Here is a 285,205-nt window from a genome sequence, read left to right on the forward strand (position 1 = left end):
CCCTAAAAAGATCTTGATCTTTTGGAAAATGGCCTTTAAATAATAAGAAGAGTAGTAACAGAAAAATGTAAACAGACGTGTTATTATTACTATTCGATTATATATATTTTTTTTTTCAAAGGATCATCAATTAAGTTCCAATATTTCCTCTGAACATATTAATTGGATTACTTCCTCAGTGCAATTTTTTTTTTTTTTTCAGTATTTTCCCACTCTAGAGGAGAGCAATTGATTCTTATGGTGGCCTTTACATCCCAGAACCTCTTGGAGGTCGGAGCTTTTGTTCTTCTCCCTCACAATGACAAGACTGTGGTTTTCAACACTAAAACAGTTTCCTAGTCTTTTCACGTGAGACACGGGAATTTTCAAAACCAATTGTGAATGTCAAATCTTGTAAACACTGCATCACTGCTGCTGAGCCAATAAGTGCGCATTAAAATTAATTTACGACTGTTCCACCTCAATAAAATGAATGCAATGGTAAGCAGATGGAAACCGCGTGGCAGAGAGATGCCAGATGATTCTCCAGTTAATGTTCTTTTCTTTTACGTACATTTTTTTAATATATTTTACTTCAGGGACAATTAAAAAAAAAAAAAAAAAATCCGTCTTTTCCTAACAGCAGGTGTGTGTTTTAAACCACGTTGGCCACAGAGCTAAAAAGCACTTCTAACACACGAACCAATCACACACTGAAATGAAAATAATTTCGATAGATACCTAAGAGTTGACAAATCAAGTAATTAGTCTTTGAAATGGGACCGACCACAGACAAAATAGAATAGGGATTTTTTTGTTTGGTGTTTCCCTGCAGGCACAGTGTGAGTGCTCGATGAATGTCCCTGCATCTTTTACTGACAGCTTACACCTGCTGTTGCTTTGGCGTGGTGTGTGTGATGCTTACCGATGAAGACGGAGCAGAAGAAGAAGGTGATGGGGATGTTTACAATCGGGGCAGACATGTTCAGGAACCAGTTGGGAGTCATCGGAAAGAATCTCAAGAAGAGCAGAAAGAAAAAGAGGCAGTCCTGGTTCTCCTCCACCTGGGAGGGATGGAGGGATCACCTTAAGGGTTCTTATCACCGAGGTTTCAAAGTTAATGCAAAATGCAATCAAAAAGGACAATAATTAGGGATTATCCTTAACCTTATTTTAGATGGATGGCACTTTGCTTATAACACTGTAAAACCTGTTTTCACATCACAAGTGCGCTGATATCACTCAAGTCAGGATAGTTTTATCTCAGATTAACGTTAGCAGCGCCATACATGACTCAGCCACAAGGAGGTTGGGCCTCCTTGATGCACAGACATTGTAAGTAAAATGTAAGTGGATATCTGTCATGCAGCAGTTTGTGTGGCTGATATTTGCCAGAATGTTGGACCGTAAATTAGTACAAATCAGACGAGGCTATTTCTGTGTTGTACTGTTGTTTAAAAACTAATAACACACGCTCAAAAGAGCAGACGAGGGCTGAAACTCACAGACAGTTCTGTACGTTCGTGTACGTTTTAAAACATTATTTCACACGAACGATTTTTGCAGTTTTAGACTTTAGTGTTTGTTCAGCGCAGGATAAAGTACCTTCCTCTGTAGCATGTTGACTTTATCCGGGAAGAGATTTACAATGTAGTGTTTTCCAAAGGCCTGGGACAGGAGGAAGCACGTGGTGGATCCGACAGTGGTGAGCAGGCAGGCGAGTAGCAGTCCTTCATAGGGTCCAAATATAGCCCCAGCTAAAATGTTCTGAACAATAAGAAGTCAATCAGAATTCTGTCGTTCAAATATTTGCAATACAAGTCTAAATGAGGCATGCTCTTCATATCAAGATAGTCGTACTAGTATAGATTGGCCTAGTTTTTTCCACTGCGTCTGTCAGAACAAAGAACAACACGACACCTACCAGGAATGAGGATCCAGGAATAGCGAAGGACTGCTTGTAGAGATAAGCACTGCAGAAGAGCAGCAGGACATATCCAGTGTGCTCTGTTTTGTAAAACTGAAGCAGCTCAGCCAGTTCCCTCAGCTCCTCCAAATCTGATGGGAACTTCAGCCTGTCACGATGTAATCAATACAGTAAAAATCATCCTGTGAAATATGGACTAAATTGTCTTCCAATATATATTTGCATTACAGAACTGTATCATATAACAAAGGACAATAAGAGACACAATAATAGAAAGCGTTTTTAACTCCCCTCTCTGTGGAGTAAAGGGGTCTGCCACAGCTTTCTACTGACAGGGAGCTTTGCATGGATAGCAAATCTACTGGATAGCATACTAGATATGTGAATATGAAATACAAACTAACTTCCAGACAAAAGCAATTGCATCAGTTATTGTCACAGGGCAGTAGCAAGGAGGTTATTGGCCCCATATTTAGTTTAAATGGTTGGCACCTGGTTAAAAAATCCAGTTTTACAAGTGGACCTCTGTGCATGATTTTTTACATGGAGGAAACCTGTGACGTCTGAGTCCTAGCATAAACATGCTCATGATACAAAATACAACTTAAAGGACTGATGGTAATCCTAAAAAGTGTTAAATAATCGTCTTAATTGTCTATTGTGTTCAGTCAGCTGGGATGTCGGGGAGAAGAACTACTATCAGTATCGTTACGGCTGCATATCATCTTAAATCAGGAACGAGTTCTCTGTATGTGAGGTTAGCTTAGAGCGATGCTAACAGGAAACACTTTCAAACCTGCTGGGTTCCTCAGAGCTCCCCACGGGATCTTCTTCGGGTTCCACATTGTCAGTCTCGGCCGTGAGCTGAGAATGTCTCCTTGGTCCCGGGGGAAGGTAGAGGGACAGGAAGTAGAGATACAAGCTGGCGACGGCAACGACAGCTAACAGTCCCAGAAGTGAGCGCATATCCACACTTGTCAACCAGCAGAGAAAAGTGACAACAGCGGAAGCGCAGAAACGCCGCAGTAACGTCACATCCGGGTGGAACACGTTGTCGTGAACATTAAAAAAATAAATAAATATTCACATAGCAAAAGCTTTTCGCACTTTGTGAATGACTTTGAAAAATATGTGGTATAAAAATAAAATAAAAAAAAAGATAGGAATATTTACAAACAAAACTTGGGCTTTCTTGGACGCTTGAGACGCTGGTGCTCCTTGAGTTTGTGTTGCAGGGACTCAAAATAGGACGAAGAAGAAGATCCTGCAACGTAGAACTGGGATAAAGGTGATGGACGCCCTGCAAGTTAAAACAGACGTGTATCAAAGTTCATCCTGCACTTGAGAAGCTGCAGTAACTTGTGTTGTGTAGGGGTGACAGTATGGCTCTGTACAGCCGTGTTTCTGGATCGGTCGCCTTAATTTCTCTCCATAATCCTCCCGTCAACGCACTCAGGTGAGCTCCAAAACATGAATACTTCCTGTTAATTCTAGGTTCTTGGCAAAACAAACAAACCAAAAATAAAACGTTTTGCTCTAAAATGTTTATTCTTGTTGACATTGTTAACATTGTGTCGCGTATGATCGCCCCCCAGAACATTTCTGTAGTGTTTGTCCTGCAACTTTGTCAGATGTTTTTTTTTTCATGTTTTTTAAAGAGAAGAAAAACAACACGCCACGTCCAAAATCAAGTTCCAGTGCAATAATGTATGACTTAAATTCTCTGAAAAATTAATGGAGTTTGATTCGGGTCAAACGTCATTGTAATATTCAGTGTTTGGAGTTGCTTCTTGTTGAGAACATGTTCGTGTTAACAGGCATCCATAACAGATTAAAAATAGATAATAATAATTTCATGCTCAATGGTTTTATTTTGTCTTTTGCAACAGCTGTCACCTAAAATCCCCTTCCTTCACTATCTCTGCTTAACAAAGATCATGAAACATGCAGAAATGAAGAAGATAATGACTGCTTTTGATTTTTAAACCCGGGGTCACTGGATGTTAGGTCTGTCACAAAGCCAAAGAAACACTTTCAGAAAAAAAAAGAAGGTTATTCAGAGTGTGAGGGCTCCCCTAGGTATCTACTAATAACCCTGTCTTTGTCGTGTCAGAGTAAACTTTAGATCAGCGGTCCCCAACAACGGCCCGGGGGCCGGACAAGGCCCCTCTCCACATTTTGCCCGGCCCCTGAACAATACTAGAGATGCATTATGATTTTATAATCGTAATGCAATTAATAACACATATATAATCATAATGAAATCTACTGGGATAAAATCTATTCTACAACAAAACTGGTAGTGAAATGTGTTGTGATGATATCGGTTCAGTTTCACAGCCTGCTTGCTTTCTGGTTTTCACAGTGAATTTGATATGAAGGAGCTGCAAACAGTTGTGTCTACAAGAAAGTTAATGTCTTTTTTTCTGTGAGCAACTTGAAAAGGGTTATTTGGATATTATTTATTTCATAAATTTCATTATTTCATGCTATTTATTTAATAAATAATGATGTTATTTATTTTATTTATGTTATTATTTATTTATTGTTTATTATTATTATTATTAATTTTTTTTTTTTTTCTTTTCATTTTATTTTTCCCGGTCAAGAACCCTGGAAAGGGTTAATTTTTGGTTATGTGTGGCTCTCTGGAAGACAATAAATGTTTACGTTTAGACAACTTTGTAATCGTCACACTTTTTGCCCGGCCCCCCGTCAGAGAAGGGGAAAGTTATTTGGCCCTGGCAGGAAAAAGTTTGGGGACCCCTGCTTTAGATGGTCAACATCATCCTCTCCTGAGCAAACCCTTCAAAATCAGGACTGCTACTCTTTACTTATTCACAAAATCTCACAGATAGAAGTGACTTTTTTATTTTTTATCTTACCTTGTTACAAATTCACATCACGAGGTTGCCCAGTGCAAAGAATGTCATGCTACATTGCTTTTTTAGATGGCTTTTATTTGCCTTTTTTAATTATTAAACAATGTCATGTCTCTGCCTTGCAGCGCAGCAGTGAGACAGGGGATTGTTGACACTGTCCAGAGAGCACTTGGTGACCCAGTGGTGAAGTCTGTTGTCATCTGTGGACAAAATGGGATATTTTGCGGGGGTATGAGCCTCTTTCTTCTATCCTGTTCATATAAAGTGTGAAAGGGATTCATAGTAAAAGCAATTTTCATATATTGTTGAGTTCAACTGAGCCATAATGTCATTACAAGCACATACAACAATGTTTTTTTTTTTGGTGGGGAAATGGGGAGATGTTTTTTTTTTTTTTTAAATCAGAAGTTATTGTGACATGTGACTATAATGAAGTACTTTCAGTAGTTTGAATTTTTTTTTTTTTCAATATTTTATTTATTTATTTTTTTTATAATTTTTATTTTTGTTTTGACTATTCTCTTGCCTTTCATTTGATGCGTTGTTTTTTTTTTTTTTTTTGCAGATTTTCATGCATTTTTCAAAGATTATCCAATATTTGTATGCAGAGCCATTTCATTTACCTTTTGATCAATGAATAATGTTACATTATTTATTTATAAAGTATGAAAAATAGTTCAACAGATGTTTTTGTCTCCTCCAGTGCCCAACCATTTGGCACAAGCGTAAATGGACACATTCAAATTGTGAATTTGGGATTGTGTAACAGGAGCGGATATCAAGGAGTTTGGGACCGCCATGTCCGGGCCGCCGCTGGTGCCGATGATCCACGCCATTGAGGCGGCAGACAAGCCTGTGGTCGCCGCCATAGAAGGAAGCGCATTAGGCGGAGGCCTGGAAGTCGCGCTCGGCTGCCACTATCGGATCGCGCACTCCACGGTCGGTTCAAGGTTCAGAACATTTTACAGCCCCTTTTGGTTAATATCTATCAAACTGTGTTTTCTCATACAGTAAAAGCATTTCCGTTCCACGAAAACTATTCCCGCCTCAATTTAAATGGGTAATCTCCGAAATAAGACCTCTCACAGAAGGCAACTTTGTTTACAAATTGACTGCAGCACTGATTTGACATGATCTAATAATCCTAAAAAGGGGGATATTTTGATAAATGTAATAACCCGTCTAATGTGCTTACGGGGATGGACGAAGGGCTCGTCTGGGAGAGTCCTGCGTCTCCAGGCTCCCCGGTGCCTCCCGTTCATGAAACTCTCACCGTTCAGGCCAGACTGGGGCTCCCGGAGGTGACTCTGGGCCTCCTCCCCGCCGCAGGGGGAACCCAGCGTTTGCCGAGGCTCATCGGGGTTCCGGCCGCCCTGGACCTGATCACCACAGGTAGGAAGGCGTGACTGACCTCATTTCATGGAAATTAATCTGAGAATATAACATCAGTTGGTGTGTCAATTTGATAAAACATTAACATGTTCCTGGGCAAAACAGTGACATTGAGGAAAAGACAGGAGGCAGAGCTGGAGGTTGCAGGTGTGAAGATGTTGAGGTTCTTTTTGGGAGTGACCAGGATGGAGAGGCTCAGGAGTGAGTCCATCAGAGGGACGGCACATGGTAGATGTTTTGGAGAGAAGGTCAGAGAAGCCGGACTGAGATGGTTGGGTCATGCACAGAGAAGGGAGAGGGATATATATTGGTAGACGGATGCTGGAATTGGAGGTCAAGAGGAAGACCGAAGAGAGGATCTATGGACGTTGTGAGAGAGGATATGAAGGTAGTTGGTGTGAGAGAGGAGGATGCAGAGAACAGGGTCAGATGGAGAAGGTGGATTCGCCGTGGGGACCCCTGAAGGGAAAAGCCCAAAAGAAAAGGAGAATTTGTCACAGGGGTGCAAGACATGTATGACCGAGACAAAGTGACGACTGAGATGGTTTGAACATGAATACTCTGTTCATGTCCAAACCATGGTGAAGGTCTGGGTAGAGGGATGCTGAAAGTGGAGCTGCCAGGCAGAAGGTCTAGAGGAAGACAAAAAGAAGGTTTACAGATGTATTGAGAGAGGATGATGTTAGTTGGTGTGAGAGAGGAGGATGCAGAGAACAGGGTCAGATGGAGAAGGTGGATTCGCCGTGGGGACCCCTGAGGGGAAAAGCCCAAAGGTGAAGAAGAAGATAATTAATATGTCACTGGGCCTTACTGTGTGCATCCCAAAACCTTCTTTGTGCACTTTAGGTGACATATAGACGCCTGAAAGATTGTTTTATTGATGAATATAGATCAGAAAGACTCTTGTCTTTTTTATCCTGTTGGTCAGCCCAGCCGCTTCCTGCCTATTTTTGTTTATCTATTTTATTTTTATCATTGCTATTATCACTCTGTTTATGTTGTCGTTAAGTTTTGGTTGTCTACTTTCACCCTCACTGTCTTCCTTGATGTTGTTCCTCTCTCTGCTGTCTATTTATTTGCGGATGTCTTTTGGTTTTTCTAATTGTCTCTCTATTTATATCTATACTCGTATTTATTTGACACTTATAATCTGTTCCGCTGCTGTGACAAAAGAAATTCCCCAATGAGGATCAATAAAGTCTATCTTATCTTATCTTAGATGCTGATTGACTAAGCCATTTCCTGTAATGACCTTAGCTGGCCAGCAGATGGCAGCATGTATTTAGTTTTATTTTCCTCCCTGCTGTAAAAACTTGGACTTTATGGTTTGTTTAAAAATTGACCTTCGCTTATTTTGTGACATCCAACTCTTTTATCCTTTCTTTCCCTTTGCCTCTAAATTCATAAATGATGGAATCAGACAGGTTACTTTGTGGTTTGAATCCGTCTCAAACTGAAAAAGGGCACATTTTCTCATCCATCTCGAACCCGACTGACTCTGGCGTTCACCGCAGGCCGGCACGTCGACTCTGCCGAGGCGCTGAAGCTCGGAATCCTGGATCTGGTCACGGATCGCGACCCCGTGGACGCCGCTGTGAACTTTGCCCTGAGTGTGGAAGGTGAGACAAAAAGCAACACGGCCACGTGATGATCCCCCGCTATTCTGCAAAAACTGAATGCGGTGAAAATCAAAGGGGAGGGTTGGATTCGTGCTAAAGCTGTTGTTTTATAGCTGCAAATCCGACATCAAGGAGCGCGGAGATCCCAGGCTGTCGAAATCAGAAGAAGGAGGAGAAAACATGCGAGACACTTCTACCACAACATGAGCCATTAATGTTTGATGGTTCTGTCTGATGTCTTTCACTTCTTATACTGTATTATTCAGACGGGCAAAAAGGGACAGTACCTAGAATATTGATAACGGGACCTCAGTAATCATTTAGTCAGACACAGATTGACCTGCATTTTTGGAAACGGACTCATTTGGCCTTAATCTGGCCGGTAAGGTGAGCTCTGACCCCGATCTTTGGGAATGTCTAAAAATTTGCAAAATAGCGACGCTAGCGAGGCAGAATAATGGCAGACTCGGCTGTGAGGGGAAAAGTAATATTTAAAACGCTAAATTATTCACTCACGACGGCGTAGTCGAATGAGAACACGTTTAGCCCGGCCTCATCCGATGAGTCCACCTCGCTGCATCCTTTATACGTCTCATGATTTAAACTCTATTTTTCACTCTTGTACACAAAGGTGCCTTGTCTTAATCTGAAACTCCCCTTTAACTTAATATTCAAGTCACGTGTGAGAATAGTTAACCGTCGCATTTCGCTCAAAAACGCACCGGGTTTGTTCGAGCGTCGACGACGAGATCGACAAAATCATAATCTTACGACGGGAAATGACGGATCCGCCGCCGCCGAGCCGATGGCGAGATTATTGACGTCTACTTAGAAAATCCGGGTTTAAATCCGGTGGATACAGGAAGCGCTGCGCATCTTTGCGCACCTGTGAAAGCCGCTAACCGATTTCTTGGATTCTCCATTTGCGGGGAACGTAATCGAATCAGAGGGCGGTCGTAGTTTCGTGATTTTCGATGACGTTGTTCGTAAAGCCGAGGCTCAGAGTGAGTCAGACGGAGAAACCCTCCGCATGCAGGATTTGGATTTGAGTCGACGGACGTGAGATCTGCGGAGATTTCCACGGATCCTCCGGCTTTGAGTTGATTGGCCGGGTCCTAAAGCGGGGACAGAAGATATGGCTTCGGTTAAACTCGCCGTGAGCGGCTGTTATGGAGGCCGAAGTCGAGCCGTCGGTCCGGCTCGGAATCGCTTAGTCCGAAAAACGCTTCGTGCATTTGTCGCACGTGTTTCCTCCCCGGCCGCCGCCGCCGCCGCCGCGCACAGATGCGAGTCTCCCCCCCGCCGCTGATGAGATTAACCGTTTTGACCAGCGTGGTCGCAACATCTGCCCTTACATCTGTCAGGACAAACCAGGCCTCCCACTCTCTGCAGAACAAATCCATGGAAACAGCTCAACCATTTCCAGATTAATCTCTGAATATAATGCCGTATCTGAGAATCACTGGCAGGACGTGACCGTGCCGACGTCTAAAACTAAAGTTTGCACGAAGAGGCCCGCGCTGTTCACGCTTGATGTTTTAGAGACTGACTGACTGATTTTTTTTTTTTTTTTTTTTTTTTTTCCGCTCCTGGACGGAGGCGAAGGGCCGCGGATCGAATGCGGCTGCTGTCCCTTTAATCTTTGCCACGGTGACCCAGTTTCTGGCTCAGACCCACAGCTCAGTGTAATTCGGTGGAGCTGTAAAGGATTCCGAATACTGTCTCATGTAATAATTCCAGAGGAGACGGGAATGTGAATTGAAGACAATTTAAACATGGTTCTTTCCGTGGCTATCTACTCTCTCGCCGCTTCCCCAACTTAATTCACCGTAGACACGGAGTCACGAGTTGATAATGTTTTTGACTCTAATAGTAAATCTCCCCCCTGAATTTTCTTCAGAACAGTCCAATCACCTGCAGCCCTAGGAATCCCAAAAAAAAAAAAATTCCCTTCTCTGCTTTCAGTTAGGGAATTGCACAGCTACTTTGCCCGCCACCAGAAGGGTGTTGTTCAAGGTGAACTGTAACGGCGCTCGGGCCGAGTCCCTCCAATTATCTCGGAAATGGTCTGTCAAATCATTCTGCTCTAAGAAGCTACGGGGGTATCCGGTGGTTGAGCGGATGCGTGTTTCCGAAAAACCAATTATTCCCGGACTGTGTGCTGGCTGACAAGTTGATTACAATGGAGAGGGGAAAAAAAAAAAGAGGTGGCGGCGTTAACTCGGAGGCATTTTCACTTTAAAGAAATAATCAAGTTTCTCCATAATTACTCCCATGTTTGGGTTTACGGTTTGACCCCCCCGAGCAGAAGTCGCAGCCCGAATTTCTCCTCTCCTTGCTTTTGGTGCAGGACAATCGCTGGACGCTCGTCGTCTAAGCGCGCGCCCGTGCCCGCCGACTCCCGATTTGGACGCCGTGTTCGCGATGGGGATGCGGCGGGTTCACCGGAAAGCCCGCGGAGCCATCGCTCCCGCGGCGTGCGTTCAGGCGGTCCGAGCGGCCGCCACCCTGCCTTACGCCGAAGGGATGGAACGGGAGAAAGAGCTGATGGCCACCCTGTTCTCGTCGGGCCAGGCCCGGGCGGCGCAGTACTGCTTCTTTGCTCAGAGGGCTGTGAGCAGGTGGAGCGTTCCCGGCGGAGCTCGATGGGACAACAGCGAACCGAAGCCCGTCCGTAAGGCGGCTGTCATCGGTAAGAAAAGTTCGTTTCAACCCAACGCAAGGGTTTTGACTCGGGCTATTTATGTGAAATTCATGTTGCCGGTGGAAACGAAGCCCTAGTTTACCCTTTAGCCAGTTCTAAGTGGAAGAACTCTCTCCTCCCTGCAGCTCGGATCGGATATATGACAGTTTGGAAATGTGAAGCTCAGCAGCTTGCGCATTAAAATTGCAAGCTCTGGAGAAAAAAAAAAAAACTTTTGCAACAACTATAGCAAATCTAGTATTCTGCATATTGCACAAAAGGCACATTTGTATACTTACGCGGACGCTTTTAGGAGGAACGCCAATGGGATCAATTTTGTTATTATTTTTCTTCCCTCCCAAGGGCTCGGCACAATGGGGAGAGGAATAGCGGTCTGCTTGGCTCAGGCAGGAGTGTCCGTTATCGCGGTGGAGACGCAGGAGAAGCAGCTGATGGAGGCAAAAGAGGCAATATCAGGGATGTTGGATCGAGGGGCCGAGAGGAAAGGAGCGGCTCCCGCGCACAGTCTCGTTTCTTATTCCCCAAATCTCCAGGCCGTCGCGGATGTGGAGCTGGTCGTCGAGGCCGTGTTTGAGGACCTGGCGTTGAAGGAGAAGGTGTTCCGGCAGATGTCCGCCGTCTGCAAAGCAGACACCGTCCTCTGCACCAACACATCCGCGCTAGACATCGACCGCTTGGCCGCTCAAACCCGCCGTCCCGAACTGGTGGTCGGGATGCATTTCTTCGCCCCGGCTCACGTCATGAAGCTGCTCGAAGTGGTTTGCGGCTCCCGCTCTGCTCCTCGAGCCGTGGCCACCGCCATGCATCTGGGGAAGAAAATGGGTAAAGTTAGCGTGGCGGTCGGAAACTGCCCGGGCTTCGTGGGAAACCGCATGCTGAAACCGTACGTGGAACAAGCCTTTTTCTTGTTGGAGGAGGGAGCCGCGCCCGAGCTGGTGGATGGAGCTCTGGAGGACTTCGGTTTCGCCATGGGAGTCTTCCGGATGTCCGACCTCTCCGGTCTGGACGTGGGCTGGAAGGTGAGGAAGGGAGAGGGTCTGGCGCAGAGCGGCGGGGCGGCGGCTCAGCCGGCCAGGGTCCGACAGGGCCGCAGGTACAGTCCGCTGGGAGACCTGCTCTGCGAGCGGGGGCGGTTCGGACAGAAGACGGGCCGCGGTTGGTACCAGTACGACAAACCCGGGGGCCGCGCGGCCAAGCCGGATCCTTGGCTGCACGGATTTTTGCGGGAATACCGAGCCCGGCACGGCCTCGTCGCACGTCGCATCGACCATCGGGAGGTGCTGGAACGCTGCCTCTACGCGCTTATCAACGAGGGTTTCCGCGTCTTGGAAGACGGAATATGCGCGGGACCGGAAGACATCGACGTCATCTACGTGCTGGGCTACGGCTGGCCCAGGCACCGGGGCGGGCCCATGTTCTACGCCGGCACGGTCGGGCTCGGGAGAGTCCTGGAGAAGCTGGAGCTCTACCACGGCCTGCACCCAGACGTGCCCTCCCTGCAGCCCTGCGCTCTGCTGAGAAGGCTGGCGTCCAGCGGGAACCCTCCCGTCAACACCTGGAGGAAAGCCATCCAGACGATGCGCAGCCACCTGTGAAGCCGAGTTCTGCTTTCACATCTTCTCACTGATTTAACAGTAAATTGACTTCGTCTGTACTTTTCTGAGTACTTGGTCAATTTTTTTTGCTTTCTCGCAGTGATCATTGATGACAATCAGCTGTAAATTCTTCTAAAACATGAAAAGAAAATCCTCGAATTGTAACTTGCACTTTGACTGGTTGGTACAAGACTTTCCCTGTTTGAGCGTAAACTCCGACACCTTCCAAACACGCCTCTCTACTGAATATCGGATACAGTAAACCCTTGTTTTTCGCGGGGTTACCTTCCAAAAAGAACCCGTGATAGGCAAAATCCGTGAAGTAGAAACCTTTATTATTTTTTACAATTATTATACAATTAAATACTCTATTATACATTGAAAAGAAAGAACAAACCATTTTACAGGCTCAATCATTTGTTTCACAAATAAAAGTACTGTACTTTAGAAACGTATTTTTCAATGAACAACTTCTGTGCTGTACTGTCAAATAATCATTTTAATCATCAATGTGAACAGAAGGCTTCAAATTGCGGAGATTAGCACCGCCCACCGCGACCCGAGGAATTGGATTAAACGGGAGAAAATTAAAAATGATTATGAAAAAACACATATCATGGTCTTGTTGCGGACAGTTGCAACCCTTTTTGCATCCTTATTAAAACTTATCGCTGCTGTCGTCTTTAGGTTTTTTTCTTCCTTTACGGAACGAACGAAAGATTCATTCATTCCGTAATGCCGACCTCCAGCCGCATAGCTTTTAGCTTCCCTTAGCATGTCCAGAAGTTTAACTCTATCTGCGATAGATAGCATCTTCCGCTGCCTTTTGGGCCCTTTTGTCGCTCCAGAGCGTTTTGTCAACATTATGGGTTTTAGAGAAACTCGAAATTGCAAGAGAATTTTTTGCACGTACGTCATGTAAATTTGTCAAGCTGTTTTACGTACGTGTACATATTAAACTGCGACGTTATTGACGCACAGGTAGAGAAGAAGCGGAGTGACTTTTTAGCCAATCAGAATGCAGTACACAACGCACGATGCAAATCCGTGAAGTAGCGAAACCGTGGAAAGTAAACCGCGTTATAGCGAGGGATCGCTGTAATTATCTGTCATCGTTGTAAACAATGGTATCAAAAGCTCATTTTAAAATCCCTGACCAAGAGCCAACCAGCCCGTGTAGTCGTAGAGGAAGTTACACACACAAAGCAAACAAAACAAAAGCTATAATAGCTTTACAAAGGTTTGCGATCAAAGCTGCGCAATGTAATCTTAGCCCACCCGTGGGTAATCTTCCAAAGGTGGAAACAGCCCTCTGCTGGCCCACTCTGCACAGGTAAAGCTCAGGATTTCAAGAAAATGAAGGTAAAAAGAATAATCAACATATAACCAGAGGGTTCTTAAAGACAAAGCCACCTGAACAGTGATCTCCAACCAGGGATAAATCCTAGTGGAACAAAGTTTATTCTATTGTTTGAGAGATGAGTTCAGATGATTTCCCCAAATTTAACCCCCCGCACCCAGACACGGAGGGGGGTTTTCTCGACGGACGAGTGGAAAGAAAACACAAAGTGCGATGGCGTGTCAATGAAAGCCCTCTCACGGGAATGAAATCAGCTAAATGTGATTTCGTAAAAATGTGACGGACAAACATGCCGGCGATCGAGACGAGAACCGTCGTCATGTTCAGCCGACGTGAAGCATCCAAACGAAAGAACGATGTATTTGAAAGCTACGATGAGCTGGGTTTCCAAAGCCTCCATAACGATTGAAGAGCTGGTCGTCATTTGAAAATAGATCGGTAACTGGCGATGATCAATAAGTTCAATTCTCACGCTAAACCACTACAACATTTCAATTAAAGCCTTTCAATTCGGAGGATTCTCTGCGCCACTGTGGTTTATGTAGTATGTTTATGTAGTTTCACGACCATAAGGCGCACCGTACTAAAAGGCGCAGTCTCAGTTATGTGTGCCATTACTGTATTTAACACACACATAAGGCGCACCTGATTATAAGGCGCACCTGATTATAAGGCGCGGGTTTTATATACAATCCACGCCAACACTTCCCCCTTTAACGTTCTCATGGTGTCCTCTACTACGATTATAAGGCGCACCTGATTATAAGGCGCAGGTTTTATATAAAATCCACGCCAACACTTCCCCCTTTAACGTTCTCATGGTGTCCTCTACTACGGCCGCCTTACAACAACAACACACACACAAGCATACAAGTCTGCGTATTCAAAAATAGAGCCGGAGCTAAACTCAGTTTGCTATTCACATTTTTTTTAACCGGTAATCGTCATCAATCAAACCCATGGAAGTCCTCATCCTCTGATTCTGATTTGAACAGCTGCGTTAAATCTCCATCAAACATGCCAGGTTCACTTTCTTTCGTACCCCGTTGTGCGTATCGCTACCGTGCCGCTCCCCTTCTTCTGCACAGTGTGACTCACCGGGATGTCGAAAGTGAGCGGCACCTCGTCCATGTTAGCGATGTGGCCGGGCTGGATGTGTTTGTTGGCGATGTTTTCAGGCTTGTTAAAACAACAACGTTCTGCATAACGCACATGCCCGCTATTTTATATACAATCAACGCCCACGCGGTGTTCTCTACTGTGTCCGCCTTACAACAACAACACACACAGGACGCACTGCACATTTTGAAGAAAATCTAAGACTTTTATGTGCGCCTCATAGTCGTGAAAATACTGTAAATATACGGCATCATCTTTTGTATTTTGGCTCATTCTGGTCTCTGGATTCAAAAACTTGCCGCTCCCCACGAAATAAACCCCGAAAGCCCAGGATCACCTTCCACTGCGCCGGTCGGGGGGACAGACGAGGGCAGCGGCGTTGTGATTCTCTGATGGATTCCAGGTCGGGTCCAATAAAATTAGCAAAGCGACGTCCAACTCTGATTTGCAGGAGGTTAACGTTAAGGCCCCGCTGTGGCTCGGTAATCGTAACAGAGTTCAGAAAATGTGGAAAAAAAACGTGTCAGGCACACAAAGCAATTCGTCCGTCATGTGAATTCCTTTATTGGGGTCATTTTGGGTTGAAATAAGGGTCATCTTAAGGTAGCGTCGGGGCAATGAAATGAATTTACTGCTCATTTCCAGGGGATTTCTTACATGCAGTCAGTTCCTCATTGATTTTTTTTGAAGTTATTATAATTCTTGGCTACCGTCCCCATGTCTCTGAAAACATTCACGTCCATGTGAACTTTGCAAATCAGCAAAGAATAGTGAAAAACAAAGACCGTTATCGTGACACTACTATACATAGATATGTTGTACATCCCTGGACAACCACACATGCGCGTTAAGGTGAATAACACACCATTTTTCCTCCCCTTTTTCATTGTTTTAACAAACCTCTGTATTGTTGCCAAATCATTTATATCTGATAACCACATTGGGGTAGCGCTCGGTGAAGTGTCTGCTTGTGAACAACTTCCAAGTGCCTTTGTACCACCGGGGGAAATAAAGATACAAAGGGGGGGAGCAGTCTGTTCGTGTTTGCAATGCTATATGTGTGTGTGTGTGTGTTTCAAGTCTCTTGTTTTGCTGAATCGGCTGAATCGGTGACAGCCGAGGAGGGCAACACAACTCCAAATTCCCCATTTCCTCTAAAATCTCCACCGGCTCCATGGCTCCGCACTGTTTACATCTGGCCTGCAACATCCATCTTATGGTGCACGTTGTGCGGCCGCTGGAGCTGGTTCACCTCGGACCGCTGGCTCGTCAGCCTGGGACCAGTCGATGGCAGGACCACATATGGAGACAAGCAACCATTCACGCATCCGGGCAATTTTCCCGATGTGTTTCCAACCAACCTTTTTGGACCTTTGGAGGAAAACAGTCTTCCTCTTTTACTTTCAGGAAATGAACCTCCTCCATCTAATCCTATTCTCCGTCTCTCACGTCATATCCTCTCTCACTACGTCCATCCATCTTCTCTTCGGTCTCCCTCTGATGGACTCCTTCCTGATCCCATCGGTCCTCGTCGCTCCCAAGGAGAACCCCAACATCTTCATTCCTGCTCCCCCCGGCTCTGCTTCCTGTCTTCTCCTCAATGCCAGTGTCCCTGAAGCCTCCAGCGTCACGGGACTCACCACCATCTTTTACGCCTTTCATTCTGGCCGATAGTCTTGTATTGCACATTACCGCTGACGCTTTTCTCCACCCGTCCCAACCTGCTTGAACCCGTTTTTCGGCACTGGACTGCCGGACCCTATGTGCTTACACTCCTTCAACACTCGGGTTCCTCTCATTCACAAGCATATACTCTTTCTTGCTCCCTTCATTCCTCTCCTTTCCAGAGCATACCTCCACCTCTCTAGATGTTCCTCCACCTGTTCCCTGCTCTCACTACGCATCACGATGTCATCTGCAAACATCAAGGTCCGTGGAGATTCCTGTCTAACCTCATGCGTCGGCCTGTCCATCACCATTGCAAACGACAAGGGGCTCGGAGCTGATCCCTGATGGCGTCCCACCTCCACCGTGAACTTCTCTGTTACCCTTACAGCACACCGCACCCATCTCGCACCGAGCATACATGTCCTGCACCCGTCTCACCTGCATCTCTGCCACAATACCAGAGTTCTTCTTTTTCCATCGTGCACCTCTGTAGATTTGCATCGGTAGGTTGATTATTTATCCATTTATCACTACGAAACTGTGCACGGGAGCTCAAACATGACGGCCAGCTGCGTGCACACGCGAGTGGCGCCCCCTAGCGGCCTAAACCCCTGGCCACACAGCGACGGCAGCCGGATGGGAACGTCCAACCCTCGCATTTCTCTGAACCGGAGCGGGTAAACCCGGATAACCCCCGACGCCAGCACCGCCTCGACCCCACCCTGCGCGTTCAAGTGTTCGGACGCAGCCCGGAAGCGCGTCTGGCGGCGCGTCGACGGACGCGCGTCTTCCCGCCCTCCCTCCTGACAAGTTGCGATGCGCGTCCGTCGCTCCGCAGGCGCGCTCCCGCCCCGCGGAGGAGCTTCCCCACGACGCGGGACGGAGAGACGCGCGGATCGCGACCGCGGGACCCCACGGACATGACGGCGCTCCCCGGTCCCCGCGCACTTTCAGCGGACACGTCAACGTCGCCAGTCGTACGAGCGCGTCCCCGCGACCGAGCCGCTTCCTCCGCGGTCATGGTGTAGTTCTCCCACCCAGGCGAGGCTGCCTCCCTCCCTCCTTCCCTCCTTCCTTCCCTCCTTCCCTCCCTCCCTCACGGATCCGGGGAATGTCGGCATGGCCGCCCCCGGAGCTCCGAAGTGTCCGAAGAGCGAGAAGTTGGACGAGGCGCAGGCTTTGGCCAAAAACTGCGCGGGGAGACCGGACTTCCTTCCGTGCGACGGGCTCTCCATCTGCGCCACGCACAGCCACGGGAAGTGCTTCAAGCTGCACTGGTGCTGCCACCTGGGTTGGTGTCACTGTAAGTTTCCGAGCACCGTCGCACCCTTTCCGTGCACGAATGCCGTCAGCACATGTCTTTTGTTTCCTTGCGTCGGAATATATCGCGTTAAAAAAAAAAAAAAAGAAAAAGTTTGTGCTGAAAATAGCTAAAATGCAGTGTATCTCACCTCACCACGCCTACGTATCCGAGCCAGCAAAGTTAAAGACCCGGAGGCTCGAAAAAGTGCGCGTCCGTGTCTGACCCCGTCATATATTTCTACGTTTGTTTTCGTAAACCGCCAAATCCTAAGGCGGCGGGTCAAACCGGAGATCCCGCTCGTCGATCTCCATCGATTTCCGGACCGCGAGGGCCGACGACGGGCCGCCCTCCGGAGGAAAACACCCTCCTTCATCTCCGTGGACGAGTACTTGGAGTCAATCCCACCTACGCTTTCCTGTCGACGCGCCGCGACGACACTTCTCCGTTTCTTATGCGAGCGGAAACAGTCCTCGGCCGAGGGCGCTCGCGTTTCAGCGAGGTTCCCTCCTTCTGCGGAGGCTTTTCGGCGATACGGCGGAATACGAAGTCCGTATCGCGTCGTCTACCGACAGTCGCCGGGAGGGCTCCCGTCTCCACAGGCCGGATCTTTGGGATCTGTGTTCTGAGCCGCCACGCGCGCTCGCAGCACTCGCGGTTCCGTGCACTATTGTTCCCAGAGTGTTGGCAGGGGGGAAACTTCCCTCCACCAAATCCCTCCATTGTTCCACTTTGCAGCATCACCGGCTCAGACAGCACTTCCCTTTGTGTTACCCCGGTAACGCAAACTCCCCCAGACACCCAGTGTATGTAAATATTACCATTTCGGACGAAGCGACGCCGTCTTTGTCTTGGCTCGCGGTCTAGATTTGATTTTGACCTGAAAAGGACCAAATAAGCGTTTCTCTTGCCCACGCGAGCCGCTGTATTGTGGGTCCCGTATGCATGTATGCAATAACGATAATAACGAAAGCTTAAAACCGTCTTTGCCTTTTTGGGGGTGCGGTGTTTGTTGCATCCCATGTTGACATTAGCTTAGCCTTTGTAACACATCTTCTAAAGAAAACCAATCAGTCGATTTTATTTAATCACTTTCTTTCCCCAGGTCTCACCAGCGAGAACGTTTATCGGCACGTCGAAACACGCGCGAACCCTGCGGATACCGAGGTCTCGTTGTTTTTTTTTTTTTTCTTTCTGGTCTCGCAATGCGATGACCTTGCTCTTTTTTTTTTTTTTTTTTTTTTTTTTGGAACCGACAGCGCGGTGATGAAATGTTGTTTCGTTCCCTCGCCAGACGGTCCGGACTTTCCTTTTGAACTGAGTGTTTCTGCCACGGCTCAGAGTCTCGCTTAACACGGCCGAGCGCCCCGTGCCGTCCACTTCACAGGGAAGGCAATCAGAATGCACCTTGAGTCCGGGCGGCGCTTCTCATCGCCGGCAGAATAACAGCGTTAATGATGGCCGTGTTCGGGGCAGCGCCGTCAGATCCCGACCATCATTAGGGCCGGCGTTCGCTGTTTGGATTTGACACGTCCGCCTTTTTAAAGGGGGCCTTAAAATATCACCGTAATTCACCGTCGAGTCGTAATAGGGCGGCGGACTCGGGCTGCCCCTCGCGTGTCACGATTTATCTCCCGGCCTCGTGGAAGTGTGTTTCCAGCGTCCGTCAGACGCTTCCCCTCCGTCGGAATCGCCGGGAATCACAATAGCCGTGCGCGAACGTGACAGGATGTCCGCCTCTTTGTGCCGCCCTCAATTATCCCGTCTCTGGCCGGCCTTAAAATCCTCAGATCAGTGTAGAGCACAATCACCATCCAGTCAGCCGCAGCTTATAGTGTGCAACTGCAGAAGTCACATTGTAATCTTTGCCGTGTAATCAGTGGATTTAGATGCCCGCCTACGTCCAGAATTGGATATCTGATGTGGCAGAAAATGAAGAATTCTTTCCGCTCTTTATTACAATCCACATCCAGGGTTTATTCCCGTTGCCAAGACCTATTCAGTGTCAACGTTTGTAAACAGTCTAGCTCCTCCTCTCGGCTTTGGGGAAAAAAAAAAAAAAAATTAATCATCGTCGCTGCTCGACAACCTCGAAGTGCTGTGTATTCACGGTTTAATCCGGGCTCGTGATGCTACGGCGGGGAAAAAAAGCCAACCCAATCGCCGTGGAGCTTCACGTTTAATTTACGGGATAGCCGTGCAGCGCCGTGAGAATAAACCAGTCCGACTGTGGAATTCGGCGCGGCCGGGACACCCGGTGAGAATCCCGGCGAGGCGCGCTCGTCCCTGCAAGGGTTTTTCCGCCGACGCATAATAACGGCGGGTAGAAAAGAGCGTTATCTACTCTCTTTTATGCCGGGGACCTGCTTTCGTCCGCCGCCCGCCCGCAATATTCATTTGTTCAGAAGCTCATAACTGTGTACATTTACCACCGCCAACCACGTCAGAAAGCGTATCATTCAATTTCAAATACCTCTCAAAAGCGAATAAACACAAAAGGTCAGCGCGTATTGAAACGCTGCTCGGCATTTCGAAAGACCGGACGCATTTTGCGCGACGGTGCCAAGTGAGCGCTAAATGGCGGTGACTTGCACCCTCTTTGCAAGAAAAAAACACGGCCTCTCTGCGTCTTTGTCATGGCACGGCGAAGGGGAGAGAAGGGATGCGGGTGAAAGCGGTGTTCTTCGCCCGTGACAACATCAGCCCGAGTCTCTCATTAGCGGTAATTAGCTGTGTTTAGTGTCAGTGCCAATACGTCTCGTCTGAGGAGGAGTTTGCTCTCGGCGGCGCCCGAACCACCTGCTTCGGATGCTCCCTCTCTCCGTTTTTATCCTCCGGTAACCAATTCCAATTACCAGGCGAAGCTTTGAATCAGCCTTGGTTAACAATATCGCGCGATTCGCGTTTTCTCCGTCGTCTCAACTGCGTTGGCTATCGGGAAAAAGCGCGCGAGATGTGCGATCTCACGAGCGTCCGGCGTCGCGCCGTTCACATTTCGAGCGAAAGGAAAGTGGAATTCACTGTTTGTTTTGGTTTTTTTTCCGCAGCTGCGAGAGCATTACGTTGACGTTTCAAGTAGAGACATTTCCCTACTTAATTATACTCCAGGCACTTTACATGGCAGTGATGGCGGCGTCACTACGCAAGGGATTATCTTCGCTTAAAGGTTGTGTTTGTGTCGTCTGTGTGCCGGCGTACAGCTGCGAGAAGCACAGACCCCTGGCTTCATTAGCGGCCACGGCACGCTACGGCAGCTACAACATGCAGGCGGAACAATTGTTCATTATTTTTTCCATTTGAGAACCGGAAGGCGCGTCGCACGTATTGGTAGTTGGACGCCGTCTGGAAAGAATATCCCCGAACTCCACGAGCCCGACCTGAGAAAAATAGCACCGCCGTCTTCGCAGGTTCTCTAAAAGGAGGTAATAACCGGCTATTTTTCCCTGGCAGACGGATGGAAACGCAGGGAAAGGGAGCATTTTCCATTGTGCTTTCTCCCAAACACTCGCACCTCGGTGTTGATGTCAAAAGGGAAATGGAAAGGTTTTATTGGACGGGCCCGCTGACCAATTTACAATCTACCGCAGCGCCGATTCATAAACGCCCGACTGTTATTAAGGGATCGATACACGGCCGGAGGGACGCACGTTGCAGCCACCCGACCAAAGTTCACTAAAGTTTTCCCTTTTATTGCAAAGGATTTATGTTTCTATAGAACAAATTCTTATTAAGTCTATATATATATATATATTTCTATCCTTTAACTTATGCTTGAACGTGCAAAAAAGAGGGTGCAAGCCGAGGATATAGCAGCTACGTGGCTCGCATCTGGACCAGGAGGCCTCTCGGGCGCCCCGCTTTTGTCATAACACTAGATTCCACGCATTCCTAAATTCTTTCCCTTCGCAGCTCAACTGGGAAACACGCCATGTGTGTGTGTGTGTTTTTTTTTTTCTCTTAGCCTCTCACCGGATCCGGCGTAGCCTCCTGTTGGATTAGCTTCTTGAGAATGATGTGATTTGTACAAATGAATTGCCAGATGCATCGCGGATATGACATTTTGTTTATGTGAGTGAGGTAATGGTCTGCTGGGACACTCGAAAAGGGCATCGCCGATGTTATTAGTTCCGCCTGTATTTTCCCGGCGACGTCTGAGCGATCACCAGTAAACCCAAGGGGCAATTATTCTACGTCTCCGCTGGAAAAACCCTGCCCCGTCTGCGAATGTCGAATTTGATAAGAAGATGGGGTTTTGTGAGAGGACGCAAAAACGGGACCTTCCGGAGACACTAAACAGGGAACGAGCGGAGTTGCTTCACGTGACTCCTGGTTAGACCTTCCCAGTTTGCTGAAATCTGATACTTCTGCTGTTGCTGCGACTGCAGCCTCTTTGTTGGACATTTTATCCGCGAGGAGCGGCAGATGCGTGAGCTAAGTGTGCGGCCTCAATTGTAAAACACGGTAATCTGCTTAAATGACTCTTTTTATTCATTGGCTTCTGCCAACGCAGCGCTTTGGGCGTTCGGTTTATGCACGTCAAAAACAGCTACCCCTTGGCTCATACATACAAACATCAGATTGAAGGGGCCGTTAATGACTCACTCTGCCGAGGCTCCGGAATAAACCCACATTAAAATGACATAATCTGCGCCAGAGTATCGTCCCGTGTCATCTGGAACGCGGTACTTGTTCAAATTGTCAACAATGCCTTTTCGCCGGAGATGGCGAGGCCGTGCTTCATTACTTAGTGACCGTCCTCTGTTATTAGTGAAATTACGTGGCGCTTTGCCGATCAAATTGTTCCTAACAAGATACCTGGGTTATTTTCGTCGAAATAAGACGTGGTTGAGCCTTCCTCTCATGAACTCCAGAAACAAACGTGCTCTGTTATTGAATTCTATTTATTGAATTTTGCTTTTATCTGACTGAGCGCAACCTCCAACCCCATCGGTTAATTATTTTCCCTCGCAATATTTTGCCACTTTCGCCATTTCTATCGATATCGACGTGTGTGTGTGCGTGTGCGTGTGTGTGTGTGTGGCGAGGAACCCGCATACACGTGAGCACAAAGCACAGGGAAAGGGAAATGCTTACTTTGCAAACATATTGTCGCCGTCAGAATCGTCTAAAAATAAACTCCCCTTCTACGTTTGCCTTGAATTACCAGATCTATTTCTTGTCAGAGCATTTCACCCACAGTCAAAGGCGTGTATGTGTGTGTGTGTGTGTGTGTGTGTGTTGTTCTCGAGCTGATCACAGGATCTCTGACAGGACAAGGATTCGTCATCTGAGGAGCGTGAATACAACAAATCTCCTCGCGCGTAACTAAACAGATGTTAAGCTATTTTAGCCTCGACATTATACAAAAAAAAAAATACATGCCTTTACATAACAGCAGGTGTCCAAACATGGATCTGTGTGTTGACTAAAATAATGACAATATACTCTGGGTATCGGCTGTTTGAAAGTTCGGGACGGATGTGTAATATTTTCCCACCGAGTTCATCACCCAGAGCGCGGCAGCCGAGGGAAGAGTCACCTCCGCGGCTCGCATACGGTCTGCATTCCTGATTAGATCGCTGTAACGACAAGCTGTAATTTCCTTTTTTGATGTGCCCAACAGCCTCATTTACATCTCCTACATCCCCCAGAATACCTTTCATCAGTCCCTCGTGAGTTTGATGCTTTCAGGCAGCGGCATTTAATGATAACCTGATGAAAGGCTTTCTAGTGAAGAGAAAGGGTCACACTCAAAGTGCAACATATCCCGTGGCTGCTCTGTCGGAGGCTGCTGTGAGTGGAAAGCGCAGTCGGGCTCCTTTCCACATCATTTCTCTCCCAAAAAAAAATGGAAGGTGTGTGGGGCGTGTCTGCAGCTCAGACCGTCTCAAGCGCCTGACATTTACGACTGATGTTTATTTTACTCCGGGAACGTTCATTGTCGCGGTGCTTGTAACGTCTGCCGTTATCGCGCGGCGTGTTTTTAGCTTATTAGTCGTTCCCTCTGAAAGAGGAGGGCGCGCCACAAAGCCAAAAATAACAGCGTTTGAAAAGCGTGACCAGTAACCGCTCGGTCTGTTGCAACATGAGCCTGCTCGTATCACGTATTTTACATTTTCCACGAGAATCCATGTATTCATATGATTAACCTCTGCAACTGTACACTACATCGCCGCCGTCGATGTATCCTGCGCGTATGCAAAAGACACAACGCGTTTTTGCAGTTGTTTTTTTTTTTTGCCGACTGTTTTTAACATCATAGATACTCATACGAAAATATGGAATGCTGCAAAATGTGGCGCAGCAGTTCCCAAAGCTGGAGATGAACCCCGAGTAAAGAAATCCAAAGATAATACTCATCTGATTGGCCGGGATGGAGAGAGAGCTGCTAAAGAGCCTATTCTTAATTACCTTTTTTTTTTTTTTTAAAAGTCCCACGAGATATACGGCTTTTTTTTTTTTTGTTTTCTTTTTCTTTTACTGATTTGTTCGCAACCACGATCCAATTTCATGCAGCACATGATGCGAGTCTTTGAACAGCAGGCTCAGTGTAAGGAGATTGTTAACGCGCTGAGAAGTTAAAGATGCAGCCTGTCGCCTGCAGCTCTTCATCCAGAAGCCCTCTGAGCTGCTTCTGGTCCCATTACTCCTGTCAATATTTCAAACCGAGAAGAATTTATAAAAATGACCGTCCTGTTTTTGGGGCTGCATTTTTGATTAATCGCCGCCGAAGGACGCGTTCGCTGATGCGAATGTGAATGTGAACAATCCTAACCGGCCGTTGCTATGCTAGAAATGCTAATCCGAGGTTGCCGTTTGTTTCACGAGGGGTAATAAGTCGAAGCGTCAGATGAAGCGGTTACATCTCGTAAAAAACGGAGACCCGCTTTGACATCTTGTCTTTGTTAGTGCGGAAACAAACGGGAACGGCCGCGGTCAGAGGGCTGAGGGAGAGGCGGCTAAAAACTGACATTTTCATGCAAGCGCTTCGGCGCAGGAGAGTTCAGCTAAATGTCAATATACAGCAGCTGCACCGGGACAAGCACAGGTGCAGCCGCTGCCGCCTTCCATTTGTCTTCTACCCGATAAAATAGCCCAAACACTGACAGGCGCGTCAGTGCGTTTTCTCGCCGAAGTTGTGTCACCGGTAATAATTTGTTTATTTTTTTTTTTTTTTAACAAAGCGGTCCGAATAAAACCGACGGATCACATCGTCTCTGCTAATCTGTCGCGATGTAAGTTTTCACACGTATGCAGAAGGCCTGAGGCAGGGCTTGTGTGGAAAAGTCTAATCAGCAGCCTGTCTGAACGCACCCGTCAATCATACATCTCCCGAGTGTGAACTCGTCGATGAACTTGTCAACCGCGCCCTATAGAACGCGGCGGAGGTAAAATATTATTCATTTATAGAATTTTGCACCGCTTGTTTTCCCCAAACAAACAGAGCGCCGACTGATGCGCGCCACGAGCACGCCGCGGAGCGCCGACTGATCGGAACGCAAACGCCGGGGAAAAAACACACCTTCCTTTAAGCGCATTTCCTGAGTCGGAAGAGAAACGGCCTCTTTTGACAACGCTATTCCCAGGTTTTCCAACAAAGGATATCTGAAGAAAGACGAGAACGTCGGCTTTTGTTTGTGAGAAACTTTCCAAATCAACCGATTCGGAAAGACGGGTTCTCGGTGGACAACAAGGGGGATTAGAAACTGTAGAGGCAGACATTTGCCAAGCGGCAGAAATACTGTTTGACCTCTGACGTGGAGTTGTTGAGCTGCATTTTGTAACGAACATCGAGAATATGATAACTTTTTCATTTCATTTTGTAATAAAGCCGCATTTTGTAATAAACTGACGCATTTTGTAATAAATTTTGCCGCATTATGTAATACGTTATTACATATTGAGAAGATTATTACAAAATGCACTTGCAACTTTTTTATTCGCATGGAAATGTAATAAGTTTATTCCTTTGTTAATTGTATTTTTTATTTTACTTTCAAGTATTTTACTTTAAAGTTTTTGTAAAAGCTAGGCCTATTATTCGTATCACTGTATTAGCCTAGTAGCACTACTTAGCAATTACTATCAATACACTGTTCAAAGGTTGCATTAACAGAGAATATTCTATAAATTCCATGTTATTACATTTCCTAGAGAATAAAAAAGTTGTAAGTGCATTTTGTAATAATCTTCTCAAAATGTAATAACTTATTACATAATGCGGCAAAATTTATTAGAAAATGCGTTGGGGCAGTTTATCACAAAATGCGTCTTTATTACAAAATGCGGCTTTATTACAAAGTGAAATGAAAAAGTTATCACATTTTGGACGCTTATTACAAAATGCGTCGTTATTACAAAATGGGGCTCAACAGGAGTAAATGTTGGTTGTTATGTAAAAATCAAATTGAAAGTAAGCACAAGTATTTACGTGCAGTCGCCGCCCTCGCCTGTACCGTGCGATTCCTTTTTACTTTTTTTTCTCTCCAGTAAATGCCTCACAATCTTTGGCTTTTCTGATTATTAGTGCGCTGTATTATTTGTAAATAATACAATTTAAAGAGATACGGAAATATTCATCACGCCTAATGTGTACATACAACACATTTTCATTTTTTTAAACAAAGCGAGATTAATCTCAAACCGGCGGCATCTCGAACTTTAAGTAATTCGCCGGGTGGCGACTTTCCGTCCGCTGTGCCCGTTTTGCGCTTTACCATCCCGAGATTGATGAATGCAATTAGCCGCCGCGCGCTGCGACCCCAATGCCAACGCTGTCCGCGGGTCGAGATTCCGATCAGCCGCGGCGTTTTCTTGTTTAAAATACACCCAATTGTATAATTACATTTTGTATCTCCCGCTTTTGACAGTAACATATCGAGTCCCCGTGTGTTTTTCACGCCCGTCCAGGGGCGGATCATGCATTTTTGATCGTGAAGTGGTTCGGCTAATTCGCCGCCCCCCCGTGGCTCAGCGCGACGTCTCCGCCGCCGCCTCAAAAAAAAAGGAACTTTCGGATTCGCAAATCGCCGCGCTGTACGTTCCCGGCGCAATCCGGGAGCGGATTTTGACTGACGTAAAACAAAAGACAAGGGCACAGAGAGGAAGTGATGCGCAGGCTTTTCAGCCTCTGTAGTCGCTCTTGCTTTTTCTCTCTCCAGTGCAAGTTAAGCACACATCTGAGCTGCAGCGCTCGGAGGAGGAGGAGGAGGAGGAGGAGGAGGAGGCCATGTCATACGACGAGTAACGTTTGCGATCGGGCATTTTGCACAGGCCGGAAATGGCCGCTCTTCATTGCACAGTTTTTACATTTCATTACATTTGGCCGACTTACAATAGAGGACATAAGGACTGCAAATAGCACTTGCAAATACAAGATGCACAGGAAATATACAGAACAGTAAACTGGGGTTCGTGAGTTTTTTTTTTGTTTTGTTTTTTTTTGACAAAGACGTACGCAAACGTACACGCAAAACACACACTGCATAGCCTAACTTGGTGCCTAACCTGATCTGGGGCATCAGCGCAGTAAATAGTCCTAAAAGAGAAAAGTATTTACCTGTTTCTCGAAGGTTGAGAGAGACGATGCTAGTCTTGTTGCTTCTGGAAGTTTGTTCCACCACTGAGGTAGTAGAACTGAGAACAGTTTTGCCTGAGATCGCTTAGAGCGAGTAGAAGGTACTGCTAGTAGGTTTGTATTACATGACATTACATTACATTGCATTTGGCAGATGCTTTTATCCAAAGCGACTTACAATAGAGGACATAGGGACTGCAAACACACTTGCAAATACACGATGCACAGGAAATATGCAGAACAGTAAGCTTGGGTTAGTGAGGTTTTTTTTTTGTTTTGTTTTGGGTTTTTTTGACAAAGACATACACAAACGTACACACACACACTGCGTAGCCTAACTTGGTGCCTAACCTGATCTGGGGCATCAGCGCAGTAAAAAGTCCTGAAAGAGAAAAGTGCTAGTAGGTTTGTATTAGAGGAACGCAGCTCTCTGCCGGGAACATAAGGTCTTATCATTTCGTTCAGTTGTTGTGTTTTGTCGTTTTTTTTTTTTTGTTTTCCGCCGACGGGGAATGTAAAAAACGACCACACTTTACCTGATACCGTCCTGCATGGTTATCGTGTTGTTAACGGTCACAAATGACTTTTAGTCCCGTGTGTCATTTCGTCATTGAGAATTACATCTTGCGTGAGCTTCAAAGGGTCAAAAGTAATTGCGGCGCCGCCCTCTGTAGCCCGGGATGTTTAAGTCTGTTATCCTTTGGATGTACCTCCAGCTCAGATGGCGGCGGCACAGCAGGTATTTCCGTCCTTTGGCAGCATGAAAAAGCTTTCTGATGTGAAAATTACTACAGTTCCCGAGATGGGACGGATAATTAATTACAGACTCGCGGATCCCTTGTGTTTGTCGCCAATGTTTTGGGGCTCTTCAAACCCTGCCCTTGGAACAGGCGGCGTTCCACGCGTGTGCTTTTTATTGTTACCGTTATTAGCGAAGAGCTGTAAATCAGGTCTGCTTAAATAGTTGACCCACAGGCTTATTATTGATCACCTGACGGATACATAGAGACGCCCACATTTGTTATGGCCGCGGCAATATAATCCTCCATGCATGGAGTTTAACAGCTTCTGCGACGCACAAGACAAAATAACATTTTTCCTTTGTAATGAGAAGCAGCTGACGCAACGCGCTCCATAATGAGGTCTAATTTTCTAAATCTCAGCTTTCTGGGTTTGCAAAGATGGACGAAGGCGTCGATATACCCCGGTTAGTTAAAGTCGACCGAGGAGCCGAGACGACGGACAAAAATGACCGATACGTGTTTTTTCTTTCACCCTGTCTTTCAGGCAAATATGTCTACCAACCCATGACTAATGTGTGCCAGCTGCCCAGCACAGCCGTCCCCCCTGCTGACACGGAGTACAGCGACACCATCGACCTGTCCGTCTCTCTGGCCGAGCGTTTCCTCAAGTTGGCGCCCTGCTTCCAGTCGCCGCCGCATTTGGAGTCTCCCAAGTACTGCGTCATCGCCGACCTGTTCGTGGACGACTACGTCGTCAAACGCATCAACGGGAAGATGTGCTACGTGCAGCGCCCGCTGCCGGCCGTGCCTGAGCCGCCTCCCGCCCCTCCGCCGCCCGCTTCAAATACACCTCAGACGCCCAAAAACCCCCCTCCGCCACAACCGGCGGCGAAACCGGCGCCGGCGGCTCCGCATACACCCGCTCCACCGCCGAGCCAACACGTCACCGCGGAACACAAACACCCCTCTATCGACAAGGTAAAGGGACCCAAAATGGACCACTGCTCCTCCCCGTCCAGCTCCGAGGACTCCGGCATCAACGCCCTGGGGCTGCACTATTTGGAGTCCTGCGAGGAAGAGAGCGAGGAGGAGGAGGAGGAGGAGGAGGAGGAGGAGGAGGAGGACGAGCTGAGCACAGATGGAAACTCCAGCCCGGGCAGCCTCTGGGATCAGGACGACAGCCATCTGCTCTCGCCTTCCAAGTCCATGATAGAGATCATAGAAAAAATCGAAACAACTGTGTAAGTGAAACGGACACTGACTCAGATGGAGCTTTACCTGCGGAGCGAAGTCTTATTACTGAAAACACCGCCCGAGGATTTGTTTTTATTTCGATGGACCGGTAAGACGCCATCGCCCCCCCCCCCCCCCCCCCCGATCCCCCCCCTCCCATCGAGTTGAATTCGCTTTTCCCGCGACCGGCCCGACGATTGCACACCCGCACTCACACCGCCTGCCATCACGTCCCCCTGCATGGAGTGAATTTCTAGAACTTTTTCCTGCACAGCAGAAGAGGAAGCACAAAAAGATGACGCATACGTGGACCGGATGAGACGAAGACTCCTCGGCCGGTATATATAACGCTAAAGGGAAATTAGGTCACCAACAAAGGTAGTTTGAATAGATTCCTCGGTGAAAATGAGCAAGTCGTCGATCCGGCGGCCCGACTTTAGCGCGATGCCCGCTAACGCCGCTAATCTCGGCGTAGCGACGGCCGGGTCGGCTACCTCTTAACCCCGCAAACACTCGGCCCTGAGCTGCGGAGACACATTTCTCACGTTAAAAAAAAGATGGTCGGCCCACAGTTTGTCTGCACTTTTACCGACACTAACGCGAGGTAGGTCGGTGTTCGACAATCAAGGATTACACAGAAGCACATTCCTCCGCTCTACCTGCCAGTGAGGACGCTCTAATACCCTCCATCCCAGCTAAAGTACTCCGTCGTTCAAATGGGGCGTGAAACGTAACACGACTTGCGTTGACCTCTATTAGCAACCAAGATATTAAATTGTGTTGACGCGTCTCCGGCCAAAAACACCACGGCGGCGGCGGCGGCGCAAGAGCCGTCCGTGCCGTCGCCGCGGAGACCGATCACGAGTATAACCGGCGTATAAACACGCATTTAAACGTATAACGAAGATACAGCGTAACTTTTGCTTTGCGGGTCGGAGATTGATCCGTCTCGCGGCGGCTTAAAGGGGAGCCCTGAGACAGATGTGCAGGCTAGACTAGTATTTTCACTGTAATTACCTGTAAGAGAGCAACAAACATGTCACTTAATGCACCTTTAACGCGAGACGTCTTTATGGAATAAGAAACCGAATATGTGTTGTGAAGTTGTGATGGATACCGTGTAATAAGAAGCGAGCAGGACAGCCCCTTATTAGTCAGTTTGTAAAATGTAGTAGAGTAAAGACATTTTAAATCCCCAACCTGATGCCAGCTGCACAGGGAGAAAAACGTAATTAATTCTTACTTTAGTTATTTAATTTACCCTGTAACGATGACATGAAAGCAGATAGGAGGTCTTTGTTTGGGGGCGGGCGGGGAAACCGAACTGGGTCGCGGTTTTACCCCCCGAGTAAGATTACATTTGCATCAGAGAGAGTGACTGGAGAGGTTTCCGTGCACGTTTAATGAAGGAGACGCCCTGAGATTGTGATCACATTTAAATGACAATAAGCTCGAACGTCCCCTTGAATTATGTTGGAAATCCGTAGGAAATGTTTTTAGGGGGAGAAAAGAAAAGACCGACCTCACCAGAAATGTGTTCTGAGTCGTATTGATGATAAAAAGAAGAAAAATCTCATGGAAATAATTCCAACTAAATGTGTGATTTGGACCGGGGCTCTACATGGCTCAATGTTTATTCTTATTTTACCTTTTTTTTTTTTCCCTGTTTGCCGTCTGGGCCCGTCCTTCTGATGTCCGGACCTGAGGAACGCCGGCAAATGCTAACGAACGGAAAATGCCGACCGGCCATTTTCTACCCCATGAATTCAGTCGTAAATTGACGCGAAATCATTTAAAAATATGAAAAAACTGGTATTACGGCAACGCTCCAGCCAGATGAGTTACTTTGCATTTCTGCAGTCATTTGCAGAAGTTCCTCATGCGAGAAATGATTAACAAATTAGTGTTTCCGAATGTTTAAAGAGCAGATTGATCCCTATTTAAATTCATTTTTTATGAGCCCTCGACACCAGACTTAACACAGTCCTCTTCATATAGTTTAAAACATGTCTCATGTTCTTATTATTGCTATATTATTTTCATATGAATAAATCTTAATGAAACCATTTTTTTTCCCCTCTTATTTTTTTTTCATCCGTCTGCGAGATTTCAGAAGTTTCAAACGTAAGCCGCGAGGAGCCGCCTTCACCTGGCGGGTCGGTGACTAATCCCCTCCACAGACGTCGGGAAAGTGAAAAACGGAGCCGGCGCGGAAAAATAACCGAAAAACAGGGAAGGAACGGAAGCGGTAAAAGCCGTGACTGACGGATGAGCGGCGCCTCGGTTTGAAACCGTGCAGCCGGTCGCGGCCGGAGGAATACAGGTTAGAGCGACGCCATCTGCGTTGATCCACAGCCGTCGTGGCGACGGCGCCCCAAAAGTCCTCCGGGCGCCCGACCCGGACTCTCACCGCTCTACGTCGTCCCGGACTTGATTTTTGTGAGAACACGCCGTCGCCTTTCTCACCTTGACTCGGAGCCCAGATTGATTTCTCCGGTGCGTGTCTTTACCCTTGCATTGTGTCTATCGATCCCGGGCTTTTCTACCCGTACGGACGGACGGAATGAAATGCTAATCAGTTTATATAAACGTACATTTTCTCTTCTGCTGCGCGATGAAGGGGGAAGGGGGAGGGACCGTGCACGGATGGAGGGGGAGGGAAAAGACGGGCCTGGGAGAGGGAGCTCAATTAGAAGCACGATGATGCAAGCACATGAAAAGTCTCGGGACAGACCGCGCGTGTGTGTGTGTGTGTGTGTGTCTTGAAATCGCTTCCAGTTTTAAAACACTGACCGATCCGGTTTAGCGACGGGCTAGCTTTGCTCCTGAATGGAGCAAAAACTGGGGTGGATAAGGAGCGGATGGGAAGCGCGCCCTCGCCGAAGTGTGTTTGGCACGGCGACTCACGAACCGGAGAAAGACATTCTTCTCTATTTGATGCAGGCAAATCCAGCAGGGAGGTTCCCTTTTCACTTCCTCTTACTGACAGTTCCTCTCCATAGACCACTTAATAGATAATCAAAGCTCAAACACTCGGAGGACCGCGACTGACAAAATGAGCATACTGTACGAAATGTAGCACATTAACTTGCGGCAGCCCCCCCCTCCCAAAAAAAAAAAAAAAAAACCCATTGCCTTCCAGACGAACCGGTTCGTATCAGATCTTGTATTCTGGAGGCGTGCGTGGATTTTTCCGAGGAACCTTCAGAACGGACTTTTCCGTCTGAACAAAGAGATGCAAACGGCATGATAACGATTACCGTTTTTCCGACGTCGGCTTCAAACGAAGCGCCTCTTTCTCACGGGACCGAACGTCACGTCCGATCCGAATCAGCTGACGGAGTCGAATGTTCCGTCTCGTCTTATGCAGGCGTCGCCGTCGCAGGTTCTGGCGCGTGCGGACGACGACGCCTCAGATTTTACCGGAAACACCCGCCGGACCACGGCTTTGGACTCACCGCACGCCGTTTTTTTCCCCCTCTTGAGAGCCTCCTTGATGGTTACATTGTTGTGGCGACCTGCTTCCGTTCACACACTGCAACGACACACACGTCACATCCCGACATTTCCGCGGTTTATGTCCGGATTGCGTGACGTGCGCAAATAATAGCTGCCGATCACTATGTTTGTCTTTTGGAATCACACTAAAGATTGAATTAAACATCCCCGAACCTCGTTCCGAAGGAGGCGCCTGGTTGTGCAGATCTTCGATCTTCGGCCCACGTCGAACCGGATGTGGAGGAGCGGGCTAGAAAAAATACAAACAGGTTAAAATGTGTCACAGATTTATGAAAACATCCTTTCCGTGCGGAGTGAGATCGATCTATGGAGGATTCATCTGCCGCCGCAGTCTGCCTTCCACATATGTATCCTGAAACATATGTGACAGCAGACTGATGATCCTTCACTGTCTTTAGAATTATATATCTTTATTCATTCGCGCTTTCCGCCGATCCGCGCCTTCGTTACGTTTTCAGAAGGGATGCATTAACTTTTTTTTTTTTTTTCGATTCCCGTTTCACCTCGGGCTCCGAGTGAAACGGGAATTGAAACGATCACAAGTATATGATTTCCCCCGCTGACAAAAACGTCTCTCGCCGAGACGTGTTTTGACATCAACCAGAGCGGTTGTTTTACCAAACGGGGACATTACGAGTTCAATAAAAGGAAATTGATGATCCCCCTTTTTTGACTGAACTGCTTTGCGTTCTGACATCGGGCGACGTAGCCGTCTGAACCAGACCTTGAACTTCCTATATAAAGACGGAACCTCAACCAGAACAGGAATGACAGATATCATTCTTGCTTCACAGCTCGTCTCCAGCATCTGATATTCTGCGTGTTCTCGTCTGGCTTATCTTCCGTTCTGTCTGTCTTCCCCGGCTCGCTTTTGTTTTTTCTTTTAAGGGGTTTGTACCTGAAATGGTCTGAAAAGCTGAACGCAAACTCTGCTAACCCTCATGTTATGTAAAGGGTCAATTTGACCCATTTCACCCATTGACCCAATGGGTCAAATTGACCCTTTACATAATACGAGGGTTAAAGGGTCTCCTCAGAATATGTGAGACCATTTGCAAATCTGTGGAACGATGAACGTCTGAGCCAGAAAGACGCTGTTTCGTAGTTGTTTTTGCCGGACGGTGATATTTATGGTGCCTCCTTTAACAAAAAAGCAATGTCCCCCCTGGGGGATCAATAAAGTATTCTGATTCTGATTTATTTGAATTGTTGTCTGGGACTCGGCGCATTTTAAGAATCACGGATGAGTTCGGTCCACATTTTTCCGTTGAAAAACTATAGAATAATGACAACGATAATGATAAAAGTGCAACGACTGAAAATTCACATCTAGAAGTCTAAATGAACACGTAACCCCGCATCGTGACCCGCGGGCTCAACGCCGCCCTCCCCGGATATCTGAATATGGCTTTCGGCAGTTTTCAGGTTAGAAAGATAATCATGAAGGTGATCTTGTAAAAATCCTGGAGCCGCTGACCTGAAAACCTGATATTATAAATTTGTTCGGTTCTTATCGCAAAACCTGATGATGAGATTCCGGCGACTGATTTTCAAACTGTCCACTCGCACCCTATTGGACTTAAAGATTTACATCCTGTGTGTTATGCACTCTAAGTGGCCAAAAGTATTGGCTCACCCATCCGAATAATGGCAATCAGGTGTTTCGATCACTTCCACGACCACAGGTGTATAAAATCGAGCATTTTAAAAACATTTGTGAAAGAACTCTGTGGAGCTCAGTGAATTCCAGCGTGGAGCTGTGATTGGATGCCACCTGTGCGACAAATCCGGTCGCTCCTAAATATTCCACAGTCCACCTTCAGCTGGATCAGAAGAGCATGGAAGTGTTTGGGAACCACAGCAACACGGCCACGGCCTCGGCGGACGCTGAGGCGCGTCGTGCCGAGAGGTCGCCGACCTTCTGCGGAGTCAATGGCTGCTGACCTCCAAACTTCATGCGGCCTCCAGATGAGCTGAGGAGCTTCATAGAATGGCTTTCCGTGGTCGAGCTGCTGCATCCGAGCCACACATCTCCCGGTGCAAAGCGTGGGATGCAGCGGGGTAAAGCACGCCGACACCGGAGCGACCAATCTGGCGCTTCGCCATCTGGCAATCTGATGGACGAGTCTGGGTTCGGCGGTCGCCGGGAGAACGCTACTTGTCCGACTGCATTGTGCCAAATGTGAAGTTTGGTGGAGCGTTTGTTTTCCAGCGAGTCTAAAAGCTTCTGCATGCCAAGACATTTTGGACAATTCCATGCATCCAAATGTTGTGGGAACGGTTCGGAGTTGGACGCGTTGTTGAGCCGCATTTTGTAATAACAGTGCATTTTGTAATAAACGTCCAAAATGTAATAACTTTTTCATTTCATTTTGTAATAAAGCTGCATTTCGTAATAAACTGCCGCATTTTGTAATAAACTGCCCCAACGCATTTTGTAATAAATTTTGCCGCGTATGTAATAAGTTATTACATTTTGGGAAGATTATTACAAAATGCACTTGCAACTTTTTTATTGTCTAAGAAATGTAATAACATGGAATTTATAGAATATTCTCTGTTAAAGCAACCTTTGAATAGTGTACTGATAGCAATTGCTAAGTACTGCTACTAGGCTAATACAGTGATACTAATAATAGGCCTAGCTTTTACAAATACTTTAAAGTAAAATAAAATACAATTAACAAACAAATAAACTATGCTTTAGAATTGTTATTACATAATGCACCATGTTATTACATTTCCTAGAGAATAAAAAAGTTGCAAGTCCATTTTGTAATTATCTTCTCAAAATGTAATAACTTATTACATAATGGGGCAAAATTTATTACAAAATGCGTTGGGGCAGTTTATTACAAAATGCGTCTTTATTACAAAATGAAATGAAAAAGTGATTACATTTTGGACGTTTATTACAAAATGCACCGTTATTACAAAATGCGGCTCAACAACGCGGCCTTTTCCGACACGACTGCGCACCAGCGCACGAAGCGATCTCCGTGAAGACGTGGACGACGGAGTCTGCCGTGCATCAACCGGACTGGCCTGCGATGATTCCTTACCTCGACCCCATCAACACCCTCGGGATGATTCAGACTGAGAGCCGGGCCTTCTCGGCCAACATCGGTGTGTGACCTCCTCTAAGAGATGGCTCAAAAAGTCCCATCGACACACTCCTGAACCTTGCGGACGGCCTTTCCGGAAGAGTTGAAGCCGTTCCAGCTGCAAAGGGTGGACCCACGTCACGTCGAACCCTATGGATTAGGAACGGGACGGCACTTCAGTTCATAGGCCAGTCGAAGCAGGTGAGCCAATACTTTTGGCCAAATAGTTTGTGTGATTTTACATCTTGTCTTCAATACGTGGGTTTAAATCCACGGGGTCGCAAGACCAAACTGAAGTTCTCTCCATCAAGGACAGAGAGAGTTGAGGTGAACACAAATTTGAAGTTTCTATTAAAAGCGGAAAACCCGGACACGAAGAGGTTAACTTCCAGAGATTCACAGAACACTGTATCAGCTTCCTTCAGGGAGCCACCACCTCTATAAAACACACACACACACACACACACACACACACACCTTCCTCTCGTAGCCCATTTCTTACCAGAAGCAGTGAGAGCTGAACTTCGGCGGCACACTCCATTTCAAAAGGGCCATTTATATGTTAAATTTACAGCATAATATCCCTGTGATTGGTGCGATGCGAACGGCGTGCAGGTAACCGGGGAAGCCACCAGCAAGCAACTGATGAACAATCAGACGCACAGCTTTGCCTGGGCTTCGCTTGATGAGTGATGGATCTTTGATAAGCTATATAAACACAAGAGTGCCACGAGGAGTGGCTGCTCAGCACTCTGCATGTAAAATATTCATTACTTTTTACTGTCACTGTCTGCCCTCAAATTTGAAATGGATTTAGAGCACTTTTTCCTTTTAGACACAGTGTGACTTTCTCCTCGCGAACTCCTGACAAAAGCCTCGGGTTATGGGAAAAAAAAAATGGCATTGTCTGCATATGTGTGTGTGCGTTTGAATTTGCAAGTATTTTCTCTCTCAGTGTACAGATTGTATATTCATATTCATGTTTTCACACACACACACATGTGAATCCTGAATATATAAATGAGCATACAAGTTGACCGCTAAAGTACTAAAAATGTTAAAACGACCTTTACCCTCGCTGTTTAATGCATAACGTTGAACCGCCGGATTTCTAATAGATTAGATAGAATAGTGAAATCAAGTGTTGAATGCAAAAACCGTACGTGAGGTATTTTTACGCGTCATTCTGAGTTCTTCACGTCCGACTGTCCCGCCTGCAGCCGACGGATGCGGCTTCTCCGACCCGCCGTAAACCCACGGCAATCAGCTGCTCTTTTTTTTCTCGACCCCCGTTTGAATCGATTGCAATTCCAAACAAATATTCGAGGGACATTAACCTCCGGATGGCTGATTGCTGCCTCCGAGTCATTGGCAATGACAAAGGACCCGTCACCTGTTCCCCAGAAAACGGAGTTCCACACACACACACACACACACACGCCAAACAAAACGTGCGTTCCTTTCAGCGCCTGCGCTCGGCACAACCTACGAAACGCCCGAATCACCTTTTGACCGATCGATGTCGGCCTTTGTAATCGTGTTTTCTTTATACGGGACCGCTGTGAGCGACAGCGAGGCGGAGATTATTAGTTAGGACTTTTATTTTATTTTGCTTCATTTCAGCGCTGCTGTTAGACCTGATTAAATCAATCGTCCTTGATTGGTTTCAAACCGACCAAAACACAGCTGCGACGCTAAGCGCTTCAGCTTTGTCCTTCTATCGTTGAATTTTGCACCTCTTTTAAAAACGCCGCCGCTTTGGAGTTTGCATGGACAAACACCTCATTATATCATTGATCTCCCGCCAAGGATGCCCGGTTGGGCTTTTAGGTTGACTAATCAATTGTTTCTGATTGTCCTTCAAACTGCGTTTCAATTCATTTATGTCTCTAAACAGATTTAAATGCAGACTGATGAATGGAAGGATGGATCGATAGATAATAGATAGTAATAATCAGAAATAACCATGCAAATGGGACAGACCAAGTTGGTAACGGTTATGCAAAATGTTTCAACATCAGACGTTTCCGAATTACCAGAGTTCAGTGTCGCTCCTAAAAACTGGAAATGATTTCAAGTTGCTGGATTTTACTGCTTTTACTGAAAAGAAAGAAAGAAAAAAAAAGTCTGCTGGATTGAAAATCTAAAGGAAGAACATCATATTTCATTATATATTTATAACATTCAGTTTTTTCCATCTTGTTACTTGCAGAAGAAGGTCTTTGAAGGCGCTTCATGGAACAAGAGACGAACTCTGGCTCGATAGCAGAGACGCTCCGGTGGCTCGATAAAAGACACCATGTCTGATGAGGCTTTCTAAACTTGCGTATTAACCCCTGCAAATATCACATATAAAATGCTCCTACCAGGTCATGGATGGGACTGATATATCCATCCATCCATCCAGACCTTTGTTGACCTTTGTAATAACAGTGCATTTTGTAATAAACGTCCAAAATGTAATAACTTTTTCATTTCATTTTGTAATAAAGACGCATTTTGTGATAAACTGCCCCAACGCATTTTTTAATACATTTTGCCGCATTATGTAATAAGTTATTACATTTTGAGAAGATAATTACAAAATGCACTGGCAACTTTTTTATTCTCTCGGAAATGTAATAACATGGAATTTATAAGATATTCTCTGTTAATGCAGCCTTTGAATAGTGTACTGATAGCAATTGCTAAGTGCTGCTACGAGGCTAATACAGTGATACTAATAGTAGGCCTAGCTTTTACAAATACTTTAAAGTAAAATAAAACACCATTAACAAAGGAATAAACTATGGTTTAGAATTGTTATTACATAATGCACCATGCTATTACATTTTCTAGAGAATAAAAAAGTTGCAAGTGCATTTTGTAATAATCTTCCCAATATGTAATAACTTATTACACAATGCGGAAAAATTTATCACAAAATGCGGTTGTGCAGTTTATTACAAAATTCGGCAGTTTATTACAAAATGCGGCTTTATTACAAAATGAAATGAAAAAGTTATTACATTTTGGACGTTTATTACAAAATGCGGCTCAACACCTTTCTGCCGATAGACCAAAACGGGTTGACACAGAAAGCCACCCGCACTTACATCGGATATTTCCAAGGTTTGAAAAAGGTGGTTATTCCTTGGCATTGTGGCCAAGTGTTTGCTCTTGTACAATAATTTAAGAGTGCTCTTTAACACCTGCTCAAAATGTCAAGGGTCATCAGAAGATTCAGATTTGGTCCTGTGTATTTAAACCCTGCCTCAACTTGACTTGACTACTTCAACTCTACTGCGTCTGACTCTATTATCCTTTATTAATTATCTACCGTAATAATCCCATTATTAGCGGTCATGGTAAAGGATTTTGAAAGAGAACTATTTCACAATTTAAAGACCTAAATGTCGCGTACACACTATTCATTTCTTAACCGTCCGTGTCAGCTAGACGACCTTTTCACGCTCGCTCAACAGGGCAAGACGATGGTCGAGCACCTGCGCGGCGCAAGACATGTACTCTCGCAATCTGAACAAACACGCATAAAAACTTCGGAGCGGGAGAACGACGGAAAATACAGACGCGGCATGAAAAAGCGACCAAAACACAACACCATTATGTCTGCGTGCGGCAGGAGAGAGTGGATTAGCGCATCAGCATTCAAGCGACTGACGGTGCTCCTGCAAAACATCGGAGTTCTCATCTGCAAGAGTACCTCCGACAAAACCCCTTGAAAATATAGCATTGTTGTCTTCACTTTAATACATTCTTAAGAGTCGCCCGAAATAGTGAAACAGAACTAGGCCAGCGCCGGACCCAGATGGCTCCGAGCAGACATTACTGGAAAAATAGGGTGAAAGCTTTCCGAGCCTAAATGCCCGCTGCCTGTAAAACCATAAAAACCAGTGGTTTCGGGGGAATCATTGCATTATGAGATCTGAGTCATTATGGCCCCCCAGGGCAAGCAGTGGGATTCCATTAATGTGTACAGATCTTGACAGGAAATGTTGTCCTGAAAAACACATCATGGTTTATCTCCAATAAAAGTTTTATTGGCCAAAGTCATCCCTCAGTAGTTTTACTTTCCTAATTTTGAAAGGGATAATATTGTATATAACTTTTATGTAGTCATACTGACTTCCTCAGTTATTACTCGTTGCCTGATGTCAGAGTTCACGGACACACACACACACACACACACACACACACATGCATCTTCTGGTTATATTGAAACACCAAATATTACAGAAACGTCCTGCTGTGAGAGGGAAGGGGTGAATATCCTGCAGGTTGTTCATCTTCCAGCCTCAAATTCTGCTTTTACAAACAGAACCTAAGTACTCTCTAATCTGTGGTTTGTTGTGAACGCGCTCATAGATCTGCTCCGCAAACAGCAGCAAAAACGTCCAATCAAATGCTGGCAAGGAACCTGCAAATGGCCAGACAGTTAATGAAACCAAAATCCAGGTGCACGACACCAGCAGCCCTACTGATGGAAACAAGATAAACTAATTTATGTCTGGAACAAGGCTTGGTGGGGGTGGTGTGTGTGTGTGTGTGTGTGTCACAAAGCAGGCATCTAACAGGCATGTCTGCCTAACCGGTGTGTACGCGGACCCGCTGGCTGGACCAGATGAGGACCGGCAGATGGTTTTTCGACACCGCAGGGTTGTTTGTGCCGCCGAGTCCCGTGGCCCCCCAGACCTCCTCAAATAGACCTCGGCCCCCTGCTGGGGCCCCTCTCTCATCGCCCGCTCTAACACCATTAGCATGTAAATGACATCTGAGCCCCTTCGCCTGAGGATGCCGATCGGCTGCATTGGATCTCCTGCCTCTAATATAATTTTCTTCTTTGTCGGAGGATTATCTGGGTGCAGGTGGTGCTCGTGAGGAGGACGCACGCTAAAACACCATGTTAATGCAAAATACTCAGGCCATTCTAATACTTATGAAATGGAAGAAAAAAATGTCGGGTTCCTTTACGGACGGTTTCACAATTTGTCCGAAATTTCAGTTTTATTATAATCCGCTGGAAGTTCTGCTGGAATTCGCACGATACATTAAAAAAAGACGCGTCTTTACAAAACCAGAAACCGATTCATTTGTTTATTATTTGTTGTTGGACTCTTTTTCAAATCTTGAATTCATTCACATATCCAATGCAAATGAAGGAGAAATGATAACAAGTTCAAATTTTTCGGTTTGGTGATTGAATACTCCTAAAAATTATATATAAATATATATCTATAATTATAATTATTATAATATAATTATTATAATATATATATATATAATTATTATATATAAACACATATATATATATAATTTTTAGGAGTATTCAACCATCAAACCCAAAGATTTGAACTTGTTATCTTATCTTTTTCATTTGCATATATGCATATATATATATATATATATATTCCCAAAAATTAAGGGAATGCTTAAACAACACAATATAACGGCAAGTCAGTCACACTTCTGACCGCTTAGGAAGCAACACGGATTCATTTTGACCCGTTTTAAGGACGTTGCATCCAAGTTGTGTGTTTTTCCACTTTTATTTGGAGTTGTGACTGCAAATCCAGACCTCCAAGTGTTCATACATTGAATTTCTATTGATCATTTTGGTGTGATTTTGTTGTCAGCACATTCAACTATGTAAAGCACAAAGTATTTCATAAGAACATTTCATGCCTTCACATCTATGATGTGTTATTTTAGTGTTTGTGAGCTTATTTGTCGAAATTGCCAATGATTTTGCCATTAGATTAAAAAAAATAAATAAACAACTTTCATTGAATATATCCAGGGTTTTGCAGATTCCTTTTGAGCCGTGTATTTAAGAATAAAGAAAGCTGTTGGGTTTGTTTTCTTCTGCAATTTGAGAAAAAATATATAGGTTGAAAAGAATATACGTTTTATTCAAATTGAGCAGAACAATGAAGTGATAATAAAAGAAAAAAAAAAAGAGTTGTAGTTTTTATGCCTAAGGCAGATTTTTGCTTACAAACAAAAATACAGAAAACACAAATTTGAATTTTATGGCGGTTTTATTTGCAGAGGTGTGTATTTCAAAACAGCAGTTACTTCCAAAGTGGGGTTTTTCATCCCGGTGTTGGAGAGTCACATTAATCATTCACCACCGCAGCTCGGCAGATTCGCCTCCCGAGGCGCTTAGTTAAAAAAGTGCGGGATGTAAACAAATCCATCCTACTTTGTTCCGACATCGTCCGGTTGAGCCAGGTTAATGAGTGTCTTGGCGCAGTCAAGATATCCCGCATCAGTGTGCGACTTTACAACCTGCATTAACAGCTGTGTTTGCCGCACGGGACAAACAGTAATAGCTTATATCTGGGTATCGCAGGTATCGTAAACTGAAATCACCTGTCAGTTTCACCCATAAAATATCTTGCTTTCCATTGTTAAATCCAAATCCCTATTGTGTCGGATGCGGGAGCCGGATACCCTCAAACCGCCATTTAACGACGAGCTTTCAAATATAATAAATTCATGTCTCGGCCTCGGCCGTCTTCTTTATTCTCATCCCGGATGACACACGGGTCCGGCATCCAGCTTCCTGCACGGGTCGGGGTAACATGCCCTGATTTTAAAATTGAAAGTGTCTCCGTCTTTGTATCGTCGGACTGAAATGTGCCGAAAATCCGATACAGAAGTGGAACGCACACCGAAATGGAGCAAATTTGGGATCAACGGTGCTTATGGCTTCCACCTGAAGAGGGTTCACCAAAACATCGCCGGGAAGGAAAAGCCCTCTCTGAATATCGTAATATTCGCGGTTGAGGCCAATTTCAGGAACGCGGGCAAACCCTCCCGGGGTGCTGTTGTGTTTAGACTATCCTGAAATGCTTTCAATGCGCGGGTTAAATTCCCCGTGTGGAAAAAAAAATACACTTGGCTGAAAGAGCTTTCCAGACTCCCGTTAGCAATGTCGCCAAGGAAACGGTTCGGTTTCTCGAAGTCCAAGTCGGACGACGGCTAAAAAACAGCTAGCGTTTGTTAAACTCTACTGTGATTAAAAATGACGACATTCCACAGCTACCCAAAGTAAACATAATCTAGAATACCGATGTAAACCGATGAAAAGGACTTTCAGGACTTTTTACTGCACTGATGCCCCAGATCAGGTTAGGCACCAAGTTAGGCTATGCAGTGTGTGTGTGTGAGTGTGTACGTTTGTGTGTCTCTGTCCAAAAAAAAAAGAAAGAAAAAAAAAACCTCACTAACCCCAGCTTACTGTTCTGTATATTTCCTTTGCATCTTGTATTTGCAAGTGTATTTGCAGTCCTTATGTCCTCTATTGTAAGTCGCTTTGGATAAAAGCGTCTGCCAAATGTAATGTAATGTATTGTAATGTAATGTAATGTAAATGTAAATGTAAATGTAATGCAATGTAATGTAAAAATAATATCCTATCAAAGATTCTTGAATATAAGAGCGGCGTTGAAAAAATAAAATCCCAAACGGCCGTTTGCAATAATCGCGTCCGACCGCGAGTCCGGCACGTTGACGATACCGAAAGAAACGGTCAGGATTTGTCCATCGGCCGAAAGGTATTTCCCCTCATAGAAGAACGTGTTATATTAAGATCATTAGCGATGATAAAACAAACAAAAAAAAAAAAAAAAAAACGACATCGAATTGCACGTTTTTATTTCGCCGATATCGAACGATGTGATATTTTACTGAAAAGGCACATCAAGATTCGCCCCATTCTGTCACCCGGATGATATTTGCTGTAAATTCACATCTTACTCAAGGAAAGCTTCCCTTTCCAACAGTCCCCGCACAAATGAAACACCTCGCCTTTGCAATAATGACACAGAACTGAGGAGAGAACAGAGGGTCAGAGGGTTTAGATAGCTGCCAGATATAGCATCACAAGTTCTGCTCGGAAACTGCCTCCGTCCTCAACCGCTCTGAGCTCTCTGCGGCTGAATTATTTAAGAGACAGCCGTCATCTCTGAGGAAACCCAACAGACATTCCCCCGTGTCCCACGGGCGCCGCCGCCGGAAATAACACGGCGAGGAAATGTGGCGGTCACGGCTCCGGCACGCCGCCGGTATCTGGTTCAGACACTCCCGCCGAAAAACCGAGCGAGGATTCCGAGCAGATGCGTCGATGCCAAGAAGGAACAAAGGGCTCTTCTGTCAAACGGACCCGGGTCACAGCGGAGGGGAGGCGGCGCGTCCGAAGAGTTTTTCAATTTCCTGGCGGACGCGGAGATTTCGAGAGCGAAAGAAGGCTAAGTCCTCGTCTCGGCCGCCGCCGCCTTTTGGCGCCCGGCTCCCCGCGCTTTCTCGCCTCTGTGGAAAATGCCGGTCCGTCTTGCCGCGCCTGCAGGCGCGAGCAATCAACCCTGAAAAGATTGATGGATAATCACTGAGTCCCTTCACTCCTGCTGCTCACACCTGGTGTCCCGTCCTCGCCGCTCCTGCACGTACTCCTACTCAACTTCAAACAACGCTAAGGCCGCAGGATTTCTCACCCCGAAAAAATAAACTTATTATATTTCAGAGTGAGTACTCTGCTTAATTGCCATTCATTCTGCAACTATCAAACAGCGGCTTTTAGCTCCAGCGGGAACGAGTCTAGAGAGGAGCCTCTTCAAGTCTTCCTAAACTCTCCCGGGCACAAAAACCGCACAGTTTCACGGCTCATCAAAATGTGGAAAGTTCCGCTCTCCGGATGAGTCGGCGGTAAAAAGAAACGAGTGCCCGAATAACTTGGACCAATACCGCGTAATTAGATTTCAACGCAAAAACGACGGGCGTCGACACGACGCGTCCGCGTCGCACAAAAAGCGTCGGCAGTTTTGTCCTTTCAAAGTGATAAAACACCAAGTCATGATACGTCTGGTGACCATCTGGGGCCGCCTGCCGTCACTCTCGCTCCAGATCAGCATCATCACCCCGCTACTTTTGACTATTCTTGTCAGGATGTTTGTTTTTGTTTCCGGGCGATGAACATCCGCGTGCACAAAGGCGTGCAAAAGGTTCCTCCCGGCTTCCTCACATAGCGGAGAAACCAAAATACCAACGACTTTCCCTTCATTCGGTGAAATATCACACTGATATTTTTTTTTCTACATTCTTTGAAATTACATGAATATCCCAATTTTTTTTTTTTTTTTTTTTTTTTTTTACACTCACGTGTTTTGTCCTCCGAGAAATGTCCGGGATGTTTCTCCCCTGGGACACTCATCTTGTTTCATGCGCGACGTGGTGCATCCACCTCGCGGCCGTCTCGTCTCGTCTTCGGCATCATTAAAAGCGAACCCGGACGAGAAATCTGCAAGTAGATAAATTCAATTGGAGGGGTTATGTGCGAAACCGTAGTGGACAATCTAATCATATTAAAAAAAAAAAAAAGACAAACGGTGTCAGAAATGCCTGAAACGCTTGATAATAAAAACCAAACCCCTTCCTTTTTTTTTTTTTTAATCTAAATCCTTGGCAGGAGACACAAAGCAACATTTCAGGCTCACAGCACGGCTTCTGTTGTCATTGCTAATAGTCCTGCCCACGTGGTGAAATTCAAAGCAAGCTTTTACACAGTTTATTCCTACAGTCCATTAACCAGTTTAATTTCCCATTGTCTAGGACTCCATGTCTGTGATTTATCCTCCGTCCCGCACCATCACGGACCATTACATCACCAGTATGTATCTGGCTCCCAGTTGCTTTCTCATCCGTGGCCTGGAAAGTCGATGTTTACATGTGACGCTTTCGCAGAAACATCAGACGCGCATGTTTTTTTTCTACCGTACGGTTTTCAGTCCTCTTCATATTCGCCCCACAGACGATCAGATATCCCCGCTTTGGGATAGAATACGCACGATTTGTTTTCAGTGACATATCGTGACGCTTTTTTTATTGTTATATGTTGTCGCACATTCGCTAAAACCGCTAAAACGCGGTAAAAAGATTTATTACGCATGTCATTAAGCAACTATTCAGCCAGGTTGATGTTTACTTTTCACTTTCTTTGTCTTTTGGGCTTTCTCACGCCGCTCTTACTTTCTCCGGTGACAGGAATGAATCAAGGAAAATGTCACGACGAGTGAAAGGACTGTCTCAGAAACTTAGAATATTGTGATAAAGTTCCTTATCTTCTGTAATGCAATTACAAAAACAAAAATATCATACATTCTGGATTCATTACAACTGAAATATTGCAAGCCTTTTATTATTTTGATATTGCTGATTATGGCTTACATCTTAGGAAAACTCAAAAATCCATTCTCAAAATATTAGAATATCATGAAAAAGTAATTTTTTGTTTTTTTTTTAATTGCATTCCAGAAGATAAAGAGCTTTATCCAAATATTCTAATTATCTGAGACGGTCCTGTCAAGGCTAGAGGATGCCGGAAGACTCGCCAATTTTAGCCGAAAGCGAGCCGTGACACGGGTGACTTCTAGGAGCGTCTCGATTCGATATATCATTGTCTCTGCGATAACTGCAAAGAGACAAGCACGCCCATGCAAATGGCAGTTGCCGTGGTAACGCAGGTTAGAGCACTGACCCTATTCTCCGATGATAAATACAATCCCCGGCCGTGAAGAGGCGTTTCCATAATGGTTGTCGTGGCAGGAGGGTTGATGTTGTATGAACGTAACTTGGAATCCCATGGATGCAGATGAAGGTTGCAGGATTGTGGATCCTCCTCCACTTCCTTCTAGTCTAAACCGGCCAAGAACCTACAAGTGGAGGATCCAATCCAGAAAAACAAACGTTCCTTCTATTAACCGCATCCATCGGCGAAATCATTTAGTTGCGTTTACCATCAAAAAAATAAAGGGAGCACCTCAACAACACAATGAAGCTCCAAGTCGGTCACACTTTTGTCCACATTGATTTGTTTTCAGGACATTTCCCTAAATTTTCTACTTTTTTTTTTAACTATTATTTTCTTCTTCCTTTAGTAACAATTTAGTTAAGGAATTTGTTTCAATTTTCTCCCTTCAGTCGCAGGGAATCTCAAAATCTTAAACCCTAAAAAAGAAAAAAAAAAAAATCTCACCCACTTACTGTAAATCACTATAATTTATCTGTATATATATTCATAACTGTGCAATATTTCATTTCATAACAGCTGCATGTGCAATATTTTTTCATACTCTTGTGCACTCCTTATCTTTCACCTTATTTAGACACTTTATAGTTTTATTTGTATTTCTTATTCCCCCCCTTTCTTTTTGTATCTCTTTTTCTTTTTACTGTTTATACAATTTTCTACTACTATTTATTATTGTTATGTTTTACTCGAAACTCTGGCAAAACAATTTCCTTTGGGATAAATAAAGTTGTTCTTATTCTTATTCTTACGACATCAACGTTGTGTTTTTTTCCACCTTCATTCGGAGGCTGATTCCAAATCCAGACCTCATACATTTCATTTCCACTCATCATTTCGGTGTAATTTTGTTGTCGGCACATTCAAGTATCTCATAAGAATATCAATTATATCAACCCATGGAGGTCTGGATTAGGAATCACACTCAAAATTAAAGTGTAAAAACAAACTCCAGGCTGATCCAACTTTGATGTAATGTCCTTAAAACAAGTCAAAATGAATCTGTGTTGCTTCCTGAGTGGACACTATGATTTCACACAAGTGTGATTGACTTGGAGTCACATTGTGTTGTTCAAGTGTTCCCTTTATTTTTTTGAGCAGTATATATATATATATATATATATATATATATATATATATATATATATATATATATATATACACACACACACACACACACATATATATATATACATATACATATATACACATATATACACACACACACACACACATATATATATATATATATATATATATATATATATTTTTTTTTTTTTTTCCTGAGCTTATTTGCCAAAATTGCCAATGATGATGCCAGTAGATTAAAAAAGAAATACATTTTATGAAAAATTTTGCAGAGTCCTCCAGTCCCACTTCCCCCGGATGGAGCGAAATATAGAGTCCCGCTGCCTTTAACCGTTTCCCCCGTTTGATGTTCTCATCGCGGCCAAAGCAATAGTTTGCACGCTCTTACCCTTCCGATTTCTCTTTGGGCGGTCGGGAACGGCCGCTCTCCCTTTTGCAATCGAGATCCACGGGTGAATGTCTGGAAGCAAAGTGTCCCGCTAGGAGAGACAAATCTACAAATGATTATTTTTTTTCAGCCTGTCTATTTATTTTGTTCCCGAACCTTGAAAAGTGAAGAGAAAGCAAAGGTTTTAATGAAATCCCCGGTGAAAGAAGGTAGTTTTACATTAGCTTTTTTTTATATTCATTATTGAACCGTTCTCAGGAACAGATGAAGGTGTCCTTGGGAGAAAAAAAAAAAAAAGATGTAGATCATCACAGTGAAGGAGGTGAGGTTGAGACGTTCGCACACGGAGATGGAATTAAAAGACCCGGCTCCCGTCGGAAGGCATTTATCTCCTCTGAAACAAGTCATATTTGAACGGAAATCTGTGTTTGGCCATCGGGTAATTAGAAGAAAACAGGGTTTTCGGGGCCGATCCAAGCGCTGAAAGTTCTCGCTTTGTGTTTTCCCGGGATTTTCCTTTTTAAGTCGGAAAAATCCATTAGTCCAAGTTTTATGGAGCCTTTAGACTCTGATAATGACATGGTAAGAGCAGGCGGCCGGACGTAAATGCAGAGAAAAGCCCGGAGGCAAAGACAAATCATCATTTTTCTCCTCTGCAACTAAAGTGAAAAGTCGCCTCTCGGGGCCCGAACTAAACAATCAGAGCGGGCCGACGGAGAACGGCGGAGGATCCACCGAGACGGACTCCCGGAACGGGCGAAATGAGAAAAGAACGGAAAGGGTCGGGAAGCACCGACATCCTGACAAGAAAATAGAAAAACGTGGGAAATATATCAAGTTGCACGTAACACGTCGTTGTCGTCGCTATGTCTTTTTGTAGGACTTTTGATCCTGATCATCGGGATAATAAACAGGAAATATACAATAAATGTGCTTCTTGCTGTTGCGCCGTCTCGCCGAAATAAAACCACTGACTCTTTTATGCCGGGAATTCTCAAAATTTGCCGAACCTGGCCGGAAAATGAAAGACATCTGCTCCGCTGGATGGAGGCGACCGCTCACTATCTTACCCGAGGAATTTCTCCACGACCCCCTTGTTTTCTGCCGTAAGTGCTTTTTGAGTGCTTTTGCATACCGCAGACAATAATGCCACATAATCACCATCTTAATTCGCGTTGGTACGACGCCTCATAAATCCAAACGCTCCGTGGATATACTAAAAAACCTCGCACGAATCCTTTTCATGACATTTTGAAGGTCTCATGTACGTCTTCAAAAATGCATCCCTGAATCATCCTCCGCCCTCGGGAGGACGGCGGCAGAACGCTGCTCTCTCAGACTCAGCGTCTCAATCTTGGCCGACTTAACGGCTTTCTTATAATTAGCTGCTTCACTGACTCAGGTACTACTCTTTGTGAAATATCAATTTTCTCTTGAATATGTCATTTATGACTTATGCAATAAAATGTCTCAAAACCCGCACCTTCGGTTTCACTGTGACTATTTATCCTGTTACCTATTCAAAATGTTTACACTATTCAGACAAAACATGTAGCCATAATAATGGATAATATTCAAATAATACAAATTACTGACCGTTCCCCTTACAAGCACGGCAAGTGAAGTATTCATCTAAAATATCACAATAATAAGTACTTTTTTGTGCACAATATTTGGAATATCTACAGGAACCTGTTCAGAGTCGCAGATTTTCACGCCGCTGTGATTGTTTACCGAGGAGTTTAAACTAACGTGGAGCCGGCGAGGACGGAAAAACCATTTCTATCAATACCCGTTTGCAGCGCCTTGAAAACACAATTATCAATATTCCAATTTGCTTTTCTCATGTGATATCGGAAAGATTCAAATCATTAAACGAGCGGGTCAGTTGTTGTGAGTAATGATTTCATTGATAAGTAATACTTATGGTGTATTTACCGGAGCAACTGAGAGTAACATAAATCTTTGGTTATGTGGAAAAAAAAGCATTATTTGGTTCTATTACAACACAATAAATGCACGAACCGTCCGCATTTCTCCACAAAGCATCCCCGCTCTTAAGAAGGCCACCGTCGGCTGATTTATATGCAAATTGAAATTCACCGACTTTCTTCAGCCCTTTCTGTAGTTCAGAGGGACAAATAAAGGCCTTGCGTTCTGCCAAATTTGTGTTTTGCAAAAACAAAAAAAAACATTAAAAGAAAACACACCGGGTGACAGATGACGCCGCGGTCAGACAGGAAGGACAGTGTCGATTAGTATTTTGCTCTGCTGCAAAGTTAATCATCTTTAACGGCGCACGCCAATAGCTTCGCCCCGCCTATCCTCCCCTTTGCTTGATTGTCATTATTAAACAGTATAGATCCTCGCGCTCGGAGGAAGGGTCGCAGAGAAAGACGGAGGAATGCAAACGAATTGGCAAGAGAACTAAAAGCATACAGGAACAGCGGGTCCCGCACGACCCGGCCCCCTCAGCTGGCTTTGCTCCTGCATCTTCTTTGCAACAATTCAAAAGCAGCTTGCACAAATTAGACCCATGGGGAGAGAGAACAGACCAACATGCAGCAAACCACTGTCACTCAGCTGCAGAGGAAGCAGAGGAAGGGGACACTGGATATGCAAGGTGCTCAAGCAGACGAGCCGGCCACCGGGGACCGGATGTTCTGCTGTGTAGACTTTTCTCACTAATAAAAGCTCTCGGCGTTGTACTTTTCAGCACATACCCGCGCTCTTTCCCCCCGTCTCCGCTTGCACCTTTATTAGTTTTAAGACAAGTTACAGAGCGTGAAGGATTTGCAAATATTTAGCGGTTGCGATTTTTTTTTTTTTTCCCCGGCTATAAGACGTGATTTATTCCTGCGGTAATGCGCCGAGACAAAAAGGTGGCGTCGGAACACGCGGTCGCGTCATGAAATCGACAAACGCTTCCTCCGTCGTGTAAAATGGCTAAAAAGCGCGTGTAAGTCGGGGATGTTTCGCGTCAGTTCGCTGGCAGGAGGAAGAGGCAGGTGTTGTTTATGAAGAGACACCCCGGATGAGAAGGCAATTAGACAAACGGTGCAAACCCTGCATTTTTGTCGACGTTTCCTTTTTGAATGGAATCATTTTATAACTACTGAACTTGCGTAATAGAAAATCGATAGGGAAAGTGCAACAGAGGTGTGTGTGTGTGTGTGTGTGTGTGTGTTGACTGTTATCTCTTAGGGACAGTTTCGGGTACAAACAACAACCTTATAGTTCCTCCTTGGAACATTTTAATGGAAAATGCCACGCCTGGCAAACGTCTGGGTTTGGATTGAATCGCTTCTATTTAGGTTTGGTTGTTCATGATGAATAGAAATTCATGAAACAGCTGTGCAAACATGTGTCTTATGGTGTGTGTGAATGTGTGTGTGTGTGTGTGTGTGTGAGTGTTACCGCAGAAAGTCACAGCCTAAATTGGATTACCACACTTATTACTCGCATGTTGTATTTCATCCAATATGGGGAATTAAAAATACTTAATACTCGGGCAGGAATGCGCCGTTTTTACAAAACGTCTCAAGAGGACATTAATCGTTATCACGAAACAGCCTTTCGATACATAAAAAGTTCTGGTAAGAAGTGTTAAAAATCTTTACAAAAAAAAAAAAAAACAGACAACAAAATCTGCTAAATGGAAATAAACAGAAAACCAAGGGAGACGTTGTATTTAAGCGTCAACCTACAGTATAACACCACGCCGTGAACGCCGTGTTCATTCAGTCATCCTTCTTTGTTCTCCGCTGGTTTTAAAACGGCGGCGGCGACAAAATGCCTTTCCTCTGACTGCCATTGTTAAGAATGATGTAGAGTTTGTAACGGCAGCCAGAATGTGTCTTTCTTTTGGCTGCTATTGTTAGGAGCGGCGTAGAGTTTTGTGATGGCAGCCAATTACGGGAGCTTTGATCCGGGAAGCAGCATCAAATGGTTCAACTGTCAGCTTTTGTTGCCAGAAGCAGACAGACGGTCCGGCCGGCGGAGGAACCGATGCACCGACGCTCCTCTCCGCTCTCCCCTCGCCGCAATTAACGCCGTTTCGACAGATCGGCCAAACAAGGCCGCGGTAATGACCACTTATGGATGATCTAGGTCGGGGCGCTTCGGTAAATAAGACGCGAATGCCTCTTTTTTTTTTCTTTTTCTTTTTTTTTAATTCGATCTGACCGAGGAGCTTTAAAACATCCCGGGCGCGAGCGTTTGTTGATTAGACGAGTCCTCACTTAACCCAACCTGTTTGTCAGCCCGCCGGATCCCCCGGTTATCACCTGAGGGACTCTCCGAGGCGCCGAGGCAGCCCGCCCCTCGGGATTTGACGGACGTAGCCCAGAGTTAATGCACACACACACACACACACACACACACACACACACACATGCACAATGCATGTACGCACATAGACAGTGCACAGACATTAAGGCAGTGAGGGACAAATGGTTCTTGCCTAGGAGGGGGTATATTTAGAGTCTTGCGTAATGTGCTTTTAACACAACACAGAGTGGATGAATTTTTAATGCCAGGCAGGAGAGGGTGGGAGGAGAAAAAAAAAAAAATGAATAAAGTTAAGTATTTAATCTGTACTGTCGCTTAGGGGGGGGGGGGGGGAGACTGAGATCTGAAAGCAGCCTATGAGCTGCAGGCGGAAACTACCAGCTACGGACGGATGGCCGGCAAGGACGAGGCAAGGAGAGGCAGTGCAAGAGACGGAGGCAGACGGGGGAGCACTGGGAGCTACTGCGTGCAAGGCGGGAGGATATTTTGCTTGAATGAGTGAACAAGAATAACTATGAGCTATGTCAATGCTACTCCGGGTAACCCAGTAAAACAATCCCTCTCTTTGCACTCCGATATCGCGGTATCCGCCACGCCGTCTCAGTAGGAGGAATGGCTTGATAAAATATTTGGATATCATTCACTGACGCGGAATTCTTATATTTGCGCGTTCTTCCTTCACCTATCTTCTCCGCGTACATATAAACCAGCTTTGACCGTGGCGGAGTTGTAAATAACAAAAGGTGGATGTCACTCAAAAGCATTTGAAGCGCTTATAAATAGCAGAGATGTGACAAACAGTGCGCGAATAGATAACCGGGGTGACATTTTTGTACTTTTGGCTACGTGTAAAAGGGCATTGATAAGGAGGATCGCGTAATACAATCGTTCATCTACCGGGAGAAGGTCAGCGCAAACTACCAGACAACTCATATCGCTTGTTCTATTTGCTACAGATTCAAGGTCCCTTCATTTGCGGGGAGAGTTTTTATTTCATGTTATTTTTTTTAGAAATAGCAGTCAAAACTGGAAGTATGATTTAACACAATTTGAATGAAGCGGTCAATTCTAGGACCAAAGAAAAAGCATATTTATGGAGGCGCAGGGGGTCAGATCTTGCCCTTCCGACCCGCTGTGTCTCGCCGTGAACATCTACAGACGGGATTCTTGGTAAACTTGATTTTACCCGATTTTTGGCTCCCGGAGGCGTTGAAACCGAAAAGATGAGGTCCAGTCGAGAAGCCTGTTGTCTGAGCCTGGTGATAATTGTTTTAGCAAAAAAAAAAACAAGAAACAGCCCGGTGCTGAAACAAAAAAAAAATAAATAAAAAAATCGGTCTCCGTTTGCAATGTTTGGCTTTTGGAGCCGGCAAGAAAAAAACACAAAACTTGGGAGTGAGCTTGAAAGAAACAATTGAAGAGTCCAGTCATGTGATGGGGCGCCAAGTGACGGCGTAGGCAACAACACTTCACCGGGGTTAAAAATGGACTCGCTGACTCACAATCATACAGCTTTTCACACTCTGAAATGTGTGCCAAGACCAAAGTAGACTGAACTCTAACATGCATTAGCGACACGTTTTCCTGCTCCTTGAAGCAAGAACAGAAAAGTAAATAAAGCTTATACGAAATGTCTGGGACGTCTTCGAAACACCTGCCTTTAAAACCGCCTGGGTAAATCCCAGCGGGAGCTTCATTGCCTCCTGCATGAGTCACGACATGATTTTCCTCTCAGCCTTTCTGCTTTCTTCACCAAAATAATACTTGAGAGAAAAGAAGAGGGCATAAAAATACCAGAGAAGGCTATTTGGCCTTCCGGGGTGTTTCGCTTTCCGTGTCAGGGAGAGCAGCCTCAGTCGTGACTGCGAGCCCAGATTATGTATCGCCGACGGCAGCCGGAAGTGACAGATGGGCGTTCGGGAAGCGGCTATCCGTCTTCCTACGGGATTTTAGCGAACGCCGGGATCTTTAGGGACGGAGGATTGAAAAACGATCCGGATCGCGGCATGGCAGATGTATAGGCTCACGGCTGATAATCCAACACATATGCCTAAAAATCCCAAAAGAGAAACGACGGCAACGCGGCCGCTTGGGAAAGGTCAACCCACACGCCGTTCGTCGGCGGCTCGGATGGATCCGAAATTTCCCGCGGCGGATCGTGACAGTGCAGTTCACCAATAATCTAATATTTTTACCTCGAGGGGTGCAAACCGAGGATTACCGGCTTCGGGGTTTTGGTTTAATCTCATCACTGAACCGCGGCTTTGACGATAAGAAGTTAGAATTAAAAGATACCGTAGGGATGGACCGCTACCTTACTAATTGGCGCGGTTGACAAGCAGCCTCGTGAAACGAATCTCCAAGTCCGAGACGCCACGCAGTCGCCGCGCCTCATCCGTCTCTGAGCTTGACCTTTCGGGGATCTGCCTTCACGTTGTCAAAACTCTTAACGTGGCAGCCCGCAAACAAAGCAACGTCGTACAAATCCATCGTAAATAAGAAATACAGCCGATATTTGGATCGTTGAATAGAGTCGGCGGCGAATGCAGTGTGTGTGTGTGTGTGTGTGAGTGTGTGTGACCCTCCTGACTCCTCGGGGAGGAACAGCGAGTAAACGCAGGAAGTAAACGGCAAATTTGATAGGTTGAATTAAAAGACCGTCATGATCGTATGGAAAGTAAATCTCAAATCTCGCGGACCCAGCGGATTATTATTCAGTGAGAATCTCTGCGGACACAAAGCAAAGCGGGGAAACCGTGACGGCCTTTAAACAAACGCGGCAGAAATTCATAAAGCCGAACAAATACCAGCATTGAATTTTTTTTGTCGTATTTTTGAATTTTAAATAAAAGCAGAAATATGTAGAAGGCCATCTCGCATCTCTAACCGAATGAACGCGGTGAGCCTTCCCGCTCCTGAAATACCCCGGGTTTGACACCTGAATACGGCAAAGAAAATGAAGGATATTCTTTTTGTTTGAGGAAAAATGGTGGTCCGTGTCTTTGTGGAGTCTTTTATTTCTGTTTTGGCTTTTGGCTGCCAGCGCACTGTTAGCCCGAGCCCTCTGGGAGTCAAGGCTGGAAACACATCGAAAGAAGACATGTCACAGAGATTAAACGCTGACAGAAAACAAAATGTTTTATGAGAGCCTTCCAAGGCGTAATGTGAAGTACCCGCTGGAAGCATCACTTAACATCATAAGAACACATACCAAGATCTTGGAAGCAAGACACGTGTAGAATTTAATCCTTCGTTGTTACAGAAACAAAATAAAGATTGTTCAATTTAAATCATTACCCTTAGTACTAAAAAAAAACAAACAATGGAACTACATCCGAAGCTTTTCCTGACACTTTCCGATATCTTCTAAAAACTAACCGTCGATTATGTTTCCGTAAAAAAAAATATATATATATATATTAAATAAAGCAAACGCAAATGTGGTTGGTTTCAGATGCGTCCTACGGAAGGGTTCTAGAAGCTCAACACACACAAGACAGCGCTTGAAACAGGCCTGGCTGTTCCCCGGCGGGATCGCACAAAACGGGAATGAAGAAAAGATAATAAACCGACGACGTGTGTTGTTTTTGAAAAGAGGTCCGCGGGGTAAATGCTCTGCAACGAAAATATGTGTGGTGCGGCGGAACGAAACACGCAAAGGCCAACGCCGGACAGGGATCCCTTCGGAGAAGAAAACACGTCTCTGCGATCGCGTGCCGTCACAAAGAACCCGGAACGAACGGGTCGCCGGAGCGCCGCGGACGTGGATGACGGCGGCCGAAGTTCGTCCGCCGATCGGACGGGAAACCTGCAAGCGAGCAGAGACATACTGACGTAAAAAGGAAGATGAACTTGACAAAGCTGACGCCAGACTTTGTTTAAACTTGAATATCACCCCGGGAAGGACTAATGTTAACCCTCTTATTATGTTAAGGGTCAATTTGACCCGTTGACCCAATGGGTCAAATTGACCCTTAACATAATAAGAGGGTTAAAAACAAATATTATTTTTGCATTTGCATTGATCAGAGCTGTTGTTGACTTCACTGAGATTAGAGAAATAATTACCAGCTCTTCAGCGGCATCAAAATACGGGTTAAAAAAAAAAAAAGTTCCTCCCTCCTTCATCTCTTCTTTCCATTCAGCTTCGGGTTGTCGGCATTCTCCCGGAGCCTCAAACATGTTTGCGTTCCCACCCGGGGGGTATCTCTTTATTCTGACTTTGCTGCAAACAGGAATAAATTCAGAAGCCCATCAGTCAGGGAGGTAAGAAGGATTGCTCTTCCTCCACAGTGTCACACTGAGGATATAAATTGAACTCAGTCATGGTTGGAACAAAGCAGCCTCACAAGACGGCGTCCATGCAGCTGCAGCATACAGGAGCCAGATTATTACCCCGGTGGAACTTTCCATTTGAATATTGTACTGCCTATATCGGAAGCCGGGGTGCCAGATGTGATGTGATTTCCTTTTGCGTGACACTTCATAAATCACTGAAAGAGAGGAAAGGCAAACGCGAGATCATATCTCGCAAACTCTACACGCCGAGTCGCTATCGGTCTGCGCGCCGCATGCCGAGGAGCGCTTTCAAAGCCGCCTCGCGAGGAGAAAAATCTTTCGGAAACACTCGCCGTGCCGCCGACGTCGTTCCTCGTCCGTCTTCCGGATCCGGGATGAGTGACGGCGCCCGGAGATGTGCGAGCTCCCGGGCTCATCTGGCCGGTGACAGCCTTCGGGGCCCGGGGTCGTCAGCGGCGGCGGCGGCGGCGGCGGCGGCGCCCCCTCCCCCCTCCCCTCCGACCCTCCTCCCGCTCCCAGCTGTGTCTCCATCGGGCTGAGGCCGTCTAATAAGGGCATTATCAGATCAGTGTGTCCAACCTGACGCCAGCCTCGCCACCAGCGCAACGGATTTGACCTTTATCCGCCCGCTCTCGAGATGAACGAGCCCCGGCCTCGCAGCGCGGTCACAGGAAGGAGGTCATGGATGTAATATATTATTCAATGACTTTATCTAAATGTTGCATGATTGAAATTGTAAATCAACATGTATGCGCTTGTGATTGTATCCCCGTCAGCTGCGGGCGCCGCTGCTTCGGACACGAATCGGGATCCGCTTTATTGCACGCCGGCGTCGCAGCGATGCATCAGACAGAGCCGTTGCTGAGGCTTTTTCCAGCTCGACAGCAGAAGAGCGCAGAAGTGAAATTCCCGTTTGTATTCCGAGCCAGGATACGTCTCTCTGACATTTACTGTTTTTTTTTTTTTTTTTTCCCTCGGAGAAAAGAGCTAAAATCTCCTATTGGCCGAATTTATTATTTTCTATCGATTCTGCGATTGATTCCTGGGTGGTTTATGGGGACGGCGGTTCCCGCATGCCTCAAATAAGTACGTATGCAGTCCTGTGCCTTTTTTTTTTTTCTCTTTCTCCTGTTTTTATGGCTTCGAATGGAAAGTTTAATGTCCATGATTCATCTTGTCGCTTGTTGGCTTTCTGCAGGGCTCGAAAACAATTTTCTCAAGAGATTAATGGAGTGACTGGATAGGAAACTCACTTTCAGTAGTAGAGCTGCTAAAACATTTGGATGTTACTGTTTTATTTGTTTATTTTTTAACTTATTTGTCTGAATCCGGAGGTCCGGGCGGGTGTTTATCTTAGCCGAACAAAAAGAATGGGGAACACTCGCGAAATAAAACCATTTCTAACGTTGGTATAGTTGAGTTTCAAAGAGTGTGGAAAGTTAGAAGGTGACGGAAATATACTGCTCAAAAAAATAAAGGGAACACTTGAACAACACAATGTAACTCCAAGTCAATCACACTTGTGTGAAATCATATTGTCCACTCAGGAAGCAACACAGATTCATTTTGACTTGTTTTAAGGACATTACATCAAAGTTGGATCAGCCTGGAGTTTGTTTTTACACTTTAATTTTGAGTGTGATTCCTAATCCAGACCTCCATGGGTTGATACAATTGATTTCCATTGATCATTTTTGTGTGATTTTGTTGTCAGCACATTCAACTGTGTAAAGAGCAAAGTATTTCATAAGAATATTTCATTCATTTAGATCTCGGATGTGTTTTTTAAGTGTTCCCTTTATTTTTTTGAGCGGTGTATGTACCTCGTATATTCTCTGTCACGGAACTGATACACGCCGCCTGAAACCGTTGCGCGCAAGATACGACTTTCTCTTTTCATGTGCAGGCCTTCCACGGGAACATTTGTATTTGTCCTATGATATGATTTGTTTACGGCGGACATCATATCTCCATATCGTCGCTGTCAGGTGGCCCCCTATGAGGATGAGAGAAACTGCACAGGACATCCGATCGGTCACAGATAAGCAGCGGCGATAACATATGACAGCGGCGGTCGGGATAAAGTCAAAGAAAAGCTGACGTTTATAGTTGCAACGGCGTCACGCATTTCATGTCTTTTTCTGGAAAGTTTCTGTTGTGCAAAGAGATTATTTTCTTCCTCTTGGGAAAAGACACTAAAAGGTAATGAGGTAAATTGATACGAAGCTCGATACGCCTACTTGTTATGCAGAAACGTACCTTACGTTCCACCGGGGCGTGAAAATCGTCCGAGGCTCCGCGCCGAGCAGCTGCCCAATAAATTTGGACTTCAATCTATGTTCGGATATTTTTTCGTCAAAAGGCGAAAATAAGAGCCGGCGGGATACGGCGAGGACGTCTTACAGGAGAATATGAGAGGCATCCGTCCAAATGAATTCAGAGTTGTCGTCGCACTTCTTCAGATCACCGGCAATATACCTGCCTAGTGGAGTGAAGCAGGCTCGGCAAGCTGAGAGACTCCTTCATTAGATAGATGCTTTGAATCAATGACAGAGCCACTTCCTCTCAATATGCCCTCTTGGTGATGGGTAATTGCTGTTTTTGTATATGCATGGCTCCATCACGCAGCTGAATGGTGTCATTAGCAAAATCATGCACCAGCTGTGAAAAGGCAGCCCGCTATCAAACTGTCATATATTCATTATCATTCGGCACTATTAAACTAAAAACCGTGTTGCCTGCATGAAGACTGTGAGCGTCGACGGGGCGCAAATGAAGGTTAAAAACAAGTTCTGATTGTACGCGCGGCGGAACATTCGCTTGACGGGGAAATTTACAACAGATGAAAAGCGAAAAAGGGAAACATAACATTCACATCCGGTTCCGCGAGTGTGATCACAACAGCATTATCATCCTCGGTGTCGAGACCCCGGAGAAAATTGACTTCATTAAGCGCTTAGCATTGATAGATCACCAAAATAACAAAAACTATGACAAAGGGGGATTGTCTATAAACTAAAATCAGTTAAACACGCCGCCACAAACCGAGTCTTCTTATCATTCTGACAGGCTTATGTGAGCCATCAGTATGCGCCACGAGGTGCACTTCATCTTCACACAATGGGAGCTAATTAACTCGGCGCTCTGGCACCGTTGCGTAATGGTAAGGGTAGGTGTTACGAGGACCAACAGAGCCGTAAACATAGCTTACGCGGCCGGTCGTTTCAGCCAAGAGGAGCGATGCTATATTTCATACTCTTTTCCAAAACGGCATCTCGGTCAGCAATATTCATCGCAAGCTGGAAACTCCGGCGAGACCTCCCAAGATGACGGCTTCATGTCCTCGCTGGCAGCTCATTTGGCTACGCGGGAGTGTCTGGGAGCTGCCGGAGTGTTTATTTCCCTGAGAAAAATCAACATAACTGAACCCGGACGGGACGGAGGGTCATTTTTCGATTCAAACGGGTCGCTTTGCGTCACGAGAGTTATCGTTGCTTAATACATCACGCGCTCCAACTCGGAGTCTTACTTACTTTCAGTACATTTACCTCGCCTTCATGATATACTCAAATTCATTGCAGAATAAATAGGTTAAACCAGTTCAATCTCACGCTGTAAACGATTAGTCCACAACTGTAAATCAACGTTAATTCCCACGTTATGTCGCAAATTTATCTCTCTAATATCCGACAGAGGGCGAAAAAAAAAACAAAAAAAAAAACATGATGAATAAAGCATGGGGAGAATAATCAGCCAAGCGGGAGCCAGAAAGAAGTCTCCACATGTAGAGCCCGTAATCTACTGGTGGGGAAAGTGGAAAGTGTGTTTGTAAAGGAAGCGATGTTGCGACGCAGTGGATTCATAGCCATACAGGCCGGTGTTATGACGGCGCTCGAGTGGACCAGGCGGATACCGATGACGATTGCTGAAAGTGGAGCATTTTATACGACATACAGCCGCTGTAATTGAATCTCACCCCGTCCCAACAAAAGCATGTCAACATAATTACTGACGTTATACGAAAATGAGTCATTCTGGCCGGGCAAGTCATTCTGTTTCCCTGAGTAATTGATATAACTATGTGTGGGCTTGTGCACCGTGTGTGTGTGTGTGTGTTTGTGATAAAAGAGACACAAAGTTTAAATGTAAATACACGATTCATATTCCATTTCAGAGTTACGGCGCAATTGAACTGATAAGAAAGGAGAATTTGGGTAGTGGAGGTTATTCCTATTTAGAGACAGCAATGAAAAAATGAATACAAGGGTTGTTTTTTTTTGTGTTGTTTTTTTGCAAATGACAGAAATGTGAATCACGCCGCCCGCAGACAGGATAGCCTGGGAGTCAGACCAACAGCAGAGCACGATGAAAATGCAAAGCCTCCCTTCCCCGCTGCGAGAGAGCTCAGAACTAATAGCAGCAACTGTTGGTTGAAGAAAATTGAACTTTATGAAAAATAAATAATAAATCCGCACCAATGCAAGACGTTCTATATTTAAGTCAGTGTGTGTGACGCCGAGATACGTTGAGAAGGTGGACAGAGGCTGCATTTCAAAGATGGCTTGAGTCAATCTTGTGTAAAGATATGCAGATATGCAGATCTATTCTGGATCCCTGCTGTTCTTGGTCACTATTGCTAAGTTTCTTTTGCAGCTTGTTTGAATACCAAGCACAGCGTCGAGTGCAGTGGACCCTCGCTACTTCGCGGTTCGGCTTTCGCGCGCTCGCATTTTTGCGGATTCTAATTTTTTCGGCGCCATGATATACCCATTTTCTGGCCCAAGAAGAAAAAAAAAAAAAAAAAAATGTATAAAATTACTGTAAAATTAATTTGATGAAATAAATAAAATACGAGATCTCCTTTGCGAAACAAAGATACCCAGCATCGTGAAACTCTGGCTCCTGCCATCGCAGCCACGCTTGACCTCATACGGCCTCATTGGCTAAGAAGATTCGTTCTCGGCACGCTATTGGCTGATCGAGCATGTCGCTCCGTTCCTTATCCTTGATTGGTTCATGGAGAGAAGCAGCTGATCTCCTTGTAGGACGCCGAATACATAAACCTTCTTGATATGTTCAAGGACGGCAGAAGTTTTGCTGAAATTGGCCGCCATTACAACATTAACCACTCTACATTTCGTCGAGAAAGACGAAGGTAAAATTAGGGCGACGGCGACCTTGAGCTTCGGTAAAACGGGTGACGACGACACAAAAGAAATGAATTGTAAAACTGGAAAGGGCTGAGGTCAGGGGTCGGCAACCCGCGGTTCTTCCATCTTTACACTGCGGCTCCGAGTGGCTTGGGAAAATAAATGATAAATATTTAATTGAAGCGTATTTCATTTGTGTTAATTCCTTTTTTTAACTTTCAGATCTAAGTTGGAAGATTATTGTGATCTTGAAATATTAAATAAAATTATATTCATTATTTTTCGCCGCTCAAAATAACGTCACACAAACCGGTATACCAGCCGGCCGGTAAAGTCCCGATTTGCAGATGCTGTGCGCAGAAGTTCAGGAGCAGAAGTCCCATAAACCAGGTAAAATGAATATTTATGAAGATATTTTGCAAATATTTATTTTTCATTGTTTACTGACACAGTGATTTTTCCCCGATTTATTTTTTGAAAATTCAGTTCAAGGCTCCGCTACACGCCCTGAAAGCCCAAAGCTCAAAATGGGTTCATTGCATAAGTAAAATTAAATTTTCTTCGCAATACTTTGTGAATTTCAGAAGCAACACACTAAACACTTGTTTATACAAAGTGTAAAGGTAATAAAAAGCAATATATACAGTGGTACCTTTATTTTAGACGTCAAAAAGTAATTGCGGCTCCCAGTTTTTTCTTTTCCGAGGAAACCGGGTCCAAAGGGCTCTTTGGGTGTTACAGGTTGCCGACCCCTGGTTTAGGCCTCGTGAATCGCCCATCGCAGGAAGAAACCCGTCACCTCATACAATCGACGGTGGGTCGATAGCAGCTTGCGGGAGATTCGTCGAGGGTTAATATATCTGGAAATGTCATCAAAATGATCACGTCTCTGCTCTGCGGAAAATCACTTCTCGCGGGGGGTCTTGGAACGTAACTCGCGCGAGTTCTTCAGTTACAATCTACTTAGACTGGGTTTTGTACACAATCAAATCATATTATTTAAGTTGTAAGAGGGAGTTTAATGACTGATTAGTTCATTCTTGTAAAACAAGCCAATGAGCTAAATCTGGCTCTAGCAAAGTTATGCACCGTTTGGGTCCGTCTTACAAAAACCCGCTTTCTCGACGGGTTCGCCTCTTCAATGAAAATAGAAAAAGGAAAAAAAAAAAGATTTACTCTTTCAATTTGTGAATGAGTAAGGGAGGGAGAAACGGCAGGTGCCGCAGGTAGAGTTTGAAATCAGTAAAACAATTTATCATACCTTCAGAGTCAAGTGAGGAATTACTACATCAAACAAATTCAGATCAAGTGAAAGCTTTGGTTTTTCTTGGTGTGGAGGCGTTTAAATACCGAGAGGATGCAAAAACAAGTCTTTGTCAGAGAGATTCCCACGTAATTAAGGCAATTAGATTTCTCGCCGTGCATCTACGGTGTGTACTTGGCAACGGCAAATGCCAGACGGATTTCAATATAACGCAATATCAATATCACAATTCTTTTAACGCAAGCCTTTCCCTCCACTCAAAAGTAATAAAAACAGGTCTGAAGCCACATTAGTGTCTCACATCCAGTCCTTTGACAGTGAACACAAACACCACACGGAAAGATGTCAACGCCTGCGGCTGAAAAACCTAACTGTACCAAACGCGATAAATCGAAGATATTAAAAGCCGGGCAGGTTTCAAACAGGATAATGCACTTCTTCGAAAACAAGGAGAAATCAAAATATGATTTGCAGTTGTCCTTAGTTTGTGAGAGATTAAGGTGTGTTGCAAGTGAAGTAATCCTCAGCTTAGGTACACATTTAATCTTCCTCCTACTTACGGGGAAATATTAAATCAACGGTATAACTTTCAAGTCACAAGTTTCCCTCTTAATATAATTTCAGTTGCGTGTATTGTCTTAAATGTTATGTGAATCGCATGATGGTGAATTGCATTTGTGCAAAAAGTGGCAGGATGGTTTGTTTTTTTTAAAGATTTCATAACTAATCCACCTTGACCTGCACTAGTTGTAAAAAAATGTAAAAAAAAAAAAAATTGCATCGATTCTTTAATACTGCATTTATCTGAGCGTACTGCACATTCTGTTAAAATGCACTTCTGATTAGATGCTAACTGCATTTCATTACTCTGAATCCTTACATGTGTAATGACGATAAAGTTGAATCTAATCTAATTTTAGCACAATTCAAGCAGCATACCTGCATGTGCTCTCGGCCATAAAAACACACTCGCGGGTAAATATGTGGGCAGAAAATAAACCGTTGCGGCGAACACGCTAGCTCAGTCGCTATCGCCTCCACAGCGGAGGAGGCCGAGGACATCGTGAAGGTGACGGGACCGAAACCCTCTTATTCTGCCATTCTCTCCGAGCAGATGGTGTGTTGGATCATTGCCTCGCATCGGCTGCTGACTTTTCATCTGTGGCCTGTCCCTGCCCATCATCATCTTCCCATCCAGCAGTGAATGTATTGACTACTGATTTCTAAACCAGTGGCGGGCAACGACGGAAGAAGAAAACCCACTTTTAATTCAAATGTAACGCGATACAGTAAACCCTTGTTTTTCGCGGGGGTTACGTTCCAAAAAGAACCCGCGATAGGCAAAATCCGTGAAGTAGAAACCTTTATTTTTTTTTTACAATTATTATACAATTAAATACTCTATTATATATTGCTGCTGTCGTCCTTATGTTTTTTTCTTCCGTCTTTATGGAACAAACGGAAGATTCATTAATTCCGTAATGCCGACCTACAGCCGCGTAGCTTTTACCTTCCCTTAGCATGTCCAGAAGTTTAACTTTATTAAAGTGTTTGTCATTAGAGCGTTTTGTCAACATTATGGGTTTTAGAGAAACTCGAAATTGCAAGAGAATTTGCACGTAGGTAATGTAAATTCGGCAAGCTGTTTTACGTACGTGTACATATTAAACTGCAACGTTATTGACGCACAGGTAGAGAAGTGACTTTTTTAGCCAATCAGAATGCAGAGCACAATGCACCATGCAAATCCGTGAAGTAGCGAAACCGTGAAAAGTAAACCACGTTATAGCGAGGGATCACTGTGCACCGAAGATGCCTTCCGTTCATTAAGTTGTTTTAATAAAAATTATAAAAAAAAGAAACGTTTAAACAGCTTATTTATTGTCTGGATCTTTCACATAGCAAATATATGAAAATGCAGTCAGTGCTGCAGGGATCACTAGTATTGAATAACATGAACTTGTTACCTGGAGACTGCATAACAAGTTTAATTAATCCCATTGTAGACACACCCGAGCTCCCAGCCCCCCACTCCAACACAAACACACACGCACACACACACACACACACACCAGTGTACTTCCTCCGGTGAGAAAATGACATAGTCCTATCAGTCCCCTCTGCTCAATGCCTGGATCTACAAGCGCTGCGTCTCCAGCTGTCTTCATCCATGTTGGAGTCTCTCTACTTTAACACTAATTAAAGCCCTGGGTGTTTGTTCCTTGGTCTCGCAGTAAGGATATAATTAACGTGATCCTTTATATTTGTTGGAATAAATCAGAGCGGTACGATCCATGGGGCTTCTTTAAAATTTTTTATACCCACATGTAGAAAATACCCAAGCCTTCGAACAGGCAAACATTAAGCCATAATGCTTTTTATATGTCACATGAATTTCGCATGAATTTACTCACAGCGACACGCAACAAAACACACCGTGTTTGTACCGCTCGTGCGTGCAATGTAATCCCGAATTTGTGTTACGCTAACCATCTTGAAATCAGGCTTTTCCGAAAAGCTTAAACTCGAAGGAAATTACAAGCGTGTAAATGTAAATCATTGATTTCCATTAAAAGTAAAGGACCAATGTGACCGGGAAGAATTAAGCGCGCACTTTCTTAGACATCTGTTATAAATCTCACCAAAACAAACCATAAATATATAATGTCGCTGCAAGCAGCAATTATCGGGTCGGGAAATATGTGAGGCGTTTGTGTCCAACTTCAATAAATATACTGGTGATCAGTCGGTGTAATTGTTTATCCTCGCCTACTCTTTCAAAATACCCTCATTCTTCATTTCTTATTCATGACTGAGTGGGAGTTTTGAGCAAGTTGTTCAAGACCGTGTCTTTCAGTGATTTGAATTGGTCAACTGATTTTACTACTTATTACAGATTCATTGGATGGATTTTACTCCGACAGAAAACCACCTGAGGATCTATTTTGCCCGGTATTAGGTTTCTGATTCGTGGCCGCTCCTAAAAAGCATTCAGTTGATCAGCTTCATCAGTGAGAAGCATCTATGTGAACAACTTCCTCAAAACAACTTGGAAAACTAACCTCGGCCGGAGATTTCGGGCTTTATCTCCGCTGGTGCGCACTTTGACTTCCTCGATTCTTCATCCCACGATTGGCCAAATATATCCTTCTCCCTCCGGTTTCCTTTCCGTGTTTCTGGTTGATAAAAAAACAACAGGGTGAGTTTCACGAGGAGCGGCTGAGTTTGGATGCTAATGGACATTTACAGACTGCAGGGTTCAGTACACAGTGCATCTTCTGGGTTGTGGAAATGTATTGCGGCCGTGGTCTAGCATCTCTTTTTGTTTAATTGAACAACATCAAACTCAGTATGAAGGTAAGAAGACTCAAATATGCTGTTATACACAACCAGAAAATAGTCCCACACTTTGTTTTTCTTTTGACAGGTTAAGTTTTGTGTAGTTTTTCAAAAGGTAGGCTGATTTTACTGCTTTTGTAAACACAAATGTTTTCCTCTTTGCCAGCGGTGCAACCCATTTTTATGCCACCTGACCCCACTGTGGTTTCAGGATTAACGGAATCTGGATTACGTTGGCTCGAGTCGACCTCTCTAACCCTCAGCAAGAAAGGCAAAATTATTATTGTCCAAAATGTCACATCAGTCCTTCACTCACTGAGTGTGGCTCCGTAGATAACAGTTATTATGGTATTAAGTTGGCTTTTGGGGAAACTTGATTGCTAAAACCTTAGCTACCGAAAATAAGGATTCTGAGTGTGTTGATTTTTTCTTACGACATCTCCATATTAACAATGGGAAACAGAAGGGCATGTACATTTTGTACATTAGCATAATGTTTTACATAACAATCAAATAGAATTCATGTGAAATTCACTTGAATACAAGTCAAAATGAGGAAAGGCAGCACGTCGGAGCTGAAAGGAGAGGTGGAAAGAAAAAAAGAGAAATAATAACTACAAGAAATGACATTTAGCTTTCGAAATGTCAAAGCAGGGTATCGCATGATGGTGCCGTTGTCCAGATCCGTCCTGATTTCATTTTTTAAAACACGACTGACAAACACCTACAGGTATAATATGTAATATTGAAAACAAGGGATAAGTCAGGTACGGATTATGTACTTTCTGTATCACGATTATTAAATGCCTCCAAATTCGTTGTGATGGCGGAGGAAATACTCATCACGTCTACTCACTGGATGATAGGCCAGCGTCACACAAAGCTCTGCCTCCTGACCTACAAAGACTGCAAACACAGATGACACACACCATCACGCTCACGCTAGCAGGAGAAGCGGGACAAATAATCAATTCATCGACGCTTAACTGATGAATAATTATTAATATGAGAAATACATAAAAACAAATCCAAAATAGCGGGTTCTTGGACGGATTGCCGTAAGCAAACGTTGAAAGCTGCACACGAAGCAGCGAAAACGCTGCAGGGCTCTCGTCTTCACTTATTCATCACACTACAGGGACGTCTCACGCCAACCTGCTCTTCATCGCGCCGAATTGAAATGTTCACTATCTCACATATGCATAATGCAAGTTTCATGAAACAGTCAGATCGTCTTAGTTCAAGTTAATCATTTCGCCAAAAATACCACAAAGTCGTCACATGTGAATATCTAAAGTTGATTTAAATGTGACATTAGACTGACTTTAAATCTCGGTTAAAACAGAGGCTGTTTTGTTGTAAGTACAATAAAAATAAAAATAAATTAAAAAATCAAACAACCTGCTTGTTAAATGCCGTGTCTCCATTGTTGTTATTGCTCTTCCTCACTCCGGTCAATATGCTGATAATGGCGCGATCGGGAATTGGAGAGTAATTTGGAGATTGTCGATTCCAACTGCCCACTTGTAGAAATGAACGGAGCCGGCTTGTCGCTCTGCAGTTCCAAATTTGAAACTTTAGCGGGGACCCGAACACCCCGCTCCTCACGTGACATTCACAAATGGTCACCCGCGATTTTTATGGGGTTCAGGAGGCTAAGAAAAGAGACTTAAGACAAACAAATACACAATTAGCCCCATCGGTAAATCTTGCGATTCCTTTTTCCGCATCCCTTGGACAAACTGTATATTACTGAGAAAGCACAGTTTCATGTTGCCGGGTCTCCAGGCAACATCAGACCCGCTGCAATCTTTTATCTGATGGTCACGAGAACACCCGTGGTAATGCATCGCTCTGCTGGACACAGCTTTTATCGAAAGTGATTTTCAAACAGGTTTTATTTGTATCTAACAGCATTAGTTATATATGTGTCCGCTATCTACAAATGCATCTGTATCTCTCGATACGTGAGGACACCTATAGCCTGTCATGAATACTAAGAAGATGCCGATCACTACTGACTGGCTTTTGAGCAGTCAGTCCATGCGAGAGAGTGTATGATGACGGGCGGCGTAGCAAGCAGCTTTAGAAAACTGGCTTGCAAAATTAAAGAGAGCTACATTTGTTGGTATCACGATTTATTTTTGTATTATCTTGCACTGCTTTTCCTTCATGGTTATTTAGGGGAAACGGCGGGATTCCAGGAGGCGCTCCGTGGTGATACCGTTGCTACGTACCAGCTCCTCCGATACAAAGTGTTATTATAAAAGAAAAAAAAAAAGTTACCTTTAAGAATATCTAAAGCTCTTCTTTAATGCTCTGAAATTTTATGAAAGCCTTTAGGGACGCATCTTCAGATGTTTTAATAGGTTTTGAACCTTGTGAAGCACTTTTTAATTACTTAACTGTGGCCTCTCCTATATCTAAACGTTTAACCTTATTCCCAAACTTCCCTGCAGAGGCATCAAGCTCAAACACCTAAAGAAATGAGCAGACATGAAACAGTAAAATTAAAAAGGTCCCCATAGGTCGTCTCTTAACGGCTTGTGCCGGATGTGTTCGACTTTGAAACGTAATAATATCGAGAGGAAGAAAAACTGAAATCGTAATCGTCCCGAGCCCCCGGAATCTAATTTAAACAGCACGTTCCAGCATGCCCGTGAGTCCCGAATTATAGTTAAATGTCATGGCAACAACGACGCCAATCAGGCTCCATCTTACACGTCCCCTTCCTGATTTTCATCACCAAACTCCTCACATGAGCGAGAGGCTTTTAAAAGCCTGCCGCTGTAGAGCTCTCTGGAAACGAAGGCTCTTTTCATTTAGTGGTCAACTGAAGATGATTTGCATTCGGGGTTTTAATTGTGCCGTGTGATGTTCAACAAGCTAAGCTGCTCCGGAGAGCCCACTCTACTCATCTGTATTAGTGATTGATGGTGGCTGATTTTCCCTTGAACTTGCAGGGCCGCCGAGTTCAGAGTGCTGGGGGCGGATGTGCAGAGGAGGGAGGCAGGAAGCACGGCTGGCTGAAGGAGGACAGCTCTTCAGTCAGCCTGTATTCACAGATAATCAGACAGTCATTCAGAGACTGACTGCATTTTTCAAGGACAGTTAATAGATAGCAATTAAAATAGCGTCGTGTCGTATCAAGACAAAAACCCGCAGATTTGCGGTTTGTTTATGAAGGTGAGATGACTCACATCGAGGTCCACCCCGACATGTCGCTGAAAAATGGATTTAATCATTTTTAGTTTACCTTTGCGCGATGTCCTCGGCTACCTTCGGACGGCGCTTTCAAGACGAATCCCCTTTTTCTGTGAAAAACATCAGATAAAAATCTGCCCGGAAATAAATATGTGAAATTGACGTCGAAGCTTCGGCATCACGATGCGGGATTCTGCGCGAATGCCATCATTGTCACATCTGAATTGAAATACACAAAGTCCATTTAGAAAAATGTAACGTTGTTTTATAGCAGAGCCAGTGCAAGGGTCACAGGAAGCTCGACATTATTACCATTTCATTCGTGCTGGAAAGCATCGGTTCCGGCGCCACGAGCCGTCGTTTGCGGTCCACGGCGGTTAATAAGCAGTGGGCGGGTGTTTGTCTGCCATCTTCAACAGAGAGGGGAGGGAGTCTTTCTTTTCCTCTTATAATAAGAGGCAATCTGGCCAGAAGAGGAATTTCCCCAAATGGGTTGTTGTTGTTTTTAATATTGTTCGGTAAGCTGTGTCGAAACGGCGTGCCAGGATTTCCCTTTAATCGGTGTTTCTGCATCCAAGTGTCTTCCAAAAATCCAAATGTTGATTTTCACACGACGGACTTTGTTGCGGGAAAAAAAGTCTGACTTCCTTTGTCATTTTCAACGAGTGCGACTTTGAATCGATGCTTTTGGTTACACGCCTTGTGAAACGGCTGCTGCAGGTCAGATGACGAACCATTTTGTTGTCATAAACAAAAATCAAGTCCTATTTATTTGCATTTCGAGCCGCGAAGACGGGTTACCGGTGCAAGAATAGAGACTCATTTCAATAGCAGAAAAGTAAACATTTACTTCAGTTGCATATTAATAGCTATATGTAAATATTAATAACTTGCACACAGCTCCTATGGAGGTATCTCCCTTTTTCACGTCTCCAGCGCGTAGCTTCATATAGCTCAATAGTTCATTGCCATCTGAGATACACTGTGGAGTCCTAAGCTGGTCCATTGAAAAAGTAGTTGTTATGGCAACCAAGGTTATAACACAGGCTGTAGTGTAGAAAATACAAAATAAACAGGATTTCGGGTCAAGGGGGTCAAATCTGCCCATACCGGTGCTCTTCTTGGCGGTAAGGACTGCGCCAAAGGCTGGCACGCTCAGACTAGCGGGGAGCTGCAGCGGTCTCGTGCACGCCATCCATTGTTGGACGCACGGTTCTGACACCCTAAGTCTGCACGGGTGTGAGCACGCTTCGCGTCTGGGTTACCTGACGAGATGACTGGTAACGCATGTTCTATTTGGGATTATCGGGAGCTGTCAGCTGGATTGTTTACCGAAAGCACGAATGGCGTTTAGGATCATACATATGAATGAAGTCAGCTCAAATCTTTAGATACAAAGAGACTCCATCGGAGGCAGTTTGATTCCATTCACTTACAGGTAATTCTGTGTACAATGAGCTTTCTAAATGCATCCGGGCATATTTTACCGAGGCCAGTGGCTTCATTTGTCGATGCCTCTATTTAGGAAACCGTGCATCGTGAGAATGGATGATACCTTCAAGCGTTGAAGAAGAGAAGATTAGCGCAGCTTACTAATGGCCAGTGTGCTGCAAAAAAAAAAAACTATTTGCTGATAAAAGTGGCCACAGAATGAAAGTGAACGCGACAATCAATTCCAATTTACTTTACAGACAGGGCTAATTCAATTAACCTACAATTTCCACATTTAAACCTTACAGTGAGTAGTGGCTGAATACCTGCTGCTGACAGTGAAGAACATATCTGTTGTGAAGGGGGGAAAAAAAGAAACCTAGTACTGTTATCTGCAGCAGGAAATAATGGCACAAAGATGAGTTTGCAGCACGGTTGTTGAATTGATAGTTATATCTCTGCTGTTACAGGTGCTGGCGTGATCTGATAGCTGAACAATATGAATGGCTGGAGTGTTGCTTTCTGATAAGGGGCATGATTTGAGAAATGTCGAGAGAAACGGCTGACTACGAGAGTTTGTAGTTGCAGTCCATCCTTAAGTGAGTCAGAAACATCATCTTCACTGCATTCAGGCTTTGAATAATGCATGCTAGCTAGCTGCATGCATCAGCAGCAGATGCCCAGGCCTCTGTGGAGTTTCTCCTACTCCTCTCAGCCAGACTGCAGGCACCCCTTCTGCGACCATCCACCCTGGAAAAAAAAAAAAAAAATGCAAAACATCACGAAAAATACTCGAAAGTTAAATAGTCCACTTGTGAAGAGAGTACTCCAGCTTTTCAAACAGTCCTGTTTTGAGAAAAGGTTTTTCCGCCATGACTGTCGTGGCGGGTTTCATTCGCCGCTGCACACCTGTCTCTCACTGTCATAGCATGAGCAGTCGACGCGGATGAAAGGCCGAGGCCGAGCCACCGACGGGGCATCTCGGCTCTCTTTGCATTTGAATCACTGGGATCACAGCTCCACGCGCCACTTTCACAGCTCATTTGTGCTACTCAGCTCTGTGACGACGTAGCACATGTGAAACTGTGAGGTTTCAAAAAAAAAAAAAACCTCTGCAATATCCTCGAGGCTTGCTATTTGCATCTTCCAAGGATATGCAATAATACAACCGACTTTGGTTTCTGTGAGAGAAAAAAAAAAACACTAATTCCGGTTTCGACACCAATATTTGACCATAGCTCGTGCAATTTCGAGGAAGAGCGGGGAGCAAAATTTGAGGTCAGTGCTTCATCTCTGGACTAAATGTGATTACATTTTCATGTTAAAGATTAGCTATCATTTCAAGGTAAATGAAAGAATTTCTGCCTGCCTGCAAGTGGCATCAAAGCAACTGGGACCTGGTTACGTTTTTCGCTGCAAAGTGTAAATGCCGCATAAATTGAGGTTACCCTATCTATAGACAGGCATGGTAGTTCCTGCTGATGATCATGGTACATTTCTTCCCTTAGGACATATAAAAATATTTTTAAAAATAAAACTCTACAATGACATATTTCAGGGGGACTTTAGAAGGAAATATAAGTATTAAAACTAAAAAAAATGTTTCTATCAAACCCCATGTGAAAAGCATGCCATCAGTCTTTATTGAAGGGATCAGAGGGCTAAAGCTGCCATACCATGACGGCGTACGCATGAGGCAATATGCTTTGTTTGCTTCACTCCCATCTGACATTGTTGGGGATTTTTTGAGTTTGATAAAGTGGCAGTCTTCATACTTTTTTTTTTTTTTTCATTTGCACATGGCCAAATAGGCCTGGCAGTCATGACTCAACCGCTACTGTGGAAAAAAAAATATCTGTATGCCAAACAAAAAAAAAAAAATCAACAAACTTGGCAACCGTACTAGTCCTTGCTCTCACTTATTTTTCAAACACTCCTGCTGAGTTGTGACACATTTCAGAAAACAGGCAGATCAAGGGACAGAAATAAGTTACATTCCAAGCTTCCGCAAAAAAAAAAAAACTAAACAAAACAAAAAAACTCACACAATAGATTGCAAAGACCGCAACGTTAGCTTGGTTTTCTTTTATGACTGGCAGTGGCCTCAGACAGATTTTGTCAAGTATATAGGAACACCGACACTATAAAAGCCACATCGAGGAAAAAAAAAATGAAAAAAGCTGCGGAGTATGATTTCATCAAACAACTTATCTTCTTTTGCATTCAAATATATTCTCTAGAGCAGTCAAAAATGGTGAAATAAGAGGGAAGATGGCAAGGGAGTTATATCTGAGGAACTTCAAGATTCAACAGGGACAGTCTGTTATCTGTAATCATTTGGGAATCTCTGGAAATAAGACCTTTAAACGACAGCGCAACCCCTGGATGATTGTGTACCCACTAATAAACTAGCTTTTCAATTAGCACCTATCTTGTGTTACAATGATAACACAAAACCAATTACACACTGTGTTGAAGATAAACCATAATCCACTTAATAGGTCTGATTTGACTTCCTTTTCCCCCTTCCCCCTTTCGCCCGCCGCGGCCCCGGGCCTCTTTTGTTCTCCAAGCTGGACAACGTATCACTTTGAATTATCAGTATTGAGGGCACATCTGCAATAATAGGCCGGCCGGTCTCCTGGAGGTCCCGATAGCATTTTAATGCCTGCGCGGGAGGTGTTGACGGCAGCTTGGGAGGCAAGTTTTCAGCGGTGGACGAAGGCGCAAACGCTGGAATTCACAGGTTTGTATCATGCTTCCGATGCCGAACTTCTGTTTTATCTCATTAAGTTAAGGCTAAGCTTGACTCGTCCTGCAGCTGCACAGGAATAAATCTCCTCCTTGTGGCCATGTTTTTGGTTTCTTTCCTCATTTGGAGCCACTAATTCAACAACTTTTCCCACTGACTTATTTGGTTTTAATGCAAAGATAAGTGCAATAGATCAGATACTTTGTTTTTAATCAAGGGCTACTGAGATGGCTAAGTAAATTAAAACGGTCACTGTGACAAGATATAAAAATAAAAGAAATAAAATTCATAGAAATGCAGTGAAATATGTAATTCTTTCAATTAATCCTCGGTGTTACGGTGTTCGTTTTTTAATCGCCCTCAGAGATTGCAGGTTTTTTTGGCGGTTGTTATGTGTTGTGCCATTGAATTGTAATAGTTTGTAAATGATAGATGGGCAAAGTGTTCAAAACCACCATTTCAACTTTTCAACATTATTCTTTAAGTGGTGCAAAAAAACAAAAAAACAACCAGAAATTGATAACCATCTTGAGGGGATAATTTAGAGACGTGTTGCAGATGATGTGTGCACCAATATGTTTCACACATGGAAAAATCATGCATATGTAAACAAGCCCTGTTGCAGCTTATTGCATATGTTGATGGAGAGTGACTGAGCTTCTGGGAGATCTGGGAAATTAGGTTTTCTAGAAGTAGCTGAGCTGTATAAGTAGACTGGGTGATTGCAGCAATTAACCTGAGGCTTTTTCAGTCTTTAAAGATAACAGAAACCTGCTTCTAATGATGCCGTGGCGTTACACTAGACGTCTAGCACTTTAATTGAGAGAGCAACTGCACAAATGGTTGCCTCGTTTAAATAAGAACAACATTCAGACTGAAGTGAGAAGCGCTCAACTGTGTCCTTGCTGTAATGGAAGTAATTAAATGTTAATAATAATAATAGCCTTTTGATGTTGCCATATATAAATCAACATGAATTTCCATATTTTATTCAAATCAGGTGTATGATTTATCTTAATTTTCACCTGTTACGAGAAGATCCGTCTCACGGGGAACGCGTTGCACGAATCCATCATAATTTGCATCAAAACAATGGCTCCATATTACCTTTTCCATGTTTCAATGCTAGTTTCCCCTGTCGGGGAAAGCAAACAAAAGCCATTTTTACTTCAGGCTGGTTTGTACCAATGGGTGGGGGGGAGAAAAAAAAAAAAAAACAGAGTGTAGATGCATTTATCAAATATTGCAATTTGCTTAATGGACTCTGACAAAGCCACTGGCGGTCTTTATTTAGATGCAGATGAATTCTTCCATACGGGCTGGGTGCAGCCGCCTGTCAGGAAGAAGGGAAAAAAGCTTCCTCGTGTTTTCCACAGTCAATCGCGATCACTGTCTGTCTGAATTTGGGACTGACGGACTGACGGACTGCCTGTCTGTACTCCCTCTCGACCCACTCCATTTCCCTTTCGCTCCCTAAAATTCCTCCATCAACACAGCAAAACAGAACAAACCATCTCTACGGAGCCCCTCATGGTCACAGTAGTCACGCGTGCTAAAAAAAATAAATGGAAAAAAAAAAAAGGGACGTTGTCTGGGGGGAAAAAAAAGTGACAGGCCTGAAAGTGTTCACCACGAAATCACTGTAAAGAATTGCTGCCACAACTAAAAACACAGCCTGGTGAAAAAGATGAAAAAGTGTTTGTAATTCCCTCCGTTTAATACCATGACTTTTGACAAATATAGCAGGAGAAATTAAGCTATTCTGTATTCAATTGCTGCATCACTTACAGGAAACGTTTTGGGCCTGTGAGGACTGATAAGTATGCGGCTGGCATGCCGAGAGCATAGGACTTTCCTGCTTCCTGTGCATGTGTGTGTGTGTGTGTGTGTGTGTGTGTGTGTGTGTGTTTGTGTGGCCTCATTTGAATACAATTGAAAGGCCAAAATACTGGCTCCCAAATGTTTAACTGACAGTTTGAGTGTTAGGAATTGGTTTCAGAGACGGGGCCAGGGCTAGTGTGTGGTCACAGAATACAGAAGAATGAATGAATGTCAATGACTGGTCTTCACAAAGATTACAACAAATGCTTTGTGAGCAAACGTGCTGGCAAAGAGGCGGGAGGAGCGTTTGGATTTACTGTTGAGGCAACAGTGCCCTCTTGGAAAAAAGGATGAAGCTCTGTTATCAGATGCAGACTATGTTGTTTGATGTCTGAAAGACCTTTTGCGCTACAAAATCAGCTTTTGATTACCATTTTTGTCAGAAATCATCATTGTTTCAATTATGAAAAAAAATCTGTGATAGTATCATTGACCTGAAGAAAGAAAAAAAAATTGAATTTTCACTCTTGATTTATTTATTGTATATCTAACTGCCTTCATATTTATTTCGATTGGTCTCCGAAGGTCACCGTAGCCCTGCAGAGCTAATAAACATCCCATTTCATGACAAGTAAACAACTCGATTACATTTCGGCATCCATGCATTCTCTTTGCATCTCTGTCATTCTCTTTACATTGCCTTCAGCGGGTGAATTGTTTCAAAAAAAATAAAAATAAAAATCAACATCTAAAGAAAGCGATACTGACAAGCACATCAAGATTGTTAAAAAGGAAAAAAGCAGAACACTGTTCCTTGGAGTGATAGTTTGTTTCTTGAACAATTAAAGCTAAGTCCTTTGGGCATCTGCTTCGACGAGGCCATCATGAAGCCTCTTACAAAAATAAACTCAACAAATGGAGTCGCTCTTTAATGAGGCTTAAATACGACTTCTGCGCTTAAGATGTGCTAATGGAGACTAATCTTCAGCTCTGTCATTGCTTCAAATTCTGGTCCTCTCATCATGGAGGAGAGATTAGCGGCGATGCACTGGGGAAGGTGATAAGTGGTTTCATCTTGGGAGTGATGGTCTGCAGAGAGGCTGCGACAAGCAGAAACGTGCCATAGAAACCTGCGTTACGAAGGTGGTACCTTCAAACACTGATCTTCAAAATTTGTCAGACTTATGGCCTTTGGCAAAAGAGAATAATTTTCTTTCAATTCAGCTCATATATTTCAAGGATTTCGTTTGAAGTTTCTTAGTGTTTATTGAGGCCTCTGCCGAAAGATCTAATTTGACTACTATGCAGAAATGTGTCCGAGGTTTTATTGGAAAAGTAGATGAAAACAAGGGCGGAAGAAGTTTTCCTCCATGTTGCGTGGATGCATCCAGATTATACAGAATATTCATAAACCAGTGGGTGAAGTCCCGGTTGCTCACCACCTGCTTGACTTATGAAGCTTGCTATTACATCTCTTCTAAATGACCTCAAACTGCGACATCCCTGTACAATTTCCCCCGAGACGTAAAAGTTAAGGACTACCAGAAGCCTGGCCGCGAAGCGTAAAGCCAGCGCCGGTCATTACCGAGGGTATTTAACGAAGTAAAGGCTAACACTTAAATTGAGCATATGGGACTCAAAGCATGAAATTAATACTTCTCTTTGATTTGATTAAATAAAAGCAGAATATAGAAAAAAGTGTCCGCATATCATGCAGTTTTATTTCTGCAGGCCAGGCCGTGTGTGGTGCTTTGCGTGAGGAACATGCAGTATCACACAGCCCACAAACACTGCAGCTGCTCTGAGTGGATTGAGAGAATCTGTGTTTTATTTTTATTTTTTAGCATTCATTTCTTTATTGATACCCTTTTTTAGGGGACGAAGCTGTCGGTCTTAACCCCTTTAAAAGCAACAGCTCATTGAAATTCATGTGGAGAGAGAAAACAAAAGTGGTCTGATATCTTCAGAGGACCTATTTCACATTTAAATAAAATATTACAGTCGGAGGGTCTGAGGCATCAGGAGAAAACCAAGCACGAGAAAGTATAAGATATTCCACAACAAAGAGAAATCCTGGGCTGCGGCACATGTATGGGTTTTTTTTTTACCCGGAAAATAATATGACGTAAATAAGCTGCCGGAATAATCTGAAGTCAGACCTGGCAGCAATCGTAGCTCATATACACAAAGGAATTCTAGCGGAGGTCAAAGAGGTACAGAGCAATGCTGGTTATGGCCTTAAGCAACCACCTGACACCATCGCTTTGGTCTTTCAGTCTTCACAGACCCAGATGAGCAAGAGTGCAAACTGAATGCTAACACATCACCGCTTCCATGTCTCTGCGTCACATACAGTAGCTGCACATGAAGGGCTGCAGATGAAATACTCATACTTAGAGCTCGGCTGGAACAGCAGTTGATCATTTTCACACTCATTTTTAAAAAGTCACGTTCTTTCACGGTGTACCATTCCTAGATTAAACACTAAATGAAAAGATCACACGCTCTCCGATACACCAGAATGATCTTATAATGCAAAGCAGTTGCTTGTTTTCTGGGTTTTCACCCCCCCAAAAATCAGCTCCCACGTGTGGTCTAGGGGTACAATGAACGACTTGGATAATTGAGGGTGGCAGGGTAGAAACACGGCTCACACAGAGTGTGAAGGGGAGGGGGGTCTCTCACGCAGGGGTGGTGAATCAAGATCAGGGTTTTGTAACGCCTGATCTTAAAGGTCAGTCCACCTCCAGAGAGGCCTGGGACTTGGTCTGGGTCTGTTGGATTTCATCACCCACAAGCAATTCTTCACATTCACTACTGCTTACAATCGCTATTCCGCATTTACCTGTCCCTCCACACACACACAGACACAAACGTGTTATTTAACCCTAATAACACATTTGAGGATAAAACCTATCTAGGAAACCAGTGTTTCTCAGGAGAATGGCTTAGAACAGGGGTCTCAGGCCAATTGGGGCCCTCGGGACAATATTTTGGGCCCCCTGCCTGAAATCATATCTCTGTTTTAGTGTGTCCCGTGTGTATTTCTCTCATGCATCTGAGGGATTTTGTATATAGTAAGTTTGAAAAAAAAAAACAGGCAAGGAAAAAATGAAAAAGTAACTTTGCCATGTAATTTTGCTTCAAAATTTGAAAACAAAATGATTTTTTGATGAAAAAACGTCTCATGACATAGTTAAAACGATCTTTTCTTTTCTTATTTCTAAAAAAAAAAACATAAAAACCATAGCAAAAAAAAAATGGGCAAAATTAAAAAAGATTGATTTAATAACCAGAAGAGCCTTGTCAACATTATACCTCCATTATACCACCTAGCCAAATTTCCCCACAGTGACATGACATGATTTTCTCTTTTAACTCAGCAATATTTTTAGGGTGTAATCTCATCAATTCTTGTTTAATATTCATTTTTAATATTAATTCATCATGTATGTTTTTAGAGGAACAGTTCATTACATATAAAGATTTTTATAATTTACCTGTTTACCTCCTTTACACTAAAACAAGGAAACATTTGGACTTAGTGTTACTTCTAGGTAATGAGTTTACTGGTCGAAGCCCCTTAATATCAAATTAGGCCGTAGGTGGCCCCTGGACCAAAAAAATTTGTATTATCAGTTCAAATTGTTCTTTTTTTAACAGAGGTGGATTTTCAGCAGCCGTGACGCGGCCACATCTACAACCAGTCCTCGCAGCAAACCTTGGGAAGGGAACTCTAACTGTGCAAAACGCTCCAGTGAACAGAGCCCAAAGCCTGCCGCGGTACCTAAACACAGAGAAAACTTGAAACCCCGACAAGATATGGAACGATCAGACCCGCGTTCTACTGTTCCGTCCGAATGGGAAAATCCAGGAAGGAGCCGAATGAATCCAAGATGACATCATGTATAAAAAGCGATGGTCTGGCTGAGTCGCGTTTGGCCAGGGGTGTCAAACTCATTTTCACCGAGGGCCACGTCAGCATAATAGTTGCCCACATGTAACGGTAACAGTAACCAAATGTAATGTAAAATAAATGTAACTATTCCTTAATGTTAAATGACGCAGTGGCCTATCCTGGCAGTCATCAGGCAAGAGGCGGAATACACCCCGGACTGGTCACCAGTCATTCGCAGGGCCACATATATTTACAAACATTCATTCACTCTGAGCCATTCTACCAGTTTTTTTCCAATTAACCTGCATGTTTTGGGATTGTGGGAGGAAACCGGAGAACCCGGAGGAACACGCGCAGACACAGGGAGAACATGCAAACTCCAAACAGGAAGGCCCCCTTGTCGGAATCGTGCAGTGAGGCCGAAGCGCTAACCGCTAACCGCTAACCGCTCCCTCAGGATGCATCGACTTCTTTCTTCCTGGACATTTAGGGATCATTTGTATTTCTCAATTCCATGTGTTGCAAACCGCATGGATGTGGATGCACACTGTCACTTCACGGGTAACATGATTATCATGAATCATGGGAAAAGTAGATTATGACCAATGCACGCGTTTGACTTTTTGATTTTAGGACAATCGGACGTTTTATGGCATTGTCCTTGGCAACTTAAAAATATCGCGGCGGGCCACATTTGACCCTGTTGAGCCACATTTTGGAATAACGGTGCATTTTGTAATAAACGTCCAAAATGTAATAACTTTTTCATTTCATTTTGTAATAAAGACGCATTTTGTAATAAACTGCCCCAATGCATTTTGTAATAAATTTTGCCGCATTATGTAATAAGTTATTACATTTTGAGAGGATTATTACACAATGCACTTGCAACTTTTTTATTCTCTAGGAAATGTAATAACATGATGCATTATGTACCATAATAACAATTCTAAAGCATAGTTTATTTGTTTGTTAATTGTGTTTTATTTTACTTTAAAGAATTTGTATCACTGTATTAGCCTAGTAGCAGTACTTAGCAATTACTATCAGTTCACTATTCAAAGGTTGCATTAACAGAGAATATTCTATAAATTCCATGTTATTACATTTCCTAGAGAATAAAAAAGTTGCAAGTGCATTTTGTAATAATTTTCTCAAAATGTAATAACTTATTGCATAATGCGGCAAAATTTATTACAAAATGCATTGGGGCAGTTTATTACAAAATACGGCTTTACTACAAAATGAAATGAAAAAGTTATTACATTTTGCACGTTTACAACAAAATGCACTGTCATTACAAAATGCGGCTCAACAGATCCACGGGTTGCGAGTTTGTTTTTCGGCTAAAAGCGCCTGATCTGACCTCTGCTGTGATGCAGCACTTATTAAAACACAGATGAGTCACAGTTGCGGCAGCTTGGGGAGTGTCAGAGTTGTCATTCGGATCGATATCCTTATGATTTGGCTATTTTTGCACAATCGAGAGGCGGTGAGATTAAATCCAAGTTGCCCGGGATGATGGACCGCTGTGGGCATCTCCGCAGCCCCCGCTGGGAAGGGCCGTTGCTTAGCAACTGCGCGGCCAAACAAGCCCGGGCGGCTAATAAGGGAGCGATATCGGTAACTTCACGCTTGCATTTCGGCAAAATTGAGAAACTAGTGAGGTAAATCGTTTCATCGTGAATTCCCATCGCGGAGAAGGGATGAAATGGCGAGCAAGAAGAAAGAAGCCAGTCTGCAGGTACGAAAACAAACTTTAGCTAGCTAACTTTCCCCCCTCGGCTACAACCGATGACTACATCACTTCCGCCACCAATTCGTTTTAAATCTCGTCCAGGTGTGTGTCACAAACCAGGAGCAGTGGGAGGAGGTTCTCGCCACTAAAGGTTTAACCGGTAAATCCCACCCGGGGCGAATAATCTATTAAAATCAAACTTACAAAGCTTCCTCTTTTGCACTGGAGAAAAGGAGTCGTTGTTATTTGCTGTCCAATACTGCCCCCTTGTGGCCACCGGCGGTATTGCAAGACCGGTTCATGACTGCTCCTCTTCCTCAGTGGTGGACGTGTTCCAGCACTGGTGTGGTCCCTGCAGGGCTGTGGTCAGCCTCCTGCGGAAAATAAAGAATGAACTGTCGGACGACCTGTTACATTTTGCCACTGTAAGTATGCAAAATTAAATACAAATTGAAAGGATAAACTTCCATCCATCCATCTACTGCTGCTGCTGCTGCTGCACGGCAGGGTCACAGGGGATCCCTATCCCGGCTGTCATCGGGCCAGAGGCGGGTTGTTTGTCGCCAGTGAATCGCAGGGCCGCATACAAAGACAGACAGCATTCACTCACTCAATTTTCCCAATTTTTTTCAATTAATCCGCTGCATGTTTTGGGGATGTGGGAGAAAACCGGAGAACCCGGAGGAAACCCACGTGGATAACATGCAAACTCCACACAGAAAAGTCCCCTTGTCGGGATCGAAGAGGGATCCCTCGTGCCGCGGGCCACCGCGCCGCCCAAAAACTAACTTGTAAAGGAAAATCTGAACGTGTGTTTGTTTGTGTGTGTGACACAGGCCGAAGCAGACAGCATTGACACCCTGGAAAAGTATCGGGGGAAATGTGAGCCCACCTTTTTATTCTATGGGGTGAGCTTGAGAGTCGGTCTGTCCGTGCACGCATGCATTCGTACACGTCCGCACATATGACTTGTTGCAACCGTCTTTCACCCTTTGAATCCAACTGTTTATTGCTGTTCATCCCAAAGATTTAATATGCCACTTAAATCTGAGATTAGTCCTGTTTTGTTTCATTTTGCATTGCATTTTCAACAGTACGCTTATATCTGATGCTTTGACAGGGGGGGGAGCTGGTGGCCGTACTGCGAGGGGCCAACGGCCCTCAACTTCAGAGGCTGATTATTGATGAACTCACCAAGGAGAAGTTGGTCCTGGAACAAGGCGTCGAACGTAAAGTGGTGAGCTTTAAAAATGTGTCCTCTGCAACTTACAGATCACGCACAGTTTCAGCTGCAGGACAAAACCACAAATACATTTTGTTGTGAAAAATTCTGGCTTCCCTTAAGCTGCTCTGTGACGCAAAAGCGCTTTGGTTTTAGAGTTTCAAAACAGAAAAGCAGCGGCGAAACCGTGGACGTCACGTTTCTGGCATATAAAATGTAATCATTGCAGCAGCGAGAGTAAATCGCTGGAAATCAAAGAGTAAAAATAACCAAATGAAAAATAACCGCCGCGCTGTGTTTTGTTGTGAGTGCCAGGTTAAGGATGACGGTCTGGAGGAGGATGAGGAGAAAGAAGAGGAGGAGTCCCCGCAGATGTCAGGAAATGAAGAGAGCATCATCGGTGCAGTGAGAATAATCTAATCACGACTTTATGTTATCATTGGAATGACACCGTTACTGGTGCCGCCGTGTTTATTATTGTTGTTTATCGGCGTCTTTGGGTTTTGTTTTGTCTGCACCGCTGATCATCATCGCTCAAGCCACTCTCTCCTCCTGCAGTTCCTGCCAGTAAATCCTACACTGTTGCCATTATCAAGCCGGATGCTGTTGCTCACGGCAGAGCAAATGAGATTATTATGAAGGTACACGAGACCGCTCGCATTCTCAGAAGCCCAGACTTTCTCCCCCTCTTTCCTGTCATTAATCCATTATGCTGACCTCACTCTCTCGGTAGATCCAAGATGCAGGATTTGAAATCCTTGCCCACGAGGAAAGAACGCTTATCGAGGATGAAGCTCGAGACTTTTACCAGCACAGAGTGTCAGAGGTGGGGAAACCAAGTGGTGTTGTATTCTATAGCGCGCTTTATAAAAAGTAATGTCCAAATTTGCCGTCATTTTGGAACCTTACAAATTGTAGTAGATTATTTTTGTCGTCACGTCCAGAAACCCACGGTCTGATTTAAATCTCTATTTTTGGTCTTGTTACTGTTAATTGCTTGTGCTGTTTTTTTCTGTTTAATCTGTCAATTCACATCATTCTTTTGTCTATAAGGAGGAAAAGTCAGTAATAAATTTCTGATAATCAGCTTTAATAATCAGCTATGATGCAAGAATTGACCCCTTAAACCTTTCTGCAAGACAGTAGCCATACATTTAAAATTGGAAAGAAATTGACCTAAATTCATCAAGAGATTTCCATTTTTCGACCCAAAAATTAAAAAGAAAATATTGAATATTTGAAAAAAAAGAATTTTTGAAAAATTTGTATATTACATCCATAAAGGACAAATAAGTAATGCAACATCAGATTTGTCTTTTGAAAGTATTTAGAGCCTTTTCAAAAAAAAAAAAAAAAGAAAAGAAATGCAGAATTAAAGATTATTTTTTGTAACTAACATGCAACATGGAAGAAAATCTGATGACTTGATACTTCAAGCGTAGTTGTTGTATTTAAGTGTGTGCACACTTGTACTCCCAATAGTCTATGTGTTTATGATGGAAAAAAGAAACTGATAAGAGCAAATAATGCTTGGATGCGAATACTGTTGGTTCAGTACTTGTGTGTCTGTTCCCGTGGCTGCAGGCCTGTTTTGAGGACTTGGTCCAGTTCATGTCCAGCGGGCCGTGCCATATTCTGGTCCTCTCTCAAGCTTCGGGCTCAGCCGACGTCGTACGAGCCTGGCGCGATTTCATCGGCCCGGCCGACACAGAGGAAGCCAGGAGAGACCGTCCAGAAAGGTCAGCCTGTAGAAATAAGATAAATGCCGATATTTAAGTATCTGCGCAAACCGTCGTCTATCATTAGAAGCCGTCTCGCTCTCGAAAAGCAAATGAACGGTGCGTTACCACCTGCTCGCTCAGACACACCCAAACATTATGCCGGTCGTCGGCCGAGCGCAGGCCGAGCGACCATCTGCTCTCCTCTTATTTCTCGCCCCTGGGTTCCTGCAGCTTGCGGGCACAATACGGCACGCGGGCGCCGTTCAACGCCGTCCACGGCAGCGAGGACGGCGACCGGGCCGGCAGGGAGCTCGCCTTCTTCTTCCCCAACTTTAGGATGGCCTCCGCGACGGAGCAGGAAGGGGAGGAAGAGCATGTGGAGAGGACACTGGCTCTCATCCGGCCTGCCGCTGCCAGGGAAAACAGAAGTAGGGCCTGTTCCAGCACATGTACACGCGGCGCTCAGATATTCCCCACCGTGGTTCACCTTGTTTGAATATATGAATATCCTGCACAAATACAGGACTGTAATCGTTTTTGCAACTCTCACCCGTGGTCCCGCAGATCAGATCCTCGCTCAGATCCACGAGTCAGGCTTCACAGTAGCTCTCCGAAGAGAGGTGACGCTGACGGAGGACCAGGTCAGGGAGTTTTACAGCCAGCGTGTCGGGGAGGACGACTTCCCAGCACTGCTCCAAAGTATGACCAGGTAACATGTGAATACGGTTAAAAAAAATGAAAAATTTGTTTTGCGGCTGTGAAACATCGTTCATTTTCAGTCTACGTTTACAGCGGGCCGGTGCTGGTTTTGGTTCTGACGAGATCGGACGCCGCGCGACACTGGATCGACGTCCTCGGCCCTTCGGACGTTCAAACAGCCAGGGAGGAGCGTCCTGAAAGGTGAGGGATTTCGACAGTGTTTCAAAAATGTAACGGAGACAAAAACAGCCCAAAACCAGTTCATCTGTTAAAAACTGTCTGCCGTGCATTCGCCAACTCTCAGTCTGAGGGCTCGGTGCGCGGCGGCGGACGCTCCCGTCGACCAGCTGCACGGCAGCGCGAGTCCCGAAGAAGCAGAACGAGAGATCGGCTTCTTCTTTCCCGTACAGCGGACGCTGGCGGTGATCAAACCCGACGCCACGGAGGAGCAAAGAGGTCGGAAATGGGGGTTCACTCGCAAATCCCCGCACGGTCAGCGGCAAACCTCACCCCTTGTTTTTTTTACTCCGACAGCCGCGATTTTGGAGGAGATTCGAGTCAGAGGTTTTTCTGTGACCCAGCTGAAGGAGACGGTCCTGTCGGAGGAAACGGCCGGGGAGTTTTACAAAGAGCACAGGGGGAAGGCCTTTTTCGGCCAGCTGGTGGAGTCCATGTGTGGGTTAGTTCACCGCAGCAAACATAAGAACGCGGCACGTCTCCACAACACTTTAAACACTCATCTTATGTTAAGGGTCAATTTGACCCATCGGGTCGATGGGTGAAATGGCTCAAATTGACCTTTAACATATTATGAGGGTTAAACACTCATCTTAGCTGTTTAGAATCAAGCAGTAGCCTTTGTGCAAGTTATGCAAAAGTCTATCTGAATTCTTTTTTTTATAGCACGTCTACGTTTTTAAAATCATCTTCCGCTTCAATTTGTTGCTTCACTCGGTTGTTACACAACTCCTCCGATTGAATTTGCTGGGAAAGTTGTGTATTTGAGCGACGCAGCCTTTCACACTAACTCAAGTATCGCTTTCCCCTCACTATTATCACTTTAAAAAAACGACGCGTGCTATTGTGGTATTTTATCACTGTTGGTGATAACTCAATTACAACAGTGTTACGCGGGGGGGGGGGAATCGCCCTGGACAGACGCATCGGAACAAATTTGCATGAATTAAAAGAAATGAACATCTTATCATCCTTCCTTGTCAGAGGCCCTTGTCTGATGCTTGTCCTGACCAAAGAAAACGCAGTGGAGGAATGGAGGAACCTGATGGGTCCCTCGGATCCTGACCAAGCGAAGGCAACAGCCCCGGAATCTCTGAGGGCTCGCTTCGCCTCCAGCATCCTCCGCAACACCGCTCACGGCTCCTCCAGCGAGCAGCAAGCTCAGGAGAAGATCCGTCTGATCTTCGGGGGAAAAAGCACAGACACAGAACTCCTCAGTAACCGGAGAGACGCCGACACAGACATTTCAGGTACTCCCAGTTTGTGCTGATGTCTTTTTAACGTCCATTTCTTTTGGTCCAACTTCCTATTTGTCATTTTGAACATCGGACTCCTTCCTCCTCGCTTTCTCTCAGCAAATAAACCAGACATTTCCGGAGATGACAAAACAAGTATTTCTCAATCTTCAACAGAGGAACCTGCAGATCGATAATATGAAGGTTTGGCACAAATCTGAGGTAGATTTTCACCTAAGTGAGTTTTTCTTTCACAATATGTTTAGATGTAGGAAGAACCTCATCCCCCTAGAGTGGCATAAGTGAACTAAATGCGAATACTAAATGTCAAGTTGCCACGAATACCCACTATTACAGCGGCATTATTACAAAAAAAAACACAAAGGCTATAAAAAAAAACAAAAACAAATAGAAGGCAAAATTCCAAGCTTGTCAACATGCTTTTAATCCAAAGCGCTGTTGCAAACAAGCTTCTCCAAGGATTCAGATCAGAAACAATATCGTTGACCAGCTTTGGAACTTTAAGACGACACAAACACCCCATCGCCTCACCGCCGCGGTACGTCTTCTATAATAAACCTACAGCTGATCATTCAGCTGATCATTCAACCTCCATGGAATGCAAATTAAAAAGCAGATTAAAAGCTGCCCATTCGTCTCAATGGCGAAGTGAATCCTGAACGGCCGGCCTGTCGCCGAGCGGAACGCTGTCAGCGCTAATGGGCTCTGCATTCTCGTGATGCAGTTTTTCTAATGTATGAAAACATCTTGGGGACAGACACCGCAACCCCCCCCCTTCATATTCCTCCGCTAATGAATTTAACCACGGGATTCTCGTATCGAACGCTCCTCGGGGACACTCCACTGTAGAGGACATGTTAAGGTGCGCTTTTGTTATTCTGAAAAGTTGACCTAATTATCCTCCTTTACAGGTGAACCCCATAAATCAAACCCTGACAGTCTGCAGGCGGGAGGGAATGATGATCCGCAGCCCTTCGCACCAGGACACATCCAGCCATTGTTCTTCAAATGCGCCATCTCGAAATAAATAAGAACCCCGCGTTTTCCTCATGAATCCTGAAATAAACCAGATGCGTGCATCTCGTGTCAGCTCATTACAGCTTCCCGTTTTACAAACCAGACCAGGGTCACCCAAAAAGCGAAAGATTATTTCCCCGTTTGACCTTGGGATATTTTAAAGTCATTGAACATCGACTGCTGGTGCACTTTATGCGGTGATATGGCTGAAATGGTGTGTTTTTATAATTACGTTTATTGATTTAGTTCACGATTTAAAATAGAATTTCATGCTTCGACAAACTGTGCTTTCGTCGGCGTCAACCATGTTTCGTTACGAGTTATTACGAGTGTTTACTTTGGGGATCTTGCACGGAAAAGTCTTGGGTCCCCAATTCATGCGAAAGGTTATCGGTTCAACGTGCCTCGACCAAAGTGCTTTTGTGCAAAACACTCGACTAAAAGCACTCCTGATGAGCTCGGATAACCGGACATTTACAAACTTCCATAAAGTAAGCTCTGCGATTAATAATCAAATATACTGAGTAAAAGTTTTTGTGAAAAACTTCAACCACTCAGGTTATACTTTTTGATTAACTCAAATACCCTCCAATTACACATATACACATTGTCCTTGCTTTTCAAAATAAAGGTTTATTGGACTACATGTATACATATATATATATGTATAATACAAAAACTGATTTTTTTTTTTGTTTGTTTTTTTTAATTCTCAAAAAATTGAAAAAAAAAAGGTCAGATGGCCAATGATCAAATTAGTCTGTTTTTTTTTTTTTTTTTTTCCAAAAGTCTCCCAGATGGACATCTATTCTGGCTGAATGTAGTTTAGGACACCAAGATCAATGTGCGCAATAAGAGTTCTGACGGCATCGGATGTTGATTCTGTGTCCTCTTAACTCTGCGAAAGTTAACACCCATTGCAAAGTGGCTCTTATTTTTCAAGCCCGCTGCACGTTTACTGTTTAAATGTGTATCGGGTGTGTTCAAACGGTCTGGCTCGAGTGGGCTGAAAAGCCAGGGCTTAGCGAGTGGGATCTTTTTTGAAAAGGCACACCGGAAGGATGGATTAAATGATTTCTACACGTAGGAGATTCCCAGAGTCGTCTTTTAAAAAAAGTCTCTGATGCCCCGCCGGACAGGGCTTCCTCCAACCGAGGGTTTTTCCGACGCGGCCTCTGGCGGCGCGTCCTCCCACTCCTCAGCCGCCTCCAGCAACGCTGCTTCGTCCATGTCATCATCTGCATTGAAAGACCTCTGGAACATCTCCGTGATGCTCCTTTGTTTGCCATCCTGAATAAATCCAAATAAGTAATAGTTGATCTCGTGGGTCAAAAACAAAGAGGGGTAAGAATTCAGGCTGGGGACTTGGAACATTTGCACTATGAGAGGGGAAGATAGGGAGGTGCTTGACATGATGCAGAGGAGAAAAGTGGATGTACTGTGTGTCCAGGACATTCTGTGTGTGTGTGTGTGTGTGTGTGTGTGTGTGTGTGTGTGTGTGTGTGTGTGTGTGTGTGTGTGTGTGTGTGTGTGTACCTTAGTGTGAAAGCTGGCATTTACTGCATTGGTGGAGAGGTTTGACTCCGACAGGCCAACCTGCTCCAAAACATTCATTTTTTCCTGGATCATAGGCCTGGAAGAGCACAATTTATACCTCCAAATCAAATCAATTATTGTCCTAAAATGCAAATACACAAAGTAAAGAAAAAAAACTGGACATCATACTGACCACAGGTGATCATCGGCAGTTCCCTTGGCAACCAGGTAGTGAATGTTGACATTGCTGGTTTGTCCGATACGATGCACTCGATCTTCAGCCTGAATGAGAACCTGTTGCAGAAAAGCCGTGGTGAGGATTTCACTCGACTCCAAACAGCTCTGTAAACTTAAAAGTGTACAAGAAACACCGAGCTGCCGGCAGTTGAAAAACCACAAAAAAAAAAAAAAAAAGAGGAATCTCTTGAAACAACCTCAGAGACTGTCTTAGAATTAGCTCTTAATGAAATTGGCTTTTTTTTTTTCTGAATCGGTTCTGCTCTTCTTTTTTCCGCGTGCCTTCATGACACAGCTGAACTCCGCTCGGAGTACGTTCGCTGTCACTTTCGCTGTCGCATTCTATTAAATATTCAAGCACACATCCCTCGCTGCTGCAAGAGCTCGGCCAATGTGTCGATCCGTGTCTCCTCCGGCTCCGCCATCGCACGATCACAGCGAAGACCTTCTATCCCCTTGTATCGTCGGATTTTCCTCGAGGGGTTCACATTTGTCATCTCCTGTCCCGTCCGACTACTTCTTCCCTTTGCATCGGCGCTAATTTACACATTAACGACAGCGGTGCCCTGAAATCGCGCATGCCGAGTGTAACCATGGCAACCGTAGCCACGGTAAATACGGTAAATCTTAATCCAGACGACGCTCCTAGACGGACCCGATGGCCGAGGAGAAAACTAAAGTTTGAACGGGCTCTGACACAGGAGTCCGAGGGTCTCTGAGGTTCTGTGTTGTCGTTTGCGTCCCACTGAAAGTCGATGTTTGACTTCCACAAGTGGGCGGGAATTTTAAGTGCAGCAGAAAAAATTAAGCTGCGGGGGAAAATGAGCCTGCAGAGGATTGTTAAGTCCTAACAACCAAACCTGTCGTTGGACGCCGATGAGAGACAGAGAGATGAAGGACTGAAGACCACAGCAGTGAAAATGTGTTTTTTTTTTATATCCCCTCCTCCACATCGCGGAGCTTAGCGGTTATAAACATCCATGAGCTCACAACACGTGACAGATGGATGTTCTGATACTGGTTTGGGTTTGTTACTCTAATTAAACATATTGCACACGTTACATTGTTGTTGTTTTTTAAGAAACAGATGTCATTATATCATCAAAGTTTCATTTAGCATTAGACAGAAAGGCTCTTTTTGCATTTATATTTGAAGCTAAAAAAAACATTTTCCTTGTGACCTTTTTCAATCACATGAGCACGTTCAGCCATCATTAACAGCAGGTTGCTTAAGATGGGATTTTCAGAGCTCTCCGGAGTGCTAGACCAGGGGTGGGCAAACTTTTTAGCTCAGGGGCCGCATCGATTTTTCAATTTGACAGACGGGCCGGATCAGCACAAGATACAAAACATACAAAAAAACAAAACAAAAAAAAAAACGCATTAGCTAACAGTACATATCAGCCTCGTCTGACATTTCCTTTGAAAATGAAAACAGCTTGGTTTTGAAGGCTCTGACGTTTGCTTGCATTTCATACGCAAACCGATTTTTCCCTCGTAGCTTTACATCCAAATCATTCCTGTGTGTCAGTGTGTCCGCAGTAAAGGCTAAATCACAAAGCCAATCTGTGTCATTCAGGAAAATTCTCAAGTATTCTAAAGTCGCTCCAAAAATGAAATAATCTCCTGTTTGAGCTCCCACATTTATTCATCCAATCATTCACATCAAGTATGAATTCTGCGCCGATCTTGACGGGCCGGATGAAAAAGACCAACGGGCCGGACGTGGCCCGCGGGCCGTAGTTTGCCCACCACCTGCGCAGAGTGTCAGAACAAACACACGAGCCTTTTCTGCTGACAGAAAATGAAAGACTCGTACGTGTTTCTAAGTAAGATTTAAAAAACAGATTAGCGGTGCCGTGAATCAAATCGATATCACTCGGCGTCTTACCCCGGGGTTCCAGAAGAGCTCGGCGAAGATCACCAGATCGGCCGAGTGCAGGGTCAGACCCATGTTGGCCGCGGTTATCGACAGCACGGCCACGCAGGCCTTGGCAGAATGCTGGAACCTGTCGCAGAGCTGCTGTCGCTCGGCCGAAGGAGTGGCCCCGTCGATGCGAATGTAACTGACGCTCTGGGACAGAAACAACATCCAATGAGATCTGCCGTTAAAATGACCGACGAGGACGTAAGAAGGCGGCGATCGGGAACGACATCGGAAACTCGCGATCGGAAAATCGGGAAAAGCTACTTTTAAAAATGGAAATGAAAATCGATTTCCACCCATCGAGTTCCTGCCGAGAGTTTTTTTTTTTTTTAAGAGATCGCGGCGATATCACTGCACGCCACGTGTTGTTGCCGCCGCCTTAAACGTCCTCACCTTTTTTCCAAGTTCTCTGGTGATGTGATCGAGGACCAACTTGTGATGGGCAAAGACTAAAAACTTCTCCCTCCCACACTCCAACATGTCGGCGATGTACTCCCTGTCGGAAGAGAAACGCCGTGGAGTCCAACTGCTCTGAACGTTAAATATTCAGTGTTCAGATGTACTCGTTGAAACTCTCAAAGTTGCCTTAAATGGCTCCTCCGTCGCAGCGGTCTGACAAAAGACTCTGCATCATTTTCGCAATTTTTTCTGCAGGCTGATGGTATCTGAGCCGATTTGACTTACTGATCGCACGTATTAGAGGCGCTGTACGTACATAATGGCTTGCAGCTTGGCATCGGCTGTGTGGTTATAAAAGAGGAGGAGGGCTTCCTTCTCTTCTATTTTCTGAAAAGGAGATAAGAAGCAACACCAGATAAGAACTGACAGGAGATTCTGTTTGATGATTTGATAAGGGAGCCATTACTCGGAGGAACAGTGCGATTATGCACAAGCTCTGCAACTCCGTCCCGTCGGAGTAGACGAACGCCGGAGTTTTTAGTTGCCGGGCCCGATTTGACCCTTTCGCACGAGAACCACAGAACGTACAACGTCTCTTCCTCGGATTCGACACGGGTTTCTGGAAATGTCCTGCAATCTGTGTGAACGGCGTTCCCGCTGCTACCGGATGAGGCGCGATCTTCATGCACAATGTTAATGTTTTACCGTATGCGCGTATTTCCGTCTCCGGGGATTTTTCGTCCACGCGCGGCTTCATTTTATCTTTCAGCAAAGACAGACTTCGAAGGAACGGGATTTCACCGCTCTCATGGAGCTCCGCAGCTGCCACTCACTCCGGAAGTTAAAAAAATAATAAATTACATTTGTTTACTCCATTAGGAGGGCACACTTTCTTAGCGTTTCTATCGTATTGTGAAAAGACACGATCCCTTCCTGTTGAAGGCATAAATCTGCATGATATAAAGCCCGTTTGACATCCATGGCAAAGTACCAGGATGTAAAAGCGACGCCTCCCGCTGGCGAAGCGCCCTGTGATCCCCGGAAGCATCAGATGGTAACTTCACAAAGTAGACCGACTTATCAATCATAGATGATGAAATGCTTAATGTTTAGCGTTGAAGGGGAAATAGTTGTTGTTTGCAATCAATTGTGTGATTTGCAGAGGTTTCTGGGATACTAGTTCTTTTCCTCGTAAAATAATCATGAACACGTTCTCGTCCCTGTCACTTTTTTTATGTCCCACTTTAATTTTTTTTGGCTGGGATCGAGTATTTGATGGTAATGACTCATGCGCTGGCTGCCGGGCCCGGTTCCAGGCTTTTAACTCTTCACACAAGTATTTTCAAAAAAAGTCCGCAAATGGGAAACCAATTTCTCGAAGCGTGGAGAAATTGAGTGGGCAGTGAACGGAGACGGGTAAACTGCAAGAACATTGTGCAGATGTCCTCAACTCTGTCTTGCAGATGTTTTTTTTTCACCCCCCCCCCCCCCCCCCCATGCGTTTTATTCAAATTCTTCAGTCTCAATGTTTGGACGGATGTTTTTTTTTACATTTCGAATGTTAAAAAAGGTTGGGGAATATTGTGACTCACGTTGCGATGTCCCCTGGCCAGCTCCTTGGCCGCAGCCGATAGAGCGGCTTTCGTGCGGGTGTTGATTCCTTCTATGGTCACGATTACAACCTTGCGCTGTTTGGCGGGAAGCTGGGAGAGAACTTCAGACTTGAGCCGGCGCAACATGAGACACTCTGACAGCAGCAACTTCAGCTCCCCGAGATTAGAAGATCCGGAATAGTCCCATCCCCAGGTCACCTGGAGGGCGAGACGGACGAGCGCAAAGAGGACGGCGGATACACAAAAAGCAGGTGGACGGGGCGTTAAAGGCTAAATGCACAAACACTTTCATTTGCATGGACTGGATATTTGATCAATTACCGTTTCGTTTCAACAATCTAATTTGCCCTTCTTGATTCCTCATCCGTATTTGGTATTAGAGGGGAGGGGGAGGAGCCTATCAAGAGACTACATGTGCAGCATTTGTTTTGTCGTGTTTTTTCTTTTTTTTTTTTTTTTTTTAAAGCAAACAAGTCTGTTCTAATTATAACAACAAATATTTACCTTCAGACGCGCTGCTCTGCTGGGAAGCTGCAGCACTCAACACATCAAGTGTCAAATGTGTGGGGTTCTTTGAAAATCACTTCATGCAGAGACACCGTTAGGAGTTTAGCAAGGTAGATGCACAAAGTTCATGATATTGTTTTGCGGATCCCAAATTGTTGGAGACCCATCGACACGAATAAAAGCGACTGATCAGCTCAGAGCCGAACAATGACCACGCTTGCGACTATTTGGACGCAATTCTCAACTCCCACCCCCAATATTTCTTTTTTTATTCCAGTCAAACTGAAAACCGACGCAACAGCCTAACGAATTGTGAATATCGTTAAAGTATTGCAACGCTCGTGGTGATATTCCAGGTGGTCCGTCTGTGGATTGACAGCGTGATTTCACTTTCACAGTAAACTGTCATTCTTGCTCCTTCTGTAAAGCGGCGCGTCAACTTGATGATCTTCAAAATGAGTCATCTTTGCAAAAAGCTCGGCTGAAATTGGTTTATATAAGCGAGTCCTCGCTAGAGTTGATTCGCATAAGGGAGAGAATAGAGCGACACAAGAGGTCGATTCTCACTTCTTTTTTTTTTTTTTTACTCCCCCCAATTTTAGACATCAAAGTTTGTTTACAGGTCCTGGAGAGTTCAGCGAGTCTTTTCAAATTTCACCTCTCCAGCATCTAAAAGCACAACTGAGGAGGATAAATAAATGCCAGTTTGAGGGAGGAAAAAAAAAAAAAAAGGCAAAAACAAATGAGGTTAAGGGTAAGACAAGACTACAATGAAAGTCGGTTCTATGATCTAGTGACTGGATTTGAACCGAGTCGGCGGTGCAGACGGATCATTTTGCGATTTTAAAATACCTGTTTGGCATCACAGTAGCGCGCGCCAAACTCATGGAAGCGCGGGAAGAGCGCGGGTCTGACAGCCAGGATCTGTGTGTAAAGCTCAGAGGGTCTGGACATGGCAGGGGTCCCGGAGAGGAGAATGGCTCTCTTGGCTGCCTGGCGACAGAGAGAAAGAAGTCTGTGATCAGAAGACAGACGAGCGAGTCAAAAGGGACGGGGCGAGGAACGAAATCCGCCAGCCACAAGCTGGAACGTCTCATTATCCGTGCTAGAAGCCAAGATTCATAGACCGAAAGCAATAAGTGTCTCTCGTAAACTAACACAGACACAAACGCGTGGTTGTACAAGGATCCTGTCAGCACGCCAGGGAAATCTGTCACTGGTACAAAATAGTTATCTGACAGATTTCCCAAACTGTGCATTCCGGGTTTATAACACGCCATTAGTATACACGTGTGCGTTCAAACATAATTTTACTTGGGTTGATGCAACTCTTTGACGGGAAAATGTTAAATGGGTCAAAATATGATGCCGAACAGTCGAAAGAAAAGCACAGTGGACCCTCATTTTTGCAGGAGTTACGTTCTAAGACCCTCCTGTGAAAAGTGAATTTCCATAAAGTAGAGACGTGATCATTTTGATGGTTTTACAGATGTATTAACCTTGAACAAACATACTTTACTGACGTTTATTTCTTCAGAAACATCATCATGGGCGGTTGCTGCATCTCCTTTTATTTTCAGGTTGAATATGGTTCTATAAAGTGCCACGGCCCCTCAATCTAACAATGACGTCTTCCCAGTCTTGTGACATATTTTGCAGGGCTTTTGCGGCGTTAATCATAGCAGCAAGAACGGTGACTTCGATTTCTTCCTCTTCTTGTCGCTTCTCTCCCTCTTCGTCGCCGGCAGACTTCTTCATCTCGTCCATCAACGGATCCGAACGTCGGCCTATTAAGCCATTCATGTCAGGAGTCATGCCGGAGAAGCCATGTACTCCCAGAAGCGCCAGCAAAGAAGATCTTGTATTTTATCTTTTTTTTTTTATAAAAGGAATGTTAGTTAAATTTTACCAGATTTTTACTGTTTTTTTTTATTCGTCTTAGGTTAGAACAGCGGTTGGCAACCTTCACCAAAAGAACCATTTGGACCTGTTTCCCCACAGTGAAGGAAACACTGGGAGCCCCACGACCCTTTTGAAATTTAAAATGAACAAAAATGACGGTATATAACATTCCTTTTTTTTTTTTTTTTTTTTGCTTTTAGGCTATGTATAAACACAATGTGTCGCATTTTTTTTAAATCAGTGAAAAACTGCAGAAAAAAACAAAATTTCTGGATGCAATAAAACATTTTGAACTCTGAAATAAAGATGAAGGTTGCTTTCAAGCAAAATATTAAATATCTATTTGAGTCATTCTTGCATTTAGGAAAAAAAGCCAAACTTAAAATTATCCACTGGCAGCTAACCAAAAATGCCGTCCTCTCTCATCCTTTTACTGGCGCGAGCAGAAGAGGGACAAAAATATTTTAACACATTTAATTTAGATGTTACAAGATCACCATCATCTTCAACTTTAAAATTACATTTTAAAAGTGAATGAACAAAAATAATATACATTTTAATTAAATACTTGTTCCTTATTTTATAAAGCCACAGGGAGCCGCTAGTTGCCGACCCGTGGGCTACAATATGGCTATTTTATCCCGATTTTTTTGTAAATAATGCAAAAAAGAAAAAAGGCAAAGTAGCAAGTGCACGAAAGGCGAACCGCAAAGCAGCGAAGGTCCACCGTACCTTTAAAAGGGGCAGCGCTGCTTTAAAACGAGCCGTCTTCATGTTCTTCAGGAAGTGAGACTCATCCTGCACAGAAAGAGAATACTTTACACAGCTCTTAAGTTATTTCCAAAATCAAACAACGAAGCCGGTGACTGAAGTGATTATTAATTCGGCTCAAAACCTCAACCCGTAATTTTCATTGTAAATATTGGACCGCCGAAGCTTGAAACTGACCATGATCAGGACATTGAAGTGATTTCCTGGCTGCTGTTTGTCCATCCTGCTTAAGAGATCGTAGCTGACGATGTTGACCGAGCCGGACCGCAGACTGTCCTTAGCCTTAACCACCACGTTGATGCTGTCGGGCCTCAGGGAAGGAAGCCAGCGTCTAAAGGCCTGTAGACACACATACGGAGGGAAGCGGAGACTTTGAAACAATGGAATTTTGGTCTGTCGCGACCACTGGGAAAATCTCAGAAAAGCAACAAATAAGGAAAAACTAATCCTAACCACATTTCGGGCGTTCCTATTAAGAAGCCACCGATGATGCGGTTTGAAAACTGTTCATTCCATCTTTTTCACAAATCACTTGGTTGTTCTTAATTCAGCTGTCACCTCGGCTAAAACCGGGCAAAGCGCGAGCTCTCGTGCACGACAGACAATCCGGCCGAATGCAGAACGCAGGAGACTGACAGTGCAGATAAGAGCTGAGCCAGACACAGTACGACTCTGAATGGGTCGACATCCTGTGACTGAACTCCTTACTGTGATTCCTGCTCCTGATTGGGAGGCTGTGTTTGATCCAATATATCTATTTACGGAGCACACTGTCATGTCTTGTCAATAGCCTGCAGGCCTGAGGAGGGAAAAGACAAAACTGCTACTCTGAGATAAACGGGGGAATCATTTCTGTCGAAAATTAGAAAAAAAGGGTGGGCAAATTTCTTTTTCAGCCAAATGTGCCAGTTGGCCCTGTGGCCCGCTCAAAAAACTTATTTGAGCTTATAATTGTATGCATGATTTTTTTAGAAAGTTCTGAAATGTAAAATGAATTGAAACGCGGACTCCATTGTTTTGTCATTTTTGTATATTTTAACATCATCCAGGTGCCATCAGCCTTTACTTTATGGCTGTTTTGAGAAAAAAAAAAAAAAGTTACCCGTTCTCCTGTCAAGAAGAGTGGAACTTTGTGCCATAATTCAACAAAGCAACCAAAAAAAAAAAAAAGATTTCAACAAGCACCTTTGTCAAACGCAATGATTCACATTTCTCATCTGCACCCATGAGAGCGAGAAGCAGAAGCAGGAAATTCAATAGCGCCATCTTCTCAGCCAAAGATAAAGTGCCTAACAAAGTGCAAGCAGTCCTCGGGGAACAGTGCTCACATCTATCAAATACAGAGAGGTTTAAACAGAATCCGCCATTATAACTTTTAGGCCCGAGCTTTAGACAGGGGAGACAAGAGGGGCATCCTTGAGGCGCCTACTGACTTGCAAAGCAATAATTAAATCATTAAATGACAAACAAAGGGATCGACTCTGACACCCGCACAGTGAGAGACCATTTCCCCTGGATATTGCGTGGATTCGCCGCACCGTCCGCTCGACATTTGTACCTCAGCCCATGTGAAGCGTACGGAGGAGGGAGCCACCACCAGCAAGGGCCACTCGCTCCTGTAGTAGGCTGCGATGCAGATGGCCTGCACCGTCTTCCCCAGGCCCATGTCGTCAGCCAGCAGCAGGCGGCCTTGTTTGGACACGGCGAAACTGCAAGGACGAGGGGAAGAAGGAGGGGCTCGATTCAACTCTAAATTCACAAATCGAAATATGCCGTGTCAGATTTCTCCAGAAATCTGGCGTCTGTGTTAGAAATATTAGCAAAGTCAATGTCCAAAATGTATCATGAACGGGTTTATCCCCCCCCCGCCCCGCCCTGCCCCGCCCCGCCCGTCTGGACTTCTTCTTTAACAGTCCTTGCATGTCTTCAGCTTAAGAGAAAGGAGCTGCAACGCTTGTTAGCCAACTGGTCGCAGAGAACAAATCAGCTCACCTCGACTCCAGCCTCGCTGCACTGGCTGCCACTGAAGTTTTGAATCAATGTTTAAGATCGTTTTAATTAATTTCAAGGTGTTACATGGCTTAGCTCCGGTCTATATATCTGAACTCCAAACGCCCCCAAGACTACTGAGCCGCTTCTTAGATCAGCAAATCAAAATCTGTCTGCAATCCCTTGGAATAACCGCAAAACGCACAGGGACTGGCCTTTCTGCTGCTGCTGCAGTTAGACTTTTGAAAATCCTCCAGCCTTCCATAAGGTCAGCTTAGTATGTGGCTTGTCACAACAAAGAAACTTTTTTTTTTTTATTTCCTGGCATCATCCATGTGACGTGTTCTGTTTATTTGTAGCCTGTGTTTATATATATTCTACAAAACACTTTCAGCTTTTATGTATATACGGCTCAAAAAAATAAAGGGAACACTGAAACAACACAATGTAGCTCCAAATCAATCACACTTCTGTCCACTTAGGAGGCAACACGGATTCATTTTGACTTGTTTTAAGGACATTACATCCACGCTGTGTGTTTTTCCACTTTCATTTGGAGTGTGACTCTAAATCCAGACCTCCATGGGTCCATACATTTGATTTCCATTGATATTTTCTTGTCAGCACATTCAACTGTGTAAAGAACAAAATATTCAATAAAAATATTTCATTCAATCAGATCTAGGAGGTGTTATTTTAGTGTTCCCTTTATTTTTTGAGCAATGTATTTTTATCATAATAGGTGTTGGTTTTTGAGATATTTGAATGAAATAACAATACAATTGTAAAACCTCCCAATATCAAAAATGTATGTTTCTGAATAAGGAATCAAAGGGCAGGTGACAGACATCTTGACATTTAGGTCACAGCCTACATACAACCAGATATCAGCATCTTAATGGTTTTTGTCCTCACGTCCACTTCCTGCTGAAAATGATGATATAACAAATCAGGTACTAAAATACAGATCTGTAAAGATTTAATTTCAACCCAAAACATATACACAGATACCAATATGCCTGTGATAAAACCAGCTGACTGATAATTTGCATGTCCAAGGTTATTATTAATTGACCGTCTGCCTTGTGTTATGGATAGTTGCAGGCAAGGACAGGAAGAGCACGAAAGGCTGAACACAGATTCCTACTTGACTCCCTCCTTCTGAAAGGGCATGAGGCTGCTGGTGATGGAGCGGTCGATGTTGGAGAGGTCTGCCTCAGGGACGTCCAGAGACCTGGCTTGAGGCACGTCAAACCTGGCAGCGAAAGCCTGGATTATTGCCCGGGGAAGAGGCTCCACCTCCACTGCTGCCATCCCACCTAGCAGCTCCACTGGGTGTGGAACAAAGCACGGTCAGACAAGATGGCCAACCAAACTGAGACAAACAGCAAAAGAAAAACACGGAGATAAACCTGCTGAACAAGGAAAACTTTGCCACTCACTCAGTTTCCCATAATCCTCAAGTGAAAAGCTCCATTTTCTTGTTTTCACGTCTGCCAAAACAGCCAAAACATGGTCAAGCAAAATCTGTCTAAACAGTCACGAGGCAGATAAATCTGTTCCCCCGCAAAAAAAAAAAATCGAATTAATTGCATGACGTAACGGTTACCATAACTCTTGGTTGGCATTTGCTTGAAAGCTGCGATGACACCGACATGGTAACCGACATCCACCTCGAACCTGGTCTGAGACACCAGGACACAGTGGCCCTGCAGAGCAGCCCCGGGTTTCTGCCAGCCACTGCACAGTTTCAGCAGAGGCACCAGAACCGCATTTTCCCGCACTCGACTGGTGATCGCTTCCATATCCACGACCTCCATTCCCTCCAGAGGCCTCACAGACACAGAGGCAATAGCCGCAGCTTCTTCCACTGCAACATGGAACACACAAACACACACACACAAATCAACGCAGGTGAAGTAATGGCAATAAACTCGGTGGATAAGAATTTCGCGAATGTACATACTCAGCTGTTGATAGTCTTCGTTACTAAAGTTCCACATCTTTGTGGCGGGATCTAGTCCAGAGAAGGATAAAAGCAAAAAAAATAAATAGATAAGCAGCAGAGAACAGAATTGTTTGGGCCATGCAAGAACACGACTTAGTTGATGTTTTTTCAGATGAATATGTTAATGAAGCCGATCAGCAAGAAAACCGGATGCTGTTTGCCTGGTCTCACTAAGGCTAGCGAGTCAATTCCAAATTAGCCTCTCATGAATAATAATGACCATGTATTTAAACTCCTGTCCTACTTCTAAAACTACAGGGAGGGAAAATGCAATTAAGCGCCGAACAAAAACCGCACACAAAAATGAGATTCCATAATGTTTATGCCTCCACATTATGCGGCATATCAGTTCATAGGCAGCTCCATCATTTGTTGGTGTTTTCTCCAAAGATGATGAGGTGATGCAAACAACACTAAACATGCACACAGGGGAGACATTATACTGAGTGGATACGATGGAACGCAGTCTCCAAATCCATCTGGTACAGAAGGTTGATGAGTTTAAAAGGATGAGTATCCTCAGCTGCGGAGTTCGCACTCCCAGGATATCAATGCAATTGCAAACATACACGTCTTGGGGATGGAAGTTACAGCAGACTTTCGGAGGAAATTACAATTTTAAAATCATAAATCACTTTAACACATCCCGCTGAAGACATCACCGCAAATACAATCGACAAAAACTAACTTTTTTTTTTTTCCAACAATATGCAGATTTTCAGTGAAACACGTGAGGTTGTGTTCCTTACTGAAAAGTCATATCCTATTCCACAGATTTGCTATTGTGACCAAATAACAGCACGCTTGAACGAAATGGATGACAAGCAGGTCTTCAGCTGAGACCGCCGTGGCTGATATTTGGGAGGTCAGCTGATGAAGCTGTGCAGCATGAAGTCAATAACTCAACAGTGTTAATGGCTTTGTGACAGAAGCCTCCCCTGTAGATAAGGCTTTTTTTTTTTCCATTTTCAACTCATTTTGTATGAAGTAGGTTTTTCCTTTTGGCCAAGTTCATCCTTTCAGACTGAATTATACGATACATACAGACAAAACAACAAGTTTGAATTCCTTGTTCTTTCTGTTGTACTTAGATAATGTTTGTAAAACATACAATGTATTTGTTCACAATGTTCACAGGGATATTGATTCAAGGAGCAGCAGAATCAATGCAGTATCATGACTTTGAAATATTGTATTGCATTTTAAATCGTAGAAGACAACCACACTGTCAGTCAATGTCATCTTGAGATTATTTTCATTCTCTTTAACCTCAACCGGAACAACTGGAAAATTTTCTGTCATCCACATGGAGCTGCAACACTTACCATAATTCTTGGACGGGATGCCTTTGAAAACAGCGATCAGCTCTGCATGATAGCTGACCTCCACTCTGAAACGGTCCTCTGTGTGCCGTACACACTTTCCTCTCACAGAAATGGCAGGTTTTTTCGCAGGCACGGGGTAAAGCGATGGAGAATTAGATTGGGGCTGTGCAGCAGGACTTTGGTTAGGTTTACTCGGTTGCTTGTGGAATAAAGTGGCCGCACCACTTGAGCTGCTGGAAGCAGACTGAGCCGGCTTCACACCAACTTTGTTTCCGTTAGGCATGAAAATGTTGTTTGCATGTTGGTTTGCAGGCAGAGGAGCAGCCCCGGTCACCTGGATCGAAAGGGAAACGACAGTAGAACCAGGTACTGAGAATACATTTTCCTTTCCACACAGTATTTCCCTGATTCCATGCGCTAACCTCACCTGTCTTGTGGAATTGTAGAGCTGCTGAAAGCTCTGGCTGTTTTGGTTCCCACTGCATTGTACCGGCTGAAGATTATGGTTTTGAATTTTGTTACTGACGCTCAGGACGTCTTTTTTGAAGGGCGGGACAAAGCGTTGTGGTTCAGGTCCAGAGGTTTCTTTGTGATGAATGAAGGCAGCCGTGCTCTGTTTAGGAGGATGAGATCCATGTGAAGTGCTGCTACTACCCTGCTTGTTGTTTTTGTCATTATTCGGGAGAGTCTGGCCAAGTCTTTGAGCTCTTCTTTCCAAAGCTTTCCGTCTGTTCTCCTCAATCTTGCGCTGCTGTTCGACTGTCAGCTGATGGGACATGACGACGACCTCTGCTGCAGATGTAAATCGCTATCCTCATCCACGAACCACCCCGTGACCGTGCAATAACGTTACCTACAAGCGATCCACAAGGGTCCATCGGGAGAATCACACATTTATCGCTATTCCTTCCACAGCCCGCTCAAAGCCATGCAGTGCAAGCTGTCAGGCTAACCGTAGCAGCTAACATGCTAGCTTAGGCTCCACACAGAAGCAAAAACTATCTCTGATATAAGAGGGAGAAAATACATAAATTTGCATCAGTGCGCAAAGCAATTGCCGGATAAGAAAGACGGTGAAGATGGTGAATGACGTTTCTCGACAATAAACGCACAGTTTTAACTTTTGCTGGTTGTTGAGAATTTGCCGTAATCTGCCGCGCAGGAAGTGACGTAGAAAAACAAGGCGGCACGTGGGAGAGAGTAGCGGATGCCAGTAGCAATAAACTTAATGGACATTTTTTTAATCGCCACCCAATTTAGTAAATTATTTGTGATACTAATACCAACACAGATGTTGTTTTTTTCTTTCTAATCTAAGTTGATTTGTCTTCGTCAAATTCATCCCAGTCTTGCCAATCCGCAGTTGACCGACAGAATAAGATGATAACCGTATAACGCCTGTTTAACTCTGCAAGAAAAACCGTTCAACTGAAACACGACTTGACGTTTCATTTATTTAATATCAGAAGCCTTAAAATAACAGAAGAAAAAAAGACATTCCTATGCATAGATCAACATGATACCTTTAAAGATGAGACGGGAGGTGATTCCATCATGTCTTTTTTTTCTCCGGACCAAGGAAAACAAGAATCCTTGAAGACAGAACTGCAGGGAATCAAACACTCTGCAGTCAACGTCTGTCAACACAACTCAAAAGATGCACATTTTCCCATTTTTTTAGTCTCTTCAAAGCTACTGATACTGGCAGTGAAACAGAAAAAAGCACACCAAATAAATTGATTCACCCATACATCACACTACATTGCACTGTGGTATTTACAACAACTCGCCCTCACCAGCCAAAGCAGTGCCAAACAAGACTTGAAATATGCACTGTAAGAGTAGCATTAAAAGGGCTTTTCATAGTATGATTATTTCTACATTTGGAGAAATATTTCAATATCTAGATGTCCCAGTCTGAGCTTTTCTGGCATGATGCTCACATTCAAAATTAGACTTTCTCCTGTTTTAACTAGAACGGGGCCTGGATCTGTGTCAGTACCAGAATGCAAAAGCCACACTAGTCCAATATTTCATGAATGTGGTAAAGAGGCGGTTAAACATAGCATGCAAAGAATACTTTTATCTTTGCTAAGCTCTGTTCTGATCCACCATGCTGGTAGTCCTCCTTCTAGCAAAATATAGCCCGCAGGTGTTCGTGTACTCTACTGATGCACGATGTCGAGCAGAGAAATAGCGGTGTGGAATATAATGTTCTTATCTTCAAAATCAGATCCGCCTGTTTAAGTCAGTATCAGACCGACAGCCAATAAGAAGATCTGCCCAGCGCAGGCCTTTCGACGCGTCAACAAAGACGGCCTGACATAGAAATTTACTTTAACTGTAAATGACTGGCTGTCGTACCACTGAGTGTCAATCAGAATGCAATACTCGACTCAAATCCAAAGATAATATTGATATTTGTTTGAAATTAAAATGAAAAAATTACGCTGGGAATAGTTTGGATTTTAAAAATAGGTAATTGCACCCCAATACCATGATGTAAACACATTTTTAGGAATTCCCACATGATCTTAAAATGTTAAAGAATAGGCTATTGTATCCTGATTTATGAAACACAATAAAAAAGTAGCTACATTTAAATATTGTTGTAAATGGAACATTTGCATGATTTAATCACCTGTGTGTGAATTGTATTAAATTTATTTCATCCAACTTTCTTTTTCTTATTCCGCTCAGGGATGGTGTTGTTAACACTTACAGGCCTGGAGAGTTTGGTAGCATCTCAGCTAAATGAAGACGATTTATAGGCAGTAACTCAGCGATGACAGTCTATTAAAAAAAAAAAACTCTCACAATAAATGTAACTGACTTGAGATGTGCAACATTTACAGCAGATTTATACCATAATGGATGTGTTTTATCTTGATACATAATGCACATCATAGTTAGATCATGCATGTATGTTTGTGCCAGCCTGTTTGAGCTTAACCCATTGTTTGATAAGATAAGATAAGATAAGATAAGATAAGATAAGATAAGATAAGATAAGATAAGATAAGATATACTTTATTGATCCCCATAGGGGAAATTCTTTTGTCACAGCAACGTAACAATGACAATATCATAAATACTAGATATTGATAAAATAATCAATTAAAAGATAGCAAAATACATCCACAGAAAATAGACAGCGAAATTAACAACAAGGATAAAAATTGACAGAATGGGGTAAAAAAAAAAAACAGCATAATGTATTTCAAGCCACTTTTGACCTGCATTATCTTGTACTTTGCAACAACAACAAAAATGTAATTCGGCTAAATGGCCGATTTATGTGTCCAGCTGCTCTTTGGTGTTCGGGTGGGAGGAGGGGGTGCAGTACCTGACCCGGACCCGGACCCGGACCTCGGTGCCCACGAACAGGGACGCGTCCGGGAGCTGTCCCGGGTGCTGAAGTCGCGGCACCGGTGCGGGACGTGGGGGCCCTCCAACAACCCACGACGGGTTTTTTTTTCTCACCGGACGGGTTCCCAACCACCGGGGATTCGGTATGCGTGCAAGCGGCTGCAGGGTGGGCGGGAGGGGTGGGGGGGGGCTTCATATTCTTGCAAGCGACCTGCAGTCTGGCTGTGGATCCAGGAGAGAGAGAGAGAGAGAGAGAGAGAGAAGGAGAGAGAGAGAGAGGGAGGGAGAGGGAAGGAGAGGGAGAAGGATCCGCGAGGCTGCCCAGGTAAGACGCGTCTTCTCCCCCGGATAAGACGCGCCATTGACGGACCTGACGCGCCGTCCGGACCCCTGCGGACCTCCAAGCTCCGGACACCCGAACCGTGAGATTGAACCTCTTTTCTTTTTTTTCTTTTTTTTTTTTTTGCATTATTTTCGGTCCGTCTTAGCAAACACAGGTTCGGGCATCCGGCGTGCATGTGTGTGTGTGTGTTAAGGGAAGCCTGTCAGGATAGTTGATGCAGCAAAGAGCGGGCGCAGCGCCGAGGCCGCCGGACTCCGAGGGACCGGAGCCAGATCCTTATTACCGGGATGCAGATCCCCATCAATCTAACGCGTCGCTCTCCTCTTTTCCAGCCGCTCCATTCGAACTTGATGGCTTCGGACACTTGTTTACGTCGATGGAATTTGCCTGCTTTGTGGATTTACATCCTCGTCGGGAGACAATAAGATCCCCCCACCCCTCCTGCACGGTTGGAATACGTTGAGATCCCGACCTAACGAGCACCCGGAGACGCACTCGTTGCCCCCTCCTTCTCCTCCTCTTCATCCTCCTCCTCCTCCTCTTCCTCCACCCCACCCCCCCCCCTCCTTCCTTCCCCGCCGTATCCCGTCCCCGACGACACACGAAGGTAGCGATGAGGCTGAGCCCGGTGCATGTTTTCTCCATTCCGTGCGTCTGCACGCTGCTCTGACTGTGGTGCCGGCCGGATGCTGCGCGCCCAGGGGATGCTGAAGAGCCGCTGCTGCGTCCTGCTCGGTGACCTGAGGGTGCTCCTGCTCGGGCCGCCGCCGACGCCGACGCCGCCGCCGCCGCTGACCCCCATGAGCGGCCAAGCCGCGGAGAGCCATGAGACAGGCGTCACCGTTCCCGACAACAACAACACCCTGACGCGGGGCCACCAGCAAGGCGCGGAGCGGACTACCACCCCGCCCGCGGCGGCGGCGGCGGCGGCGGCGGCAGCGGCGGCGGCGGCGGCGGCGGCGGCAGCGGCGGCGGCGGCGGGCTGGGTGGATGCTGCAGAGCTGTCGGCGGCGCTGCGCGGCTGCAGCAGCTCCTCCGATGACTGCTGCTCCAAGGGGAAGCTGGAGGAGAGGTTCTCCCTCACCAGCTACACGGAGAGTGGCTTCAGGACGCCGGTGTGCAGGATCTGCTTCCAAGGGCCAGAGCATGTAAGTGTACAGGCACACACACACACACACACACACACACACACCACTTCCACCCCATCCTTAATTGTAGTCATTGCAGGTCCAGCCAATTAAAACCTTCATTCTATGCCTGCATGCCAGAGGATCTGTCCTGGGATATATTTGGATGCAAGCAGTGTAATATGTCTCCCCTGGGGAATATGGGAGAAATAAAGATCATGTTGCAGATTTAGACACACACACACACACACACACACACACACTTCTTCCTGGGTGCATCCAGGTCAGACTTATTCCCCTGTGACAAAGCCCTGCTCCCAAGGTCTTGTTAGGGCAGTCACCCAGCTGGGCGCTCTCTGCAGGAGGACGCATCCCATTTGAAAACGCCTGTTCCGGCGAGCTGTGGGAGGATAATGAAAGACCTTGTCCCGCGGTTGACAAGTGTGGAGGCTACACGGGGATGCGGTAACAAGTCGGTACAGCCAAGCCAAGCGCCGCCACTTCATTACATGCATTACATGCATGAAAATATCAAGTAACGGCTCTTGCTCTGCTGCTCACACACACCAGTGGGAAAACAACAACAAAATGTGCACGGCCGAGGTAGAGGTGTCTCCCCCTCAGTGATGATGACGTTACAAGTTGGATATTACAGAGAAATATCAGAGTCCATCTCAAAGGACTACAACAATCCTTTTTTTTTTTTTTTTTTTTTTTTTTTATGCAGCCATTTTGGCATGTCGTGCCAAGCGGTGAAACGCTCATCGGTTTCTATTGTTCCGGTCAGTTTTTTCCACACGTGGAGGATGCGCTCGCGAAGAGGGACGGCGGCTCAGCTTAACAGAACGAGGCCCCCGATCAATTACACCTGAGATTAACCTGCCGTCAAAATGGCTGCTGCGAGCGGGGCCTCTCATAAAAGAGAAACGGCCGTGTTAGTTCCGCGGTCGGACGGAGCTTTCGAGATCCCGTTGACAAATATGTTTCTCTCCGCCCGATGGCGCGGAGGCAGGGAGGTTATAAAAATGTGAGGGCAGACCGCCGAGGTGTAGAGGATAACTTTTTGTCTGACAGTCTGCGCCCGGGGCCGCTTCCCCCTCTACCGACGCAACAGATTTACTGTATCATTTCATGGCCGTTGCACTTTGTATGGCCTATAATCCCTCAACTAATTGCTCCGACAGCAATGCTGTGCAACCATCCACCTCTGAGCTCTGGCTTTCTAATTATTACCGACACCGAATGAGCCGGAGCGCCTCGTGTGCACGCGTTGTTTCTTTTTGTTTGTTTTTTTTCCCAATTCATAGTCAGCACACCGAAGTGAAGGCGCCGCGTCCCGACGACGCAGTACTTTCCTCGGCCTCCTCCGACGCGTCTTATCGACGCTCCCTCGCTACATCCCGGGCCGGGGCGAACACACTTGATTTCATGCCCCCCTTATCATAACGCCAGTTCTTGTCTCTCGCCGGCTTTCCTATTGCTGCTGTCGCCGCTGCTGCTTTGGGTGCAGTCCAGATATGGATCTGCTGAGGTGTAAATGGTTACAAGGAGAATGAAGCTCCATTTGGAAAGAGAGATGAGTGGACTGTCGGTGGGTCGCTGAGCAATGCAGGCAGCGAGGATATTAGTTGTCCTCTGTTCCGTTTGCCTCCGGGGTGTCACATAGACCAAGGCAGCCACTATCTGATCTGACAATGCTGCTCCAAAACACTGCCATCCCCGAGGCAGTAATAGTGAAGACAGAGTAAAGAAGGGAGCGAGAGTTGTATCTTCCTTGTCTTCCCAGAGTCGGGCGGTGAGTGTCACAGAAAGGTAAACTTAGCGGACAGAACGGAGGCCGATTAAAATTTGACACCGAGTGGTCGAATTCACGCTCTCGGGTCGCCTCTCGGGTCTCGAACTGACTTTCCATGTATTTTTACCGGCTCACGTGCCGTATAGGTTATTAATTGTACGGATCAGCGGTCCTCTTCTGTACGTGGAGCGACGCGATGGAGCGCCGGCCTATAAAAAGACGCGGCAAAATAATCCACAGACCCTGTTCCATGTGCAAATACAGGAGCTAAAATAAGGCTTGCACAGCCTGCAAGCCAAATCAAATGGATATCTTCCAGCGTTGCGGTCTTTTTCAATCCGAAATGTCTCCCTTTGTGTTATTATCCATCAGATACCCGCTCGACCCGCTCCGACAGAGTTAGGGCTGTCAGGACCGGCCCGAAATCCATCATCTGCGTATCGCTTTTAAAAATCATGTCCGCTCAAACCTTAGCCTGACTGATAGGACGGGTTTTTTTGTTTCAGACCGATGCGGACGGATACGGGGACCGGGGCGGTCGTGAGTCGCATCCGTAATACTGAAATCGTCCCACTGTTGGAATATAAAGAGACCAAGAGGTTTATCCTCTTTGTCTTCTGACGGGTATTTTTTCTCTTTCGTTATACAAACATGTCATGAACCGCCTCGCGAAATAACGTTCACGGTTCTCGGGCCCGAAGCGCCGAGATAATGTCACGCAGGTGGCTACTCTTTCGTTTCCCGCCCCGCGCGTCGAAATATTAATTACATTTGCATTTCTTCGGATCTAAATTTCAAATCGGGACGCCGGTCGTCGGCCCGTGACGGAAAACAAAAGGGGATAAGTTTGAATGTGACCCTTCTGATTGCAGCGAGAGAGACCGATAACCGGCAGATCGCGCCGCGGTGAGATGACGTCACGGACAGGCTTACATGATGTACATTTAAGCACCTGAACGCTCAACAGACTCACAGTATCTCGAATATCCTGGAGTCAGACGCCTCGTGTTTGAAATGTCGTGCCCCGACAAACACAACGCAGCGCCGCGCGCGCCAGTCGATATCGGATAAAGCGATCCAAATTAATTTGTAATACTTCGCTTATAAATTCCAAAGATCTTTCATTTTCATTATCATTTTCACGAAGCTCAAGGTCAGCCGGTCTGCCTCGCAGCTCAGACGATAAACGTTGCCCCCGGAAAACGCGCGGCGAACAAATGCGAAATGATGTGATTTCAAAAGACGTACAAAGAAAACGCGCCGGTCGTCGAAGCGTCATTCGGAAGCGACGTCCCACCTTTCGCCGTCTCTCCTCCGCAGCGTCTTGAGAAGGTGTGACTTCCCGCCGCTTAGCAAAAATGTCAGCTTTCCCTCTTTAATCATAACGCAGATAATGGACTTGCACAGTGTGTTTGTCTGCGGCACAATGAGGTGCCTTGAGGGGTCAAGTTGGCATCATTCTTTCCCGCGTGGCTCCCCGGCGCCGGGGCGCCGCGCTTTCCGTATTCCATCACATGCAGGATTGCTTCTCCGCCATTTGTTGTGAAATCGCCCGGAGGAAAGGACAGGTCGAGATGAGATGTCTTTCTTTGTCCGCCTCGTTTCCGCGAGAGAAACCCGGGCTCGATTCCAGATGAAGATGGCCTTTGGACGGTTTGCTCGTGCTTGTTAAACGAAGCCTCGGCGAAAAAAAGAAAAAAAAAAAGAATAAAAATACATAAGAAATAGATTGAAATGTTCTCGATTGCCGAGCGCTGAGAAAGAACTCCTAATTTTTTCTGCGTTTCCGGTGTTATTCCTCGCCGGGACGAGATGGTTTTTGGATTAATTTATTCTTTTGCTCATTAAAAGAGCGGCGGAGGGAGGGGAGGGGCGCAAGACGGAGAAACAGGTCTGAATGTAGTAATCCTATTTGTGAGACGACGAAAAGACTTCTGTGAGCGGCAAAATGTCCTCTGGGGGATTTAACAAGTTACATAAGCATATCATTTATTTATTTTTTTTTGTTTTGCCCCTCCTGAAATCATAAACTTAAATTACAAAGCCTTATTTTTCTCTCTCTCTCTCTCTCTTTTATTCTAATACTATTACCGGAGGCAGGTTGCTTCAATTAAGCGGTGAGCGGATTGTCGGCTCGTCCCCCCCGCATATGTTTTACAAGGAGTCATTATAGATAAATGCATTTGAGATTTTATGACATTCAGTGTCATTATTCTGTGATTACAGCTGCTTGCCCTCAAACCTGTTGAATCTAGTTAAAGCGAGCTTAAGCGTGTTTATGGAACCGCTTTTCCAGATGACTACAGGATTGCAGTTTCTCATCAAAAGAAATGCCTTTGGCCTGAATGCCGTTGCCCTTTTTAAAAATCACTCTCCCTTAGGTTTTCTGCGGGAGTGAGCTTATTCTTCCACAAAATTCCCCCTGGCGTGGAGAAAATGGAATTCACTTGGATTGATTGCAAACCCTTGAGGAATATGAATAGTCATTGCTGATTTAGTTTTATTTCATTATGCACATCGGGGAATGTTTTAGCACGTAAAACACACGGCAAACGCCGTCAAAAAGGAGCGGCCTTTTTTTTTTTTTTTTTTTTTTTTTCTAAAACACCAGTGCATTGTTTTGTTTTTCCAGCGATGAACGCGAGGACATTTAGTTTTCTCTTTCTGCCTGTGTGGGCTGTAATGCCACATTTGTTATCAGACTGTCGCTCGCTGACCAGCCTAGGTTTCATCTCTTGGCTGCAATCAGGCCAGTCACAGCGAGCAGCCCAAGTCCCGGTGGACACGTCAGAAGTGTTCTGATGCCGCTGCCAATACACTCCCACCCCGGCCATCTGTAGATGAGCCTTTTCTCCTCCATCTCCCCACTTTTTTTTTCCCCTCCCTCCTCGACCGGGGTGTCGCTCTGTTTGTCAGGGACGTCAGCTCCACGAGTCCTCGCCAATGTAATTTTAGAGGCTTCCGGCAGTTTACGCCGTTTCTCCGCGCCATCTCTTTGCTAGGTGTAATGTCAATTAGAAATGCTTCCATTTGAGGGCCGGCCAGCTTTTTTGGATCCGTTCGTGCTTTACAGAAATGAATGGGATGATTTTTTTTTTTTTTTTTGATTCAGCTTTATTTCCTTTCTTAAGAGAACATAAGCGGCTCGGCGGTTTCGCCGCAGAAAGCCTCGGCTCATCGGAACGTACGAAACACTTCCCTATCGCCGTGCCGTGCTTTCTATATTTATCACGTTTGTGTCATTTGATGTAAACGGATTGCACGTTTTTTTCGAAAGACAAAAGAAAAAAATCCAGGGCGGCTCAGTGGATCCCGGTTCCATTTCCCGCCGGAGGCCTTTTCTGCGTGGAGTTCAGGAGGTTCATTGGAATAAATTGGAAAAAACAAAACGCCCGGATGTTGTCTCGATATGCGATCGACTGCTGATCGGTCCGACGGGAACCTCGCCTCTCGCCCAGTCACAACCGAGTGCGGGATAAGCAGGAAATAATGGATGGATAAAGACAGCAAAAAAAAAAAACCACAGGGGTTATCACATACCTTGAAAGGGACAGAAAATGGTCTTATTTGATATCAACAACAATAATAATAACACAATTCACACGTCATTTAGACACATGCAACAATCCACGCGCTCATTTATACGTCTCCAAAGAACCTCCTGCATGTTTTTACTGCTGTGGGAGGAAACCGGAGAACCTTGGAGGAAAAACCCACGCAGACGCGGCGAAAACATAGCATAGACACGCCAGACTGAAAGGCCTCCCTCCTGTTGGGAAGCATCCAGGGACTTTCTTGCTGGGAGGCGGAAGCGCTAATCACGTTATTAACATTAATATTAACAATGACATAATGATGATGATTAAAAAAAAAAACAAAAACATGATCATGTGATCCGTCTGTGTAGCTATTGAAGTTGAGAGAAAAAAAAAAAACACCACCATGAGTAAAACTAATGTTGTAAAGTATTAATGTAAAGATTGGTATGAGAGTGTTAAACTTTGCTGGGTGTGTTTGTTTGAATAGAGAAAAAGAACATTTCTTTTTAATAGAGGTTTTTAATGTCTCTTCTATTCTTATGTCATCATCAGCACCTATTTGGGATGCGACGCTTTCTGCAAATTTATCCCCACATTTGATTTGACTTTTTATCTTTTGATCGGACCAAATCATTATTGAATCCTTGGCCACCTCCGACACACAAGCACTTGCTTTTACTTTTTTTCCCATTATTGTTTTTTTTTTAGTATCATTATTATTTTAGCTTGTCTGCAAAGTAAAAAAAAGAACAAAAAAACATGGGACCGCACTTTGCCGTGGAAGAACGCTATCCATTTCGGACTGGGGGTCACAACTGTTGATTCTTGGGTCTGGACCTCACACCTGAGAAAAGAAAAGAAACCTTTGAAAACGGTTACGTCCAATGATTATTTCAACGTCTGTGGAAACACAGGCCGAGACCTTAAGATATGACGCGCCTGTTGAAGGATCTAAATCAGGGCCGTCAAACTCATTTCTCGTGGCGGCCACATTCGGTCTAGGTAGATGTCAAGGGGGCCGGACAATTAAAATGCTAGGATACTCATTCATCAATAACCAAAATATCATGTCTTTCCTCTGTTTTGGTGTAAAGAAGTACAAGGACATGAGGAAAATCTTGAAATTTAATGAACAATCCTTTTACAAAACATTTCATGAAACACCTCGTATTTACTGAGACAAACGTGTAATTTAGTTCTATCATTCACATGTTTGCATTGCAACTGATCCCAGTGATGGTACAAAGGCACAACACTTTAACAAGTAATTGGTATTGACAAATATAGTAATGCAATTTAAGATTAAATGAGACTTATGAAGAAAGGGATTTTTAAACCATTTATACATAAAATCTAAATTGAATCCCTGCCTACACCTTACAAATTAAAGAGAGTGCTATTAAATGTGTAAGGAAGAAAGTATTAACCTGTCCTGTAAATGTGTAAACTTCATACATGAAACATGCAAACACATAAAATAAATGTATGGAGTTGCATGAACAGTAGAATTCCAACATACTCTTTTGTAGTGAAGCTGGTGACTAACATTAAATTGCACATTTTCACCTGCAATTAGCTCGCTGGCTTTTACCGCTGCTGCACTGATTTCTCAGCTATGGGTGAAAGTGGACTTCTGTTTCCTCCGACCCGCCAGCGATTGGTTGATCTTATCTCTGCTCAGTTGTCTTTGCAAGCTGTCATGCAAGCGAATATTAAATTCCTTAAATACCGAAACTTGTTGCAAACACGCCAAACACAAAGGTTTCCCGCGTCTCCTTAAATAAATAGGACGTAGTTCATTTTTCTTTGAAAATTCTACACCCAATATCTACTTTTCTCTGTTTTGATAACGACATTTTGGTTAATGCGGGAGTAGCGGAGAGGTAGAGAACAGGGTAGAAACAACGTGGTGACAAGCAATGATAACGTCAAGATGGCGCATTGATAACGTCCGCTGATTGGTCTGTCTCAGTGATGCGGCTTGTATTTTTGAATTGCATTTAAAAAGAGAAATTAAATCCGTGTCTTTTATGCATGTTTTCACTTTCAAATTATTCTGCGGGCCTGATCGAACCTCCTTGCGGGCCGGTTCCGGCCCGCGGGCCGTATGTTTGACACCCCTGATCTGAGCTTTATCTGCTGAAGAATTCAAATCATCCCCTGTTTTCTGTCAAACTCCATCACCTAATTTGAAAATACACGTCGTAGAAAATAAGACAGCCAAATCTGGGCTTTTTGTTATCGCACAGCGGGACGTTGCCGTATGTTCAAAGTGTTTCCGTGTTTGCCGTCACCCGCCATCTATTCACGAGCATTTTGAGGTTATCCGAGGAGAGCGAACCGAAAGCGGATGCTTCCGGGATGGCGAAGTGAAGGATTTCGTTGTCACCTTGTCACTACCAAGACTTCTATCACCTCGAGGTTAAACACGCAGCGCGAGCCGCGGCGCTAGGCCTCCACGGCGGAACCAGTCATGTGTCGCAGTCCATCAATAAGACGGAGGGGACAGACGGTGAAGTCCTTCCATGTAACTGTATCTTTTGACATTAACCGTTCCAAATAAAGGATCTTCTTTCCGCCTTGAACAAGATCATGGATGGAAACATACCGAGAGGAAGAAGAGAAGGGGAAACCCCGCGTGCTCGCCGGCCTGAGAAATGTTATCTCCGGCTGATTTTGAAGCACAAACAAACAACGACAGATCGTTTGTCAGTATTTCACACGTTAATCTTCTTCTTCTTTCGGCTTTTCCCGTCAGGGGTCGCCACAGCGAGTCAACTTTCTCCATCTAACCCTGTTACACCAACGACCTTCATATCCTTTCTCACTACGTCCATAGATCTTCTCTTTGGTCTTCATCTAGACCTCCAATTCCAGCATCCGTCCACCAATATATTCTCTATCCCTCCTCTGTCCCTGACCCAACCATCTCAGTCTGGCTTCTCTGACCTTCTCCCTGGAACATCTAACATGTGCTGTTCCTCTGATAGACTCATTCCTGATCCTCTCCATCCTGGTCACTCCCAGAGAGAACCTCAACATCTTCATCTCTGCAACCTCTGCCTGCTGTCTTTTGGTCATTTGGAACAGTTTCTAGTCCAAACATCATCGCTGGTCTCACCACTGTCTTGTACACCTTTCCTTTTCTTCTGGCCGATAGTCTTCTATCACATAGTACCATAGTACATGTTAATATATTGACTAGGGGTGTAAATCAGAACCATCATGACGATTTGATCCGATTCGATTTCTCAAGGCAACGATTCGATCGATTCGATTTTTTTTTCGATACCTAAAAAGGCCCCACGATTCGATTCGATACGATTTTTTTTTAACTACGATACGATTTTTTAATACGATATGTTTTTGGCCCTTTTCGAACCGCTCGGTAACTTTTGTGGGAAAAATGTACTCCGCCGGGCAGGGCGCTGTGCTTTTTCTGAACATTCGCCTTCAACAACACAACCCTTTTCAGGTGAGCCGACAAATTAGAAGTGTTGCCACAGTAGCTCGCTTCAATTCGACATTCTTTACATATCGCCACATCCTTTACCAATTCTTTCCCGTTTTTGCGGAAGCCGAAATACTTCCGCACAAACGATTTTAAACCTATAGGAGTGTGTAAGTCCGCGTCCTTCTCAGCCATATGAATGTCCGCCTCCCGAGTGTTTCAATGCGAGTGCTATGCCAAAGAGGGTGTGTCCGCTGAAAGACTGTGCTGAAAGAGGGGAAGGGAAGCGAAGTAGGTGGAGACAAAGTAGGTTACCGCCACCCGCAGCACGGAGTGAGAATTACGCCTCAGAGCAGACTAAAAATAGACGGGTAAAATGCGTACATGGATCGATACTCTTGCGGACGTGTCGATGCATCGGATCGTCAGCTGTCGGATCGATATATCGACACATATCGATTTTTTTTTACACCGCTGATATTTACTTATTCCACTTCCTGGAATGCATCTGGACCCCCTGCATCTGGGAACCTCCGGTTTGAGGAATTTATTTGCCTTCCGTGCGCGGCGGTTTAAATAAATGTTTAGGATGCGGCGGAAATGTGGTTCGCACGCGTTTCCCCGAATGGCTCGCCGTCGTTTTTTTTTGCCGGTCTCGCCTCGGACTGAGCGTCCGTTCCCTGTCCCCGCAGGGGGAGCTCCTGAGCCCGTGTCGCTGCAGCGGCTCGGTCCGCTGCACCCACCAGCCCTGCCTAATCAAATGGATCAGCGAACGAGGCTCCTGGGCCTGCGAGCTCTGCTACTACAAATATCAGGTCATCGCCATCAGCACCAAGAACCCACTACAGGTGAGTCGCGGGCGCGAAAGGGGCTTCGCTGCGGAAATGAGAAATAGATTTCACCGAGGAAAAGCGACCGGAAGGTCAAAATGTCGGGGATTTTGATGGCCGTGGGACCGGAACGGGTATTATTTTTCGGGGAGTTACATTACCGTCCGTGTTGCTTCCCTCCAGCCCCGGGCTGTAGGGTAACGCTTGTCACTTCGCTGTGCGAGTGCGACCCTTCCAAAACGTCGGACGTGCATTAATCCGAGACCGATTACGTCACGACCGGGTCCTCGCTAAGACTTCGACTCTCGACGTATCAAAGTGCCGCGAGTTGAGGCACCACGCGCGCGCTGGATGGAAAATGTTCTAAGGGTTGAGAGATTCGGCATCAACATCAAAATATTCTCTTTCCCCGCTTTCGGTGTCCGTATATATTTATTCGTGGCATTTCACTCCTTTTGAAAATGACTAAATTGCAAGAGCCTCCCCTCAAACCTCGGTATAACGCGCCACTACATATTCATTACTCAAGGTCATACATTTTTCTCGACATAAACGGAGTGTATTTACATTTCAATTACGTTGTTTGATACATTTGTTCGCCGCCTCGTCCAAATGAGGTGCGATCGAAGTCAAAACGGACGATTGGACCGCTTCCGCGGATGTTTTTCTCGAGCGGCGGAGTCGTTTAGTTCTTCATACAGTACATTATCATGCAGGTTTTGCGAGGCGAGGCGAGAGGGGAATGAAAAAGAACTGACCCGAAGCATGTCTGTGTCCCCAAGTGGCAGGCCATCTCCCTTACGGTGATAGAGAAAGTGCAGATTGCCGCGGCCATCTTAGGCTCCCTGTTCCTGATGGCCAGCATCTCCTGGTTGGTGTGGTCGTCGTTCAGCCCGTCGGCTCGCTGGCAGCGGCAAGACCTGCTTTTCCAGATCTGCTACGGCATGTACGGCTTCATGGACGTAGTCTGCATCGGTGAGGCGCTACATTTACATGCCCGATCCGGCGGAACGCTTCCAATCCTTGGATTTGATTTGTAAATGAGATTAAATATTGAACACGTAATATTATGCGCTCGGCGGGGGGACGGCGCGGATAATGTCATAGGTGCTTAGTCGAATCGGTGATCCCGCATATCGCGCGGTAGACACCGAAGGCCGCGCACGCTTTGAACATTGCAAACTACCTCGAATCCATTTGGACACTTTGGTTTCCGGAAGCCTCCAAATTCACAGCTTCATAAGAGGATTAGTGACCCTCACTGACCACACATGGAGGGGACCGAGGACGGCGTGTCAAATAAAACACGCCCGCCGAAGATTCACAAGTTTGCGGCGACCGAATAAGGTTTCGTCATACACGCGCGCGTTCATGCATATTTTAACAAATAAAAAGTTGCAGTGCCAGATTTGGGCGACCGGAGCGGTTCGAGGAACAAGAGTGGGGAGAGAGGGGGGAAAAAAAAAGAAAAAAAAAGAACGTCGCTTGGGTGACAGCAGTTCACATTTAGAAAACTCTTAACTGCCACGGCAGTAGACAGCAGGGTGAGAGGAAGAGCAGATTGATCGTCTCCGGTTTGGTGGCAACGATTGACTGTGGAATCGTTAACTCTGCACTTTACAGAGCTTAACTTGTCACCTGGCGGATTTTAAAACGGCGCAGACTCAACTTTCACATTTCGGAGACAAAGTTGCGGACGGGCGACCGCCCAAAAAGGGGGCGTGAATAAATACGGCAAAGAACGGTCATTGGGAAATGAGCAAAATGCTTCATCTGCGAAAATCTGCGCTTAACAATGGTGGGAAATATTGAAAACCCACATATCTCCCCCAATACGCGCGAGCTGTGCGATCATTACATCGATACCTACATAGTGCTTCGGTGAAGCTCGCGTACAGGAGAATATTTAAAAGCGTACATTCGCCATCCACAAGACTTTAATACGTAAAGGCGGCGCTTCTTTTGTTAGACATCGATTCCAGTCCGCTAGATACCGAGTTGGGCCGACACAAATCAATAAGCAATTTTCGAGACAGATATAATGTTATCGGACAAGTCGAGAGAGCGGAGGCGTAACTTATGCCGACCGACTCCGAAGACGATGAATCTCGCTGTTTGACGATGAAAGGAATCTCCGTTCTGTCCTTCTCTTCTGCTATATTTCACCAATAGAAGTTGTCTTGTTTGTGTCTCGCCGCAAAGGCAGACTTTGCGTCGTAATGCAAAGTACTCGGACTTTGACATTTCCCTAATTGAATGTCTGATCTCCACAGCGCTGATCGTCCACGAAGGACCCTCGGTGTTTCGCATCTTCCACCGCTGGCAGGCCGTCAACCAGCAGTGGAAGGTTCTGAACTATGACAAGTCGACGGACAGCGTTGACCTGAAGGACTCTACCGTGGACAGGACTGTGTCTCAGCCCGGTCAGGGCTATCAGACTGGGGTCGGGGTGTCCACGTCCACCTCCTCGCTCATGGTGGTGGCCTCCACGGCCGACGGCTCCGCGTCCACGACCGTGGTAACGGCGGCGGCGGCGGGAGGAGGACCGGGAACGCAGGTCGACCCCAACGTCGGCGCCGCGGCGCCGGACCAACACTGTCCCTACAGCATCCTCCACCTCCTCAGCCACCTGAGGCAGCCGGAGCCGCGCAGCCAACCCAGCAATAGCACACGAGAGCTGGTCATGAGAGTCACCACGGTCTGAGGAGTCAGACGAGGCCTTATGTCATACAGAGGTGAAAGATTTATGAAACCAGCTGACAGTTGAAGTCGCTTTTTAACTGCACTGGATTATTACGGTTTTCTTGTTTCTTTCCAAATGCATCTCTGTCCCGACATGGATTGAATAAAAGTTGAAGTTGTTTGATTTGCAGAGCTCGTTGTTAATATTCGCTGTTTTTTTTTTTTTTTTTTTAAAGGGACGCGATCCGACGAGACGAGTGATATTCAAAATCGATGGACGGCTTTTTCCCGCGGGGCGGTAAACTTTATCTCGGAGCAACGTGCTCAAAGACAGAGCTTTTAAAAAGAAGTCTGGTTGTTTGAATTATGTATAATATCAAACAAAAGGTTATCGCCGCGCTACCTTGAAATCACTGAAATGTGTGTGTGTTTATCCCTCAGCGAGGCCGCTCTATCAGCCAACTGCCGCATCGCCCTTTAAATGCTGCAAAACACGAGACCGATCATTTTCAAGCCGTCGGCCAAAGGAGTCGTAGATAAGGATTTGATCCGGTTGCACATGTACAGATCAAGTCAACGGCCCTTAAAAATCCACGTTTTTTTCCACTCGATCGCCTTAAAGTGTAACTCAGTGTACCGTATTTTCCGCACCCGAAAGCCTTTCATTTTCTCAAAAACCGACGGTGCGCCTTATAATCCAATGCGCCTTATATACGGGTCAATATTGGTTATTCTGGCTACCGTTGTCAGGGGGCGTTGCAGAATTAGCAGCGGTAAAAACGGTAAAGGGGAATTCGGGTCCCGCACCACTTGTGTTTGTAGAAAGACCCCAAAATGGCTCCTTTCAAGAGACACGTTTACGACGCAGAGCTCAAACTCAAGGCGATCGGTCACGCGGTAGAACATGGGAATAGAGCAGCGGCCAGAGAATTACGCATTAATGAATCAATGGTACGGAAGTGGAGGAAGCGAAGAGATGAACCGCGCCGAGCGAAGACGACCAAACAGAGTTTCCGAGGAAACAAAGCGAGACGGCGACAGTTGGAGGACAAACTCAAACAGTGGGTTGTAGAACAGAGAGCGGCAAGTAGAAGCGTCTCTACGCTCACCATTCCAATGAAGGCAACGGCGCTCGCTAGCTAGCGACATGAACGTCGACGAATTTAGAGGCGGTTCTTCTTGGTGCTTTGTTTTATGAGAAGCTTTGAACTGTGACAAATGGAGTTAGGAAAACGTTTTTAACGAAGCGGCACGAAGGGTATCGTGTTGTGAATGCACTAACTTGTTTTGGGGGTGAACGGAGTTGTCAGAACGTTCGTTTGTATTCTATTAATGAAGTTTGACTGACTGACTTATCTGACTGTTGAAAACAGTTTCAAAACAGGCCATTCACTGATTGGTGCGCCTTATAATCCAATGCGCCTTATATTGCGGAAAATACGGGTATTTTCTTCATTTACTATTGTTATTGTGACTACAATTTGGAAAAAAAAAAAAAAAATTGTTCTGGCGACTCTTAAGTACCCCTGAATAAAGAGTTTGAGGAGACGAGCCAACAGCATGAATAAATGACAGGAAAGGTATTTTTGCACCTAATAAACATTATATATAATATATATAAAGGGTCAGATCAGCATCGCTGTTGCAAAGCGCTCTTTGACCAGCATTTCAAATAAAGTGTCTAAACTATTTAACTTTAAGAATTATGTAAGGCACTAAAAGCCTTGCAATGCCGTTGAATTTACAAAAGGCCATGATTATTATGGGGTTTATTCCAGGCTGCTAAATGATGCAATAAGAGGGACCGAGAATGTTTAAAAGCGCCTCCGCTGTATTTGCAAACGGGACAAAAGTCGCAGAAAGTGACAGATATTGGCGTGAGTCACTGTTGCAGCCGCGCTGTTTGGGTTAAAATCTCTTCCTTATATTGAAATCTGCCGTCTGTAATCCATGCAGAATTCAGATCACATAGTCTAGTATTTAACTGCAGGAGATGCTGTTCTTTAAAGACTAATCCCAATGCCCTTTAAATTGATTCATCTACCCGTGTGTGTGTGTGTGCGTGCATGTGTGTGTGTGTGTGTGTGTGCGCTCCGGGCGTCTATTTGTGGGGAAAAACGACATTTCCACGGCTCATCTACAATCAGATTGAAGGAAATCGATTGGTTCTCTTTCAGGTACAGTGAGCCCAGTCAAGACTAAACATTTATTTTAACTCACTAAGCAGATGAAGGCGCTCTGGAAACACACGGGTTTCTGTTTAAAGCGACTGGATATTCGCTCGACTCCCGTGCAAACCTGAGACGTTTCCCCCGGCTATTTGTGGCCTCCGGTTACGTCACCGCAGAATCGCTCCAACCCCTTCACACACAGTCTTTCTATTCAAGCGGGATCACGGTTAGCCTCTTATTCTTTTACTTTTAGCCTCCGTCATTAATGAAAGCGACCCTGCAAACTAGCCGAGAAGCGTCCGAAGAGCGCATCCCAGATGAACGTCGGCTCGAACCGCAACGCAATACACAACTCTGAGTTTCCTTCTTGTCACGATGGGCTTTTTTTGTTCCTGGCGTGAAGACTTTTTAATGATTTCCGGCAAGAATTTTGCTCTTCTTGAAATGTAACAATTCACAGCGGGCTATCATCTACACCCCGGAATACATATTTCCGCCGCCATGTAGAAACTATCACATGCGTACGGCGTTCAAATTGAGATTTCTCTCACAAAGCAAGCCATATATGCTCTTTGATATTTTTTTCCGCAGCTCTTGTTTCATGTCACCGAGAGCAACGGATTTATCCCGTGGGACGAACGATCGCCGAGGCAAGTTTTGCCGGGGATGTCTAATTCCAAAAACAAGACTACGTTTCTGCCGAGGGCGATGTCGGCAAAGCGCTCTTAGTCGAATCAGCCAAATTGAACGGCTTCTCTTTTTCCGCCTCGGCTAAATCTGACCGTTTTGTTTTGCGAAAATGAGTTATCTGTGGTTTTTGAGCGTTCCAGGGGTCGTTTCCCCCCCGAACCAAACAGATCTGCGGATGAGCCGGATTAACCGGGCCGCCATTTCTCCGAACGACGCGAACGTTTTTCAAACAGACGTTTCGGAAACGCGACGAGGCCCCTTTCGAGCGGGAGCGCCGGCAGACAGCTCCGCGGCCATTATCTGCAAAATTCAGCAACATTTTGAAACCAATATCCATTACAGTGTTTTTTCTTTTCCCATTAAGAGGCGCTCGGTGTGACGACCGCTTTAATCGTCTTTGTCAAGCTCGAATCAAACGCAAACGCCGACGTGGAACTCCGGCGAATACGAGCCGTGCATTTTAAGCCGGCTGTCCTCCCTCGCCTGTCTATTTCAGGCTGACGGCATCTTTTCTTATCCTGAAGATTTTCCGAAATGTTCTCGCCACAACCTGATCTTACATTCACCTTATAAGTGAATCACACGTGAAACGCACAATCTAAGGACGACGATGTGCTCGATCTGTCAAAAAGCATAAGGTCCGTTCCATCCCGTATAAACTGTACGGGTGTCGTTTTCCGATTCGTCTCGCCGGCCCGGATGTGCTTTTTGTAAACTCCTCATTATCATGAAATGCCAGGACTGGAATCAGATGGCATCGGGATTCTCCGCTGAATAATTTAAGCCACGAAGCGGTGATATCAATGGGTGGGAGCTCCTGGATGGAACCGTCTTGCGAGAAGCTGAGAGGTCGCGGAGAGTTCAGCGCCAATCGGATTTCCTCACTTCCTCTCACATTAGTGTTTTTGAATTCAGACACACACACTCGCTCGTTCGCTCGCTCACACGCCCGGCTTTTTTTTGGTTTTATTCAAAACAAAACCAACAAAAAAATGAATAAAAATCACCCGAATGCCCCCTTTCTGCTATGAGGCAGTTTGTCCACTAGTTTAAATATTTAACTGCAGCACGTGTTGTTACCATACGTGGATCATTTCCTAATGTTGGGCCGTGAATTCGTACTTCTAATGTCTTATCATTCCTTTAAAACATCCTGTCTTTGAAATCTTCTTTTGATGCTCAGTGATACGAGCTTTCGGTCCATTTCCAGCGTATATGCAAAGAAATATAATTACGGGGATAATAACTGAAACACAGTGGGACTCCTATAGCGATTTTATGATTTCTAGCTTGAAGGAAACCCAAGAAATTAACTCTTTTTTTTTTTTGTGAAACTGAATAATAACAGTTTCTATTAAATTAGATTTTTGGAGCTTTTAAGATAAAAGCAAATCAGTGGGAAGATTTGCAGAGCTTATCACCAAAATTCACCCCAAACGGTGATTTCGGGAGTTATTTTCTCCCCCCCCCGTCCGTGCACAGTTAGTGCGATCACTGCTTTCATCTGCTGAAAAATTGACCCAAAAAGGATTCTCGCCAACTATATAGAACACTGAACCTTTGAAACTGGGTAAATTGCATAAAGGTATTGCGCTATGAAGTTTGAATCTGGAGCAAAATATAATCCCGGCACTTCTCTTACCTCTGAAAATGAAAGGGAGCCTTTTGAAGAGCTGCACTTTACCGCTGAGGTGGAGATGGAACGGCGGGTTTGATGGGGACAGCGCTGGAGGGAACAAAAACAAGAGATGCACCTTGATGATTCCTCCCATTCAATTACCGACAAATTTGCTTGTATGTCTCCGACATGTCCCTGGTTTGTCTCACGGGGAAGCAGGCGGCGGCCGAACATCGGGCCGCCGTCCGATACAAAAACAATACCTCCATCTTTCATTGTCTTTAAATGTACTTTTCCGGGGACACGGCTGTGGTTTGTTTACGTTTCACGCGTCCCTCTGCTGGCCGGTCGGCGTATCGCACGTCCCCGATGCTGGACCGCGCGGATTCCTACAAATGGCGTGCTAATGCTGCAGCCACCCATTCCGAGAAAGCACATCTTTGACACCCGCGTTTTATCTAGCAGGACACATCTGGGATGGTTTTAGAAATCGTGCAGCAGCAGCAGCAGCAGCAGCAGCAGCAGCAGCACGTTGCAAAGCTATAAGGTAAAGATGGAGGTGGAAAACGAAAGCCTCAGCCTCGTGGAAAGTTAAGCTACCTCGGGGCACCTGCAGCCGGGTCTGTCGGCTGTGACATTCGTCAGTGGTGAGCAGAGCTGCACCGACACCTCGGTCCAGTCTGCCAACAACCCTCGTATCAGCGGCCGTCACATCAGCGTAGTGTTTGGCAACACAGTGCAACCGCACACATTTCTATCTGCATGGCGATGAGGATGAAAACTGCGCGAAGAGGTCACCTTGCCAAAAATCCGTTACAATAAGCAGACGGGTCGAGGTCTCGGCGGAACAATTTTTTTTTTTTTTTTATGCAGCTGCAAACTCTCACCGATGACTGAGACAGACGTTCGTGTGCGTTTGAATTTGCCTGACATAGTAGCACGGGTAAAATGCTAATAAAATTCCCAGAATGACAGATTCGCTACAATAAAACCTTCAAAGAAGCCTGTCTGCTTAGCAAGCACTGGTATTATTCCTTTTGACATGCTCAGTGGTGTTTCTTTGCACAGGCACAGGTATTTCTAGACCTACGTCAAGCCTGATACCAACAAACTAAATGTGTTAGACTTTCTGTGAATTCTTTGGAAGTCACGATCATTTACTTTGCAACTCGACTCGAACTTGTAGTTCCTGTGATGGAATATCTTTAAAAAAAAAGTGGTCCTCACTTGTGTTTAATGTCATTTAAAGATGCGGAGGTAATGAACTGGGTGTTATGCATTACATGGATGATAATACACACATCAGTGTGCATGCAGAGTTTCTGAAGCATACACTTGAAATTCTGTTTCCTTGTGTGTTTTTTTTTTTTTTTTAAATTCATTATTATTTCTCTTCTTTTTTGCACAGATGCTGTTCTTGCAGATGGTCTCGATGCATTAGCCTTGAACAGAGCGTTGGCCCGAAGAAAGAATCTCAGATTACCTGCCTCTCTCTTAATCGCTCACTTGCTCGGTCAGCATCTCTGCACAAATGCACGCCCACCCAAAAATGCACTTGGGAGCTCTATAAACAGCACCGGCACTTTGTGAGCAGATCAATGGCACCGTCTCAGGGTTTCTCTAAATGTGCCTCTGATGAGGAACTGCCTGGACAGAACACGAATTCATTATACCGATCACGACTTGCGGTCAAGATGTAGCGTACGACCTCAAGATACAATAATCGGCGTGTGCGTTACGTGCCTCGATGTCGGATAGCAACTTTAGGATGGACGTTGGTTTTGTATTGTAGATGACGGGAGAATACAGCATGTGGCACGGCTGCCGAACATAAAGGTTGGAGATACAAGACGTTATTTTCCAGCCAAAAACAAAGGTGAATCATCCGAGCTTCCGACTCCTGGTAACATCCGAATGCGAGCGACGAGTTCCTCCACTCGGTCCAAACCAAAATGTCTCCCATCCATTTCTGTCATCTTTGAACTCTCCACCGGACGCTCCTCCTCTCATCCCAAGAGACCATTTCAGGATGTTTGTCAGATTCCGATCTTTGGCGAAAAAAAGAGTCTTTGTCTTAATTTGGATTTTTCGCACCCTCTACATGATTGGAGCGGCTCATTTTACCGACTGTTTGCGTTGACCGCTGATTCATTCTGGCTCCGTGTGTTTGGCTTGCTTTCAATTTACAGCAGATTTACTGACACACACACACACACACGCACGCACAAAGCGTGATCCAAAAGTATTCCAGTTAAGAAAAAACATCCCCCTCTGCTGTTTGGCAGTGCGGGTTGTTGTTGTCTTTGGCCCTTCGTTCCCATGAGTACCAGAAGCTTTTGAAACAGGAACTCTAAATATATGAGTTCAGCTGTCACCTATCTTTCTCTGGAATCACTGACTCACTTAAAAAAAAAAAAAACATACTTAACCCAAGCACAGCTTTAATACATTTTAAGTACGGAAGTTTCAGTCATCCGGGCCGGTGATCGACCTCCCCAAAGTGTCCGTAGAGGGCACACTTCCATGCCCTTCATTTATTTTAAAAAAGAAATAAATCACGGGGGTGTGAGAAGACAGGCAGGTCATCTGTAATAATCTATCTACACCCTGTGAAAGGAAAAACGCCCTTCAAGAGACAATGAAAAATTGATTTTATGTCTCATGGCAGTAAGCCCCAGCCCCAGTGCAGAGTGCCATCGCAATTAGCATATAGCAAGAGCCTCATCTTGAGTTACACACTCAGAGCGTTTCCTTTGCAAATATAATGCAGTCATTATTTGCAGAAAATGACACCGGTGTCAACATTGAAACCGGTCCTTGTGAATGAAAATGAGCCTTGTAAATATTGTAACGACAACGGACGGTCCGTACCAATCGACTCGCGTCAAAGGCGTCGGACGGTTTATAATCGTGACATTTCTAAGCTCACGATCGCTCCTCATAGCGACGACTAAATCTTTGAAGGCTGGAAAACAGTTAATAGGTCGGAGTGAGGGGGGAGACTCCCCTTGTGTAAAAGATGCTTATCTAGTAACTGATTGTTTTTTTTATTTCGGTTCACTCACACAGTAAACTCAGCGTCGCAAACGTTGTATTTGTCTCAAAACAGCTCTGCATTAGGTAAGAGGCCAATTACACAATGTCTCCACAGATACAAACCAGACCGTTTCAAGGTTTGCAGAGCGTGTACCAAACACTCTTTAACCTTTTTAAGCTCCTTCTTGGCGCTCATGACAAGAAAACATCCTCTGACTTGACACAATCATCACATTTGCAGACGATATGACGATTTACCTCCTAAGTTTACTCAAACAGCAGCTGCATAACGTGAGAACATAGAATATAAGGGGGAGTTGATGTTTAGAGTACACACACACACACACACACACACACGAGTAAACAGCATACATCGTGGTTTTGGTAGTTCTTCTCTTCTCAAAACTGTCCACTGCCACTTTTTCACAGCTTTCCAAGAGCGTATGAAGGTGTTATAATGGAGTTTATTGGTGGTGTTCAATGCTAGAATTCTCGCTCTCTGGTCCGACTCAAAAGAAACCCTGCGTGAAACTGCATCAGCTCATGGCACGGCTCGTTTATTCTAACTCCAATAACTACTGTAACATTGTTTAACTAACATTTCAGCCCGGAATGCTCTCCAGACCCACTTCTCCCGGCGTACGGCAGCTGAAACGAGTCAAACTGAACAGGGGGGCTAAAAGTTTCCATCGGAGGAACCGCCTTTGGGGTTTTCCAACACATCGTCTTCCATGTTTTATCTCCCGTCGAATTTAAATCTAACAATCTGACATCACGCTATCAGAATAAACTCTTAAAGAGCTGCGGCGAAGCGTTCTTGTTCGACTCACATGAGTATCGAGTCGTCGATACCCATGACGTCGACCAAACGGACGGGTCGCGACCGATGACGGCTTTCGCATCAACGCGCTTGTACACACAGCTTCGACACACAGCTTCGACACAACAGCTGCGTTCGTGCATTTTTATTCTATCTACATGCAAATGATGCGTACTCGCCGCGGCTCACTTCAATTATACACGGCGGTGCTACAAGAATTGATGTTTACCGTTTTCTAAGCTCTGACATTTATTCCCGGCAGAACGTCCGGCCTTCAGAGACGGCCACCCCATAACGGACGCTATCAGGTTTACGCGCCGCCGCCTGGTTGGCAGTCACGTCACGGCTTCTTCCCCCGACGCCGTCGGGATTGAACCCGGCCCAGCCTGTCGTCAGGGAACCGCGCCGCTTTCCGTTCTGAAATGCAAACAAAACACTTGCAGACATTTTCATTTCAACGTCTTGTTCCCGAGATTCAAGAGCACTTATTGTGCCTCTGAAGCTTTGCACAATAGGAGCGACATTTATTGCTAGCATCATTTTTCTTATTTAATGTATTTTTTCCACATTTTGATTTATAAATATGTCTCCGTAACAGCAAACTGTATGCGTAAGGTATTTTAACTGACTTTGACTTTAATTTATGGGTATTATTTAAAAAAAACATAATGAAATAAAGTGCTCAAAAAAACAAAGGGAACACTAAAATAGCACATCGTAGACCTGAATGAATGAAATATTCTTATGGAAATCAAATTTATGCTGGATTTGGAGTAACTCTCCGAATGAAAGTGTAAAAACCCACTTTTTTGGCTGATCCAACTCGGACGTAACGTCCTTAAAACAAGTCAAAATGAATCCGTGTTGCTTCCCAAGAGGACAGTTTGATTTCACACAGGTGTGATTGACATTGTGTTGTTTAAGTGTTCCCTTTATGTGTTTTTGGATCGGCATATATTACTGTCTCTTACAGTAACAGAGCGTGTCTTTTTCTGTATGGAAGACCAGGGTTTCTCGCACTACAGCCTGCAGCAACCGCCGTCTAACATGATCCCTCTCCCGGTTCGGTTTGCAGTCAGACTCCCAAACAGACGGGGACGGTCTCTACGTACGTCTGAGTGGGAGTCGAGTCTATAAAGCTGCCTTTCGCAGAGAATCAGTGTCTGACACTCACATTCTGTCAGATTAGTGAGATGAATAGATCCGCGCAATCGCTTGTGTTTACATTCGCCACAGGATTTTTCCAGAATTACATTTTTCATGGCTGAGACAGCCTTTGCGGATAGGTCCCCCGCGTTCTCCATTCCAAGGAAATAAAACATTTCCCTTGTGGGTCTGTGCGGCTGAGTGCGCAACCGAGCGGAGGATGCACGTACCGCGCGCGCGCTCCGGATGCTTCTGCGTTGAATAAATTGGGCGGCCGCTCGTCCGTGAAGCTTCCCCCCCAGGACGGACGGAGACCACCACATATGGGAGTGAGCTGCGAATATGATGATTATCTCTTGTTTACACGCTATGGAATTTTGAATTCGCTTGCTTGAAAAAAGGGGTGCGCTTGGATTTTTCTCAAAGAGCGCCGTCTCCTCGGTGAGTTTGACTTTTTACTCTCACTTTCCCCGAGAAAGATTTGGTTTAAAATGCAGTTATGCGTCTGCGCTTGAGGTGAGCGCTGCCACAAAGTCTTTGCGAGAAAGTAACAGCACACAGATCTGTTGGTGAGTCCTGGGTGCAAGAAAATGGACAAAAGTGCTTTGTTAGAAAGTATAGATATATAATATGTGTGTGTGTGTGTGTGTGTGTGTGTGCTCATGCACACACACATATGTGCATGGATAAAAAAAAAAAAAAACTTTAGTAATTGAATCTACACACACGTTTCCTCTTTTGTAAGCCCAGAAATAATTAGCGAGGTGAATTTAAGTTTAGTGTGACCGAATGACTAGTTCACTGCTTCACCGTGAGATGCAGAGGATGATTAACTTACGTGAATAACGAGGATCGGAGTAAATACAAAAAGGTTTACCGGAAAGGAAATAAACGAATCCGTCACGCCAACGTGATTCTCCACGCACTCACCGAACAGGTGAAGTGTTTTATCGGGTCGATCTTTCGGCGCTGTGGAGCGTGAGCTTAGAGAGAATGTCATCTAACCTCCTGGGATTGATTCTTTAAACTTGGGACCATAACGGGGGAATCGCCCGACGCATTCTTCTGCTTTAAGATGATGGATTTTATTTGACGCGAAGCAGCCGACATGCAACGGATGCCTTTGCGCTGCGGTCGTGCTCTTTGCGAACACCCTCTTGACAGCCATTTCCTGCTTCAGAATCGGAGTTCGAAAAGGAGCCTCCTGATCCGCGACGCGACTCCCCTCGGCCTTTCTGAAGGTTCGCAAGAAGATGGGACGACTTTCGGGATTGGTCTTTCTGTGCGTGATGCGTTTGATAACGTGTCAGGTCCTGACGCCTCGCGGCCCGCGGCCGATTCCCGGTCACGGCGACAGCCCGGATCCAACTCCCGAAGCGATCCCGCCGCCTGAAGGTTGTGACAGTGAGTTCCGCTAGTTTCTTCATAACTCTGTTCTTGTTGAATACGTCGAATATTCCCGGTGCGTGATCGTCCGAGCGGGCGGCACGTACCACATCGGTATTTATGTTATGGTTCTCCCGCCTCCTCCCCCAGCGCGGATCATTAACTGCCCCATCAAGCTGTATTTCACCATCGACACCTCGGAGTCGATCGCCTTACAGGAAGCCCCGCCCGGGGTTCTGGTGGAAAGCATTAAAGAGTTCACCAAGATCTTCGCCCAGAGGCTTGACGACGAAGAGTACCTGGACCGAATCCACATCACCTGGTCCATCGGAGGACTGCAGTTTTCCGAGAAGCAGGAAGTCTTCAGCCAGTTCTCCAGCAGGGAGAGCTTCATCAGGAGCCTCAGCGGGATTCGTTACCTCGGCAAAGGCACCCACATCGACTGCGCCCTGAAAAACACGACGTACCAAATGACTCACCACTACACCGCCACCGAGGCCGTCTTCTTCTCCGTCGTCATCACCGACGGAGAGGTGACGGGGAATCCGTGCGGGGGAATCAAGTTGATGGCGGAGAACGCACGAGAGCAGGGGATTCAGCTGTTCTCCGTGGCGGCGTCTCGGTACATCAACGAAGCGGGGATGAAGGATATAGCCAGCTCTCCTTCGGGGGTGTTCCGTGACGACTATATCGCCGTGGAGATGGTCGGCAACTTACCCAAGATACAAACCGAATCCATCGACCGCATCATAAAAGCCATGGTGATCCGGAACGATTTGTTTCGCTCTCTTGCCGTGGACGCTTTTTCAAATTTATGGTACAGTCTCAGTGGCGGGTACTTTTTTCACTTACCTGAGTCTTTTCTTTGCAGAAATATCAAGCGTATGCACAGGTGAGACGAACCGCAGGGAGATCCTTTCTGAATCGTACGCAGGGCTGGTTGTTCCGCAAAATGTCTTGGTTTCTGCTTGGGATTCATCACATAATGCCTTTTTGTTGTGGGTGTTTGTCTCTTAGTGCTATAAACAGAAATGTGTTGAGAAGTCAGGGAACCCTGGACCTAAAGGACATCGAGGGCCAAAGGTAAACACCACACATGTATACACACATGTATACACGCATAGACACACATATAAACACATGAATATATACACATGTATACACACATGTGTATACATACATACATAAACACATGTATATACATATAGACACACATATAAACACATGAATATATACAAATGCATACACACATGTATATATACATAGACACACATATAAACACATGTATATATACACATGTATACACATATGTGTATACATACATACATAAACACATGTATATACACATAGACACACACATATATAAACACATGTATATATACACATGTATACACACATGTACATATACACACACGTATATGCACACATGTGTATACACACATATATAAACACATATACACATGTATCTTCTTTCGGCTTTTCCCTTCCCTTAACCCTTTTCATATATACATGTGTGTATACACATATACACACATGTATATACACACACGTATACATACATATATACACATGTATACACACACACATATATATTCATGTATATACACACAGATAGACACACTTGTATACACATAAACACAAATATACACATATATATGCACATATATACACACGTATACTGAGATGAATACACATGTATATACACATATATACACACATGTATACACATGTATGTATACATTTACACACACATGTATACACACATATACACACAAACACACGTATATATACACATATATATACACACATATACATACATGCATATACACACACACGTATACATACATATATACACATGTATACACATGCACGTAAACACACATGAATACAAATGTATATACACACATATACACACATGTACATACACATATACAGTATACACACATGTATAAACACAGAGACACACATTACATGTGTATATATACACACACGTATACAGGTACGTGTAAATACACCTATACACACATATACATATATATACACACACACGTATATACACATATTAACATACATGTATATACTCATATATATATATATATATATGTATATATATATATAAGGATTCCATTGAAATATCAAAATACTTGTCTTTTTAAAGGGTGTGAAAGGACAAAGGGGTCGTCAGGGGCCCAAAGGTGAAAAGGGAAGACAGGTACGGTCGGACGATCGCTGCCGGGGTGGCAAACAAGTTCTCCTCAAAATGAGGTTCAAAAATAGAAATATATCATTTTTTTCTTACATGACAGGGAGATCCTGGTATTGAAGGTCCGATCGGACAACCCGGACAAAAGGTTTGATCAGAGCCGTGGAACAACGACCGCGTGCGTCATGGAGACCTTTAATTTTTATTACATTTGTTTTAACACCACCATGTTCTATGCTCTGCCGCAGGGGGAGGAGGGTTTGAAAGGTGAAAAGGTGAGATGGAGAAACCTCATCACTATTCTCTTGTTATAAAGTGAATAAAGCTCTGTTTGCATTCATGTTTTCTTTCCCCCTCAAACAGGGCGATTGGGGTGCAATCGGAGCAAAGGTACGACGCATTTTTGATTTTCTCTATCTAAGACTGCGCGATCTCGTGGCTAAACTGGCATCTTGACATTCAAGGGTTCGGTGGGAGAGTTCGGCAGGAACGGCACCGACGGACAAAAGGTGAGTCGAGCGCTTTCGGGTCAAAACTACGCCACGACTCCGACCGTACGCTGATATATTGTCTAATATCCGCAGGGTAAAATGGGCCGTATCGGAGCTCCCGGATGCAAAGGGGATCCGGGCGACAAAGTAAGCTGGACGTTATTCCGATGGGAAAACGGATCGAGCGGGTTCTGCAAACTATCGACCCATACTTGTTTCTGTTTTTGCTGGCAAAAAGGGACAGCGTGGTTTCCCTGGAGACGTCGGGGTCCCTGGGTCGGCTGGGGACAAAGGAGAACGGGTCGGTGTGAAAACATTTCTTTCTCATTTTTTGTTTCTTTTTTGCATGAGTGAAATTTATGGCCCTGTGATCGCATGGCGATCGATCCAAGGCGAACCCCACCTCGCGCCCCAAACACAGCCGGGATAGAGATAACCAATGAAGATCTGAGCAGTCGTACATCTGCCCATCCTAGCCTTCGATCGTGTTTCGTGTTTGATATCATCGCGAATCTTTCTGTCTTTACGGTGACGTAACACAATCGACAACAAATAGATGAGCGGCGATAAAACCAGATAGACAAACGATTCCCAGAGCTGTATCAGCGACGGAGACGGTATTTGACGGCGGTATGGATGAACAGGAGAGGAGCGGATGGCGGCGGCGTGGGCAGAAGAGCCCGGCTCGGACGATGTCGACTCCCCGATGTATCGCGACCGGGTGGAGAAGGAAAAGCGATGAAGTAAAATAGCAGAGGCTCCGCAGAGAACGGATGCAAAAAAAAAAAAAATTTTTTGAAAAAATTTTTGAAAAAATCTAATTGTAATCTGGTGTGAGACAATAGTTTTCCCGAGTCTTTAGATATATGGGTGGCATCGGTTGCTGTTAAAATCTTATGGGTTGTGACCCAATACTCTGTGAAGTATGAAATTAGCGGAAATTTTTTTAAAAAATGCTACGGAAACCTTATCATCACGCCGACTTGGAGCGGTCCGCTCAGAAGCTAATGTGGTGACGGTCGACCGCTTAGGCTTTGTTTTAGTTTGCGCACATATTTCGTGTTTCGCGAGCAGACCGAGTAGCTCGACCCTGAGGAGACAAAGTTCCCGGTCAGCTCCTTCAGGAGGTCTGGTGGACATGCTTGGGACAGATCCACCAGCAGGCGCCCAGGAGGATAAGATAAGATAAGATAAGATAAGATAAGATAAGATAAGATAAGATAAGATAAGATAAGATAAGATAAGATAAGATAAGATAAGATGAACTGTATTGATCCCCATAGGGCAAATTCTTCTGTCACAGCAGCATCACAGGTATATTGTCAATAAATAGGAATATAAATAGAAAATTAGAATATAGCAAACAAACAAACAGACAGCAGTGAGAACAATAACAACAACACGGATAAGAACGGACAACAGAAAAAAAATAGGCAACCAAAACTAAACGACAACATAAAACAGTGACAATAGCAATGACAAATAAACAGAAAGGGGGTGAGACCAACAAAGATAAAATAGACAACAGAGTTAGAGCCTGATGCGAGGTGGCGGTCGCACAGACGCTCCTCCGGAGCTGATAGACAGTCTGACGGCCTTCAGCGCAAAGTAGCGTCTGAAGCGTCGGGTTCTGCACAAGGGTGGGAAACGCAGACGCCGCAATCGTCCGCCGTGTTGTGAACAAATCCCAGAGATACCTGAACTCCGTTATTGGAAGCTATATGCCCTTTCTGAGCGGCGGCGGTAAATCCGCCGGCTTCCCAGGACAGAACCGTGGACGGTGCTTGGAGAGAGCGGCTCAGATGTTCTGTAATCTTTTCCAGAATGTGTAAAAACCCCACAGCTTGTCCGCTAAACTAAACAAAACTCTTTTGTGTTTGGCTACACTGACTTCCTTATAACTTGGACATTACTGACAGCGTTTTATGTTCGGAGCCAGTATCCCACTTTTGATTTTTAAATGCTGTTATGAAAGAGAACTATGAAATCTGTCAGAATGATGGATTTTGAAAGGCTTTTAAAAATCCCACAATGTTTTTATTTCCTTGCCATTTTATCTCATTCAATGAATTTGTGTAGGTTTAGAAATCACAACTGAAGTTCAGTCTTCAGGTCCCGCCGGGGAAAATAACAGACCGTCTAACTCCTACCCAAAGCTTCCAGCTACAGCAGATCCTTACACACACACACACACACACACACTCACACACAAATACACCAAAATTCAGCACGCTGTAGCAACCATGACAGCAAACCGTCAAAGGTAGCGTGGGATACGAACGCCGCCGTTTCTTTATCGTGACGCAAGAGAACAAAACCCCCATTACTTGATTGGTTTTTGTGTCACGAGAACCTCAATCTAAAATCGAGAACCGTGACACGAGGCAGACGAGGCGCGGCGGGGGCGACACAACTCGCTGCATTTGTTATGGTCTATTATAGAAATGTGAATTTAATTTGCGCAAAATAACCGTCGAGACACTTTCTTGTTATTACCGCGTTTCCAACGGTCGTACAGTTGAAGAAAACAACAGGGGGGAAACTCTTCGGTCCTGTCAGGCAACAGCCGAGACGTAAGAGGAAAGTAACCCATCTTCCCTAAATTGGAGAAGGGAAGTGAAAGCTGTGTTTTTTTTTCGATCCTTAACACGCAGAGCTACGGAAAATAGCAAACTAAAGCACAGCTATTTACCGTCCTCCCATCCGGGGGGGTCACGGGGGGTAAATTAATGTCTGGAACTGGTTGGGAAGGGGGTTTAAAAGAAACAAAATGTCTTTCCAATCCATCCTGGCACTTTAAGGCAGTGTTTCCCAACCTTTTTTGAGCCACGGCACATATTTTACATTCGAAAAATCACACGGCACACCACCGGATAAATATGTCAAAAACATGTTTTAATGAATTAGAATGAAACCGTAGTCTCAATTTACTTAATGTGAAATCTAATGTATCTAATATCTGTAGATTCGTCAAGTTGCAATGCAAATCTCCCACTGATGTGCAACTTTTCCAGAACACTTATTTCAATATCTGAAGACATGTCATCAATATGTCTGAAAATGGTATTATTTCAGAGAACTGGCTATTTTTTTATCAACGCCAGAGCCGAGCATTTCTTCTACAATGATTTTGCCGGCAGGTCGTATTAATGTTTTGCTGTTTGGATTTAGAGATGAGTTCAGCAACTTTATAGCAGCTTTCACTGCTTTCTCACTCGTCTTGGTAGTTTTCAACAATGCTGTTGAAAGAGTACTTTTTATTTTAAAAATGTGTCACGCAAAGCGTCACTAATCCCTCTGATACACAGATGCACGGGTTAATTCACTACCCGTTGCCATGGAATGTGCACGCAGCCCACATAGACATAGGAAGACACACTATTTGGATTAATAATTTTCGGACCAATCGGGTGAAAGCGGGCGTTTTTCCACGGCACACCTGATGATCTCTCACGGCACGCTAATGTGCCGCGGCACAGCGGTTAGGAAACACTGCTTTAAGGAGAACAGTTCTGAACACACCAACCAGAGGCTCGTTCCTGCAACTCCATTTAACGCCATCTACCGTAGCCGTCGGTCTCGGGTGGAGTTCAATCCACATGTGATCGTCATTCACGAAGCCTCGCGGCGAGAAACCTGGAAAACAAGACACCTGGCCTGGACGGCCCGGGAGAACGTCACTTGGACGGTCGCGAGGCAGATGGGAACATCTTGAAGAACCTCTCTCGATCTCACGACCGGTGAGCCGGACTGAAGAGCAGCCGCGAGGGCGTGAGGATGAAGATCACCGGCTGGCCGTGTTTCACGGGGATTAGGATCATTGAATAGTTGAATGAGCGACAACAGACGGAGCAGCTGCAACATGGGACCGGAAGGGGGGAATCTCAGACCTCGGCTTAGGAGCACAGAAGAACAACACTTCAGAGAAGCGACGGAGACGGTTCGTCCCGTCTCGGACGTTGACGCAGAAAAGCCGCGCATGTAATTGAAACGGAAAGTTCAAATGGCCAAGTCCGAAGAGGAAAGTCCAAGAGCTGCACCCGAGGGTGCAAAGGTGAGCCGGGCATCATCGGACTAGAAAATAAAGACAGAAGGTTGGAAATCACCGGCACATTTTTTTTTAAGATTAGGAAAATACATAAACGTGACCGTTACGCCTCCGCCTGAAATGCCTCATCTGCACCGACTTCACAATTTGGCTGCAGCCAAATCTGTTGATCTGCACATACAGTTTCTGTGGAATCACACACCAAGGTGTGTGTGTGTTCCAGGTATATGGTGTATAGCTCACTCCTTGGACCCATTTTCCCTTGAGATCAATACTTTAAGATTGCTGCTGAAGTCTAACAACAGGTGTTGACAGACATTTTTTAACCTATGTTGATACCTATATTGATTTTAAAACGCTGTACTGTGACTTAATCTGCCTCACAGCAGAGTCCACAGACCTTTGGTCCACGGAGCGAGCAACGTCCCGGACACTTTTTGTCAAAAGGGGACAGAAAAAAAAAACAATTGCGTTATAAACCTCGTAAGGTGCACTTTTGTAACGGGTAATTCGGTTCTCCGTGAGCAGCCGCTCGGTAATTCCGTTTGAATTGGTTTTGAAAGAGTAGAAGTTACAAAGCACACAAACATCTCAAACATCATCCCTTTCTTCGAGTTACTATTTTTGCAGGCTCCAGTTTTAATCCACCTCCCTGTTTCGATGTTCATAACATTCCACCAGCTATGTTTTCTATTATAAGCAGCAGTAGTATCATCTTTCTGCGTATGTATTGAGATTGTGAAGATGCGATTGGTCCCGTAAAGATAGATTCAAATATGCCCTCAGAACTCGGGCCGTCCATTTCACACCCAGGCCTTCATCCCCTTAATAACTGTTATATGGCTATAAAACTGTAAGTCTTTTTAAGATTTCCCCATTTTTCTTCACCTTTTGGTTGTGGAGCTGTGTTTCCCTGTGCACTTGCTTACTAAGGCCTAGATCCACTCTGGTTTCCCCCAAGGGAAGTTTTGCACAAACTACGATTGTGTTCATGCAGATGGCTATAGATGCAGCCCGCTTGCTCTGGCTAGTACGCTCTCTGACCTTCCAGTCAAAAGGCGTGTGACACACCGATGTTAGCGTAGCCTTCTAGAAGGCCCTGGTGTCACAACTCAAAATCTGATTGGTTGAAGCAACAGTTTCAACAACATTTATTTTTCGCCAGAGCGCCTGTGAATCGGATTCTGCTGGCCTCCAGGCAGATTTCTTCAATGTTGACCCTGACTGGCAACAAATAACAAATGAAATTTGATTGGTTAAATGCTCTTTGGTCAATGAAAGCACATGTCTGGAATCAGCACAGTCAGGGAAAAAGTCATGAAAGGAAGCAGACAGACCATTTGGAATTATTTCATCAGATTTGAGATTCGAAATATAATTAAGATTCAATTTTAATTGAAAACAGTCTATGATTCAGATTTTTTTTTAGGCCAGCAGAGAAGGCTTTGCAGGCCCTTACGGCCCACCACTAGGTGCATGTACACGGCGACGTCTGTGGAGTCACGTCGCATTTAAAAGTGGGTGAGTTTTCACCGGTTGTCACTGTTTTGTTTGTTTAGGGCGACCCTGGCCACCCTGGAAAATCTGGACCGGCCGGGCAGGATGGTGAACCAGGACAGAAGGTATCGGTAACGTTAGAATCGTAGAAAACAGCCTCTGAAACTCTCGTCACGAGTTAAATATGACAAAATCTTTGCTCCGTACCGTAGGGTGAAAGAGGAATTCCTGGAAATCCGGGACTGCCAGGAGTGAAGGGCACAGTAGTACGAGTCACAAATTCATTTCTGGTTAAACTGATCAATAACAATTGTCGATAATCGACTTAAAATAAAACGGCATTTTTCCAGGGGGTTCCTGGCTTGCCAGGCCCAAAAGGTGAACAGGTATGCTTCTTTATTCCACTGGGTTAAAATCTATTTTTTATGAGCATTTTGCGACTGTTTTTAAATCATCTTGTGAACACCCACAGGGAAGGAGAGGAAATTACGGACCCAAAGGAAGCCCGGGTCTCGTCGGGAAAAAGGGCGAGAAGGTAACGCAATCCGGTGATTTGAAGGTCACGGTTTGTTTTTATATGCGGTTGTAACGCGCTTCTGTTGGGTTGTTTCTGAAAAGGATCAAGGAAACACAACATAACCCACTTCCATCGGATTCAATCTGCTTTTATATATAAAGACGTATTCAACCTTTCCGTGAATGGACTGCCATGCGCTTAACACTGTGACGCAAACCCTCTATTTCAAGGGCGAACGAGGACAAGAGGGAGGCAGAGGCCGGCCAGGGGAGGAAGGATTCAAAGGAGCAAAGGTCAGGAATTGCTTCGTGGAAAGATTTTTTTTTTTTTTTTTTTTACTTATTCATAATTCAGAGTATTGCTTATCACAACGGAACTGGGATCATTAACTATTTATGCTTCATTATTAATTCCCGGGGAAATGGTTGTGCAGGAAGAGAATAAAAAAAAAAACGATTTTTTTTTTTTTTTTTTTTTTTTTTTTTTTTTATCCAAGTATAATATTTTGCCAAATCTAGGGCAAACGTGATGAAGGTTGTCCTCTCTGACATTTCTGTCTTTCTCCTTCAGGGTGGCCCAGGACAACCTGGACCGAGGGGTCCGCCTGGAAATTCAGGAGACCTCGGAGGACAGGTGTGTCATTTAGCATATTTGTGGCATTTTATTTAGAGCTTGATAAACACAAAATATACTACGATGAAAAAAAAAAAAAAAAAAAATCAAATCTCATGTCTATCGTGTTAACTGTTACTAAAACATCAGTACTGGATGAGACCTTTTCCACTGAATATCTCCTTGCGGGGTTGCAGGGAACCATTGGAAATCCCGGCGACCCCGGGGTGAGGGGGGACACCGGACTTGCTGGACCGAAGGTAAATCAGGGGTAAAATTTTATAAAAAATAAACATATATGATAAACATAAATAGTAAATTTAATTTAAAAAAAAAAATGAAGAAAAAAAATGATGTTTAATTCAATTTTTGTCATCATAAAAGGTTGCATAACGTGTCATTTATTCACCATGACGATTTTGTGTATTTAGGAACGGAATTTGACACATGGCTTTCATTACAAGATTTCTTTTCTATCTTTTTTTTACAATTCCCGAGTCGTTTGGGTCGTTAAAGTGCATTTTCCCTCCCCTAGGGCGATAAAGGGAGGCAAGGCTTCAGCTACCCCGGACCCAGAGGACCCACTGTATGGTTTCCTGTTTACCGCGTGAAACGCTGACATGCTTTTAATGCCTTCGGTTTTGTCGGAAATAACTTCCCGCGCACCGATCAAACATTTCGCAGGGGGACCGAGGGGATCCCGGCAGAAAAGGGCCTCGCGGGGGCCGAGGTGACTGCGGTGCTATGGGAGATCATGGAGAAGACGGGCCAAAAGGAGCGTTTGTAAGATAAATACTTTGTTTCCCGGGTTTCAAGTTAAAAATATTTGTTATTACCACAAAATGTGCTCCGTCCACAATGATACCAAATCATATGAAACAATTAAGCGATTTTATGATATATTATCTATCAGGACAGTTCGTTGGAAGTTCAACAAGCTGACCAGTAACATGAACACCCAAAATATTGACATCTGACGAGATCTAGATCTTTTCACAAAACCTACAGTAGTTTTTTGAAATAAAAGTATCCAGACAGGAGTTATCAGGGGGGGACAAATATTTTATCTTGGGGAGAGAGGAAGTTAAATCTATCGCACATCCCCCCCTGAAGATAAAACAGAAAATACAAAAGCAGACGCCGCTTAGGTGACCTTAAAACAAAAAGAAGGAATTGCAATAAAAGACACTGAATCATTGATTTTTTTTTTTTTTTTTTTTTTTTTTGTCCCACAAGCAGTTTTTGCGGTTGACAAGAACATTTTTAGCGTCTGATTCGAAAACCATCAAGCACTGTTCTCTGGAGTTTCCTAAGAAAATACACGAAAAAAAATTGATCAAAGTTGTTTTTCGTTTTTTTTTTCCCATACTTTAAAACAATCAGAAATCCAAAAATAATCACCTATGTTTCCATTGAAGGGGGAGAAGGGGGACCCAGGCCAGCCGGGAGTCAGAGGAGAAAGGGGAGACCCTGGACCGGATGTAAGGCGCCAGGACGTCCACACAAATGATGACTTGAACATGAATTTTCTGTCTCAGAAAATTAGAATATTGTGATAAAGTTCTTTATCTTCTGTAATGCAATTACAAAAACAAAAATGTCATACATTCTGGATTCACTACAAATCAACTGAAATATTGCAAGCCTTTGCTTACATCTTAAGAAAACTCAAAAATCCCATCTCAAAATATAAGAATATCATGAAAAAGTCATTTTTTGTTTTTTTTTTAATTGCATTCCAGAAGATAAAGATCACAATATTCTAATTTTCTGAGACAGTCCTGTATTTGCGATTCCATCACTCTGGAGCTAAGTGTGTTTGCATGTGCACGCGCAGGGCGACACCGGTCCAGAGGGCGACCCCGGCCTTAGTGTGAGTATATTTTATTATCTCTTCATTTTCTGCGTCTGCCTTTCAACGGATGGTTTCTTTTGCCTGCAGGAGTGCGATGTCATGACTTACATGAGAGAGACCTGCGGTTGCTGCGGTGAGGAAATTCCCACCCAGTTCGGGACGATGTATCGCGTGAGCGAAAGGAACGATCGCAGATGACGCAACGAGTGCTGCTGATATCTTTTAACTTCTTTTCTTCTCCGTCTCAGACTGTGAGAAGCGCTGCGGACCTTTGGACATCGTTTTTGTAATTGATAGCTCTGAGAGCATTGGGCTGACCAACTTCACTCTGGAAAAACACTTTGTTATCAACACCATCAAACGTCTGGGATCCATGGCCAGTGATCCTGCGTCACCGACCGGTATAAGTTCAACAAAAACAAATTACAGACGAGTCTAAACGCTTCTTCAGACACAACTGCAGGAATGTAGAGGTTGCTGTGAGAGACTAACCACCATTCATCACCGGAAAAGTATTTCGTGTTACTGTTGATTTTGGTTCTGGAGTATTTTACGTTTCTAAGGTCAACAACTCTCATTAGTTCAGATCTTCGACGGGGAGCCAAAATACAAATAGTGTTCTGGGAATCAGCTGTGACCTTTGCAGGAATTGAGTTTGTCTTGTTTTTTGTTTTAAAAACACAAAACATTCCTGTGTACGGTCCTTCGATGTCATGCGAGTCAGTTATTCCACTTTCAACTTGTGCAAACTAAGCAATATATTTCATACTTTTAACCAGGACTATGGGAAACGGGAAGTTGGAAGAAGTGCACGATCGCATTAACGCATTGTTATTTCAAGTTTTGATGAACTTCTCAAACTGATGGGTATAGTGGTCAGAAAATGGTGTCAACATCAGTTAGGTAACATCTTGAAATGTCCAAAACCAAGAGCCAATGTAATTTAGAAGAACTGAAGAAAGTTATGAAATGTTACTTGGCCAATCGTTGAAATAAAGGGCAATTAATCAAAAGGCCGATAGACGGATGAATACTGCTGCCGCTCTCGTATGCGATGCGTTTAATTTATAATTTCATAATTTATCCCTCAACATTTAAATTGAACAACACATGTGACTTCTCTTGCAAAAAGCACACGGCCATAAATGACACAAAAACCATAAAAACAAAAAGCCTCACCCGTTAAATCCGCCTTCTCAGGTACAAGAGTCGGAGTGATGCAGTTCAGTCACAACGGGACCTTCGAGACCATCCGCCTGGACGACCCCAGCATCGACTCCATGTCTGCTTTTCGGGTGGCTGTGCAGAAACTGCAGTGGATCGCCGGGGGAACCGCCACTCCCTCGGCCTTAAAGTACGCCTACGACAATCTCATCAGGCACAGCAAGAGGCTCCAACCCAAAGTGTCGGTGGTGGTGATCACCGACGGCCGCTTTGACCCGCGAGACGATGACAACCTGCTGCAGTCAATGTGCAACGACGACAGAGTGGTGGTGAACGCCATAGGCGTCGGAGATATGTTCCAAAGGTCGCAGGACAACGAGAACCTGATGTCCATTGCGTGTAACAGAAAGGAACAGGTCAAAGTGATGAGGAATTTCGTCGACTTGGTTGCGGAGGACTTCATAAACGGCATGGAGACTGTGCTCTGTCCCGGTAAGCTCGCGACGATAAATCCTGCGTGACGCCGAAGTTGCTCCTCACTTGTGTATCTTAACGGCGTCCAACTGATTTCCCTTCCAGATCCGGTTATCGTGTGCCCCGATATGCCCTGCAAAAGCGGTCGGTGTTGAATTAGCCGGATCTGTTGTCGAATCCTCGATAGCGATGACGCTCATTGCGCGTTTGTTGGCTTTTATTCCAGAGCTTGACGTGGCTCCGTGTGCCCAGCGGCCAGTGGATGTGGTTTTTCTACTGGACGGATCGGAGCGCCTCGGGGTGGATAACTTTCGTCACGTTCGGGAATTTTTGCAAAAGGTCGCCGACAGCCTGGTGCTGGCCCAGAGCGGGACCGATCGGAGGAGAGCTCGTTTGGCGCTGATGGAATACGGCAAAGAGGAGGAAAACCACGTGGCCTTTGCGCTCACTCACGACTCGGTCATCATCGCCGACGGTATAGCTCGTCTGAAATACCTGGATTCTTCCTCTAGCCTGGGACCCGCCATCTTTCAGGCCATCGATAGAATCCTGGGCAAAGGAAATAATCGCCAGACAAGACGCAACGCGGAGATTTCCTTCGTTTTCATCACGGACGGCGTCACCGACAGCACTGACCTGGACGAGGCAGTGAGTGCAATGCGCGCCTCCCAAGTTGTGCCTTTGGTCGTCGCCCCACGAAATGATGTTGACCAGGAGGTTCTTACAAAGCTGGCCATGGGAGACCAGGACGCCATCTTTAAAGGGAGAGACTTCTCTGATCTGTCCACGTCCAGCTTGTTCGAGCGTTTCATCCAGTGGGTATGTTAAGTACAGCTCATACTGGAGACATATAAATACTGAAGCAGACAGAGTTCACGCTGATTCGACTTCACTAACCTCCTATGTGTCCTTTGTCAGAAGTACGTGTCATCACTACCTATTCTGTACTTTACCGTAACATTGTTGTATAACTTGGCAGTTGTGCAGCTGGAATGACATGACAGTGCAACAACATGTCTTACTAATTTTAAATAGTAACGTAAAAACTTGACATTGTATGAAAATCCATGGTAATTAAAATGAGCAAAGACCGCAAAAAAGTCGGTTAAAAATTTGTTGTAATTATTAACATTAGATTCACCGTTTGACCTCGCAGTGGCGACAGGACTTGCTTGGGTCTCTTCACTTCCCAAGAAAAGGCCAGAAATTACCACATAACCAGAATGATCAAAACACAGATATTACTACTATTTATTTGAACATCAGATTGTTTTATTCGATGAGTGTAAACGGCACGATTGAAGCTCCCACTCGTGTAAGTAAACACATTTCATCGTCTCGGACTTTGAATTGACACTTAAAACTTGTCGTATGTTGGTGCTACTGATGGTACTCTGGCAATCTTTTATTTTCGTTTTACTGAAGGCACTAGTTTACTCTTATTCCGCTATGCTATTTGCAACTTTCAAATGAAAACTCCAAATGCACATTTATCAGGAATATTTTATACATAATAAAAAAATGGCTCATGCATTTCTCAACAAACATGTTTCTGATTTGTGAAAGTAAACCCTGCACTTCGCCAGACGCCGTATCGTCGTCTGTACAGTCAAAAACATCCAAAAACTACAATGACATTTGACCGTAAATTCACACCATGTGAGTCACGTGCGACACAATGACAAGAGCTGATGCTGGGAATGATAATGGCATTCGACTCGTCCGAAGCAAAGCGGGGCAACTGGGGCAACTTAAAGACTTTATACAAGTAAGCAGCTGCACCACTGAAGTAGTAACTAATTTGGGGAAGGATTTGGTACAGAAAGGAATGACTCGTTTGGTGGAAGAAAACAATGACGCCTTCTTCTACATTAAACCTTGAAGATGTAAAACCCAATGAACACAATATCTTTCATACAACTCGTCAAGGTAAATCCAAATGGAGTTACAGGACATTTAAGCATCAGGGGTCTCTGTGCTGGAGGCAGCTCATTGGACGGCAGAATTGGTTTCAACCAGCGTAAGAAAATGACATACTTCTCATGAGATCAAATGGCCTCTGCAAAATGTCCAAAAGCCTCCGGTCTTACATCATGTTCAGCTGCACAGGATGAGATTAAAAAAGAAAGAAAAAAAAAAAAAAAAAGACGTGAGACACTAAGACTGTTCATATCAACGGTCTCAATGGGCTCATAAAGCAGGGGAAACAAAGAAATGCTGCGAGTGAATATACAGGAAATCGCTTTTGGTTGAATTAGAAGTGCATCACTCTAAATATTTAGACTGAAAAATGTTTGTCAAGGACCAAAAAAAAAAAAAATAACATCAGATAATTACCAAGTCGTCGACATCTCCAGTGTCCTCTGCCATTGGTGCAGCTGCCTCTTCTTTCTTCTCGACGGTGCACAGAAACTGAGGATAAAACAGGTTTCATTCAGATGATGGATGACGTCAGCGCCGCTTTGAGTCGGGCTGCATGCGAAAGCGTGAGTTTGATAAGGGCTGGACATCAGATTCAGGAGTTACTGTCTTTGCCCAGATATAAGTGTATAAAAGAATCTTGTAATATTTATGAACATTTTTTAGCATACTTTGCCGTCAAAAATTGTTTGCTACATTTTCTTAAAAACCAGGATCCATGTCTAGGTCAAGAGAATGTCATTATATATCACGATTGTCTGTGGAAAAAAAAAAAAAAAATCCACTAAAGGTATCACAAAAGATAATTGTCATATATAAATAAATTGCCCGGGCTTTCATATGTAACAATGCAAGTCACCTGAATGGCCTCGTCTCTGGATACAGCGCTTCCTTCAACCTCGTCCGTGCTAATTAGAGAAATGGCATCTGACAACAAAACAGCAGGGAGTTAGTGCAAAAAAAAAAAAAAAAAAAAAAAAAAAACACGCCCTGCTCAGGCTGGTGCTAAGATTTATTTAAACAGCTGACATTTTCAGCATCAACTCAAACACAACGTGAGGAAATTTCATGACATCACGAGGGTGAAATGAATGCTGGAGCCCCAGCGTTGCTCAGCAAAGAGGCTTATCTTACCTTGAACGAGCAGGTCCCAGAACACTTCCAGCCTTCTGTCTGGGATGCTCCCTTTCAAGGATTGGAGGAAGCTATTGTAAAGACCAGCATTTCCCAGCTGTGTTTACGAAAGATATGAAACATTTTTAATCTGTTTATGCATCACTTAAAAGCTCACATCTCCATGCGCGCGCACACACTTGCCAAGAATCGGCCTTGACTCACGCTGTAAAAAATGTTAGAAACCGACGCGGAAATATTCATGGTGATTCTTTTTCCGAGACCAGCGACAGAAGCTTTACGTCCGTGCGTTCCAAAATGGAAGACGGGGAATGTTTGTTTACCTTGACTGACTGCTCTCTGAAGGCCCGAATACAGGTGATGCTTTTCATGTAGTAATTTGTGTTCTTGTTGCCTAGCAACTGCTCAATCCTGTGAGTCAGTTGCTGACAAACTAGGAGAGACATCGGGGGTCACCGCAACCAAACAAAGTGATAAACACAATTACAGGGGCTGAACATGAGTCACGACAGTTCATCTTTTTCATCATCTTCATCTTTTTTGTTTTTCTTCGATTAACGAAGCCTACGTTAAGAGACAGACACTCACCTTCTCCAAATGGAAGAGTTTTCCGCCTAAGCAGAGTGCAAAAGTCTCGAGCTGGATCCACGCTACCTACCTGGATTAAGTGTAAAAGATGAGGATCAGAGTGAAATGGTAATTTTTAAGTACATCGGTTCACACGAGAGTTTAAGCGCGTTATTTGGCATCGCGGATTTTAGAAGAAATGGTTATCTATAGAGGATTATTTTGTCAGGCGGACCACCTCCCCGCTACCCCGCTTCTCACCGAAGTAACAGAGCCTTCAGAAATGTCAGCCAGATTAGACTCCTGATTTTCATCATCTTCTTCTGCCTTCTTGGCATCCGGTTGCTCGGTGCTGCAAGTGGGAAAGGGTCAATACAGAGTTTTTAAATACTCAGCCACGGATACGTCTCACTTGTAAGATTAATGTGCTTCGCATGCCTCGTACCTGCCTACACTTTTCTCTGTGTGTGCATGTTTACATATTTGGATGACTGCCCGGGCCTAGAATGACTCAACATATTAAATCCGAAAATACCTTCTGCCAAAAATCTCGGCGCTGGTCTTTAGTGTCTTCTTTTTCTCCACCGCGGTGAGAGGAAAAATCTTCTTCACTTCGTCCAGTGGAGCTTGACAACGCTCTTTAATCACATCGGGGCGGTCAAGGACAGCCTTCAGCCACGGCTCTATGGGGGGGAGAGGGGCGTCAGGGTTGACCCCCCGATGATGCAGACACTGAGAGGGAGGATGGACGGATGTGAGTGGCGACGTCTAGACGTGCAAAAGCATTTTCTCCCAGTGTTACTGAGCTACGAGGACGTGCCGTACCTGGAAGTGCCTCTCGAAAGCGGGGTTCGGAATACGGTGAACTTTGAACAGGTCCTTCTGTTCTCCGTTTTCATCCTCCTCAACCAGCATCATGGAGTCGATCAGAGAGTCAACAGCAGATAGCTGCTTTTCTGTAGCAATCACACATAAATACATTCCAAGAATGGAACGGGCTTCCAGACAATCTTAAGAACATTACTGATTTTCACACCTTTACACCTTTACCATTAAAAATTGGATTCTGGAGCACCAAACACGCTCACACTAACAATGCCAGACGGGTATTTTGGCATCAGATGTTTCCCTTCTGGGTAACATCTGATGGCCCCCAGATGACCAAAGTAACTATCACAACAATAGCACTTTCAACTTGCAAAATACATATTTTATTGCCTGTTTATATATTGTATAGTTATTTTATTGCCTATCTGTATATTTTAGATATATTGTCTATTTTATACAGTTTTATATTTGTATTGTCCAGGACTACAGATGGAAATTAGCTATGAGCTATAATCTGGTCCAAACATCTCTGCCTCTGTGCTTAATGTATTTGTACACTGTCCTAATAAACTTCTAAATAAACAAACAAACAAACAAACCTCTTTGATGTAAAACCAATGGCCCCATTTAAATGAGTGGGCTGTTTGGAAATTCAGAATTAAAGTGGCTCATGTTTGTCAGCTACAAGAAAGACATTTTGTAGTGTTTAAATTGTCTTTAAACCTGAGACAAGGGTCTGCTCTTGCTAATGTTTGTGAGAATGTCAACAAGGAGAAAAACAACAGTTACCGGAGGGAGTAAACTTCTTGATGTTAAGAGACGGAAACGTCAAGTTGTTGAGGTCTTCCATGAATGGGAGCTGGATGTAAGCGAGGCACTATGGAGGCCAAGACACACACCGTTAGCAGTCTTTTAACACTAAGCATACAGAAAACCATGTGTTTTCACTCAACGCCACACCTCATAATTCTGCTTGATACAAGGGAAGGCTGCTCCCACTTGAGGGTTGCTGCGGCAGTTGTAGGCGTAACGAACAATGGCCACCATTTTGAGTTGGTGGAGCGCCCGGATGAGAGCGGACAGCGCCACTCCTGCATGCTGCTCAAACAGAGCCGGACACAAAAACATGTCAGTGGAAATACATTTCCCCGAGACACAAACCGTCCTCTTATCATCACTTTAGCTGCGTGACGTTTGTGTGTGCGGATATTGTTGACCTGACTGCCTACGTAAAAATCTTCTTTTAACGGATAAAGTAAAAGCACCACGAGTGGATGTGTTTTGAAACCTTTATTTGAAGAACAACGTTAAAACAATCCTCCACTGTAGACCCCATCTTTTTGCACCGGTGCACCAAAGATCTGGCTTCAAAAGACGGATCATGCTGACTAACAACACAGACAGACGGACGGACAGCGCAGTTTTCTCTGCTGCGACCGACTCCTCTTTAAAGAAGGGGAAAAGCCGACAAGTGTCAGCCGGAGCACAAAGCGGTGTCAGCACCAGGGTTGGATTATTTAAGAATTGTTTCAAGTTTCGTGGAAGAGATTGGCCTCGTCAAAAGGAGGATAATGGTAAATCCTAATACAATTCTTCATAAAGCGTCCGTCCTTGCTCATCATTATTAGAGACATGGAAATAAATGCACCTGTCAATCTGTGTAAAACTAATAACCAACTTGGTAAAAGTTCAGTGGAACTAAGAATGACTGTCTTTAAGCCGAGGCTGAGAGGCCGGCTGTCCTGGTTATGGCGGCTGGCCTGACAGAAAAACACTAGCTGGAGGCTAAATAGAGGGAAATTGGACAGAAAAATAAGAACCGCTACAAATGCAAAGACAAATGGCTGCACGTATAGCAGAGATAGATGACCAAGTGCAGATCTAAAGAGCCCCAGATGGGCAGAATTCAGAATTTATATCGGAAACTCTCAAAGCCCTAATCTTTGCTTCGTTCCTCAGCCGCTGATTTTATTCGGCGAAGTGTTGTGTTAGCGTTCGATAAGCCGCCAACAAAAGGCAAAGATACAATGCGACTGCAAACACAGCCACAACTACTTACCCACTTGCAGGGGCCACGAAAATTATCAAATATCCTTCACTGACTATTGGTAAGTGTTAATAAACTCAAACAAGAAAACAAAGAGAAGCCAGACGAATCAAAAGATCAAGAACAGTTGGTGTTGCTCCTTAAAATTACATTTCAAAGGAAAAGGATAAAAAACGTTTTAAACGCTCTGCTTGAGGAGGAATGTACTGAATTTCCCTCTGATGTCACAGATAAGGGTTGTTCAGAGAGGTAACAAGAACCGGAAAGTAATCAGGGCTCCGGGAACCTGCACTGAGAGAACATCAGAACAACAACAAAAAAAAAAACAAAAAAAAACCTCAAAGTGAAGCGATCTGGCAGATCCAGACAACATCTAACTTACTGGGGCTACTAATTGCAAACATCTGTCTAAAATGAGTGGAAATCCCATATCCCAAATCTGTGGCCCCACATGTGGCCCTCTGGCCGCCCCTGTTCGGCCCGCGTGAGTTCGATCACAACATGAATGAAAAAACCTTTAGTTATTCATTCCATTTATGTTAAACGAGTGTGTTGCTTTTCTGCGATCGCTGGTCCGGCCCTCCAACGCTATTCGGGTTTCTCATAACCCCTTGTAAAATGAACTCCTCACCCCTGCTGTAGACAATGGAAAGTAAAGACCGACCACACATATGGCTCAATATTTTTAAACGTGTTGTCTGATGGTGTTTGTATGCTGGGCTCTGGTTCCCTCATTTGTGTGGGGATGATTGCAGAAGTTATTTAAGGAAGTCACAAGGGACGCTTCTGCTGAAAATTTGGAACTGGAGGCGGCAGTTATTTTTGTTCAAGTGGTAACGTGTTCTTGCAATGATATTTCTAATCAATTGTATAAAGGATGAAAAGTCAAGATACCCCTATCAACACAGACCTCATCTGTTTTGCAACAAAATGTGTAGAAAAGAGGTTGTCAACCCTGGAGTACACCTTGGGTTGACGGTTCGCCACTATTCTTACCTGATCGTCCTTCGGAGCAAATATCTTGATGGTCTGATTTCCCATGAGTAGGTGGCGATGAACCTGGGCAAGGCGGATTATAGAGTAACATTTTGTTAAAATACTCTCCATGTTCCTCCATGGCATTGTAAATGTCATTGAATAAAAGCCATACTCCAAGCTAATGTATACTTAGGACACAGGGGAGACCAAAATGCAAAGCTTGCTTGACTCTTACTAGCTACATGCTAACTCGAAGCAATAATATCATGGTTATTTCTATTTTGACAAAACAACCAATATTCATTCACTTGTCCAAATTGGGCTATAACATTAACTACACAAAAACAACAGTGCTTATCCCTCCTTTGGAAATCTAAGGTGTCTCAACTATGTTTGGATTGTTTAGGCTTCATGTTACTTCATCCAAAAAAGTCCAGTGTGCTCATAAGATTGCCTTCATAACCCTTGAACAGTGAAGTGAGGGCTTATTGTATTTTTCAAACCTCCTGTCAGTGAAAGATTCAGATGTAATAGAACATCAGGCCACAGTCCTTGAACATCTACATTTGACAGACTTGAGTATTTTTCGATGAAAAAAAAAAAAAAAAAGAAGAATATAAAGAACACTACCGAGTCTTCTCTGGTAAACCCAAGAACAGAAAAGCACTTGCTGGCGTGCTTATTTACAATTTTTTCTTGATCCACCTTCCAGAAGGGAACAATGTCCCTCCCGTAACAGAAACCTGTCCACAGAAAACAAGTTTGCCAAAATCACTTCACGTTATTACAACGGGCATCTTTTAACAAGCTGACGTCTCAATGTTACCACCTTGAATGATGTCTTCTTTCTGCACCTCTGTCTCATCATCATCATCTAGATAATAGACCGTCTCACGCTTCACAGCATCTCTCTGGGCGCTTTGAGCATCAACTGTGACCCATGATTTCTTCAGGGTCTCCTTCGTCATCTATTGAGAATACATCAAGACCTTTCTGTGGAAATCTGATTGCAAATTAACATAATTTCAAGACAGAGATTTATTGCAAGACTGCCGTACTATAGTACCTGTTTCAGTATTTCTAACGTGTTTACACATATCTCAAGCTGTACATTATATCAATCTGTGTTGAACGTTGTTCAATGTCCTCAGCTCTAAGCAAATTCAACCGGGTTGCCTCAAGTCACTTACACACTTATAACCAACAATACGGATGGAGAGCGCGCTGCCGATGGTCAGCTGACAGGGCCAAGCCATGGGCCTCCTCTCAATACGCTTGAACATATCCAGCCGTTCGATTGCATTCCTGCAGCGAGAGTCGAGAACGTGAACGACACAGTTTTCACCCGATGCGAGCAAGCAATGCCTGAAGTGTGTTTGGTCAAGAAGTCCTCCAACCTGAAAGTGTAAACTTCATCAAGGCCGTCCTCCTCTTCCAGGCTAAACATGATGTGTTTCACCATCTCCAGGCCTTCCTTTTGTTCCCTGGACAAGCCTTTACCAATGCCGTGGTGACCGGGATCTCTTCTGTCTGAATCTCCATCATCTCCCGCATCCTCTTCGGCAGGAAAAGGCAAACTGGACAGAAAAGGGGCATTGATATTTAACATACGTTAATAGGGTTTGGTAAAATCTAACCTTTCAATCTCGAGATTTTCTTCTGACATCTTTTACTCTGCCCATTGTCGCCTGGTAAATGCTCACATAAATACCATCATGAAATTAAAAAAAAAACAATATGTCAAGTAAAAGACATATGAAGCAGCATCTCTGTTGTGATCTGTTGCATTACAAGAATTATTAAAAAAAAAAAAAAAAAAGGTTTCATTGTCGTTTCTTGGTGGCTTCTTGTTATTTTCAGGGGTCACTTTAACCAATTGACTTGTCATTTTTGTCTGATCTTGACAATTCCTTAATGCTTCACACATGTACTGTTTAAAAATCATGACAAAAATGACAAGTCAATTGGTTAAAGTGACCCCTGAAAATAGCAAGAAACCACCAGCTATTTCTCATTAATTACCTGAAAATTAACAACCATATACATTAAAATTAGCTGAAACCTTTCTTTTTTTTTTAATAATTCTTGTAATGCAACAGATCACAACAGAGATACTGCTTCATATGTCTTTTACTTGACATATTGTTTTGTTTTTTTTTTTATTTATTTCATGATGGTATTTATGTGAGCATTTTTTAGACAATACATTTTGGAAAAAATAAAAATAAAAAAAAGAAGTAACCGCAACTGCCATGCCCAACATCAAGCCGGATTATATCTGCTTCTCTTCATGGACATCTCTTATTTACATTTTCCATGAAATCATTTATCTTCAACAAAGTCGTGGATGACATTTTGTTTTAACACTGCACGTTCCAAACATATCTGGGCCTTACAAGAACTGCAGTGTGATGCCAGTCCGCTTCAGATTTTTAATAATGACATCCAGTTGGTCTGACTCTGCCTCTGCCTGAGTGCTGAGATCAGTCAGGAGGGAAATGGTGAGGCAATTGTAGTTCTTCTCTCTGCAAACAAAATGGCACACCATCATAGCAATCTCTTAAACATGATGTCAGTATGCAGAAACAGCAGGTTTTTTTTCCATTAAATAACAAGCGTTAATAACTTCCTACTTCATTGCCCTTTGAAGAAGGTCCATGGAGACTAAAAGAGCATCCAGCCCTGTTGATAACAGTTAAGAAGTCAAATATATGGGTTACCATAGACAAGCAGATCTGGACAAGACACAACTCTTCTATACATTGTGTGTCAAGCCTGTAAGGCAAGAAGGATGAATGCTAACCAATGTTGTGCACCGTAGGTAATTGGAATAGAAGATATTACATGTTCTTTTTTTTCCCTTCAGCTGTACCCTGTAGGAGGCGCCGCAGCAAATCACCAACCCTCCATCTAACCACCCTTTCTGCATCCTATTCTCTCACACCAGCAAAATTCCTGTCTTCTTTCCCTCCATCCTTAAATCTCTTCTCTGCTCTTCCTCTAGTCCTTCTACCTGCCTGTTCCAACCTCAGGATCCTTCTACCCAGACCTTCATTATCCTTCCTCTGTCCATGTCTAAACCATCTCAATCTGACATTATCTTGAAAACATCGAACCCATCCATCCCTTCATTCCTCCGCTGGACTCGTTCCTGATCCTATCCATCCTTTCAGTCCTAAAGAGAACCTCAACATTTCCATCTTTCCAGCTCTGCTACCTCCAGCTCTGCCACCTGCCCCGAATGAAAGTAATCATTCATCATACTGTGGAGAGTAGAGTTAGATGGAGGCAGATGATTTGCTTTGGAGACCCCCTTGAGGGGAGCAGCCAAAAGGAAAAGAAGAAAATGTACAGCATGTAACCACATAATTTCACTAGTGTTTTTTTCCCATACCACCAAAACAAATGTGAAATATTCTGTAAAACTTTTATGACAACTGCAAAATCATGACTTTTATTGGATTCTTTCAAAACTCATTTTGGCATATTTGTTAATTAACAAATGCAACAGATGAGAAATTAAGTACTATGCAAGGTTTTTTGAAAAACACTTTAGCTGAGAAAGAAGTCATCTGTGAATTTGCAAGAAATCATCATTCAAAATGTGTGTGTGTGTGTGTGTGTGTGGAGGGGGGTGCGTTGGCCCAGGGCATCCATTGGATTGGGGCATTCAATCAGAGAAGGAAATAAGAGTCATTTAAATTTCAGTGGTGATAAATCAAGTTTTGGAGGCTCACTGCACTGCAGAGGCAGTTGTTAGCCCTTCATTCCTTTAACACAGAGCCTTTTTCTCTAGATTCTTCCTGTCCTTTTTAGAGAAAATGTTACTTCTCCCCATCCTCAGACGTGCATGCATATGATGCACGTGGTGCAACCATTAGAAGCAACAAGCAGACACTGGTGTTTGTTCCCGCGTGTCCTTGAGTCATAACTTGTTTTTTTCCTTGCTTTTTGCAAACCTAGATTAGGTCTTTTACCTAATCCGGTGAGTAATAACTCTAGAATGGGTGCAACTACGTTTTATTTATTTATTTTTTTTGTGTGCCATTAATTACGTGGGGCGTTTCTAACTGTGTGTTTCATCAAGACGAGTGCTTACAGTTTGCAAAGTAATTTTCAAAATAGAAATTAATTAAAACATACATGAGCTCTTCTATGTCATATGTACTTGGGGCTTTGTGACTGGCTGCCATCATGTTGGGAAAAGAGCATAGTACGTTTGATTGATTTATATTAAAATTGAATAAAGCATTTATTTCATGCTTCCGATTAAAGATTCAAAATATTTCCTTTGTCAGAATAATTATCTGCACATTAGGCCTTATACTTGACTCTTTTGTCTCTACGTGCACTTTATACTTTCATGTTTATTGTTTTTTATGCACTGTTCATATGCACTTTATGATATTTATTTTGTTAATTTCATGTCACCGTGGGAAAGTGAGAAACATCCTCTCAATTTGTCTGTATGTCTGAGCACATGTGGACAAGCTGACCATCAAACTGACTGACTTCGACTGTTGTGGCACACATTCAAGATTTGCCCCGGGCATCATTTTGTTTGGTGTCAAAGGAGAGGAATAGATGTTTGCAGATGACATTGTGATCTGTAGTGAGAGCAGGGAACAGGTCGAGGAACATCTAGAGAGGTGGAGGTATGCTCTGGAAAGGAGAGGAATGAAAGTTAGTTGCAGCAAGACAGAATATATGTGTGTGAATGAGAGGAACCCGGGTGGAACGGTGAGGCTACAGGGAGTGGAGATCAAGAAGCTGGAGGATTTCAGGTACTTAGGGTCAACAGTCCAGCGGGTAGGAGAGTGTGGAAAAGAGGTGAAGAGACGGGTTCATGCAGGTTGGAATGGGCGGAGAAAAGTATCAGGGGTACGAAGAGATAGAAGACTATCAGGAAAGGTGGAGGAGACAGCCATGCTGTTTGGCCTAGAAACGGTAACAATGACGAAACGACAGTAAGCAGAGCTGGATGTTGCAGAGATAGAGATGCTGAGGTTCTCTTTGGGGGTGACCAGGATGGATAGGATCAGGAATGAGTCCATCAGAGGGACGGCACATGTTAGATGTTTTGGAGAGAAGGGCAGAGAAGCCAGACTGGGATGGTTCAGTCATGCACAGAGGAGATTCAAGATTCAAAGCGTTTATTGTCACATGCACAGTGTAGGTACAGGTTTCCCTATACAGTGAAATTCCTACTTTGCTGTTTGCAGCGCATTTAGATATGCGCAAATAGGAAGAGTGTAAACATTATTATAAACATTGTAAATATGAATATGACCAGTGCAACAGAACAGTGTCAGTGCAATAAGACATTTGAATGCGGCCTGGCGTGCAAGTCAAAGTGCAAGGAGTGCAATTTAAGTGTACAGTAGACTTTACATGTGCAAGAAGAATGAGTGTCAGCTGTTAAAGAGTCGAGATGGAACGAGAACGAGGAGGGATAATGAAGATATTGGTCGACGGATGCTGGAATTGGAGGTCTAGACAGAGGAAGACCAAAGAGAGGCTTTATGGACGTCGTGAGAGAGGACATGAGGATCCAAATAATAGGGTGAGGTGGAAAAGGTTGATTCACTGTGGCGACCCGTGAAGGGAAAAGCCCAAAGGAGAGGAATAAAAAGATATCAGAGTAAAAAGGATACAATCTGCCTGCTGGTTCTGAGGTTGAACCTCATTCTCGATATCCACCAGGAGGTCGAAATCAGGGGTCGCCAGTTCGCGGTGCACGGTGACGTGTTCGTATTGACCGTCCTGGTGGAGCTGGTTCTGGGTTGAATCGGTGCCAAACAGGACTATAGCAAACTCATTTTTGGTCTCATCAAAAACCTGCAATGGGAGAATAAAGGAATAAAAGGAATAAGGCGTGTTTCCATGGGTGTTTCACAATGTTTTGCTTGTCTTTCCGTCCATGTGTCGCTGTTTCACCTGTCGCTGGACAAACTTCTGGCACACTTTCTTGGCCAGTGCGAAATGAGACTCCTCGCCCGGTGCTGAGTTGGACATGGAGAAGCCCACATCCAAACAGAGGACAAACGCAGACTACGGAAAATATCACAATTATATCATTAATATTATGACCGTTAAAAAAAGGTTGGATTTTGACTAAATGTAGCGATTCCTAATCGGCCTGATCATGCTAGGTTCTTGCTAGGTAAAGACCTGCCCGTAAAGTTTGGCGATGTAATGGCAAAAATATAAGTGTCAACACCCCCCCAAAAAAACAAACAGATATCTAAGCACACTTTTGAGAAATATACCAAAATGAAAACTTGCCTTATTTTTTGCCATCTTCCTTATTTTCCCCCGCTGAAGAGCCGTGTGTCACCTTGTTATGGCTCCGGAAAGAACCTCGACTGTTTCACTTCCGTTCCTGTTTCCTAATGAGGGTAATTTGAAGGTAATTGTTCCACAGTCAAATAAAATCGTCACCACTTCATTATAATATTGCGCCGTTAATTCGACGTAAATAATGTACCGATAAATCTTAATTATTCAACCGCATGTGACCTTAATATAGGTTGACAATACGAGCAGACGAATCAATCAGCTGCCGGATAAGCGCCCTCTAGTGGCCAAATGGTGAACTGCAATTCGTCACATCAGCCTTGAAACGATGCCTGTGGAATCCCAAGAAAACTGAGCTCACATTTAAAATCTATTTTGTTGTTTATACATTTTCAACCTGAATACGTGCGGATACATAGCAGAAGCCCAAAACTTCATATTTTCCTTTGTCTCCCCCTCAAATCAATTTCCCAGCGAGAAGGAAATTGCTTTCAATTCACAATTGATTTAGAATGCATGATCAGCCAAGAATCTGCAGATTGTTGGAAGATAGAGGTTCTGTCCAGTATCCCTCTGTTTAGCCCCCTTTCAGTGTTTTTCTTCTCCAAAAGAATACATCATGTAGGATTAATTTGAGAAAGTCTTTTTTATAATGTATTCTTATAGGTGTATGGGGGGGGGGGTGAATAACCAGGTAGCAATAATCAACTTTCAGCAGTTACAAATCAATCAACGGAAGATCAACACTTGCATCAAAACAGGATTTTTACATATCTATATATACTGTGTGTGTGTGTGTGTGTGTGTGTGTGTGTGTGTGTGTGTGTGTGTGTGTGTGTGTGTGTGTGTGTGTGTGTGAGTTTGTGTGTGTGTGTGTGTGTCTAGTATCTCCCATTCTACATCACAGACTATTTTGGCACTGCCTTGTTGTCCCAAAGCTATCTCTTCATTAAATAAATTAGCAATGCATTGAGAAATTGATTTTTTCCACTCGAGTGTTTCATCAGAAAGCCAATAATCAAACCGGGTAGTATTCTATGTGCATCAGAACGCAGCCGTGTGTTTGTCTGAGTGCAACTGCCTGGACTAAAGAATAATATTGATTCGGAAACAATCATCCCGCTCTGACTTTATTCACGAATGCATTTCCTTCTGTCATGTGTCATACAAAAAGAAGTTTTAATCGAAGTACATAAACTTTGAATCACTAAATATCAAAATAATCTCACCTGTTTAAATTACCCACATCAGAGAGGCAGTTCAACTGTTTGTTTACTGTAATACATTTATGAAAACTGTTTAGTGCAAAACAACAATTTCACAAAAAAACTTAAATATTTGAAATATATTACATCGATAGTAAACATATGACTTTCTGGGAAATGCAACATCATTTTCCGGGTAGAATGAGCCCGACAGCAGTGTGTAGACCAACACTGTGACAACAAACTTTAGCAACACAGACGCCTGTGTTTGCAGTACTTTACGAAACTTTATTTTCTGTCAGCTTTTCCTGACTATAGCTTAAAATCATGGGTGGATTGCAGTGCATGGGGCATGCAGGACTAAGTACAGGTGACCACTTGACCCTTGCATACCGAGCACACACTTCACCGCACACAGTTGGTTCTGTTACGGAGAGTCTGAAAATTAACACGCACATTCATCCTTATCACCTTATTAACGTCAAATTCTTTAAAAATAAATGCAAATGTATTGATATGACCATGAGACATAACATCTCAATATTATCTGGACAAAAAAAAAGAATTTAAAAATGAATGTTGACGCAGAACAAGCTAAAACACTCCTAATATCTTCTTTTTTGTAAGTTAAGAATGAGCATGATGGTGCATGTTAGCCTGAATCCTTTTTTCCCGCTTTATTGTTTTTAAAACAACGAATGACAAAGGATGTAATGTTTTGTTTCACCACTCAGCAAGAAATATTCAAGTGAAAGCAAATCAATGCAAAGTAATCTGAATGAATGTCAAATACCAAACATTCGTATCAGCATTCATCCCCTAAGAGAGAGACTTAGGAACAGCACAGTGGAGGGAAAAAAAAGGAAAAGATAGAAGATTTTCTCCTTTTTCAGAATTCAGTGACAATGTCAAGACATGGCTGAAATGTCAAGGAGTCAGTTCCGGCTTTAAAGAAATACAAGGACATTCTCCTGTTTATTCATTGAATTTTGAAAATAAATATGAAAAAAACCTCTTTGGCAGGAAGTAATAAGAGGATTTGACCTTACACTCAAGTGTGAATATGTGTGGAAAATTCGTGTGGGTTTCTTAAGTCGTGCATGTGATTTGATGGAAGGCGATATCACACCAATTAAATAAATCTGATTTTCATAAATATATTTTCTTTTTAAAAGCCAAATAAATAATGAATCGTAAAAAGGTTCTTGTTTTCTATATATAATAACATCAGCACTAAGTCCTATAGTATTCTTGACATTTGATGATTTCTCGGTATTTCAAGGATATCAATCATGAAAAAATCTTTTTTCGACTTTGTCGGTCCATATAATTGTGTTGACTCCTTTTGCTTGGACAGTTTCAAGACACAAATGAGCTGAAAAATTTGATCTGCGCTGTACAACGACATTACTCTTCATGCAGAGCAATGAATGCCATAACTACAATGCACAGCACTGCAGTTATGTTTACTCCAACATATTTACAGATGAAATGACAATAAACTTGCAGGTGAAGATATCAGGAGGGCTTTTCGTGGAAGCGCTGTTCTACTAGTCACTTGAGGGGCACAACATAAACTGTTAAAACCACTGAATAAAATCACCCAACTTTGACCCTCCGGTGTGCAGAGGCATCGAGCAAACAGCGGTTCGTATTGTTTACAGTAACAGCTTAGTGTTTGAGGACAATACAGGCAGTGTAAGTTGTAATTTACAGAGAAGCCAGTGGACCCGGACTTCAGGCCCACGTGACCTTGGAGTTGTTCTGTTTCACACTGCCGATGTTTGGGCGAGTTCACTGGGGGCCTTGCTCTGCAGGGTTCCAGAGACCGTGTCGGAGTCGAGGAGCTCTACTATGCTATAGGGGGAGCAGTCCTCCAGACCCAGCTTGCCACACGCCCAGCCGCAGAAGCCTTTCTCCAGGTCTCTTACTGCCTGCCACCACTCGCCGAAGGCCCAGGACACCTGCACCACCGCCGAGTACAGAGCCAGAGACAGGGCCATGGGCATGATGAGCACGGGGTAGAAGATGATTAGAAAGGGGCAGATCGTAATCTTGTGCCAAAACGTCCGCTCCTCATTGTAAACCAGGAACACATTGTACCAGGTGATTGTGCCGAAGTAGAAGGAGGTGATGAAGGAGAGCAGGAAGACCACAGGGGCGCAGGAGAGGCTCCACAGGACAACATGGGGTCCCCGGCTCACGCCGAGGCTACAGCTGCGCTTCGAGCCTTCCCCCGCCTCGCACTCGGCATCCAGACGCTCCTTCGATTTGGCCAGTTCCCTGAGCTCCTTCTCTGTGAGCGTCACGTGTATGTCCACCACCTGGCCCTTCTTCTTGCCCCGGGTGATGGTCCCTGTCAGAGTCACGTAGCGACTGTCTGGAGGAAGACTCCAGCCTCCACCTGTTGGAGAGATGAAGTAACAGACAAGAAATGTGCGAGACGAGACGGCCGGCAGCTTTGGGCCTTTCACAGAGACGGAGGACTGAATGTTGGCCACAATGAAACTTTGCAGAAGGACATGATAGGAATTTTTTTTTTTGGATCTTCTTCCTACCAGCACCCCACTGGAGACAAACATTACTTAGACATTGCTATTTCCATGGTTTCCATGGTTTTAGCTGAGATTTTACCTTCAAGAAACAGGTAAAAACTGTTCTCTTTCAGGACTTTTTACTGCGCTGAAGCCCCAGATCAGGTTAGGCAGCAAGTTAGGCTATGCAGTGTGTGTGTGTGTACGTTTGTGTATGTCTTTGTCCAAAAAAAAAAAAAAAAAATCACTCAGCCAAGCTTACTGTTCTGTATATTTCCTGTGCATCGTGTATTTGCAAGTGTATTTGCAGTCCTTATGTCCTCTATTGTAAGTTGCTTTGGATAAAAGCGTCTGCCAAATGCAATGTAATGTAATTCAGTCAGATGTAGGCCGGGACCTAAATGTCCTGATGTCTCACATCAGCTTTCTGATTTAACGCCCTGGAGGCAGCTGACATGATTGGCGTTACTTTGGACTGTGATTTCCTTTTTTTTTTAAATTCAAACACAACATGAACTCATATGTTACCATTTAAAATTCAGCAGCATCCATGATATATACCTTCATGTGTTACGCATTAGAGAGAAAAACTAGCATCTTACTCCGAGGTGAGAGTAAATGAGCGTCTATGTTTTCCGGGAGGCACGGTCCAAAAAAATAATCCCTTCACGAAAGCTGAAAAAGGAATGATTTTAAATGTGTCCGGCACCTCTCTCACCTTCACTTGTAGGTGTGCAGAGGAATTTAGCTCCCTCCTCTGCACTTCTCTCTGCCCCTTCCTCACCACCTTGGTCTTCTCCAGACTCCCTCTCCAGTTCAGAGCGGTAGACAATAATGGATTCTGGACGTTGGTCTTTCTTCTTCCTCCTCTTCCTCCTCACGGCGCTTACAACTTCTCCGTCTTCAACGTGGTTCCCTGAGATGTCCGACCTTAGGGACATCATCTGTGGGCTTCCCTCTCCTTCGGTGTGGGTCTCCTCTACCTGGTTCATGCTTACAGCTCAGGGAACCTGGGGCTTCTTCTTTGTTTTGGTAGGTTATAAATAGGAGGTAAGAGTAAAATCCTGAGCAGAGGAAACTAAATCCATGGATTGTGTTCAGGCGTTCATGCTGATGATCACACCTGGGTAGATTTAAAGTTATTAATGCACACAAGGAGATGGGAGGGATGGAGAGGGAGAGATAGGGAGGGTTAGAAAAAGCAGGATTTCCATTTTAAGTCACCACAATTTCATCCACCGTCTACAGCACTGCTGGCCTACATTCTGCACCGTCGCACAACCCATGCGTGTGTCGATGCTGTCCGATAAAATGAAAACACATTTCAAAAGTAAAACCGATGAAAACACGAACGTCTGACGGAAAGGAAACCCAGCAAAACAAAGGAAACTTGACAGATGGATCCAATCGAGGGATTGTATCCGCTCCGCTCTTGACGCGCAGACACTGGGTGGATGTTGCGGGCTATTTATGTGTCGACCCATCCGCCATATTTTATTTTGAGACCCCCACATGAAAACAGAAATTACGTGATTCACAACTGCATCTCGCACAGACACTGAAGTTGGTTGCTTTCTCGAATGAGGGTGTTATTTGGAAGGGCCGACAAAGCCGCCCATTCCCCCACACAGCTGATCCCCTCCCATTAAAATCCCACCCATGACCGCTCTTTTGTCTGTAAAGCAGCGAGCCGGCGGACAAACTCACCCCGAAAACTGCGATCTTACCTACAAAATAAAAAAAAAGAGTATACTCACCCGGCAGCCAGGAATGAGGCGGACAGAAATCGGGACTTGAGTCCGCCGCTGCACCGCAGCTGCACCGCACAGCACAGCGCTTCGGTTCGGGCGTACAGATGCGCCACGCAAGAGCGTTTGGAGAATAGCACTAACGCCTCCCCACAGTCGCCTCCGCTTACGCACAAAACACACTGTTTTACGTAAGGAAATTGAATTGAAAAATCGGTAGAACAGTATGTTATATTTTGGTAGTTAAAGATATATGTCTAAATGGTTAGTTTAAAATAGCATCATTTGAAATAATACAAAATAACTTACAGATCGAATCTTCCTCTTCTGCTTTGGGCTTTTCCCTTCGGGGGTCGCCACAGGGAATCCACCTTCTCCATCTAACCCTATTCCCTGTATCCTCCTCTCTCACACAAACTGACTTCATATCCTCTCTCACGACGTCCATCAGTCTTGTCTTTGGTCTTCCTCTAGACCTCCAATTCCAGCATCCATCGACCAATATATTCGCTATCCCTCCTCTGCTCATGACCCGGCCATCTCAGTCTGGCTTCTCTGACCTTCTCTCCAAAACATCTAACATGTGCTGTTCCTCTGATAGACTCATTTCTGATCCTATCCTTCTTGGTCTCTCCCAAAGAGAACCTCACCATCTTCATCTCTGCGATCTCCAGCTCTGCCTCTGTTTTTTCATCATTGTGACTGTGACTGTACACCGTTCTCCATCCATTCCAACCTGCTTGAACCCGTGTCTTCACCCCCTTTCCGGTTGACCCCAACTCCCTGAAATCCTCAAACTTCTTGATCTCCACTCCCTGTAGCCTCACCATCCACCTGAGTTCCTCTCATTCACACACATATATTCTGTCTTGCTGCGACTAACCTTCATTCCTCTCCTTTCCAGAGCATACCTCCACCTCTCTAGATTTTCCTCTACCTGTTCCCTGCTCTCACTACAGATCACAATGTCATCTGCAAACATCATGTTTATGAAGATTCATGTCAAACCTCATCTGTCAGCCTGTCCACCACCACTGCAAGCAAGAAGGGGCTCAGAGCTGATCCCTGATGGAGTCCCACCTCTAACTTGAACTTCTCTGTTTCCCCTACAGCATATTGCACCACTGTCTCACAGCTAGCATACATGTTCTGCACCAGTCCTATATACTTCTTGACCACTCCAGATTTCCTCATACAATACAAGTGTTCCTCTCTAGGCACCCTGTCATATGCTTTTCCCAAAGCAAATACTGCATCTGTAGTACTCTTTCTAGGCATGAAGCCATACTGCTCCTCACAAATGCTGACTTCTGCTCTCAGTCTAGTTTCCACTACTCTTTTCCATAACTTCATTGTATGGCTCATCAACTTTATTCCTCTATAGCTGCCGCAATTCTGCACATCCCCCTTATTCTTAAAAATGGGCACCATCACACTTTGTCATTCTTTCCATTCCATTCTTCAGGCATCTTCTCACTCTCTAAAATCCTGTTGAATAATCGAGTCAGGAAATCTACCGCTGCCTCTCCTAGACACTTCCACACCTCCACAGGTCTATCATCAGGACCAACTGCCTTTTCACTCTTCATCCTCTTCAATACCTTCCTCACTTCACTTCTACTAATCTGTGCTACTTTGTGATCTACAATAGTCACCTCTTTTACCCTTGCCTCTCTTTCATTTTCCACATTCATCAGCTCTTTAAAGTACTCTTTTCATCTACCCATCACTCTTCTAGCATCTATCAATACATTTCCCTCTCTATCCTTAACCCCCTGGACCTGCTGTACATCCTTTCCATCTTTATCTGTCTGTTTCACCAACCTATATAGATCATTCTCTCCCTCCTTACTGTCCAACCGAGCATACAGGTCATCATACGCCCTTCGTTTTGCCTTTGCTACCTCTATCTTTACCTTACGTTGTACTCCCTGTACTCTTCAGTCCTCTCAGTATCCCACTTCTTCTTTGCTAACCGCTTTCTCTGTCTTTACACCTGCACTTCCTCATTCCACCCCCAAGTCTCCTTATCTACTTTCCTTCCAGATGACACACCAAGTACTCTCCTACCTGTCTCCCTGATAACACTAGCTGTTGTTGTCCAATCATCTGGAAGCTCTCCCTGACCACCCAGAGCCTTTCTCAACTCCTCCCTAAAAAACATACAAGGCTTCTCCCTTTTCAGCTTCCACCACTTTGTCCTCTGTTCTGCCTTTGTCCTTTTGACCCTTCTTGTCAACAGAGCCATCCTACAAACCACCATCCTATGCTGTCCGGCTACACTCTCACCTACAACTACTTTGCAGTCACTGATCTCTTTCAGGTAACTCGTCTATACAAGATGTAGTCTACCTGCGCGCTCCTACCTCCCCTCTTATAAGTTATCCTATGTTCCCGTTTTTTTCTGGAAAAAGGTGTTCACTACAGCCATTTCCATCCTTTTTGCAAAATCTACCACCATCTGTCCCTCTGCGTTCCCATCCTGTATACCAAATTACCACTCTCTCATCTCTGGGGATATTCTGCATCACTTCATCTAACTCATTCTAGAACTTCTCCTTCTACTCAAACTGACATCCCACCTGCGAGGCATAGCCACTAATAACATTGAGCATCACACCTTCAATTTCCACTTTCAGACTCATAGGTCTATCTCATATTCTTTTTAACTCAAGAACGTTCCTAACAAACTCCTCCTTCAAGATAACTCCTACTCCATTTCTCTTCTTGTCAGTACCATAATAGTACAACTTAAAGCCTGCTCCTAAGCTTCTAGCCTTACTACCTTTCCACCTGGTCTCCTGGATACACAGTATATCCACCTTCCTTCTCTGCATCACGTCGACCAACTCTCCACCTTTTCCTGTCATAGTCCCGATATTCAAAGTCCCAACTCTCAGTCCCAGATTCTTTCCTTTCCTCCTCTCTCTCTGCTTCCGAACACGCCTTCCTCCTCTCCTTCTTTGACCTACAGTAGCCTGGTTTCCACTGGTACCCTGTAGATCATCGGTACCAATGGCCGTCGTTGTTAACCGGGGTCTCGACCGATCCGCTATCATCTGGTTATTATGTTTGATTTCGCAAGTTTTACACCAAATGCTCTTCCTGACACAACCCTCTTCGTTTATCCTCCCTGAGGATGAATTTAACTTATAGATTGAATAGAGCATGGAAAGTACAAAAAATACCTTATAAGTGAGCATTAACACACCTGGTCAGAATATCGTCACGGCATTGTTATTTGAAATTAAGAGCTATATTAATAGTTTGCTTTGAAAATTTTTACCCCCCCCCAAAAAAAAAAGTTTTGTAAAAAGACGAGTTTCCATCTTAAAAAGATCAGCTTGTCGCTGGCATTTTGCCGTTGTTGCATAAAATTAAGTCAACAAAAGTTCCCTGTAAAATACTTTTTCCTTCCTGGACCCTAACCTTGTCTCGCTAAATTTTAGAACCTCAAATTATTATTATTATTATTATTATTATGGGTATTATTGTTGTTGTTATGTGATGTTATGCTAGCCTCAGTGTGTTAGCTTAAAAGGGGTTCGTATTTAACGTCTTAAGATTCCCAACTGTTCTGAATTCCACCGGATTGAGAGACAAATTAACGAGCCATCGTGATAATGACCGAGCAGGTTTCATCAACCCTTGAGGCTGTCGACAGCCTGCTGTTCCAGCTGGGTAAAATAGATATAAAAAATACAATTATTTTATATTAATTTTTCTTGTTATTCGCCCGCTTGACGGATCGCGTAAACTTTAGCTAGCATTTTAGCTCGGTGACTTTGCTAGTCAGCTAGCTTGATTGATGGATGTTAAATTCAAGCTGGTTTTCAGAAGCTGTGTGTGCATTTCAGCCTTTAAAAATCAGCAGCTGACCTTAAAGAAGAATGATATCGATCTTAAAAACAAAGGTAACTGGCAAGTCTACTTGTTTTAAATGTTTTTTTTCCAAATTACTTTAAATTACTATTAAACTGCAGTAGTCAAGTCAGATCTGCAACATAATAGCAGTGATAATACAGTATACCTCACTGGGGCAGTTTATATATCATGTGATATTTCTACGTGGTGACTTCAAAATTTAAAAAAATCTGTCAGTTATCATCCATCCATAGCTTCAAGTGTTGCATTTTAAAAGTTTGCAGAGCTGACATCGCAGAAAGAATGACATACATCGAAACCATCGAGAGGTCTATTGAGAAACTAGAGGATGAAATAAGGGTGAAGCAGAGTGCCATGAAATGTAATAAGGCCAAGGCCCAAAGGTATGATTGTGTATAAAATATGTGACAAGGTAAAGCCATTAAGAGTAATCTGGAAATAAATGTTGTCATTTATTTAACTTCAGCATGAAGAACACAAACAGCCTGCTTCTTCAGTACGAGCAGACTCTGAAAGCTGAGCTGGAAAACACAAAATTGTCCTACAAACAAGACTTGTAAGTTTGGTCTGTTTTTTTTTTTTTCTTTCCAAATAAATCACCACATTTTGCTAAGTGCAATAAACTGTTTTTTCTCACCTGTTACCCAAGGGGAGCCTATGAAGAAAGACTTTTAGGATATAGGAAGACATTACAGTTACATAAAGAGTATCACCTTCAAAATCCACTTGCTCAAAAGCTCATTATGTTGCTGTCGGAAAAAGATGAGATCGAGTGTCGGATCAAGGCCTGCGATGATCAAATAACATTCAGGCAGAAGGAGCAGGACTGTCTCACTGGTAATAAACGTTTTATAATATCACTCTGGTGCAACGGATATGTTTTACAGCTTTTATGCGGTTAATTTAATTTCTGTTTGACCAGGTTCAACAGTCAATTTGTCTTCCTCAGAGGAAGCACTGGACAGGTATCTTAATTGAATCTCAAGAGATAAAAAAAAAAAAAAAAAGAATAATGACTTGCCACCTCTATAAAAGCTTAGTTTTTTTTCCTGACAGTTCACTTCCATCTCTAGTGCTCCTGGTGACCAGGCTGCAACACAACAATGTGATCCTCACGCAGAAGATGACTGCTGTGCCAACAGTAACGACCCCTCGCTAAATCTTATCCAGACAAAGGTACTGTCCTACCCTTGTAAACTATAAACATTTCAGTTCTCATTTCACATGGAAGAAATGTTGGTGATTTTGTAGTAAACTCCAACTCTGATACACCTGAGCAGATCGTACAAGACAACCAAGAAACAGCGGCAGAAGTAAATGCTGATGAAATCCAGGAGAAAAATGAAGTGCAAGATGAATCCGCATCCTCTGAAGAAGCATGTGGTCAAATGTGGCTGTCAAATGGCAAGCAGAGGAAAGTTAAACCATGTCTTAGTTAAATTTAAGTGCAAAAAAAGTCATGCTTTTGTGTTTATTTTTTTTTCCACAAGACCCAAATCCGTCTGATAAGATGCTCCTTGAGGAGCATGACCAGAACCTGAGCCCAGCTAACCAGGTCTCATCAACTGCATCCAGCCCTGTAAAAAACACAAATCTTACATCTGGTATTGGGCTAGATATGGTATGTTGGGGAAAAAAAAAAACACAGTTTACATATTGTACATTTCTTAAATACCAAATTATTTTTGAATCTCCTAGAGACTTCATAATTTCTTGATTAATTTCATCAATCCAGACACAGCTAATGCCACCCTTTCGTTTGCCACTGTGCCTCAGGAAAGGCAGCCCGGTGTATTGGGATTAAAAGAGGCAGAAAAAGAAGCGATGGAGGAAAGAGAAGCCGCAGAGAAGGATGACGCACAAGGCAACAAGAACAATGAAAGACCCGCTGTTCTTTGTCAATCGTCGGAAGGGACTTCCGTTCAGTCCTCCCCGGGAATTGCGAGGGCGAATCCTGAAACCCCAACGTTTCAGTTTAAGTAAGGCTTTATCGGGCTTCTCCACCACTGCGGAATCCCGTCTCGGCGTCTAATAGGCCCTAATGTTCCTTGTTCATTCCAGTTTTAGCCCTGGTAGTTACCCACATCATGGGGCCTCTGATACCAAATCTCCAGATTTCCTGTTCTCCTTGAACACTAATCCCATCACCCCAGGCTTCGCAGGCTTTGACTTTGATGTGGGCTCACAGGATGAGGTTGGAAGTAGAAAAATCACATTATTGACGTGACAGAAGATGGATTCTGAATTTTGGAATAACTCCCAAGTTTCTTTACAGGAGTCCTCTTTCCTGTTCACCAGCTCTTTCTTTCATGAGAAGGTACGGTATATCCCTGCATATTTTTGCCATATTTTTGTCTTTTTGTATTCAAAATATCAAACATTCATTTTATGTTCTTGTTTCAGAAAACCATGGAAACCAAACCGGGGGGTAAATCTCAGATATTTTGGGACAGGTTACCTAATTTCCTGTGAACCGCTACTGATGTGTGTATAATTTTTTAAGGTCCTGACTTCCTTTTTAACCAGCCAGAGAGAGGTGAGGAGTTCCAGTTCGCCTTTCCCTCCGAGCCCCCTCAGACAACAAACACCAAAGACGATTTTCCATTTCCATTCAGCTTCTAGGAGAAACATCTAAAATTAGAAATTTTTTTGGAGGAGAAATGTTTATTTCTTTATAAGGTTCTGAAGTTCTCATGTAGTGGATACACAATTGTGAGTTAGAATTGTTAACTATTCAAAAAGCATATGTTCCCTGTTGTGACATTGTTGAAAAGCAATGGGTTTTCTTGTTTCTATTTTCTGCTAGAATAGTGGTTGTTCATCTTACATTCATGCAGAGCATTCTTCAGACAATAACTGTCTAATGCAGCTATAACAATAAACTTTCATACAGGTTATCAGTATGAAGTGACAGTCTTTCATGATGTATAGTAGAAAAAAAAACATCTACCGTAAATCGACCAGTGTCTTCAATTCCTTCGGTGAAATTAAAGGACCGAAAATGTTTTTGTTGTCCATTCTTTGTCGCTAGTGAGACAAACATTCATATATCTCTTGATATACACCTTTTTCTACTTACACCTTACACATTTGGTAGGTTTTTTTTTTGCTTTTTTTCTTTGTCAGTCCAGCCACACTTTCATCATTCTGCGATTTTTGTTTGTTTGTTTTAATTAATTAAAACAATTCTATCTGCACAACATTCAAAAGTGTTATAAGGTATTTTAGAAACAGCTCATTTAAAGTTGGCTTCTTTGCACACCTGACAGTTTTACCATGGCAGTAATCTGATAATGCTTTGCATGCACTTTGGCAAACAAGAATAATCTAGTCTGGAGGGAGCTTAATGTCGCATTCAATAAATAAATCTTATAATACAACCTTTTTGCGATGGTAACTACAGACAAAGGATCCACGTCGACGCTGACGATTCCAAAATATCACAAAGGGCACATGTGAATGACGGACAGACGGGGGATAAAAAAAAATAAACACATCAAAATTAAAACCGTCTAGAACCCCGAGTCGATACTGAGAGATCGACGAGTCACGTGTTCGATCTCTCCGGGGACGTACTCCTCGAAGCTGGTTTGGTACTTGGCCAACATTTTGAGCAGTGGCCGCAGTTTGAACCACCACTGGACCTTCGGCATCCGGTGCCTGCAAGACAGAGGCAGACATCCTTCCATCACTTGGGAGCTCTGTGCGTCTGATTAAGACAATGCCTGGATTTTTAATTTAAGCTTTGTGGCTTCAACATTTGTCAGATTTTCTAGACATTTACACCTTGAAAATGCATGAAAGCTGAGCAGAAAATAGCAAGAAAAAGATTCTAAATTTAGTGCAGGGGTGCAAAAATGGCATCAGCCCTTAAAAAAGGAAATAACTTAAAAATGACTGATTTTAAAAAGCAAAACTTTCAGGAAAATTACATGGAAAATGACAAAATATAAAAACGATTGTGCAAAGAGGAAAAAAAAAAAAGTCAAAATGTAACTTTGTACATAAAACACTTGATGATACACATCAGAAAATGTCATTCCTAAATGTGAAGTGGAAACAGCGGTCTTCGAATTCAATCTCCTTTTAGCGAAATAGAAGAAAACATTTTACATTACATACTCAAAATCAGTGTCAGCCTTGAGTTCAGTGACTGGCGTGAAAGAGATGACCTTCCAGTTGAGGCCGAGCACACACGCTGTGTCCGGTGAGTTGGTGAACACCCGCCCTGATGAGGGAAAACATCGGAGTCACCGCAGAGCTGCCAGACGTGGAGTTTCCGAGCAGCTCGGTAACCAAACCTCCAGACTACCTTGCCGGAAATTTTCAGTCAGCTTTTCAGTAATCCACTGGATCGCCTTGACTCCCAGTTTGGTGCCAAAATTTCGATCAAATGGAGAAGGCCTCCCTCCCTAGGACAAGGAGACAAACTGAGTACAGACATAACTTTACTGTCGGTGACTGAATCACCCTCCAGAGGAGCCTTACCTGCTGAAGGTGTCCCAACACGTTGACTCTGCAGTCAAATATGCCCTTCCCCTCAGACGAATACAGTTTGTGGATGAAATCTGTGGTGTAGTGCTCATGGCATTTTTCATTCCTGTCAAGACAAGGTTGGGGACCGGGAAGATAGAAGTATTTTACAGGGAACTTTTATTGACTTTATATAAATGGATGCAACAACAGCAAAATGCTAGCAATAAGCTTAATATTTTTTATGATGGAAACATGACTTTAAAAAAAAAAAAAAAATCAAAGCAAACTTGACCGTTTGATATATCATTAATATAAGTCTTAATTTCAATTGACCTGATCGTTCAGCCAATTATTTTTGTGGCTTTTGTTGAGATTTTTTTGTATTGCACATTTATATAGACATTTATTGAATAATGTTCTGTCTATAATAACACGACCAGTTCTTATGTTAAATTATTTGTTCCACGTGACTAGAATAACAATGCCTACATCCAATTCTGGCTCTAGCTACCGGGGGGGGGGTTCTCTGAACGTCCACAAATGCAAAGAGTGTCAGAGTACCTCAGAACAAGCCCCCGCTGGATGTCCTTCTTCATTTTCTCAGTTAAATGTTCCACATTGGTCTGAAATGGACACCCGTGAAATTGAAGATCAAGCGGCAGAACATCAGAGCGAAGCAGACGATGTTTCAATGGTCTCACCTTCAGGTCATGAATGTTGAAGGGATCCTCAAAGATGTAGGCCGCGTCAGCACCCACAGCTATACCGGCACAGGTTGCCAGGTAGCCACAGAAGCCCCCCATAGTTTCCACAACAAAGACGCGTCTCTTGGTCCCAGTGGCGGACTGCTTGATCTTGTCACAACCCTGAAGGGTGGAAATGTCAAACTTGGAGGCTCATCATACAACCTTGTCATTTGTGTAAGAAATAAAAACTTTTACCTGTTTAGAAAAACAGTCGATATTTTTTTGATGAAGAAAAAGTTTCATTGCGCCGACTAATGTTAAAGTAAAAGAGGGAGGCTCACTTAAAGGGGTGTTTGTCCGTTCTGAAAAGAGCAGGGCCCGCTGCATTTCTAGGATATCGTCACCCTCTTAAAATAATCGCCTATGTCATTTTTTCAGATTTTTCAGGGAACCCAAAAAACGGTACCATTTGACACATTCTTGACATAGGCCAGGGGTTTACACTGCGGCTCCGAGTGGCTTGGGAAAATAAATCATAAATATTTAATTGGAGTGTATTTCATTTGTGTTAATTCATTTTTTTTAACTTTTAGTTCTAAGTTGGAAGATTATTGTGATCTTGAAATATTAAATAAAATTATATTTACTATTTTTCGCCGCTCAAAATAACATCACATTCACGGAAGCCGGTATACCCGCCGGCCGGTAAAGTCCCGATTTGCAGATGCTGTGCGCAGAAGTTCGGGAGCAGAAGTCCCATAAACCAGGTAAAATAAATATTTATGAAGATATTTTGCAAATATTTATTTTTTATTGTTTACTGACACAGTGATTTTTTTCCCGATTTATTTTTAAAATTCAGGTCAAGGCTCCGCTAAACGACGTCAAAAAGTAATTGCGGCTCCCAGTGTTTTCTTTTCCGAGGAAACCGGGTCCAAATGGCTCTTTGGGTGTTGCGGGTTGCCGACCCCTGACATAGGCAATTACTGCTAAAGGGGTAGAATGGCACAATCGGTTTAACTGAGGATGTAGGCAATTTTGCCAGAGGTGGTCGGCATCATGAGGAGATGATTTAGGAAAAAAAAACACAAAAAAAAACATTTATGTGAAAAAATGACTTAGGCGATTATTTTAAGAGGGTGACGATATGCAGCACTTAGAATAAGAACCCGTGTTTTTTTTGCTTGGCTCAGTCTCGATTCATCTGATCCGCCATCTGCTCAGCGTTACCTCCATGGCAGCGTTGACAGCGGTGTCTGCTCCCAGGCTGAAGTGAGTTCCAGGCACGTTGTTGCTGATGGTTGCGGGAATAATGCACATGGGGATGCAGAGTTCGTCGTAGCGGCTCCGAGCTTCGAACAGCTCCAGCACACCTTGGTACCCCTTTGACAGTCACAGAGCGCTAGACTGAATATCACCGACCTAAAACCGACACTCGAACCCAAAGGACGTCGGCGAGCGCCGACTCAGAATAACGTTACACTCTACCTCAAACCCTCCGATGACAAGCATAGCTGAGATCTGGAACTTTCTGATGGTCTCGACTATTTTGTCCATGTGTTTGCTCGGGAGCGTCCTGAGGGAAGACATCAAACACCGATCGGGATATGAGCAGGGGATGCGAAAAAGTGCCGGGAAATGTTATTGGTCATTTTTAAGTTTGTTGAAACACACCAGAAATATAACCCACAGAATGTAGCAAAACCTTCAAAACATCTTCTTCTTCTTTCTTTTATCGAACCCTATTCTCTGTATCCTCCTCTCTCACACCAACTATCTTCATATCCTCTCTCACTACGTCCATAAATCTTCAGGATTTATGGAAATCTTCAGCCTGTCCATCACCATTGCGAACAAGAAGGGGCTCAGAGCTGATCCCTGATGGAGTCCCACCTCCACCTTGAACTTCTCTGTTACCCCTACAGCACACCGTACTGTCTCACAGCGAGCATACATGTCCTGCACCAGTCTAACCTACTTCTCTGCCACTCCAGACTTCCTCATACACTACCAGAGCTCCTCTCTTGGCACCCTGTCATATGCCTTTTCTAGGTCTACAAAAACGCAATGCAACTCCCTTTGACCTTCTCTGTACTTTTCTATTAGCATTCTCAACGCAAATACTGCATCTGTAGTACTCTTCCTAGGCATTCAAGCCATACTGCTGTTCCAAAACATGATTTTTTTTAATGTATTTGGATTAGTAGATTATGAATTTGGTTACTGGTTGAATTCAATTGTCATAAGAGAGAGTAGGGCCTTAAAGAAGAATTTTTTCCAATGAAATGAAAGTCTCGCTCACCGTTTGGTCCCCAGCAGCGAGCCCCCTTGGCCCGTCCACCCGGCCACACTGTGCCACTCCATCTCCACCACCTGCACACACACATGCTGGTCACTTTTCCAGCGCGCCCGTGGACGAAGCTCTCCGAAGACACCGAGGTCAAGCGGGCCTCACCGCTCCGTTGGCGAGTCCCTGAAATCCATTTTGCACAGCGTAGACCTTGTGTCCGTGAGCGATAGCTAATCTGACGGCGGACCTCACTGCTGCGTTCATCCCTGCGGCTGGAGCTCCCACATTCAGGACGGCCAAAGAGAAGTTGCTCTGAGGGGAAATGAGTCGCGCGTTATTCGTCACGCTCAACGTTCACTATGAATTTACTTTCAGGGAAACTCGGCCATGTGCATCTATGTGTGCGCATGTATGAATTTCATGGGGGACTCGCCTTGGACTTGGCAGGTTTTTGGAATGCAAGAAGCTTATAGATGTTCCAGTTGTTCTCAAAACTCCTGTAAAAAAATGATCGTTTTACAACTCTTTGGGTTTAAAAGCAAGTGATGCTCATTTACACAGTTTGTTTAAAACCACATTATCAACTATGGAGTAAACAAACATTTATGCATTGAATTTCTATTGGTTGAATTGACTTCAAAAAAAAGGGAAAAACCTGCTTGTCTTGCTTGCAAATAATTTTTTGTTACAAATGTTTTAATTATTCTTTAATCCATAGTTATTTAATAATTATTTAACCATTAGCAAATGGTCAAACAGTTCCATTTAAAAGTTAGCTAAACAACGTCATTATATAATGAAAAAGTACTTTGAATAATTGACAAGCAATTGCTCAAATAATAAGCAAGAACAAAATATGTATATAAAGTAACGCGCAACTACTACATTAAAATTTTTTGAAATGGAATGAGTGCGTATTCGATGAGCCGCAACTGTTTAATAAAAACGCTCCTCATCGTTGAAAAATGATTGAAGAAAGATATGATTCAAGTGCTCCTTGTTCTGAATTAAAAAAAAAAGGAGGTCATTTGATGAGTTCAGTGTTTCTTAACAAACAACTTTAAAATAGGAGTTAGCGCTTACCCTCCACGCAGCTTCACCGCCTCATCGAACCTTTTCTCATTCATGGCCTTCTGCACCAACTTGGTCTACGAGAGAGGCGGCGGCGGCGGCGGTGAGCACACAGAACGACCTCCCGTCCGTCTGAGACGACGTCTGGGAAAATTCAAGCGCCGAAGGCCAAAAGGGTTTCGCTCACCATGTCCACCCCCTCCATCAGAGGCAGACGGACCGCCTGGTTCCCCGACAGGCCGATGACGCAGGCGGGGGTGTCGGGAGACGCCTCCATCAGGGCAACGACCGCCTCCACACCTAGCTTACTACTCTGAAAACACACACACACACACACACACACATTTTATACATGTGAAATGATGGGCACCCCATTTCGGTCGTTGATGACGGTGCGTTTCACTTTTCAGGTTATGAGAGCCTGAAAGCTTCCCTTTGGTCAAATCACACTTTACGTGTCGGTTTATTAAAGCTATTTATCGAGGCTCCTGAGCGACATCCCGATTGAGATCCTTCACGATGCTTTCCTGGAGTTATCGGAGTTGATCTGGCAGGCTGGTCAACTGTTTCACCAGCGGATTCATTGCACGGAATCAACTGGGAAGAGCGGCGGGAATCCGATCCCGAAACGTGCGACAAACTTTTATGCAATTCCTCAGGACTCCTGATTTGAGAATGTCTTTTTTTTTTTTTGTTTTTTTTTTGTTAAACCACACATGCATTATTCTGAGGGCTCAACTTTCATTAGAAGATGGACACAGTTAGTGGTGCTGCTACACAGACACACACACACACACACACACCTGAAATGCCATCCACCAATCCACTGGATACGTTGATCAACGGAGACCCGACGTTCAAAAGACTTTTTTAATTTTTTAAAGGTGTTTTTGAAGTTTGGATCTTCTTCTAAACTAAACCTCGTGATGGTGCCTGGCCTGCGGCACAGGGAAGCCGAGGCCGCCGTGTTGTAATAATGAGTAACGGCGGCACAAAGGATCTGAGGTTTGACTTTCGTCTGACTAAAACTCCCCAGGCCGCGCGGCGGTCCGTCCTCTTCTTCTTGCAAACGCCGCATGGAAGCGGCGGCTCGGCTCCGACGCCTCCCATTCTTCAGCTGCGTGAGGAAACCACCATCCAGAACTTTGGAGAGGAGCTCTGTTCTGCTTCGGCGGTGGTGGGAATTTTCTAGAACGGTTTGGTTTCAGCGCCAGTCAAATATCCACGGATCATTTTGGCCGTCAACACTCGAGGCAGCAGACGCTGCTCTTATCTGTCCTGCCGACCCATTGCACGTTTTTCACTAAGAGGAGAATCTGCAACGCACGGTTTGTGGAAGACACGCAAACTCCAACCCTCATCGACCTCGAACCCTTCTTGGTGTGAGGCAGGCGTGCTAACCACTACGCTTCCCTTCAGGAATCCTAAAAGAGTGTAAGCGTGGCCTCCACCTTTAAGGTACGATATGTCTTGCTGATGCACTTCATCGTCATTTCGTCCGCGTCAAATTCTGCGGGTAAAACACGGCCGACGGTTGTCGTGTTGCCGCTGAAATAGTTTGCAGAATGAACTCACCAGTATTCTGTCAAAGGCCGAGGGAGTTCCTCCTCGCTGGACGTGACCGAGGACCGTTACTCTTGTGTCGTAGCCCAGACGTTTCACCACCAGCTTCAAAAACAAAATGCAAAATATCATGGGTTTGCTACGTAGCGAACATCTAAAAATTAAAAACCCTGCAATTGAACCCGACGGGTCCAGAATATAAATCAGCGGGTTTCTGATCCAGAAAGATGTCATTAAAATACATAGTGCTTGCTGTTTCCAATCCAGTGGAAAGTCAACTACCGCCATTTATCTTATAAGGATGCAATAGCTTATCCCCCAACCTAAATCTCTTCCATGTTTCAAAGAAGAATCATTATTTCTAGCCATTTTTCAAAACTAACACAATAAAAATACACATGGAAACCGATGGACGGTGCATCGATGGATATGTTGTGATGACAGTAAGGAATAGGAATCAACACAGCACGATCCTCGCACTCCGTTTTTAAAGAACGCAAGTTCAAAACTTTAACCGAATACACAAACTCACATCTTTGACATAATTTGAAGAGATGGGCTCGCCGCTGCTGTCGATCGCCCCCTCTGCGATGATTACAATATTGAGTCTGGATCCCGTCTCACGGCTCTGGAAGACAAGAGACATCCGGCGGTAAATAAGTGAATTTCAACACCGCTCTGTGAATTGCAAAGCCGAAGCTCCGTGCACGTAATGGAAGGCGGTTTTACCCCCTCCAGACGGGCACACATGCGCTCCTCCCATCCCTCCTTAGGAGGGGCTTCTGGGATGAAGAGCCAGTCTGCTCCCGAGGCCAACGCCGACACCAGTGCCAGGTATCTGGGGCAAGAGTGACTTGTCAGATCCGTGTCAGTGGCGACGAACACAAGGGTAGCAAAAATGCAAAGAAGAGTTACTGACCCGCAGTGACGTCCCATGACTTCCAGGACAAAAGTACGCTGGTGGCTGCAGGAAGGGAAAAATAGCGGTGAATATATTTTCCGTGAAGTTGGGTCGGCATCCTAACAGCCTTTTTTATATTGTTTGCTGTTAAGAACCAGCAGGAGGAATGAACAAGAGGGCAAGTCCAGACAAGGTGACGGAAATCTCGTCAGACGGCTCGGTTTGGACTTTTGAATTCCTTCTCAGAACAGCGTTGAATAAACAGAGATAAACATGAAACTCTATATCTCTGCTCACATTTTTGCAAATTATTTTCACTTTTACATGAGACTGTCACATGTAAAAGGCTTTCTCCAGCCTCTGTGAGAAAAATTACACTCCCTATCAAATCTATTACAATATTTCAGAAGAGACGGAGGACTGAATTTGGAGACAAAATTCAATCTTTGTAGTTACTGCTAACAGTTAAGACAATTCATATTTCATTATATTTCTTATTCTTCCTCCTTTCTACTATTATCTATTACTGTTATGTTTTTTTTTCACTTGAAACTCTGGCACAACAATTTCCTTCGGGATTAATAAAGTTGTTCTCATCTCATCTCATCTCAAAACTTTTAAATAGCACTTTTAAACTCATAAGCAAAAAATCCTCCCAACCCAAAACAAGCATCCAATATTATCATATTATGTTTTTCCTTTTTTCATCACAATTCAGAAGGAATTTTATTTCTTTCTTTATATAATTCCATATTATCCCGAGCCTCACAGATTTTTTTTTTTTGTTAAAAAGAAACGCGCTCTTTGAGAAATCAGACCCCACCTTTGCGCCGTGGTCATGATGGCATCGATGATCTCCATGATGCGGTGCAGCGCCGAGTCGGCCCCGATGGTCATGTCGGTCCCGCAGAAGTCGTTGTCGATGGAGCCCACGAGACCCACGATGTTGAGGTGGTCGTGCTGCTCGGCCAGCGTATCCGCGATCCTTCCTGAAAAGGGCGAGATGTGGGGAAAAATACTTGACAAATGTGCAAAACAAGAGCCCTTTATTGATCAACATAGAGGAAATTCCTTCGTCACAGCAGCGGAACAGTTATAATGTCAAAAAAAAACATCAAAAAGGAAAATAAATATGGAGATAACTATACATAGAAAGACACAAGACAGACGATAGCAAGAGAAAAAAGTGTTTCCGTGAATAAATATACAGCAGACAACAACAACAACAGCTATAACATCAGGGATAATCAGGATATGATAAAATGACACTGCAAGAATTGTATTCTTGATATTTTCAAAGGCAATCCGTCGACTACACGTCATCGAAAAAGGCAGGAAAATTAGCTGTAAAAATGGTGAAGGCTAGAGTATCATTTCCATCTTTACACCATTTCTTTATTATGTTATGAAATGACGTACAGCAAAGAGTGTTGTCAGATTTAACGGCTTGAAAACAGATATAAACTAATAATGCCTTTTTACTTGTAAAAAAAAAATAAACGCAGTGCATTGGATGTCTATGAAAGATATTTTCTTTTGTTATTTTCATTATTTTATTTTCATTGTTTTTTTAGGATCTGTTGTTTGTGTTTTTGTATATGTTAGTAAAGTGTCCTTGAGCGTTCAACAAAATGCATTATTATTATCATTCATATACTTTCGACATGCAGATATATTTAGCCGCCTTCGTAAATTTGTGAAAATGAGCCGTGTACTAGGGCAGAGTCACATAGAAGCATCTCCTTGTGCATACTCCTTTTTCAGCACAAGAGGACACCGAAATGTACACGTGAAAAAAGTGAAATCACGACGGCTCGATGCTAAGAACGGCTGAAATCTGCAGACCTCACCTTTCTGCACGAGCTCGGCCAGCAGTCCGGTCCACTCGCTGCGGAAGATGTTGGCCCCGGTGAGGCTGCCGTCTCCGCCGCAGACGCACAGGTTAGTGATGCCTCTTTTCACCAGGTTGAAGGCGGCGGCGAGCCGGCCCTCGCGGGTGGTGAAGGCCTTGCATCGGGCGCTGCCGATCACGGTCCCGCCCTGCGTCACAGATGTCATGACAGTTGATGAGGAAAAATAACATCGGGGCAAATGGAGCTCTCACTAAAGGGTGCGAGTGTTCGGTGAAATCGGGGGACTTGGACACGGAGCACTGTTCTATCGCAACTTTAAGAACTACAATCATTCACTGATCTCTACAGGAAGGGTCAGAGCAAGATGTTCTTCCTGAGGAGACTCTTATCCTTGTTTGTTCCAGCCCGCACACATCCTGCCTGATTTTGTTTATCTATTTTATTCATTGCTATTTATTTGTGTCACTATTGTTTAGTTCTAGTTGTGTATTTTTTCACCCTCTACTTTCCTTGATGTAGCCCATGGTCATCCCTGGTGCTGTTGTTGTTGTTGTCTGCTGTCTATGTATTTGTGGATTTTATTTTTCTAGCCATCTTCTGTCTTCTGCCTTTCTATTTATGTTTATATTCATATTTAATTCCTTTTTTTGACATTATAAGTCTTGCGCTGCTGTGACTGAGGAATTTCCCCTATGGGGATCAATAAAGTTTATCTTATCTTAACTTATCTTATCCTCCAGTAGACAGAAACAGTAGCTGATCAATACAGCAATGATTTGAAATGGTGTTTCCATGATATCAAGCCCCCTGGACAAAATCATGCAATTGGATGTGCTGAAGGGGAACACAATGCAAAGCACACACAGCAGCAAACAGTGTTTCAGAACACACAATGGAGTGCACTGTGATGCGCGTCTAACACACCGGCTAAACTCCAAACACGTGGGCCGACTCAGGAAACGCGCCGCAAACTTTTCAACATATTTTCTTCATGAACTCAAGATAAGCTGTGGAAAATGCACAGCGGGAAAGTTCTTCCAATTAGTATTTTTAAAGCTCCTGTCAATATTACATGAGATGCATGCAGCGAGACCTCTTACCAGGCTTTAACCACTGATAGACAGGCAAGGAGAGAAGAGATGAGACAAAGGAAAGCAGAAAACTTCTATTAAAACCAAGTAAAATGAATGATTCGAAAGTGAATGAAAACAAGGAACTAGAATCACAGCACAAGCATAACACTTTGTCATTACATCAGATGCATAAAATGATAACTTGGTTGATCAGCTTAAATTAAACGATAGGAATGAAACCTGTGTTTTTCCACCGCTGACCCATCCTGTCGGCGGGACGTAAACAGCGACAGACGGTGTTGTTCAACCTACCAGCTGGATGATGTTGGACACACGATGCCAGTGGGCCAGTTTGATGTTATCACCCCCGTCCACCAGGCCCTGGTAGCCCTGGAAATAAACCCGCGTCAAAAAAAAAAAAAAATCCAAATCATCACGGCCTTTCCCGGTAGCGCAGGACAAAAGTGTAAAGTTCAGTTCACCTCATAAATGAGGTAGACCTTGGCGCCGACGTAGATGCCCATCCTGGTCACGGCTCTCACAGCGGCATTCATCCCTGCAAAATCCACAGACGGTCCCTTCAATGACGTTTGTTTATGGTGCCATAACCGTCTAAGACGTTGTCGCTCTTTTGTACGCAAAGAAAGTAGGACACGATTATTATCGCAACTTACTATGACCCTCATAGAAATATAGCAGGGCGAAGGCTAGAATGTAAAACCAATATGTATTTGTGAAAACTCATGTATTCTCCCCTTCGGTTTGAAGGCAGAAAACCTCGACTTCCTCTTTCAACACACAGCTCATATCTGGATTGACGGCTTACTGTTTTTTTATCGTGCTTTATAATCGTGCAGCCGAGGCTTTATGTTCTAATTCAACTTGCGATTTTGAAAGAATGAAGAGTCTCCTTGGGATTTTTGAATGCGCTACATAAACAAAAGTGAGAATTATATTTTTCCCTCTGAGGGTCTTATTTACATATCTGTGTATATGTATGTGTGTGTGTGTGTGAGGACTGCAATGTTTAAGAATGTGCAGATTTAATATACCAATGTGTCTGGCATTCCCCTTCTGGGAGCCTCTAAAATCAGATACATCAAATATATGTTTTTTTTTTTTAATATATATAATCTTTAGATAAGTAAAAATATATTGGGTATTCAGCACAATTCATACATGTAATTCAATAAAAAAACGACCGTCACAAATCTGGTCATTGAATTATTAGAAATAGAAATGTATCGCCTTTATTTTCCAAAGTTTGCTGAGTTTGTGCGACTTGTTTTTTTCAGGGAAATATCTTGACAATAATCAATAAATGATATAAATAAGAAGTAATATTCACACTTGAATACAAGCCTTCATTTACCAAATGAATGTATCGCCTTTATATTCCATAATGATTAATTGTTGAGTTTATGCAATTTTTTTTGAGGGAAATATCTTGACAATGATAAATGAATTATGAAAATAAGACTTATATTCACACTTCAGTAAAAGCTCTTATTTACCTCTTTTCTTTAAATAAGTACAAATATACTGGCTATGTGGGCTTTCACCACAGTTCATACATGCAAATTGATAAATAAGCAAAAGTCACAAATCTGGCCAACTAAGTATCAGAGATATAAATGTTTAATTGTTGAGTTTATGCAAAGTTGTTGTTTTTTGGGGGGGAAATATCCTGACAATAATAAATGAATGATAAAAATAAGACATAATATTCACACTTGAGTGCAAGCCTTTATTTACCAAATGAATGTATCGCCTTTACTTTCCAAAGTGATCAATTGTTAAGTTTATGCAAAGTTTTGTTGTTTTTTTTTTGAGGGAAATATCTTGACAATAATAAATGAATGATAAAAAATAAGACATAATATTGACCCTTAAATACAGGATCCCAGTGTACGCATGCGCGGGAGGGCGGACCCGGAACATGTATGACATACATGTATACTTGAGCTTTGACCTCACGGTCACTAAATTTCAACTTTTAACTGAATCGAAGAGTTTTAATGTTTATTTTCTTTTGGTTAGTCAAAAGCGCTTACTTTTCTGTAACCTCCCCCTCCCCCCGTGGCCGGAGTTACCTTGTGCATCCCCGCCGCTGGTCAAAACAGCCATGGCGCGACCAGCCCCCGTCATTTTCAGCTTCTCAAAGTCCACGGAGGACATTTTGATCCCTTAAGACAGCGAAAAAAAACAGTGTGAAAAAAAAGTTGAATATTAACGATTTTTCTTTTTTGTGTCGTTTGTCCCCTGAGGTTCGTTCCCTGCATCCGGCGGTCATGAGGCGAGTAGTTTGACACTTCTTGTCCGGGCTCCGTCGGAGGAGGGATCTCCAGGAAGACGGCGGGGGGGTGTTGGATTAGGACATCGCTGCCGCCCGGAGACACCGCACACCTGCTTGGACTCAAGCCTTTTAACGACAAGCCCCGCCCGCCCGGGATACGCCTTTGTATGAATCAAAGACACACCCGAACTGCACGTACTGCACGGATCGACGGCTGCAGGTGTGCTAATAACCGCTTCATAAATGCTACCTATACTTGAACCAAATTTGCATGTAAACATTTAACATTTATGAGAGAAATAATGCGTTTGACAGCTTTTCTCTCCTGTTCTCAATGCGGGATGTCCTCAGGCACGTTTGTGCTTTTTCCGAGTTAGTTTGGCTGCCCCTCAGGACAGAAAACATGACAGCAAACAAACCAAAAGAAATAAGAACCTCAAGGTGGTTTGTGCGACTCAACGTGTGTGCGGCGGATTCAAGAAACCTTTGGGTTTGCAGAGCTGGTCGAAAACAGAAGGGAAAGGCCGAGGTGTTGAGTACAGTACATCAGCATTTATTCCATGCAGTTGCTTGCTCTGATTTTATTCTCCCAGATACCCATTGCACTGTACACTGGAAAATACAGGAAACTGACAGGATTGTTGATCATGCCGCCATTCAACAGGAAGAGGAGATGAAAATAAGATGTAAAAAAACAAAAAAAACAAAACAAAAAAAAAAGAAAACAGTTGATGCATGGGGTGAGGCAACATGAGGTCCACAGTTAGAGACAATTTCACAGAAATGTAAATGTAAGTAAGTGGTATTTTGATTATTAATCTGATAAGATATCATTGCAAAATGATAGAAAACTACATCGCGGTCTCATTACCCTGTTTTTTTAAGTCCAATGACTGGTATTTTGTCAAACCACAAGAGATGATATGTTGAGCAAGCGTTTGAAACACTGATGTCAAATTTATCAATCCGCATTCACAATCGTATCGATGAATGGTCCCCCCCTGCTTTTGTTCTGTCAAACCAAAAAAAAAAAAAAAAACTTTTAAATACTTCCCACTTCTCATACCAACTCATTGTGCTTCCTTTAAATACTTTCCAAGAAAAATCATAGATCATGACATTTCTACAGCTGCCTGAAATTAAGAACACAACAGCGTACCATTTGCAATAAATTAATTCAATCATCATGTAGGCCAGCTACAAAGAAAAACAGAAGAAATTTAAATTAAAAACTTTACAACAATCATACTTCACAGGATATGCTAGAAAGACATTACCCAGTCATTACAACACACCAGGTTACTTCAGATGTCGTAAACTCAAAGAAGAAGGTTTAAGGAGGCTCAAGCAAAGGCAGCAGCTGAGTTCGGTACCGAACCTTTCCGACACTTTCGAGCAAAAGGTAAGTACTCGGCGGTACATTTTTAGATTTACCTTGTGCTACTTGGTTTAAAATCACTCGCACCCTGCTGCAGTGTTCAATACTGATTAAATATATATATATATATATATATATATATATTTCCTGCTTGTTTCTCAACCGGTCCGGTGGTCATTGGTGAGAGGAGCATGATACACCATCAGAGCTGAGCAGTATGTTAAAGAGCACAAAAACAAGTCACTTTACATTTACAGATGCTTATATACAGGGGTGACGAACACTGAGATGAGGTTTCGAAAACCAAGAACAGCTTAATACTCTGTGGCCTGGTCTCTGGCTTATATTCCTTACTTAGAATCTCAGCCGCCTGCATACACTAGAGCTGACATCTTGACATCATTATTGTTTGATTCAACCCTGGCTGGCTTTTTTTTTTTTCTCTTCAACTGCAAAATCAAAGTGAATGACACTCAAACTGGAAAAGAAACGTAGCCCTCAAAAGATGCAGTATCCCATTTCAAAGACAGAGTTACAAAATATGTAATATTGCTGGGATTCTACGACTTGGGTGATCATAAGGAACATCCCATGAATTACCTTGGGTAAAAAGAAGGAGCAGAGCTTTACGTAACACGAAGCAATCTAAGTCGTTGTATCTGTCACCATCTCGTGGCTGTTGATATATTGCTCCTTTATTCAATCGGCAACACAAAACCTGAGCATCAAACTCTCCAGAGTTCATACAAATGGGAAAATTTACGAAAATAGAATCTGAAAGTGGTTTTGTTGCGCTCTACTAGCCACCAGTCACTGTTGTGTCTAGCCAGCTAGACGTTCTGCATCCTGAGTGAACATATTGCTGTTGTATCCACTACGACAAGGGAGAAAATGAGCATATCTGGACATAAACACAGTGCCGTGCCGTAAACTAACCGGTAAAAATGACCCTGCTAAAAATCGGTACATGAAAGATGCCGCACCTTGTGATCTTAAGAAATAGGATACTGCACCTGGAGTGCAACTGGGACATATGGTATCTACACGGAATTAATGTTTGTTACAGCAATAAAGGGTTGAACATCAAGGCTATCCATAAGACCTTAGAACCTTTCTGCACTGTCCGTAATATGTGCCACTCCAAGAACATTCTAGTGTACAGTAATTGGTCCAGTCCGGTTTCTCACAGTCCGTGCACAATCCTGAGATGAGTCTTGAAATTGTAATATCTAATGGAGAGGAAGGTGCTTTGTGTCCACGCTGAGACGCGCACGCGCGCACACACACACACACACTGACGCCTCCCTCAACATCCTGGACATGACATCTGATTGATGATGATAAAGATGTCAGTACTTCTTGAAGAAAAGTATGAGCTGGCTCTGAGAGAAAGTTTTGTTTTTTTTTTTCTTCCCCCTGCTATATCTTGGTCTTTTGCTCTGCTAGCTCGTCCACTTCATGCAGTGTTCCGGCAGCTCTGGGTCTTTACAAGCTGCACCGGCATGCTCGGACGGTTCAGCAAAGGGTCCTGATGACGAGACACACGAGGGAGTTCAGTTGTGAGGCAGGTAGTTCATGCTGGTGTTCATGAGCTCTCTCTAAGGTGGGCGGCAGGGTGGGGGTTTTGGTAGGCTGTAGACCTGGATGTCTGCACTGTACATAGTAATTGTGTATGCTGATTGGGCTCTTCAGTGTAAATAAATAGAATGAGGACAGTGTCCGCAGCCCGATGAAGGCTTGCAGTGATGCTCTGCTTCTGGGTCACCTGAGATCAACAAACATATTGATGTCACTCCCAACGGCTCAATGCTAGGTTGAAACCGATCCACGCTTCGATGCATTTTCCTCCGTTATCATCTCCTTCGATCACACAATTAGCCCGTGCTCGCTTTCAAAATATGTGTTGTCTTTTTTAGGCCTTTTTTTTTCCTCCTTTTGGATCAGAGAAACTACAAATGTCCTGAAGTTTCCGTCAAATCCCAGACAAAAATAAATTATGAATGTTACACTGTCTATTGTACATTTTCATTCAAACAGGAATCCCTGCCATGGCTTGCCTGGATGCTGTGCTAAAGATGGGGGCTTATGGAGGAAAGGGGGAGGGTCTGGGAGAGATTGCTATAAGGAGCTTTGTTTACACCGTTGTCCTCTTATTGCTGTATGTTCTGCTAAGCAGAGAGGGACACTTTGGCCTCCAGGCAAAAAGAAAACATCCCTGGGTGGAATCACCACGAGGAAGGGGCCCCTACTTTGTTGTTTCTAATAGTGGCATCGGAGCACTCGGCTTCTGACGAATCACAGTCCGAGTCCCCGAACTGGAGCGGATTCTGGAAAAGGACAGACACAGGCAGCGGCGTCAAACACTTGCAGACGTCGCTCATCATTCTTTGACCGATTACACGGAACGACGGCGGAGCTCTGATATCGACACGATTGAAACGAGACTCCCGAGAAGAAACAGTATTTTCTGATGATCGCAAGGTCGCGGGTAGACGATGCAATTCATTCGCTGAGAAATGTTGGCTTTTCTGATATGAATTCTATTGGACGTAAATGGCGGTTGCACCGTAACGTCTTGTTTTGAATTAGCGAGTTAGTAAAACTGCGGTTTGTTTGCCGACGACAAGATGACTATAACGATGTTAAGTGTAAGCTTTTGTCAAACTAGCAAGCGACAACTACGGAGGGAGAACAGCAGCGATCCGCACGTGTTATTTTAGTCCGATTTTGACCGGGAAGTTTAAATAGATCACCTCATAACTGTGTTCATCGGAGCACAACTTGCCCAGGGAGATCTGGGTCTTGACCCTGCGGACAGCGCACTCCTTGTCAGATAGGCCGTCTGACTGGGTGGAGATGTCGATGGGAATGTCCGGAGTGTGTGACAACAGTTCATCCAGGTGCTCCTCCTGGCTGGCGCTCAGCCTCTCCAGGGGCCCGCTGTGGGAGTGATCACTGGTATTTCCCTCCTCTCCGTCAGATACCGACAAGTTTTCTGAGCTGAAGGTGGAGTAGGACTGGAAGCTGCTCATACAGCGGTGAGGTCTGTGGGGAAGAAGAAGAGGAGGTCTCGAGAATGTGCAGATGCAGTGATTGGTAGTTTGTTCCTTGCATGGCTCTGGAGCTGGAGCGGCTATCTAGTAAGGATTATTTGATCCGCCGCTCTGCAGTTTGTGTAAGGCAGGGGTCGGCGACCCATGCGGCTCTTCCATCCTTACACTGCGGCTCCGAGCGGCTTAGGAAAATAAATCATAAATATTTAATTGAAGTGCATTTCATTCTGTGTACTTCTTCAGCAGAAGTCCCATAAACCAGGTAAAATAAATATTTATGAAGATATTTTGCAAATATCATATATCTATTTCTTATTGTTTACTGACACAGTGATTTTTTCCGGATTTATTTTTAAAATTCAGGTCAAGGCTCCGCTACACGCTCTGAAAGCCCAAAGCTCAAAATGAGTTCATTACATAAATAAAATTAAATTTTCTCCGTAATACTTTGTACAAAGAAGTGTGTAGCTTCTGAAATTCACAAAGTGTAAAGGTAATAAAAAGCAATATATACGGCGGTACCTTTATTTTAGACATCAAAAAGTAATTGCGGCTCCCCGTGTTTTCTTTTCCGAGGAAACCGTGTCCATTTGGCTCTTTGGGTGTTAAGGGTTGCCGACCCCTGGTGTAAGAGAATCTCTGAGCAAAGCGCAAAGGCCATGACTGCCCCTGTTGGCAGTTAGGTGGCAGTATTCATCATCGGTGTGAAAATGTTTTCATGACGGACTGCTACTGCAGAGCGGGCGCGATACAAAGTAAGGACCCTGGTAATATGAGGTTCCACTCAGGTAACTGCTCTTGTGGTATGTTAGTGTTATTGATTAGCATTATTATTCCAGATTTCTGCCTTTTCTTTGCTGCTTCACATGTCAAGACCGTCCTCCAGTACAAAGGTGACAAAAAATGAACTGTATTTTACCTCTGTCTCCTTGGAAACTCCACTTCACTATCCACCTCACCCTCCTCCTCTTCAGATGACTCATCAGCCTGCGAGGAAAGAAATGACAACTATTGATCCGGTGTCTTTACCAATATCCTTCCCATGAATAAGAGACAAATGTGAGCGACGTTCTGTTTACCTTCCTCAGAGGTCTGAGAGTACGGGGCAGTGTGGTGGGAAGGCCGGGTATGTTTTGGGATGCTTCCTGATCTTGAGGTTCGGCCTTATTCGCGGCCTCGCCGTCTGACCCGCAATCTTTGCACGGAGCTCCGAGAGAAGACCGGATGCCCTCCTGGGTGCTAAGCAGTGAGTAGTGGGGCAACTCGGGGCAGTCGCCCGCAGGCGGGATCTCCTGACAACGTGGACATCCGGGCAAAGGGTGAGCGTGGCAGCAGGGACACAAAGAACCGGCGCCCGAGACGACGGGGTTGGAGCTGGTGGACGACGTCCGCTGACGTGTGTCTGCATCCACGGCGGTGGAGATGAGATCGGGGCTGGAGCCGGAAACGTGGCGCTGCAGGTGATCGGTCTGAGGGCTGCGAAGGGCGGCGGCGGGGCCGAAATAGCGCAAGTTGTTGGCACAGTTAACGACGGCCTCCTCCCTGCCCTTCAGCGGGAGGAAGGGTCCCTCTGTTGGCTGGCTGCTGTGGTGGTGGAGTTGGGGCTGCTCTTGCAGAGACAGGGAGTCCTCTGCCGCACCTAAAGCTGGTTTTAGCATTCCGAGGAACTCGCTGTGGCTTCCTTTACTATTGATGCGTCTGTGACGGGGCTTGCTGCGGTAGCGAGCTTTTCCAGGAGGTGTGGAGACCTTGGGGCTTGCGGATAGAGGAGAGGGGGATGGGACGGGGTCGACACTGGGAATGCCATCAGAACGGAGCAAGTCTGGCCTGAAAACAACCCGGGCAGAAATACGAATCTGATATGCTGCCGCAGCCAAATGAAATTTCTTGCGATGTGGATTTACGTGCATTACTATCGAATAATCAATGTCAAATATACGCTTTTACACAGTTCATTTGATTGATGAGCTATTTTCCGTGGGTCAAACCTTTTAGTTGGAGGCACGCCAGCCTTGTGGGAAATGCTTCCCTTCTTCTTGATGAGCTTTTCGACAGCGTTGGATCGGACAATGGGTCTGACCAGATGGCGTTTGTACGTCCCGGGGTATTTCTTCTCCACTGCCTGCTCTCTTCTAGAAAAGAAATGTTCACATTTCCGTACGTACGCTACTCCAACATTTAGCCTGAAATTGTTTTATTCAATATCTATCATGTGCATGTCCTTGACCTCCGTGCAGAATCCTACTGGTTAAAAATAAGGGCTGTCATTTGTGGAGGAAATATGCAAGCCCTCGAACTGCAAAAAATAGGTCAAGAGATTGCCAACAAATCCCAGGCAAAGGAAGGGCATTTGTTGGCAATATGAGATGTGACCTTAATATAAAATGGGGTGGGATTGTTTTTGTACAGACACACAATGATCATTCCACTCGACAAGCTTTACCAGTGCTTTTAAATGAAGCCGTAAATACCTCTAAAACTTTCAAAATGAGACCGGTAGGGACGGATAATTACTTACTTCATTAGTTCTTTCTCTCGGACCTCCAGCTGCAGCATGATGGCACTGAGCTCCATGTAGAGGTTGTTTGCTCTCTCCAGTTTCCGTTCGTAGTGTTCTCGGATGTCCAGCGCGTGCCTGAAAGGTGGATAAGGTTAACTAAGCCTGAACTTGCTCATGCACGTCAATAAATTAATCCAACAAGAAATATATTCCTAAATCAATTTAGAAAGTGAATAGTTCTGAACAAAAACACACAGGCTTATCCGAATGTACTTACAACTATTTTCCTCTTTGATGGCTAAGAAATTTCCTACTTGAGTGATGATGTTTTTTATTTATGAATTTAAGCATCTCTTTAAGCAAATCTGAGGTCGTTTCCCGCTCTCTTCCGGGTACATCCTTGACTATTTTACAAATCGCCAAAAATATTATTCTTTATTCTATTTTTTATTCACAACCATGTGAAAAGGGTGCTCAGAAATATGAAATGTAAAAAAATAATCACTGCATTAAAAGTGTCAGCAGACAGATTATCATTTCACAATCTTTGATTTTGTTGTTTTAGGATTTGGTCTATAAGACATTATTTCTCAGAGGTATATTTCAAAATGGCCGGTGCTTCCCAAAGTATGATGTAATTCTTTTTTATTTTTATTTTACAACGGATAGAATATCCAGTGATACAGACTCTGTTCGGTGTTTCCATCACGCGGTTGCCTTGTCTGAATGTCATGTCTATTCCTTCTCAAGCGTTCCTTTTGCCACACACCTGAGTTCATCCCGCCTGCGTCTGATGAGCTCTTCATCAAGCCTGTGAATGCAGGTGCCTTCACTTTTAATCTTCTCAAAGTGTTTCTTTACCTCCTCACGCCATTCTGCCTGTAATATGAATAGACAGATTGAAAATGCTGACGGTCAACACTGTCATAAATTATATGACCCAGAAATCATTGTTTACTTGAGCAGATAAATGTTAAGGGCTTATATGGCGTGTCGTGTTTTTGTTTCTTAGCCATTTTCAGTTGTATGGCCGACCTGAGACTTGAAGTAGGTCTCCTGAGGAGCTCCCAGAACATCTGCAGAGGCAATATCGAGGTGTAGGAGGATCTGACGAAAAGATGGCCTATTTCTGGGCTTCCCTTGCCTGGAATTTTCGACGACATAAGAGGGTAGAATTAATATTACTACTGATATGACTAAAAGAGGCCGTGTCACGCGTCCTTCTGCAGCACAAAACCAAATTAATCGGCAGGTTCAAAACATCTTATTGCCTTAAATTTGAGATGAACACTCACCATGTTTGTTTCATGAGGATTTTAAACCCATCTGGACAAGTGGAGGGAACAGGGAGGTGGAGACTGTTGCTGCCAACACCCCAAATAATGGCAGAGGAGTCGACGTCCTTGTAAGGAATTTCTCCAGTAAGCAGTTCCCATAACACAACTCCAAATGACCTACAACACACAAGAAAGGAGTCTTACCTCCAGATGCAGGTGATTTAAAATACTGATATTTACAAATGTTCAGCATCTAAGAACCCACCAGATGTCAACTTTTTCAGAGACAGGCTCATTTCTTATCACTTCAGGCGCCATCCAGGCCACCGTGCCAGCAAAGGACATCTTGGTACTTTTGTCACTGAGCTCTTTGGATGTTCCAAAGTCAGAGATTTTCACAGAGTCATTGTGGGTGACCAGAACGCTATTAAAAAAAAAAAAAGAGAGACACCAAGGATTAGCAATAATCGTGACTTTAGTCATTAAACAGAAACACCCCAGTGCCCCCTACTGCATTAGATTCTCACAAAAATCTAAAAGCCAAAATCAAGTGAAATAGCACTGTTTTTAGGTGTTCACATTCCAAATAAGAACAAAAGTACAAAATCATATTCACTTTATTAAAGCTGAGAAGTCACAGCACTTAAATCACATGAACCAGGTTTAATCCTTAAGGGAGAAATCTTTTCTATGACATTTAAACTCATTCCATTTAAATACTAACAGACTCTTACTGTTAGAAAAGGCACAATTCTGCATGAGAATCACCCCATTAAGTAAATGAGGCTGACCTTTCCAGCACATTCAGCGTGCTATCGTTCTGCTGACTAATACAGTGTTTGGAGCTGCTGCAGCATGATAATATTGATTAGAGGCAAGCAGCATGCAGGGACAGCATGCAGAGGATAAAACAGGTTGTGCTGGGGAAAGCAACATGCTGTGCTTTTTGCCTTATAGCTTTTGTTAATTCTGGGAATGGCATTTGAGTTAATGTCAGGTTGTTCATCGCTGAAAGGCATAATTGTCGCAAAAGACTGGGAAATATTAAACTAGGCTGATGAGCAACTCTACAGGTCAGTAATAATACGCATTTCTGAACGCTGTATTTACAATCTCCCACTCCAGCGGTGATAAAATAAGAGGATTGATGATTTAACAAGACAGAATTGACAAAGAAGAGGAAAAAAAAAGGCTTCACGCCCTCTATAACTCACTTAGGAGATTTGAGATCTCTGTGAATAATTTTGTGGAGGTGTAGATAGCTCATGCCACTGGCAATGCCTGAGGCCCAGTCCACCAACAGCCTGGGGGTTACTTTCCGTCCTGCCCTCAGCACCTCGTACAGCTGGCCTTGAGCACAGTATTCCATGATGATGCAGTAACAAGGTGCCTGGGTGCACACACCCCTAGTTGGGAGAAAAACAAAAATAGAAAACTCAAGAGTTGGTAGAGAAAAGCATTGGCACATGTCAAAATAAAGTACTATGCAGATCCGGTTACGATAAATTATATAAGTTATCATACAGTGAATAGAAAAGGCCTTCGGAATTTTAATTATTCCAAAATTGAATGAATCACATCGTCAGTAACCGGCACTGTAGATCGAATCTTATCGTAAACTGATTCGAACATTTGTTTCGATAACAATTATTATTCTGCGACAGCCAAACCATGTTCTGTGAGCATCACACGCCCAAAAATCATATTCTCACAAAAATCTTTGCTCCCAATGGTGAACGAAGACTTTCGGGCTACAATTTAGTTGCTTTAGGCAGCAACAACATGTAACTAATGTGACCTCTAGAAAAGTACAGTATTAGTTAAACCATGTAAACTGTAACTGCTGCAAAAAGCAGCCTAAAAATAAGAATATTGTCTTTTGCAATTATTTCGGGGACATTATTTCAGGCCAAATGACCGAGTACTTACTTGAAGCTGATGATATTTGGATGCTTGAGTTTCCGCAGGTGTTTAATGTCCGTCTCCTTCTGCTCGCGCACCTTTTTAATGGCCACCTCCTCAGAGCGGAATTTACCCAAGAAGACGGCTCCCTGAGCGCCGCTGCCCAGCCACTGCAGCTCCGAGATCTCCTCAAAGGGAACCTCCCACATATCTGGAAGCAGATAAATTGTTCATCGTCAGTGGCTCCATGGTCATTTTGATAATGGCACAAACTTTGGACACTTTTTTTAGTTTTGTACTGACATGCACTTCTTCTACCTTCTGATGATTATTGATTGTGTTGGCACATATTTTGGAACTGAAAATGTTTTTAATTTCAATTAAAAAAAAATCAAACATTTCAAATAGTGTATTTTCTTTGTGTTTGCTTTGCTGATTTTAGCCAAACCTGGGATTTGAGAGCAAAACATGTTTTTGGTTGCCGATTCTGCTCAATAAATTTGAAATATCACGTGTCCGGTGTCAGGTGTGTATGGCACTTTAAGGTTTCTAACAGTACAAACATGGTAGTGCATGTTTGTATTAGAAGCTATCTTTATTTTTGCACAGGTTTTGAGATTTGTTATTAAGTACAGGGGGGCGGCGTGGCATAAGAAGTGGAGCGATCGTCTTTGGTACCGAACATTCCTGCTTCGAAGCCCTGATCCTCCCAGTGTGTCGTGTCGAAGTGTTGTTGAGCAAGACACTAAAACCAAACTGCGCTGACGGACAGCAGCCAACTGCTAAAGGTTCATCCATGATGGGTCAAATGCAGAGAACAAATTTCCCCACGAGGGATTGATACAGTATGAATGAGTTAATGAAAGTACTTTTAATGTGTCACACCTTTTTAAAAAGCAATGGCAACGTTTCTATCGATATTCACCTCACTATTCAAAACACAATTGACTCCAGTGTTCTTATCAGAGAAAATTAAATCACAAACATTGGCACCATTGTACAATGCCATTCCTCGCGGCAGTGCGGGCAGGCTATGAATATTCTCCAGCAGATTAACTATGAACATAACAGTTGACCAACCACAAGACCCAGCCCAGTTCTGTCTGACCAGACTAGGATCCTGCAGCCTCCCTGGCCAGCTTCTGCGGCGAGCCCTGTAGCAAGGTGAGTCTACCTTCACCGTGACCTCAATACGAAGTGACAAGTGTTCAGCTTCACCCACGACACCAATATGGTGAGGCTGGGCTTGGTATTAATTTTTTTTTCGAATACACGAAGAGAAATGTGAGAGCAATCTGATGGGGTTTATAAATTTCTTGCATTTTTTTAACTTACATCTCACAAATGTTAAAGTAATTCCTTGATAGGTTTTAATGTAATTTCGTGAAATGTGATCTTAACCTCGGACGTACACACACACACACACGACAGATAAAACCCAGATTAACCTTGCTGCTGCAGCTTGTACTCCGTGGAATAGGTCTTCCCTATGATGTTCCAAACAGGCCGAAGACATCCGAACAGCCCTTCGAGGAAGCCACCCGACCCAGGCCCTGCTCGATGGAAGTGCAACTTGATGTCATCAGGGTGGTGCGCGTGGCTTTGCCTCCCCTCTCTGCTGTGTTCTGTCTGACAATCCACATCTCCCATCTGTTCTTCCATTCCGCTGCCGCAGCCGTGCTCGCAAGATGCCGGCGACACAACTTCTTCATGGTCCTGTTCCTGCAGCTGGAGCACACTGTTGTCGAAGTGCCCCCCTTCGCTGCGCGTCGAGTCCACGCTCAACGCTGTGTTTGGGGGACTTAAACCCCCCAACACTGAGTCCTCATCCTGGCTGGGCAGAGTCTGCAGGGGGACGGGCAGGTGGGTTGGCGGGGCTAGGTCTGTAATAATCTGAGGAGGTAATATAGAGGAAGGGGCCTGGGGAGGCTGGGGTTGGGAGTTGGGTGCGTTTGATTTCTTCATTGCATCACCGACAACAGAAAGTTTGAGCTCCTCCTTCAGCTTGCCTACCAGCAGACTGGGGCAGGAAGTCCAGGAGAGCACCTCAGGGGAGCTACCCATAGTGTCATGCACGTGCATGGGCTGCTGAGTGCGGAAGAATGGGATGGGCCCTAAAACACAGGCTTCTGACAAATCTGAAAGTCACCTGTAGAGTGGAGAGATAAAGAACACAACAAAGAGAAATGTTACATATATTATGAAACATGTAAAACAAACCAACAAGACAACCCTGTGAAACAACATAAATAAGATCGGAAGTGTTGTCACGAGCCTTTATTACTTCCACAAAGAGAAATTCAATCCCCCATTTCCTCTCATAGATCTGGGATTGGAGAGCTTACATTAGTAATGATTATTTTTAAACTTCAGAGTAAAAACACCGGGTTTAGAAGCTTAGGAATATCAAATAGGCTTTAAATCGGCGCATAAGAGATGAATGGACAACACCGCAAAACAGATACAACTCACATAATTCTGAAAAAAAAATTCTGGGAAGTGGTAAACCGATCACAAACACAACCGGGGTGTGGGTGGGTTTACTATGTTCTCTGTGGAGCGCACATGGTATAGCAGGGATTAAAACTCTTGCCGTGTATTAAGACAGCGGAGAGTGAAACATCTGGCACACACAGATCCAACGCCTACAGAGCCAGGAAGGCCACAGGCCTGTAGCCACAATGCAGTTACTGGCTACCAACATGTCTGTTTTTCTGAACGTCACACACACGTTCCTGCCGAACAAAGGAAGGGAAGGGAAGCAACTTTTTGCGTAAGAACCTGAGTTTAAACATTAATTTCATAGAATAAACGTGTCGGGGAAAGGATGATGAAATCCTTTTTTATGATACGTGCCAACGCAAAACATTTTATGACCCGTTTATGACTGTATCAACCAGACAACGACTATATTTTTGTTCAATCCAACAACTGAAAATAAAAGCATTTTGTAAAAAAATGTATTCCTTTTCTCAATTCTGAGGGGAGGACCGAATAGGAGATTTGTGGATGTGGTGAAAGAGGAAACGCAGTTAGTGGGTGTGAGAGAGGAAGATGCAGAGGACAGAAGGAAGAAATTGAAAGAAGAAATAAATGTATTAATCTAATAATGTTGATAATTAAACAGTATTATACACAGTGTGAAAAAATGATCCATGTGCTGTACTTACTCATCATGAATGCTTTAGAAAAAATGATTCTCAAGAGTATTCAATACTAACTGCTTCGACATGGGAAAATCAAATGTAAACAAAATACTAAGGAATTGATGGGTTGATTAGAGAGTTTATTTTATATTAAAAACCTTTTTTATTTCAATGTATTCCATCAATCAACATGCACTTGTGCGCCTCACGATAGTAAAACTGATTTCAACACATGAAATATGACAAGCCAATCATTTTTTTTATGTACGCTAGATTATTCTTTTGGGTTTTCATATTGATATGCATCAACCACCATCCGACTGGATATCAGTACAATTGAGAAAGTCCTACATTAAACTCAAGAGTGCTTCGAAATTAAAGGAGTAGAACCAAAGTGAAAAGGGGAGAAATCCTAAAGTTTGGACAAAGTGTACAGTCAGGTGGCGATCAAAGTTCAGAGGGCGGGAGACCGAAGCAGAACATGGACTTGGCTCTATGTCACATGAAAGGGAGCACAGTCAGAGTTCACGTTGACGTCATTATTGTTCATTTTATTAAGGGATGAATAAAAATGGCTCTGCGGGATCATGGTAAAACAAACATGTTTTTTTTTTCTTTAGTCTGCAGAATATGATTTGCAGGCCGGTAGAGAGTGTTTTGACATTTTCTGCATTTCCAGCAACTTGAAACTTGCAGAAGGCCATTTCGCTCTTTCCATAAAATTCCGATTAATTGTTCAGGCCCCATATCTACTGGGGGTAACATGAGTGCTGTGAGAGTGTAGCGGCTGCCAGCAGCTCATCTATTATGCAGGTCTGTCTCCAAGCAGGTTGCTGAGAGTGCAGGGGAAGGAGAGAATGCTCTCTCAGGTATCCAATAAATCCATTCCTTCCACAGGCAAGACAATTGAGCTGTGTGAGTAGAGGACCGCGCCGTAATTCCATCCTGCTGACAATTCTCGGAGTCAAGCTTCTGACGTGGGACGTTTGCGGTGGATGTGGTCGACTGGAAAGAAGCGCGGCCATCGAGGCACGGGCCGTCTCGCGTTGTAACCCCCATTACCAAACTCAAACGACACAATTATCTCGGTTGAATAAAGACTACAGAGCGCAAAGAGACAACACGCGATCTGATGACTTTAAGGCTTTTGTGACTTTCCCCGGTTTGTACTCGACCCGACCTCTTTCCGATGCGAGCGAGAAGCTTCTGGACAACATCTACACTTTTACATCTGACACCTAGAGCAGGAAATGGACCTCCCCCATTAATCTCTAATGGAAGATCTCTATGGGCATAGAATCCCATGAATAATGTCTGTGCCTGATGGGGAAGGTCCGATGGTTTCGTTTTCCAGTCATTTAGTTACAAGACTTTCCGAAAGGAGGAAACAGACACGATGGCTGTCCTGCTGATGTTTAAAAAATGTTAGTCTTTGGTTTTTATGTCAGGCCAGAGGGGGAAACAATACAAACAACCAGTAGGATCCAGGAAGAAGAGAGCGGGAGAGTGAGAGACAGAAAGAGAGAGTTATCAGGGGCTGATCCGTTAATCCTGACAGGACTCCAGAGACAAACTTGTAGAAACACAGAACCAGTTTAGTCTTCCTCCTCCATACAGCACCCTCACACCTCCTGTAACTTCGGTAACCCTCAGTAAAAGGTAAATAACAAAATATTTCAAACATGTCTTTATATTTTTGCAGATATGACAGAGAAATAGCTACTGATGTTTTTACGGTTTGACTGTAAGACACGCCCCGGGCATCTATGTGTGTGTGTGTGTGTGTCTGTATATAACAGCTGGTCGCTGGGGGGAATCAGGTTCAGTGAGCACATGTGCTTGCTCGCTCTCTTTCTCTCTCTCTCTCCTGCGTGCCCACGCACACACACACACACACACACACACACACACACACACACACACACACACACACACACACACAGGGTGTGTCTGACAGAATCCAATAATCTTACTACTCCCAGCAATCCACAGAGGAAGGCAGTTTTTTGTGCTGCTCAGCGGACGTCAATAAGGCTGCTTAGAATGCATTTCAACAAATTGTTTCCATTAAAACAGCTCTGTTTCTCCTAAATACTTGTCCGAGACGCACGTTTGACATGTTCCATTCATGTTCCCACTCGCAAATACAACAGCATCATCTGCGTCGCCCTCACTCAGCTCATTAAGGGAAGCCCTGCTGGGCCCCAGAGGGGAACCTTCTTTTAGGTGACAGCTGCACCACCAACAAAGAGCCAATTTAGCCCCTATCCCGCTTCATCATTCACACGTTACCACATCAACACAGCATCCATCCTGACACTGTTTCGCATCCGATTCCGAGAGGTGAAGAATCAAAAAATCTGACACTACAGTGCTCAAATTTTGAATGCAGAATAGTGCATTCCAATGAACAAGCAAATCATAAAAAATAATAGCTGTGGAGCCTGGACAATTGATCCAAAAAGCACATCTTGGTAATACAAGTATTTAGTTATTTTTAGGAGCAGCAAGATGAGGAGTACATGAAGTACGCTGCTGAAGTACACCATCCATGAACTCAGGACAAACATTTGCAACCGTTAGGCCTTTTCCTGTCACAAAGGCATATAATCTTTGCCTGTGCCTAAGTGTCACTTACAATATCTCTCATCAGAATTGAATAGCCTTAAAGTGAAAAAAAGAAATTGATTCCAGAGTGAAGGCGAAATGATTCCTCCTGTCTAATTTCAGAAAATAAATATTTTTCCCTCCAAGTGCAAATAATGCTTGCAGCTGCAGAGCTCTTTCATTTTGTCAGAGCTCATCACTTTAGCGAAAACCAAAATTGTAAAAGTTGGGCCAAACTTTTTCACAGGTTTTGGGTTTCCCCATCATTTCTTCCTGAAGAGGTGGAAATACCAACTACTTCCACCTCACCTGACCTGGCAAGAAGATTGGGTGATGGAAACATTTCTTAATTCCACTCAGCACCTGAAATAACAGATTGAGGAAAAATTGTAAGAATTAGATGAAGAAAAAAAACCTGCATAAACAGATGTTTACAAGAGTACCTCTGGAATCAGGAACCTATCCCGAGCCTTATTCTAGGTAAAAGTTGAGAGGTTGTGATTTGGTATCGGTTTCCCTTGTCAAAGCAGACTTTGTACTTTCACGGCCCGTGAACTGAAACTCCAGGGCTTTAAACAGCTGCAGAACCTTCCTGAAGTAAAGGACTTTTTTGTCACGGTTCATTAACTGGACCGATGTGAACCCAAGTCAGTAAACATTAAAATATTACCAATCTAGATACATGCTGCGCTTGCATTCCTTTCAAGTGGAGAGATCTATAAAGAAAAGATCGAACTGATGACATCGCTCCTTCCACAAGGCGCCGTTGTCGACAGCATGTTTTGAGGAGGATGAAATATTTCGGAATCAAATTTTTAACCCTTTCAGTCATGAAATCGTGAGGCAGCTCATTCACCCGGGAAAATCTTACTCGGGTCTTCCCACCAGTAAACATTGTTTGATGACGATTGTTTTCATCCCTCCACCTGAGCTCCAGACACTGGAGAGGTCTATTCCAAGGTACACTGTAGCTTCACTCAGCCCTTCAGCTAGCCATGATGCTAGAAATGTTGATTCCTTTTTGGGATCTACTTTCTCACCCATTGAATTTAGAAAAATGGATAAATACTGAAACCTTAGAAATATGAGAGCTGCCCAGTCCTGATTTGATTGTCAGGATGTGGGCCGACGTCTTAATCAGCTTTACCCCTCTGCCATGGCCATGAGCCTTGCTAGAGGGGATTGGACCGGCTGCTGTAGGTGGGTGAAAGTAATAATCTGCTGGTAAAGACAAAGCTGTTGAGGTAGAAAAAAAAAAAAAAAAAAAAAGATTCTAGCGCAGTGTTCGGGCATCTGCTCTCACATGGCTGATACTTCACTTTTAATCCCTCTCACTTCAATTTCCGTAACTCACCTGTTCTGACGTAAATAGCTTTTGGTGGCTGAGGTGAAAGCAAGCCACGTAGGAGTAATTACCGGCTCAAGTTTGACCGCTTTTGCCGGAAAAATACGATCAAAATCGAACCTGCGAGTGTGCCAGCTGGGTTGGCTGAATTTGGAAGATGCAGAGCATGCTGAGAAAGCTGCTATTGTCAAAAAGCACTCAAATGAGATTTTGATTCTGTAGTCCAGGGAACCACATTATACCTAAAACGGCCTATCTGTGCAGCTAATCACTCTCTCTGTGACTTTTATGAAACTCAAACAAAGGGTTAACATGGCTGTGAATCATTACCGTGCACAAACACAACATGTGCCTCAAATAGCCTCTGCTGGTACCAGCTAGAACTGAAAAAAAAAAGTGAAGAAAAGTGTATGTGACACGTCACACATTCTCCCTCCAGCTTCACTGTAAGGACACAGCCTTTGCTGCTACAGACGCAAACCGGGCTGAAATATGTAATTATCACTCTGCCCGAAACAGTTTAAAAAACAGTTTCTTTAATCTACTGGGTGACAAAAGTCTACAACAATTATTTTCATGCGTAGTTCTAGACGGATAATGGATGCCAAAAGAGAGGGATGGAGGGTCTAAGGAGAGAGAAGAGAGAAAAGAGAAGATGTTGGAAAAAGCAGCACATGACGGAGAAAGACAAGGACACGGGACGCTGTGAATGAGGACGATATTTAAGAATCTTGATGGCTGTAAACAGGAAAAAAAAAGGGAAAGCAGCAAACATGAATGACAGGCAAATCAGAGAAGGAGAAACTGCTGCTGCTGAGGCTGGCTGGCGGCAAGATACTGTAAAGACCAACCACGCTCCGATGGGAAAGACTCCCAGAGCGACAACAAAGGACACAAGAGGAGCCGGCTCCATGTGAACTGGGCCTGTCTGCCCTGCACGGCCAGGAGACAGCAGCGCGCACGCACACACACACACACACACACACACACACACACACACACACACCAGAGCAGCTGCTGCCACAACAATCCCCCTTGTGCTCTTTTAATAGGGACAGCCGGCCTGGCCTGCTCACAACAAGGGCTCAGGAGGGAGACACACACACAAAAACCGACACAACAATCCAACGTGCATATTGCTGGAGCTCGCCTGTGACTGACACCACTTTAATGGGTACAATATGAAAATGTAAAAAGCTATTGAGCCAAAAGAAAGGCGTTTGGAGTAGAATAAGGTAAAGTGGCACAGCATGCTCTTCCTTATGCTTGAAGAAAGATCCTGCCACAGCAGAAATAAAGAAAATCAATACACATTAGTGATTCTATTACGTTGTAGATTTTTACAACCCCCACATGCCCTGAAAAAAACAAACAAAAAAAAAAAAACAACACAAGCACCGTTTCCCTTGCATATCTACATACTGTAATTTTGGCAGAAACACCCAAAGTCAGGCTGTCACGACAAAAAACAAAAACATTCAAATGGCAAAGTCGTCATGGATGTGAATAAGCAGCCATTACTTTAATACTCTGTGGAGGATAGATAGCGGGATGAATCCTCCTCCTACCCTCTAAAGCCCGCTGCCGGCTACTCATCCAGTGCAGTTACATAAATGTGCTTAGCAGCAGAGGACAGAGGTGGGCACACACAAAGCTTTCTGGTTGCCCACATGGATCAAACTAGAGCATAAAAGAAAGGCAAAGTGTTAACCTCGACAAAACATTTAAAGTGTATGTAGTTTGTGCGTGGACGTACATCTCAGACACGTGCCTGTGTGCTATACACATGTCCCAGAAAAGTGTGCCATCACTGCTGGACTCAAGTCGTGTGTTTGGTTAGTGGGGATGTTCTGTTAGATGGAAGAAAGGGGATGGTATATAGCGGTTTATAGTTTTACCTACAACTCAACCTGTCCTTCGGAGGGCACAGAGAAACACTGCATCGGAAAATGAAAGCAGCATCCCCACTGAGCCTAAAATAGCTTCTGCACACACCAACGCACGACTGCTGAGCACACTCCTGCAGTGCTGCTACAGAGAAAACACCGACAGCTGATCCACATACGTTTACACACACGAAAACGTCCTCCTGCAGACAGACGGGACATTGAGGATAAATAGCTAAACGGCAAAGGAAACTGCACGCTAGAAGGAGAACTAGAGTATCTCCGCATCTCGCTGCCTCCAATCAGATGCAATGCAGATTACTCACAGTGGGCAGAGCAAAGATTCATGGTCCTCTCTTTCAGCTCTTTTGCAGGCAGGGAAAACAGGCGAGAGGAGTAAGACTAAGCCGATGGTCTCAATGGTGGAAATCGCCAGAAAAACCCGGCAGACGGGGAGAGATAGGCCGGGGAAATGACAGACATTCCACTAGCTCCTGCAGCCATCGGGCTGTGAGTGGGTTGGCAGCAGCGTCACTGAGTCGCTGAAGAAACATTCACGTCACAATTTTCATGAATGGAGGTGTCTGACGCAGGGAGGACGAGGTTTAAAGAGGAGGGGGGGCGGAGCCTTCTGCGGAGACTCAGACACCAAAAGGGGGAGAAGAGAGAGGAAGAGGACAGGAGGAGGAGGAGGGGAGGATGTATTTCAGAACGGCACCAGCTGGAAACAGCAGGTTCGGTGGCATCTGCAGTGGCTTCTCTATGTAGGGCAGACAATTTCTGCACGAGAAAATCCCCTAATACCAAATCACTAATCATTTCTCTTCATGCCAATTGCATCAGCATCCCATTTATGATTGCCTATTCCTCGGCACGAGCTTTTAATTCGAGACAATGAGTGAACTTCAGTATCATTTTAGTGATCGCTACCTTTCAATACTGTGCCGACACATTATGAGAGGTATTGCTTTGTAAGGTAAGGAGCACTAACCACGTAATCCATTGACACTTAATCAAATATTGTGACACAAACTTTAGGTGAACTGTGTACTTAAAGGAGCGGAATAGGCAAGAGAGATAACATAAAATTCAGGGTCTAATTCATTTTCATGTTTAGAACTGATCTAGACAGCTCATCCGTACATAACAATTCTCTGTACTGGGAAAAAAATGCAAGTCAGATACGATTTTAAATTCTATCAATGTAGCATAGTTCCCATTTCAGTATATAAATACAGCTCTATTTATATGGAAGGCTGCATGGATTATTAATAGAGTCATCTGCTGAAGCTAGACAGATCAGCTACAATAAAATAACCAGGGCGCTTAAAAAAAAAAAAACAAAAAAAAAAAACTTGGCAAATATGGTCGCACTCTACAAGATTAACCTCAATTGTCTCCAAAGGGTGAAATATATCTGCACAGCACCGTTTTCTCCAAAACTGCCTTTCTTTAGTGACTGATGTAGCGTCACCACAATAAAAGCAAAAACAATCCGACACTTATACTTTACACTTGTAGAGTCTGTACGTTGAATGAGGGAACTATGAGCCATATCTTCAAAATGTTGGGCACTGAAATTTTAATTCAGAGACACTGACATGGGTGAAATATATTAGTAGTAAATTGCTACTGAGGGGAAGTGTCTCTTCTAAAATTGTAATGCTTGCAACCAATGACAATTCTCATCAAATACTGCCTGACTGAACAGACAACAACAGGCCCACACAGTTGAAGGGCAGACAGAGTCAGAACCCAAAAGGTAATTTAATGTCTCGCAGATTCCCTGTCCCTGAATTGGCATCACTACATTTTGTCATTCCATTTTTACATTTATGACTATATGACTCAGAGGGTTTCCAAATGTCTTTGCTTGCACTGACCTCTTAGGTAGTTTCTTGGCATCTCAGAAATATAACGTGTGCCATGTAGTTTCAGGCCCAGGTCTGTCTTGCTTTATACCTGAATACACACAAGGCAGACAGAAAGAGTTAAAAAACAAACAGCATGTTCTTACATGTATACGGAATGACGGGGGTAAATAAAAACATGAACAACACCGTAATAACACTGAGTTTGCCACCGTCAACATTTTCCGAGCGATATCAGGGAGATCGTCTGACTGGTTGAACCACCGGATGAAAGACTGCGGACAAACGACTGAGAAGAAGGGAGGTATTGGCAGTGTGTCTGTACGTCTTTGGGAGATAATCATAGAGATTGAGCCTGACTGAGACCAAAGAGGGGATCAAAAGAAACTGATTGAGAGGGAGGTCCTATGGGTGAAAGGAGTGGCTGGAGGAACAGATGCTCCACCCTGTCTTCTCGTTACAGGCTCAAACCTCTGGGGAGGACGAAGGGGGGTAGGAATGTAAAGATGTGCGGGGAGCAGGGGGTTGGGAAATCGAACCAGCTTTGTCCAAGCTGTGTCCTGGAGCCACACCCCAGCGGGAGACCCTGCCAGAGCAGGGGATGTGATACCCCGGTGTTCGGATGAAGTGCGGGCGTCCAAACACAGACTATAAATGGTGTGAAATGACAGTCAAATGTGAGGAGTATGGTGCAGATGGCCAAAGATGCTCTAATGGGACACACATTAAGGAATGGTGTGTGCCTGACAGATTGTTGGATTTGTTAAGAGAGCAGCTTCCCAGAATTAGCACAGGTCACGTATTTTTTTTGGCCAGTGAACAATGGTTTAGGAAGGGTGTAAAACAAAATGATTATTCCTGCCAGATTCCTGTAAACATGTACTTGTGCACACAAAGACGTCGCAAAAAAAAAAATCCCGTGAATGCAGGTCTAGTCAAATATTGGCAAAGTAAAAGGGTCGAAAGCTAGAAACGAACAATGGATATCCATGGAAGCTTAAGAGGATGTGGCCCTTGGTCTGAAAAATGACGCCACTGCCTCGAGTGCTATAATCCTGCATTTTTTCTGACGGCCAGCAGAAGGCACAACTATTGGATGGACGCAATATCAGTCTTTAAATAATTTTTCACTTCCAAACAAGCATCATTTATGCAAACTGTATCTGCAAGACAACAGCGTCTAAACAATCGGCTTCATATTTTGTTTGTTATTTCTCCCAAAAACATATTGAATCTTGACCCCACAACCGAGGTACTCGGTAACGGACTCGATTCACGCCTAGAACAAAGCTCACACTGCATTTTGCTCGGGCTTTCTCTAAAAATGATCTCAGTTAGTATATTAGCTGAAACATTAAGATAATCACCACACTATGGTCCCAATTGAAGTGAAAAAGATAATACAGCCATGTATGCCTCATAACATGGCTGGACAATTTGCTAAAATGCAGAAATATCTGTGTCAAAGGCAGATACACCTCTCATTCTTGGTTTGCAAAACCTAAATGTTTGTCATGGCTTGAAACCTAAACTTATGGTGGTAAAAAGAGTGCAGATTGCACACAAACATATCGTATAACAGTGTCTATATTCACTCTTAAAACATTCTAAGAGAGGACCATGGAATTTAAGCACCTGACCTGTTTGCTTAGTAAGAACATCAAGCTCTACTCTGGAGCCCAAATTCCAAAGGTCAGCAGATCACAAGCCTGCGCTCTCATGCAGAAAACAAGAAAAGCCACTTTGTTGTATGGAAAAAAGTGAGGAAAAACTGTATTTTTAAAATAGAATTAGGACTTTCTGAAGCCATGAAGCATGGAAGGTAAAACTGGCTTTCTGCAGAAATGTAGTTGAATCCTGGAATGAAGTTTTGTAAAACCTACCCTCCGGAGTCTGTTGTTAGTCAAAAGAAAGAGCACATTATTGATGAGTATAAACTACTTCCTTTATTATTTGGAATATTTAGTGTCGACAGAGTCTGACAAATATACCTGACTCTATGCAAAATTCAGTGAAATACAGAAACTGTGAAAGGTAGTAAGTGATTCCTCAACAAGTCACAGCTTTAATTTGGCAAAATCTAGTGTTGTTCAATCCCAAAGGAAAACTGAAACAAAGCATATTATCTAAATGGACAAAGCAACGAATTATATAATCTGTGAACAAAATGTCTGTTGAAATTTGTCACCTCGAAATGTGATAAAGTTTCATTTTATCCAACAAATAGTCAAAACCCAAAGCTTTTCCCTTCATGGTTTCAGTCTTAATCATTGTATAACAGCGAGACAAGGCTATGTTAATCACATTTGCCAAAAAAAATACCACGGTGCAAAAACAATTATTGAAAAACTTCAGTATGAAGTATTTGTAATTACACATTTCTTTTCCAGACCTTTAATGATCAAAGGTGATGTAAACAATAGCTATAACTAGATATTATAACATGCAATCCCTTTTCTCTTCAATCTGTCAATAGCAGTCAATAACAGTCGAATACTTCACGATTGCCTTTGTCTGTTGAAGAGCTGTAAACCACACTGGCTATGGGCTGTTATACACACTCATTACTATTTCACCAGCAGTGGAACAGCAGCACTGACAGCTCCTGTGTCCCCAGCATTAATGACAGAGAAAAAAACAACAGCTCTTCTCCGTGGTTTACCTTTCAATCTAGCATCACAAGCAGCAGCAGAGCCAGGTACAGACATAGATCCACCACCACATGTTAGCCATCACCACTCCCATGGGTTCTAGTGAAAGACTGTCCAAGCAGTCTTCAAAAAGTCATAAATAGAACACCTTAGAACCAGGTATTCAAAAAAAAAAAAAAAAAAAATCATCTAAAATAAAAACAACTGAACACACAATACTGTGATTTTTTTTTTCTTTTTTAGAAAAAAAAACATTTGTTATGATTTTAGATATGATTGACTTATCCTTGTTGCGGACTCTGATTAATTTGGAGGACATTAAAACCAATACAATTCTACTTGTTCACCCTCCATTAGATTTCCAAACGACTTTTCAGTTTAGAGGATAAGCATGCTGAACGGCGTATTAAAACAAAATAGTTGAATTAAACTTTTGAGGGTCCAAAGTCTGGCCCTAACAAATATGTTTCTGCTGTATTGCATCAAATTCTCATTCCTAACTCTCAAAAATGGTTAAAAAAACGGTTTCTGAGTGCTATTAGTACGGTACTGAAAAAGAACACACTCAAAGATAAAAACTGTAAAAAATATATTTACCAATCAACATTTCTCCAGATAAAATGAATACCATTTAAAAAAAAAAAAAAATTTGATCTTCATGAAACAGCGTTCTATTACACACAATCAGTAATTTAAATTTGCATGTGGCTTGCATTGTAGTGTTGTTACATTAGGGTTATTTTTATCAATTCATACCTTTTGAATGGTCATTTATAACAATAACATTTCATATTCGCACACACACACACACACATACATACACACACACACACACACACACACGCACACACACACCTGATTGTAGTGTGGATGATCCTGAAAATTAGTGACGGTCAGCAAGTTTGCAGTAGAGAAATGTTTGAATTAATAGCGATACAATAGAAAAAATGTTGATCTCATGCACATGGACAGATGAGAACTGTCCAGCCTGGTGATTGGTTCGTCTTACAAAGGCAGGCATGGATGAGTGCGTCCTGCACATAAACATCATCTGATTGTGAGAGGCTGATAATGCTTGGGAGATTACCATGCTGAGCCCACCAACAACTCACAGCCTGACCAATCGGCGCTAAGGGGAAATTACATAACAATGACTGTTCAACGCTCGCAGAGGCTTCTGTCCAAGCCACAACAATCCGTCTATCCTGTCCGACTCCTCTGTCATTAGTTCAGAATCAACCGGCGGAGGATCCCTCCGGGATGAGAGGCTGCAGGCAGGAGCTGGTCCGCATGCACGACTCCACGCACCTACTAATCCCAAGCTTTATCTATGAGATTGCATGCAGTGCTACAATGCAAGGTCTTAGGTAACAAAAATATTTCATAGTCTCTCCCGCCTTTTTATCATCCCAATGAAGAGTATTACAAGTGGAAGGAAGTGAAGAAACTCTGAGAGGTCCAGTCCATGTGTACGTGACTGTCTCCCTTCCACACTACATTTATGGAATTCGTATATTGTATAGTCAGGGCTGGAAAATATGCGCAAATATAACAAATGAGATGTTACCATGACCTGTTATGATTTATCTTTCAATAGATATGGAAAGGTTTCATACATGGTTTTATTGATTCACCCTAATATCTATTATTTGTTTGATGATGACTTTTTTGAAACTTTCCAGTTTTGCTAATTCAGTCACCAACTTCACTTGAGTGTTTGGAAATACCATGAATATACTTAAAGTAATAAAACAAATTAAAATTATAAACAAATAAACATTTAGACATTGTCCACAAATCAGCAAGACATTCTGTACTCAAAATAAGAAAACAAATTTCAAGCAGTTCGATGGAAAAAAGGCCATCAAAATTTCAGCATATTGAGAGAATATTTTTCAGCAACAGAAGAAAAACAATTCTAGACATTGAAGTGGGAAAAGTAAGATTGGATCAGTATTCTGGTTTCTTCAAAAATCTCTTTGCTCAAATACAACAACTATTGCTTTTACAAGTGAATCGAAGTTTGCGTAGTTAATTTTCCAAACTTATGCAGCTATAGTTTTCATATAGGGAAGGAAACACACACACACACACACACGCAGACATGTTTACGTGCATAGCAAGGATTGAAAGAAAATTCTGAAATCCTTGTTCATTATAACCATGTAAAAAATATTTTGGATGGATTGAGTACATTCGATCTGGAAAGCTGATATGCAGGAATCATCATGTGGAATATTGTGGAGGCCTGGGGTATTTGAATTTGTTTACCTCAGGATGCTACTTTCTTGTGCATCAGTGTCCAAAGTATTGATGGTTCTATTTTTATCCAAGCTCAACCTTTTTGCCCTTCTGAAAACGATAGTACCGGTAGTTATATTGCATAGGTTATATGACAGTACTAAATAACATTTTGATGTAGTGATACTGTGTTTTGTATCCCCCATTCATCTACATATTTGCATCAAATGCTGCAATACAGAAATACAAATATTCTCCAGCAGCCTGTACAACTTGTGCATGTGCTCCGGTTGGTTCCTCCACTCGTGTGTGTTAATATGCTCCCCATGAGGTGCTGCAGGCTGTGGTAATTATAGCAGCTCAGCTAGCAGTCGCATCACAAGAGAGCAGTACATTTAAAGCCACGTGCACTTGTGTGAACACATTTCATTCGGGCATTCAAAAGTAAAGCATACTCACAAGACAACAACGTAGACGACAGTGCAACCCGCGATAGTAACCACCTTTTGCCCAACATTCCACATCTAAAATTCAAACTGTGGATACTCACTTTTGCATTTTTCCAATGATTATTGTGGATCAACTATATGCAAAGCCTGTGTAATCTTAGCAGGCACACTCGGCCCTCGACAATGTGGAGTTAAGCTAAACCCCTCATGCTCACAACTGTAATACCCGTGCCCAAATATAAAGAGATGCGTGGCTTAACCCACTTCTCACAGAATCCCAATCCTGGCACAGGCTGACCAGCAGGGCATCCTGGACTGTGTCCAACAAACCCTTGGCAACAGGCAGCTATCTCCAGGAGAGCCAACCGGACAGGGGCAGGGGAAGTTGCTTAGTTTCTTAATCAAACGGAGTTGTCGTGATTGGCATTTAGGGGTCTAATAAAGACGTGAAAGGGGCGGGGGGGTGTGGAGCGGGGGTCTCGGTTGTGACGAGCCGGCCCTGCGTGTGCGGCGAAATAGTCTGAGGACAGCATGGAAGACAGGCCTGTGGAGCTCAGACAGTGTCATTACAGAAATGTCCATCTCGGGGAAGAAAAGGAGGAGGATGATGCCTAAGGGGGGGGGGGGCGATGGTTTAGTACATAAGAGGATAGAGGGAGAAAGACCGAAGGAGGGGAGACATTCATGTTCATATTCCAACGTTTGTTTGGCTTTTTCCACTCAAATGCCCTTCAATGGCTGAGCTGCACGCGATATGAGCATTGGACACAAACCTTTGAGGGTTAATTCTAAAAGCATACACTGATGAAAGCAAGGGTGTGTTAGTACACCCTTTTCTGTACTAAAAGCTCATGCATCAGTTACATTATACATTGTGTTGAAGCACTTGTTTCATCAATGAAATCCTGGTTGCTAAAACTTACTTCTCAGATGCAGATACCAAAGGATTTAGGTTATCTTAATATTAAAAACACCTGATTTCCAACAAAACTGCTGTAAAGTTTCATTTCAACTCTATGTTTTGCTACATGCCTTCTGGCACTGTTATCGTAGAAATACTGACCATAGTTTAGATGGTTAGTGGTACATATTACACCCAAATAACACAACAAATTGCAACACTAGAAACACTTCTGCTGTGTACAGATGTCCAAAAGTCAGGAAATCTGGAATGAAGTTGAACAAGTGGCACAGGAAATTCTGTTGATCAACAGATGTAATCGAGGTTGTTGTTAAATCACTGGCATTTACCCAGAGAAACATAATCTAAACACAGTGAAGAGGTCTTTACAGACATATGGCTTTTATAAGCCTAATCCCCCATGTGCCTCCCCCAAATTTTAACCAAGGAAGCAAGGGGGGGTTCTATTCATTATTCATCAATCACTAATGAGCAGCATGCGCGTTCATCATTATCTTTTTCATATGCTGAGAAGTTACTTAACACATGCATGTAGGATTTAGTCAGTTTCTTATTGACTTTTTTGCTGCTATTATTCATTTATATTTTCACTGTATTATACGAGGTTGAATACCAAATGAAAAAAACAGCTGGAGCAAACATCAATCATCATATAAAATGGCAACAGTTTGTCATTACTAATAGATTTACCTTGTGTGTTTGCCCAGAAGGGGGTGAAGCTGCTTACAGGGTAAGCCTGGCTTATGCACAGACTAAAACCTGGAACGTCTTTAAATCTGAAAAATTGTAATGTGGTGAAATAAAATCTGCTCTGGGTTTGACTACAGAAATGAGCCAGGCTCACTCAGTTAGCAAGCTTTGTGACACACATCCCTTTGTCCAACTCTATGCTCACATTGTAGTAGGATTTATTTCTCTTCATTCATGTTATTGTAATTGTTCTTATCTTATAAAGTGGCTGTTCATTTTTAGTTTTTTGATGTTTTATTGATTTGCTATTGCAATTGTTATTTAATGGTCTTGACATTCTGTTGTATTGGTCATATTTAATGTTATTGTACAAGTCGTGTTAGTACAATTACTGTCATTATCACTGATCATTATGTAGTTGCAGTGGCCTTCACGCTATTGTTGTGATAGTTGTACAGTAGATTTTGTGGCGGTTGTTATTGTGGGCGCTGCAGTTGATTTTTGTTATCTGAATTGAAATGTGCTTTCATGATAATCTGTTGTAAAACTGGAATTAAATATCACAGTTTAGAAACCACAGGCGTAAACAAAGTCGGTTAATTGACTTCAGTTTCAGAGTCCTGCTCCTGTCACTCTACTGGACATCAAAAATCGTACCCGATGGTTCAGGCCTCCATGGGCTCTGCACACCTTCTGACTCACAGAAGACTTTATTTCAGCTCATGAGACACTTTAAGCTTCATAATTTATGACAATGGAGCCTCTACAGTACAAGCGCAACCCAAAATGAACCAGGCTGCTCTACAGGCAGGATTAGAATAATGAGCTACGCTGCTGCTGTTACTCCACATGTCAATGATATAAATACAGCTGGCTAATATCAACAAACCCATGAGACACAGATACACTGTGGAAGCAGTGACATGGACAGCCAAATGTGAAATAGAACTAAAAATGTACCTAAATATCTGTATAGTCTATGTGTAATTTTAATCAAAATCTGCAGTATTTGGCAAAAGAAAACAAAAAGTTAGACAGAAAGAAATGACATTTGTGATGGTGACTATATTTTGCCAGAAGTGAACAAATCCTTAGAACGAGTATTTATATTGTATTATATTATCATGGAATGTTATGTGGGACCCACAATTATTATTTCAGTGATATTGTTCCGACTGTTCTTCACAGTGCTACAACCATATATGTTTCAATTACCTGTCTTTTTTAAATTCATGGATTTATGGCAGATTAAATGTTTCCAATTTCAAAAGAAAAAAACTTTGATCTCATATTAGAATAATACATCTCACTTGTTTTTGTTGGTTTTTATTTCGTTATTGTAAGTATATACCCTTAAGCTCCAAGGTTTTGTCAGGCTTAGAGATGGCACTTCAATATGCACCTTGTACTAGGTGTTGGCACATGAAAAAAGTCAATAAACCTTTTGTGGTTGTTCGGTTTTCAAAAGACAAACATCCCTCACATGTGTTGGCATTCACGTCAAGTGCAGACCACGTATTAGGTGTCTTTGTGGAACAGTTAAGACACAAAGCGCCTCTGAGAGGTGTAGCCTTCAACACACTCTCCATGGGGGACTACGTTTGGCTGATTGCTGCTGACCTGTAACTGCACCACACGCTGCCAATGGTTACAAGAGAGGCAAAGCCATTAGTGACACATGTGGACACTCTGGAAGTGTCCCACTCAGCACAATACGCCTGGAATGCAATACTGAAGTCGTGACAGCGCACAGCATCCACCAGTCACACACAGGCAACGCTTTGACCAGCTGACTGACTGCCAGTGTGTAGAAAAGAAATGACAAACGGCCAAACCATACGACACTTGTGACATCCAGTCTTCATGAAAGGTGCAGGAATGATTGCCTAGATTTGTGTCAGATGGTGCCTGGGAGCTGCTGGTTCTGCTAACACAGAACATGCAAGTCAGATATATGACGGGAAGCACCAAGCTCATCATCCCTTCTCTGAACATGAGCCTTTTAAGAGTGTGAAGCACATGTTTCATCATGACAGGACATTGTCAGAAAGTCTACAACAATCCAATGATTCGGTAGCCTGTTTCGAAAAAGCCTATTAGAAATAAAATGACAACTTTAATAAACCAACAGATTTTCACAAAAATAAAGAGACATAAAATCCCTCTGTTTATATCTCCAAATGGAATCACAATAGTGACCTCAAAACAAAAGGTCAAAGGAGGATTTATATTAACATTCTTTACTTAGCAGCAATTCCTGTTTCTTATTGATCGAAAATGCATATAACAATACAAAGCAATATAAAGCCAAAACTGCCATGTGGGTAGAAATACCAACAATAATCAGTAACAGCAATCTCATGCAAAACATAGTCATTAAATTAATGAAAAAATATTCAAAGTATGTCTTGTGTGTTTCACACCTCTGCCCAGGCTACAAGGGTTTATTGACTTATCTCTTCATTTTCATTGTAATAAATGTCAATCTGAAAAACAATCTCGTGCCACCTAAACCACATAGGAGGTAGATGTTTAACTTATTATTATTATTACCATCATTAGTTGTAGCAGAGGTCATAGTAAGGGGTTTAGAATAGCCTTTTAAGGCTGGTTAACCAATTTCATTTAGATGTCACATGAAAACAGCACACGTTATATTTTACTTTGATTATATTGTGCATATTTTAGCACACTTACTGTTTTCAATTAGGTAAGATCTGCCAACTGCAAACACATTAAAGGTGATAAATAAAAGAATGCGGGGCATGTATTAGTTTCTGACTTTGAAAAGTGAGAAAATAATTTAAAAAAAAAAAAAATGAACCCCTAAATTTCAATATCATTGATCTTCACTGTGATCTCTCTATGTTGTCCTTTTATATTTTGTACAGATGCCTATGTTATTAACATTGCATCGGGCGGGCTACAGTATGCTCCTTTGATGCATGTGGAATAAGATAAGCTCAACTTTATTGATCCCCATAGGGAATATTTGTTTGTCACAGCAGCATAACAGTTATGGTGTCAAAAATAAATAGGAATATAAATATAAATAGAGAGACGGTTAGAAAATAGCAAAGACATCTACAAATAAATACATAGCAGGGAGAACAACAACAGCAATAACAATAATGATAATAATAATAATGTAAATCCACTTGAGTTTCCCCTGCTGTCTGTTTTGTTTTGCTTTAATATCACAGCCTCCAAGGTGAACGTCAAATATTCACAGTTTACATTCTTAATTCAAATCACAAACGAGAATATAAATCCCCCAAAAAGAGGCTGAAGAGTGATACATAAATCATCTGAGAACCACCCAGTGCCACCCAGCCTCGAAAGCCGTCATTAATTCATCCCCGTAACCGAAATATCTCACAAAAATACCTTCTAGATACCTGAAAACAAACTTTCCTCCGGCACCTCCCAGCATTCAGCGTGTAGCCCCACGACGGGCAGGAGCAGCCTACAATTTCAGCCTCCTCCTGGTCAAAACGGCCAAGAAAATCGTCTTTGTTTGGATCTGGCAGTCCAGTCGCTCCCCATCAACATTTTACACTTGGTTACATAACGAAGGCGAAAGTGAACTCTCATCTTTGATTACATTTTGATCGCTTTTGGGACGTTTTAGGTCCCGGCGACCCCCCCCCGGTTCACGCCGGTTCCCGGCAGGCGGCTCGTCGCGCCGGAACATCCGGGCATTTACGCTTATAAACAGTTGCCTGGCGTTACCGTGCTACCGCGGCTCGCTGACAGCTGCCCCGGTCCGCACTCGGCGGCTACCTTCATCCCGTTTCGCAACACAAATACGCAGGTTAACATTTCATTTTCTGGCACAACATTTCATTTTCTTATCCTTGTGTACGTTGTTAAAATAATAAATCAGTCGGTTACCTATGAGTTCCGCCGAAGGTCCCGGAGAAATCCTCCTGTCCTGCTCGCGCTCTCCCCCTCGGTCCATCTATTTACCGTACAATCCAATCAGCTTTCACCGCTTCCGACGTCACTTCCGGACACACAGACACCTGGGGAGGACAAAGATCGTCTATTAAGTGTCGAAACAGTGCCCGGTAGTCACTTGAAACGTTTAAAATACTCTGTAAAGTAATACAGTTCCAATTCGATGCCAAGCCAGCTTTTAAAAAGAAATGAAATGTATTGCTGAGAGTTAGTCTTGTAACATCTGCTTGACCCAGAGAAAGTCATAGACAATGTTGAATATCAATGCTATGTAGCATTGTCTATGACTTTGCTACAATGCTACATAACATTGTTAACAACCATTCACTCACTCAATTTTCCCATTTTTTTCCAAATAACCTGCATGTTTTTGGACTGTGGGAGGAAACCCATGCAGAGAACATACAAACTCCACACAGAAAGGCCCTTTGCGCTAACAGCTTCGCCACCGCGCCACCCACTGCTTCTCCATCTAACCTATTCTCTGAATCTTCCTCTCTCACACCAACTCACTTCATATCCTCTCTCACGACATCCATTAATCTTCCCTTTGGTCTGCGTTTAGACCTCCAATTCCAGCATCCGTCTACCAATATATTCACTCTCCCTCCTCTTTCCATGACCCAACCATCTCAGTCTGGCCTCTCTGACTTTCTCTCGAAAACAACTAACATGTGTCGTCCCTCTGATGGACTCATTCCCAAAGAGAACCTCAACATCTTCATCTCTGCAACCTCCCGCTCTGCTTCGTGTCTTTTCGTCAATGAATGACAATCCAAAATAGTCCTACCATTCCTTCATATGATCTAGAATTAGAAGCAATAGCAGATCATTTAGAGATCACAAGTTAAGCGTCATTGTTTATACGGTCTGCATTTAAAACTATCCTATTAATATACACATACACATTTGTGTCTTAAGACGATATTTTAGTTTACCATGAATATATAGTAATTTCAATATACAACAGCACAAGTAAAGACTACATGATAACACAACATTTAGGGGGAATAAAAACAACCATTTTGAACCTTGCAATCAGTAACCAGTGAGCGAATAAGCAAGCGAGACTTAATTTACACATGTAAATGAGGGAGGCCAGTTATTCTGTCATATCACTCCAATTTACATTACTTATTGTTACTATCATTATGTAAAAATGCTGGCGTCCATCCAGTCTACTCATACCCCAAAACCCAGAGAAAGCTGTGATGTCACACAGTTGTGATGTCATAAGTTGGCTGTTGGTTGTCATGGAGATGGACACACCCTATTCATATAAAACCCACCATCCAACAAGGATCCAAGTCAGCACAGAGCAGAGGAGACTCGCCGTTCAAATTTTGCTCAACATCAGCCACCGAAGATCGCTTGTTGCACACCACAGACACTATTTAGGACTTTCTTCAGTTCCCTCAGGTAATTGAAAAAAAAAAAATTCCAAATTCCTTGCATTATGCAGAAAGGTGCTCAATATGAACATGGGTTTATTTTTTCAGATGGCGAGATATCACTAAACACACGCCTGGAGAATCATGAGGAGGGAAATAGCAGCCGTGATAATCCTCTTCAGGTAGTTTATGACGACAAAAAGAAAGCCAGACCCTCTAAATGGGGAGATGTTTCTTTGAGAGGCTCGTTGTCGGCCTGCTGGTACCCTGATGACCCTAGCAGAGGACAGGCATACAGGTACGCTTCTATAATTGTCTTGATCGCTTTTTATTCACCCAGGACTCAGACGTTTCAAAATCCTGTAAACATGTCAGTCAATACTTACAATTTAAGTTGTTGCTTGTGTCTTGCAGATGCATTCGTGTGAACCATGTGGACAGACAGGACCACCAGCTGCTTCGGGCCTGCCGGGAGAGCGGCCTCCGGCTCTATGACCTCGGCCTGCCCCCGGAGAGGTCAGCTGCAGGTTGGAGGATACCTACAGGATGCTTTTTAGCGAGAATCATGGAGCGGGTCGTGGCTGTTAAACCTAGTTTACTTGCAGCGCCGCCATTACCGTTTGTTATTGCCTTCTTTGGCGAAACATCTATCCAGCAAGAACTATTGTTGCGTTTTTAGTCAGGCAAGCGTGCAATATAACAAACTGTTCCCCTCCATTCCAGGTAAAACCCCCCGAGAATTCATTATACCCCAAACCACACCTACATTATTCCAAGTGACCCCAAAATCTCACAGAAAACAAGCATCAAAATAAACACCAACATTCGTGACTTGTGACAATATGTAAAATATCAGCTTATAAAGAGAGAACAACCCTTAATATTTCGCAGTCCGTGTTAACTAAATATCCAAATATTAACTCCGGCATCCAAAAAAAAAACGTACCATTTGCCCCTTAGTATTAGCATTAATGCTAATGCTATCATGGCATTAGCTGCGGTGGCGCTCAATAACAATGGAGAGTTGAATGTGGGTTACTTGATAAACTGAAGCAAGCTTGTAAAAAAAATATGACCCGGGTAATAATATAGATTACATAATAACAATGGTGATATAATTAAATGTGAGAACAGTATTAAACACAGAAAAGAGCGCCTACACTTCCCAGTGTTACATTAAAATGAGTCTCAAAGGCACGGAGCCAACAGCCGACAAGTACGAACAAAGATTCTCCTCAGTGAATCAGTCTAGAGAAAATGAATATTATGCTTATTGAGAAGTAATAAAACAGCAGCAGGAGGAGTATTCCTATAGTAGTCATTGACATGAAAGTCCTCTAGTATCAGCTATAAAATGAAAACGCTTTTGGCGTCTTGCAGTGAGCGAATGATGTGTTTTCTGTTTAGGTTTGGGGAAAAAAAATCCCCTTTTTTTCAGTGGCCACTTTCTCTAGCAAAGAAAAAGAGGATGATATATCGAACACCCGCTCAGGCCCTTCCATCTCCCCTCTTGTCCCCGAGAGCTGCGGTGAAAATCAGGTAACTAATGATATAGTACATAACTCCTATGCCTTCAGAAACATGTATGCATTAACAGAATGCATAGCATTGGCAAGCTACAATTTTATTTTCCTACTATGCGAGAGCATAGAGGCCAGCTTTTTATTTCCTCCCACCATTGTTGCCGTAGTTACACAACTGTCGTTTTGATTCAGAGTAAAATAAGTCAAGTCTGAATCTACCTGAGTATCCATTCCAGGTCAGGAAAGAACTCAAAGCATCACCATATTGTTTAGAGAAGTTATCGTCAGCTTGCTTGCTACTTTGTGTTAGCTGTAAAAATTCATTGATATTATTTGATCGATCTTTGTTGCTGTGATTCTAGAAATCTGTGTACTGTTTGACACTTTTATTTCAATTTTTTTTTTTAAATCCATTAGCTCCTACCAGGTGTCCCCAAAACATCAGCTCAGCTGGAGGTCTGACAGGCTCAGCATCTCAGCAGGCGTGAGCTGCTGCAAAACATCCTAAAGAAGTCTTTCCTCTTTTGTTTTGTTTGAAAAGGTCTACACTTTGCCAGTTTTAATATTTTACATAGTAGTCCCCTTTTACAGAATCATATATTGAAATTGATATGTACCTGTATACATGGATGTTTTTACCTCCTTCCCGTTTTTAGGGTTTTACAAAAATGGATTAATACACATGCATCAATTTAAAAAACTGACATTCATGAATACAAATAATGCTGAACACGTCATTTCTTTTTTCTCATTGTATATTCATACATACATGAACGGTTTTATTCCATGGTTTTGAAAATCATGCTTTCTTCAATAGCGTTACTTCACACTTATTACTAGAATGCCAGAGGAATATTGTTCAATTCAAATATTAGGGAATCTATTGCATTTATGCTCATTCTGGTAAAATGACCTTCAATTGATGCGGAAGCTGTTCGGGAAGATCAATCTGCATGCATTTCAAGTCATTTTGGAGACAACAGCTTGAAAAATGATGATGTAAACACCTGAAATGGGCAGAAAACAAATATACAGAACAATAACAGAAAACAAATTCTAAACAATGACCTAAAAATGAAAAGCGGAAAATAAACAATAGTTAGAACCACAATTCATTTTGGTGATATTTCAACCAGAATTTTCTTGTCAACCCTTAATCTGAAGGGTTTAACAACGCACATTTCAACACACGAATATCACGGATTGAATCAGTAAACAGTACATGTGATCTCCGTACCCAGAATAAGAAGCAGAGTGAAAGCTCTTCCTTATTTTTTTCTTAAATCTTTGCAGCATTGGCTAAAAATAGCTCGTATATTTGACTTGTCACAATGACGCCGCGTCGCCGGAGATGAGCAGGGAAATTAAGAATGACAGCGAGGTCTGATTCGTCGTTCAAAAGCACAATCCTTTCGGTTTGGTGCCGAAACTTGCACGTCTCGTTTCAACGCCTGGAAAATGTGGAGAAAAGTAGATACTGTGGAGGTTTTCCACTCGGATGGGCGGGGAATCGATACTGCAGCCGAACCAGTAGGAGCTGCAAGAAACTCATGCAATGTTGCACGACAAGTGCAGGAAAACACAGTTGAACAGGGTTGGGAAAAACACAAACTGCGGGTTTAATACGCAGGCGTTCCAGTCTACCTTAAGAAAAACAATGAGAAGTGAAATAATAGTAGTTTGCAGTCATTCAAACTCACTGAAAGCAGACATGTGACATTTTGATTAGTTATCATACATCCCATGATATATCCCAGTGAAACACAAATCCATTATTGTCACCCGACTGTATTCCAGCATCAAATAAGACTGACCAGCATTTCAGAGGTTTAGAATATTCACAGTATTTTACGTTCTTCCATTGCATAAATAGACGACAACGTTGCAGGTGGTCAAGACCGTTTCATCAATTTTAAAGTCTATTTTTAGAATAATACCTGACAGCTTATATATTTTATCAGTGTTCAAGTGTATGTGGGACAAGTGCATGTTAGAGATGGTTCAGGGGGCTCACTGAGCCCTCTAGTGGGTAGATTCTATCTATTCAAGAGTTTCTCTACAGTTTAAGGCGAGCAGTTAATATACAGAGCACATAGATTATTTAAACACATTAGAACAAAATAGAGAAAAATATTCTAAATCAAAACAGTGGCCTTACATTTCCAAATAAATCTTTGCAAAAACTAGAAAAATAGCTACATACATATATATATATATAAATATATAGATGAGTTTATGGTCATGTGACACCTGATAACTTACATGAAGCAGCATTATAAAAGCTTAAGACTCTTAAGTGCTTTCAGTGCAGCTGAGTGAATGTTGGAACTGAACAAAAGGCCGCATCAGCAGATAAACAGAAGCCTGTGGACGGAGAGGTTGGATCACCACGTTCCGTTGCGCAGCTTCGCCACCTGCTGCAGAGCGTCTCTTTGGTATGAGCAGAGCCTTGTCTTGCTGCTCACTTCCTGCCACTGAAAGGCAGCGGGGCTGCACGCCACCTGAGATGACGGTGAAAAGTAATGCACAGTATATTCAGAAACAGCGATATCGGCCGGGAAACGTGTATTTTAAAACAATAAAACAATCACCATGCTGTTAATTTGGACCACATCCTGGTCCGAAGCGACGTGGAGATTGAGGACGGTGGTTTCCATCCACGCGTTGTCCGTGTTCCTGCTGTCGTCCATGTAATTTTTGTACACCTTGACAAAGCGGCGCATAATCCCAGACTCAAAAGTTTTCTTTATCACGAACTGAATAAATACAGCATATCTCACACGGCTTAATCACATTCCATTTACTATTTTTGTCCTATTCGTTCTTATTTATTTTCAGCTGTAACCGTTGTGGCGAAGAATCATCTGTCTAATATTTTGCTTTTCAAATTAGATTTGTACTTGAGATCCCGCAAAGTGCGGAACAAACCTACCGATACTCCTTGATCGATCATTTTCTCGATTTTTCCAAACAGCATCTTCCCCATGACGTCCTTCAGGGACTCTGGCAGGCGATCGTCCGACGGGACGGATCCCTGGAGGTTCATTGTGACAACTTAGCCGACAATCTGTGAGCGGAAGAACGTCGGCCGTCTCAAACCGGACTCACCCCGGGAAAAACCAAAGTTCTTTGGAGCTTATCTTCCGCTGCTAGAAACTCCAAAACGGTTCGCTCGCTGTCTTTCCAGCTTAAGGACGGGATGAAAAAAGTCAGACGATCATCGCCGCGGTCACGGGTTTTTGCGGAGCTCGTTTGCGGCGTGGATTGAAACGACCTACCGTGTCAGCGCCAGGTCTACGTGCCGGTTTGGACCCAGATGGCCGAGCGAACCCCGGCCCCTGATGCCGGTCCTCCCTGCCGGGTTTCTAGTGACAGGCAGGAAACAAGATACATACCAGACATCAATACATGCTTGTAAGGTTACTGTAATTGCCATCAGAGAGCCTGGTATCATACCTGTAATTATCTACGGCGCCGCTCTCTGATCTGTAACGAGAGAGGACGGATTAAATGAAGCTGACGGCGGAGTCGGACTCTGAGGCGAAAGGGGTCAAGCGCACAAGATTTCTACGTAATCTTACCATGAGAGCATGTGAAACATCACGGTATGAACAGCAACCCCACCAGTCTGCATCCAAGGTGATTTAAAGAGGAGCGAATCGTTCTGGTTGGTTTAAAAATCAGTTCCAAACCAGATGCATGAAACAGGCCGATCTGAATACGGCTCTTCTGGAGGGTTTTTACGGGGTCAGAATGGGGTTCAGGGTTCGATGAATAAACACTGAAAAACCAAAAGTCCAAGGCCTTTTTTTTTTTTTTTTTTTTTAAACACGGTTCTTATCTTGATTTAATACGTTTCCGAAATGCGTGAAAAAAATCTGCTAAAAGTAATACCGTATTTTCTGGACTATACAGCGCACCTGTAAATAAGCTGCATCCGCTCTATTTAAAAAAAAAAATGTAAAAAAAAAATATACAAGCTGCACCAGGCTATAAGCCGCAGATATCTATGTTGAAAAAAATGATATTTACTGCATTTTGTACTGTAAATGTACATGTATGTACCTGAACAGATTCTCTCCGAACAGCGCCTTTTAATGCGGCAGCAACTTTGCTGATTAAAACCTAACAGATAACCGGTATTTATTTACCCTCATTTCTCCTGTGTTTGAAACCACAAGTCACTTTAATCATCTTGGCTGAAACCCATTTGAGGATTTGAAAATAAGCACCAGTTCGTAATTTGTCGTGCGTGTTCTATCTGCTTTTTATCTGCTCTTTCTGCTATTCTTCTATGCATTGATTTATACGTCTTATCTTATTTTGGATTCTACTTCCGTCCCCTCGCGGTGGAAGAAAAACCTACAGAATAGCCGTGCTTTTGTTTACGCCACGTGGTTCAAAACCTAGGAAAAAAGTAGCGGCTTATAGTCCAGAAAATACGGTAGTTACTAATATATTCTGACCCCATAAACATGTGGTGTTTTGATAGGTATTAACCAAAAGACTTGGTTTCTTTCAGATTATCGAGTTTATCCAGCAGCTTATTGTTTTTCACCCTCTGAATCAAGGTAACGTTCAATTATTTGTTTTTTTTTTCGAAAAGCACCTCTTAACCACTAAGTGTATTCCCCAAACCCCAGTTTATCAACTCCTTGTCTGAATGTTTTCATGACTCTGACACAGTAAAGACCATAATAAAAAAACAAATTGTTTGAGCATGAAGGCTTCATCTTTGGAGTCCAAATCATTTGGACAGTAACGCCTTTTGTTTTTCGTGATTTTTTTTTAAATCATCACAATGTACCCTTCTGGACGTTCCCCACCATTTTCGGGATGGTAAGGAGGGTTGTACGAGCTGAAGCTGACCTAAATATAAATCGGGACATGAAGAAAAAGAAAGAAAAAAATCAGGAATTTATAATTTGACGGACTTAGGCTCGGCAGCTGGTGATTTATGCTAAATACCTCCCAGGGCACCTTCTCCTCGGGCACGGGGAAGCGAGTCACCGTGGCGTTCGGGTAGTGAAACTGACGTGCGTTCACGTGAAAGCCGCCGCTCTCTTTGGCCGATGTGTTTCTCAAAGCTTCGGGAGACTCGTCGGCGGTCGTGCGTAACGCTGTCGGGAGCGGGGAGAGGTTAGTGTCGTGACAAACCGCGGTGGTTATGAAAATGTCATTTTAGTAGCATCGTGACAGACTGGGTATTTGCATTCTTGCTGAAAAGCCCCTGGATCTCAGACTGTCCATAATCCACTGCAGGGCTTTGGATGACTGGACAACCTGGAAAGATGAAATAAAAGTAGGTCGAATATCTCTGGTGACCGTTAATGCAATGCTGGAGACGATCAATCTCTCCCAAATATCATTTTTTTTACCAAGCCGATTTGAGAATTCAACAAACGCTCGGGTACAACGTGAGGAGTGAATCCAAATGAGGTCACAACCTGCTCCTCGAGTTGGGCCAGTCTTTTGCCGATGACGGCAGAGCTCGTCCCCTCTTCTCTCTCCAGCTGGTCAGCGATGGCGGTGACCCTCAAGAAATCGGAAGCCAGAGTAAATGCCGATTGTCGACGTTGGGTTTGCATTCTAGTGAGATCTTTACTTTTGTGCCGTGTCCAGGATGCGTCGCTCCATGGTCTGACTCTGTTCCTGCTGAGTGGACAGCAGATATTTGTCCTTCATCAAGGCCTCCCAGGACAGCAGCTCCTCTTCCTCCACGTCGGGAAGCTCGTTCTCTGAAAACCAGGCGATCCAGATTGTTTCACGAAATAAGCGATCTTTGGCAATATTTAAGTTGCCATCATTGCTGGGTGGAGAGTAGTGGGCGGACTGAAGTTGACATTTAAAAACTGCAGGTCCTCTATTTTCTGTCCATATATTTTTTTTTATGGGTGTTAATATTTGTGTGCAGGAAACAGTTGCAACTACGTGCGCCAGCGCATTTGTTAGTCGGTGACAGATTAGGACGAACTGGCTGTTGCAGATCCGAGGAGTGTACGGCGCCGCCTTCGGGGGCTCGTCCTGGGTTGTGATGTGTTTGTGCGCCGACAGATGTTGTGCGTCTGTTTCAGCCCAATGATCAAAATAATGCTAACGTCAAAATGTGACACATCCATGCTAATGTTCCACACATTTGCTAAAATGACAATAGTCTCTCTTTCGTCACAGTTGGCAAACTCATTTTCAGCAAAGGCCACATCGGCGTAACGGCTGCCCTCAAAGGGCCACGTGTGACGGTAACAGTATAAATGTAATGTAAAATAAACGTAGCTACTCCTTAATGTTAAATAACTCTGAATTTATTACTCATTAAAATCCAAAATGTTACGTACGCATTTGCATAGATGTAGAAAAAAAACAACATATTTTTACAAGTTGCTCAGTTACAAAGCTAGCTTTCACTGCTGCAGTGTTTTTGAATGCAGCTCTCGTGAACAAATTCCGCCGCTGTCGTAGTTTGACTTTTAATTTTGTTGTTTTTCTGGAAGGCTATCTTTGGTATACTTAGGCGTCAAAACACCGTGTCGTCGCCTTCCCATCTGTGTCGACTTTTCTCTTCCTGGACATTTAGGGATCGTTTATATTTCTCAATTCCACTTGTAGAAAATAGCATGGATGTGGATACACTGCGATCTAATGGGCGGGATGCCGTCACGGCATGAATTGTGGGAAATGTAGTTGACGGTCACTAATCAGACCTTTTAAGACGTTCTCACGGGCCACGTCAAATGACGTGACGTGTCTTACATGCACTGGAATACAGACTCGGATAACACGGCACTTACTGAACTCTTTGTATTTAAAGGAGGGGCTGCACAGCAACACGTCCCTGATGAAGAGGTGAACATGGCTCAGGATGATAAGAGGAGGAGGTGCAGCAGGGCGACTGTGATACTCCTTAATCAGCTCATATCTTTGGAACTTCCATATTCTGTCCGTGTTGTCTTGCACTTCCTCGAATGTAAAACTGCACAGGAAGCACAATAGGAAAGTTGTCGTGCATTTAAATGAGAACACCTTCGGAGGATTCGTTTCACACAGCCGACGGCCAAATAGAGCAGAACCTACTTGAAGATGGCTATCAGCAGGTTGAGAAGCAGTATGTTGGCAAAGAGCAAGTAAACACACAGCATGATGATGGTGAGCCACTGGGGGAAGGCCGGAGTTTGGTTTTCATTCAGCACCGGACATTTCGGCCTCAGGGGATCGGAGCCATTTACGGTGCAGGAATTCATGTCAAAACCAGCATCTAAATTTGTTGTCAGAAAAGGAATTAGACAATCGGTCTATAAAATGCTAAAAGTACACTTATTATTTGTTACTATCGATGAATACAAGAGTGTCTTCTTCTTCTTCTTTCGGCTTTTCCCTTCAGGTGTCGCCACAGCAAGTCAACTTTCTCCATCTAACCCTGTTCTCTGTATCCTCCTCTCTCACACAGACTACCTTCATATCCTCTCTCACTACGTTCATAAATCTTCTCTTTGGTCTTCCTCAAGACCTCTTGCCTGGCAGCTCCAATTCTAGCATCCGTCTACCAATATATTCACTATCCCTCCACTGTCCATGACCCAACCATCTCAGTCTGACCTTCTCTCCAAAACATCTAACATGTGCCGTTCCTCTGATAGACTCATTCCTGATCCTCTCCATCCTGGTCACTCCCAAAGAGAACCTCAACATCTTCATCTCTGCAACCTCTTGTTCTGCCTGCTGTCTTTTGGTCATTGTAACAGTTTCTGGTCCATACAGCATCGCTGGTCTCACCACTGTCTTGTACACCTTTCCTTTTATCCTCTATCACATAGTACCCCTGACACTTTTCTCCTAAGTGCTTGAAATCCTCCAGCTTCTTGATCTCCATTCCCTGAAGCCTCATTGTTCCACCCGAGTTCCTCTCATTCACACACATATAGTCTGTCTCACTGCGACTAACTTTCATTCCTCTCCTTTCCAGAGCATACCTCCACCTCCCTAGATTTTCCTCTACCTGTTCTCTGCTCTCACTACAGATCACAGTGTCATCTGCAAACATCATGGTCCATGGGGATTCCTGTCTAACCTCATCTGTCACCCTGTCCATCACCACTGCAAACAAGAAGGGGCTCAGAGCTGATCCTTGATGGAGTCCCACATCCACCTTGAACTTCTCTGGTACCCCTACAGCACACCGTACCAGTGTCTCACAGGGAGCATACATGTCCTGCACCAGTCTAGCATACTTCTCTGCCACTCCAGACTTCCTCACACAATACCAGAGCTCCTCTCTTGGCACCCTGTTATATGCTTTTTCTAGGTCTAAAAAAACACAATGCAGCTCCCTCCGGCCTTCTCTGTACTTCTCTATTAGCATTCTCAAAGCAAATACTGCATCTGTAGTACTCTCAATGAATACAAGAGTGTATTTTGTCAAATTTCTGCTCACAGTCTATATTTGAGGGAAAGGTCCCAAATATGATGAGATATGGCTCGTAAACGGCCCCTCGTACAATCCAGTCCAGCCGATGGTCGTTGTGGATGAGGATGCCTTGTTTGGCGACACCGTACGCCACCACCCAGATGCTCAGCAGGAACAAGAAGAAGAACATGTCCATCATCTGCAGGACAGTTGGACTTCGGTTATCAGCTTGAAAGAAACTGAACGGTGCCCGAGATCATTTACAGGCAGGTCCCTTTTACGGATCTGGGATAAAATCACGCTTCAGGGCGGATTATGCCGAGCTACAGGTGGCAGGAAGTAAAGATCATCTTAAACTTAGATGATCTTTGTATATATGAATATATATTGGTAAGCTTACTTTTCTGACTTGAACAAGCCATTCAGAGTACAAACAAATATAATCATAATGAAATCCTTTCTACAACTGGTAGTGAAATGTCAGTGTTGGTATCAGTTGGGTTTCATAGCCTGCTTGCTTTCTGGTTTTCACCGTGAATTTGCTCTGCAAACAGTTGTGTCTACAAGAAAGTTAATGTTCCTTGGTCTTTTTTTCTGTGAAAAACATGAAAAGGTCATTTGGTTATTATTTATTTCATTAATAGTGTTATTTATTTCATTAATAATGATGTTATTTATTTTCTGATTTTACTTTTCCTGTCAAGATCCCAGAAAGGGCTCATTTTTGGTTATGCGTGGCTTTCTGGAAAACAATAAATGTTTACGTTTAGACACCTCTGCGATCGTCACACTTTTTGTTATTTGGCCCTCGCAGGAGAAAGTTTGGGGACCCCTGATCTAAATCATGCAAAAATCTAATTATATATGCAAAAAAAATTTGTGTGGTATTTTTTGAGATACAGGCAGCATTTTAATTTCCCTGTACTTTTTTAAAAAAAAAACAAAAAAACACAACAAACTTCCAACATAAAAACAATTCATTTCATTCAAGTTCCCAATGCTTTATGGAGTGTTTTGACGCTCTGCATCTTTAATGACAATCTGGACTGCGGAAAGAATCCCAGGTGCCAAACTGCCCTCTATCCAAGACCTGCACTGCATTAATCATTTTATTTATCTAATGACCTCATCTTTGCACTTCCTCCCCAATCACCATTATTATGTGGATTATTACCTTGCAACTTAAACAGAAGTTGCACTTTGCCCTGTGTCATATTCTTGTCAACGCGAGCTGAATGGACCAATAAGGCAGATTCTGACTGCGAATTAACGGGCTGAAGTGTGGCTACATTTACGTTTAAGATAATATTTCATCGCATTTAGTCAGCTTTTTCTTATATACTGCTCAAAAAAATAAAGGGAACACTTGAACAACACAATGTAACTCCAAGTCAATCACACTTGTGTGAAATCATAGTGTCCACTCAGGAAGCAACACAGATTCATTTTGACTTGTTTTAAGGACATTACATCAAAGTTGGATCAGCCTGGAGTTTGTTTTTACACTTTAATTTTGAGTGTGATTCCTAATCCAGACCTCCATGGGTTGATACATTTAATTTCCATGGATCATTTTTGTGTGATTTTGTTGTCAGCACATTCAACTGTGTAAAGAGCAAAGTATTTCATAAGAATATTTCATTCATTTAGATCTAGGATGTGTTCCCTTTAAATAAAGTGTTCCCTTTATTTTTTTGAGCAGTGTATTTGCATGCGACCTCTGTCAACGTCCATACCATCCTTCTGACGATGATGATCTTTGGGCCCAGAGTCCTGCTGATGGTGAAGATGGCCATCAGACGAAGGCAAAAGACCATAAAGTCGATGCAGAGGAGGACTTTACCGGCGTAGAACAGCTTTGTGGTCAGCCTGAGATAGGATAGACGGTGTTATAGAGCGAGGGGGTGGCGGCGGGTCAGACACCTCTGCTGCTTTACGTTTGTCTGGGAGGAAGGAAACCTACCTGAACGCAAGGCCGAAAACAAAGAGAAGGATGGACAGAACATCTAAGATGTTCCAGATTTCTTGAATGTACATTCTGGTTTTCCTTCGAAAGCCAAAGCCATCTGGATCATAAAACAGCTGAGATGACAAAAAATCCATACGTTGATAAATTCGGGGATTACGACAGTTCCGTCAACTTGCGGGAAAAATATCAGCGAGGATCAGACGATGAAAGCATGTGCCCGGAATGATAAGAATAAATCCCTCACAATGTGTCCACTAAGTCCCAACTCCAACTTGAGGTTTCTTTATGGCTTGTTTTGTTATTCTTCCTTTACGCTACTATCGGAAGACATGTCGTTAAACCGGGAATACATCTCCACCGCAGTTACTACCCGTCTCTCACCTGCCGAAGCTCCTCGCACACCAGCGACAGCAGCCAGACGTACAGCAGCAGCTCGCCGACGGAAGGCGTGGCCTGGAAGTCGATCATCAGCACCACGGCGAACAGGAAGAGGAAGGCGAAGTAGGACACGATGTTCCAGTAAAACTTGACCTGGGGGGCGCCGTAGAAGCTGACCAGTCTGGACCACCAGCCGAGGGGCTCCTCCTTGCCCAAGTCCCAGGAGTACCTGGAAAAGAAAGGGTCCACTTAAAGCTGCGGAGAAGGAAACCGTTTCTTACTTTCTCTGAAACCGCGCATCGTCCAAGACCTCAGAGAAGAGAGGCCTCGTGTAAATACTACTCACACGTTGTGAGTCTTGGGTCGAAGAACACCTCCGGTTACGCTCTCCATCGTCCTGATATCCTTGCTCCTCTCCGCCTCCCTCTGGATTAATTTGTCACGTCTAGTGTTGAATCACAGGCATCCATCAGGAAATGCAAATATGAAAATTGCTGGAGATTTGATGCAATTTGATGAGCTAAATGTGCACAAATAAAAAAATAAAATAAAGAAAATCTCCTTTTCGACAAACGAGTGAGGTCACATTTGAAAAACTATAGTAAAAAAAAAAACAGTTTGTGCCAAATTAACCTTGTATTTCTTGTGACTTTCAGAAAATACAGGTGCGCATTTTCTTGGTGATTGTATTTTGTCCCTTGTACTGCACTTATGAAGGTGTTTCATGAATACATTCATTGATAATAATAATAATAATAACAACAATAATAACAATAGAAAAAACAATGACAACAATAATAATAATAACAATAATAATAACAATTACAATAATAACAAGAGAAAAAAACAACAACCATAATAATAATGATGATGATGATGATTATAATAATAATTAAACAATAACAATATTATTATACCAACAATAACCAACATTGTTTTTCTTAGTTTTTAATTGTTTTCCTTGTGGTATTGCTGGCAATCTCTTATTTATCCTACTTCTAAATGTCTAATTTTAATATTTGGAAAACAGTATTTTATATCCATTGAGGAGGGTTGCTTTTTTTTTTTCTTCTTTTTTTTTTTTTTTTTTTTTCTTTAGATCCTCGGCTCAAGCAAATGTGTTTCAAATATGATATTTCTTTTAAAGCCACCAGTGTCTGATGCCCTTTGCCTCTCACCTGAGGCCAAAAGAATTCATCTGGATGATGAATTTAAAGCAGAGTTACGGACGGCAACCGTTCGGGTCAAACCTTACGAAAAACCAAGTGTCCCTCCTCTATTTAGATCTATTTTTACTAAAAATGGTAAAAACCAATACAGAAATACCGTCTGACTTCTTCCTTTCAATGAGCCTTTGTCTCTCCTTAGTTTTTATACTAATATAAGGGCGGTTTTGCAGAGAGACCTGCCTGATGTCGTCGGCCTCATCGAAGTTTAAATTTCATCCGGAGGGATATTACATTCTTTGTTACTTAGAGACTTAAGAGGAAATCAATAGTGCTCTCATAACTCCATCGCTACACTTGTTCACGAGAGAGGAAAACCAAAACCGGCTGTGGTTTTCCAGGAACGATTTGCATTACTCGTTTGCTGAGCCGAGCAAAGAAGTACAGCTTTCCGGTCGGGGCTCGGCCATCCCGCGGATTCTGAGCTTAGATTCAGCTCGAACTTCACATCTGAAACAACTCGTGGCGTGTTTCCCGGGGTGAATAATCAAGTCCGGGCATCTGGGCCCTCAATAAACCTGAAAGTCAGGAAGCCGGTGTAGATAAGCGGGAAGATGATCATGCAGATCAGCACTCTCCATACTGGGTTGTCCACGGAGAGTTTGCCACACCAGATCTGGGTCAGAAGAGCCTGGAAGAACAAGGTCAACCTGCATCACCGAAAGTTCGGGGAAACAGATTTTCAATGAGATATGAAAATATTTTAAAATTCAGGGAGATCTGCTTGCTAAGATAAGATAAGATAAGATAAGATAAGATAATAATAATACATGGGATTTTTATAGTGCTTTTCATGACACTCAAAGACGCTTCACAAGTAAAAAAAAAAGATAAAAAAAAAAAAAAGATAAGAACAACTTTATTTATCTTGAAGGAAACTGTTGTGCCAGAGTTTCAAGCAAAACATAACAATAATAGATAATAGTAGGAAGGGGGGGGGGGAATAAGAAATACAATAAAATATAAAGTGTCAAGGTTAAGGCTATCAAGTGTTTTAAGGTCTTAACAAGTACAAACATTTGAATATTCCCTTCGGCTGAAGAAAGAAAAATTAAAAAGTCTGATAGCCTCAGGTAGGAAAGACCTCTTGTGGTGTTCAGTGGAACATAGCAATAGATGGGATTTGTGAATTAATTATTTTGACATCTTTATTCAGTTTATTTGTTTCTTATGAAGCTTGCAATACATTAAACATAAATCTCTTTTTAAAATGTTTGTGCACATTTAAAACTGAAAAGGTTGACTTCTTTTAAGAGGTTTAAGAAGAAGTGATCTCTCACTAATTAACCAACCAGGACCGATAAATGAAAATACCGTGGACGTCAACGGCGAAGATGTTTGCCGCACCTGAACCCCCGACTGCGCCACGAAGCTTTTGTCATCCGCTTCCAGCGCCAGCCTCAGGCACGTCGTGCCGCCCCACGACGGCGACATACGCACCAGCAGCTTCTTGGCTCGCTCTTCATCACTGTTGTAACACTGGCTGAACACTCCTGAGACACACACACACACACACACATACGACCAAAAGTGAATCTCCCTTATCATGTGTGTCTGTAAAATAGCAGAGCCGGTCATTTTTCTACCGATTGCATGTGACTCGTAGAAACTGGCGAGATGTCGCATGTCCACCGCCTTGTCCACGTCGCTTCCTTCACTTGCCATTTTCTTCAGGATCTTGCTGGCGGCCAGAGCGGCGGAGATGCAGTCCGTGCACTGCGCGGACACACAGATGGGCCGATGTAACTCAGCGGGATGTTCCCGAGGGCCGCCTGTGCGAGCGCTGAGGTTACCTGCTCCCAGGCGATTTCCGCCAGCTCCTTATTGTTCTGGACGATGGCCCAAAGAAAAAGGTCTCTGGCCGGATCTCCCAGCGCGTCCACGCTGTCCACCTTGAGAGGAGCTCGGGAACTTTCGGACGGCTGGAGGGACGGCGGGGGGAAGCCATCGTCAAGGGAAACGTCTCTTACTCTTCATTATTTGACTACAACCCCCAGTTTTTGGACTATTTAGTCGTCTATCTACTGTGTCGAAAGCCTGACATCATCCTGAACTTGCTGCCTTTGTCTTAAACCCTTATTGAGTTGAGATGAGAACAGCTTTATTTACCCCAAAGGAAATTGTTGTGCCAGAGTTTCAAGTAAAAACATAACAGTAACAGATAACAGTAGGAAGGAGGAAGAATAAGAAATACAATGAATATAAATTGTCTTAACTGTTAACTACAAAGATTTGAACATTCCCTGCGGCTGAGGGAAGAGGAATTAAAAAGTTTGATAGCTTTTTGATAGAGTTGAAGGTCCTTCAAGCCGTGTACTGTCTAAAACAGGTATTCGGCTAAATAAATAAAATGATGCTCTCTGAGTTTCCATTCATTATTTACGAAAGCATTAGTCGGAAACTTACTGACGCCGCGTCATCCGTAGGCGTGCTGAGGCGGCAGGTCGTGTTGGATTGAGGATAGAGAGGCCGGGTGAAACTTCCCAACAAGTGGCGCACTTCGTCCGACACGTGGCTCAGGAAGATGCCCTCTCCCCGCTGGTTATGAATGCGATCCGTGGGGTGAAAGAACCTCCTCCTCCTGCCGGAGAGGCTTCGGACCCGTTTGGACAGCTTGCAGAGGAAGAAGCAGGCCGGCAGCTGTCTGTAGAGCTCACACAAAGTCTGCTTCTTCTGCAGGAAGTCTCTCAGACTCACGCCGTTCTCCAGCAGCAGCTTCACAAACGCAGGCTTGTTGCCCACCAGAGCTGAGAACATGGCCCAGTGGAGGTCGCCGGACTGGAGCGCGAGGACCACAACACTCTCAGCATCCAAGCGGACATTGTTAGGAGAAACACAACATCTTCATATTCAGCAGAAATGTGTCTGCTGCTTCTTTATCTTACAGTGACATTTCAAAAATACGTAGGGGGGTTTTAATCTGACAAGGATTATACTCAGAAATTAATAACATTTAATTGTAGGAGATCACAAACATGCTCCCTCCCGACTGAAAGATAATATACTGCTCAAAAAAATAAAGGGAACACTTGAACAACACAATGTAACTCCAAGTCAGTCACACTTGTGTGAAATCATAGTGTCCACTCAGGAAGCAACACAGATTCATTTTGACTTGTTTTAAGGACATTACATCAAAGTTGGATCAGCCTGGAGTTTATTTTTACACTTTAATTTTGAGTGTGATTCCTAATCCAGACCTCCATGGGTTGATACAATTGATTTCCATTGATCATTTTTGTGTGATTTTGTTGTCAGCACATTCAACTGTGTAAAGAGCAAAGTATTTCATAAGAATATTTCATTCATTTAGATCTAGAATGTGTTTTTTAAGTGTTCCCTTCATTTTTTTGAGCAGTGTATATTCTTATAGCACAAGTAGTTTTCGCATTGATTTATTTTTTTTGTTTCAATTAAACGTTTTTGTTCATTTCAAATAGATATGCATTTCATGAATATATTGAATTTGCAAAATATGCAAATTTACTGTATTTTTCTGATGTTCAAGTCATAAATGATGTGATCGTGGGAGTGCCGTCACTTTCGAAGCCCATGCTAGCATGCGATACCACCATTTTTAGGTCACCGTTTTTTTTCTCCCTCCAGTCTACAAAGCTGCATGTTTAAAGATAATTTTAATTTTTCACTTCTTGGCACTGTTGCATTTTCTACTGCATGACAAAGTCAGGATCGACATCTCAAGCCTGTCTTTCCAATTTACGTATTGGTGTAGAAACCAGATCATGAAAACAGGGTTATCTTTACCGCAGAGAAATATAATAAATAGTCATTTTTGGAGAATGCTGGTCATGCAAACCAACATTTCACAGGGACACTTTTCACATTTCTTCACACGCTTGTTTCAGGGGAAAGTTCAGAGAAACTGAAGTTAGTTGTATAGCCTGCAGACTCACCTTCCACTGGCTCTCAACAGTGAAGATCTCACTCGCTGCCATGTCCACGCGGTTCCAGGCGATGGCCAGCTCCAGCTGCCGCTTCCAGCCCTCCTCTTTCAGGGACTCGCTGGCCCGCGAAGCTGCGGAGGGGGATTTACAGCTGCACCGTTTCTGCGTTTCGTTTCCATTGACTCGCTGCTGCAGAGACACTGCCTTATACTTCTTTCAGAAATTCTTCAAAAAGAAGAGAAAAAAAACAAACAAACCCAACAAAGGCGGAATAGAAATACCGACACGCCCTTGTATCCTCAAATAAAATGTTTTGTGACATGTACTGTTGAGAAGTGTGATGAATTATGAGTAGAAGCATGGTAGCACAACCTGATGCTTCAATGTGAAAATAGTCTAATTTATCTTGCAAAGAAATGTACGCAGGCTTGTAGCATGAGTCGTATTTAAATGAAAAATACTAACCTAAAAAATATTTCGTCATGATTCCCAAGATAAAATTTTATTTAGTTTTATAAAATATGTACTTCCCAAATTGTCTGAGCATGTTTTTGCATCATCTCATTTGATTGTCAATTTCTAGATAATCATCCATTTATTTTTGATTTTTTTGATCACGGTCAGTTGAAGTTAAAATCACTTTCTTTTAATAGGATCTTTCATTTTCCCGCCTTCTTTCCGTCATTATCACGTGATTTAAAGTGATTTTTAAATGCGTTTGACTCGTCCGATGTTTTTAGATCCCTATGACAGCCGGTAGGAGGAGGGTCAAAATAAACAAGAGGGATGAATTGCGATAAAACGGTAAAAACAAAGACGGGGTTTTTCTTGACGTTTTCTTGCGAGGAGATTCACAAGCCTGTCAGTGATTTAATGAAGGACAGCAACGCGACATGATCGGAGATGTGTACTGGTGTGCAGTCCAAAGATCTCGGCAGGTTGAGCAGAAAAAACAGAAAGACCATCGCTTTTAAAATATGAGGAAACTCTCGGCCCATGAGAATCCTTTAAGAGCTTACGCTAACATAATGGGTTTCATCGTTCATGATCATCTGGAGAATCCGACACCAATTTCCTCTTGGGTTAAACGTCTCATCCTGTGCTGTACTTCATCTACAATGACGTTCTCCACTTCTGTGCTATTAAGTTATTTCTCTTACTGTTTTTCTGTGGTTCCTTTACAATAAGCGTCTTTGCCAGAGTGTTTCTCAATGTGTTTTTCAGAAATTCGCTAATGTGGTTTTTTCCTTTAGTATGTTGACCCTGCCCTGCCCTCTGTCACTGCCCAGTTTCACTTTGTCTTTTTTATTTCCCAGGTTTTCCCTCATGCCGACTGTTCTTGCACTTCTGCATCTCATTTTTGTTTAGTCTCCTGTTTGTTGATGGCAAGTAATTAGTTGGCTCCGCTTTTTGCTGCGGAAATGCTTCTCTTGTTTTGGCTGCACATAAGTAGCAAAATCAGACTTTTAGCCACCGCCCCCCCCCACATACTGTTTTTTGTCATACTTTTTCGAGCATTCATATTGTTCTGTATTGTAGCTGTTCCCTACAGATCACGATGTCATCTGCAAACATCATGGTCTATGGAGATTCCTATCTAACCTCATCCGTCCAGCACCACTGCAAGCAAGAAGGGGCCCAGAGCTGATCCCTGATGGAGTCCCACCTCCTCCTTGAACTTCTTTGTTACCCCTACAGCACACTGTACCAGTGTCTCACAGCAAGCATACATGTCCTGCACCAGTCTAACATACTCCTCTACGACCCCAGATTCCTCATACAGTACTAGAGCTCTTCTCTTAGCACACTGTCATATGCTTTTTCTAGGTCTACAAAAACACAATGCAGCTCCCTCTGGCCTTCTCTGTTAGTATTCTCAAAGTAAATACAGCATCTGTAGTACTCTTTCTAGGCATGAAGCCATACTGCTGCTCACAAATGCTGACTTCTGCTCTCAGTCAAGTTTCCACTATTCTTTCCTTATTACTCTTTCCCTTATTCTTGAAGATGGGCACCATCACATTTCTTCCCCATTCTTCGGGCATCTTCTCCCTCTCTAAGTTGTTGTTGAATAATCTAGTCAGAAATTCTACCCCTCCTTGTCCTAAACACTTCCACACCTCCACAGGTATATCATCAGGACCAATTGCCTTTTCAATCTTATCCTCTTCAATGCCTTCCCCACTTCACTTTTACTAATCTCTGCTACTTTATGGTCTACAATGGTCACCTCTTCTACCCTTTCCACTTTCATTTTCCACATTCATCGGTTCTTCAAAATACTCTTTCCATCTTCCCATCACTCTTCTAGCATCCGTCAATACATTTCCCTCTCTATCCTTAATCACCCAGATCTGCTGGACATCCTTTCCATCTTTATCTCTCTGTTTCACCAACCTGTATAGTCATCGTACGCCCTTTGTTTTGCCTTTGCTACCTCTATCTTTACCTTACACGGTATCTCCTTCTACTCCGTATTTATCCTCGACGTTAAGTGATGTAGCGAAATATAAGAGTTGAAGTTTGTTCAGCCTGGTGTCTAGCTCACCTTTAGCTGTCATATTTCGTGTAGCAGATGATGTATATATCACAGTTATTAAGATTACACAGCGATAAGGATGTGAACATTTAAATTCCACTTAAATTCATCATCACCCCATGTAGTTTTTATACATTATACATTTTGTACATTCATTGTCCATCTGAAATATTGCACCCAATCAGATTGCACAAGCTAAATGTATGAATTCTGCACCCTGTACTGTGCTTTCAGTCGCTGAAGACGTTCCTACCTTTAAAGAGTGCTTGAAGAATCGCCACATCCACATCAAGATGCTCATTCTCGCTTATTCTGAACACAGTAAGCAGGTGAGACATCCTGATAATGTCCTGAATCTTGTGACAGAAACATTGCAGGACACAGGGTTAGACAAAGACCAGGAAAAGCAACAATCCTGGTTCACATCATCCAGTTACCGTCTTGGTCAATTCTAGGATCTTTCGCTCATTGAAGCCGTTGCACTCTGGACCAAAGAATTTCCTCAACAATTCGTGGATCAGACCGATGGTGACGACGGTCACCGATTGCCCTGCCACATGCGCAATCACGTCGGCCATTCTTCCAGAGCCCTCCAACACCACGCAGGGTGTGTCGTTCAGCATGGCGTTGTAGATGGTCTGTGAGGAGAGGTGCACACACAGCCAGCCTTACACTCCAGACAGATAAAGTTCAAGAACTGAGTGAAGCAGGAAACTAAAGACTTACATTCAGGGTACCTATTCCTCCATCTAAAATCACACACACTACCGGGATGGTCGTACCAATCTCTGGAAAAAAAAAAGTCGATAACAGAAGAGGGGAGCGGAAAAAAAAAAAAAAAATCAATATCATAAACAGCTTCAGATTTAAGGTGATATGAGAAGCATCGGTCGCTTTTAACTTTTGTTCCCGAGATGTTTTCCTGAGATGCATTTCTCCAGCTGGCTCCGCAGCTTGATCTCCACCCCGTAGCTCCCGTGTGTCCCATTGTCCACCAGCAGGAAGTGGGTGTGGTTGTTGTCCAGGCAGGACAGTCGACCTTGGCTCTTGTCGTCCATCACATAATGGGCTGGGAAACAACCCTAAGAAGGAGTACAAAGAAGGGGAAGAAAGATAGCACCACGATGAAAACAGCATCCCAAACGGGAAAAATAATCATAAAGTCATGTTGTGTTACAAACCTATAAAACAATTCTAATGTGAGTAGGGGATCAATGACACTATTGCGTTTTGAGTGTATTTAAATTTAATTTCCTTGATATTATGATCACTCTCTAACACAGAGTGAAGTTCATGGGTTCGTCTTACCTCTGGATTCACCAGAGTGTCCCTGTTGTGTACAATTCCCCACGTTGCTATTCCAATGGTTATGATCTTGCCCTGCCTGGAGCTGCTCAGAGAGTAATCCCTCACAGCCTGGCCTACATGCTTCATCACGCCTGTGTTGGTGCCGCCGGTGATGATCCATGCACCTGAACACAAAATGCAATGCCAATAAGTTGTCTATATGTTTGCACAAATCAACAAGGGGATGTGTGTAAAAAAATATGATAAAAGAGATAAAATCCTGAGTCAGCCCAGGTCAGTGTGTTGCCAACTACTGGAGTTAGTCAATCCACAAAGTGAAACAGAAATTTAAAAAGCGAGTATGCAATCTGAAGATTTATTTTGTCTTGAAACCTTCCAACAAATCTGCTGCACCTAATGTCAAGGCTGGCGCTCCAGCCAGACCAGGCGTGGGCAAACTACGGCCTGCGGGCCACATCCGGCCCGTTGGTCTTTTTAATCTGGCCCGCCAAAGATTTGTACAGTAGTCATACTGGATGTGAATGATTGGATCAATGAATGTGGGAGCTCAAACAGGAGATTATTACATTTTTGGAGCTACTTGAGAACACTTGAGAATGTTCCTGAGCTGAATGACACAGATTAGCTTTGTGATTTAGCCTTTACTGTGAACATACTGACACACATGAATGATCTGGACTTGAAGCTACACAGGAAAAACGGTTTGTGCATGAAATGCAAGCAAACGTCAAAGCCTTCAAAACCAAGCTGGTTTTATCTTAAAGCAAATATCCGACAAGTCTGACATGTACTGTTAGCTGATGCGTTTTTTTTTTAAATTTTTTTTTTATGTATCATTTCTTGTGCTGACCCGGCCCGTCCGTCAAATTTTAAAGGTCAATGCGGCCAGACGGGTATTTCGCCATCAGATGGCCAAACTAATAATATCACAACAATACTTTCAACTTGGGTTTTACTTATTTTATTGCCTGTTTATATATTTTATAGTTATTTTATTGCCTATTTGTATATTTAATATATATTTTATTGCCTATTTGTATATTTAATGTATATTTTATTGCCTATTTGTGTATTTTATATATATTGTCTATTTGTACAAATTTATATTTGTATTGTCTTCCCAGGACTACAGATGGAAATTAGCTATGAGCTACAATCTGGTACAAACATCTCTGCCTCTGTGCTTAATGTATTTGTACACTGTCCTAATAAACTTTTTAAACAAACAAACATAAACAAGCCTCTGAGCCAAAAGGTTTGCATTCAATTGGTTCTTTGGAGAGTGATTGGGCCCTGGACCAATCACATCAGCTTATTTCGTGAGGGGGCGGGTTCAAGGTGAACGCTGGCCAATAGCATTGAAGGCGCGGCGCCGTGTTTACAAACACTCGATGGTTCAGCCCAGTTATGCTAATTCCAGGATCAGGATAGTTTAAGTGCTTTAATTAAAAACAACATCAACAATTCAATTTTTTGCTTTGAGGAGTTTCTTAGTTTGCTGCATTTCTGTTTTATCCACCAGTCCCGCGCTACTTCATTTCGGCCTTATTTTTTCATTCAAGCTAGCATCGAAACGTCTGTCATAACTGCGGTCCTGAAACTGACACACACACACACACACACCTGTTGTCTTGGCCACCTTAATGAGCCCTCTGTGAAACACGTTCTTCAGACGGGCTTTCAGGTGGAAGTTCTTAGCTCCGCCGGTCACTGAGATCAGCAGGTTGGGGGGAGAAAGTTCCCACTGTTCCGTCAACAACTGGTAAAGGACCTCCGGGCTGCTGTCCACGGACACTCGGGCGTACTGAGATAGGAAAAAAAGTGTAAAAAACGACGGGATAAAGCTTAAAAACGAAGCGGGGAAGTAGCGAAACGCACCTGAGCCGTGCGTCCAGGAGCGCCGAAGCGGATGCATCCGTACGCGTCGGTGGGTACTTCACGGGTGTGCTCGTAACTTTTCCACTCCCCTGCTGTGTCACCCGTGGGGCGGACGGCTTCGTCCACATGGTCGACCATCGAGTAGCCACACTGACACACATTCTCCCTGCGTGAAAAAAACACGCGAATTGACACGCAAGCACACGCACATTTGCACGGATAACGCGGTGAAGCACAAAGTAACGAGCTCGAAGAAGGACCGTGAACGCAACACACCTGCATCCAGGTTTGGAGACGCAGCACTCCTTCTTGCGGATGTTCAGGCGGATCCACGAGGAGAAGGCGTGGAGCTGCAGGGACGGAGACACGCAAAGGGGTTTCACGGGTCTGCGGATTAAACTGTGAATCCAACTTCTCCCGGTGTCATCCATAACGGAGAGCCGCCGGTTTGATTGTGCTGTCTCACGGTCTGCGCCGCACAACTGACGTCGTCAGAGAGAGAGAGCGCGGAAAACCTAAACAAACGACCCCCAACACCGCCTCCGACAGCTCCATGACGTTTCAAATATATTACAATATATTTCAAAAATTATAAATAAAATAAAATAAAAAATATGTAATAATAAATAATTTTTTGATAAATAAAAAATATGTATAAATATATGTCTGTGTTTAATATGTAAAACATACATATATTAATTTTATGTATTTATTTACAAACTTCTATATATATATTAAAAATTATGAATACATACATTAAATGTATATGTATATATATAGATACATTTTATCTATACACATAAATATATATATTAGTTTCATGTATTTATTTCAAATTTTTTCAAATGTATTTTATTTCATTCAAAATGTCATGGAGCTGTCGGAGGCGGTGTTATATACTTATCATATATATAATACATATATATATATATATATATATATAATAAAAATAAATAAATAGATAAATAAATAAATAATACACGAACATTCATATAAATATATATATAAATTTCATGTATTATTTATTTACTTTATTTCTAATATATTTTCATTTATTTTAAAAGTGGAGCTTTCACAGACGATGTTGGGGATTGGGGTCGGTGTATATATATGTGTGTATACACAGACACACACACATATATATATATATATGTGTGTATATATATATATATATATATATATATATATATATATACACTTTATATACCCTCCTTGAATCAGAACTTTTAAATGAGGCTCTTTCATTCGGTCATTCATTTTTTGCAGGGACCAGTGAATTTATTGACTTTTTTTTTTTTCATATTTTTGCATTTTTTTCAGAATCAGTAATAAAAGCATTTGTTCCCGAGGGGCAACCGTGGGGCAAATGGAGTTGCAGCAACAAATTGTGAACATCAAAGAATATAATAAAAATATATATATACTGCATATATCTATACATAATCTATTTATATATATTTTGTATATATATATATATTGTGGCGGACACAAAGGGGTGTGGTCTCTCACCCCATGGAACTAGGGGTCGGGGGGCGTGGTTAAGCCAGGTATATATAGACGGTCCCGGATGTTCAAGTTTCAGTGTTATTTGTTGGTGTTTCAATAAACATTCAAATTCCTCTAACACCTCCGCCATCGTTCATCGCCTGAAACACCACAATATATGTATATTATATCTATTTTTCCAAGACACCTGTCTCAATATCATTTCCGTTTTTCCTCCCCACATCCCCTGCTGGCCAACTGTTATTTCTGTAACCATTCCCCTCATAAGGCATTTCTTTAGTTTGTTTTCATATTTTTATATCTCATTTTCTCTTGTATACATATTTTACATAGTACAATTTAGGGATGGAGTGAAAGAGGACATGAAGTTAGTTTGTGTGAGAGAAGAAGATAGAGAGAACAGGTTTAGATGGAAAAATAAAGTCTTCAAAGAAACAATAAAATAAAAACAATAAATCCTTACTAATTGCTTACACATGTCATGATTATTTGTGGGTGTTTTTTTGTAGGAAATAAAATTAAAAAAAAAAAGGAATCTGCTATGCAAGGCGCTAACTAGGTCAACCTGGGGTTACGCGTCTTACCAGAGGACAACTGGCCAACAGAGGCCAAAGTCCAACAAAAGTTGTCAACTCTTGCCAATAGATAACAAAAATAATTCCAGGGTGAATCAAAAATAAAATCTATTTTCCTCTTATGATGTACAAAGTTATGCACCGACTGCAATCTTATGCGTGATTTGGTTCCGGTCATCGATCGTCGACGTTTCTATATATTCATCGAACGAACTCCAAAAAAAATGTCCAATTGAGACTTTGAAGCCTTCAAAACGTTCAAACTCGAGGAGACTCACCTTCCTGGTGTGCTGCCTGTCCTGCTGCTTCTCATCCGTCTCTGGCTTTTGCTTGGACTCGATGTCCGATTTGGGTTGCATTTCCAAATTCGACAACTCCACCGTCATCGTGTCTTGCGGAGGCGAGACAGAGACGTGAGAAAGGCTGCAGTGTTTTGGTCGTTTCCTCCCGATCTATCGGACAATCTACATAGTGGGACTTCAATCCCATGACATGCGTCTTTGTTTTGCTGATAAATGAGCCGGTCTGTTTATTTATTCTTTTTTGCAGAAGTGTCTTCCTTCATAGACACTTCTGCTATTGCAGCCCATCTACTATCAGTTCCATATATTGGAGCTTTTGCGCAAAAAGCGTTGGGTCCTCGAGGGCTATGAAAGCCTCGATATTGGCCGGCCCTTCTTGAAAAGGTCCTCTCTCTGGAAACAATTCCCTCAACCTGCGATTCTCAAAGTTCACTGCGTTTTCATATCATTACCCACTGTGATTGTGATTGACGTGAAGCTGCACCTGGAAAAGCGACAACTTTCACCCGTGACTTATTTACAAAACAGTTGATGTTCCGAAACAGGACTTGTAGGCTACATTTAGTTTTTTGGTTTTCGTCATAACCATAAACTTCCTTACCACTTTCAGTTCTTCATTTGCAGTGAACAAATGACCAAAACAGCATGCCGTCCCCTCTGCTCGTCCTGCTGATTCTGTAGAAACGCTGTGTTTCATTTCCTTCTCCGGGTGTTACGGTATGAGTTGCCTGGTGACACTTCCACGGCCGGGGATCCTGTTACTGATCATGTGACCCTTAAACGACAAAGAGTCACAGCTTCTCGTATAATCTGTGTTCCCGTCGATATGAATCATCATTATAAATCATTCTTGCCTTGAATCTTTCAATCTTGACCTCAGCACCTAAGAAATCTCCTCTGGTTTTAGTGTTAGATAATTAATAAGTAGTAAAAAGGGATGTTTTTCTTGACGGGTGCGTCCAGATCAATAGTTTCCAACACCTACCGCAGGCATATTCATCTGGGTGTTCTTGGTTGAGATTAATTTTTCATTCGACGCCGACAAACCTCAACTTGGACATCAAGATCAGACCGGTTTCATAATGTACGGAGTCGTAATCGTTTTGTTGCAGGGGAATTTCTTCTCATGCTCAATAATGTGGATTTTGTTTTCTTAAAAAAAGGAAAAAAGCGGATTTTTTTTTAAAATATTTCCTCCCCGTGACCTTCATGTCACCTCAGATCATCACAACGAAATTTTCTGTCATGACTTAACAGAAATCCTTCAATGTTCCAACACTAATCACACAACTTTTGCGTAACCGCCTCATTTATTGTGTGTATCTACTTTTTCTTTTTTTTGAGAATACAGAATCCACCAGAAAATGTATTTCAGCTTAATCTTAATTGTCAATAGGCTGATGAAAACATGCCGATTCTGGGCGCTTCAATTTTATGGTTGAAGGGTTTAACACATGATCAGTAACTAGATAAAATTGAAAGGATCAAGAGGACAAAGTGGTGGAAGCTGAAAAGGGAGGAGTGTTGCATGGTTTTCAGGGAGGAGTTGAGAAGGGGTCTGGGTGGTCAGGGTGAGCTTCCAGATGATTGGACAACTACAGCTAGTGTTATCAGGGAGACAGGTTGGACAGTACTTGGTGTGTCATCTGGAAGGAAAGTAGAAAAGGAGGTTCATGGGTTAGAGCGGTCGTCCTTGGAACCGAACATTCCTGGTTTGATTCCCGGTTGCTCCGAGCCTGTCGAAGCGTTGCTGAACAAAACACTGAACTCCCAACTGCTCCCCTGGTGTTGTTCCTTAGCTGTTCCTTAAAGTGGTTCGTAAAGAAGAAGTGGAGGACTGAAGAGAACAGACAGGAGTACAGGGAGATACAGTGTAAGGGAAAGATAGAGGTAGCAAAGGCAAAACAGGGCGTATGATGACTTGTATGCTCGGTTAGACAGTAAGGAGGGAGAGAATGATCTATACAGGTTGGCAAAACGAAGAGATAAAGATGGTAAGGATGTACAACAGGTGCTCTATCAAGGATAGAGAGGGAAACGTAGGGTAGAAGAGGTGACTATTGTAGACCACAAAGTAGCAGAGATTAGTACAAGCGAAGTGAGGAAGGCATTGAAGAGGATGAAGAGTGGAAAGGCAGTTGGTCCTGATGATGGACCTGGGGAGGTGTGGAAGTGTCTAGGAGAGGCAGCAGTAGAGTTTCTGACTCGATTATTCAACAACATCTTAGAGAGTGGGAAGATGCCAGAGGAATGGAGAAGAACTGTGATGGTGCCCATCTTAGAGAATAAGGGGGATGTGCAGAATTGCGGTGCTTATAAAGGGATAAAGTTGATGAGTCATACAATGAAGTTATGCAAAAGAGTAGCGGAAACGAGACTGAGCAGAAGTCAGCATTTGTGAGCAGCTTCATGCCTAGAAAGAGTACTACTGATGCTGTATTTGCTTTGAGAATGCTAATAGAGAAATTCAGAAAAGGCCAGAAGAAGCTGCATTGTGTTTTTGTAGGCCTAGAAAAAGGGTGCCAAGAGAGGAGCTCTGGAATTTTATGAGGAAGTCTGGAGTAGCAGAGGAGTATGTTTGACTGGTGCAGGACATGTATGCTAGCTGTGAGACAGGGATCAGCTTTGAGCTCCTTCTTGTTCGCAGTGCTGATGGACAGGCTGACAGTTGAGGTTAGACAGGAATCTCCATGGACCATGATATTTGCAGATGATATTGTGATCTACAGTGAGAGCAGAGAACAGGTTGAGAAACATTTAGAGAGGTGGAGGTATGCTCTGGAAAGGAGATTAATGAAAGTTAGTCGCAGCAAGACAGAATGTGTGTGTGTGAATGAGAGGAACTCGGGTGGAACAGTGAGGCTACAGGGAGCGAAGATCAAGAAGCTGGAGGATTTCAGGTACTTAGGGTCAACGGAATCCAGGGCAACGGAGAGTGTGGAAAAGAGGTGAAGAGACGGGTTCAAGCAGGTTGGAATGGGTGGAGAAAAGTGTCAGGGGTACGAAGAGATAGAAGACTATCAGCCAGAATAAAAGCAAAGGTGTACAAGACAGTGGTGAGACCAGCGATGATGTTTGGACTAGAAACTGTTCCAATGACCAAAAGACAGCAGGCAGAACTAGAGATTGCAGAGATGAAGATGTTGAGGTTCTCTTTGGGAGTGACCAGGATGGAGAGGATCAGGAAGGAGTCTCTCAGAGGAACAGCACGTTAGATTTTTTGGAGAGAAGGTCAGAGAAGCCAGACTGAGAAGGTTGGGTCATGGACAGAGAAGGGAGAGAGAATATATTGGTTAACGGATGCTGGAATTGGAGGTCTAGATGAAGACCAAAGAGAAGATTGACGGACGTAGTGAGAAAGGATATGAAGGTCGTTGGTGTGAGAGAGGAGGATCCAGAGAATAGAGTTAGATGGAGAAGGTGGATTCTCTGTGGCGACCCCTGAAGGGAAAAGCCCAAAGGAGAAGAAGAGGAAGTCAGCAGATAAAATACTGCAGTGTGTGCAAGCAAACTTTTTGTAGGGGTCAGAGGTCAGGACCAATCAGGAGTTCAAGAAGAGGTCACCCATTCCGCAGACATTAAGCAGATAGTGGGTTTAGCAGGTACTAGATTATGGAGTTTCCCTGCAGAAGTGACTCACAGCCACTAGATGTCAGCCCAATGACAGTCTGTCTGAAGCTGGAGCTCCAGCTGCAAAGCCCTGTGGGACATTTAGAGGTTTACACCATCTAAAATCTCACGGCCATGAATAAAGGGGTTGAAATGCACATCGGGATGCTGTAATTTTTGGGACACACACACACAAAGTACACAAACAACCTTGTCCCTTACATCACAATATTTATTCAACAATATACAGATTAATTTCTCTCTACATCTCAGACTGTTTTTTATATTCATCTTGCTTTTACTTTTATACATTTCATATTTACAAATTTAAAATAAGTCTTTCTCTCCATTTATACAACATCAACAGTACAGTGTTGTCACATTTCCCTCAGCCTCGTCCGAAGCTCCACCGCAAGATTCCTCATTGATAATCTTTATTTATTCTTTTTTTTTTTTTTTTCTTTTCCTTTTCACAAATCGATCTCTTTGAGCCACCGAGCAGCAAACTGACAGAAGGGCTCCACATGCACCAAATGTCCAGGTGTGGCTTTCTCTCTGGGAGGGCGGCCGGCTGACAAATGCACAACAGGGATGGTCCTCGTGCTTCACCTGCATGAAAGATCCTTTTGTTCCTTAGCAGCACAGAAAGGTGTAGAAACAGCGTCTTTGAATGGGGACACTGCCGAGGAATAAAGAACCGCCTAAAACGCATCGGTCTCATCGCACCTGACGAGGATCAATGAAAGCCTGTATACCAAAGGAAAAAATTAAAATTATATAAAAACAAAAAATAATAAAAACAAAACAAAGAGAAGGGATAAATGTTGCATAGAATCAACTCTGACCTCAAGAACAGAAATTTTGGTGCTGCCATTTTCTTTTCTTATTTTATTTTTTTTTCTTAAATGTGGCTTTTTGATAAAACTCCTGAGACCTTTCGGACCCCCACGAACTTTTGGCATTGAAAAGAAAAATAAATAGCTGTACCCTTAAAAAGCTTTATCGAAAAGCAGTGTGTTGGATGTGACATCACATAGAACACTTCTTTAAAGAGACTAAAACCCTGCACATCTATATATAATCATTTCAATAGCATCATGAGGAAAGAGGTGGATGGATAAAGTGCATTATACTGTATGAAAACAAAGTCCACAGTTATTACATGCAGGGCAGGAGATGAAATTTGTCCACCATCCATAGTTGTCAGTCAAGTTTACGGAGATATTTACACCTCGAACGGAGGTCTTTCTTTAAAGCAGCTACTACGACTGTTCACCGGTTTTCCAGTAGAAGGACAGGATCTCTCGAAGGCGGTTCGATAAACTCAATTTGACAAACCTCGCGGGTAGAAAAATACAAATAAAGCGGGAGAGCAAAGCTTTTCTATTTGAGAAGACGCTCAGGTGCTCCTCACCCTGCTTAACCTGGTGAAGCTCTGCCGCTGCGTTCGCCGGCGTCGGAAAAGTTTACGCTCTTCAGCTTCGGCTGAAGTTTGTTACTCCTCGGTTCACTATCCTAATATTTAGGAAAATATGTCACATTAGTTGCATTGTTTTGAACGCATTGGTTTGGGAGCCTCACCGAATCTCCTGTATGTCGGGTTTGGAGTTTCGGTCTACTGTATACTTTTTTAATAACACAATAATATTCGTAAAACCCCGATGTATGTTACAAAAGGTATTTTACAATTCAACACTGGTCAGAATTCGCCAACACACAAAATAGCAATTAGAAAATAGAATATGAAGGCTTTAAATTGTTTTATACAAAATGTCAGATTTGAATAGTTTATCGGATCTCTTCGAAAAAGAAAATAAATCTTTAGGGATCGTCCGGCATATTGAAGGAAATGGGAAATGCCACCGATCGCTGTCAGACAGGCTCGTTTTGCAGGCAAACCAAAGAAAAACAGTCTGTTCTGTTTGCAGGATGCGCACAGACTGGTTTGTCACGATGCGAGATCAATAAATAATACCATTGGCTTTTTCACGTTTGACGGATTCTACAGACAAGAACTCTTGCTCGAGAGGCACTAAACTTAAAAAAAAAAAAAAAATCTGGAAGCTATGCGCTGTAGCTTATATTGAGGTATTCAGGTTCAAATTTAAACAACTGAAGAAGTCCTAGTGGCTGCTTTAATCACAAATGAGTGAGGTGAGAATTTCCGGGCTCAAAATGGATGGCGGGTAAACTCTCCTGACCCCGATCACATGCAAATAACACGAGACACCGAGGGATCCGTTACTCTAAGTCCACATACAGTACCAACATGGCTGCTGGTAATATTGGTCAAGGGCACTCATATCAATGACATGAACACGTCACCAGTTTAAAACAGCAAAGAGGTGCCACTCGACGGACAGCAAGATACAGCAAATGGGAACGAGGCTCGCCGAGAGCCACACGGCACGTGTACGACGGCAGACGGACCGGCTGAGGGCGTGAACCGCGGAGGGTCGGACTCCTCTCCGGCCCTCCGCGGTTCAGTCCGGCGCCGGAGTTCTCGAGCTCACGGACGCCGAGGAGTCCAGCACGGCGGGAGCGCGACTGCGCGTCATTTCTTCGCAGACGCTTATATACAATAATCACTCATCCTTGTCTGAAACGCACGAGCAAGACGTGGAAACGCGATACAACAGCCGACTACACGGACGCATAATATAGTGCTTTTACGCGCGAAGAGCACAACTTAATCGGGATCGTGAAAGTGCAGTGTGTAGCGCACGACCGTGACTGAAAAGAAAGTCGTGGCGGGGAAACGAGTGAAGCCGCCTCCGAGGCCACGTCGAGCCGAACATCCCTTTTTTTAGTCCTTTTACGATAAAAAAACAAAATCTGAAAATCTTTTGAAACTTAAGACACCCAGTAAATAAGAATTTCCTTCAGGAGAGGATGCGTATTGGCACATCTGGCAAAGACGAGGACGCGACTTGGGGTTTGGCTCGCTGGCTGTTTCACACACCTTCTGCGGGACGGCACTAAAACATGCAGACAAGCACGCCGTGGTCAGACGGCCGGGCCCGGGCGGGGAGCGCTACTGAAGGCAAGCGGACGCCGTGCACACCCAGGCATTAAAAAACAGCAGAAGAGTTCCAACTCCATGCATATGAGGAATGAACTGAATTGCACTTCAAAAAAATCATTGCAATTTAAAAAAAAAAAAAAAAAAAAAAAAAAAAAAAAGAGACGACACACACACACGCGCACAGACGAAAAGAAATGTTCTTCGGAATTAAAAATCAGATCAATTCCAATCGGGTTGTTGGATAGAAAGATGACAAACGCGTTCCTGTTTGGTTTTTTTCTGTCGGACTGAAAAAGCGGGGTCAGGATACCGAGCGGAGATTTAAACGTCACCGTTTTTCACACAGGAGGCAGTGGAAACTCTCCGGGTCGGGGTCAGAGGGCAAAGGTCACGGAGAGGGAGATGAACACATAATGAGGTAGAGCGAAATGTTTCATCCAATCAGAGCACAAAGCATGAGACAATCATAATGGCCGTTACCAGTGTGTAGTGACCGGCACCGGCTTCCAGAGGGGCGCTTCAGGGCAACCGGCCAGTGCCCCCATCCAGCAAACCCACTACACACACACACACACACACACACACACACACACACACACACACACACATACATACACACACAAGCGCACTGCTTTCTGATGGAAGGACCCGGCGAATGATTGAAACGGTTCAACAACAACCCGACTGCCAGACATATTCAGTGGCAAACCTGCAGTTTGAAAGACGTTACACAATTTTTTTTAACACAGCTTTAAGATTTTCACGTCAAGTCACCAGATTGTTTCACGTTGCGGCTGCACCGGTCGGGATTTCTTCAGATTTGTCCGGTTGCGGAGTTTCACGTCGGTTCGCGAAACTTAAATTTGGCTTCGCGGACCAAATAAGGAAAATACAACAGAATAAAAGATGATTTAAAGTTGGGAGTTAAATCGATCTGATCAAGTCGTTGTCAAAAAATGGAGAGAATTAAAAAAAAAAAGGGAATAAAATGCTACTGTCTTTGGATTGTAATGAAAGGAAAAACACCAAAATCACTTCAGTGATTTCCTTTTTTTTTTTTTTTTTGCACAAAGCCTTTTATGCCGGATTAAAACAGCAATTAATAAGGAAGATAACTAGCAAGAGCGATTGCACATGAGCCCGGGAATGACGGGATAGAAATGTAGAGAAAGCCAAACGACGCCCAGTCCGTCCCACATGAGCGTCCAAAGTGTTATTGCTGATTCACTTTTGACTGATGCAGTCAGGAACTCAAAAGATTCTGAAATGTCATTTCCAGCCACCAGCGAGCGTGGCGTCGTTACAAGTATCTCCCGACGTCTCCTCCTTTTGAGGCGAGTTTGGTTGGTGGTGAGGGAGCGGAGAAATCTTGGACACTAGACCGCGGTTACAGCAGCCACGAATTACCGTTTTCGCTCTCAGTTACGGACGCAGGTCAAGAGAAAAGTTCAAATCTTGTTGAAAGGATGGACACGCCTATGAAAAAAATCCATGTGTGTGCCTGCACGCACACACACACACATGCATACACACACTCACGCACAGTCATAGTGATGAAACCCAGCCTTCACTCCACCACGTGGAGTAACACTGACACTGAAACCAAAACTAATGGCTCATTTATGTTCAACATTCACATACGGTGATGGACACGTTTGTCTGCACTCTGATTTATTTGGTCTGCATTTGTGCTTGTTTTCTGGAAGCTCGCAGGTGAAATTCGAGATGACACGGAGACAAACAACCGCGATTCTAGCAGGCGATGTGAGGAAGACTACATCTTCGTCATCATGGTTTTTCTATCAGTAACACGGGGATCCATTGGCCTCAAAGACTGTCTGTCTGTTATGCATCACCGTTGCCAAAGTTATTGTCGTCAGAAACTTTCGAGTCTGATCTGCCCTCAATTCCAAGAATTGCTTTCGTTCGTGTCGACCTAAAGGACCCAAGAGAAGTGATGGTTCCTGCCTTTGGAATAAAACTATGTATGTATTCTCCAACCACATGTGAGCATAAATGAGCCATAAAATCTCAAAACTGCCCAGAATGTGTCTGTGACACACACACGCGCACACACACACACATACACATACACACACACACACACAGATAGGTAGAGATAAGTTGTCAAGAGGGGCAGTCTAAGAAAGAAAACATTTTCATGAGGATGTGTGTTTTCAACAGGGCATATATGTGTGTACCAGCTGTGTATGTGTGTGTGTGTGTGTGTGTGTGTGTGTGTTTACCCTGCCCTGTACAGCATGTTACACTTGTGATATGATCTGCATGTTGAAGCTGGGGGAACGGGACTGTTTAGTGAGAGGAGCCCCAGGGGACAGAAGGTCCTGGGCCTGGTCTGGCCGGACCAGGTGCTCCTCCTGTAGGCTGATGGTGGAGTGGCGGTGGGAGCTGCCCGCCAGAAGAACCCCTTCTTTTTCTGAACCGCACGCCACCGGCTCTTCATCCACCCTGCCTCCGTTCAGGTTCAAATTCATGCAGTCGAAGGACTTGCTGGAGGAGGCGCTGCCAGTCCGGACCAGCGGGGGTCCGGCGGGGAAGCTCAGGTGCTTCTTTATGGGGCTCAGCTGGATGGCGTCCAAGTCAATACTGGCTGGAGGGGACTGCCGTCTCTGGTGGCGCTTCTTTACAGCCGCCTGCTGTTTTGCAAACAGATCCGCCTCTCTCTCCTGCTCCCTCTCCCGAGACAGCCGTGCTGTTATGGCCTTCTTGATGCTGCTGCCGCTGCTGGTCAGGCTGCCGCCGCGGGGCCCCACGCCGCTCGCTTTAGTGCCGCTGGGCTGGCTGCTGTTGGACGCCCCGGAGGAGAAACCCTCGTCCGGGTCGTTCACGTTGAAGGAGTCTTCGCCGCCGCTCATGCCGTCGGCCTCTGAAATATTGAGCGCACACAGACAAAAGCGCACACGTAAAAAGAAAAAAGAGTGACGGACAAACAGATCAGCTGGAGAGGCTGAAAAGAAATCCGAGCATCACCGGTGCTTATAAATCTAGCATAAATCAGGGAAGGACATCTGACAAACTATGAAACGTAAATGAACAGTAAAGCACAGCCGGTGTTGATAACCATGATTTGGACTGAGGCCGTGGGTCGGTGTGAACGGAGTGTTAAGCGCGGCTGCTTGACACTGTCCGGTCACACTGAAAGCTGTTTAGGACACTGATAGCCATTCAAAAACGGAAAAAACAAACATTCACGCCGGAGGCGACTGATCATCCTGACTTGGTTGATATCGCTACCGAACTGATCTTCTCGCTCACACCACTTTCCATTCTTAGGTGGGAAGAATAAAAACTGAAAGAGCTGAGTAGCAAATCATAGGTGTGTGTGTGATAATTTACTTGGTAAGCAAACCTCCTTAACACTGGTCTCTTTATGGCTCCTGATATCTATAAAATCGCCATTCACCTCTGTAAAATGAGCCCACGCTTCCAACCACATTGAGCTTTCAGCCAGTAGGAAATGCAAAGTTACGCCACACGGAACTGACTGACACCTCGTGATTTAAGACTTACCGTATTTAAACATACGGTCATGACATTTGTCAACCTTTAATGCTTAAATTCTAATCATTCTTAGAGACCAAGTGAAAAAACCCTGTTAAGTTTCTTTCAAAAAAGCATAATCCCAAAATAATGAGAAGACTAAATTAATTACCTTGCATTCATTATTCACTCTTGCACCAGAGTACAATTCAATACACAGCAAAAATGACCTTGAGCTCTGGAATCATGATGCAACTCAGATCGACTGCATTTTGACTTGATGTTCGGGCAGCAAAATGTGAGTTCAATAACCTGCCTTGCAGAGAGCGAACGGTACAGAAACATTATATCTGGAGTGGCGTTCACGTGAATGAATTATACGACATTCTGTAATCCAGTCCGGTAAAAGCCTTTTCTTTTTTGAAAACTGCAAAAGAAAAACGATAAAGTTGAGTTAGCATAAATGAATGTTATTGACATATGCAGGGTGGAGCCTGTTAGAAAGAGAAAGGGGGGGACCAGCCGTCCGTCTCCGTCATGCATCACTGAGACAAGCAAGACTGGACAACAAGGACCCACAGGCAGCACGGGAAAGAAAATATCAGGGAACCGAGCAGATACGGGGTCCGGACTGACATGCAAACAACACAAGGTAGAAGACGCATGCTCTCCTGTCTCCTTGTTCCGTTCTCCTGCACCGACGTTCTGCTCGCTGCACCAGACCGTCCTGACAAACTTGTGGAGATCAGTGAGGCCCGTCTGATCGCTCCAGCCGATCGATAGCCCTCGTGTTTTGAGCTGAGCGCCTGAATGCTAACCTGAACCCAAGTGACCCACGGAAAGTTCAGAAGAGGAAGCTTTCATTGTACGGTCCAACTGTGGATTCGCAGGTTTTAGCCTTTGGACCGTCTCTCTTTGGTGATATTACATTACATTACATTTGGCAGACGCTTTTATCCAAAGCGACTTACAATAGAGGACATAAGCACAGCAAATAACACTTGCTGATATGTTTTAATGTTTGCCGCTTTGGATCGGGGGGAATATCTAGGAATTTATTCACTAGCGCCGTGGAAATACATGAAATGAACTGAAACGTTCACTTACGGCGTTCGCTGACACCTACACGCAGCAAACTGTAATCCCACACACGGCTTGCCAAGATCTATGAAACCATTCACATAACGTACTGAAAATCTGCACATTTATACAAAAAATGAAAAGAACAAAAAAAAAAAAAACAGGTTTCAGATTCAAAATGAAAGATGAAATATTTTTATAAAAAATTGTTATCAGTTGAATCCATATCCAAATGTTGTTACTTATGTTTATAAAAGGCTGAGGCAGATTTGGTATATATCTCATTTTTTATTTAGAATAGCATGTTTGAGTTTTGCACTCGTGCCTGAACAGCCTTTCTTTTCAGTGAAGGTGTTAGTATGAAATATTTCCTTCAGTCATCTCAACATCTGAGAGTGATGAAAAACACAAATGAGACCGTGCGCATTTTTTGGGAGTTTTAAGAGCAGTTCTATTTGCAAATGCAAAACTGAGAGGCATCGGATTTTATTCAAATCTAAAAATGTATTCATGTTGAAATTTGAGCAAATCTGAGAATTGCTGCATTTAAATGAATGCTTAGTCCTAAAAAAGTTCTGCTAAAGAGATGAAGCGATAACTGCCAATGACACAAACCTAAAGTCCAATATCTAGTTAGTCAGGACCAAATATATATAATAATATATGCCGAGGCTGTTTAGGGTCTTGCAGTTTTACAGAAACCGATCAAGCTTCTTTAAAATGTCCAGTCTCCATTTAACGTGTTGTCAAACTTGAATTTGCTCAACTTTTAGGAAAGATCATGCAAAGGGAACAGGCGGTTCTTCAGACAGATTATCTTCAGTCGTGTCAAAGAATCTGAATCCTCTTTCAAGACTCTAAATAAGTGACCACATATGAAAATAAGGACGTTCAACAAGACCAGATGGGCTGAGTGAAAGGTCTCATATCCCTCTGTCCAAACTATTGCTTTATTTCGCACGGACGACCCTCGGTCTGGCCTTTTCATTTGTTACGGCGCGGTTCAGATTTCCAAGGTTTAGAACAATCTGCAGCCGCTTGACGTGCATGCATGAAGGAGGGCTCGTTCCCACTCACTGAGCTGAAGGGGGAAAAAGATGGGGCGGTGAAATCAAACTCACAATAAAAAGACAATAAAGTAGTTGGGGTGAAAAAAAAAAAAAGGGAAGAGCCTCTTTCTCTTGCACTGGGAACCCAAAAACGGCACAGTGAGCAGCGCCGGGTGCTCCACCGGCTTAGCATAACTGGTATTTTCCTGTTTGAACTAGAGAGAAAAAATAGATTACGATCAATCAGCCACGGAGGACGCCCGAGCTCCGGGCCGGGCACTGCACAAGCTCAGTGAGTGACAAGGACAGCAGCCGAAAGCATGCTTAAAAAGGGCAGGATGAAGGAGAATAGAAGATGACATGAAGACAGGCCCATGCAGGATGGCCGCTAGCCTCTCTTCCTTCAAGCCCAGAATAAGCAACTCTTCCACTCTTGAGAGAGCGAGAGGACACACCGCGGTGGTCTGCTGGTGGAGGGGCTGTTGGCCGGGGGTCTTATCGACTGGATGAGTTAGTATACTCTGGGGAAGAGTGGAAGCAGCCAGAATGGGAAGAGCAGAGTGAAATCCCTCAGGCTGAGGAAGGGGTTGGAGGTGGAGGAGGAGGAGGAGGAGGAGGAGGGTTGGGAGGAGACAGATTGAAGGTGCACCTCCTCCTGGGACCCTCTCTGCTCGGAGCATCCGCCCCGGTCCCCTACCCTCGAGTGTGATGGGGGGAATGATGCTGCTGCTGCTGCTGCTGTGGTGGCTGGGAGGCCGCCCTCCTCGCTCCTCTGTGGCCGCGGGGTCCCAGGGTGTGTGTTGGCTGAGTTGTTGGGCGAGGCTAGGAGGATTGACGGTGAGGCTCAACTCTGCTTCGCTTGAGTAGTCAAAACAATCTGGGAGTCAACAACACAGATGAGGAAACGGGGTTCTTTAGTGCGCAGAAGCCTCATCCGTCCCGGACCTCATCGGGGGAACTGCAGGCCCGACACCGGTCTGTAAATTGATTTGTAAATTACAAAGTAAAGGAAACGGGAGCGCGATAAAACAAAAAAAAAAACAACTCGAAACAAAGTGCCCCATTCGTGGCCCATCTACTGGGCAAAATGGAGGCAGAGTTTGTCACGCGTTTGTTGCAAACCCTTTGGAAGAGCAGTGAGAAGAACAAGCAGTAAAACAGAGACCGAATGACCACGACGACAAACAGGAACTGACATGAAGCACAATTTAGACGACACTAATTGTGCAACTGGATTACGAAAAAAAAAAGAAGACAGGAGTTCCTTCTCATTGTTCAGGACAAACACCAAGAACAAAGTTCTCTCACCTAGTAGTTCCCGCTTGTGGCCTTTCACAAATCGAAAGAAAGTTTGTAAGTTTACATCTGTGACTTTCTGACCTGGCCCACCTTTGGGTGGTTAAAACAATGAAAGACACGGTAATGAATTTCCCTTGACGCTACATCTTTCCCTGACTCATTCTCTGCCGCAGGGGCTGCCCGAGCAGACACTGGCAGATGATTTTCAGAGGTAAATAAAAGTTAAATATAACCGCTAGCTGAACTTTTTTTTTTTTTAGCCCTTATGACTCATTGGATTCATTTCATATTCATGAGAGCCTCGCTGTGTCAACTGGACAGAAACAGCCAGAACATCTGCACAAATATATAAAAACATCTCTTAAAAAACACCAAAAACTGTAATCACCTAAAAAAAAAAAAAAAAAAAAGAAACTACAGCATGGAGCTAAAATTCAACAATGGTGTTTTTATAGCGTTCTTTGCGGATCATGAATGGTTTAGTGGGACCTGAAGTTTAAGCGCTCATGCTTTGCTGCTTCAAGGACCAAGATCTTACCCTCTCTCTTCCAGCGATGCCGCCGGATGGAGGCAGTGGTGATGGCTGAGATGGAGATGCGGCTAATGGTTGGCGTCACCTCCACCTGGAGAACCTTGCGCCCCTTTGGTTCATCTGGAGCGCTGTCTGGCAGTGAGTTTTTCATGGCGTTTCCCAGCTGACGTTGAAACGTAAACGCACACACACACACGACGGCACATTGATATGCAAGAGGTATATATAGATAAGTGAATACAGTGATCCCTCGCTATAATGCGGTTTACTTTTCACGGTTTCGCTACTTCACGGATTTGCATGGTGCATTGTGTTCTGCATTCTGATTGGCTAAAAAAGTCACTCCGCTTCTTCTCTACCTGTGCGTCAATAACGTTGCAGTTTAATATGTACACGTACGTAAAACAGCTTGCCAAATTTACATGACATACGTGCAAATTCTCTCGCAATTTCGAGTTTCTCTAAAACCCATAATGTTGACAAAACGCTCTGGAGCGACAAAAGCACCTTGCAGGGCCCAAAAGGCAGCGGAAGATGCTATCTATCGCAGATAAAGTTAAACTTCTGGACATGCTAAGGGAGGTAAAAGCTATGCGGCTGTAGGTCGGCATTACGGAATGAATGAATCTTCCGTTCGTTCCATAAAGAAGGAAGAAAAAAACATAAGGACGACAGCAGCAATGTATAATAGAGTATTTAATTGTATAATAATTGTTAAAAAAAAATAAAATAAAGGTTTCTACTTCACGAATTTTGCCTATCACGGGTTCTTTTTGGAACGTAAACCCCCGCGAAAAACAAGGGTATACTGTATATTGATTGAACAAGTCAACAAACAAAAAGCATGCTGCTGATCTCACCAGAAGAGGCTGGGAGTAGAGCTCCAGCTGGGCTCGATAAAGAATGTCCTCCAGAGCTTCCCGGCCCATCTCCCACTCTCCATTGTATCTGCACATCACAACACAGAGCACACACAGGTGTTGAATGAACATGTCTGAAGTATTTTTACTTATTTATTAATGTCTCCGGCTGCAATAAAGGAGGGAGGGAGATTTTGCGCGCACACCAACAATGCGCGTTTGTAGAAAAATAAATCCCGTAACCGTATCCTATTCCTTTTTGTTACAAAATATATGAAGATCACAAATATACAATAGAAAAAGAAAGCAGGTTTTCTGCTACTTCCCTAAAACTTCCATTCTTACCAGTGTGCAATCAGCTTTAAGATAGGACTTCAGACATCAACCTTTTATTCATTCATTATCTATATTGCTGATCCTGCACTCAGGAGTCCAACTCATTTGGTGAAAAGCAAGGCACACCCTGGTGCGCCAGGCCGGTCGATCACAGGATCACGTAACGTGACGTACAACCATTCACCCCCTCATTCATTACATTACATCGCAGTCATTTGGCAGACGCTTTTATCCAAAGCGACTTACAAAAAGTGCAATTCATTCACACGTCTGGGCAATTAAGGCTCTCCAATAAACCTATAGCATGTTTTTGGACTGTGGGAGGAAACCAGAAAACCCCAGAGGAACCCTGCAGAGGCACAGAGAAAACATGGGAGACGCCACACAAAAACCCCCCTGTCATAAATCTTGCCTGGAGGCCGGCCTCCGAGAGCCAGATAAATAGGAAGCAGTCATTCTACACAGTAAAATGCCAACATTCAATGGGAGGAGTGAGAGAAAAAAAAAGCATGTCTAACTAAAACGTAATTCTAAAAATATGGAAGAGGTAGGGAAAAAAAATGAAATTTACACTACATGGGCATGATTTACATTTCTAAAATCTGAATCTTTATGTCACAAGAAGTTATTTTAGACAACAGTGACAGTGAGGCTGTGCATGGAAACAGTCTTCTCCATCACCTAGAAACAAAACAATATGGAAATGAAATAAAAAGCAAATGATTGTTTTCAAATGCCAAGCAAATGGCGAGGTGGAAGATAAAGCTTAAGTTGATGATGGTTCTGTCTGCACCGGATATTGATAAAATATGCAGAATGGTTCGAAATACATTGAAACTGGCACCAACTGCTGAAATAATGCATATATACATACACATATACACAAACACACATATATTATTGTTCATTTTAATTGTTTCTTTTAACTGAGAAGAAAAGCAAAAGCCTGACAAAGCAGAAGTTTACATAAACAGGTGTTTTAGGAAGAGAAGGACTGATTGTTATAACATTAATCACCTGGCTTCACATTGAGGGTTTTTACTTTGCTTTGCTGAAAATGATGAAGCCATATCCCCAAATCGGTCAAAAGGGATAAAAGGAGGAGCGCCAATGAATGAAATTCTTATTCAAAAAAATTTAAATGAATGAATTCTCGGTGAGGATCATGTGTGTGGCGCTCCCTGAGGCGGCAGATAAAATAAGAACGGGATAGATGAGCGTGTAAAGTAGACTACCTCATATTGGGTGGCTGTACTAAATAAATCACTGCAGGATTCTTTTCGAAAGCGACAAAAAAATAAAAGGGGCGAATGCGTTTCTATATTGGTAATTTTATCTTTGTGCATCTCTCCCCGCTCTCGGCTCATGTGGCAATATGGCACCAAAGCATTAGGGGACATATTAACCTAAATCCCAGCGCGTCCTCGCTGAGTGCCAAGGTCCTTCTGCACGCGTGTAGCCGTGGACTCATGTTTATCTGTCCTTCATATGGCGCCCTGGACCAAGGGTGAATGTGAGCGCTGTAGCTGGCCGTGAGGTGACTTGTGGCAGGGATGGCTAAAAAAAGGACCCCCCCCCCATCCCCCCAACTCCCTCCGCTGAGGCAAAACAGCTCCAATCTGTGCTGACTGCTGCTCTCATGGGGGCAATGAGGCTTAAAGCTTTCTCTCCCACTCTCCTTGATGCTACTTTCTGTACAGAAGTGACTCAAGTCACCACGAGAGAGACGTTTGAGGACAGAGTGTTGTCGAGGAGTTATGATCAGCTTTGCAACAACTGTTCTCTTATGGGATGACATCACCTGCTCCTGCCAACTGCTGCTGATATCATGCAGCGAGGAGCATCTGTCCTCAGCACAGTGCTGGCATTCTGTGTAAAGGTTTAACAATCTATGGCTTTACGAGTCAAAAAGATGCAGACATTTCTGTGTATACTTTGTGTTTATGGTTACACATGGGGGAAAATAAATAAGTAAATAAAAAAAAATCAGACTAAAATATTTTCATTGGCAGGGTGGGATTTCTTGAAAATTTATTAGAAACAACCTAAGAAATTAAATTAAAAGAATGATCTTATTCATTTATTTATAAATTTTAATAATTAAATGCTGCACCTAGAGGTGAGTCCATGGTACACAAGTCCTCATTAAAAAAAAAAAAAGAGAGAAATAGTAAAAAGCAGTGCATAAACAGATTGCTCTCTGAGTAAAATATTCCAAAATGTGGAATGTACCAAACCACAAGTCCTGTGGATTGAATTTTAAGCTCAATCCCTATTACACCAATATCTAACGGCGGCTTTTAGCAAATTAAAGAACATTGCCTCGCTAATGATATCCTGCAGAGGCAGAACAACCAAGCTGAGTAACAGTATGTTTGCTAACCTCCAGGGTAAGAATGCCATCTGTGAATAGAAGAGCCGAAAATGACGAGAACGGGGCTTCGAATCAAATCTAGTATTCGTGCAAGACGGGAAAGACATAGAACAATACGTACATGGCGTGATAAACTGCGGTGAGCATCTGCACCATGAACTCTGGGTCTAGCAGCACACGATTGCACGGCTCCCTCCAAAGCTTCTGCTGCTGCCGGGGGAAGCCGCATACACACAACCTGAGGAGGGAACACACAAGCGCGTTTTAAAAATCATCCTACAAGGCAGGTGGTCTCAGAAGAAAAAAAAAGAAGACGGACGGGGGCGGGGTCTGCGGCACAGATTAGCATCCCCTCTGCTAAAAGAGCGACCAAAGGGAACGTGAGACGCTTCCTGAGTAAACACATCAAACAACACATCAAACGGGGGGGGGGGTTTAACTGGTTTATGCCGGTAGCGCTCAGACGAGGTTCGACACAAGGGTCTACACCGTGGGGCTGAAGTCAAGCAGAGAGAAGTGTTCTGGTACGCCGTAATCTTCAGAGTCACAGTGTGCTGCCTGTCTAGACCGAGCTTGCCTCTGGCGTAGTCTGTCTGCTCGCTCACAGTGGGGAAGTCTTCATATCCTGAAAAGTCTGCGTGCTGCGATGGAACAATTGGCGGGTGGTGGCTCCTGTACTGAACTCTAGTTTGTGCATCCCACATTGATTCTTGCTCATAACCCCGGGGCATCGCTGCATTGTACAAGATTGACTCAGAAACGTATTAGGTAATGACGGTATTCCTTTGGCTGATCACAGAAAGTGTTCAGCCAAACTCCTCCTTGCAAAGGGGGCATTTACTTTTGCGCTGTGGCAGTATTTGGCTCCAGAGCAGAGTCAGGGGAGCAAGGTCATTAAATAGTCCAAAAAGGAACAGATTGGCACACAGACTCCTTCTATTTGGCTTTCCTCACCGTGAGCTCATTCTGCAGACGGACTGATAGGAAGAGACGGGCATGTAGACCACGGCAGAGTTGTAGCAGAGCATGAGAAAGCACAGCACCTCGAACCTGCAAGCACAGGAGTCGCCATCATTAGAAACATGCAAAGTAATAAACACAGTCTCACGTGTTCAAAATATTCCTCTTACCTAACAGCTCATTCAGTCATCGTAAATCATATGACCTCATTCGTCGTAACTCTGGAACTTTTGTTTCACAGCTTTATCATAGATATTGTGATATTGCTTATCTTGCAAAAAAAACTGTTAAGACATTTGAATCAAACAATGTGCTGCACAGCTTTGTTAACATGGATGTACTGACGCACACCATGCAATAATCCCCGTTCACACACACACACACACACACACACACACACACACACACACACACACACATCATGAGGGTGGAGTCCAGCATCGTGTGGAGTGCGGATGAGATTAAACTGATGGAATATTTCACGTTAGTGTCCGACAAGTGGCTGCTGCATTATGAGTGATGGATAGATGAGGGAATGCAATTCACTGCTTTTATTAGGTACTATGGCCAGTGGATCTGGCTACCCCACTGCTGGATCCATTATCCTTTGAATTAAAACCGTGTTCAACTAATTATCCAGTGATTATTGCAAAGCTGGTTTAGGCTGGCTTTAATTGTTTGCAGTGTCTTTGTTCACTTCCTCTCCGTGTTGCCTGCATGACTACAGGCTTTGAATTAATCAGCGGCCTCCAGTCCCCCTTTGTCCTCTGGTAGACCCAACTCTCAAATGCCATAATAGCATATAATTTAAAAAAAAAAAAAAAAAGTTATTGTCTGTGCTGGAATTTGTTTCTAACTTAATGCGAATGAGTCAGTCGTTTATAAAGTGGAAATTATACACTGTATAATAAATAAGTTTTATTGCTGGTAAAAGTACATGCATTAATAAATAAATATTATAATATCTGATAACAAATACACATTAATAAATATCTCCTATGAGAATATAATTCAAATTTTAAAGCCAGGTAAGTCTCTTACCTGAGATGATAAAGTAATTTTGAGAGAATAAGAGTAGTAAAGAGAGTAATTTCTATGAGAATATTGAGATTCTTTTTTAGTTCATCCTATTCACTCATTCCACGCGTTTATTTATTTTGATAAATAGAGCAGAGCTTCGGAGCAAATGCAGATGTGTCGTTTCTTGTAAGATATTGACACATGCGGTGAACTACCAAAAATATGTTCTCATGTAAAACCAATACAAAATGTTAAAATTGAAGTGACTGTCATTCCCTTTGCGGTTTGACGGCGATACAAGAAACCAAATAAAAAAAAATCACAGTATTACTTTCAGGTAATTCTGCAAAGTCCAAATTTTCCTCTGTTTTAGTGTAAAGGAGAACAGGATATTGATAAAGAATCTTTAATGAACTGCTTCGTTCAAAAATACATGACGAATAACATGAGATTCATGAGGAAACCTAAGTGCAATTTCAATGTCTTCTCAGTTCTCCGTGCACTTTGTTGTATTTTTTGTCACGGCGAGTCTCATCTTGGCACCGAAACGTGCTGCATCCACAACGAGCATACGGATTTCTTATTAACCTCAACCAACAAAGGAGAAGTGGTCCATTTTTCTTGGAAAACCCGACACTCCATGTCCACTTTTCTCTCCAACAATAAGTAAAAATGCTATTTACAGACCCTGAAGCTACACTGTTGCCATCTGCTGTAAGTTCTGAATCACATAGTGTTACGCCATGTTGCTAACACTGACTAAAACTGTGCGCACCTAGCAGACAACATAGGAACTGCATTTTTATTTTTAAAAAGTTTTTCATGATTTTTATGTATTTTTTTCAAATGTTAAGATTTATTCCACGGGCTGGATTAGACCTCCTGGCGGACCGGTACTGGCCCGCGGGCCGTACATTTCACGCCTCTGCGATAAGCGTTTGCGTGTTTTGCAGTGCATCAGTGTCGACACAGGACAACCACCAAGAGGCCTTAAACTCTTAAATTGGAAGGGCCATTATTGACTGTGTGAAAGGGGGGCAAATGGCTGGCTGTATATCATGAGATCGAGTCCGTCTCTCTCTCTGGGGCTCCGGGCTTTCTTCTCATAAACACTATCTCAGTCACACAAATGGATTTCCAGATAAGCTATAAGGCCTGGCCCTGCTCAAATCCACTGAGTATATTTATGACACTGTTCCTCCCAGTCGAGGAGCCGAGCCGCTCTGAAAAATAGTGAATGGCCGCTTATCAGTGCCATCCTCATGTTATCAGCTCGGTCTGTTTTTGCATTTGTGTCATTCAAAATAAATACATGCGCAAAGTGCAACTCTGCTCATTTCAGTGCTTTAGTAAAGATTATATAGCTGCTTTTGCGGACGCTTTATTACTTCGCTGGGATTATCATTCATCCAGTGAAAATAGCCAAAAAAAGGTCTCAGGCTCCAAAGTCTGTGCCGAGGAGGATGAACGCGGGGTCGACGCTGTGGTGCGATCGACTTCCAAAGGTCTTTTCATCTGTCAGGGCGAAACGACACGCAAAGGAAAGGGAACCGTTTTGTTTTAAAGGAATTGAGAGAAGATTATGAAGCTAGATTTATTCAGATGGGGTGGAACTTTATTGATCCTCTGGAAGACTCCAGGGAAATTGTGGATTTCTTTGATTATTTTAAAAGCAGCATGCTCTTAAGCACTACCCCTTCAATATATATATTTTTTGTCCGAAAGTCTGCTAATTCATGTTTATTCATTATTTCAAAATCATGGGAAAAAAAAACGGATGTCTACTTTCATAAACAGCAAATTGTTATTCAATCATTATCGGTGACCTAGAAATAAGTAAAAATACCCTGAAAATCAAGTCGAAATTCACAATTTTGAGAGACATTCAAGTACGAGAAATTACACGAAAAGCAAATGAAAAGCCTTCTAAATGTAACAGGATTCTTCGACGAGCATTTACTTAAACGCGGTCCTTGATGATTCTTTCTTGTGTGAGGAAGACAAAGTTAATGTTGGTTCACTGAATGCTGCGACATTTTATTCTCCCTTTGGCCCGGCCCTGCAGCAGACTCAGCACAGGCTGCTGAAGATGAAGATACGATACCTGTTCTGAGCGGTGAAGGTCTCCCTCTGAGGATGAACGCCGCTGTACACCACTCGGATCAGGTCGTGTTGACAGAGGGCGCCTTCTGTCAACGCCATGGACCCCAGACTGGAAGGCTACACACACACAGACACACACACACACACACACTGTTAAGACTGATAATACAAATATTTGGACATATAGCTACTTCGTATTACCTTGCTGCAATGAGCCAAATAATACACATATTTCGTCCAAATTGCATGAATAAATAAATGAATAAAATTGAATTATCTAAATCGAAGCAGGTTTGAAGATTCTTATAGATTTCCGTTCCTTTTGTTCAAATTCTTTTTTTTCTAAACTCGATTGCAGTAAAAATACGAAATTAAATCTTTCAATTTTCAAACCAGTGTTCGTTCATTGTTCTGGCCCATATTGGCCATCTACAGCTCAAGTATTTTTTCAGATTTTTTCATTCCAAATTTTGAGGTATATTTTCTATTTTTTCTAGATTTCAAGCACATCAAGTATTAATAGTATATACAATAATTGTGTCTCTTTCAGTGCAGACCCCTTAATTGTTTTTGTATCACAGCAATAAAACTGCTGTGATAAAGCGGTTAGTTTTTCAGCTTCACAATACATATAATCAGATTTGTGGGTCACCATAAACCGGGTTCCACAGTGTGTCGTTACATCGTTTGTCTGCAATAAAACTCCCTAACTGGAACCAGAATAGTATCTCATGCATGACTTTCTGTGATTTTCTCCATCTCTGCGCTTGTGGAGAACGCGGTTATTAGACACAGATATTCTAGTTGTAGATGTTTTGTTAATCCATAGAATGAGCTGTCTATAATGAACAGAGACCGGATAAGACACAGGTAAAGACTGGGAGGAAAAGAGTTCAATTAGAAAGTGAGATTTTATCTCAAGATCTCTTCATTCAGAGTAGGTCCGGAGCAAAAGTCGCCCCCAATTTGAAGCAATGTTACAAGTACAAAGGACGTGTGCGAGCAGAGAAGGGAAGCATGGATTAATTCAAAGAGAGAGTGAGTGTTTGCTCATGCTGGAGTCCTGGGGATAACGCCATGTGATGGGCAAAGCTGTACTACAGCCCAGGAAGCTTGTTGTGATTCACGCACCCGCCCTCCTCCTCTCTGCTTTCTTCATTCTCCCAGCATGGGAGGAAGAGCCTTTCAAGCTTGTAATTACAGCAATAAATTGCCTTCAGCACATACCACACACTGTACGCTCATCAACACACACACACACACACACACACTCTCTTGGTACCATTCAAAGTGGTCATACTGCACATCAAAACAATTTGCTTTGGGTAGAAACTAGAAAATTTCCTGTAAATGACACTTACTCAGCACGTCCTGTTGATTGTGTTACAAATCAATCCAAGGTCAATACATGAGTCAATAATAAACACGATTTGAACAACCCCGGAACACAAACACGGTGAAAGATAATGCTTGAGAGTAAGACGGACTAAAACATAAGAAAAATGCAGAGGAATTGTTTTAGTCAACAGGACAGGCTTCAGTCTAAGTGAGACCGTGCACAGGCCCAACATCAGAATTCATAAAAATGCTGCATAGGAGAAATGGTTTTGTGCAATAAATGGAATAACTCATGTGGAGTACTCGTGGTGAGATTAACAAAAATCCAGTTCCCGGGGAGTGTGACGCCAGGGTGCACGCATCTTCCACACGGACGCTTATTAAATAAGTCTCCCAACCTGGCAGGGGGGGAGGAGGCGAAAAAAAGAAAATAGACAAGAGAAAAAAAACGACTCCAGGTGAAAGGTAAGAGTAAAATACGGTCAAAGAGAACAGGCGTAAAGGAGAGGAGTCCTACCTCATGATATACCGATGGCTTGGACAGAGATGGGATTGTGAAGGAGAGGAGCTTGCTGTTGCCGTCTTTGTCTACAATTTCCTACAGAATCAAAGAAAAGGAGAAATTAAGAAAATCAAACCTATTAACAACACCCTTAAATACAGTTCTCGGAGAGAAATGCCCGTTTGTCCAATGTTCTCAGCAGCTCTGGTCAGAGACACCTGAGTATGAAGAGCCTCGCTAAAACTCTAAAAAATGGGCGGACTGACCGCTCTGCCTCTGCTCTGTCACAACAAACACCAGAATGAAGTTTCTGAACATCTTGCCTGCTGCAGAGAACCAAACAGTCTTCTTAATTAAATGGCTTTATGCCAGCAATATTTGGGACTGTTCCCACAGGCGGTGCCTCATTAAGATTAGGTAATTTTTCTATGGCGGAACTGCACAATGTCTTTGTTTATGTGGCTATTCTCAAGGTGAGATGATATCATATGTTGCTGTCCTTTCAGCAGCAACCCAAGTCCCTTCTGGAAACTTTTGTCAGCATCTTTCTAAGCCCTCATATGCCTTTCTACTGTAGATTAAAAAAACAAAAAAAACAACTATGTATTGGTATAATACTGCCATGCATAGTGCTGTGAGTTTTCCCCTACTCTCACTGTAAAAAAAAAAAAATAAAAAAATCAGAGTTTGTAGTAAATTAAAGCTGGCCTTAACTATCTGGCTGGAGAAGCCAAAAGAAATAGGAGCAGAGAGTGAAAGAAAATTGCGGTTCTCATGTTGAATGTCGGCATATCCTCCCGCCCCCAGTCTCCTGTTTCATTGAAACAAGGGGGTTTCACACTAAAATATAAACAAATACACTCACCAAACAGAGAAAATTAGAAATAAAGGTCTCTAGAAACTAGAATTCCGCTTCCAATACTAGCCTGGTCCTCTCGGCAGCTGAGATAAATAAAAGCCGTGGCCTCCGTGTGAGGAAATATGCTATGCCTGATTATTTTCACCAGGCAAAACAGAACAGGCTAAACGATAATTGAGTGCATTCCCAGAGATTTAGAGCTGAGGATTTTTCATTTGGCAATAAGCGTTTGTCACTCCTCTGTAAACCAATTATGCACTGCTCAAGAGGTTTCAAATGCTGGCTGAGGGTAATCAATGTAATTGTGACAATGGTCTGTGACCACAGTGGATGAGTGGACCCACTAAGGAACGAGTCCTCGTGTTAGAATATGATAAAAATACTAGATATTTCTGCCCTCAGAAGGAAAGATAATTGAAATGGTCTTTTCGGCAAAAAATGTTATCCGAGTTCACACATTTCCAGTACATTCTTTGAACAGTAATGGAGTAGAGCGGGCTGCAGAATGCCCCGAATGTCGATCCATATCCCTGCCGATTTACTGAGGGTGTGTGACGGCGATGGCAGCCGGCTCCTTCTCGCTGTCTTGACCTTTCAATCTTTCATTTGTTTGTTTTTTTTTTCCCAAGAGTCCAGTGTGTGACAGATAAATAGATAAATCAGGTGGAACAGGGTTGTTTGTGTATGGTTTGCTCAACGCTGATATATTCAGAATTATAGTGAGAAATTCAGATGGGGGTTGCTGCAGATGGATTAATACGTTTGTGGTGCTACCCTTCAGACACATTTTATTTGAATTCCAAACAAATAGAACATCGGTCCTATTTACTGTATCAATGTTTCCTTAATAATTTGCAATGTGCTCTTGTGAGGTTCTTCATTTTTTTTTTTTTTTTTTGTTAAAGGCAAGACACTATACCGTTCTACTATTTCACTACCACAACCATAATTTAAAGATAATTGATAAGCATGGTTCTACTGCCTAGCCCTATTAAAACTTTGGAAGTGGCAACCGTTTTACGAATTAATCATATCGATGAATGCGCTTTAACTTTCACTGTAATTGAGGAGTCAAGTTCCCGATATTTGTTGAATTCATATTTTCCATACACAGGGAGCCTGTACCAGGAGCGCAAAGAACAGCAGTTTATCCGCCCACTTGTCCGAACATCCCTAATGTAGGTTTAGAAATGTGATAGGAACCAGACTTCACCCTTTTTATCTACTTTTCTCCCTGACACTCTGCTTTCAGCTGGTCCTCGTCTCCCATCCTGCCCTTCACCGGCTGCAGTATATCTCTGTATATCTGATGGGGCTGCTGAGAGCACAGCCGTTTATCAGAGCTCAGCTGTAAATGACTGCATGAATTGTGTATGTGTGTGTGTGTGTGTATGTGTAATAGTATCGTCACAAAGAAATAAATTATGCATGACATATACCTTTAGCTGTGTTGGCAGACATGGAGGCCTTTCTACTGGTATTTCTTTCTCTTAGACCATTTCCAGGATGGGGTTTCTATGTGATTCAATCTGTCCTGGGTGCATCCACTTGGGCTTTCCCTTTCATGTCAACAAATCTTAATAATGTTTGCCCTTAACAAAGCGTAAAGATTACTTTCAACCTCTATCAAGGGCTTTATCAATCTCCCTTACAACATCTTTTGCTTAAATGATTTCAATTGGTACCATTCAAATCTGTTGCTACCTGGCACTTGTCTAAATGTACTTAAAAAAAAAAAACATTCAGGTTTGATGATCTTTTTTCAAGACTTCTCCAGATTATTGTAATGTCAAATTAGTTCATTTGACTGACGCTGAAATGTTCTTTTCGTGGGAGAGCTGATTGGCCGTCTGTCAAAATTAGGACTGCAGCTCGTTAATTCTTGTATTTGCACACTGATGATTATTGAAATCAATTCATTAAGCAATCAGATAAAACACATCATAGCTCTATAAAATGTCCGTCTAGGTTTTCAGATTCATGAGGACTTTTGAAACGGTTGGATTGTTGAATTGTTGTTTCAGAGTCACTGTCACCGGCATGCTGCCCATCCCTCAAAATAGTCATTTCCTTATGATGGATATGAAGAGCAAAACGTGGACTTTCTGTGAATGCAAAAAAAAACACCTTCACCATTCAGAAAATGTCAGATATTGATGAATTAAGATCAACTGCTAGTATTTCATCCCTTGGCACCCATGTCTGGTGTCGACACGTACTGACGGGGAAATATCGATGGCGTGATCTGGTGTCAAGGTTGGCTGTTTAGCGGCACCTTTTGTAGTAATCTCTGAACGCCCTTTCGCCGAGTTTGTGACGCTAACTTGCGCCAATATTTTACGGGAGGGCGTCCACCTTGTTGTTACTCACCCCATCAGAACCATTTCACTGCAGATACTGTTACTACTTTGCATCCCAAATATGGGATGCAAATGCCTGAAACAGTATGTACCATAGCTAAGATGGTAAGAAGCAGTGCCAAAGCAGTACCAAGGTCACATTAACACCTGCTCTCGCCTTCCCGCCAGGACTCGGAGGATTAACCCACCAGGTTATAAATGCCCAGGAGGAGCGCCTCGATGCAACCGTTGCTCTGCCGATCCCTGCTGGCCGTGATCCGCAGATAAACCCAGACCAACTCGGGCAGGAACTGCAGGGTGAAGCGCCGCAGGCGGTCCTCTGAGCTTCGGTATAGCTCGAACAGCTGGTGGCACACTGGCTCCAACAGCTGGATGAGAAGGAGAGACATCGGGACATGGAAATCAGTATCTGTCTGGCATAGAAAGTGCACTTCACGAATACTGAGATCACACTTGAAAACAGAACCAAATCTTCATTGATATTCAAACCAATCGCCTGACCAATCCAGGCATCCATATTTACCACTAGATGTACCGCATTGGATCTAGCACATATTTCCAGGTAAACTAGTGTCCATTATTAAGCCAGGCTTCACTTAACTAAATGATAATAACCTTCCCCAAAGCCCTTTTAACTTTAACCCGTGATCGCCTTATCTCACGCGGCAGCCAGAGCTTCTGATTTTAAGACAGCAAATCATTATTTCATTGCTCATTTTTCCCCAAAATGGAAATGGGATGGAGAGATGGAATTTTTTTTCCCCCATCTGTCACAAGCGAGTGCGCAGGAGTAAAGGCGATCCAGGGTTGGGACGCCTTAGATGAAATTCAGGTCAGATTTGTCGTGGTAGCCTGCTTAAACAATGTGTTCAGGTCAAAATGCTCATTTCACTGATCAGCACTCGGGGGAGAGATGCATTGTTTGGTTCCTCTGAAATAGGCTTTAAGGGCCAACCTGAAAACCAATAGCCCCAAAACGGTGATATAAACCAAACCGGAAAGTTTGTGAAACAACCATCTCCCTGTTGATTTGCTCTGGGGGGGCTGGATTGAGGTCCTGCAGCACTAATTCGTACTGAACTACAGCTGACCCCGAAACCGACTGTGACAGATTAATGAGTTTGGTGAGACATTTAGCCCTCCATGTTGTAACCAACAAACAACCACCTCTCTCACTGACAAGCACGTGCACAAGCACGTAAGTGTGCACTCCCTCGTGGATCCTCCAGGATCCCTAATAGGATTTTACGGCCAGCCTGACAGCTCCAATTGAATTTAGGTCCCTGGTTGGGTGACACCCAAATCTGACTGCGAAAGAAATGGAAGAAAAACACTGAGAAAGAGAATTGGAGTCATCCACTGATTAGGTGTCTCAGGCCTCATATTGGATCTTTAGTACTTTTTAGAGAAAATACCACCATTTGGCCCGTAAAATGATTTGAAAACAAACAACACAACACATGTATTTCCTGTACAAAGTAGACAACTATCAGTATGAATGTGGCGTCTACATCAGCGGTTGGGAACCCTGTGGCTCGCAAGCCGTATATGGCTCTTCGGTGAAAGCATATGGCTCCCAGACAATTTTGAGCTGAAAAAGAAAAAATCTGTTTGGAACTGATTTTAAAATACTTGCGATACTTCTTCATAATACTGTGTCATTTTAAAGTAAACAGAAATTATTTTTGAAGATAAATTTCGGGACGGGAACCATTGGCTTCCGAGCACATCCGGGTCATTGTAAAAGCGGAGAAATTAATTTTAGCCAAATAGTTAATACGCGTCAAACCTCGTAGCGGAAAAGATGGCGAAAATAAAAAAAGACAATGATTACTGTGCATTCCAGGCTGCGTGGACAGAGGAATTTGCATTTGGATCTGCGGTATGTCTAATATGCTATGATAAAATTGCATCGATGAAACGGTCAAATGTAAAGCAGCACTTCCAGCAAATCCATGCAGCACCAGAGGTCGCATTAAAAGTAAGACATATTTAATTTATTATACGTTAGAAATTCTATACGGCTCTTGATGAAATATATTTAGAAATATTTGGCTTTTATGGCTCTCCGAGTCAAAAAGGTTCCCGACCCCTGGTCTACGTGACATGTTTTTAACTGTGTGTGAGTGTGTATGTGCTTCTGGAACACTGTGGGCTATGTCATAGGTGATTACACATTGTATTGTGTAAGTCACAGTCGTCCTCGAGCTAAAAACAGATGAAATTGAGAGATTGCGTGCATATATGTGTGTGTGTGTGTGTGTGTGCGTGCCCTCTGTATGTCACCTCATTGCTGGGATCCTGGATGACTCTGTAAAGTGCTGGAACCAAGGACTTCTTCAGATGAAGACTGCCTGCGTAGCCGGGGATGTGGGTTTCTGGTAAGGACTGGATCAAAGAAAAACAAAACCCAAATTTACAATTTTAACAAGAGGCTACAGATGCAAAAACATAAGCAGTATCAGATTTCTACTTTCCTTCCCTCCAGTCTAAGACCAGAACAATGTATTTATATTTATCAAAAACTGTGTAGCTGTGAATATATATACACACGCATATAAAAAAATAATGGATTTACGTCATACATAATTTGTCTTTCTGCATCCTTGCAATTTTTGGCTAATTTTCCTTTTCTTCCTTAAATTTGCACTTCTTAGGTTGGCAAATTGACTTGGCTGCAGGGGGAAAAAATCATCAGTGTTTATAATTGGGCCTTTACGGTTTGCTCTCCCTCCCCTCTTTTGCCACAGTCATCGCAAAACTGACTGCAGCTCTTTCATATATATATTTCCTAGTCTGGTCTCATCTATGATGTTCGGGGGCCTGTACGACTCGGCTAGATTGAAATCTCTCTCCTTATTGTTTTATTTTTCCCGGGGCACCAGACGACATCATCGATGTCATTAGCTCTGTATCACCTCTATGGGTGTTGTCGAAAGACTTCATTTCTTTTTGGTTGCACGCCATCCAAATGGAATTGGACAACAATAGAAGCAAGCTGTCATATTTAGTCGTACTGTACTATGTATTCTTCTTTCTTTAGTTTTTTCCAGACGGATACCACTTCCTAAGCCTCTTAAATGCATTTACTATTATCAATACTTGAGCCATAACTTGAGGATCTACAGAGAACCTCACAATCTGCTAAAATGCTTGAATCTAAATTCATGCCCACAGGCTTTTTCTACAGAAGTCCTCTAAATTGGTTGTAACGAGAAAAGCAGTGGTATAATTACTAACAGAGGCACTCTTTCAGTTGCATTTCCCAATAAGTCCTGACAGTGTGACAGTGAGGCGGCATGAGTAATTACTGGACTTGGGGCACAGGGCAGCACAATGGAATAATTTACGCTGGTGCTTTCCCTGCCCTGATGATATAAAATAACCGCGCTGAAATATGTCTCGATCTCATATGCAATGTTAAAAATGGCGTGGAAGCGGCGAGAAATCGCAGATGGGGATCACTTCATCAGGCAGGCCCGACAAACTGTCCACTCGTAAAAAAACTATAAACAAAAAAAAAACAAAAACAAATAGAGTACTCATTTGAGAACATCAGCTTTAAACATTACAGGGTGTGTGTTGGTCTGCGATCACAGAATGAAGAGACTCTGCCTCCCTGATGGTCATTTTAAGGACAGAACACAATGTGCTGGTCTTCACCACTCGCAGTGAGTCATAGCCATCCATTTCCCTCACTATGCATCATATTACTTGCTTCTCTCTTTCACAGTTTGCGCTGCCTTCTGCTCCTGCTTGAAATGTGCTACCCAATTCATTCTCCGTGCTCTACCATCCTCTTATACAGCTTATTCTAAGGATGTCATATACAGCTGCGTGGCCATTTTGCCCATCGAAAAATGCCCCTGGTCAACTTTAATGAACTGTATGTTGCTGAATCATCAAAAGCACAAGAACCGTATTTCTGGTTCACACGAGTTCGACACAACACGCGGTTACTTTCAATGAATACAAGAGAAATGTTTACAAACGCATAACAGGGTCTTACAATAATCATGCAAGAATAAGAATAGTTACAAATAACAATTTCATGGAATTCCCAAAGAAGAAGGTGCATTAATGAACAGCACACGATGGTGCAGTTTATGAAAAACCATCTCAATATTCAGAAGCTCTTTTGTCTGTAGAAATTAGTGATAACAGTCAAATCTGAAGAGCACATGAGTTGAGGTTTTCTTCTGCGTAGCGTACTGGAATTGCACTATCACTTATTAAAATAATACAAATCATCATCTTTGCTCCTAATTTTCTGATACTTTCTAAATGATTGTTTTGTGACTGCTTACTAAAATCAACATTTGTAGGTGACTTCCAAAAGAAATTTGGGGATTTTTGGCCAAATATTTGGAAATATTTGGTGGCTTCTTGCTGTTTGTAAAGGTCTTGGGGAATATTAAAGGGGATGTTTTACCAGTTTATGAAAGCGTGATTATAAAAACAAGCAAGTGAATTAGTGTAAAAATGATTTCCACACACTACTGAATGAACAAACCATTAAAGAAACAATGATTTGTATTCTGATGTAAGAAATTGTCATGTTTTATTTGCTCTAAATTAAAAAAAGAAGAAAGAAAGAAAGAAGGCATAAATACACAGTTGAATGATATTCAATACATAAAAACGTTGCATGAGTCATTCCGACAAAACAAAAGTGGGCTTTGTCGGTTATATCAAACAGTCATTACTAATTTACAAAGGTCTAAAAGGCTTAACAGCAATCCGTGAAATTGATCGAGTAGTCAGTGAACTGAACTAATCATTCTCCAGGAGAAATAGATGAGGTATGAAGGCAGAAGAAGGAATTTACCTTGAATTCTGAGAGCCATTCTTCGACGACACCTCGCTCTGAACCTGGCATCTTCTTCAGAGACCCCCCTCCTCAGCTACCTGGCAGATTCAGAGCAAGACAGGGAGTGGGAGGAGATGCGTGGTTGACTTTTTGAGACAGCACGTTGTCATTGGCAAACAGAAAGCAGCTTGGTTAACAGGCATATTTGCTTTCCAAAACTGACCTTCATCATTTTTTATGTACAAAAAAAAAAAAAAAGGTTTCACAGAGTCAGAATTGACAACGCAAGCGATGGAATTAGTGACGCGTAGAGATCCGCAGCTTTGACGACATTATTACTGTTACTACTCCTTCACGGAGTCAAAGGCCTCACGTTTTTCGGATCCACGGTGCTTGGATTTGGAATTTGTGGTCACGGGTCCTCACTAGTACTAGTACTTTTGGGTTACTTGCAATTTTAACACAATACCTACCGGATATGTCTAATTTACTATAAGGGGCTGTTATCTGATTCAAACTGCAATGCATTATATTTTTGGGAAACTTAATGTATTTGATGTTTCTGAACAATGAAAATATACTATGCAGTAATATTACCTTTACAAGAGTGGTAGTGGGATAAACAACCCCTGGTCAAGTATTTCTGTGTGTTGAATGAGGAGGCTTTGGTGCGGCTCCGGTGTTACATAAGCACACAGCACCGCTGTGGCCTCACCTGTCGCCATGGATGAGTGAATACATGAATATCAACCATCCATATGGACTCTTCTGTTGTGGCAATGCAAATCTTCGTGAAGTCATGCTGAATAGCCATGGCTGGTGATACAACCTCACTATAATGCACTTAAAAGTGAGCGCTATTGAATCTAAATGCTTTCCAAACTTCGGAAACTCCAAATTTGTAAACTCTAACATACATCATTTCTTGTAATTAACCACTGGAAGCAATGCATTTGAGGAGCAAAACTAATTACTATGTTGTGATTGCGCCGCTTATTTACTTTTTCCCTTCTCCCCAGCTCTCAACTGCAGCAAGCTGTTCAAAAAAACAAGCCATTTCTCATTCATTGCGTGGAAAAATGCACACTGAGTAACTAGCCCGTGAAAAGATCTGCAACGTGCAAGGCATCGGGTCGCCGTGCGAGAGTTGTGTGATTACATGCGCTTGCTCGTTTTTTCCTCAATTTACGGGAAATTATTCATTTGCATAATTGTGGAAATGTGATGCAACGGGAAATGATGGGTGTGTGTGGGTGTTTGGGAGGGAGTCCCATGTTGACCATGAGGAATTTACTCTTGACAACAATGAGCAGCTCTGTGTGTTGAATCAGTGAAGAAAGTCACCTTTCACAAGTTTGGGTTTCCACTCCTTTTCTGTGTAAAACACTGAGCTCATGATCTAAAAGCGAGCGCTATATTTAGCTCTCGCTTTGGAGCCACACTGTGCGGCTCATAAACCTGTTGTGGGTTTGACTTGATTGGATTAAGGATTAGGACTAAGTCAACACATTCTCATTGGATCCCCCCTCACCATTTCAAGTACAGGGTTCTTTTGCAGCTCACAAACATTGTGTTATCTGCATTTTCAAGCATCCTATTTCTAAATACTGATATAATTTTGAAAGCTACGCAATTATAGAGATGCCGTTTCTGTTTGTTTGTTTCTCTTTGTTTACTGCACAGAGCCCACAGTCTAGACAGGGGGAACCAAACGAAAATTTTGCACTGTAGTACGGTAATTATGTCATTTTAAAAAGCATTTTTTCACAATTTTGTATTTCATCATCTCCCCTAAGGCACAAAAATGCAATCCCACAGCAGTTGATCTACTGGCAATGAAAATAAACCTGTTGCAGCTGTCTCTGAGTTAATGACCTTTCTGACATTTGACATGCCCCTCAAAACAAAGTAGAACTGTGTGCATACATAAAGTCCAAACACTCACTCTAGCAGGGAGCCGTCATGTTGACACACCCTGTACATCTTATTTGGTACATCCTATCATTACAAACTGGAAAAATCTGCTCTGCCAAAGGCATTTTAGGATTTACTTTCCTTGTTTTTTTTTTTTTTTTAACATAAATCCACCCCTCTCCCCAATCAGTCAGAGAAATGTCAACTATATTGGATTTTCTGAAAGGACTTGGTGGCAATTTGGCGATCAACATACAGTGAAAGCTGTATTCAAAGGTCAAAAGGACATTTGTGAGACCAAAATATTACCCCATCCTATACTCCCTAACGTTTGTCGTTCTCAAAATGACGGAAAACAAACAAAACAACAAGCAGTTGTTTCACATTTTAAAGCGTGATAATTGTAAAAGGTAATATACAGTCATTAGGCATCCTCCTTTAAATGTAATATCTTACACTCTGAACAAGCTCCAGGTTTATCGCATTTTTTTCAATAACTGTGAATAGCCGTCATTCTCACACTTACGCCCCCCTTCCTAAAACCAGGACTCAATAACAGCTTCGGTTGTTTAGAGGCCAGATGTCGGACTCGGACAGCCTTCTGTACCTGGGCTCCAGATAAAATTCACTTCTGCATTTCGTGATCCAATTCAACACGGCACTCTGAACCGTGCAGATAAAGGGGTAAGATATCTGATTTGCTCTGAGGCTGGGAGAGACAGAGCTCACGCTCACAGCCGCGAGCAGATGACGACCTGAATGAGCCAAATATTTTTGTGTGAAGGCAAAATCAAGAGTGTGAATCGAAGGGCTCCATTTAGTATGCTTGTTCAGCTCCTCATGAAAGGCTGACTCATTCATTTCCTCTTGCTTGTCAAGCTGTCAAAGACTCCATGGAGTGAATTTCTCATTGGCGGGGCTGGCTTCGGTTACCATGGGAACAGTACTGAAGTGGCTCACCCAAAATGAAAAATAAAAATAGACACTCTTTTCAGATGTAAATGTAAAATAAATAAGACGGTGCAAATAAGGGACGTGCTCTCCATATGCCCGGACGCAGGGATTGCCAGAAAAGGTTATGAAACGGGGAAAAAAAAAAAAAAAAAAAAGTTGACCCACCTTTAATCAGCCAGGGCAAAATGCTTTGCTAAGTCCGGAGCAAAATTACCAAACATGATTTCATTTGCGGTCTTGAGTAATTAATGCATTGATTCCCCATAAATAGCCCAAACTGCAAACATACAGGTTTGAGTATGGCGGCAACATCAGCTATTGATCCTTTGCAATTACCCTCCAAACTGCAGATTTAGCACCCGAAACGCAACTTTATGGACAATATTGTTCTAAAAATGGATTCATTAGTGGAAAGTGGGGACGGCAAAATGGCAAAAATCAATCTTCAGAATGTAGTATTTGTAGGCCACAGCCCAGGTTCTCTCTTGGTCTTATACTCCGACATGTACATTTTCCTTTCCATAAAAGTCTGAGTTGCATGTCCCTACTTTACTGCCATGCTCACGTGGAAACCAAGTGTTGTAAGAAATTTTACGGAACAAAACCACTCAGTCATGTGGTGCAAAGCTTGAGCAATATTACAATCAATCTGTTTTGTCTGATTGAGCTGTTATGCCACAAGATTATAAGCCAAAACAATGACGTTGGACTATACTCATTGTCTCACTCCACAATGTTTCTGTTGTATTCCAAGTTAAATATGTAACCCTGAATAACATTCCAGATAAATGGTTTGGCTGTTAGTCTATAAAAATCCAACACACTGTTGTCTGTGTTCATTTTAAACGCATTTAACTAAAACCGAAGAGATTAAACATATTTCACCCTTTTCAGCAAAAACCTATATATATATATATATATATATAGAGAGAGAGAGAGAGAGAGAGAGAGAGAGAGAGAGAGCTAAGTTTACTGTCAAAGTCAAAAATGAAAACTGACAAATTCATGATGACATATTTGCCATCTGACATCTTGTTTCTTTCTGTTGTGAGAAAGCGCAACAAGTATGATGAAACTGCAAACAGTTGTTCTTCACAAGCTGCAGAAATTAGTATTTTTTGCGACAGCGACATTATCGAACAAAACAAAGAAAAACAGCACGTCTTCTGAGAGAACGCCTGCCACAATTATGGTGCAAGTTAGAGATTGTCACATTCGAGTACGAGCATTAAGCATCTGCTGTCCTAATGCCTGAGCCGGTTCTTACCTCACTATCCCAGAACTTAGACCTCCAAAGGGAGAGGCAAATGGTTCTCCACAGTGTCACGCATCTGTCAGTCACTTGAGCGTCACCTGAAACAAAAATTGAAAATTAACATTTGGCTCATGAAAATAACTTGGGTAAAGACCATATTCATTTCAAGGATGACGTGTGGTTTATAACAATTGTAAACAACCACATTTTTGAAGAGACCTTGAAATTCATATTTATCTGAGAACCAGCAAAATTTCTGTGTTCAGTACTCCTATAAAAACTTCAGCGGGGAAATAAAGTCCAACCAAGTATGAAGGTTACTGTACTTTGGGGTGCTGTGTTTGCAAAGAGAACTTCTAAAGTAAGGGATTTTATCCAAAGTCATCTTCTGGTTGTCATGCATAAAACAGAGCGATGTCAATGAAATGCCACCTGACAAGATAATGTTTGTTTTTTCCTTCAAATCCAAAATGTAAATATTTTATTTCATTTTCATGTAACACAGATACCTTTGAGGAAACGCACACCATTTCAAATGGTTTATTGCTATTTCATCCTTGGTTGGCACCCAAGGCTATATAATCTCAAATAACTGAAAACTAAAAAACAACACAGAGTGATATCTCTGCAGCAGGATGGAACAAATGATGTTGACTGATGTCTCAATTAAACAAGCAATAAAGCATTTTGGATCAAAAAAGTATTTGTTGGTGTTTTATTGCAACTTCAATATGGGTTACTTCAAGTAATTTCACATGGAATCTATTTTCAAGTTTTCTCGTGTTGCATAGCAACAAAGAACGGGCCAAGCTACCCTTGCATGCTAAAAATGTATCTTGTAGATCCACACCCATAGTTTTTACTTTATGTGGCAGAAGGAAACCAACGACAGAAACACAGCTGAAAACGTTGCAGATGCCATTGTGCATTAATGTTTGTCCCTGAGACAAGCATCACTGAGCACTCCATGTGATGCTATGCATTCTGAACACAGCCTTGTGTTTATTCGAAGGACTCTTACATTACCAATGCATCGCAGAGACTCAAAAACTCCGTCAGCCGAGATGTGCGTAAACATCTATTGATTGCTGCACAGAAAGCATATATTGTATGTAAATGTAGTATATATCTTAAGTTGTCATTATAATAATTTATACTTTATTAATCCCTCGCGGTGAAATTGTTTCTCTGCAATTAACCCATCATGGATGAACCATGAGGGGTTGCTGCCGTCCAGCAGTGCCAGGGGAGAAGTTAGGGGTTCAGCGTCTTGCTCAACAACACTTCGACATACGAGGAGGAGGCGAGAATCAAACCAGGAATGTTGGTTTCCAAGTACGATCGCTCTACCTCACGCCACCCCTTAACCAGGTGCAACTCAAAAGTAAAAAGAAGTGAATTCACAGATTGATAACAAGCTGGATAACCAAAGGCAGAAATAATAATAATTCTGGTTAAAACGCTGCTCTTTTAACTGAACATTTTGAATCTCCATGTCAATGACTATGCGCTATAGAAAAGTATTTGCCATGTGTTGCTGTGCAGCAATCTCATGTCAGTATTGGTGTAACTAATATGTCACTAAGTAAGTCATGCAACTATTGAGGTCTGGTGAACTTTCCCTCAAGAGCTGCTCTTCCTACTCGCAGGACCTGCTCATTGTCCTCTGGTGGGAATCACAGAGTAATAGGAGAGCACCAGCCCATCCTGTTTACGGCACTTCAAACCACAAATTACAAAGACACTGTGGAACACTCTGCTGCTTCGGTACACAATGTAACAACGGCGACAACAATACTTGTATTGAAAATCAGGGGCTCTGGAAATCAATTTTCAGAGTTCAACAGCAGGTTTTCCTTGACAAGCTGAAGCGATTGAATATGAATGTTCATTTTTGAATCATTGCATTTGTGTTAAATCCATGCAAATATGAAGTCATAAATGAACCTATGTATTGAGAACTAATTAGTCAATAGAACAGTATAACAGTCTGAGCAAGCAGGGCAATTTAGGATCATTCTTTTTAAGCCCTGTTTTCATTTGTGTGTCCAGAAGCGGGTACAGCTGCCAGACCTAACTTTAAAAAATAAAATTATTTCATGAAAGTGAGCCTACCTCTTTTTAAATGACAAATTTTGCATTGGAAATTTAAATCTAGGGCATTGAGCTTGAGCCTGTATAAAATTGTTGTTCATGTCAGCAGTACTTCATCTGATTCACTAATGGGTTATTCTTGTGTAAATAATAGAAGCATCAGTATGAAATTTAGAATATTAAGACAGCTAGACATACAAACCATGTAAGTTTTACTGCAGCATTATTGAGGACAAATGGAAAACACATTGGCAGCATTCAGTCATCTAATGGTCTGCATATCCAACGTGATGACTGCTGTGGTTAGAAATTTTGTTTGTCTTTTGCTGCTTCATTGACAGTACCGCCAGTAAGAAAACTGAAAAGAAATTTCAAATTTCACGCACACACTCCCTCAGTGATGACTGTTAGGGGGAAAAATTCCATTCTAAACCCTGAATCTCATGCAGAACACGATGAGTGACTGACATTCTCAGATCAAACCCTTATGGGAACAGTTATATGTTTGCACAAACTATGTCTGTCTTGGCTTATGTTATACAATTTGGGCTGATGTGGAGATAACTGGAATTTGCCCCAATGCCAGCGAGTAAAACTATTAAAATGGATGCTGCACTAAAAGAGAGCAGATCATAAGGGCAGACAGTGAAGAAATGAGGAGGAGGAAATATGCTCCTATGAAGTGGACAAGTCATTGCTCTTGCAGTTTGCATGTCCTTGACATGGATGACTGCTGCAGTAAAGACGCATTTATCTTTGATTAAATTCTACTTGAGGAGAGACCTAAAGAGGAATAAAATTAAAAAAAAAGATATATTGTAGTATAACACAAGTAATGAAGACATCCAACAACTAGCTGTAGAGTTAGCTCTACTCTGTTTGTCTGATGGGATCACATTATTAATGTATGAGAAAAGAAATATGGAAATATAGATGAAACACAGGTTTGGCAATCATGAATGGTCACAGATGCGGATCGGCGCTACAGTCAATACAAAGGAAATCAAAACAACTCAGTTTCTTGTGATCAGAAACAGAAAATTAAAAATGCTAATCTAAATATTTAATTCTTGCAGAAGGATCTACTCTTAAGAACGATTCATTTGATGAATATAGGTATCGTCTGAAAATATTAAGGCCGAATTTCAACAGGCTCTCCAAATAACAGCAGAGGATCTAATAAAGTAAGACAAAAATTCAAACTATTTTTGACAGTAGGATGACGAAGATTCCCAGAAACTACTAGTAGTATACTCAAAACATTATACCGCCCTTTTATGCCACTCTTCAATAGCCATTTAAACTCGCAATCAAAATGTGTAATTGCTTTTGTCAGTGCAATCTCCGGTCCTTTTTGTACGAAAAATAAGAGCAATTGAGAGCCAAGTGTTGACTGAAGTGAGTGAAGAAAGGTTTTCCAACACAACACAAAAGCCACAATGTACTTTCAAGTGAAAACATAACCCAGGTATGGCCTTCGATATACCCTCTCTTAGCACAAGTAGCTCTGTCATATGGCCCAAACTATTACTCTCAAAACAACAACTTAAATATCTACTGAAATAATTGCCAGCTAGAGGCTTTTGTCGAAAGGACCAAACACTGTTTGTTATTCATTACAGAATGTATCACTAAGTGACTCATTAAACCAATGTAAACAGCAGGTTACAGCAGAGAAAGGTACAGAGAGCGAATGTTTGCCACAGCAGTAACTGAAACAAGGTTGAGAAGAAAGACCTGACAGATTTGCATCCACAACTTGTGTCTTCAGACCTCCAGTGGAAACTCTCATTTGTTTTACATATTTTTTCGTGAGGCACTTTCAAATTCCCCCTGGCAATCTTGTCAGTTTTACTGTTTGAAGGATTTAGTGAAGCTCTACTAAAAAGAGTCATAAACTGATATGAAATGCACTGAAATACATAATATACATTTCATCTCGCTACAAAACAGGATGCTTTACGTTCGCATAGTTTACTGTAAGAACATCCATATCTTATTTTATATGTGAAACACATATAAAAATGTAAGAACACTGACAGGAAAGAATGTGTAGCATAACGATAAGCAAATGCAACAACATTTTTCAGTGGTCATGATAACTTGAAACAGACCCAAATAAAACGGCGATCAAGCCAAAGATTCCAGTGAACAGCAAGCATCCAAAGAAGTCGCGTCATCACACAGACTCACAGTTATTGCAGTTTTATGACTTGTATGTTTCGTGAAAGAGCAACTGGTTTGTGCACGTGATCCAGCAGAGTGAATTCAGCGAACCCTGTCGACTAAGCTCATTAAAATGATTTGACAGCAGAGGCGTGAGGAAAGAAAACAAATCAATTCCCAAAATGTCAGAGATATGCTGGGCCTGCACTCTTCACTGTCAGATACTTTGTCTGGTCTTCTCTAGTGTTTTGAACAGAACAAACTCCATCAACTAGGTCAAAGCTGAAAAGCAAAATCAGTTCATCTATTGGTTTATTTTCGGCTGAATATTCAAGTTATTAACAGCACTGGACGGTGAGTTGAATGTTATAAGGGGAAAAAAAGGTAGCCTAGCAACCAATCTTTTGAGCTCACATTTATTTTCACTCTGCAGATACAGTATGTGTGGCCCCCATTCATTGTGATTTTCACGTCTTTCGTGAACGCAGAGCCAGTGAAAATAAGCCCCTTGAAAAGGCAGGTCTGATACAAGAACTTATTAATAAACGACAAAGGCCTCCTACACAGTGGCGTTCAAAAATGACTAAGATGGCAACTGAAGCTTCAGCCTTTGTCTTCGAAATCTCCAATTCATTCGGTTCTGACCAACTGTACCTGCATAGAGGTAATACTGACTGTACATCAGATGGAATTTGGTCAACAGGATGCACCCTGTCCCACTCTCTGTGTCACACATTTCTCTGACGTTGTATCCAGAAAAGGGTAGCCATAGTTTACCTGAAGACCGATGGGTCCATTTTGGCTCAATAATATGCACAGTATTTTCATAAACATGATGCAACAACTGGTAGGCTTCTCTTTCCTACACACATGAATCAGATTACAGAAATATAAATAGTTTTGTGACTTATATTATCGTTAATTTGTTTTCTGAACGGTAGTTAAATACAGCTAATGTGAACTCATATGCTAATTTACTCATTTAATATGCATCCCAAATCATGAAAGCACAAATGGAAAAGGCAGAAGGCTCGACATGCAGGTGACAGGTAAATTCAAACAGCAAATGAAGCACGCTGAAAAAGAATTAAAATAAAAAGTATCATGTCAGATTCCACTTCCTCTTGCTACTCTGGATAAGCAGTGCCAGGTTTCAACAGTCAAACACTGGGGATATTTCAAGGTCGGCTCTACTCAGCCAGCCATTAATTATTGAACTTGAGCAAGCTCTGAGCCTGTTTATGCCACTTCTTAGTGTCCTGCCTTTCCGTGTGTTCAGTGTGACTAACAAAATAAATACACTATAATGCCAGATTTATTGATCTCTTTATTCGCCCTCCTCGAGTGGAAGGTTGGATCAGTCGTGATGAAGATGTGAATAGCACAAAAATGTAAATGCCTGAACTCGTTTTCCAGCCTTATAGCACAAAAATTCCCTGAACAGCTAACAGAGTCATAAGGGGAATTTTATTCATCCTCTTTGGTCTGTGTATGCAGGTGCACCATTGTTCATGGAACACACACACACACACACACACACACATTATCCAGACACTTTCCCGAGGTAAAAGGATTTACTCTTAATACCTAACCACAGTGAACCAGCCTACTGTAATCTTCATCCCCCTGCCTCAGTCAATTGTAACAAGAAGCAGCCACTCACCACCAGAATAGGTTCAGGAATAGAATGGGGTTTATTAATAGCACGTGAAAATTACCCCTATTATTTGGTGTTCTATCGCAAAAAGAGCAACACATAGTTCTAGAGATAGAAAGGTACACACCTGAGCCAGATGACAGGACAGCTGTGTGTAAAGGTCATTCTCAAAGCAGGAACAGTAACCGTATTCAATGTTATTGTACAAATCAATAGTGCTGCCCCTAGGACACACACACATGCACAAGCACACACACACGCACACACCCTCTATGCAGACAAAATACCCACATTAGACATTCTACAATCTGTGAAGGCCTACAAAGACAACAATAAAAAGGTGCAGAGAGAGAAGAGAGACTGGTGAGTGAAAAATTGGCAAGTCCTTCTTGCTCATCCTATTCTCTCATAGGCCAGTCTAGGGGAACTGAGGCGTACGCACATCCAGGGCTAAAATTAGCTCTGCTGCAGCTGCAGGGCCAGACGTGTTGGGATGGGCCCGTGTAGCAAGCGAGTGTACACACACACACACGCATACACACACACACACACATATGCATGGATCCACCAATTAGTCAGGGTTAGCTTCAGAAAATGAACTGCACAGGTATACACCGACAGAATCCTGTCTGCTCCACCTCTTTCCAGCATGAGTCATAGAAATGCTTTAAATGCAAATTCGGAGTACACACATTTGTCTGCAGGACGGTCCTACTTCAATGCTGTGGTGGTAAAAAGGTTCTCTATCGTGCCACGTGGTAAAATTGAATTCATGTGATTGCAGTTGAATGATTACGGACCGGTCCGACAATCTGCCAATGCCAGAGCTTTTTAAATGACCGGAACGACTTAATTGTTCACTATTCAATCATATTCCGATCACAAGGATTGATACCTTTCTTTGCAAGCCTTTATGTGGCCTATGTAAAATGGAAGGCTCTGGAAGCTCAGTTCCAGATCAACCCCCTCGAATAGCAAATGCATTTTTTAATATGAGCAACAAGGTGTACCACTCCAACTGCCTTCATTTAATTCTACCCATTAATAAACAAATAATGATACAAGAAAAGTTTCCAAAGAAAGGTCCTCCAAATATTGTGTTTCTTAAAGATATAATGCCCTGTTTTGTTTTTAATCTAGAAGCACAACCAAACACTTGCATTGCTGCTCGAGCGGACTGATCAAATGGGGTTGGATTTGAGCAGCGCTGCTGTTTGAGAACTGGATACAAATTGGAAATAGAATCAGAGTTGTATGCCTCAGAGCAGATCAATTTCCAGGAATGTCTTTCAGAGGTTGCGCATTGATGTAAATCCAGTAGCGTAAAGCTTGTGTGTCAATGCAACTGAACACATCCAAAAAAAAAAACAAAAAAAAAACCAAAACATCACACTTTAATTTATTCAACCCCTCGATGTTATTTTAACAATTTGCAAGTGAGCAGCACATCCACTGCAATTTATTGATATAGACACGATGAACAGATTTTTACTTTGACAACATTTAAATTATTAACAAGATCTAAATGATAACAGACAAAAAAGCAGAAATTGACACTGACATCCATGGCTTTGTTCATTAAATTACTCAGGTATCTATACTGAAAGAATCCAATGAGGGAAATTAATAATGGTAATGGTACACAAAATACCTTGCTGATTACCATCTCTGATGATCTGTAAAAGATCGTGGGAAAAAAGTTATGTAGCTGCATAAATGACATTACACAACCCTAAAAGTAAGTGCATTTTATTGTATTACATTGCGTAAGTATACTTAATATGCACTGCAGATCCTCACAGATTCTGATGAGACATTTGGTGGTCCACCAACCATTGTAACAGACCGAACAACAGACACAGGACCACAAATTCCAGTGAATTTAGCACTGCTGACGGTGAATCTGGGTATGAGTGCCTTCAAGCATTTACCTAAACTCCAGAGAAAAGCGTGGAAATACTCAGCTGCCACATAAGCCGCTCAGCAAAGAAACAATGGTCTGCTTTGAGCAGTTTTGATGTGGGACCTCCAGGAACCCCATTTTAAGACCTGGATAAGTCAGGAGTAAGTATCAGGAGAATATAAGATGACGTCCATTCACACACAATTCACGCTCAGCTCCCTACTGACCTCAATATGGGCTTCATGTATTCACTGCAGCAGATGCAAAGACATTCACCAGATAATGACAGACGTCTGCTAGCAACTGCGGACAATTATTATGCATCAGTCGGTGAGCCATTGTCAGGATTGCTCTTGCATTCAGGAACTAAAACATGTCCAGGTTTTTTTTTTTTTTTTTTGTTTTTTGTTTTTATCAAGTGCACATTTTCATTTGTTCTACATTGTCTCTTACTCCTAACCAACTATGTACAGATGGTCGTGTTCTCACACACTGCCTTTGCCTAATGCTTGTGTTTGTTCCAAACTCTCCAGCACATGCTGTCATAGTCCACTTCTGCATTTCACTTCCATGAATTTTCCATCATATCACAACAACAAATAACTGGCGACAGTCCAGAGGCTACAAGAACCTAACAGGCTTTGGCGAGTGTCCAGCTTCGGACGGGCCTGGAGGGATGACCTCAGAGCGCAACAAGAGGTTGAAGAGCAGGAATGCAAGGACTTGCATAGAAATAGGGATCACATAAGATGAAAACCTATTACCTTGGCTTAGCCATTTCCCAAACAAAAGGGTTTTAGTGTAAATCATTCTCCAAATGACATGCAAACTGGCAACGGACAGGAGAAGCAAAATAAGGTAACTCAGAAATTTACTCATAAAAGTAAAAAATAAAAAAAATAACTAATTGTGATCAAGTGAGGAGGACATTTCGGTTTCTTTCTGCATACAAAATGTGACAAGTGAAGCAGCATCAACTGAAAGCAATCACAGGGTCAATTGGAGCCTAGATGTACTTATTGATGTATGCATAATATCTTTCATTATTGTGGAATGGCAAAAAATGAAATACAAATACAAAACAGGCATTAGGATTCACAAAAAAGACAATGTTTGGTTAATAAGAGCAGTGTAACAGATGTAGCTCCGTTGTGGTATGAAATAAAGCATATTTACTGATTTAATCAAATGTCTCGTACGGTCAAGATATTGTGATTTGTCAGAAGTACTTCTGTGGCCCAATAGAGATTCTGCAACTGTAGCAGTCCGTGGTACAAAATCACCAGGAAAGAGGATTTGTTTACCATCATATTCT

At 43.4% G+C, this 285,205-nt stretch overlaps 14 protein-coding genes across 25 annotated transcripts in view; 6 read left to right on the forward strand and 8 right to left on the reverse strand.

The window, feature by feature from the left end:
- tmem41aa (transmembrane protein 41aa) overlaps window positions 1-2,904 on the reverse strand; it is a 4,225-nt gene extending 1,321 nt beyond the window's left edge. The window contains exons 1-4 of the mRNA XM_086145915.1: window positions 2,703-2,904; window positions 1,904-2,054; window positions 1,585-1,746; window positions 905-1,043 (exon numbers count right to left, since the gene is read on the reverse strand). Coding sequence (XP_086002041.1) covers window positions 905-1,043; window positions 1,585-1,746; window positions 1,904-2,054; window positions 2,703-2,872 — 622 coding nt within the window. The 5' untranslated portion in view covers window positions 2,873-2,904. The remainder of the gene's footprint in view (window positions 1-904; window positions 1,044-1,584; window positions 1,747-1,903; window positions 2,055-2,702) is intronic.
- Window positions 2,905-2,996: 92 nt separating this feature from the next.
- Window positions 2,997-12,154, forward strand: ehhadh (enoyl-CoA, hydratase/3-hydroxyacyl CoA dehydrogenase). 2 transcript variants are annotated; one of them, XM_086145910.1, is made up of 8 exons: window positions 2,997-3,194; window positions 3,279-3,362; window positions 4,914-5,017; window positions 5,558-5,727; window positions 6,069-6,180; window positions 7,695-7,799; window positions 10,150-10,491; window positions 10,846-12,154. In XM_086145910.1, exons 2-8 carry the CDS (start codon window positions 3,289-3,291, stop codon window positions 12,096-12,098), a joined length of 2,160 nt encoding a protein of 719 aa, XP_086002036.1. In that variant the 5' UTR covers window positions 2,997-3,194; window positions 3,279-3,288; the 3' UTR covers window positions 12,099-12,154. The 2 variants fall into 2 exon arrangements, with proteins under 2 accessions (XP_086002036.1, XP_086002037.1); XM_086145911.1 differs by lacking the exon at window positions 10,150-10,491.
- Window positions 12,155-17,126: 4,972 nt separating this feature from the next.
- On the forward strand, window positions 17,127-31,163 carry LOC147235083 (UPF0524 protein C3orf70 homolog B). The gene is made up of 2 exons (XM_086145919.1): window positions 17,127-17,548; window positions 28,410-31,163. The coding sequence occupies exons 1-2, from the start codon at window positions 17,365-17,367 to the stop codon at window positions 29,108-29,110; spliced, it is 885 nt and encodes a 294-aa protein (XP_086002045.1). The 5' UTR covers window positions 17,127-17,364; the 3' UTR covers window positions 29,111-31,163.
- Window positions 31,164-80,833: 49,670 nt separating this feature from the next.
- Window positions 80,834-87,181, forward strand: LOC147235084 (thioredoxin domain-containing protein 6-like). Of its 2 annotated transcripts, XM_086145922.1 has the most exons (17): window positions 80,834-80,975; window positions 81,072-81,129; window positions 81,291-81,394; window positions 81,806-81,877; window positions 82,090-82,206; window positions 82,507-82,591; window positions 82,750-82,832; window positions 82,925-83,017; window positions 83,776-83,930; window positions 84,144-84,340; window positions 84,477-84,621; window positions 84,705-84,812; window positions 84,916-85,067; window positions 85,146-85,290; window positions 85,833-86,098; window positions 86,204-86,287; window positions 87,016-87,181. In XM_086145922.1, the coding sequence occupies exons 1-16, from the start codon at window positions 80,943-80,945 to the stop codon at window positions 86,278-86,280; spliced, it is 1,890 nt and encodes a 629-aa protein (XP_086002048.1). In that variant the 5' UTR covers window positions 80,834-80,942; the 3' UTR covers window positions 86,281-86,287; window positions 87,016-87,181. The 2 variants fall into 2 exon arrangements, with proteins under 2 accessions (XP_086002048.1, XP_086002047.1); XM_086145921.1 differs by lacking the exon at window positions 86,204-86,287.
- Window positions 87,182-87,734: 553 nt separating this feature from the next.
- On the reverse strand, window positions 87,735-102,486 carry smarcal1 (SWI/SNF related, matrix associated, actin dependent regulator of chromatin, subfamily a-like 1). The gene is made up of 17 exons (XM_086145920.1): window positions 101,763-102,486; window positions 101,336-101,669; window positions 99,969-100,019; window positions 99,612-99,872; window positions 99,445-99,495; window positions 99,150-99,333; window positions 97,572-97,722; window positions 96,191-96,352; window positions 95,975-96,040; window positions 94,193-94,333; window positions 92,813-93,031; window positions 91,537-91,607; window positions 91,215-91,317; window positions 90,786-90,968; window positions 88,851-88,951; window positions 88,658-88,754; window positions 87,735-88,411 (listed from the first exon to the last, which is right to left on the reverse strand). Exons 1-17 carry the CDS (start codon window positions 102,111-102,113, stop codon window positions 88,229-88,231), a joined length of 2,709 nt encoding a protein of 902 aa, XP_086002046.1. The 5' UTR covers window positions 102,114-102,486; the 3' UTR covers window positions 87,735-88,228.
- A 3,127-nt stretch (window positions 102,487-105,613) lies between these two features.
- Window positions 105,614-118,659, forward strand: LOC147235086 (E3 ubiquitin-protein ligase MARCHF4-like). Its single transcript, XM_086145930.1, has 4 exons — window positions 105,614-106,195; window positions 115,652-115,807; window positions 116,572-116,764; window positions 118,063-118,659. Exons 1-4 carry the CDS (start codon window positions 105,680-105,682, stop codon window positions 118,491-118,493), a joined length of 1,296 nt encoding a protein of 431 aa, XP_086002056.1. The 5' UTR covers window positions 105,614-105,679; the 3' UTR covers window positions 118,494-118,659.
- Window positions 118,660-128,255: 9,596 nt separating this feature from the next.
- On the forward strand, window positions 128,256-143,299 carry LOC147235087 (collagen alpha-2(VI) chain-like). Of its 3 annotated transcripts, none has more exons than XM_086145926.1 (28): window positions 128,256-128,393; window positions 129,133-129,356; window positions 129,489-130,099; window positions 130,210-130,230; window positions 130,356-130,421; window positions 131,497-131,550; window positions 131,645-131,689; window positions 131,790-131,816; window positions 131,905-131,931; window positions 132,006-132,050; window positions 132,126-132,179; window positions 132,271-132,333; window positions 137,640-137,702; window positions 137,790-137,843; window positions 137,928-137,963; window positions 138,050-138,112; window positions 138,325-138,387; window positions 138,665-138,727; window positions 138,904-138,966; window positions 139,242-139,292; window positions 139,391-139,489; window positions 140,125-140,187; window positions 140,544-140,579; window positions 140,649-140,694; window positions 140,810-140,962; window positions 141,762-142,217; window positions 142,305-142,343; window positions 142,426-143,299. In XM_086145926.1, exons 2-28 carry the CDS (start codon window positions 129,206-129,208, stop codon window positions 143,025-143,027), a joined length of 3,114 nt encoding a protein of 1,037 aa, XP_086002052.1. In that variant the 5' UTR covers window positions 128,256-128,393; window positions 129,133-129,205; the 3' UTR covers window positions 143,028-143,299. The 3 variants fall into 3 exon arrangements, with proteins under 3 accessions (XP_086002052.1, XP_086002054.1, XP_086002053.1); XM_086145928.1 differs by having other exon boundaries at window positions 129,133-129,347; XM_086145927.1 differs by having other exon boundaries at window positions 128,353-128,521.
- Window positions 142,425-156,081, reverse strand: LOC147235088 (DNA repair protein Ku80-like). The gene is made up of 21 exons (XM_086145929.1): window positions 155,959-156,081; window positions 155,611-155,724; window positions 155,328-155,511; window positions 152,307-152,355; window positions 152,070-152,198; window positions 151,071-151,250; window positions 150,864-150,978; window positions 150,503-150,641; window positions 150,304-150,416; window positions 149,692-149,754; window positions 147,609-147,746; window positions 147,438-147,525; window positions 146,646-146,776; window positions 146,356-146,552; window positions 146,082-146,172; window positions 145,842-145,911; window positions 145,577-145,686; window positions 145,254-145,350; window positions 144,979-145,046; window positions 144,537-144,611; window positions 142,425-144,300 (listed from the first exon to the last, which is right to left on the reverse strand). Exons 1-21 carry the CDS (start codon window positions 155,971-155,973, stop codon window positions 144,286-144,288), a joined length of 2,181 nt encoding a protein of 726 aa, XP_086002055.1. The 5' UTR covers window positions 155,974-156,081; the 3' UTR covers window positions 142,425-144,285.
- Window positions 156,082-157,237: 1,156 nt separating this feature from the next.
- On the reverse strand, window positions 157,238-163,310 carry tmem169b (transmembrane protein 169b). Its single transcript, XM_086145931.1, has 4 exons — window positions 161,767-163,310; window positions 161,467-161,639; window positions 160,428-160,832; window positions 157,238-159,579 (listed from the first exon to the last, which is right to left on the reverse strand). Exons 3-4 carry the CDS (start codon window positions 160,699-160,701, stop codon window positions 158,945-158,947), a joined length of 909 nt encoding a protein of 302 aa, XP_086002057.1. The 5' UTR covers window positions 160,702-160,832; window positions 161,467-161,639; window positions 161,767-163,310; the 3' UTR covers window positions 157,238-158,944.
- Window positions 163,311-165,034: 1,724 nt separating this feature from the next.
- On the forward strand, window positions 165,035-168,020 carry LOC147235090 (uncharacterized). The gene is made up of 14 exons (XM_086145939.1): window positions 165,035-165,138; window positions 165,315-165,371; window positions 165,599-165,725; window positions 165,809-165,898; window positions 165,992-166,179; window positions 166,265-166,307; window positions 166,416-166,518; window positions 166,623-166,746; window positions 166,833-166,963; window positions 167,119-167,321; window positions 167,404-167,536; window positions 167,618-167,659; window positions 167,746-167,770; window positions 167,846-168,020. The coding sequence occupies exons 1-14, from the start codon at window positions 165,081-165,083 to the stop codon at window positions 167,962-167,964; spliced, it is 1,443 nt and encodes a 480-aa protein (XP_086002065.1). The 5' UTR covers window positions 165,035-165,080; the 3' UTR covers window positions 167,965-168,020.
- On the reverse strand, window positions 167,987-181,626 carry pfkla (phosphofructokinase, liver a). Its single transcript, XM_086145938.1, has 22 exons — window positions 181,349-181,626; window positions 179,738-179,811; window positions 179,568-179,645; window positions 178,180-178,369; window positions 177,153-177,318; window positions 176,348-176,392; window positions 176,158-176,266; window positions 175,961-176,056; window positions 175,441-175,533; window positions 174,053-174,178; window positions 173,878-173,942; window positions 173,228-173,291; window positions 172,960-173,106; window positions 172,807-172,877; window positions 171,993-172,080; window positions 171,735-171,887; window positions 170,520-170,684; window positions 170,380-170,441; window positions 169,831-169,942; window positions 169,655-169,754; window positions 169,465-169,570; window positions 167,987-169,002 (listed from the first exon to the last, which is right to left on the reverse strand). The coding sequence occupies exons 1-22, from the start codon at window positions 181,431-181,433 to the stop codon at window positions 168,855-168,857; spliced, it is 2,343 nt and encodes a 780-aa protein (XP_086002064.1). The 5' UTR covers window positions 181,434-181,626; the 3' UTR covers window positions 167,987-168,854.
- Window positions 181,627-182,085: 459 nt separating this feature from the next.
- On the reverse strand, window positions 182,086-213,415 carry map3k13 (mitogen-activated protein kinase kinase kinase 13). Of its 5 annotated transcripts, XM_086145937.1 has the most exons (16): window positions 213,364-213,415; window positions 202,529-202,607; window positions 193,675-193,810; window positions 193,110-193,590; window positions 191,689-191,872; window positions 190,974-191,165; window positions 190,025-190,183; window positions 189,778-189,936; window positions 189,518-189,626; window positions 189,252-189,361; window positions 188,501-188,617; window positions 187,971-188,114; window positions 187,062-187,809; window positions 186,902-186,969; window positions 185,683-185,974; window positions 182,086-185,256 (listed from the first exon to the last, which is right to left on the reverse strand). In XM_086145937.1, the coding sequence occupies exons 3-16, from the start codon at window positions 193,741-193,743 to the stop codon at window positions 185,155-185,157; spliced, it is 2,934 nt and encodes a 977-aa protein (XP_086002063.1). In that variant the 5' UTR covers window positions 193,744-193,810; window positions 202,529-202,607; window positions 213,364-213,415; the 3' UTR covers window positions 182,086-185,154. The 5 variants fall into 5 exon arrangements, with proteins under 5 accessions (XP_086002063.1, XP_086002058.1, XP_086002060.1 ...); XM_086145932.1 differs by having other exon boundaries at window positions 193,110-193,810; XM_086145934.1 differs by lacking the exon at window positions 213,364-213,415 and adding an exon at window positions 206,023-206,117 and having other exon boundaries at window positions 193,110-193,810.
- A 4,524-nt stretch (window positions 213,416-217,939) lies between these two features.
- On the reverse strand, window positions 217,940-240,824 carry trpm2 (transient receptor potential cation channel, subfamily M, member 2). Of its 3 annotated transcripts, XM_086145940.1 has the most exons (33): window positions 240,307-240,824; window positions 238,224-238,297; window positions 237,948-238,113; window positions 237,693-237,873; window positions 236,070-236,233; window positions 235,663-235,843; window positions 235,488-235,549; window positions 235,199-235,399; window positions 235,015-235,117; window positions 232,232-232,353; window positions 230,724-231,095; window positions 230,111-230,239; window positions 229,904-230,033; window positions 229,665-229,810; window positions 228,836-228,948; window positions 227,438-227,536; window positions 227,095-227,320; window positions 226,708-226,826; window positions 226,481-226,613; window positions 224,772-224,943; window positions 223,415-223,595; window positions 223,132-223,313; window positions 221,949-222,081; window positions 221,791-221,878; window positions 221,545-221,626; window positions 221,312-221,463; window positions 221,151-221,212; window positions 219,800-219,829; window positions 219,622-219,708; window positions 219,452-219,530; window positions 219,276-219,377; window positions 218,935-219,048; window positions 217,940-218,844 (listed from the first exon to the last, which is right to left on the reverse strand). In XM_086145940.1, exons 1-33 carry the CDS (start codon window positions 240,412-240,414, stop codon window positions 218,728-218,730), a joined length of 4,410 nt encoding a protein of 1,469 aa, XP_086002066.1. In that variant the 5' UTR covers window positions 240,415-240,824; the 3' UTR covers window positions 217,940-218,727. The 3 variants fall into 3 exon arrangements, 1 of the variants encoding a protein (XP_086002066.1); XR_015106078.1 differs by lacking the exons at window positions 217,940-218,844; window positions 218,935-219,048; window positions 219,276-219,377 and having other exon boundaries at window positions 219,479-219,530; window positions 221,170-221,212; XR_015106077.1 differs by lacking the exons at window positions 217,940-218,844; window positions 218,935-219,048; window positions 219,276-219,377; window positions 219,452-219,530; window positions 219,622-219,708 and having other exon boundaries at window positions 219,925-221,212.
- A 6,975-nt stretch (window positions 240,825-247,799) lies between these two features.
- The window catches only part of LOC147235094 (hyccin 2), a 41,841-nt gene continuing 4,435 nt past the window's right edge, over window positions 247,800-285,205 (reverse strand). The window contains exons 2-13 of one of the 2 annotated variants that reach the window (XM_086145942.1): window positions 276,083-276,168; window positions 271,966-272,045; window positions 269,424-269,525; window positions 267,326-267,505; window positions 263,934-264,014; window positions 262,080-262,195; window positions 258,950-259,045; window positions 258,117-258,233; window positions 255,286-255,373; window positions 254,432-254,588; window positions 253,292-253,471; window positions 247,800-249,851 (exon numbers count right to left, since the gene is read on the reverse strand). In XM_086145942.1, coding sequence (XP_086002068.1) covers window positions 249,229-249,851; window positions 253,292-253,471; window positions 254,432-254,588; window positions 255,286-255,373; window positions 258,117-258,233; window positions 258,950-259,045; window positions 262,080-262,195; window positions 263,934-264,014; window positions 267,326-267,505; window positions 269,424-269,525; window positions 271,966-272,016 — 1,791 coding nt within the window. In that variant the 5' untranslated portion in view covers window positions 272,017-272,045; window positions 276,083-276,168 and the 3' untranslated portion in view covers window positions 247,800-249,228. The remainder of the gene's footprint in view (window positions 249,852-253,291; window positions 253,472-254,431; window positions 254,589-255,285; window positions 255,374-258,116; window positions 258,234-258,949; window positions 259,046-262,079; window positions 262,196-263,933; window positions 264,015-267,325; window positions 267,506-269,423; window positions 269,526-271,965; window positions 272,046-276,082; window positions 276,169-285,205) is intronic. The other variant, XM_086145943.1, reaches the window with a different exon arrangement.

The sequence above is a fragment of the Fistularia commersonii genome, chromosome 4 (assembly GCF_037954325.1).
Source record: "Fistularia commersonii isolate RoL2024-O1a breed Wild chromosome 4, RoL_Fcom_v1.0, whole genome shotgun sequence".
NCBI lineage: Eukaryota > Metazoa > Chordata > Actinopteri > Syngnathiformes > Fistulariidae > Fistularia > Fistularia commersonii.

What these genes read in the sequence shown, in the direction of transcription:
- ehhadh (XM_086145910.1), top strand. Translation starts at nt 3,289, where the DNA reads ATGGCTCTGTACAGCCGTGTTTCTGGATCGGTCGCCTTAATTTCTCTC. An exon ending in AAATGGGATATTTTGCGGGG is followed by an intron (nt 5,018 to 5,557) that starts GTATGAGCCTCT and finishes ATTGTGTAACAG; the next exon opens with GAGCGGATATCAAGGAGTTT. An exon ending in ATCGGATCGCGCACTCCACG is followed by an intron (nt 5,728 to 6,068) that starts GTCGGTTCAAGG and finishes CTCACCGTTCAG; the next exon opens with GCCAGACTGGGGCTCCCGGA.
- LOC147235083 (XM_086145919.1), top strand. Translation starts at nt 17,365, where the DNA reads ATGGCCGCCCCCGGAGCTCCGAAGTGTCCGAAGAGCGAGAAGTTGGAC. An exon ending in CCACCTGGGTTGGTGTCACT is followed by an intron (nt 17,549 to 28,409) that starts GTAAGTTTCCGA and finishes CCTGTCTTTCAG; the next exon opens with GCAAATATGTCTACCAACCC.
- LOC147235084 (XM_086145921.1), top strand. Translation starts at nt 80,943, where the DNA reads ATGGCGAGCAAGAAGAAAGAAGCCAGTCTGCAG. An exon ending in CAAATGAGATTATTATGAAG is followed by an intron (nt 82,833 to 82,924) that starts GTACACGAGACC and finishes CTCTCTCGGTAG; the next exon opens with ATCCAAGATGCAGGATTTGA. An exon ending in CTGGTGGAGTCCATGTGTGG is followed by an intron (nt 85,291 to 85,832) that starts GTTAGTTCACCG and finishes CTTCCTTGTCAG; the next exon opens with AGGCCCTTGTCTGATGCTTG.
- smarcal1 (XM_086145920.1), bottom strand. Translation starts at nt 102,113, where the DNA reads ATGTCCCATCAGCTGACAGTCGAACAGCAGCGCAAGATTGAGGAGAAC. An exon ending in AATGCCAACCAAGAGTTATG is followed by an intron (nt 99,496 to 99,611) that starts GTAACCGTTACG and finishes CTGTTTTGGCAG; the next exon opens with ACGTGAAAACAAGAAAATGG. An exon ending in GCTACTGTGATGCCAAACAG is followed by an intron (nt 93,032 to 94,192) that starts GTATTTTAAAAT and finishes CTCGCCCTCCAG; the next exon opens with GTGACCTGGGGATGGGACTA.
- LOC147235086 (XM_086145930.1), top strand. Translation starts at nt 105,680, where the DNA reads ATGTTTTCTCCATTCCGTGCGTCTGCACGCTGCTCTGACTGTGGTGCC. An exon ending in GCACCAAGAACCCACTACAG is followed by an intron (nt 115,808 to 116,571) that starts GTGAGTCGCGGG and finishes TGTGTCCCCAAG; the next exon opens with TGGCAGGCCATCTCCCTTAC. An exon ending in CATGGACGTAGTCTGCATCG is followed by an intron (nt 116,765 to 118,062) that starts GTGAGGCGCTAC and finishes TGATCTCCACAG; the next exon opens with CGCTGATCGTCCACGAAGGA.
- LOC147235087 (XM_086145926.1), top strand. Translation starts at nt 129,206, where the DNA reads ATGGGACGACTTTCGGGATTGGTCTTTCTGTGCGTGATGCGTTTGATA. An exon ending in AAGGTGAAAAGGGAAGACAG is followed by an intron (nt 131,551 to 131,644) that starts GTACGGTCGGAC and finishes CTTACATGACAG; the next exon opens with GGAGATCCTGGTATTGAAGG. An exon ending in CCGGACTTGCTGGACCGAAG is followed by an intron (nt 138,967 to 139,241) that starts GTAAATCAGGGG and finishes TCCCTCCCCTAG; the next exon opens with GGCGATAAAGGGAGGCAAGG.
- LOC147235088 (XM_086145929.1), bottom strand. An exon ending in AACTCTTCCATTTGGAGAAG is followed by an intron (nt 145,687 to 145,841) that starts GTGAGTGTCTGT and finishes TGTCTCTCCTAG; the next exon opens with TTTGTCAGCAACTGACTCAC. An exon ending in CTGGGACCTGCTCGTTCAAG is followed by an intron (nt 145,047 to 145,253) that starts GTAAGATAAGCC and finishes TTTTGTTGTCAG; the next exon opens with ATGCCATTTCTCTAATTAGC.
- tmem169b (XM_086145931.1), bottom strand. Translation starts at nt 160,701, where the DNA reads ATGAACCAGGTAGAGGAGACCCACACCGAAGGAGAGGGAAGCCCACAG. An exon ending in CTGCACACCTACAAGTGAAG is followed by an intron (nt 159,580 to 160,427) that starts GTGAGAGAGGTG and finishes TCTCTCCAACAG; the next exon opens with GTGGAGGCTGGAGTCTTCCT.
- LOC147235090 (XM_086145939.1), top strand. Translation starts at nt 165,081, where the DNA reads ATGACCGAGCAGGTTTCATCAACCCTTGAGGCTGTCGACAGCCTGCTG. An exon ending in TCAGAGGAAGCACTGGACAG is followed by an intron (nt 166,308 to 166,415) that starts GTATCTTAATTG and finishes TTCCATCTCTAG; the next exon opens with TGCTCCTGGTGACCAGGCTG. An exon ending in TAAATCTTATCCAGACAAAG is followed by an intron (nt 166,519 to 166,622) that starts GTACTGTCCTAC and finishes ACACCTGAGCAG; the next exon opens with ATCGTACAAGACAACCAAGA.
- pfkla (XM_086145938.1), bottom strand. Translation starts at nt 181,433, where the DNA reads ATGTCCTCCGTGGACTTTGAGAAGCTGAAAATGACGGGGGCTGGTCGC. An exon ending in AGGTCTACCTCATTTATGAG is followed by an intron (nt 179,646 to 179,737) that starts GTGAACTGAACT and finishes GTTTATTTCCAG; the next exon opens with GGCTACCAGGGCCTGGTGGA. An exon ending in TCGCTGCTGGGGACCAAACG is followed by an intron (nt 172,081 to 172,806) that starts GTGAGCGAGACT and finishes GTCTTCCCTCAG; the next exon opens with GACGCTCCCGAGCAAACACA.
- map3k13 (XM_086145932.1), bottom strand. Translation starts at nt 193,743, where the DNA reads ATGCACGTGCATGACACTATGGGTAGCTCCCCTGAGGTGCTCTCCTGG. An exon ending in GTACAAGCTGCAGCAGCAAG is followed by an intron (nt 191,873 to 193,109) that starts GTTAATCTGGGT and finishes ATCTGCTTCCAG; the next exon opens with ATATGTGGGAGGTTCCCTTT. An exon ending in AGACCTACTTCAAGTCTCAG is followed by an intron (nt 189,362 to 189,517) that starts GTCGGCCATACA and finishes TTCATATTACAG; the next exon opens with GCAGAATGGCGTGAGGAGGT.
- trpm2 (XM_086145940.1), bottom strand. Translation starts at nt 240,414, where the DNA reads ATGACGGTGGAGTTGTCGAATTTGGAAATGCAACCCAAATCGGACATC. An exon ending in CGGAAATCGCCTGGGAGCAG is followed by an intron (nt 230,034 to 230,110) that starts GTAACCTCAGCG and finishes GTGTCCGCGCAG; the next exon opens with TGCACGGACTGCATCTCCGC. An exon ending in AGCAAGAATGCAAATACCCA is followed by an intron (nt 221,464 to 221,544) that starts GTCTGTCACGAT and finishes CGCTCCCGACAG; the next exon opens with CGTTACGCACGACCGCCGAC.